The sequence below is a fragment of the Limanda limanda genome, chromosome 3, assembly GCF_963576545.1.
Source record: "Limanda limanda chromosome 3, fLimLim1.1, whole genome shotgun sequence".
NCBI classification, from domain to species: domain Eukaryota; kingdom Metazoa; phylum Chordata; class Actinopteri; order Pleuronectiformes; family Pleuronectidae; genus Limanda; species Limanda limanda.
In genome coordinates this window covers 20,790,738-21,034,530 of record NC_083638.1, presented here as the reverse complement: position 1 = coordinate 21,034,530, position 243,793 = coordinate 20,790,738, and the positions used below count along the sequence as shown (strand labels likewise).

Genomic DNA, 243,793 nt, shown 5'->3' with positions numbered 1-243,793 from the left:
ATATACGGGAATTGATGGGAATTAATGGGAATTAACGGGAATAAACTGGAAATGTTGTGGGTAATTTATACTAACTGTATTTACCTTGTCATATACAGACATTAATATAAACATTTTGTTGTGTCATAGGCTGATTTGAGCCCTGAGGAAACTTTGGGCACTTGAATATATGCCTCTGCATCTTTGTGGCATTCTTAACATAGGTCTTTGCACAGTATTTGCAAATGTACACAGCCTTTCCTTCTACATTGGATGGGGTGAAATGTCTCCACACATGAGAGAGTGCACGTGGCATTGTTCTTTAGAATAAGATGAGAACAAAGTTTGTAAAAAAACACTAATGCAATACCAGAGATATAAATTGTTAGCCAAACAATTGGAATCGTCTGTAAAAATATTTTATAATTGATCGATAAATTAATAGAAATAGGCTAGATGAACAGATGAACACTACAGCAGGCCTCAGTAGCCCTGCTGTAGTGAGCAGGATGCTAGGAATGATCTGTGCATGTGATGGAAGAATGCTCAGTGGAGGGTTGAAATTCAACGTGCAGTGTGTGCTGCATTCCAAACATCTTTAAAATAGTGTTTTGAATTATGTTTTTATTGCTCAGCGTTTAATTTGCATAGTTTTTTTTTTTCAAAATTCCCAAAAATCCCCGAGCTTAATATGCCTGTGGAAAGTTTCCTGAAAGTTTCCGGAAATTTACCGGAAACTTTCCGCCCCTTTGCAACCCTACACACACATAGTCAAAATAGATGTTAAAGTCAGCCGTTTTGCTGTAAAGTTAATCATTATGAAGTAAATAATTGTTTAGTTGTTTCTATTCACAATAAATGTCAGTTTCACATTACATGGCTCATTAAGTGTGTGTGTGTCTGGATGGGTGTGGGGTTGGAGGGGATTGGTGCTTTGGTGGGTGGGATTGTTTGTTTGGTTTTTTTTTTTGAAGGGGGGGGGCCTCAAAATTGTTCTTTGCCCAGGGCCTCCAATTAGCCAGAACCGCCCCTGCTCGCAGGAGCTGCATCACGCGCCGGGTGGATTGCTGGTCCAAAGCCGCGACCACCAAAAAATACCTGGAGTCGTCTGCCGTTACTCCTCGCAGATGGAAGAGAGCCTCGATGTGCTGAAACCACGGCGCGGGGTCGTTATGCCAAAACTCCGGCAGTTTAACGTGCCCCGCGGAGCTGGTCGCTCGCGTAAGCTGCTGCGCCATGGTCGTCGTGGAGACACGGTCCACTGGAGCCGGGGAAGAAAACACGTCTTCTCCCGATGAGGAAGGGACACAATCCTCCTCTACCTCGAACATGTCCAAAAAACGGGGTCACCAATGTGGCAGGACAAGGAAAGGCAGAGACGCAGGTACTGCTTACTGTTTTTTATTCAGTAGTCAGGAAGAACTGGCACATGTTCCCCATACGGGAAGTATATATAGCTTCAGCCTTTACATTTCCCATCAACCCACTGGGTGAGAGGACACACCCATGAGTGCACGCCACAATACACCTATATATTAATCTGACTGCTTTTACACCATATTGACAAAAGTAGAAGAGACCAGACTCTTTATGGTTTACATGGTGTTTTAATGGTTGCGTTGGAAAATGATCTGCAATAAAACCAGAATGAAACATGGTAGAATAAAGGATTACAAAGCTATAACACATCATGATTACGTATCCAATATACAGTGCATATATGAAAACATTGCCAGACTGTCATTAAAAAGCAGCACTTTCTTTCAGGGTGAACCTTCCACATATTTCCTGGTTCAGTCTGTTTGTGTCCTTTAGTTTAGTGCTGGTTTATTGTCTACATTATGTCATTCGTCCTTTATATCTCCTACACTCATATCTGTCTTTTTGCAATAGATTTAGAGGAAATTACAGAAGTTATTCCAAACAAAACTCATGTTCTTATACTGAAGTTATTTGCATTTCTGTCTGTAGCTGAACACCAGTGTCTCTGAAAAGCAAACATTCTGAAACATTTATAACATGCAGCAGTGCAACACACCTTGTTCTGCCACCCCTTCATGTTTTAACTACCTGGCTGTTACAGCTCTTTCACCAACAGTACAGGGGATTTATAAGATGGTCACCATATCATCACACATCAATAGCCAAATGCCTTCCTTAGCTAAATCCAAACCGGACTTTAGTTTGTCTTTTGTGCTCTAAGAGTGTTTCCATCTTCTTTCTCTAGAACTCATATTGGGAAACAAACAGGGTGATTTTGGTGATGTACTTCCCCAGCTGGACACGTCTCTCATGCTCGCTCATCTCCACCTCCGCTTCCAGAGTGGCAGGCCCCTGAATGGGGCTCACCAGCATCAGCTGACCTGTCAGACGGTCTGAACGCTGGACTGTGAAGTGGCGCCGAGCTAACCTCCCCCCCAGCAGGGAGAAGCGAAGCGTGTCGCCCATCGGACGCAAAGCTGAGACCCTGAACATGACGCGAGGAGCTGACAGGTTGGATGAGACAGCCATGTAATGGTAGGAGAAGGAATTTGGGGTCTGAGAACACGCCTTGTTGTCCAGAGGACAGGGGTTACGTTCACAACGCCTGGAAAGAAGAAAAACCAAGTGAAAAGTGAGACAGATGTAGCTGAAAGAGTGTGAGAAGAATGTTGTTCAAACAATGGAATTAATGTTGTACTGCCAAAAAAACAAATGCTTGTTACTGTGGACAATCTCTCTTATGACAATGAATCAGGAGCAAAAAATGCAGAGGACAATGCTCACATAGGCGACGTCTTGACATATGCAGCATTAGGAATTTTGGGGCAGTCCACATGGACACACTGGAAACCACCATATGTATTAATGCACATCTGGTCCTTCGTGCAGTTGTTCTGTCTGGTGGCACACTCATCGATGTCTGGCAGAAAACATCAACACAGTGTTAGCTGGGACATCATTCACACGGCTTTGTTGGGAATAAAAACATTATAAGTGATTTCATAACAAAACAGGAAGAGAAATATGTGAGTGCACCTCTGCAGCTGCGTCCATCGCGGGTCGCATTATATCCAGCAGGACAGGTGCAGCGGTAGCTTCCAGGGGTGTTAACGCAAGCATGTAAACACAGTTTCCCCGCCTGGCCATTATGGAACAGCTCACATTCATCTATATCTAAAGTAAAAAAGCACACAACACAGTAAACATCCTATATAAAAACCTACTAATGTGTACATTAGTCGTAAGGTGTTAGTTGTACCAGTGCAGATGTTGCTGTCCCGGCCAGAGATGGTGTATCCTGCCTCACAGGTACAGTGGGTGGTCCCCTGCACAATAGAGCAACGTGATGAACGGACAAAGGGCCCGGTGGTGGCAGCTGGAAGGGTAGCCGCAGCAGCAGCACCACCGGTGGCTGCAGAGGTGGCAGCAGATGTGTTTGTCATGGTAACAAAGACTGAATGGGGAAGACAGGAAAGAGGAGAGGTAAGACGTTTTCTGTAATGATGTAGCTCTGGATTTAATCTGGGGCTCGTTATCGTTCAGTCTTTAATGGACGGTTTGTGGGCACGGAGAAAAATTTAGGTTAAAAACTACTGGATGGATTACCATGAAATTTGGTTTGAAGGGTGCGGTATTCATCAGGGAAGACACCATTAAATATTGGTGCAGATTCGGGTCGGGGGGCCGACACCAGAAAATGTTTTTTTCCCCACTTTCTTTAACATAAGAGATAGGGCTTTTTGTTGTTGTTTTTTTGTCCGTTTTTGATTTGTCAGAGAATAATTCATGAATCTTGACAAATTGAGGGAACTTATATTTATAAGTGCAGGGAATTTGGTGCAGATCCAAATAAAAAAACAAACAGGATCCATTCTAGTTCTTTATACAAAAAATAATTTGAATAATCCTCATAACTTGTTTTTATAAATAATGTTTTATGTCAAATCTAACTTCCAGACAATCTATTCTTATCAAACAATATAAGAATAACTTTAACTTTAATTTAGGGATTAGACTGAGTTTATCATCCTGTTGATATGATGAATTGTATTTTATGTTTGCATATAAATATTAAATAAATAGAGAGAAACTAAACTAGGTGGGCTCCAGAGATTCACAGTCACATCAGGGAGATGACTTCAGCCTCTCAACCAGCACTGTCTTGGGCTCTCTCTGTGGTATGTAGCACTGACTTGTATTGGCAAACCAAACCACAGGCCGATGCCATCTCTTTCAGCAGACTGGACACTAAAGCAGACTATAAAATGTATGCTCTGAAAAAGGCTTATTAGTTATTTGTGGCTCCTATAATATCCCAAAACTCAAAACCCCCTTTGTGTTTGAGCAGTCTGAAGCATCTCAACATGTTAAAATAAAATAAACAACATCTCCATCAGGCGTGGGGGGTGTGGGTGTGTAATCCCTACATGTTGGCAAGGGGCTCTGACAGGTAGCTCCGGCCCAGCCTTTGGCACAGACACAAGAGAACTGGTTCATCTCGTCCACACACGTCCCGCCATTCAGGCACGGAGAGGACGCACACTCATTGATGTCTGAGGGGAAAGAAACAAACAGGGGGGTTATACAAGGAAACCCTGGTGCTATATGTTTGAACCCTGTCAGAGTTACAGGGGCACATGCAACCCAATATCTCTGATGCTGAAAGATAAGAGAAAATGACATCATGGCATATATACGTGTTAGACGGAGAATAAGGGAAAAGGTGGAGGAGGTGCTGGGAGGCTTTGCCTGATCAAAAAGCTTCTGAGCCATTCTCTCAAAGTTAGTGAGCTGTCAAGATCCTACGGTTAAAATATCACATGTCTGAGCATTCAATAAACTCTCTGGACAATGACAGAGCGTAGAGAGGAAATATGATCATGGGTCATATAGGAACTATATCTTGATGTAGACAAACAGTGGAGTCATGCATGATGCACCAAAAGAGAAATGGGAATAGAGAGGGGAGGGGGGGGGGTTACAAAGAAGATGATGACAGGGCTCTAAAAGAAGTGATCAGACGGTTAGATAACAGGATGAGAGATGGTCAGGGTGAAGAGGAGGAAGAGAGACTCTGGTGGGGAAGGAGCACACAGTGGGGAAAGGGATGATCCCGCTGCGGCCGGGTAGCTGTGTCTCACCTCGGCAGGTCGGCTGCTGGCCGCCCCAGGTCAGACTCTCCTGACAGACCCGGCTCTCTGAGCCCACCAGCTCATAGCCAGGGTCACACAGGAAGTGGACCTCATGGCTCACGCTGTGCGACTTTCCAAGTTTCCTTCCATTCATGGGTGCGTCCAGTTTTGTGCAGGTGCCTGTTGGAAAAGCAGGAGGTGATTTAATAATAGAAAAAAAACTGAATATATAATTTTAATATTTGGAAAAGTCCGCTCGGGATGTTTTGCTCACTGTTGATGGCTTTCGTCGTCTGCCTCCCTGCACTGCTCTGCAGTAAGTTAATTTTCTTCTTCAGGTTGCGTAGACTCTGCATGTAGGAGGCCTCGTGTGCTGAGAGAAGCTTCTGGACCTGCTTCAGAGAGCCCTGTATCTCCTGCCTGCTGGGGCAGTCCTGAAACCAAACAGAGGGGCTGACTACAGCGTTGAATTATTCACAACTTGTTCAAAGCCTTTTTCAAATTCACTGACGATGAGGATATTTCCTGAAGAATTTTATTTCTTTTTTAACAACGTTGCAAATAATAGTGCAGCCATATATTACCTCCACCAAGAAGGTTGTGTTTTCACCCCTGTCTGTTTGTTGGTTTATTTGACAGCAGGATTAAACAAAAACTACAGAACTTGATCGAAGGATGAGGCCTGAAGAGGGACCATTACCTTTTGGTGCAGATGTTGAGTTGGAGACGTTAGTATTTTCAAGATTCATCAAATTATTTATTCTTTATATATTATTATATATTGTGCCACAATGAAAGAAGATACATGAAGATAAGAGTAAAATATGTGTTACATTATTTATCTTGTACACTGTTTAGGAACATTGTTTATGACAAGAAACAAGATGTCCTTTTTTCATTCTGTCGTCGCATTTAATAATGATCGGCATATATACATACTGTAACTATAAGTATTAGGTTAGGATTAAAAGCTGCAGGAGAATCATTTTGCTTAAAACTTGTTTTCTGAAAAAGGAATGCTGTTATTTGCTGAATTTATGAATACAGAAAAGCTTCTCCTCTGGCGTCAGGTGAGTTGAAAACAAATATTTGTCAACATGAAAAAGAGACCTGAGGGCCACAAGCCAGTGAAGTAACTGATGACCGGAAAACTAAGATCCATTCATTCTTTCTCGGAAGATGCTTTGATTAAAGGTACATAACTAAATTAAATCTGAGCTGTAACCGAAACAGAATCTGCTCCATCTGGATGTCAGCAAATGAAGGTCTGTTGAAGAAGTGAGAGCTGTGCAGCACAGAGGCTTGGCTGTTACATGAGAGAGTAAAAGCAGTATTATCAGAGCATGTTTTTCCACCCAAAACTAGATGCTGTAACCAAGTCATACACACGAAAACAGACTGAAAGTAATCAGTTAACTGTTCTTTCAATGTGGTCTTATAGGTGTGAGCCAGGATGAATATGTAAAAACTTCAGTATAAAAAGTTATATGCCATATGTCACGAGAGGGAGAAATATCAACAAAAGTGACTTAGGTTGCATTGAAGGTAATCACTGGATCTCTATGAAGTGGTGAATTTAGGCTTTTGGGGTCAGACAGTCAGGTAGAAACGCCCTCAGCGCAAACACCACCTCCCGTTACAAGCTCCCTTTCTATTGGCTGCAAGGAGCGGGCGAATGGAGTGTCAGGGACGTGTTTTCTACCCGTGCATGCCCGCTCGCTCTTTACTCCCTTTCATTCAACAGCGTCATTCTGTGCCGTCCTCTCCTACATGTTTTCAGACAACCAATTAGTGTTTTCTTCCAGCAAGAGTTATGCAAGAAGAGTCAATATTTGTTGAAAGCACCTGATTTGGACCAAACTGGGGTTTAGGGGGACTTCAATCAGTCAGGGGGGGGGGCTGCTGGTGTTTAAAGTGTAGTTGTCAAAGGCCTCTTTCTGTCCGTGCTGGTGATATTTCACATGGCTTCACGTTTATTGGGTGATGTTACCAAAGTGTTCGGAGGCATGCAGGACAGGAGCTTAAGACTCCAGTTCAACTCTATTAAATCTAACCAGATTTGTGTATTTAAAGGGGTAGTTCACCCCAAACGGAAAATTCTCTCATCATCTACTCACCACAATGCCGAGGGAGGGGTGGGTGACGTGGTTGAGTCCACAAAACACCTTTGGAGTTTTAGGGGTAGATAGCGTTGCAGCTAAATCCAATAGAATTGAAGTAAATGGTGACCAAAAAAAAAGAGAACCTTGCTCAAGAGGACATAGTGTAATTGACACCATTTTGAGTTGAATATGAAACACCACAAGAGCAGTGTGGAGGCATTTTCTGTTTTCTGTTTTGTTTTACTTCAATTGGATTTGGCTGCAACACTGTTTACACCTGAAACTCCAAAAAGTGTTTTATGGACTCAAACACTTCACCTACCCCTCCATCAGCATACACCTAAAGCACCACACTGATACTCCTGTGGACATATATTTAAGTCATCTCTGAGCAATGCACAAACAAATACACACATGTGCAACACACACAGCCATGAACACAGAGGTCAAAACACAGTCAGTGCCGCAGCTTTCTGGGAATTTGTGAACTACAGCACAGACATACTGAGCTGTTCATCTAGTGGAGCCTCTGGGTTTGAAGTTTGAATCCAAAGTGAGGGTGACTCAATGTTTGGTTTAAAGCAAGGACGTTCTCTGTCTGAGCTTCACTTCAGAGGTGAGGGAGCTCATTCAGATTTGCACCAGTTTTAGCTTTTCAAATTATAAACAGCAGCTCCTCAGATTCACACTGTCACCGATGAATGAGTTCAATAGATACAACAGAGCCGAACAAAGTGTCACTGCTTTGATTTTCTTTAACTGTAATGATGTTATACAAGTCAAATCCTCCTACTGTGATCCATTCATTCATTAGCCAATAACAGTGTGTTTCACATACCTGTCCGAACACAGGATGGAGTGAGCAGGAACACGCTATGGTGATGACGAGTGCTGCTGACACAAGCATGTTTCCTCCAGTCTCGATCCAATGTGCAGTCTGCGATCGGTCCTCAGAGGTGTCACAGGTTGCAGGCAGCCTGAACTTTGTGTGGGAAGTGGTCAGCCCTCGCTGTGTGCAGGGACTCCAGGTGAGAGAGAAAACACAGTTGGCAGTGGAAACGCTGCTGAGGAGAACTGCTGCGGAATGCAGCTGGGTTTGCTCTTCAGCAGCCAATCAGGGAGGGAGACTTCAAGAAAATTTGGACCACGTTATTATGCATTTACTCAATTTTGAACTGCACCTCCTCACAGGTAAAAAAGCAGCTTAGTTTATCTTGTTTACGGAAAAGTGGGAGAAAACATAATTTCTCTGGATCAATAACAGATACACAATGAGCACCTTGACCACTTTGTGTTTGGTTGAAGTCCTCTTCATTCGCATTTCGTAACAAAATGCAATAAAAGAGTTTTACCACCAAATTTCAAAGCACATTCTGTGCCTAATGACCATCTCTCTGAGAAAAACATTTTCTGATGCTGTTTATTTTATCACCAGTAACACATTAATATAACGAAACTGGTTATATTGCTTAGATGATAAATCTAAGCTGGAAAACTGCGTAACAACTTGAAATCGTTGTGCTGCGTTCACTGATAGACACACAGTTCACTGCCAGTGATGCAGCTACAGAGGAGCTGTGCCCTCTGCAGGAATATGTGTACACATGCATCCCTGTACTATACTTGCACTCAACAAAATAAGACTAATTAGGACAGCCCTTAGTAGAGCCTATACCTCCACCAAGGCCGAACAGTCCCCTTAAATCAAGCTGGACCAAATTACACACTTATAGATAGGCCTCTAAAGAAGCCAGATTTTTTTCTCCATCAAGATCCATTAAATATTCTCTGCAAAAACTGTGAGAATGTTGAATCATCCAACATTTAAGAAAGTAAAAGAAATCCTGGTTGTGCACCCTCCTCTGGATCCACAACAAAATTGAATGGGTTCTTCCATGACTTGTACCACATCCTTCCATTTACTTTCATGGTAATCTGTCCAGTGGGTTTTGTTTAATCTTGCTTACAAACAAACAAACCAATAAGAGAACAAACAGGGGTGAAAACATAACCTCCTTGGTGGAATTATTAAATATAAAAACTGGACTGGTAGAAATGTATGAGTTTGAAGCTTGACTACGCCCTATGGAGAAAACTGAAGTGTACGGACCTCTGTTATCAGCTTGTGCTACCAGCACCACTGTTGTTCCAATGGTGACGAAAACGCTGAGACCCTCAGGCAGGAAGGAGCTGACAGTGGTGATCAGATTTACCTGAGAAATCATCTTGTGTGTGACATTGTCTAACCAAGCCAGGAGAGCAGACTGTGCTCACAGCTGTTACTCGCAGGGTCAGACAAACCCTCACCGGTGCAACAACACCAAAGCATGTGTGATCACTGAACAGGCTGCAGGGACCGGGTCCTCAGTGCAAAATACATTCAGCCCACAGGGCAGAGAAATGAATGCATTGGGTTGCACAGCGGTGATCTGCAGACTGTGAATCATCCCACAGTGTGCACATCCTGATTCATGTTTCACACACTGGGTCCATAAAAACACATGTCATTGTGTTTGAACAGACAGCTCCATGTGGAACCTGCACACTCAGACTGATCCGCTCATTTACTAGTTCTGACACATCACGCTCTGCTACACGTGATTATCTGAAAATGTCTGACTAACACAGCTCATCTCATCCGAATAATCAACATCAGTCCCTCAAAACAAACTTCCCCTCCTGAAACAGTGATGGACACTCATCCTCAGCTCTGCCTCAGAGTAAACCATGTTTTGTCATCAGCAAATGATAACAGAGATGATTTAGACTTTTTGTCCTCAGTGTCTGACTCACTAGTAAAACAGAGAGTGGGTGCCAAAGCCTTATACTATTCCAATGGTGATAATAATCATAAATTATTATTAATAATAATAAAAACAATAACACTAATAAGGACATCACTGTATTAGTAATAATTACACATGTATGATTAAATAGCAGGAGCTATTACATTTTTCCTGACACTGTTTGGGCACATTCTTTAATACAATAAACCTTTTAAAAACTCTGTTACATAACTAATGTATAAAAAGCCCTACATATACTGAGATGGAAACGTTTCTTTGATTAAGTCAAGTCGCTTAATTTTTTTAAGTTTAACTGTACAGAATAAACTCTACAGATGTGAATGAGGAGATTCCAACAGTTTATTATCCTAACAAAGCACGTCTTTGAAAATACAATGTTTGTTTTGAGTTTCTTGTCATGGATTGTTTTGTTTTAAATAAAGAAAACGGTCTAATGAAATGAGTCCTGGGTCTCTGTAGGTTTAGAGACAGAGACATGTGGTGACTGCTGCAGAGGAGGAGTGAGGAGGAGGAGGACGAGGAGGAGGAAGAGGAGGAGGAGGAGGAGGCAGAAGGGCAGGAAAGCTCTGATCGAGCGGTCACTTGTGCAGAAGTCCTCCTGTAGTTCACTCACCATGGGGCCCGGAGCAGCTCCCGTGCACCTGGAACTGTTCGTGGTCTTGTTCCCACTGGCTCCGTTTCTCCTCGCTCACCGGATGATCCCACACGCCTCCACCGCCGGTAAACACGCTGTTTCCACTCACTGTGCAAGAGACAGGTGTCCACTAGGGACACGCACCACAACTTATGGTGCAGGATGAACTTCTAACCTGTAAACTTACTTTAGCCTCCATCTGAAAGTGTTTAGAAGTTTTCTTTAATTCGTTTTAACCACCGATCCCATATGTTTCTTTGTGTGTTCTTTTTTATGAATCAGTTTGCTGTATTATAGTATGTTTGCGTGTATTTGTCCCTGCTTTTATTTATATTTGATTGTTTTTAATAATTCACCAATCTTAACCAGGACTCCCAGACAGAAGAGATATTAAATCTTTATTGGTCCTTCCTGGTTGAATTAAGCATAAAACCATAACATAGAACTAACCCTGTGCATCAATACAGTAAAGTGGGTGACCTATGGGGCACATTAATGAATGTGGGGAAGAAGAAGTCGTTTTTTTAATAGCTTGTGTTGGGAGTTTTTTTCTTAATGCTGACAATCAAGTGGCAATCCTTTAAGCTGGGGGTTTTCTTAGCTGTCCAAATCTATCTGGCAAAGCACCAGCTGCCCAGCATTTCTGTCACTGCCCCCTGTTCAATAAGTGTTGCATGAGGTTAACAAATTACCACGTTGATGGTATTTTTGCCAAACACATGGCACAATTAGCAACTTGTTACTGCAGAGCTGAATTGGAAATTTCCATCTTTACGTTTTGGTGACATGTGCTAAGATCTGATAAGTAAATATCAGGGGTGTTCCTATAGCTGACCCTGTTATTTAGCCACAGTACGACCTTACATCATGCAATTAATGATTCCATAAGTCGGATTTTAGTAGATTATATATAGCAATGTAATGTAGAATTCATATGTTGTGGTTTCTGTTCTATAAAATGGAGACTCCTGAGTGGTATGATTTCTTTAAAAATCAAAGGGTGTGTCTTCTCTTAGTGCAAGCACACATGGTCAAAATACATTTTCATTGTTTTGATTGATATTTTGTGTTTTACTTGAAGTAACCCTTGATTTGAGATTTGAGTGAAAATATGAAGTAGGCCATGCTCCAACTTTACAAACACACACACACAGATACACACAACAGTCTCGGACATAAACTCAAACATCCCGGCAAAACAGTTGCATTCCGTTGCCGTGGCGACAGGGGCAGATGTATACTAAGTGAGCGTTTCTGTTTTCTCCTAGGCCTCGGGGTGAAGGAGTACTCGCAGATTGTCGCCCAGCACAATAGACTGCGCAGCCGGGTCAGACCCATGGCAGCTAACATGCAAAAAATGGTTTGTGACACCTATTGTCTGTTTCTTCTATGTGTGTGTGTGTGTGTGTGTGTGTGTGTGTGTGTGTGTGTGGTGTGAATGTGGGTTTCACATTAACATAATCCATTTGTTGATGTTCTCTTGTTAAAAACTGAAGGTGCTTCACTGCCCACAGAGCTCTCTATTAGAATGATTTTTTTTTACTGTAGACTTTCTCTCCCTCCACTGATGCCACAGTCCACGTTTTGTTATACAACATAATAATAATTACTTTATTCATGTAGGATGATCTAAACAAGGTTACAAAGTGCTTCACAAAATATATATCACATTAAAGCTCTGTCAGACTAGTTGTTATAATGAAAATAATAATATTTAGTTGTACCATGGCATCATCAGCCTTTTAATCCCAATAACATCAAAAGATGAACCTGAGGGTACGCTGAGGCTGAAGGTAAATCTGACTGGCTACTGGCCTGTATCTCAGTACTATGAAAGCCAGGTGGTCTCAGTAGCTCAGACATCATTACCTCTAGGCCTTCTTAAACTAAACACCTACTGTCATAGGCAGCAGATTCAAAGGCCATCCTATGTTATATTTCTGTTGGGCCCTATGTCCGAGCAATTAAGTGGTTCTGGATGGTTTTCCATGAAACTTGGTGGAAGGATGTGATCAAATTCAAGGAAGGACCCATTAAATGTTGGTGTGGATTGGATCAGGGGGGCAGATTACTTGTTTGTCTGTTACCCTACAGATTTACACAGATTGTTAAATTACTTGAGATACACTGTCAATCATAAATTTGACAGAGTGATATTAAAGGTCAGAGCGCCATGATGAGATGTTGTTGAATGTGCTCCATCTCTGAATATTAATATTTCTCTCGGGTTATTCTGACCCCAGCTTCTGCAAAACATACAATCCTATCTCATTTCATCTATTGCGTTTCCATTCAGCTCTTACCGCATCCCCACAACTGTCCTGCCTGCATGTGATTGTGATTGTGAGAGGTAATGATGGATTATGACGCTCACAATGGATTAGATATCCTCCGGGCCGACTATGAGATTTGTACCAGGGCAAACTGTCACTTCATAGATTACATCCTCAAAGCCACATGCTCCGACTGAAGCCCTTTTCTTCGACTGCTCTTCAGCCTTAGAGAACTGTTCTCCACTGATAAGGCGGTAATGAGAAAAAGAGGATGTGGATAATCATTCTGCATTCACAGCTGTGGTATTACAGGTAATTTCCCTGCGAAAACCCTCAGAGGGGCTTTGTCGAGCTGAAGAGGCATATTAAAGAGCTTTACTGATAGACGTTAAAAGGCTCAAGGCTTCGACTGTGTTTTTGAATATCTGAATATGGAAAAAAAAAATTATGTACAGAAACGAACCAGTAAGCATTATGGTGAGATTGAGTTTAAGTGATTAAAATATAGTCCTTTAGGCTTTGCTTTAAGGCTGAGATAAGATAGCAGTATTTTTAGGAATAAATGATGCTCCTCCTCCTCTGCGAGTTTCCTTTGAGCTCCTGAAAAGTATTATGAGGTCACACCATCTCTCTCAGAGGCAGATAATTAAAGTTCAGTTTGAACTTTTGATATGACGATCACAACCCTCCTGGCCACGAGATCTTGTCTCAATATTAAACGCCATTAAACGTTGTCTGCGTGACATCACAGCGCAGAGTGAACGCTGAACTTGATCAGCCTTTTCACATCATACATCAGAGTCATAGTTCTGATACTTCAAACTGCTTAACCCTGCAGAAACATTTGGATAGACGTTTCATTTGAAGAGATTAATGCATGTACCGTTTTTAGTAGATGTACAGATAGCTCAGTGACAGGAAAGATGGCAATGGGACACCTTGACTTTTCTTGGAATAAAATTAACTTGTTTTTCAAAGTGGGAAGTTTCTCTTAATGGAAAATTTATCAAGAAATTTATCAAGAAACCCCAAAAATGACTAGCACTCTCGCATGTTTTTTGGTATTGTGTTCCTGACATATTGCATCCATAAAAGTGACCTTTAGCTTTGGCCAATGAACTCAAATAATAGAAATAAAAAAATCTTATGAGTTGATATTTGAGGTCCAACTGACAACTGGTCAAAATTTGAGGAAATTCCCTACAGGTATCGTGATCAAGAGGCCAAAAACAAGTTTTGTTATGACTGTGACCGTTGACCCTTAATCACCAAATTGTAATGAGTTTATTGGTGAGTCCAAGGGAATATTTGTACCAAATTCGAAAAGGTTTCCTGCAGGTACTCCTTGAGATATCGAGTTCACAAGGCAAAAAACTTGTTTTATGTGAGGTCAGAACAACCTTGACCTTTGACCACCCCAATCTAATCAGTTCCTCCTTGAGTTCAACTGAGAGTTTTTTCCAAATTTGAGAAATTCCCTCAAGGCGTCTGTATATTGTGCTCACAAGAATTAGACAGACAATCAGAAAACATAATGTCACTCTGGATGCATAGACAGGAGAATCAAAATCCAACATCCAATATCCCTCGTCCAGAAACACTGGAGCTTAGATTCTCTATAATGCAGTCAATAGTTTAATTTAAAAAGAATAATTTAATTAACCCTTCCCATATTGGTTCCTCTGTGAGTCATACAAAGAACTACTGATGCAAAAACAAAAACCCATCATTTATACACCAATCTTTTATACATGTTGGAAGATTTAATGCTTCAGTCTGTAACTTTGTGCCTGTTGTTGTTCCAACCAGTCGGAACAGAACTAATTGCAATGATTTCAGTACTTAAGTTTTAGAGGAAAGTTTGTCTGGAAACCCGTTGTTTGTTTGAAGCAGTCAATCCAAAGTTTGGAAAATGTGCCACTCAAACCAGGGCTTTAGTGAAGTGTTTATACCAGAGTGTCAGTCTGTGTTTGTTGGCCCTGTCATGACCTGGCAGTTTGCCTGAGATGTCTCCTGCCCTGTCGCCCACTTCAGCCAACAGTTGGCTCCGAACCATGAAAATAATTAAATCACTCAGGCACTATTAGGAATGACCTTCATGCCAACAAGTTTTTCTGTCATCCCGTCTTAATCAGTGTCTGCAAAGTACAATACAAGCTTTATTAGATCCAAACAATACACTTTGATGAATGAGTTATATGATGATTAGAATTTCCTGTTTCTAATTATTGATGTCATTACTAAGTCATTATATTTTTTTATCAATTATTATTTAATGCCTTTCTATGCATCACTTGCTGGGGAACTATTCACGATAAAGATAATCAGCTCCTGCTGACAGGTCTGCTGCTTGTCTGTACCTCTATAGTGAACAAGATGTCTCAGGAACAACTTGAGAGGATTTCTTCAAATTTGGTACAAATATTCATTTGGACTCATGGATGAAGTGCTTACAATTTGACGGTCAAAGGTCAATGTCACGATGACTGCATGTTCTTGTGAGTGTGATATATCAGGATCACCCATCAGGAATTTTGATACATCTGGCACACACATTTACTTTGACTCAAGGAATTAGGTCATTGTGACCCCAAGAAAAAAACTGGAGAGCTTCCTTTCCAATTTCAAGATCACAAATAACCCGATTAGATGTGGGTGGTCAGAGGTCAGAGGTCAACAAGATGAAGTCTGTCTTTCTGGCATTTCTTCAAATTTTGACCAGTTGTCACTTGGACTCGAAGATCAACTGATTTGATTTCAGTGGCCAAAGGTGATTGTGACCTTGAGTGTGTGTGTGGGGGGGTGGGTGGGGGGGCGGGGGGTGGGGGGGAAATGAAGATTGCACTTGTTGGTGGAGGCATACAAACCACTTGGTGGAATTCCTAGTTTAAAAAGGCAGAAGTGTACTAATTTGACTATTCCTATTATCTGATACCTAGGAGTGGGATGAGAAGTTGGCCTTACTGGCAAAAGAGATGGCAGAGTCCTGTCACAGAGACCCCTCCCCTCAACACCCCACAGCGCTCAGTCACATTGGCGTGATCAGTCAGCATTTTCCTCGTGGCGTCGCCTCGTTTCATGATGTCATCGAGTCCTGGTTCGAGGAGGGAAGAGATTTTCTCTACTTGAGTGGGCGATGTAGAGAGAACACCACCTGTCGACACTATACACAGGTATTCACAAGCAGATACAAACTGTTTGTTCATCAATGAAACCTCCTAGATATTCATATATTTGTTTTAAAGGCGTTCAAATGCATCTAATCCCTGTTGTTGTTGTTGTTGTTGTTGTAGCTGGTGTGGGCCACTTCCAGTCATTTGGGCTGTGCCAACCAGCTGTGTCAGAAGGAAGGAGGCATCTGGGACATATTTGTCTGTGCATATTACCCTGGGTAACCATTACAAACCTTTACAACAAAAATGAAAACATCAAATCCACCTGAGAATAGCGTAGATTGGGCAAATTAAATGTTTGTTTGGATACAAACAGAGAGTTGAATCTGCCATCCTGCTCTAAAATAATTACTTGAAACAGCAGTATTTACATGAAAGGTTGCAGGAGCTTGAAGTTAGAGGGACATTTTTTTAAATTATTATTATAAGAATTGCATCTAATACATCTTTTTATTATGACCTGTTTTTTTATTGAATTTACCAGGATAAGCCCTTTAATGTCAGAACTGCTTTCCAGGGAATCTTGTGTTGAAAAAGGATCTGAATGTGATTATCGTAAAACAGAGTCCTTTTTCTTTGGAGATTTAATTTGTTCGTTTCAAATTTAAGATGGTTAAAACTCACCTGCCATCAGTCGGCATCCAATTGTTTGTCTCTTCTGTGCTCTGCAGTTAACATTTGTTGTTTCAGGGGGAACTGGGAGGTGAATGGCCGCCTGGTGACACCCTACAAGGCGGGCCTGTACTGCTCCCTCTGCACGTCTTCCATGTCTGGCTGCTTTAGACTGTGGGATCATGTAGGTGGATTGTGTGGTAAGACCAGATGTATGCACTGCATATATTTAGACATGCCTGTTTAGTATGCTGTCATTGCTCGTTCGCTCAGTGAGGGTTTTGAATGCACAATTAATTCCAGGGATTAAACATGAAACCTTGAAATATAAAACCTAGACCTGCTGTTGTTGAAGGATAAATCTGGAATTTGCTATTTTTATCTCAGGGCAATTTTGTGCATCTTACCCCATTAACATAGTTAAGTATTGATGCATATGACATTAAGTCGATTTTCATAAAGATTTCAGGTTCACATGAGACATATATTGTTGGTTATCAAATATTGTTCATTGTTTCTATCTATTATTTATACTGCTTATCCTTTGAAGGTCACAGGGGCTGGAGTCTATCCCAGCTGACATAGACAGACAAATTCAGGTAGAAGATACAAACTCTTTCTGTTCTATTGAACTGTGTGCATTTCTACTTTACCAGAGATTCCAAGGAATCCATGTCGCATAAGCTGCGGTCAGCACGGCCATCTTAACATCTCATCATGCAAGTGCAAGTGTGATGCGGGCTTCACTGGACGCTTTTGTCAAGGTAGCAGTAGAAGACCGTAAACATATCAAGCAACATTAAATGGGTTTGTTGTCTATAGTATTTTAATATTCATGGTAGCGAGGTAGACGTTACTATGGCAGTGTTTGTTTTTCAGTACGGTGCAGTGTGCAGTGTGTGCACGGTCAATTCAAAGAAGAAGAATGCTCTTGCTTGTGTGATGTTGGCTACGCTGGTGCTGAGTGTGCAGGTAAGTGCAGTGTACTTAAGTACAGGAATGTATCATCCATCTGAGCCTATTTTTATTCTGAGATAGATTGGCTTCCAAATTAGAAAGCACACAAAGACTCACACTCTAAGCAAGGTCTGTTTGCTACTGTATCCTTATTCATTCTTAAAGGTTGTTAAAGACATTTAAGTGGGACAGTTTTACATTTCCATTGCATATGAATCTTCTGGCTCTGATGATGTGGATGTAATTCCAACACTGTCACAACAAAATTCAGTTTGATAGCTCGAAATACATTTCTGCAAATCCCATTCACATGCACAACTGAAACTGTTTAAAGTATGACAATTTATTCAAGTGCATTCACTGAACTGGATCCATGACGGATAGGTTGCCTTCTTGTGTCCCAACAGAGAAAGTGCAGTTTCCGTTCCACGGCTGTGACGTGATGATAGATGGAGAGTGCTTCACTGTGTCTTCTGAGGCTGACACCTACTATGGAGCCAAGATTCACTGTCAGGTCAGAGATGAGTGTGTGTTTCCCACTGAGAGAGTCAGTCCTCCAGCCATGCATCAAAAAAATGATTATAGCAAGACTTTCACTGTGGTCTTTGCTTTGTTCAAACCACCAGGAACAATGGGGAATTCTGTGTCAGATCCACAGTCAGAAGGTTCAGGACATCCTGGCGTTTTATCTCAGTCGCCTGGAGACGAGTAACGAGGTCACCAACGCCGACTTTGAGACACGGAATTTCTGGATTGGTACAATCTTTCATCTTGGTCATCCAAATGTGTAACCTGTTAAATCAACAGAATATTATCTACCACTGGGATAATATAGCAGACTGCTGTCATTTTGATGGGGTTTAGCAACAGGTGGAGATGCTGCACGTACACAACAGCACTGTTTTTGTTACCCAGGTCTGACATATAAGCCTCTGAAAGACTCATTTCGCTGGGACACAGGAGAGATCCCTGGATTCAGCAGCTTCGCCTTTGGGCAACCTGACAACCAAGGGTAAGGGACCCCGTTTAGCTACTGCAGAGAGCATCACAAACAGAGATGGCTGAGTGCAGTGGAGCTCAACAAACAACAACACATATAACCTGAGAGCAGGAAACCTCCTTTCTCTGTGGGAGCTTCAGGTTTTTGTTTTAATCTGGTTTACAACTGCAAAATGAAAGTCACAAAAGAATTGAATCTTTCAAGGCTGCAAGCATTTCAAATGAACTAATGAGCCCTTGTTCTCTGTATGGAAGCATCTGCAGTTATGCATTGCACTTGTTTATTCAGCATTTGCCTGTAATTTCTAACCAATATGTAAATCCAGACAGTGACGTTTGCTGACCTGCAACCTTCACCCAGACCACTAGATGTCTCTCTCTTTCTTTCTTTCTATCTATCTATCTATCTATCTATCTATCTATCTATCTATCTATCTATCTATCTATCTATCTATCTATCTATCTATCTATCTATCTATCTATCTATCTATCTATCTATCTATCTATCTATCTATCTATCTATCTATCTATCTATCTATCTATCTATCTATCTATCTATCTATCTATCTATCTATCTATCTATCTATCTATCTATCTATCTATCTATCTATCTCTCTCCCCCCCTCTTTCTCTCTCTCTCTCTCTCTCTCTCTCTCTCTCTCTCTCTCTCTCTCTCTCTCTCTCTCTCTCTCTCTCTCTCTCTCTCTCTCTCTCTCTCTCTCTCTCTCTCTCTCTCTCTCTGTGTATATCTGTCCATCTGTCCATCTATCCATCCTTCCATCCTTCCATCCTTCCATCCATCTGTCCCTCTGTATGTCCCTCTGTCTACACTATAAAAAAGTTTCTTATGCTGGTCCTATTTCCACTTCAAACAGCAAAATTACATTAGAGTGATCTGACTTGTATCCTCATCCACTGTAAAAGCTTCCTGCATGTAATCTGCCTCTGTCCAGTTTTGGGAACTGTGTCGAGCTGCAGGCATCAAGTGCTTTCAACTGGAATGACCAGCGCTGTAAAACACGGAACCGATACATCTGCCAACATGGTAAGGCTTCTTCAGGGAGAGGGGGAAGGAAGTTCTCTCACCGACCCCCTAGTGTGATGCTGTGAGGTGGAGATGTTAACCACAGAGTCACTCTCTCTCTCTTGCTTCAATACACGGTTGGCTGCATGTCTTCAGCTGCAACATGTCCACATTTGACTCACAAGGGAGACTGACTTTCACCTCCTGCTCTCCGTCCAGCAGCAGCTGCTCTGATCCAGAGAGTTCACGCTCTGAGTGTCATGGCGAAAAATTTGTCTCTCTCAAGGTCCCATAGCCGACCATCCAGCCATTAAAGCAGGATTCAGTGCAGGGAATAAGTGTGCCCCCTCCTTCTGACAAAAAGTAGCATATTTAGTATAAATAGTAAAATAGTAAATAGTATATTTGTGGTGAAGCAGATTCTGATAAAGGGAGTACGGGTCCAAAAACACACAGAAGCGTAGTCTTGACACATTATTAAACCTGTTACCAAAATTTAAGCCTAATTATTCGCTTTTTTATCTTCCTATATCTTGAACATTCTAATTCTATATATTCTAATAGACCAAACATACAGGAAAAATGAAGAACAATAAATGTGGTAAGAAAAATGTATTAGATGCGTACATTTTAGTTTGCACCATGACTTTTTGGTCATCTTCCATCTGACAGTCACTGCTGGGTGAGGTGTAAAATGATAATCCAGTGTGTTCGTTAATGATGTGAACACAACATTGGAATCTCTCTGTGATCCGGCCCACACATTCAAACATGGCACTCAGTCTAAATCAATGGCACTCAGTGTTTGCCATCAAGAGCCTTCAAACAATCAATATATACAAAGACCCACAGTGTGTAGACGCACAAACACACACACACCACTTACATTGATCAAGAGGGATGAGATGGCGGCAGATGTTTAGTTTTACCCACTTGAGTGTGTCTTTGCGAGTGGCTGGTATGTAATCTGGTATTGATCGGAGCTGAAAGAGCGATCTGTTCTGTATGTGGTCAATGACACAGGGACGAATTCTTTACAACCTGCTTTTTGAAGAGCTCTTAATGATCCAGCCTGCGTAGCCGGTGTTTGTGTAAAACAGGACTGGCAGCTCGTGACCAAGAGAGGGCTCGAGGGTCAGATTATAACGGCGGTTAAGCTACATTAGCATAGAGATCGTTGGAAAGTTAATCGTATGTGCATATTCTTCAATCAGTCATAATCTCGCCCTTCCTCTCAAAATAAAAGGCAGAATTTCACGGCAGCAACAAAGAGTGAAATTCATAAATTCGGCTGATTATAAGCCGTTAGGGCCTTTCACCCCAGAGTCATTTACAGCTTTCATGACTGTGTTGTGTTATTGGTAATAAAAGGATAAGTGGATATCATACAGCCTAAGGGGGAGACAGTAAAATATGTTTACTATGCTTCAGAGTACTGTGTGTACATGTGTGTGTGTGTTTGTGTGTGTTTGTGTGCACGTGGGGTCTATAGTTTTAATCTCTTCTTTCATGCTGCACCTTAATAACAGCTACAAAAGGAGGATTAGGACACAACCAAACCTCTTTTTGATACTTACATTTTTTTCATTTCTCAACATAATATTTTGACATTGTTTTGTGTGTGTGCGTGTGTGTGTGTGTGTGTGTGTGTGTGTGTGTGTGTGTGTGTGTGTGTGTGTGTGTGTGTGTGTGTGTGTGTGTGTGTGTGTGTGTGTGTGTGTGTGTGTGTGTGTGTGTGTGTCATAGCTGCAGAGCACATTGCCCGGTGGAACGATGGCAGGTGATGGACCTCAATTCCTCAAAGTGGTGAAACCATGGTCTGTAAATTAAGATGGACGACCCGTCACCACTATCCAGAAATGGAGCTTAAATATCCAGGATACAAGACATTTGGAGCCGGAGTCAGTGGGGGATGGAGCTGCCGTAGCAACGTCCCTTCGATAAACGCTCTCAGCTGTCAATCATTTCTCCCCATTTTGCTGTCAAATAATAAATCTGTTTGTCTCCCGTGCTGATAAAGTGGAGGTGGGACTTGTGACCTGCACTGAAGCCAGCCACCAGGGGGCAATCAAGACGTTTTGGCTTCACTTTTGGGGAGAAGTCATGTCATCCACTTTCATATACAGTCTATTGGTGAAACTAGGTTTGCTGTACTGTACATGTTAAATGCAAGATGTGACATCAACTCTCTGTCAATCTGTCAATCGCTGTAGATGGATGAATGTATATACTGTATATTGTTAATGATGTATCATTAAACTGTTGTATGTGAAGTGGTCATTGGATATTCTTTGCATGTCTCTTCTGAGTGAGCAGCTTTTAGTTTGAACGAAAAGTCTCCCACATATTAAATATGACATGGGGAAAAATCCAAAATGTGATTATACAACAGAAGGGATAACTGGAGAGAGTTCGAACATGAGTGTTACAAAAACATCTGGCATTGGAAGTTGATAGGATTGGGTTCTTAGGTTTGTGACACAGCAAGCCCTTGCTGTCTGAATCTGTTCTTTGTTTTCAGTCTGGTATTTGTTTTATGCAGTGGGTAGGTGGAAATACTCAGCCACAAGATATGTCTTTTATAACGTTAACGTGTTTGAAATCTTGACTCTCACCATGGGGGACTTTGAGAGAGGTGGTAGATTCACCTGACCTTTATCAGAATAACACAACATCAAATCAGCAGGTTTTGTTGCTTGTAGGTGCTTCATGCATTTCTGCTGCTGAGTTTTCCAAAGCCCTGACAACGCTGTGACTCAGCAGCTGATAACAAAACTTGATCTGTCTACCCACAGACGCCACAAACCACTGACTTCAGAGCATACAAGGAGGTGGTTAGTAAAATATGAATTCACAAAATGTCAAGGAAATACTACTGTGTTGTGTTTTTGTCTGTGTTTGCCTTATAAGTCCAAATATCACAACCTGGAAGGAAAAGGACAAGTTTTCCTCAAGCCGGAACAGGATCCAAAAATGCTCAGGCTTTGCAAGTCGAGGAACTAATGAAGCAAAAACACCGGATGACTAACACTAGAAAATGCAGGTACGCTGGGATCTGGATCAAATACAAACAGGCACAGAAGCAATTAGACCAGACACATCAGGGCAGGACAGACAGTTGAATAGTTGTGTCTCATTTAGGGGCAGCATCCTTCAGAGGACCCGGTCTACTCAGCCGAGGTCAGCTGCATCCTTCATCTGCTGCGTACAAAACGTCGACCGAAACGAAATGAGACGGTGTGACGTCACGTTACCACTTTTCGGTTGAGTACTTACATTTAAAAATAATTCCTAACATTTATGGCTCGTTTTTTTTCACCATTACCTCTACCTATAGTTTGTCACAATCGGTCTTCAAATGCAGCCTCCGAAGGATATAGCCCCCCAGATTGAGACACAGCTTATCACAGAAGCAGGGAACACAAGGGCAGGAAGTGGGCATCTGAAATGAGTTGGAGAAGTTACAGAGACTAAAAAAGGAAATACTGTAATAAAAAGTGAAGACGTGACCTACCATCTGCAGTTGTCTGTAGTTGTTCAACAGACCTGTAGATTGAAAACCCTGTGTGTGTGTGTGTGTGTATGAGTTGTGCGTGTTTCCGAGGATAAGGTCAGTGAGTGTTCGAATGGTGGCCGAATCAAAGTTAGCTGAGGAAGACCCTGAATAGTAGATGATGAAGAAGCAGGCTCCAGATGATGGTGTCAGACCAGCTTTCAGAGCTGCAGCCTAACTGGGTTTCCACTTTACTGAACACGTTGTATTTTTCCCTCTGCAGCACCACGAAGAGATTTCGGGCCCATCTAACAGTCAGCGTTCATATCAGGTATTTTTTGGCTGGAGCACAAACAAATGTAAAAGTGGAATTGATCTTCTAACTCTGGAATAAAGGAAATAGTTCCCAAAGGTTCTCAAACTGACCCTCTCTGTTAGACATCATATACAATCCTCATCATCGTCATCATATTTATTTATTAAAAATATATTTTTAACACACTTGTCAAGGTTTTCAATGGATTTACCATGAATTTTATGGGAAAATAAAGTAATGTTTGGACCATAGACTGTGGGTTTGGACACAAATTGTCAGGAGAGCTGTTTTCATACTCTAACTGCGGAAAAGGTTTTGTGGAGTTTGCTTTCACATATGAAGAATGTAGCAGGAGATTGTCCTGGTCAGACACTTTCACAACAACAGGACAATGTCCGGAACATTCAGGTGAGTTGAAAGAACTGGGTAATGCACGCAGAAGGCAGGACGTGAAATAAATTTTGCTTTGGAAAGAACTGGCGTTGACCTTTGTCGCCAAAGCTCTCAAATCTTGACATGTAGGTCAGCATCTTACTCTATTATGGCATGTCCTTTCATCCTGAGATATTTGTATTCTTCCGGTTTCCGTCCATCACATGTTAGATACGTCATCAACACGCTCACCTACTCGCTGGTAATTTTCTGTGTGTGAAAATGTCTGAGTCAGCTGCCAGACATTTTCTGGACATTTTTTCCCTTCCAGACCCCTAGTAAAATGTTTGAGTGAGCAGATGTGAGAATACATCAGCCTTCACAAACTGAAAGCTATTTTAATGGGATGTGCGGTCGAATAAACTTTTTGCTGATGTGATGGTTCATGCCAACAACGGACTGTCTGAGCCAAGTATGAGCCCTGACTGTGTTTGTGTGTGTCTGTTGGGAGTGTGTGTACTGTATGTGTGGATCTTCACCTCAGTCGCGGCGCTCACGCAGCCTCCCGCTGGTCTCATGGTGCCCCCTGATAAGCTGGTGCTGCAGAGGGTTTCAGAATGATGCCAGTGGCGGTGGAATTAGCTCCCATTGTCATGATAATGACAGTGATACTCTTGCCCCGTCCAACTCAGACCAGCCCATTGTATGGAAACAGGAATGCAATTTCTCCTGCAGCGGTAACCGACAATCCTCTGTGAGAGTGAAAGGTCCCTAAATGACTCTCCATTCAGGCGAAGCTGAGGGGCCAGCAGCCAATTAAAGTGGGAGCAGCAGAACAGTGCCATCCCAGAGACCCTAAGCTGTCTCAAAACACACACACACACATACACACACACACACACACACAAACACACACAAACGCACGCACACACACACACATTGGTTGATGTGTTTTTTTTTTTTTTGACTGTATTTTTTTACAGTGAGCTTCTAATCTGCCAAACTATCTTTCTCTTTCCAGACCTGATTCTTTCGGGGGCACAGCCGGTTTGTGCTAAATGACTCAAGAGCTATATTCAGCACCAGGCACGTGTGCACAGACTCAAAAACACCAGTGATTCGAAAACGCCTTAATATTATAGTTGGGGAATAGTGGGGCAGAGCTCCAGAGCAAAGTGGAGACACTCTCCAACAGCATCCATCACGGTGAAACTCTTTGTGGTGCTGTTTATGGTTTCAAACAGTCTCCTCTGGGTGTTTATCTTGCAGCTGAGGCAGAGTCACGACGGAGGGAGAAGGGTTTAGAAAGTGTTCACACTGCTGTGCTGCGAGTGAAGTGGATGAGAGCTTTGGGGCCCTGAGAGCCGAGAGCTGAGAAGAAGTCCACTGGGCCGGATAAAGTTTGTTTTTAAGCAATAATAATCACCTGCCGCAGAACTGACGAATACTCAGAGATCCTCCAAAATGAAAAGAAGAAAAAATACTCTTCTTGAATGCCTCATTTATTTTGAAACCACCTTCCCTCCCAGACATTTTCTCTCTTTGTCTTCACCACGACTGATTTTTGTAAATCTGAGAACTTTCTATGATATTGTTAACATACATTTCAAATGAATATACCTAACTATTATTTCTGTTTCTAGCTCTACCTTGATGTCTTGCTATAGTGTTCAACACTTAGGTTCTTCCTGCAGTCATTGTATTTAAGCCATATTAACTTTTTGGGCATTGCATTCAGTTGTCTTGTTTAACTGCTGTTTTGTATGTTATAAATGAAAAATGTGTCATTTTAATCTGTTGTATTTAAGTGTTAATGTGTTTTTACCACATTTGAGCTCTGTCAGCATCAACTGAACAGGCAAAAGCTCAAATGTAATAACAATACGTTAAGACAGTGTTTTCCTCTGATCATAGGGAGGTGAACTTATTTTATTCAGTGTAGTTTATTTGCTTGGGTTTCATCGACAGAAAAAAACAGAATTTATAAGTCACGCCCTTCATCCTCAGCGCCTGAATGTTCCTGTTGTTGAGAACACGTCTGAACTAAACTCTCCCTGCTGCGTTCTTCACATGTGAAAGACAAACTCTGGAAACTACTGGAGTTCATGTCTCATGTAAAACAGCTTTAAAGAACGGTATGAATATCTGACGCCCTGTTGGTTAACAGATGTGTTCACAGGTAGCAACAGACGTATCTGTCCATCAGACAAGACACTGGTTTAGTGGAAAACTCTCATCAGACACGATCATTTCTTTCTTACTGTAAATAGAGCTCTTATGTGTTTAAGCATCTTGTGATCATCACTGAAAGCTGCAATCAGCCTCTAATTGTCTCCCTTTACACCTCGAATGGGAATTGCAGCTGCACTGTGGGATCTGATGACAGGAGGACGACAGTAACCGTGTGTTTATGAAGAGAGGTGGATGATGCTTGAGGACAGAATTACCGGGTGATTTGTAATCACGCGAACAAATCACGTAAGGATTGCGCTAAGTACTCGCTTCATGTCTCCATCTGCTCGTCTCCTCTATTTACCAGAACCGGGCCGGTGTTTTCATCTCTGCCATGCTCCTTGTAATGGTTTGTGAGCACTGCCACTGGCATTTCTCTATCGATGGCAGATTGAAAGTAAATAACACAGGGGCATTCAAAGAGTCTCTATTGTTTGGGTAAGATTGAATAAAGATGACGAATTCCATTCAATTATTTGCCCAGAGCCATTTATTCTTCTCTCACTTCTTTTACAGCTGTAACAAATTCAAATTGACAAAGACAAAGTATTGGTTTGTATCAGAAAGAAAAACATTAAAACATACTTATCAGAGTTTCATATATAAACTGTTTAATTTTACATCAAACCAATATTCAGACGAGTCAGACTGCAGTCATTATTCTGTCCCTCTTCAATCACCATTATTTCTCCGTCCTTTCTCTCTCTCCCTCCCCCTCTCTCCCTCTGTCTCCTCTGCTGGCTTTGTCTTTTTCATTTTCTCTTTTCATTGCAGTCAGTATTGAGCGGCCCACAGCATTTGGATGCAAGATGAACTTTGATAAGAGTTAATGAGAACGCAGCATTGTGCGGGCAAAGAATGGCTCGGCCTGCCCTCAAGAGCCTCCTCACCAGGAAATGGGCCGCGGAGAGCTGCAGCCACCCACTCCTCCAGGTATGGAGTAGAAGAGGAGAGCGGAGGAGAGGCAAGAAGAGGAGAAAGGAGGAGAGGAGAGGAGTGTCATGGTCAGATAATGTGTTAGAGCCATAATCAGTTGAGCAGCAACAAGGAGTTCAGACATCAGAATGGATGCTGGTGCCTTCCATGATGATGGTTACAGCAAGTCAGTGTCTCGCAGTCCGAAGCTGTGTCCTCATCCAGGGGACGCGGACTACGTAGACCGTGGAGACCAAAACAACGGTTATGACTACGTTGGAAGTCCGTGGTTTGCGTCACCAGTCATTCCAACCCTTATCCCTGTCGCCTAGCAACAGAGCTGCATTTGGACATGTCGAGAAAGTTTGATTGTCCCTTGATTTTTTAACATGTGTCTTGTTAACTGATCAAGTGAGTCTTTAAAAGTGAAAGCAACAGATTGTCGTGGTCTTGTCGCTTGCTAGCACCATTATCTCTTCGTCTGACTGATTTTCTCCTCATGTTTGGGTCTTAGACTTCTTGAAGCTGTGCCCCTCCACCCCGCTGAAGCAGGATATAGCTCTCATATCATTTCCTGAACTTCCTCACAGGAGGTATAGTACCTGCTCTGTTCGGCTCAGATGTAATGGGAGGGGAGAAATACTGTATGACATCCACTTCATCTTATATCCGATCCAAAGCCATAGAGTATCACACAACTGAAGGAAAAGGTCCTTTCATGAAGATTTCAGACAGAATAAGCAACAAGTCAGAGACCTGCATTCACCTATTACACTATACATCAACCATACAACTATGCTAAATAGCTGTACAATGATAAAACCACTCCTTTAAACAGCTAATCTATCACTAGTAAATAACTGGTGTCTTTATAAAACACCAGCTACAAGTCATGTCTTTTAATATTTAACTAAAGCAAATTAATATAAAATGAATAGGACATTTACAACCAGAATACACTGACACATTTCAACCCTCATAAAACAAGCTGACACTTTGATTTGAAATCCAGCCATCTTGAAAATGCTTTTTATTTATCATGTATGCATTTGGCAAGAAAGATCAACAGTTCTGCCCCTGATCACCTACAGCAGCCTCTTTCTGGTGAGCTCTGTGTCACTACAAGCGGCTCTCAAAATCTTATAGGAAACGGTACAATTATTTTCCAGGAAAAGTTTAGCTTGGGAAAACAAATTTCTGTTGAAGGAACTGCCTCAGTTAGAACTACATCCAAAATCCCCGGTTATTCCCTCTCCTCAATCTACAAGACTGGTCTTTGCTGTCAGAGAAATCTCTCACCTAGAGTTTCCCTTCAAATTGCCTCTGGGAAAGGATGCCACAACTTGGGTTCAAAATGTTCTGATTTTAGAAAAGCCTTTTTACCTAAAGTTGGGCATCTCGAGTTGAGAAGAAAAGACTGCAGACAGTTCATAGAGTTGAATTTAAGATGAAATCTTTAATTCATTTACCTAGTTGGATTCTTCATCCTTCTCTAATGATCTGCCCTGGAAAGGATTATTTTTTGGACTCTTAGTTTTCGGCCATGGACTTTATATAAAGACTGACGCTGCACCTCCTCTTCCTCCCACTATTCAGAAATTAAGGCAAAACTTCTTGGATGCCAATGCTGTTGTCATGCGCATTTGGAGCCAATGTCTGTGTAGTAGTGATCGGGGGTCTGAGCCGCTGTGAGGTCTCAACAAAACACCCACTTGACTTATTGTGAGTCAGTATGAGCTTGACGTTTTTTTGCACCAGGTAAAAAATTAAAACCACACTTAAAATGTGCCCAATCATTTGTTTGATAGGAACTACATAAAATGACACAAAACCATCTTTGAGAAATATGTATTTGATAAGTACTTTGACTTTTTAATTTGATCTATGTCCCATCCACTGACATAGAGGAGGCTGAGTTTATGACAAACACTGCAGCCAGCCACCAGGTGGCGATCAAGGTGCTTTGCCTTCACTTTGAAGAGTTCAGCCATGGTTTGAACTTATTCTTTCCTGTTTTACTTAGCTTTAATCTGCTTCACTTCTTATCTTTGTTCTGTTTGTCCGTTCTGCTCTTTGTTTCACATTTGCCCATTCATCCCTGCCTTCTTGTGTATATAGTTTGTGTTCAAAGTTGCTCTTTGTCATTTTGTTTGTTTGTCTCCCCAGTTACATTTCCTTGTATCTTGCCTCTGTTCAGTTCTGTTCATCTTTCCTCTTCATCTTCATTCTTCTGTTCAACTCCCTGGTGATTCCTCGAGCCCTTTACTTATTTCATCATTCAGGGTTTGGGACTTTACTGCCTGTTACCTGCCAACCTGCCTTCCAGAGACCGTAAGCCTGTTTATTTATTGAATATTCTTCATGCAGCAACCTTCCTTTTTGCCTGGAGTCTGCATTTTGTGTTCCCTAAACCATGCAACACATTATTGAGATGTGATGCATTGTAGCATTTTGTATTGTGCTGCCTATATGTCTTGTTTGCATGCCAGACACATTTTCTATCGTATTTTGTGGTCAAATAAAATCAACTCAATTTAAGTTTTTTAATTGAACCATTTATCTAAGAGGAGACAAAAAGGAATGGAAGAAGCAGAATAAGATGTAATGTGGAGGAGAGGTGCATGTGCAGACTGAGAAATGAACCAATGGAAAGAACACGTGAAAAAATATCAGTATAATGAGGGATAAAATGAAAGAATCTGGAGAGGAAGCAGTAGTGCTTGACATCAGAGGAGTCTTTGTCACCATCCACTGATGAAAGTGGTCCTATACTAGCAAGAGAGCAGGAGATAAGAGATCAGGAGGCAAACGAATGGAACATCTTGAGGAGGCTGCAGATAAATTAATAAATGAAGAGTTGAGAGAGGAGGGAGCATCTCATGGATGTCATATCTTAATTGAAAATGACAGCTTCAATTAAAAATGTCCAAATTAAAAATCATTCCACCCATTTCCTAATTAAAAGCGTATCAACTGATAGTTTTGACTCATTAACTTCAAAGAGCGATGCAGCCTGGCGGAGCTGGTGGTGGATGTGTCATTTGCTGGATGGAGAAGGAGCGGAGCGAAGGATGAAGAGGACTGATGTGTCGGGTGAGAACTATCTGCTGCAATGATTCTCTGTGTGCGTGTGAAACAGAGCTGTTGGTCAGTGGATGAGTGGTTAAATAATCAGTCAGTATTGTCATGGAGGCAGTTAGGAGGTTGACAGTAGGCAGAACGCTTACAGCTATAATGCCAAATATAGAAAATTTTAAAAAATCGGCCTCTCATTTCTGCTTTTCTGACCTGACACAGCACACACTGACTCAAACTCTGATCTTTTAACAAGCCAAACACACACACACACACACACACACACACACACACACACACACACACACACACACACACACACACACACAGCTGTAAGAAACTCTCGCCTCTGTGCGCCTGCTAGTGGATGTATTAATTTAAAACCATGCCAACGTAATGGATGCATGGACGTATGTTAGAGTTGAAATGGCCGCATCTGTTTTCGTACATCAAGGCAGCATCTATGAGTGTTTGCAATGTTTTGCCTTCACTGCTGGTTGTCCAATTGAGACTGATAAGAAACATTCCGTGTCATTGTTTCCAGACATCTCAGTTATTGCGCTTGTAAAATCCAGAGTAGTCTGGATGGCAGGTGTAAAGCTAGTATCAATGATATGTTACCTGAACTAAAATGTAGCCTGGATGTGGCCTCTATCTCTCTTTAAACATGGTCACAAGACAATATTATGGAACTTTTCTGGAAGCTGGTGAAAGGAGAACTCAGGCAGCAGCTGATGTCTTATGCAGAAGGTTTTAATGTTTGATGCATCAAGGAGACCAGAAGGTGGAACAATATAACAACGCCAACAGAGTTACATGAGCAATTGTCACCCCCAAGTCTGAAGATGTCTCACACAGCCTCCTCATATATCTCCCTCACCCTGTGTCACCCATTCCAACAGCACATCCATGAAAGGCTAGAATTGATGTCCCTCTCTAGTAGGTGTTGTCAGGGAATCTTATACAATATAACTTTGATCATTCTGTATCCTTTACAACTGAATGGATCGTGACCTTATTGCCTAAACTAAGGCGTTGTTGACTTGATGTCAACAGAAGATCTTGACCTTTGGCTTAGAAACCCTAACCCTAAACCAGACGAGGAGGAAGAAGCCAAATGTATAAAGAGACAGAACAGCTTCCCATAGGCGCGCATATTACAAACCAACCTTTGTCTTGTGCACCATGCTCCGAGCATTAAAGTGTGACAATACCGTAAGATATTTGTGTCCTGTTCCACGTTGTCAGAATTGCCACGACAGTGTTCACTTCCTATTGGATTGTTAAGCCTTAAGTATGCATGGACTAAATCACTTTGTGTCCTTACGTCTTCCCAATGGTGTAGTACGCAAAAGAGTTGGAGTTTGGCGCCTCTCTGTCTGGGGCATCTGAATTAGATATGAGAGTCCATGAGCGTAGACACTACAATGTGCTGCTAGTTTGCCGTTTATCTATAACCTGACCTTGGGTATTGGGAGAGACAGGAGTATGTGTGGAATTAGACAGGCACTGTTCTCCTAATGGTGTTCAGATGTGATTAGTGAGCATGGTCAGAAACTCCTCAACAGCACCTAATCCCACACTTCTGGCAGATTTGACTGACTAGAAGTTCATTCATTGCATTTGCTTTTAAGATGAGTTGGATCGTAAATTACAAGTTTTTTGGCCCTGATCTCTTTCATTTAGATAATTTCAAAACCCAAATTTTTGGAGATGATGGCTCAGCTTTAGTCGTCCAAAAACATTTGAGGATTTTTGGCAGCGCACAGGGTAACAAAGAGCAATAAAAAAAACCTGATCAATGATATCTTGAAATCAGTTCTTATAACAGTCAGCAGTAAGGGACTTCAGTAATTCAAAGTAATGTGTTCTCCATTACAACACAGCGCCCAGACATACAGAACCTCCCTAAGATAAGAAAAACACCTTAACATTTTTATGCAGCCTCTAATTCACTTGATAAATTGTTGTTTCTAAAACAATAGATATTTTCAGGTTGTGTCCATGTTTCTTTATCTTTCCATCCTTTACTTTCCTTCTACTCTTTTTGTAGCTTCTGTATAGAAAATGAAATATAAGTTAAGTCTACTACAATGCTTTGAATTGAAAATCTATGGCTGCTTCATTTTTAACAAGAGACATTTGACATTTGGACCTTTTGCAAATCCCAGTGTGAAACTTTAATCATGCATTGATCACACCCTATGTGGACTAGTTATATGATTCCTTTGGTTTCCTAAAAGTGGAATAGAAAAAGGATTATTGTATATTCAGATATCTTTGTGTGTTTTGTTGTTGCTTTGAGTCATTAATATAATAGTTGTGAATCTGCATTGTAGAATATTGTTGGATAAATTTAGTTTTTAACTGTGGATCAATTCACTTAAAGATGATCCATTTTGAATGAGTCCTGCAGCTATAACTAACAGTTTTCTTATTACTGCATCAACAAAGAGAGATAAAGACTTTATCAAGATGAAACATTTCTAACCCCTGGGAAAAGTTTAATCACACAATTCTATTAAATAATTCAGTGTTGTAACATCATGATTATCATGATGTTATTTTGCAAATGCAAATTGGGAAAACTACTTCCCAAGCCAGAGGCTGTTCCCATTTCTCTTTTAACAACAACCTTACTCTCAGTGGAACCAGTTAAAAGACACTTTAGTGTGTCCTTCACTCTCTGCAAAAATATCCCGTCCAGATTTCATACTGTGTTACTCTCACGTGCTTCTCTAAAGCAGCTTCACAGACTAACACTGAACAGCCTGAAGTTTGCTGTGGCTGTATGTGAAAAGGCAAATGTCCATTTTCCTTACATTCTTAAGGGAAATGTTTTCAGCATTGAAAGCTCTAAACCGCTATAAACTAGAAGTTGGTGGAGAGCTAAAAGAGAATCAATTTTTTTTTATTCAGATAAGTCAGGCGGCCGGAGAAATAACTCAAAATTAAATGATTATGATACTCCATATTAGCTGAATGTCTAAATAGGCAGCTACCTCATTGACAATTACAACACAGTTGCATTTATTTTCAAGTTTGCTGGTCAAGGCCAAGTACGACTACAAGAATTTAACTTTTCATTAACAAAGAGGACTCTGAGATGACTAAAGCCTACACAGCTTGTGAATCTTACTTGGTTTTGAATCAAATTGAATATGCTTCATAATCTTTGAGAATATTTGCTTGAATTCTAAAATACTATATTTTCCTGAAATGTATTTGCAGTGCTGATATTTTCAGGCCGGAGCCCTTTCAAAATAATTTACTTATGTGTTATACATTTGTATTATACTATACTGCATTTTTAAGACTTTTCAGCTCCATCAGGGGTTGAAACAGTCTATAAAATAAAAATCAGTCACACGTATACGTATTCCTCAGATATTAAGGGATTTCATCATTATTCTGTGTGTGTAGTTTGTTGAACATCCCCCAGCTGCTGCTGCAGAAATCTATTTCTGCAGGTCATAGAGAGATAATGATCAGTCCGTATTTTATGAACACGTCATCTGATGTTTTTAAGCACTTTCATGTTCCCTCTGTAGTGCTTTGTACCTGTGTGTTTTCATGTGTTTCCTTCTGCTCTGTTTTCTGTCGGGCTCACTGGCTGACGCTGAAACGTCCGGTTAGTTAAGAGGTGTTTTTTATTTTTGTTTTCATCACAGTTGGGCGGTCTCAGTGAACAAGCTTATCCCTGACAACGGAAGATAGGGTGGTGGGGGATGATGAATGGGCCTGTTAGAGAATGCTGCTCATTCCAGCCACACACGTTCCATCTGTCTCGCGGCAGGAGAACAGGAGAAAGGCACTAAAGCGGAGTTAACTGAGTTTCACACTCTCACTATTTCTGAGCATAATTGAATCGTCCGTCTAATAACTCATCAGAGACGGGCCAATTTAAGTTGGATTATCCTCAGAAGAACCTGCACTGCTGCTCCCAGTTGAGCCAGTTATCTTTGTTCAACACATCACAAGGTTGGAAACGGTGAATGTTTGTTCTGTGTCCGAGCGACGCTCCAGGGAGAGAGACCTTCATCCAAAACGGAGATCAAACTGGACAGAGGCCACTGTTATCTCACATTCAAATGGTCAACCTTAAATCAAATTTTAGCAACAAACACAGTGTGATCCCGTGTTTTACACCACACTACACTCCCCTCCGATTTCCAGTGACGACAGCAGAAAGATGTGACTCATGTGTCTCAATTCAGGGGCCGCATCCTTTGAAGGACCTGGTATTCATCCCGAACCGAAATGAGATGGTCTGCTCATCCTATTGTGCAGCCGTAGCCTAGCAACAGAGCTATTGACTAAAATGTTCTTCAGTTGATTAAAAACGCTGCTTTATTACATGTTTAACGATAGCTGTTTGGTTGGTTACTAAGATTTGAAAATATTTGTTTTCGCCTCACTTGCAGCTGCCATTACCTCTTTGAAAAACAGTTTATCAATGAATCATGGGATATTCTGGGCTAGGAAGGATCACTAGGCGGGTGGAGCCTCCATTGTGAGAGACCGAACTGACACACCGAACAACCAAACCTGTGTTCAGTTTAAAGTCTCCGATTAACTAACCCAAATCTGCATGTTATTGGACTGTGGGATTACCTGCAGAAAACCCATATAGGGAGGACATGCAAACTCCAAACAGAAAGAAAGAACCGGGATTCGAACCGCCAACCTTCTTGCTGAAAGGCGACAGTGCTCAGCTCCACATTACTGATTCTCCTCCATCTAATCCAATTTTCAAAACTCTCACATCTTTACAAATGCAAATAATTCATCCCCATATCGATGCACGATGAAAAAATAGGCTGCTCCGAAAGAATGTTTTTATTAAACAAGAGAGTGTTCAAGAGCTGAAGGCCGGCAGGGAAAGCCGAGTGAATGAGGTGCCAGTTAATGCCTTGTGAAATGTGTAGCTGGCCCGCAGGCATCTTATCATCAGGCCGGCCGGTTCATGAATTCATTCTGCCATAGTTACCCAGAATTCAAAACAGGGGGACAATCTCTCCACCTGTGGGCTGTCACACTGATGAAGCACTGCCTTACGTATTCACCACTGATCACATATAGCTTTACCTGCATGCAAACAAACAAACATGAGGGCATGAGCATCCACATCTGCACAAAAGCACAACACACACACACTCACACACACATACACACACACACACACACAGGCTCCGACCCAGACTCTCTCTGTCCAGTTGAGTTTGCAGTTCCAGTGGCAGAACGTAATGAGGTTTTCGCACTGAGACACTTCAGTTAGAGAGTGGTGGGGGAGGACTGTGTGTGTGCAGATGTGTGTGTGTGTGGGGGGGTTCAAGTATTACTTATGTAGTGGGGACCTAAATCTGTTTACACAATCACATTATGTGGACTCGTCGTCTTGGGACCAAAAACTCCCTATACCGTACATAATTGGATTTTAAGGTGAACACATGTTTAAGGTGAGGTTAAGGTTGGCTTTAGGCTAAGGTAAAGGCTAGAGTAAGGGTCTGGGCACACATGCACAAATGCGAAGCGAATATCACAGGTCAACTTTTATCAATGTTGAACTCCATGTGAGGCCACACTGCAAATTGCCAAGTCACAGGAGGTGAATTTTTTTTTTTTGGCCTGCTCGCTCGCTCAGATTGGAAAGGAACCGGGAGGCGAAGGTTTGATACATTTGCGTATATATGACTAGGGCCCAAGTCTCCAGGAAATCAATGTAAGTCAATGTAATGTCCTCTGAAGTCATGGAGACAGAAGTGTGTGTTTGTGTGTGTGTGTGTGTGTGTGTGTGTGCGTGTGTGTGTGTGTGTGTGTGTGTGTGTGTGTGTGTGTGTGCGTGTGTGTGTGTGTTCGGGGCTCATGGGATGTGACACAGAGAAAGAAGGGGAAAGAATGAGGAAAGGCACTCAATGATAATATATGAGCTGTCTGCAGTGCTCCATGGTGGAGGGAAAGAGTGCAGTGGTGCATTTAAAAAGAAGATTATCATGTCAAGATACAGTAATACCTCGCTGAACACTGATTTTCATTGGGTGTTGGTTCTGCACTCTGTCTGTCTGGAGCAAGAGCACTAAGCAGGAGAGGGGGGTGTTCGGGACGTGCTGGCTCCATAGGTCGTCTTATAAAGTCACAGGGCTGAGTTAAAACAAGACCCAACCACTGATCGTTTCCTCTGTGGCTCATGCAGCTACTCCGGCTCTTCATGATTATCAATGAGCTTTGTGAAAACAGTGAGACGATGTGAGAAGTGTCACTCATACTAAGGATCCGTGTTTCATATTTTCTTTCCGATTCATGAGTCGTTTTTTTCTGTGACTTTCCAGACATGTCACATGTCCCTTCATGAATCCGAATTTAAAATGAATCCCACGTTAAATTCGCTAGATCTGGATAGAGGGGTGATCCAGAATCCACACCAAAATCGAATGGGTTCACTTTCTGGCCTATACCACATCCTAGTTTCATGCTATCAGTACAGGAGCTACTGCTGAATCATACTAACAAACAGAGGGGCAAGCAAACCAATAAAAATAGAAGAAAACACAGCAGGACCTGATGAATGTCTCAAGGAGAAAGTAGATTTCTATTTTAAAAGCAGGACTGTGCTAATGTCCACAGTTCTGTTTGGGGTCCTGTGCTTTTGTGTTATCTATATGTGCTGTATATAACTGGATTTTAGAGGCAACTTCCGTAGTGCATCTCAACACTGCAAAGACATTGGTTTGTGTTTTTTACTGGTGCAGCTGAACATTTCTGATGCCATATTTTCCAGGGAGCAGAAGAAATTAATAAAAAAAAAAACGACTACATTAGATTAAAAAACTCAAGCAAAACAAAAAGCAAAAAGAACTTTCTTTTTAATTTCCAAGTCCTAATTTAATTGAGTTCTGATACAAGCGTGACCACTATTCAATTATATCAGCTCTTTGTTGTTTGGTCCTCGTGCTCTAATTCTCAACTTGTTAATAGTAGTAGTACTTTTACCACATTGGAAACTTGAAAATCAATAGTAAAGAGCTAATGGTATTTATGAGAATTCAGTCATGACTTGACTTTAAATTACTGCAGCAGTAGTTAGTGGTTTCACTATAAATAAGAAAAAAGACATATGGTTTAAGAGTCGAGCACGGATTTCTCAAGGTCCTGTTTTTCTGAGTTAATGTTTCTATACAGAAAAAAAGACCCAACATTTTTGGAGGGCCCATGTGCCCGAAAATTCTTTATTTGTTTTTAGTCATTAGGAGCTGACTGCTGAACCTCAGCACGACTGGCTGCCTCCTGTGAGGGTTCATCAACACTAAAACAGCCCAGAGCCCATGTGGCCTTTGAAATGTGGTCAATTTGTCAGTTGGCTAATCACAGCTTGAGGACGTTAGCTAAAACAAACCTTTTTCTGCAGCTTTACAGCCGAGGATACTACAATAAACGGCTTAATTCCCATCTACTTAGAGCCAACATCAACAAGTAGCTACGTTTATCAATGACTTGAGGGAAATAAGGGATTAGAGAAATGTATTCTTTATTTTTTAGCACCTTCAACCTATTCGCATGCATGCTGATGGGTCAGAGCCTGCTTTATATAACATATAAGCTCAAGGTTTTTTCTCCTGCACCCAAGAGTTTTTCTTTTTTCATATTCCTCATTATTCCCCCTGTTCCCTGTACTTTTAAACTCATTACAGCCATTTTCTGAGACTGCAGGCTAATTTCCTCTCTCTTTATGCTTCCACCCTCCCCCTCAGCCCTCTCTGTTTTGGTGAGTCAGTCCACTGGGCTGCATCAAGCCGAGTTCTGCTCCACTACCTCCTTCCCTCCCTACTGTCCCTCTACCACCATCCCAGCCCCCTCACCTCTCAGCTGTTTGAACTCCTCCGAAAGAACCCAAATGCACTTATCTGCAAGTACAGCATGAACTCAGAGCCAATAACACCTGAAACCTTACATCGATAGTTGGGAATGTTATAAATAGTGAGTGTGTTTAGTAAGTTTGGTGTTTTCCCACACATACGTTATGTAGAGAACTGTTCCAGGTTTACTGTTTGCTTCACAAAACCTACAGGAATGAGACAGGGCGGGTTTATAAAAAATGGTCACGGTCCAAACTGTGGTTCATGTGACGCCTACAGGACAATCCATCCATTACCAAAACCACTTATCATTTGAGTGTCGCAAAGGGAGCTGGAACCAATCAGAGCTGACATTTGGCTAGAGGCGGGCTACAACCTGAACACACCACGGTGGATATGATGGACCTAATCCCAGTATGGACTCTGGGAGGAAGCTGAAGAAAACCCACACAGACATGGGAAGAACATACAAACTTAACACAGAAAAGCTGGGAATCAAACCGGGATCCTTCTTGCTGGTGACACTGCCAGCCACTGGTCCACTGCTCCACTCAGGCTTTGCCTCTCGCATAGTACATAGCTTAATCTTTTCCAACATTTGGGCTTCCAAATTATCCTTTAGATGAATTTTCAACTGTGCATATACACTGAAATAACACCACATGTCAAAAGTGGCTTTTATAGATTTGGTCACTGCTGCCATTCAAATTCTCTGTGGATCACAGGGTATCTTTCTGAGGTTCCATGATACATCTCACTCTTCTAATCAATCAGTGGTGCACACAAGGTGATGAACGGTAACAGGAAGGGACAGGACATCATCAGATTGTATCCACCTCTCGTGGCAGAGTAAGGGTGGGCTGCTGTGACACCACTGGAATCCTTAGCATTTATTTTAGTAAAATAATTTATCTCTATGAAGAATTTTAGCTGTTCTGACATTTTTTACTGGTAAATTGACAATATTCACTGATGTGTTTCCTAAAATTTCAGACACCAAGTTGTTTTAACTGTTTTTATTTATCAACACTGATCAAAGCTTTAGCTAGAGGGGGAGCGTTGAGTCACAACCTTTGTGTATTAGGGGAACACACATTATATTACATTGTATGCAATTTATAATAAAATAATGTAAAATATTATAATGTATTATTATCTATGCCATGTTTTATACCATGTTTTTATTGTGCCAATACAACTTCAATATTTTCACTTATGACTGATGTAGTAGTTTAGTTGACGTGTAAACATGCAAAAAAAAACTACCGCTGACTGAACTTAAAAACAATAAAGTTCTTTATATATGTCCGATGGCCCAGGGCTAATTTAGCACCTTGTCAAACCTCTCAGATCACAGTTACCCAAGGGTTAACAGCTTATTAAGGAACCTGAGCCTGGGTTAAGGGTAGTGTAAAAAGAGGTAATAATCATTTTGGAGTCGGCTAAGATTAAACCTTGGCTTGCAGCTAGTCCTACCCTGTGTTGGTTGTTAAAGAAGCTAATTAAACCCACATGAAAGCTTCTCCTCAGGAGCCAGAGAGATTAAACCCCCTCAGGTGTATTCTCTACTCAAACACCGCACAACAAAACTGCAACGATTAGACAGCACGCACACTTTACAATTCGTAAAAAGTGACTCTGCCGCGTGTGTTTGCCAGGGCTGTATCAAATGTTATCAAGATCAAAGTGATGGGAATGATGTGGTGATGTGATGAAAATTATATTACAGTACATTCTGTTTTTCTCCAAGTTTGTTTACATGTAGCTCACTTATCTATAGTTCAGGATCAGTGCAGAGATACTTCACTGTTTGTCTGAGCAATTTGTAATTACCTATTAATTTATCAAATATACTTACTCCACATGCCATTAATCCCTTTGTTGACTGTGTTACATAATCACACTGGTAAGAAGACACTTCTTTCTTCACCTTGTGTGTATGTGTGCATCTGACTTGATAATGGTAATATCAACAGATATTACCAATGAGTATTGGTGCTTATGTTGGCTGATATAAGATGTTTATTCATATTTACACTATATGTCAACATAAATACATTCATTTTCAGATTTCAGGATGTACGCTTTTGGTTGTTTTTGTGATTTTGTGAAGTTTTATCAATTGTATTTCTTTGTCATCAGTGTTTAATAACGACATCTTATGGATCATTGCCGTTTTTTTGGCCAAATATATGTGAATTCTTTACTCCTTGATATCAATATCCAAATCACCCCCCAAACTAGTTGGATCATAAACTGAGTGTAGAGACCAAAGTGAAACCGTATCGACCAAGTTGGCAGATGTAACAAAAAAATAAGAAGTACAGGTTAAATTATGTGTTTGCTGTCAATTTCGGTTGTTCTTACCAAACTAATGTATTTTTCCATTAGGTTTGGTTTTAAGTTGTTATTTGATGCTATAAAAACCAACATCATGATTGGCTTGTCTCTTAATGCGCAAGATGATGACATTCGTATCTGGGACATATTGGCTTCATTTCTGGACAGTGAGGAAGTGGTGAGGTATCATCCATTTTTTTATTCTATCTTTAGTTGGGCTCTAATGTTCTTACTGTGTATATTCTGCCTGCTGCCGCCTGGCCGACGGTACCGCAGCATCCGGGCCCGCACCACCAGGCTCAGAGACAGTTTCATCCCCTAGGCCATAAGACTTTTAAACTCCTCTGAACTGCAATAACTCCACCAAACCAGCACCCTGGAATATTTGCATATTTGCACCAGCACCATAACAAGCATATTTGACTATTTGCACTACTGCACAAATTGAACATTCATCTGTAAAGATATATATTTAGATGTATATATTTTATTTTCTATTTTAAATTTTTGATATTCTATTTCATTGTTATTCTATTTTATTCTTTTTTATTCTATTTTATACCATTTCTATTTTATTTTTTTGGGTTGAAATTACTGAGCATTACTGCCTACATTTAATAGTATTCAATATTCAATTAATGACCCCCCTCATCCTCCTTGTGAATGGATGTTATATCATTTAGTTTGGCCTGCATGATGTCTATGAAATGTGAGTCAAGGTTTGTACTCTTTTGATAAGTGCATTAAGACACACACACACACACACACACACACACACACACACACACACACACACACACACACACACACACACACACACACACACACACACACACACACACACACACACACACACACACACACACACACACACACACACACACACACACACACACACACACACACACACACACACACACACACACACACACACACACACACACACACACACACACACACACACACACACACACACACACACACACACACACACACACACACACACACACACACACACACACACACACACACACACACACACACACACACACACACACACACACACACACACACACACACACACACACACACACACACACACACACACACACACACACACACACACACACACACACACACACACACACACACACACACACAGCCTCCTCGTCGCCTGGCTGGAATGTGTGAGCCCTGAGCTGCAGCCAGGCTCCTGTTGCTGAGGGGAAACCAGCTGCACACTCATCCAATCCTCCTGCCACCACCTCCTGCTAATGGAACAGCCCGCCGTCCACCCCTGCCACAGGAGCACACTTGGTATATGCCATAGTGCTCCTGTGGATGGTTTGTCCCTGACTCAGTAGGATCGCAGCAGTCAGTCAGTTGAGCAGCAGCCTGAACACACGCAGACACACACAGACACACAAAGCACAAAGAGGACGTTAAGGGGAGACAGTTGCCAGAGAGAAGAGAAGACATCCAGCCTCTCTTCTACCAGTCTGCTGGTTGGTCGGCTTCCCTGATATGACCCTGTTCAGCCCCAGATGTGAGTATACCAGGGTTTATCATTGTGTGTGTGTGTGTGCATGTGTGCAGATGTTTGCATGCAGCCCTGTGTTTATGAGAGACAATAATTTCCACTGTGTTTGTGTTGCTCTTCCCCTTCACCTTCATCTCCTCACTTCAACCCCAGCTTCCTTTTCACTTTTGCCTCATGGCAGTTTCCTGTGGGTTTCTCTTGATGCAGCCCTGAGTGGACAGTCTGTGGAATACAATACAGGACTTTTTGATGTAAACCCCATAATTCGTGCACAACTTCTTGACTATGAGGTTCATTTGATGAAAGCTCATCCTGTCTTGTCACTTTGGCAAGGTCAGCACCCTCTCTGCGGGTGTTAAGGCTTGTGAGACAGAAACAACCACTGGTTTAATTATGTTATAATCCTACTCCGTGGGGACGAAGTGAAGATAAACATTTCATATTCCTGCAGATTAAATATGAACTAAATTAAACCGGACGTGTACTTCTCACAACTTCGACACTCAAAATAGCTTGAGAAATAGCTCTCTGCTCACAAAGCTGCACGTCTGTTAAAGCAAAGTCTGCAGAGACTGGACAGTTAAAGTGTTTCTCTATCTATGAGTTGTTTTACTGTATTGTGGGAACCTTTAGCCTCTATATGAGACAATATATATATATATCACTATATAAAGTGATATATACTGTATATTGATAGTACTACTGTATCTTCCCAACTGTGATGCAAGAGAGAGCTTTCGTTTGCATCTTTTTCCTCAGCTGCCGTGTAAAGATCACACAAGCATCACTCTGAAAATGCCATCCATTCATGTAATCGCTCTCTTTATCCTTTGAGATTATAATCCATGTTTTACGCATACAGAGATGCCTGTGATTTAGCCTTGAGAGTGTAAACGAATGCTTCACTATCACCACTTGGCGCTAATTCTGACCTGAGGTCAGTTGAGGTGCAGGAAACGGAGAGGATGAAGCATGACAGAGAGCAAAGGGGAGGCATGCATACACTATAGTTTTTCTTCCACATTTGACAAATCACATTCTCTTTTAAGTGAACAAAAATACATTCTGTGGCAAGTGAGGACTAAAAGGTTGTGTGCACATCAATATGGAAACCCAAGTGTTGTAGTGCATGATGGGACGCAAACAGAAAGTGGCAACAGAGCATTAAGTACAGAGTACAACAAATTCATTATCTTAAGGCTAAATACATGTGAAAAATAAACAGGTTTAGAAATCCATCTTGCACCATTAACTAATATTAATATATATAAATTATAATGTATTTAAATTATGGGTTGTGAATGTACCTTAGTGTTGATGTTATGCATAACGAACATGAATGAACCAGATTTGTAGTTATACGTAATAGGTAATTTAATTTAATTTGTTTATGATGAAAATGATACAGTAAGCTTTGGCTCTGTGTCTGTTATTTAATGAGCACTTTCCCTATCAAATATAATAAGAAAAAATAACTAAAGACAATTGTATGTTTTAGAATTAAACCATTAAAAATGAGGGGGGAAAAGTAAAGCTCAGAAAAATATCTTACTGAAGCATAATTTTTCAACAATTTTTGGAATTGTTTTTAGAGCAGTGAAATTTTTTTTACAACCTCAGCTGAAGTAGTTTGAATTACTGTCGCAGTCATTCAGACATAATTGCTACATATTTTTGAGTTTTTGGATGGAACATTTAAAAAAAAGAAAGATGTCAGAGGAGGTTCACAAAACATAATTTCTTTTCTTAGATTTAAAAAGCACAAAACAATTTAAATGTGAGTCATCAGCTCAAACAAAATGTTCTGTTCTGAAATGAGTTTTGTGATTTAAAAGTAAAATGAAAGAAAATGATGGTTTAGTACCGTTATGCACAACATTTTTGAAGTCTTTCTTTCTCTCTTACCTTCTTTCTTTCTTTCCTTCCTCTCTGTGAAGTTTTATTGATGAGCTGTTATTAAAAAAACTGAAAATACAAACATTAAATAATATATGTATATTAATATTATAATAACAAACCTGAAATATCTTGCTGAAAGAAAGTATACTTAACTTATAAGACAGTTCAGACAGAGCTGTGTTCCTGGAGCTGGTAAAGTACACATGGACACATCATCAGCAGGGTGGATACTGAGGGGCTGCAGCGCCCTGTAGAGCTTCTCCACATTGTTACTGTGTGATCTTGTTTCCAGGTAGTGTGGAGTAAGTCGGCGCTTACTCTGGCTCGGTGTGACGCTACTGTCTGGCACTCAGCCTGACATGCATTGATAAGAAGCACGGTGACAGACTGTAAACTGTGTCTGGGACTTTAGAGCTCATTACAACTGATCTTGTGTGACCTTGATGTGTCCTATTTTAAAACCGTGCTTGGCTATTGTTTGATCCTTGTGTCCTTTTATAGCTGGGCTTGTCTCTGCTGTTCTACAGTTAGAATCACACCATCCCAGATAAACAATGTTAGTAAAAAAGTGTTTTTTAAGCTTTTTACTTAAAACTACTAAACTCATTTGCCAGCAACGCCCCTATTTAAGGTTTTAAAAAAATATAAATCTTGGAAGACATGTCTCTACTTCCTCCAACTATGCAGAAATGGAGCTTAAATATTTTGTATATGAACGCTGCCATCTTGCTTATTGGGCCCGAATCTGGAATCAATGCAGTAGTGATCGGGGGTCGGAGCCGCATTAGTGAGGTTCCGTAAGTACATGCGTTTGACTAATCATGAGTCAGTCTCCACTGTCAATCATGAGGTTTCACTCATTCTTTTTATCATAAATAAGTAAATATAATAAAACTTATCGGATAAAGATGCACTTGAAGATGCATCCGTTTGGACTACCTTTAATGAGAGAAAACATCCATTTGATGTTTATTTCCACTTTTTCTTTTGGTCCATGTCCCATCCAGTAACATGGAGTCATGAACTATGTCATAGTGTTTTATATAGCATTAATAATTGTTTGTATAGTGATTAGAAGGGGTAGGTTAATCTAGTGTTACTGATATGAGTAATCACTGAAGCCATGGCTTAAAAGGATTTGTATATGTGTTTAAGTGGCCAAGTTGTTAATCTGTGTGTGTGTGTGTGTGTGTGTGTGTGTGTGTGTGTGTGTGTGTGTGTGTGTGTGTGTGTGTGTGTGTGTGTGTGTGTGTGTGTGTGTGTGTGTGTGTGTGTGTGTGTGTGTGTGTGTGAAGCTAGAGAGACTAATTGTAGCATATAAGATTTTGTTTACAGAATAGTAGTCTGATTACCTCCTGATGTTTGGCTCATGTAGCGTGAGACTCAGCAGCGTCCTATCCTCTCTCTCTCTGTCATCATGCAGTCTGTCATACAGACGTCATGTTGCTCAGTAAAATACCTAATACTCAGTTTTGTGTTTTCCTGTCACACAAAGTCTGCGGACAGGAAAGAGTCCAGGATGCTTTTAACAAGTTATGTGTGATACACCTTATTCTATTGCTATACAATAGTCATTTCTGGGAGTTCAGATGTGCTTACATTTAAGGATGTCAAGATATGACGATATTTTGATACCACGATTATTGTCAGGGGAAATATCATGGTTTCCATAATTATCGTAGAAGGAAAAAGACACACAACAAGCAATATATAGCTAATAATAGAGCTAATAAAGTAGAATATGTATTATTATCATCAACTATATCCAGTTAATTATTTTATGGTGTAACGTTTGGGTTATTTAAAAATAATTTTTGGAAGGTGTTTTATTTAGTTGCCTTATTGTAGAAGGTTTGTCAGTGAATTCGTGTTTCCTGTCATCATAGGCATACTTTTATTCTGAAGGTCCACTTACGGAAGTTGCTCTGTATAGTGTTGATTACTTGTGTCCTGCTTCAAGCACATTCTTCGTGTCCTTATTATACTGCTTCCTCTCAGTATAGGTGAAGTAAACTCTTGACTACATTATAATGGTTAATAGGAAGAGAGAGAGAGAGAGAGAGAGAGAGAGAGAGAGAGAGAGAGAGAGAGAGAGAGAGAGAGAGAGAGAGAGAGAGAGAGAGAGAGAGAGAGAGAGAGAGAGAGAGAGAGAGAGAGAGAGAGAGAGAGAGAGAGAGAGAGAGAGAGAGAGAGAGAGAGAGAGAGAGAGAGAGAGAGAGAGAGAGAGAGAGAGAGAGAGAGAGTGTGTGTGTCAGCCGCTCCTGGTCAGAAACCGAAAGTAAACAACATTGCTCCTCTCGCTGTGAACTCCCCCGATGGAGTTTTTATTCCATAGCTGGTGGAAATAAGTCTGTTACCTCAGTTTCCTCTTCTCAACTAACGTTTCAGTTCAGTGTTTTCTCTCTCACCCCCCCCCCCCCCCCCACAAACACACTTACACACACTTACACACACACACACACAACGTGACTCACCATAGTTAGATGTCGCAGTTTTTTTACAATTCGGACGGTTATTAAATCTCGACATTCCTAAAACATTCACACACACACAGCTCCAGTATAAGTTTGTGTAGCGTGTCCGCAGCAGAGGTCAGGTGGTCACCAGCTCTGGTGGCTGCAGAGAAGCCATCCAGAGTGATCTCTGCTGTGGGAGGTACAGGAACAGACACGTGTCCAAACGTCTTTTCACACATTCAGATCCATACTTAATTAATTGTAGTTTCCAGCCATTTGACAGCCACGCTGTGTGAGTGTACGTGCAGCTGGCCCAGTCACGCTCCATTCACCACCCATCTGTCCATGTCAGTCTGGCCTCCTCCTCTCCTCTCCTCTCCTCTCCTCTCCTCTCCTCTCCTCTCCTCTCCTCTCCTCTCCTCTCCTCTCCTCTCCTCTCCTCTCCTCTCCTCTCCTCTCCTCTCCTCTCCCCTCCTTTCCTCTCCTCTCCTCTTCTCTCCTCTCCTTTCCTCTCCTCTCCTGAACACATCCTGGATCCTACCAATTTCCGACATACACTGGACTTCAGATGCTGAGGAAATCCGGATATTTTCTGGAACTTCTTCTGCCATTCCCTGAGCAAACTGTCTGGAAAATGTCTGAGTGAACCCATGTGAGAAGACTACAGCAGGATAATGTCCCCAATAGAAAAAACAAACATTCCCGGATGAGAGACATACTCGTAGAAGACACTTAGAAAGACGTCAAATCGGAACAATGAGGACAACAAGAGCTTTAAGCACAAGGGCCAAAAGGATGTTTGACATTTTCTTGTTGTTTTAAAAGCGTCTGACCCGGATAATCTTCCCCTACATTCTTCATATGTAAAAGGAGAACTCCTGACCAATGTCTGGACGCAATTATCAAGATATTTTATAGAATTCATGTCTGAAAATAGCTTAATTGTCATATTCCATGGCTTCTGTTTATAAGGGAAGACTTCTCTGCCTATGTGCTGTAAATGAAATATGAGATTTCCCCAACATTGTCCATTCCTTGTAAACACGTTTACAAACGTTGAATTTCAGCAAAATGTCCAGATAATTGGGTCTGGACATTTTCCAAAGTTCAAGGCTGTGTCTGGAATCACTTATCCACTGTTCCCTGCTTCACTAAATAGTTAGCTCATCTGGAAAAGAAAAAAATGCTTTTGTACACTGACAAACAATAACCAGAGCGTCAGCCAGTGGAGAATCCCACAGAAAATTTAAAATATTTATTTTACACTTAGTATAAATAACTTTATGTAAAAAAAAAAAGAAAAAGGAATGACCATATTTAAATGTAAAAATACATTTGTACCCTGCAGTTTGTGCTGTGATGTGGTGCTCTGCTCAAATTAACATTAAACGACAGGTCAGGCTGTTTGCTCCTCTCGTCTCAAGCGCAATGCATGATGGTAGATATTGCTCGGTTAGTGACCATGGGTTGTATTCTACCTTTCACGATGCATTGTGGGCAACAATGACTACACTATATAGGCAATAAAAAACTTCAGATACCACAAAATGGCGAACTCACTATACTGTATAGTACACTATATAATGATTATTGACTGATTTCGGACACAGCCTGAAAAAAGCTATACAAAGAAAATAAATACAAAATACAGAGAAATAAGGTTTGGCTTTGTCTCTAAAGCTGCAGCAGGTTTTGTAGGCGTGCAAACTGGAGACAAAAAAACGTAAACAGCTGGTCCTGAGTGGCAGAAGCAATCAATGGAGAGTGATCGAGGATGGACAAGAAAAACAGCCACTGTCAGTGTCAGCCAGCCCTCCAGTCATTATCATGTCAAATGATGACTACAGCTACGCCAGATTAGGTTAATTTTGTTGAAGTAAAGAGAGGAAGTGAGTGGAGCCTGAACGCGAGCAGACAGTGCACAGCTTAGTTCATCATCTGAACCAGCTTCTGTGAGCCTGGGCTTTGTAGCCCTGCAGCGATGCTCTTTCCTGTATCACCACAAAGTTAATTGGTCGCTTTTCTACGCAGACACGAGCATGAGTGGAGATCTGAAGTCCGGCCGCTCCAGGGCGGGGAGCAAGAGAGCCAGCAACACCACTTACGGGTGAGTAGGAAACACAGACACAGTCCCCACCCCTGCACACTCAGAGATAATCATGCACTCTGTTATTTGCTGGAGCCCCTTTATCTATAACTCAATAGCTGCACCTTAGTGTTGTAATCAGTGCAGCATTATTCCTTATTAGCCTCATACGAGCTGTGAATGTAAGCTGGTATCGATTTTAGCCAGAGGTGCTGTTTCCATCCCTCAATGTTTTAATCCATCTGTTAATGCAGCACACACGTATGATTGGGGTTGATTACTCTGTATTGCAGGCGGTTCGATAAGGCGCCATAGAGCCTGGCTAACGTTAACCACGTGCTCAGATTGCTGGTGAGAGAGACAGTGTAACAGGGTGTGGACTTGTTTGAATTCATCCGTGCCTTTATTAAGGCCGGCGCATGCTTCTGCGTTTTCACGGGAACGGCGACGCAAGCGCCCTTCCGGGCCCCTCACGGCCCTTCCTACGTCCTTACGTGCGTCGGCCAATTTTTCTAACTAGACGGCAAAGCCCCGCAAGCGTCACCCGGCCGCGAGGGCTGTGATTGGTCTACTGACTACATAATTTCCGGAGTCGCATTTCCGGTTCATGCCCGGAAACCACGGAAGATTTAGAAGAACGAATATGGACCAGATAGAAGAGAACTTGGCAGAAGAGATCCGACACTATGTCCACTAGTATAACCCGTCACTAACCGGCGGATTTTTCCGCCAGAAAAAGGCTCTGCGGAGCCGCCGTGGCGATGTAAATAAATCGCTCTTCTTCGTGCAACACACGAAGAAGAGCTGACTTCGACAAAAAACATTACTGCGCCTAGTGTTCTGGCGGGGAATTGCATGGCAACACGCGCAGCGGTTGGAGAACCATGAATGACAACGAGTCCTGCGTTACAGCTGCGTGCCTGCGGGCCCCTGACGACGCAGAAGCATGCGCCGGCCTTTACTCTCACACACCCCCAACTCTCTCCTTGAACTGTACTGCATCCTGTGCCCCAGCTGCAGCTCTGTAGGCTTGAGCTCCGCTAATGAACATAAAGCACAGAAAATACTCTATGGGAGGTTTGATTCTCATTTCTCCGCTCTTAGTACATTTTCCTTAGTACATTTTCGACTGCATGTCGATATATTGTCCGCCATACTGTACACGACGCAGAAGCAAAAACAAAATGCTCTTTGGAAGCATCGCTAATTCAATAAAAGTATGCAAAAGGATGAATATAAAGTGGGATTGTGAAAACGTAGAGAATAGATGCCAAAAAAATGATAATGAAAATGGCTGTGAATGGTTGCATCCATACGGGCACAATGCTTTTTGCTGACAATGAGAGGAGAGAGGCTCACATTAAAGCAGCCTGGGTAAACATAATAAATAATTTTGGAATAGTTTGCAGGACATCTGCCTGAGGACACCAACATGCAGAGTGGGGTTAGTAATATGAGCAAGAGCAGGAAATAAATATGAACAGATTGTCACGAGCATAATCAGCAATGTGATTATTATTATTATGCGCTTCTGCGTAACTGGGACTCCACATATGTTTTCCAGCATCACGATAAATACTGATGCTTCTTTTTTTTTCCTGACAGTTCAATTTCCTGTCCCTGAGTTAGGTTCATCAAATCATGCAGTTGTATATAGATATACAGTTGTATATAGTTGTATACATATTCCAGTGTATGATATTATTCATATTATGTCCCAGTGTGTCCTTCAGAACAGTTAATGTAGCTTTCCGCTTGTGCTCCCTCTGACCATGTCTGCCTAACCTTAAGCCCCCAAACATTATTTACCCATTCAGCCATGTAGTTATTCAACCGCGTGCAAGCATGCATTAATGAGCTTTTGTCATAAACCATGAACACACACACACACACACACACTGGCACATTTAATGACTAACCACAAATGGAGCCCACCTGAGGTATCGGCCCTGGCATAGCTTGGGCCTGTGATTTTTCTCAGATGTGACACGCAGGCTCTCTTGGTTCAGTCTAATCAACTCTTATGGAGCTATTTTCGGCAACAGGCAGCTGTTTGCAGCAAAAAGGCATTAAAATTAATTAAATAATGTCCGCTCAGCACCAAACGACTACCTAGCTGTTGGACACAGCGAAGCGTTTTGCAGCTTAAGAGACAGCTCTTTCTCTGACACAAACAATCATGATCATTTCCTAGAGACAGAAACTACAATTTAGCGCATGTCACAAATGTAAATTGTGGAGCGACAGCCACCAAAAATCTCTCTGTCCAGACTCCAATAATCCTGTTGTGTGCTGCTGCCAGCGCTGTGCCCCATCTCCTCCCTCCTCCCACTGTTCTCACCGAGCTGGCAAGCTAAACACCGCCTGTGGCCTAGATTACTTTCTGAAAAACTTTCTAACCCATGTCGAAGAAAGTAGTGTAATCTACTGATGCACCACCATTCACGTTGCCAGCAATTGAACTGTTATTCTTGCTTTAAAAAAAAAGATTATCAAGCTTAAAAAACACAACAATTTCAACTTCTATCTGCAGTTAATCCCAATAATAGCTTTTTATGTTGAATGTATGTTCATGTATTCCCAGTAATGTCTTGTCTCACGATGGCAGGCATGCTTCCTCCCCCAGCTGCTCGTCCCACTGGCTCTCTCTCTCATGTGTGTTCCCCTGGCTATTTGCTTAACATCGACCCCAGACAACATGAGGGTTTTGTCATCATTTATCGTTCACGCTTCCTGACTGTCACACTTCCCCTCTAGCTTGGCGAGCCCCAGCTGTGGCAGGATGGTTTGGGTGGGGGGAGCGGCGTGCGTTTCACAGCCCAGATGCTGCTGCAGCCGCGGCCTTTACGCGCTCCAGTGCACTACTACAAAAGTTCACTGTGGTGTGTGGCCTGTATAGTCAGGCTCAGGTGCTAGAGGAAGTGTCCTGTGTGTGTATACAGATATCTTTGTGAGGACCATTTTGGGCTCACAACCACGACGTGAGGACAATTTGGGACAGTGGGGACATTTTGGCCTTTCAATTATCTGTTTAAGGGTTTTTAGAGGTTTTAGAGGTGAGGGTTAAGATAAGTGGAAAGGGGCAAGGACATGCATTTTGCCAGTGAGTGCACTCACTAAGATAGAGGGACTAGAATGTCTTTGTATACTTGTTTTTTGCTCCCTCTTTTGGACCTTGTCAGGACCAGTAGATCTCATGAGGACCAACGCTTGGTTCTTATGAGACAGAACTTGAATTGTGGAGTCGAGGGTAATGTAAGGGGTAAGATGTGAAATTCGGATTGGTAAAAGTCCGGGATAGGCTGTCCACAATGGATGGAAGTCATTCCAATCTGCCAGCAAGGATAACGGGGGCAACCCTGTGTCTGTATACAAATATCGGCCATGTTCAGACATTAGATCTGAGCTACTCGCAGATGTAGCTTTCCTCAGTTTAAATGCTCAGCCTGTGTCTGGGTTATTACAGCTCTCATTTTAATAACTTCTCCACTTTGCATCTCGGCTGAGAGGAGCAGGAGCAAGGCAGAGAGAGGGCGGAGAGGGTACTGGCCTGAACACTCAGAATGTGAAGTGAGCATCTGGTCTCTGTTATTTTTGTCTGATTTCTCCATGCACTTGCTTCTTTTAACATTCTCTCATTGGCTTTAATTGTCAGTGGGGCCGGTCAGAGGCGAGTTTGAGTTAGGACGGAAACATTGCAGTAGAACCATCTGTCAAATGGGCTCAGCGAGGCGGATGGGAGCAGCAGAGGTGGAGGCATCATGGTGCGAGGTGTCAGGAGCAGTGGGTGATTTGTCCTACGTGAGACACAGTGGGACACAACTTGAAGGCTAATCTAATGATGAGAGATATTACAAGTGTTGGGCAAGGCCCAGTGATCCGACTTAGAACAAAGGGTCGTAAAACCTTAGGCCAGGCTCGGGTAACCCCTTACATTTAAAAATCCAGAATGGGCCCTTATCTCCATGTGGCAAAAGATCACGTCCTGGGTCCCCCACGGTAAGCCCGCCCCTGGGGGCCAAATCCTGACAACTCAATTGGCTGGAGGGCCACACTGACCCCTGACCCCTCCTCCCAGGGGGGAGTCACCTGAGACATGACTTAAAAGGGCTGAGCTCACAGAAATCTCTCTCTCTTCACTCAGATGCCCAAGCGACAACAGAACCCCTCCGGGGTTCTACTAGTTAACTCGGTATTTTTAAGAGACTCTTTTTGTCTTTTTTTCACGCTGCTCAAGTTGTCTTCTGACCTCAAGAGGTCTAACCACACGACTCAGTAACTAAGGAGGCGATTAGACATCGAAACAGGAAGTGCCCCGCTGGACGGACTCCCACCCTTCCATAGACTTTACTTTTTCTTTTTTCCACACGATCTACAACGGCTACAAGCAGCCGAACGTCCCTGTGAGGCAGCACGATCTCCGCTGCTGCAGAAGAAGACGAAACCTCATCTCGCCACGGAGCACAACGGATCGGCTCCGGCCCAGCTGCGGTGCTCACGAGAGCCCGTCTGAGAAACTTCAAGCGATTCACTGAACCTCCGGGGATTCGCGCCAAGTCGCATGCAACCCACAAAATCACGGTCACAGTAAGAGGCTTATGTTGTCTGGGCAGATGTTAGTTTTAATATGTAGCGTGTTGATTTAATACTTGAGTGTATTTTGTTGATGGAACTTCCGTGTTCCATTGTTTTAGCCGGCCACTACTCCGAGCCGCTACTTCCGGTTTCCGGTTGGATCGCAATGTTTTGTGTTGCAGTAAATAGGGCCGCGAGAAGCGCCTCCGCCCGCACTGTTAACGTCTGTGTGAGTCTGCAGTGATTTCACCGATCAGAACCTCGGCCCACAACGCTCGCTTGAGGGCTGAGGGGTGAATCACTGTTAACTCATCTCAGACGTATTTTTAAGAGCTTCTTTGAACTCTCCTTACATGTTTTCTCATGTTTTCTCTCTCTCTCTCTCTCTCTCTCTCTCTCTCCTTCTAAACCGACCTATACACACTTCTGACCTGTATTTATAATACAGGTCATGTCACATAGTTAAATCTATGCTTAGAGAGGCTGAACACATCTGGAAACCATTCGGCCCCCAAAGCCAAGCAGAGATAAGAATTCTCTTTGTCTAAAATTTCCTTTGTGTAATTCATGTGACGACCACCAGTGTGCGCTCCGGCCACATGGTGTCATTAACATAGACTCCATCTGGAATAACGCAAGTTAACCCACCATTTTGAGTCTATTATTGCCACGCCTCCGCTCTCTCTCTCCTCCCATCCTGGCTCTAAATTCATAACGGCTCCGCCATCTTGTTTTGTAGTCAATCCGCCATTTTGAGAGTTTTTAGGCCTTGATTCCACGAATCATGATCGGCCTCCATCTTAGATGTGATGTCACTACGCGTCATCGCCACCCCCCTTCTTTTTCTCTCTCTCGCACACACACACACACACACACACACACACACACACACACACACACACACACACACACATTGATAGACACAGACAGACACACACACACACAGAGACACATAGATGGACCAGAGGTTACATGTGTGTTCTAAATTGTGATAAGCTGCTGTTGTTATCTTTGAAATATGGGAGTTTGTTAAGATGATGAATCATTAAATAACACTAACTTTATTTCATACACACACACATAGACACACACACACAGAGAGACACTTTGACACAGACACACACACACATAGAGACAGACATACATAGGTAGACCGCAGGTTGTCCATGTATTTTCTGAATTGTGATAAGTGCTGCTGCTGTGTTTACCTTTGAAATATTGGAGCTTGTTAAAATGATAAATCATTGAATAACATTATAACTTTATTTCCCCTTTTTAATAAATACTTTTGTAATTAAAGTATCTGTAGTCTGTGATTATTTGTGCATATGTATGTGATTGCAGCTGGATTATGATCGCCTGTGCTCGAACTTAGAAGCCTTCACTGTTTATTAAGTAATCGTTAATATTAAAATATTGACATTATTAATTTGACATTTATCATTATGAGACTGATAATTATAGCTTGACATCGTTGGTCCCTGGTAACCAGGGTGGTGCCCCCCTTTCTCAATTATTAATATAGATAGTATTATTCTTAAATTGATAATTTTATTGTTTTAGACTAATTATTTTCATTATTCTTGGTTGATAACCTTATCATTGTTAATTGACAGCTTGTACTTTCTAATTGATAATTCCTATTTTCTCATTAGTGGTTTTATTGTTATTTGATTACTGATCATCTTCAATTAATAATTTAATTATTTTTGATAGATAATTTTTATTATTTTAATAATCCTATTTCATGATTATTAATAATTAGCCAACGTCAAGTCTACTCCTATTGCACAACACAAGGATGATAAGAGGGTGACAGGAAATGGGTCACATGCGTTCATGCTAGGGCGATTAATTAAAGATAACTCCAGTTTATTACAGTGTGGGTCTTATTATCATGGTTTTGGCTGTTATTTTCATTGCTTTAAATAACTTTGCACTCATTAAGGGAATTGCTGAGATCTAGGAATGTGTCAGCATCACCACAAAGATGTGTGATGAGAGGAGAAGAATAGTAGATGATCATACTGGGTTAGAGAATTAATTCAAATGTATTTGGAAGAGTGAACAAACTGTCCCAACTGTGATGGTCCTTAACACAGAGACCCGTCACAGTTTACAGACTAACTTCCTGTTTCTACTTTCTAGTCGTAGTTGTTTACATGTTTTTATATCGGGAACCTTCATGACTGCGCATTTCTTACTCCATCCTGCTTTGTCTTGGTGATTTTGTCATGTGCCTTGTGCCTGCTGCTGGAGGATTATCCAATCTTAACTGATTTTACAGACCTGACATAAAGACATTGCTTATCTTTAAATGGTGAGAACACACATGTGAGAAACTCCAGTCCAGAAACAGGACCACACAGTTGACGTCTGAACAAAAGATTTCTGGGCGGCTATTCCTTGAAAACTCACAGTAACTTGCGTGATCAAACGTGACTTCAGAATAAAAATAAACATTGAGGCGGACTGCCGGCATCTTCAGCGGTTTGTTCAGCAACGCCTCCGCAGTTATCAAGACGGACCCGAAATCTGCCCCATTTTCATCTCGTCCACAGCAGGCATTTATCTCATCTAGCTCAAAACTATCAAAATAAATTGATAAACCAGAATGGTCCCCTTTTACAGACAATGTTCCAGTGTTGTGAATAGAAGAAGTATGCTGTATTTTTTCAGTCACATTGTTACTTCATCTAAATTGTCCAGTGGTCCATTGCTCTGAGAGGGTATATGTGTGTGTCACCTGAGGAATGGCCAGCTGACATCTGGGAACACCTGAGGCAGTGAGAGGGCAAACAGAGGCAATCTGCACCAAAGACAACAACATATATTTCTGGACATATTTCTCTAATATCACTCTGATTGTCTCAACACAGCTGTCTGCCTGCCAGCTGCTATGATACCCACCCACAGCTAAATCTACACACACATCATTGCATTTTTTTTACAAACTATAACCATTATTTAAACATATGAGGTGTATGTTAAACAGGGCCACATACTGGCAGATGCATTTAATCATTTAATACAGTATGATACAGGGATACAGTAATGTGACAACAAGTACAACATTTTCTTGCTTGGAAAAACCCATAAAACTAGAATGGCTCTCAGTAGAGCGCCTTCCTCAGCGAAGCTCGACATTCCCCTTATTGAAGCACATTCACTAGATCCGGATTTTATTTGGATCTGCACCAAATTCCACACTCATAAATATTAGTTCCCTAAATATTTTTTTCAGGATCAATGATTTATTCGCCGGCAAATTGGTCAAAATGTAAAAGAAAACCACTTTATCTAGAAATGTTAAACAAAGTTAACAAAATATTCTGGCAGCCGACCCTTTGTACAGATCCGCGCCAAAATTTAATGGATTCTTTCTTGGCCCATGTTCCATCCTTTCACCAAGTTTTGTGGAAATCTGTTCTGCAGTTTTTATGTAATCCTACTGAACAACTAACTAACAAACCAGTACCCATATGAATCTACATTTAACTTGTTTTTATTCTGCACCAAATTACACACATTCTTAAATATTAGTCCAATAAACATGCCAGGTTTTTATCAGTAAGAACTTCTTACTAAGAAGGTTCTCTGAGAAATCCATGAACATGTTGAAAAAGCTTGCAATGATGATGAAGATGGAAAAAAATCCTGTATCCGCACCAAAATAGACCGGTTTGTCCTTGGGCCTTGGGTTCCTGCATGATCCTGCACACAAACAAACACACAAACAAACACAGACAAAAACAGAACGTCCTTGACCAAGGTAATAACCATAAAATACAGAGACGACATAGTGCTTGTTACCCTCTTTCCAGTGTGGCTGTCAGGTGATGATGTGAAGTGGTTCCTCATGATTCATGCACGAGTGTGATGTGAGCTTATGACAGGTGCTGTGTGATTCTGTGAATGGTACAAAAACCATCCTGCAGGCCACCACTTTCAGTCATTGTAGTACGTACTTGATATTTGATTGTTCTTATACATATTGAAAAAGTCAATAATAAAACAAGAAAAAGACATAAAGGAGAAAAATCACCCACTGCAGCGGGACCGCGGTTTTCCTTGTTCATTGTTGCACATTGAAAAGCACTTGAGAGTACACTGCAGCTCACAGTGATGAATTTCTTGCCATTTAGTTTTTCACAAATAGCAAGAGCATTCTGCTTATGTCAGCACATTTGTAAAATGAAGTTAAATGAAGTGTGGAGAGAGTTCTGGGCCTGTGTGAATAATGTATCAGTGTTTGCTTTGGGTGCAGCAGGGTTGTTCTGGCCGTGTCAGACACAACGTGACCAATCAGCTCTTATGACAAACTGTGAAACAAGAATGAAACTTTCTCATTCCCAACACAGCGGGATTTGAGTGTGACATGAAATAAATGGAGGTGTTATTGTGAGTCCTTTCCAAACATAAGATTGTACAGACATGGAGTATGTGATCCTGTTCAAATAAATGTATCAAGTAGCTTATGGACCAAAATAGTTTTGATTATGAGCCAAGAAATAACGACGATGGTTGCACATACTCTTATTTAATTATCTTTGCTGTAAAGAGTGATTTTTACTCCTGTGTGCCGGCGACAGGGTTCTGTTTTCAGGTGGTCAGTCTGATCTCTTCAATATCTCAACAATACCTTGAGGGAATTTCTTCAAATTTGAGACAACAATCTCATTAGATTTTGGTGGTCAAATGTCGCAGTATTCTCATGTTCTTGTGAATGTGATTCATCAGGAACACCCACAGGGAATATCATTATATATATATATATATATATACAAACTTTCTTATGGACTCAACGATGACCTGATCAGAATTTGGTGGTCGAAGCTCAAGGTCCCTGTGACCTCAAAAACATGAATTTGGCCAATTGAACATGATATCTGAAGTCGGACTTTACGGAATTTCTTCAGATTTTGACCAGTTGTCACTTGGAACAAAATATGAACTTATTCGATTTCAATGGTCAAAGGTCACAGTGACCTCATATGAATCTATAAAAATATGCATGGAAACTAAACTGTAATGATTGTTGGTGGCATAGAAACGAGGAGCAGTAATTGTAGCTATGCAGTTGCTGTGAATAGTCGACTCTCCATGATGACAGGGTTTTTCACCCTGTCTTAAAGTGTGGCAGTGTAGAACAGCTACAGTAAAAACATTTGCCTTTAAATTAGTTCACATGACACTTTGTGCGCACGGTTTCGTTTAAAGCTGGCAGCCTCGACAGCGTCCTCACACACTATCCCTTTGTGGGGGAGCCAGGGACCCTGAATGGCAAGCATATCAATTGGGTGGCAGTTTTTGCTTGTGCCATGGCCAATAACAGCCCACTAACTATTCACCAAAGCCTGATGTACCTTCCCCTTTCACTCCAGCAGCAGTTTCAGGGTGTAACTGCTGCTTTAGTTTTCGCTGTTTTCATTTTCCTCTTGTCATTTGTCGGATTTCTCTCTGCATGGATGCACAGATGATTTGCTGTCCACGGTCCGTTCCAGTGGGAGCGGACATGAAGCGGCGGTACTATAGGTAAAGGTCAGTGCAGTCAGAGGTGGACATACTGCTGGAGAAAAGGTCAGAGCAGGGAGGAGAGTGCACCTGCTGGTGTCAGGGGCCAAAGCCTCCGAGACGGCAGAGAACAACTGAAGATAGGAGACGTGTGGATGGAGAGACGGGAGGTATGAGGAGAGGGAGGAGGTGGTGGAAATCATGTTCTGTGGAGATAAGGTCATGAGCAGGTGGTGGTGACACCAGTAGCTCAGAGCATTGATGGCAACAGTGACCCCGATCACATAACTGAGAAAATAAAAAAGATGTGTTTCTATGTGTCCCTGTGTGTGTGCATGTGTGCATGGTAGTTTATATCCATATATTCTGTGGCTGTGTGCAATAGCAAGTCACATGAGCTATCTCCCCTGTCCTGCAGACTTATCACTCTGCAGGAGTTGGTCCCTCTGCTAATGAAGTCATCTCTATCCCTACACTGACTACTCTTTGCTGGGAGGAGAAAAGTAAGGGAAGCAGCTGGGAGAGGGAGAAATGGAGGCATGGATGAGGATTGATGCAAATGTGCAGGGCGAGACACGGAGTAAACAACATCACAGAGGACAAGTGTGAAACAATTGAAAGAGAGAGGAGTAGATAGCGGAGAACAAATGCAGAGGGAGAAAGGAGTAACAGTGAGGGGTGAGGAAAGCAAAGGAGGCAAAGCAAGTGAGCACTGCACTGCGTGTCATTGGCCCCCTGGCGGGAACAATCCATCTCAAATTGATCTTCCAGCTCGGCCCAGCAGGGCATTCTGAATCAATCTCAAATTGATCTCTGTGCCAGAGGTCGGGAAAACTAGCAGTGGAGCTTATCAGAAATATAGTGGTGCTGGGAGGATCTGACAGGGAAACTTATCACACTGCACAACAGGAAATGGGCTCTGAGCCCCCGGGGCAGCAAGAGGACGAGCCTGCTCCCTGTATACACACACACAGGCAATTGCATGCAAGCACACACACACACACACACACTATGTCTCTGCGTGTACCCAACACAACCCCCACACAACACATGCTCCCCAGTGTTCTGCACCGTACAGATACTGTGTATGGACACAGTCACATAAACAAACTGGCTCACACAAGCTCTCACACCCTCTGCTCCGGCATCAGCACCCACACCCAGAGGCTACCTTTAAAAAATAAAAAGTTTGTGCGAGCACAATGTGTCAATATATTTTAAGTTAGACAGGTAAGATTTGAGGCCTCGAGCTCTTAATGACTTATAACACATTTAATGTGTCCTCAGCAGGGCTGTGTGAGAGGCCGGAGGAAAGACGATCAATATAGCGTCTTGCATTTAGAGCGTCAGTCAGCTTAGGGGAGCAGCCTGCCTCTCCAGGCCCAGACACAGCTGCCGGTGATTGTGTGTACTCTAATGAAAAGTCAAGTACCTGCTACTCAATCTTTGTAGATCCCTTTGTGTTGTGAGCACTGTATCAAGTGTGTTTCTAAAGCTGCATTCAGAGATAAATGGTCAATTGTCTGTATTTATAAAGTGGTTTTCTAGGCTTGATGATCTCTCAAAGCACTTACAGTACAGTTTGCCATTCACCCATTCATACACACATTCATACAGGGCATCTATTGGCGGCACATTTTTTTTTATATGAGGGGCAATTTGGGGTTCGGGATCTTGCCAAAGTACACTTCAGCATGCAGATGGGGAAGACTGGGATCGGACTGCCGACCTTCTGGTTGGAGGTCGACCGCTCTTCCGCTTAGCCGCAGCCGAGATGCACTGAAGACTGCACATTTTCCTGAAATTTTCCAGAGGTTCTGTATGTGAGAAGGCAAATGTCCCAGTCATTTGCTCTGGGATTTTCTCCGAGCCACCGAGTAAAATGACTGGGTAATGTCGAGGATGTTTTTAACATGCAATTGATGCATCAGGGTGAAAGAGAGGTGTGATCCAGCAGCTTTTAGCAAAAAGTGTATATCTGACCTAAACAATCTCCTGCTGTGTTCTTTAGATGTGAGAGGCAAAGTCCAGAAAATATCCAGACCCAATTTTCCAGACATTTTCCAGAGTTGTTCTGGAAGCTGTTCATATCTTAAAATGGCTAAAATGTTTGAGTTTGCCTCACTAACAGAAAATGTATTCGCAAATTATTTTCACTTGTTTACACTGTGATCACTGCAAAGCCTCCATCTGAAAACTCAACAAAAATCTTCCAACCATCTCTATCCTGTTAGGATTTTGACGCAAAGTGTTTGCTTCATTGTGCCTTCCGCAGTGGAATTTGTAGAACATCGTAGAAATTCTGCATGAGCTACCCAGACACCACCCTTTGCCTCAAGGTTCCACACAAGTGTTTGTGGACTTTGCTTGTTCTTTCTCTCATGTTTTATCACTGTGTGGGTCACCAGAACCTGGCAGCAACTTAACAGAACAAGGGCCAGGGACCAGAACGCAGAGAAAACTCAAAGTTAATTTTGACGTCAGAGAGAGCTGCAGTGTGACACAGAAAATGGGGTGAGGGGAGCGATACGGGCAGTGCAGAGGGAAAGAGTGAGGGCTGAGCATCAGGGTGTTTGAGCAAGTCAGCATTTGGGAGGCAGCAGTCCAGGCCACCTTTCTCTGTGGCCTGGACTGGAAAAGCTCTATGTCAGCACTGAGGGGTAATGGGGGTTAGTGGGGGGGAATAGAGGGAGAGAAGATGAGTGTGTGAGTGTATAAAAAAAAGTGTGAGTGTTGGGTTCAAGTAGCTGCGTGTCCCAAAGAATACTACAATGTCCCCAGTGATTATCAGCACTACAGTGAGCTGACTGTGCAAGAGATCATGAATCCAAAGAATTGTCTTCCTGCAAAAACTGGAGCATTCAGTGAATTTAAGGTAAAACGTTTTTAGCGGAACATATCTTATAATTCAAAAAGTCTCGTTGGGAATCGAAAGCAGCAGCTCCCATGAATCAGCTGCCGTGACACCAAGACAGATGCAAATTTAGAGACGGATCATTAACAGGACACCTTGGTGTGGTTAAGCCGTCCCCTTGCCTCGGTGCCAAGTGCATAAACTCTCTGATGACCAGCTTATGTTAATTAATGCTTCTGCAAAGACAGGCCAGAGAAGCTCTTCCGCATTTGGCCTCCACACATGCACGCACACACAAGCACACACACACACACACACACACACACACACACACACACACACACACACACACACACACACACACACACACACACACACACACACACACACACACACACACACACACACACACACACACACACACACTTAACAACCTCCCCATAGTTTCACACTTCATTTATTCTTGCAGTCTAACCTGCGTTACCAGCCAATGAATGCCCTTCAAATATCACACCTGCCTCCATCCAGCCGTCTATATGAGGAGCTTCCTTTCACGGACTTCATTACCCTACGACAAAAACCTGTAACTACCACATGTCAAACATCAGCCTTTACTGTAACTTAAATATATTTTTATTGGGAACCCTAAACCAGTGTCAAGCAGAAACTGAACTGTTTTGGATATTTTCCCCAAACGTGAAACGGACTTACTGCACACATGTTGTCTGTTCTGTAGCTTGCAACAGACACGTGTTATTATTTTTAGATAAGTAAAGCTATATGTTCACATGGTTATGTTTTTGTTATATCTCAGTCATTGTGGAAGTGGGCACACGTGCATATGGCCAGTGACACATGCAAGTGTTTTGTGCTTTGGAACATCTTCAAAGTATTTTTATTTCTCTCTATTCTGTCTTATGAATGCCCTGGACAAATCGACTGCGCTGCCTTGTTCTGTCTAAACGCACCATAAGAGCTCCATTCAGCGTTTGGCTGTATAAAAAATAGCCAGCGTGTAATATTGTATCACAAATTCAATATAATGTTAAACATGAAATAATATTATTTCTAGAAAAAACAAACAAAAGGTTGTTGAAGTTTGAAATTATATATGGGGCAGTATGCAGTCCCAACAATTTTAATAAATGGCAAATCAAAGTAGTTCATCACTGATATTTGTTCTATAATCTCAATACTGTGTTCAGACACATTTCCTACAAAGCCATACTAAAGCCACATGTGTTTAAGCTGCATCAGAAGGATTGGTAGGATGGCATAGATGCTATTGAAAATCTTCTGTATTCATATTTTTTCTAATACTCTGGACTTTCTGTTTCGAGTGTTTTGTTCTGCTGCATGTTTCTTGGATCTCAAAATTCTACTAATGGCATCTTCACTGCACTGCCACACTGTTGTTCTCTGAGCCGTAAGGACACATTGAGCTCTATTTTAACAATCTAAGTGCACGGTCTAAAGCGCACAAGCAGACCATCCCTGTGTGTATTCAGATATTGCAACCCACCTGTGTAAGTGCATATTACTATTTTAAACGTGTTCCCTTAAAATAACAGTTAAATACCCTACCACTGAGGTTTTTGTGGATTGAAAGCACCACCATATTGCAGCAACAACAACTCACCCATGAGTGTTCAGACGGGGGACATGTGCATTTGCTTTTTGAACAACATGTTCACTGGTCCCTCCTTTACCATTGTCAGTGAACTTCACAGTTTTTCCCCGGTGCTTCATGGTTGACGTCACAAACTGAGAAGCTCTCTCAACTCGCTGTCCTGCCAAAACAGCGCGTTCACCCGGGTGTCACATTTCCATCGCTGCTGATCGGAGCTGATCAAAATACTGCAGAGTCATTTGCCGATTGTATCCATTCCCATAGTCAGAAGCCAGATGTTAGTGGGTATTAGTGGGTTTGGTGACCAGTGGAAAAAGGGCTTGAGACTGAAACTAGCAGAGACCCTTGGGTCCCCATCGACGGCCACTTCTCCCTCCCTTCCTTTTACCACATCCCTCTGTCTTTTGATTCCTCCGCCTCTTTCCTTCTCCATCATTAACGAGAATGAGGCAAACACAGGGAGGTTGTTGACAGAGCACGGCCGCTGTTGACTGAGGTTAAACTTTTGCCCAGTGAGGATCGCAGACTGCAGTGTGAGGTTGACTTAGCAAATGTCAGTCCTGTCGATCACAGTTAAAAACACAGACAGCTCTCAGGAGACCCTTTCTGAATGGCAGCTTATTATTTGCTCTAGATATCCCCTAAATGTTCTGATCCTCTGTCCCTGTCCGATAGAAGGAGAGGATTTGTTCTGCAGGATGACAAAGTCAAACTAGACAAAGCTACACACACACCCACACACACACACACACACACACACACACCAAAACCTTTGGCATTTTTGTGAAAAGGTCTTTGTACTTTTAGTTGGAAGCAAAGAAGTTCATTTTAGAGCGTGCTGCTTTGCCCTTCGTGCGATTGAGCCTGAAGGACTTTTAGCTTTTAATTCTGCAATGATTTCAGGACAACAGCACAGTTCAGGACATAGAGACGACGCAGGAGCTCAACAGAGTTGAAAAGGCTGGAAGGATTAATTACTCCGGGCAGCCTCGGGTAACCTTTTTAACTTTGCGCTGTATTAGCCGGTTTTGACGGGGACAGTCACCCCTGTTAGAGGAAGCGCCTTGATATCCATACTCCTCGTGCTCTTTACAGGGAATGGGTGCGGGGGGGGAGGGGCCTCTGGATGTCACCCGTCACCTTACCGCTGTGTAATGCAGCTAATTAGCCCTAAGTGTCCTGAACTCTGAAATTTCCAATTACTGCTCCCAGCGAGACCCGGCACCTTTGATGAATGGCAACGAGCTAAAGCGGTTGGCCCGCCTGCAGAGAGGCCACATATGTGCATGTACAGCGTCAATAATAGGAAGATGACATGTTAACCGGCCCTCTTTTTCCACTGAGCTCTAACTACAAGCTGAAATACTGAAGACCTCGTCTAAGTTGGTCCAAAAAAAAAAAAAATGTTTAAAGAAGCCTCATTGGCTCAGTTTTTTTTGTGCTGTTGCAGATGGTCTTAAGTCCCACAGAAGAATCAGACTTATCCCATTCCAAACACTCTGCCTCCAGGAGGATTAGGACACATCATCAACGCTGCTGAGGGGATTCTGCAGTGCACATACACAGTTAAACCCACACTTTTGCACATGCTGTGAAGAAATACCTACGCCCACATACTGTACACGCTATAGAATTCACTGTAGCACACACAGAAATGGAGGGTATTCTGTCTTCCAGTGATTTAAATTCATAGGTTGAAGTTTCAGCTGCTGTGATCTTTTTTTTCCAGCGTCAAACAGGGGTCAGCTGCATCTGATCAGATTGGTTTATACATTATTACATTATGAATGGATTTTTTTGTTATCTGCGACAACAGAACACCGGCAGCTTTATTCATTTATTTACACCCTGTCCTGCAAGATTGCTAAATTAGCAATTAATATAAAAGCTAATTTGGGTTTTTAATCACAGCAGACACCACAGTGTCTGATTAGAAAGGCAGATTATGTTAATCTTTTGTTTCGACAGTCCACGGCAATTAACCGTCTCCTCTCCTCAGCTCCTGCCATCTCATCTCGTCTCGTCTCCTTCCTCTCGTCTCCTCTCCTTCCTTTTCTCTCATCTCCTCTTACAGACAAGATCGCGACTTTTTCCTTAGTGTGAACCCAATTGCATGCTGGGCCACATAAGAAGGAAGTGAGATTCGATCCCAAGTGGTCACAGGAGACACATTCAGGATGGTTTTTAATACCTGGTGTAAACACTGTCCACTTGTGATAGAGTCTCTCAGGACTCATGTTAATACCAGGTCTGAACTGGGCAACTGTCTTCTCTCCTATGTGGGGAAGCATTTGAATATACTCTCCAGTTTTGTCGAACTGATGTATTTCAGTTTCCCATCAGTTGTAGCGGCTCACATTAAAACCCAGGCTGTTCCATGAGACTTGCACATTATTTCTTACTCTGTCATTCTTTAGCTGTTGGCAAACCAAACGATGAGAGTGGAATTGCCACACCTCCTCGTGCCTGCCTTGGCTGATCCTACGAGCCCGCTGCATCAGTCAGGAATGTCCACACCCTGACAGCTGTGGGAGAATCTGACTCATTTCTCTTTCTGTCCCCGTCCTCCTTGTCTCTTCCCCAAACTCTCTATTCGCTGTATGGAAATGATGGTTGCTGTCATGGGTGTATGATATGGCTCAGGTTAGAACTTCTTTTATAATCTAGTTTGATAGTCATAACTGAAAAAACACTACAACTACTACCTTTAAATCAGGTATCAGGTTGGCACATAGATTTGGGTACTCCAGGCCAGGAGGCTGCTCGCACGAGAATTGGCGCTTCCGCCTCCGGTGTGTCCCTGGCATGATACGTGTTGCTTCTGAGGCTGCAGCTCTGCTCCCATGATGCAGCAGGTCTCCCCCAGCTGCACTCTCTTAGCCCACTGCTCTTGAGCTCCTCTTTCTGATGGTGTGACTGCAATCAAATCTAAAGGGCCGTCAGCCATTCAGAGACACTTAAACCAAAGTGAAGAACGATGAGTGCAATCTGACAAATAAACCTCAATATATTTTCAGACTGAATGAATTGCTCTAAGGCCGTTATTTAACCTTGATGTACGTAAGGATATAAATTTATGAGCTTCACGAGTTTCCATTACTCCACTGCCTCTCGTGCTACGGCCTGTAGCTGTATATCACTTCCCCGTGGTACATGCAGTATATCCGAATGAAGCAAACCAGTGGGCCAAGCAGTAATGGATGTCAAGGAGCAGATTACATGGTGATGTGTTATTGATCGGCTACTTTCCTTCACGCCATTGATTAAAGCAGCAGAGTATGTGATCGCTGCATGTTTAAGTGGGTAATCAGGAAATAATAAAGATGCTCCTTGTCAAATGTTAAGTCTCCCTCAGGATGAAATGTGAAAGCTACCACACGTGTGAAGGTTATTGACTGTATATACCACAATAATTCGGAAGACAAATATTTATAGATGATACAACCATTAAGTTGTCAATAATGGCATATGGAAAAATCAAGACACTTCATTACAAAAATAAATATATTTTTTTATATTGTCTTTGATGGAACCAGGGGAATTAAAAGGATAATGTAATCCCTTTCAGTTGACATATACAGTAGAGCTGCATGATATGGGAAAAATGATATCACCATAAAAAATGTTGCACAAGTCGATAATTATCACAATGAATGTCATATTTTTTAAGTTTGAAGACAGATTTTGCTCCTGATTGACAGTTGTGAGTGTGGTTGAAGTTTTGGTAAAAAACTAAGTTCTGATACAAGTTCTCTTTGTAAATGTATTTGTAAAAGCTTTCTGCAGAAAGGATCACACAGGCAAGGTGAAGGTTGCAAGTGAGATGAAATGTGAAAATGTCTGTGCTCTTATTTAAGTGTCTCTGTGTGGGTTACCTCCCGACCCCAAAAACACGAAGAGGGGGCTGTATGAATGTTTTTTTCTGTGTCTGGAAATTATCGTCTTAAAAGGTGGTGACTGATGGGCTGCATCCTAAATGTGTTGGAGAGAAAATGGTATCATGTATTGCTCGGGTGTTGTGTCAGTTAGCTGAGTTCTTCAAACAAAGGACAAACACATTTAAACCAGAGCAGAGCAAAAGGTCACATGATCAGGTGATATCAGGATCAACTTCTGCAAGACATGAAGAGACGATGGGCTCACATGCTAGACAGTGGGTGCAGCATAAAGTTTGTGTTGAGCTGTACCCTGGATTGAAATGTCTGCTGTAAGCATACACTAAGAAGTTATTCAGTAAATTTCCATCACATGAGTCGAGCTTCACTGAACTTTGAATAAACAGGTGAGCAGCTCTTTATGCAGCAGCAGTGGTGCTGTAACTGGTTCAGAAAGAAAATCTGCAACCAGCATCACCACAGGCCAAACAAGCTGGCAGTTTTAGGACAGACTCTGCACCAGTGTGAAATTATTGATGATGCGAATCCGTATGACCTATAACATACCATACAGTTTTGTTATTAATTGTGACCATGTGCAAATTCAGTGTATTTAATGCAGAGGGGCGTAAATGGAGCATCACTCGTGGCTTTAAAAAACAAGAGAGAGAGAGGAAGGGATTTTGAATGTGATTGAAATGAAGAGAATAGGAGCGACAGTGATTAAATGAAAGGCTAAGGGGGAGTAGATTAGCTCAGATTTTGTCCCTAGAGAGCGTTTGAGAGGGAGAACAAGCTGCCAGCATCCCCTTCATCTTCCCTTCGTCCCCCATCAAAGCCGCTACGCTTTTATCTTCATCATACTCACCCTCAACATCCCGTGGTGTCTCTGCTCTGTCTCCCTCTGTCTCTCATCTCACAGTCAGTCCGTGAACACAAATAATATTTTCTGATTTTATGACTGGGCAACAAGAAAAATCCCATTCTCACATAATTTAGAAATAAATGAGGTACATCACCTTGTGGTTCTACTTGACAGGTGATCACCACCATTTTGTACTTATCCGCACTAGACAATGGAGCAACGTCAGTGCAGAGTAATGTGCCTCCTGTACTTTGTCTTAGTAAGTTTGAACCTTTAGACTGTGTTTAAAGATGGACCCCAAAATGATCCCCAAATCCCAAAGCATCTTCATCTCCGCCTGGTGGGTGGCTGCAGCACAGGTCTCCTCAATGTTAGTGGATGAGAGATGGATCAAACTAAAAAAGGAAAGTACACGTGGAATAGATTTTTCTCAAAGACGATTTTGGAGATGAGTTCTTACTTAATATTTACTTTTCGAGCAATTTTTGTATTAATCATTTCATGCTTTAAAAATGGGGTGAAACATAATGATTGACAGCTGAGATTGGTTCGTGATTGGTCAAGCATGTCTATTGTCTGGATCTCAATACCTTGATTGCTAATATCTCAACACTCTAAAGGAGAGATTATCTCATCATCAAACTACAGGCGAAGACGTGGCTGGATCAAAGAGGAGAAGTTTTCTGAGTTTTAATATTTTACTGCATATTTTTGGAACCTGTCCTGTTTATTACACTGTTCACATTGAGAGAGCAAAACGTAAGCTTTCGATTCATTGGAAGCAACAGACATTAGGAGCGCGACACACGCCTCTTTCTAATCACATCGTGGGAACGCCACCAACTGACATCATTCCCAGTCTGTCTACATTTGTTCATGAGACTAATCATGTAACAACAGGTGTGGGTTCAGTGTACAATGGAACACAATGGGAAGCCTATAAACACTAATAAAAACGCCAACACACGTATAACATGAGACTTGCGATCATAAATCTGTTGCCACATTGCTCGATGGATGTTTTCCCAACACAAACAATGTGTTTCTATATTAATAGATTTGGGGCAGCCTGATGGTACAGTGGTTAGCACTGTTTCCTTTACAGCAAGAAGGGTTTTGGTTAGAATCCCATGCAGTGTGGCCCGGGTCTTTCCGCCCTGTGCCCGCGTGAGTTTTCCTGCATAGATTCAATATATTCCCCTTTTAACGGCTCATTATGAATGCAATATACACACCTGCTTTTTAGATTATCTGGAAATCCATCATACTGCCGCTTCCGACCTGATTTAGGGAAAAACTTATGTTAAAATAAATCTGAATTCTCAGTGGAGCACAGTCGTTAAACACGTCTGTCCTTCACTGCATGCAAATGTAAATTAATGGCCATCACACTTTCATGGAAGAGAGCCAGCGAGAGAGAAAGAGAGTGAGAGAGGGAGCGAGAGAAAGGGCAAGAACATAATAGGTGTTGAAATGAAGTAACTGGAACGAATTCCTTCTTCATGCTTTGTACTATGACGAATGACACCAAATTTCATTAATTCTGGGAGGTTTTAGTGTAACGCTGCACTTTGCTTCATGAATTGTATGAGTAATATATCTGACAGTAGGTGTGTGTATCGGTGCACGCCTAATTTCACGAAGTCACGGGTGTGCGGGAACATGATGTGCATGTACAGGAGATGTGTAAAGAAAGATTACGGCGTCATTAGCTGGTGCCATGAGAAAAATGGGACAAGCTCCAACTCAAACTCCAAGATTTACCTTCAAATACATTCAAGGCACAGATGAGTGATGCAGATGTGGCTCTTCACTTGGGTGAGATTTTGCTATATTTAGCTGAGATCTACTTAGCAAAACGTTCAGATAGAACCTAAACTTAGCTGCTGCTTTTAGGATGTTTTTCTAAATCCATCAGCAAGTCTACAGTTGTGGCACTTCTGATGTAATGGAAAAAAACAGACATAAACCTTTGTGTGCTTTTCGCCCTATCTGTAAATGCGGTTACTTTCAGGCAACAGATGGATATCTGCTGTTGCTCGCTATCATTTGTAAATATACTGTTAACTTTCATATTAATTTAACTGTCCAGTCTGATTACTAAGAGCTGGAAGTGATTGTAAGAAATGATGATTTGATGTCACCACAATCAAGAAAACAAGAATCACACATTAAGTGTCACTTTGATTTATTGTCAGTGAGATTTAAATTGCATCTGTCAAGGCTCTAAGCCAATTGAACTACATCTATAATATTTCATCTCTCAGAGCTTATCTCACACACACAAACACACACACACACACCTTAAATATTTTTCTGATGGGTTTCTGCCTTTGGTGGTTGTTCCGTGTGCACGATGGAGGACATCTTTGTTCACAAACACCAACTTGTCTTTGCCTAATGCACAAACACACTCACACACACACACTTGCACATACACACACACACATACACACAGGCATGCTGAGGCTGAAATGATTTATGGCCAGCCATGACTAATGGATTGCTTTGGCACTTGAGAAATTATGAAAAAGAAATTAATTAGCCTTTAGTGACCCTGCTGTCCATCTACCTCTCTCTCTCCCTCTCTCTCTCTCTTCCTCCCTCTCGTCTCTCTCTCCCTCACACACACACACGTTTCTATGCTCAGGATACACAATGACCCTGGCACTGCTCAGTGTGGATGTAAATACAGTCTAAATGGAGGCTAAGCTTACTTGTCACAGATTTATCTACTATGAATCACGTTTAAGTATCTGTTAATTACAGATATTTACGGCACCACGTTGACATTTCCAATGACCCAACCATCATTGCAAATTAATAACCTAATATGTTATTTAACATTTAACAGTTATTTACCCTTTATTGCTAATAATTGATGTAAAGAGTAAAGTAGAAGTGAAATCCTGCAAAGTGTAATCTATTCAACCTAATTAAAATAACAATAAATACAGGGATAAAAAAAGAATAAAAGCTTCACATTACAAAATGTATTTACTGTGAACAAGTATGATTTATTCTGTCTGCTTCTAAGCCCAGAAGACTCCACTGTGATGAAGGTGAACGTGTGAGCGCCACTGGGACAGAAACAGGCAGAGAGTGAACAGCAGCTTAGTTCTTCCTCAGAGAGGATTTCGGAGAATAGCTGTTATTCTCTCTCTCTCTCTCTTCAGGCAGACTTCACTTAGAGAACAGAAAGCTCGTCTCAACTGAGGAGCTGTGGAGTTACTGCTGTTCTCCTCCTCTTTACTCGTGCCTCACTGTGTTTTCTTAACTGGTGAAGGGTGAAAAAGAAGAATTTACCTGAAATACACACGTCTTTACTTTATGTTGTGGAAAGCATTATAAATCAATATGTCTCAACTGGTTTGACAAATGAGCTAAAACAACAAGTAGACCATTTCATTATTTAAAAGTTTGAAGGCAGAACTTAAATTGGATCCTTGGCACATGTGTAGCTCAGACATGAGCACTTGTTATGAATAATTTGGCAGTTTCCTGTCTCCTGACCTCTGAAAACCAGCTGGTGTGAGACGGAGAAGTGTCCCGGAGAGTAACACTGGAGACATGATTACAGTCCACTCCAAAATAGGTCCACACTTCAGATCCACACAAACACGCAGCGGTTGAGAGGTTTGTTCTTCTCATAACACTGTCATGTTTGTCTTTGTATATTTTTTTACAAGGGTGTAATTCTGTCTGTGCAAATCGCTTTTAGTCCCCTGATGTTTGTCTCATGGAGGAGATGAGCATCAGGGGACAGCAGCCACAAACTCTCGCTCTTTGACAGATAAAAAGATATAAGGACAATGAGTGTGTTATGTAACTCTCCCGAAATAAGTCACCAGAATAGTCGTGTTGTTTTCATGTCAATATTTTGTGGAATACGAGCTGTTACCTGAATATCTCCAAAAAATATCTCTAAAATGTGTCTAATCTCATCTGTTAACACAAATTGCTTGTCAGGCACTTTTATTTAATTTTTCATTTATGCTGACATTCAACTATAAACAATATTTTTATTAACAATTAATCACATGACTTGTTTGTCGAAGGTTTGACCCATGGTGACAAACCCACAAACATCATTGGAAGCTGCACTTCCTCTCTGTTTTGCATCTTACAACTTATTGTCATGGTTTTCTAAGCCACTAGTTTAGTGTTTTGTTTCTCCTTCTCTCCTTAGCAGAGGTTTTACCTGTATCAGGCAGATTTACTTAACAAAGAAGCTCTGATAAACCCACTGTGCAAAACCTGCCTATAGCACCAAACAGCAGACAGACTAAAGCCCAGTGAACAAAGTGGAGCATTTATGTAATTTTTCCGGGGAAAAATAGATGACAGTGGGAAAAAAAACGATGTGAATATGCAGACCCCGTGGCATTATGGCAGCTGCTGTAAAGGTATGTAACAGCTAAAGAATATAACAGATGTTTCCCTCAGGAGACCAAAATTGGAGTTATTAGAGAGTGGATATTGGACTTTTGTTTGTCAGGTTTATAGAGACTTGACTTTGAATTAACGTCAAATGCTTTGGCACATTATATTTCATCATCTTAAAAGGTGAAATTTATTATTTGTCTGTTAGCTCCAGGTGGCCAGAAAAGGTATTGCGGGTTTACATTATTTTGCAGAATCGAAGAATGGGAGAAAACATTTCTATGTACTGATTCAGTACCTGTCTATGAAACCCAGTGTGCATGAATCTTTACTTAATCACATTTACAATCCATTAAATCCTTATCTTGCAGGTAAAGCAATTTAGACAAACTGAATTGATTTGAATGTAATTGAACGGAAGTGAGTTGAAGACTGGTTGAGGGAGAACTGGATCGAGTGAGGTCATTTTGAACGAAGGGAAAGCATGACAGATAGGTGAAAGAAGGACAAAGACAGATAGGGGGAGTGAGTCAGCGAGGGAGACAAAGAGAAAGACACGGGGAGGGAGAGCAACATGGAGGGATTATTAGCGACTCTGCTCTGGGATTAGGGAGGAATGCTGAGGTCTGACACACCAGAATGTTCGCCCTGGCTTAGTGTCACTTTTCTCTCCTCCACTTCCTCCGGGTCTTTCCGCAGGTACACACCAGCTACCAACCCGTATAAGTTCAGCCCTGTCACATCACTCACCTGCCACCGATTCTCCCATGAACACACACGCATGCCTCACAGCTAGCCTCACTAAGCTGATACGTGCACAGAGGTGTTTAGTGGGTGGTACAGTTGGAGCATGAGACAATTTTTATGGATTTTCCAGCTTTGATGTTGCAGCAGAACAAATCCAATGTCTTTTTCCAGCTGGCTGGAGATCATGAACACTGTATTCTTTCCAGATGAAGTGATAGCACCATATAACCCTGCTGCAGCTCAAACACACACACACACACACTTTTAAACACTGACACGCCAACCAAGCTTGCTGTGTGTTAAGAGCAATCTGTGAAAGCTGAGTAAAAGTGTCACATGCAACTTCGACAAATACTTTTTCTAACCCCCTCCTCCTTCTTTGTCTCCCTCTCCACCTCTCCTGCAGATCTGAGTTCGACCTGGACTACGACAGCTATCATGAGGACTACTATGACAGGTAGTGTCAGAGAGCTATGCATGGCAGCTCACACACCTTATTGCTTGTCTGTGTGTCACAGGAGGCTAAAGAGGATGAGGCTGAAGCACATTCTTCATCCCTGCTGTCTTCAGTCCTTTCTGCTTCCCATCGCGGTCTGCCGCGCAACTGTCATTCATCCGCTCTCTGCTTACGCTGTTGCCTGTTACTGCTTAAACAGCCAGCAGCTCACTCATCACATTCACCCTCATGTGGACATGGAAATATGCAGACATACACAAAATATATTTATGTCCTCAGGCAGTGACATTCGCACACTTAAATGTCATGAGATGTTGTCCATAGACTACTGGCTAGGCCATTAACCGAAAATGTATCAAGACTGACATTTATAACCTCTAATCGACTTAATCTTGCTCATGTCAGTTCATTTCTTTAAATCCTTCCTCCAATGTGTGAATTAATGAACTTTTGGGTTTCCGCTACGCTCATTTTGCAGTTGCGGTTTACCCTGCCGCATGTTCAGGGGGGGGGTTAGATCAAGACCCGGTGGGGAGGGGATAATCGTTAATTAATTGTAATCGAGGTTAAAGTTTGGAATAATGGTGATATTGATTTAAAGTCATATTGCCCAGCCCTATAATGTATAAAAATATGGACAAATTGTCTCCACTTCCTCCCACTATCCATAAATGAAGCCATAATATCCCAGATTCGAACGCTGCCTTCTTGTGCCGATAGAAGTAGTGAACGAGGGATGGAACCACTATATCTAGTTCCTGGTGATGCACACTGTAGAATCATCAATTACTAAACCTAACTGAGCAGAAAAATGTATACTTGAACATAAATCAACATGTGAATCAACAACTGATTTCCATTATGTGCCTTACCATAAAGGTTAAGTCATGAGGCAGTCCTGAGGATAAGTTTCACTAAAAGACCTTTTCACTTTCCATTGACTTTATTTAAACCAAGCAAGGCTTGAGACGACTAAAGCAGACGGTCTAATAGAAGATTGAAAATGAATGCCAAACTTCACGGCCTGTGTTGAAAAATGTCACAGGTCAGATAAATGCAGTTGAAACAACAACAGCCAGACATCAGGGTTATGTAATGCTCCATGTAGACACTGAAAGTGAGCATATTATCTGGGACTCACTGTGCATCCACAGGCTCCTGGGATGGTCCATTTTCCCCAAGTTGTGAAGGTATTCTTCTGTGGACCCTGTAAACAAAATGTGTTGTATTTATTGGTTTAGAGCATTTAAACAACACCTTGCATGTATTTGAATAATAACGAAGAGCAAAGAAAAGGATCAGGTTCGTCAAGGAGTATAAATAATTTCAAACAAATGAACGTTAATCATAAAAACATCTGTATTGGCTAAAAAGTGGTTTTAGGTGCTTGTGAGAGATGAATACTCAACGCTCAAGTTAAACATTCGGAGCTGCTATTCATAGCTAATTGTAAAATTAAATGTATTGGTTTATAAGTGATGAGGGAAGCAACTGGTGTACCAACATTTTCGCAGACTTTCCGGGTTGTGGTTCTGACTTGAGTTGGCGTTCCAGTGATTTTTCCCAGTCGTAAACAAACTTCTTCTGATTATTTCAGACACCACATCAGTTGCTTTACAATCTGTGAGAATGAGCAGAATAGATTCATGTGCAGTGGTTACATGGCTGAAGTATTTAGACTGAGCTCTGTGTTATTGGTCCTCGACTGAAATTGCTCAGGGACCCTCCTGCATCCCCCAGGCCTCACTCATATACACTCCACTCAGCAGATCTGAATCAAACTTACACTTACACACACACACACAATTCAAGATACACCTCATTCCACTGCCTCTTTCTCGAACATATCAACGCTCTGATGCTCTAAGTATTAACCGTCATCTTTTTTCATTTGCTTTGCTTTGCTCTGCATTTTTCTGCCTTCGCTCCGGGGGGAACACTCGCCTCGGATTTTTAATTTGTTTTTAACACAGTGCATGATTATTTCCCATTCTGTTAGCTAGCACCACTGACAGCTGTGTGTGGATATTTATGTGTGTGTGTATGCACATGTGTTTGCCTCCGGGTGAGGTGGAGACAGTGTGTGGGGAGGAGAGAAATTACTGTTTTTGTCTGCTGTCCTCTTGAGCAAACAATGGAGAAAAGTGTCTTTCAGCACACAGATAACAGTCCGAGTTTACAAAGCGGCTTTTGGTGTGGGGTCTAATCCATAGAGACAAACTCTCTCTCACACACACTCACACACTTTTCTGTAATCCTCGCTCGTCTACAGTCTCTCATTGTCTGAGCCGCCATTCTCTGAGATGACACTTCAAAGTCGGTGTAAAAGCACATTGTCTATCTGCCCCTGCAAACTGCTCTAAAGTACTTTAAACTCCCATAAGTATTTGGTCTCTGCTCAAAGCCTCTAATCTTACACACTTCTGGTGGTCTAAGACACTTCATCCTTATGTGACACTGCCATACCTGTGTGTCTGTGTGTGTATAAGAGCCCGACTGATAGGGAGATTGAACATAGAGAGGGACAACGCATCTATACTTTCTCCCACTATCCAGAATTTGGATACGCTGTCATCTTGCGCTGATGTCATTTGGAGACAGAGTTAGCTTAGTAGCGATCATGGTGTGGAGTTGCAGTAGCAAGGTGCTATCGATACAACCATGACACCATTTTGATAGCATGACAGAACTAGTTTGATCACTATTGTTTAGTTTGATCTATATACCATCCACCAACAAGGATGACTTATACTGCAACAAGCCACCAGGTGGAGATCGAGATGATTCAGCTTCCCTTTTTGGGAGCAGCCAGTTTGTCCAGTTATCTACCGTCTGTGGTATTAGGGAGGAAAGAATTTGCGATACCAACATATCAGCCAATATTTTTTGTGTATTTAAAAAAATTGGTGTATGCTGTTGTTATCAATTTCTTATTACAAAGAAATGTAATTGAAGCTTAATATTTTACAGCTTAACCATGAATTTTATTGTTAATAATTGTAATTACAAAATACAACTAAATATATAGAACCTGAATTAAAATATTTGACGTAAAATAAAATGTAAATATAAATACACATCTTTTCGTGATATCATTTTTATATTATAGATATCATTTTTTATCAGTGCATATTATCAAACATAAACTTCAATACTGATTTGAAATTGAAATGCTCATATCGAACCATATTATTGGCTGACAGATCCGTGAACAGATCGTTTGCAGAAATCTCTGTATCAGGTAGAGCGGCTCCACAGAATATAACAGAGGAGAAAACAACAGAGAAAAGCTTCCAGTGACTGACTGGCTAACAGCTCAATCAGTAAATCTACATAGCTGTCCAACTCAAAGTCCTTGCAGCTGACAGCTTGCCTCCCTGTTGCTGGCTTGTGATATACAGCAGAGGAGTCCTTCCCTCTCCTGGCTCTGCAGAAACCAGGCTGGGCTCAGTCTGTCCCTCACCCAGATTTATCCAGATTGAGACTGTATCCGGTTGGATTGCTGTTACCACAGGGAGTTATAATGTTCTGGACCTGACCTTAGATTGGTAACTCATTTGACCATTTTTTTTATTTTTTATTAACAAATGCACTCAATCTGTTGCTCAGTTGCTGCTGCTGCTACAAATCCACAGAAACCACGGTAAAAGGGTAGATTCTGTTTGCCCGGGCCCTACCCTCTCTGCAGCTTTGCCCCACAATCAGTGGTCAGTTTGGACCTTGTACCTGGGGTTTCACCTGGTCAGTGGGTCAGTGAATCACAACATCATCTCTATTTCTATTGAAAAACACACACAGGCACAAACACAGTTTCATTTCTGTTACCGCTATAGCGTTTGACTGTGCTACACCTCCTGTCGCCAGTGCTGTTAGCATGGCGGGGAGCTATTGATTGGCCCTGACAGAACCAATTACATTCAGTGACAGATAGAAACATAGAGCTGTCCACAGGGACGAGGCAATGGCAGAGCACAGGAGAGCAAGAGAGAGACAAAGGTAGAAAGTAAAAGACAAATGAATGAAGATTATAAAGGTCCACCTTTATATATGAGATACTTGAACAGCTGCTTTTTTACACACACTAATACATCTATATATAGGGAGAGACAAGCATCAATTTAAAACCATTTTCAAAGTGAAATATTTCACAGCAAAAAACACGACTTCTAAGAGGCTGAAGCCGTTCTCAGACATGAATTTTGTCGGACAATTAGGTCTGTACATTTTAGGGTGTTTGCCTTTCGCATATGATGAACGCAGCAGGAGAAGTCACACGTGCTCATAACAGCAGGGGATGTCCATAACATTCAGGTGAGGGGTTGCGTCTGGGTAGAGCATGCAGGACCCAGGACATGACGTATAAATTCAACTGCAGATCAGGCCCTGGCGTTGGTTCTAATCAACGCCAGGGCCTGTGGAACCTCTTTTTTATTTCCAGTTATGCCTCCACCACGGGTTAGAAACGTCATCCATGCATCCTCTTACTTGCTGTGAATTCTCTTGAAATTTTTTGCAGGAAAAGCTCAGGGAGAATGTCAAGAGCCACGGACTCGCACATTTTGGTCACGTATATCCCCTTTGCATAATTTCAGGAACATTTTATTAGCACGAACCTTTGTCAGAGTATCCAGGAGACTTGCGTGTTCACTCACCTTTTAAAACGTTCAAGGAAAAGACTGAATAAAGGGAATAAACAGGCACTCACAATTCACTGATTAAAAAACGAATCAGGTCACAAACAAAAAAAATAAATAGACTAAAATTAACATGAACGATTATTTTTTGAAGATGTTCTCAAACTACCCAACACTATAGGCCAGGACGATGAAGTGTGTGTAGCATGCTGTGTATTGATCTGGAAGAAGAGTGAGGTGATCTTGTGAGTAAACGCTTGCCACCTGTAGAGGGCTTTAAAAGCTTTGTCCTGGCTGTCGACAGCTCCCACGGCCTGCAGAACAATCTCCACTGTCCGTCACATGCTTACTTTAGTTTTCTGATTGTATCGTTGTCGCTCTGTGTGAGGACTGGGCACCGTAACACTTTTGTATTTCCAGGGTGTATGACTACCAGCGTGTGCCGGCATCCCTGTCTCCTCTTCCCCTGGGACCCAGTGTGGCCAAGCGACCCCGCTCCTCCTCCCACTCCTCCGGCCACAGACGCAGTCGAGACAGAGCTCACTCCAAAAGCTCCAGAGCCCACTCCACCAGTTCAAGCACAGCCAAGTGTGAGTAATGTGTCTGAACTAAGACTCGAAGCTGTATTCAGTCGAGGTCATGACGACAGGCTGCGTCAGATGATTCTTGTTTCCCTGAAGCTCTTGAATGCAATGGTCAGCCTCTCTGCATTTAGATTTATTTTTATTACAGCTAAGGATTCTGATAAAAAGCAGCCACACACTGTATCACACACAGGAAGTCAGGCTCATTGGATCTGTACCTTCTCATCCCTTCAGCACAAAGTTATCACAGGCCAAATATTCTGTGTGTACTCGAACACACACCGATTCTAGGTCATAACACATTTGTTATCAATTATTAAAAACAACGGTGAAGCAACAAATAAAAACAGGATACAAATGGAAATAAAGATCAGCACATTAGCAGAGCTTTATTTCTTCTACATAAATGAATTTAACTCAACTTCGTTTGCTTCATATTTTTACCCAAGTCATCCCTGTCCCCCCCACAGCAATCTCCAAGCCCATCGGCTATTGTCTGATTACAAATTAGCCTCAGGGAGCAGCAGCCAGTATTTTGAGGCCTGCGATGCAGACAGATGATATCTGGACCAAGACTCTTTACATTCCAACTAGTTTCTTTTATGACTCAAGTCAAATGTTTCTCCATATAAAACACAAACAGTGATACTTTTTTCTTTTAGATGTTTTTTAAATTAAAAAGCCTATAGCCGATGCAATTGAGTCAATGTGTTCCTCCTCTTTCTCTCTCCACATGGACTGTTTACCTGCGGGCAACCAAAGCCTGCTCAAACCTGATAAAACAAAAAAACGGAAACCAGAAAACGTCCTGCCCCAAAATCTTGTTCCCCGCCTACAGGTTCTGCATATTCACAAGCAGGATCTGTTAATAGAGATTACGCCTGCAGTGGTTCTTTCTTTTCCCCCAGGGGGCGGCATCCTCATTTCTCTGATGTTGCGTTCATTAGCCTGAGTAGCAATTCAGAATGTAAATAACCTTTTAATGTAAACTACCACAAACTCCTGTGTATTGTATTGTAATAGTTGCATTTTTCAGTAATATTAGACATTTTTTAGAAACAGACACTAACACTGACTCTCTGAGGAATTGATGAGACGGTTGATGCCCCCGTCTGGAGCCAGGAGACAGTTTCTGAAGGCTTAACATCGGTGACATCCCAGTGTCTCAGGGTGACCAGAGGACTTCAGGCCTGAGATTGAAAAAGTCTGTCTTGCTCAGGACGGCTCCTAACTGATTGAAACGGCCCAGACGTATTTGATAAGAGCCTGGTCGAATTCTCTAAATGCTTTGGAAAGATGTTTCAATTGTTCGCCTCTTATCTCTTTTAGCACAGCACTGACCAAGGCGTCTGTCTTCCTCTTATGTCCTTATGAATTCTTCTTCACATCTTTTCTTGACCTCAAGATGTTGAAGTCTTTATACCAAGCTAAGCTAATCAGCTGCTCAAGTCAGCCATAGGCAGCTCTAAACTGTAAAGCGTTCAGATATGGTAATAATGTTCTGGAATGTGTTGAACTCTTCCTTCAAAGTTCTCTCTGAAGATATTTTTCTCTCGGGTTGTGTAATGTCCCAGTGTCCCTCACGTTCTCTGTGTCTCTGTGTCCCTGCAGTGGGCATGGAGGAGTTGCAGGTGATTAAAAAGGAGCTGACTCTGATAAAGACACAGATCGATGGGCTGCTCGACAGTCTTGAAAGGATGGACACACAGAGGAGTGACCACAAAGGTGAGACGCTCATTCAGGCAGACGGCGGAGGCGGGTCACTCTGAAACTGGATGATGGATAATCCATTCGCGCATCAAAAACATTTTAAGGTGGACTCCGGTGGTACGCCAATTTCAGATTTCTGCTTGATTTGCTCCACCAGTCACAGAATGATTCAGGGCCCCGGCCGCAAGGAGCCTGCTGGCTGGGGAGCACACTGTGCCAGCAGAGTCGCTCCTGTTATACCTGACAAATCAATTAATTTCCGTCCTGTCAGGGTTTAAAAAAAATGTTGAATCAATGGCTAAATCAGCTGGAGTAGGGACGTCAAGATGGAACATGCTGAACAAAGGGTTTGGTTAAAGTACCTGATGGATGAAGCTTCAGGATAAAAACGAATATCAGAACGACAGCGGCTCAGTGCAGGTAAGAGCTGCTGCTGCCCTCATGTGGACGTTCAAACCCAGCACAGTAACTCCCAGCTCGGAGGAGGAATGAATCAACGCTTTGTTATCCCTCGTAAGGAAATTGCTTTTCACTGCAATCTTAATTAAAATAATCACAAATCGTAAAACAGGATTTACAACACTCCTGTGGTGCAGTCCACCTTCTGCTAAGCACAACATCCTCAGTCGCCACCTCACTAAAAACGCTGTATTTATTTTTCAAACAACGACAGTTATTTAACCTTGATTCTAAAGGTCATCACCAAAACATTGTGCTGAATTTATAACTAAACAATTTACTAAAAAGACAAAGTGACAGCTGCGGCTGCAGGTTAGCAGCTGGGTGTGTGTAAGTGTGTGTACGCGTGTGTGTGTTCTCCCCTCTGCTTTGAATGACCTTGTACGATTGATAGCTCTCATCTTCATATTAATTTATCTCCGGCTCCACTTGATTCCCCTGTCTCTCACTATCTAGCCTGCTGTCTCTCGCTCCAGCCCCCCCCCCTTCCTGTGCTTCCTCCTCATCTGTCCTTCAACCTGTCACTCCCACTCTGGTTTTCTGTCATCTGGTACAACATCAGTGCGCAGACACTTTGTGAGCCACAGCGAACATATTTCTTCACACGCGTGTTTCAAGATAAGGATAAGGTCCAAACCACATTGCTTTTCCCCTAATTCCCATGTGTTGGTTTCTGTGTGGTAGGGTCTCCCCTGAGAGAGGACAGTCCGGCCTGCTCCCCGTATGCTCTGTCCGCCAGCAGCCGGGAGCACTCCCCCTCCTCCCTCTCTCCACCCAGCTCCCGCCATCGGATCCACAGGGAGAGCACTGGCCTGAGGGAGCCTGATGATGACCACCACACGGTAAATACACATCTGCACATTCTTCAGGAGTTGATTCAAAATGTATCAGCGGGAGACAGCGCTCTTATGCAGCATGACACACATTTCCTGCTGTTATCATTGAGATTCAGGACAAAGGTCAAAAATGGTGCAGCAGTTTTGTGGATGAAGACATTAAATTGCCCGATTTTTATTTGGATCTGCACAAAATTGCACACACTCATATATATGACCCCAAATATGCTGTCTGATAAATTAACAAACATTTTGAAAACCCAATGTTAAAGAAAAAAAATTCAAATTTTTAAATCCTTAATATAATTGGTTCTTCCCTGACCCACACTGCATCCTTCCACCTAGTGGTAATCTGCCCGGTAGTTTTTGCTTAATCTTTCTTACAAACAAACCAACACACACAGACATGGGTGCAAACATCACCTCCTTAGCAGAGATAATTAGAAAACTTGAATATGTCCAGAGACCAAATTTAATCTTTTATTAATTAGTTCAGTTTTATTTTTAGAACACTGTCGTTTACACAGAAAAGACATCTAGATGCCTCAGTCTTGTGACGCATGTGCCCATGTGCGTAACTACTGTGAAATCAGATCATTCATGCACAATGAAATTTTACTTAGTCATTCTGAGATTGTTGTTTTAATAAAAAGTCTCTTTGTTTGTCTCTCTCTCTTGTGTCTCATTGTTTGTCTGTCACAGATGAGCAACCACAGCTCTGATCCAGAGGAGGAAATATGAGGGAGCACACTCGGACGAAACGTAGGCGATGTGGATTAAGTGCCAAACACTGAGGAAGAGAACGACCACAGCCGGGCCAACGCTCATACCAGAGGCTTCATTCCCCAACTGGGTGTACATATCAGATAACACAGTACTTTTAATTGTATTGCAGCAGCTTGGTTTGCGTGACTATACTTTAACGTGAAATTGCTGACACGGGGGATCTATACACACACAGACACACAGATGTGGATGTGATTGACAGGAGTTGATGTTAGCCTGAGAGAATGAGGCGGGATCTTATCTAGAAAGTAATTATAAAAACGAGCTGGAAGCAGGTTCATTTAACGTTCTCTTCTGTGTGAGTGGCTCTGCACCAACACCAATATTCCAGTATTAATCCAAATGTGACAATACAGCTGTCTGATTAAACCTTATGTAACCTGCTTAACGGTTTATCCTTTCAATTTTTCTTCATATAAAAAGACAGAATGAGACTAAACAGTAATAATTTTAAATAATAATAATATTAAAATGTGTATTCATGGCACAAGAATCTTTCTGCTGCTTCAACGGTTTATACCAGAAAAGAAAGATAGAAAAAAACAACGTCTCTAAGGAAACTTTAAGCATTTTACTCATTTTAATTAATTGTGCAGAAAACAATTCAAAAACTGAAAATATGAATTTGGTCAATCTGGAATATTGTGTGCATGAAGTGTAAATGAAAAAGTACATCTGTGTGTCTCAAGGTATTTTCGACTTGTAAAAGCAAAAGGATAAGATCTTTGATGGCAGCCTTTTGTTGACAGTCAACTACTTCTTGATCTTGCTTGTAAATGCTGATCATTCAGGAGAGAAATAGAGTTTGATGGGTTTTTTTGCTTGTAAGTTTCAGGTACGCTACATCTGAGTGCTACTCTCTGAAAATATTATACAGACAACCTTATACTGTTTAGAAGTACTAGTAGTTTCTCTACTTTAAATGTTTGAGAGGAATGTTGCAGCTCTCTTCCCCTCTGTATTTGGCACTTAAAAGGCCCAGATCAGTGTGTAATATTGTGTATTATTGTAAAAGTTTACTGTAACTGTTCTGCTGTCTGATTTTAGTCTCGCTTTAGGACTTCTCGTGTGTTTTTTTTTTAAAAAGACGATGATGATGTTATTATAATTCTTATAGTGTTACATGTTTTTGTTTGCGATCTTAAGATAAGCCAAGTGGAAATACTCATTGTCACAGTAGTAAAGGTATTTTCATATTGACTATAAACGCAGTTCATGTGTTTTATTCTGACAGAAACAGAGGAAACAAACATTTTGAAATTATGTGAAAACAGGGAAATATCAAATTGCTCATGTTACCACAGACACAACAATCTGAGGTGTGCAAATTATATATGAAGAAAATATATTGTATATTAATTGAACTGGGGAGACCATGGGAGGTAAGATAATGGTAAATATTACATTGAGACAGAGTGGATCATTAGAGCCACTGATCACATAGTGACATATCTTATTGAACCTACTGCTCAGATGGTTTCAGCAAAGGTCTGACCCACAGGAGACTGTGTGCGATATCAGCAACATGAACCAGACTCACACTGCATCATTTTCCACCCAGACAATGTTTTCCATGAAAAAAATCAAATCCAAAACTCAGTCGGTGTCATAATCCAGCAGCATGTCACACAGTTCAGAAACAGGTGCAAATATGAAATGAGTCAATTAGTTCTGTGAGATTTGTTCAGTCTGTCGAGGCTCGGAAACAAAATCAGGCAAATTTCTCACAAATCGAAAAAAAATGAAACAATTTTACCTTCAGCCTCATCAACACCTGCTGTCACTCTGGAAATTCAATTTACATATCTGAGACTGATTTTTACAGCTAAGATACTACGGCCACACAGAAAGGAAATAGTTGTAAAGATGTTTATATGTTATTGTTGAGTTGAAAGAAGCAGTAGCACATAAAATAAAGCTTTTGAAGTGTTACCTAATAGGAAGACTGTTTAATAATTTAAGGAATACACAATGTGTGGTGCAGAGAAATGTGAGCTTCAGTGCCATTTATAATATTTCCATTATATATTTTTTACTTCTGATGGAGTCATGAGGTACAATGTTTTTTTATTTTGATTCAATCACATGAGGAAATAGAGTTTTAACCAGTTCTTATTAATTATTGAGATTAATTTAGTTATCTACAACAAAGTTTGTTGTAACTTGAGTTCAGTTCATTTCACAGGTGAAGGCAAATTAGATATTGAATCATAACATTTACCCCAAAGCCATCTTGTGGTTGATGTGTGTAGGTACAAACTCTGTGCTAAGTACCACAGTTTGGTACATGAGAATCAGAAAAACAAGATGAGTAGTTCACAGTCACCATTACAAAACATGATACAGGGAATTGCAGGGAAATACTTCATATTTACATCGGGGGGGGGGCTCTCTATGAAGGCTGCCATGTTTGTTGTAGTAGCCCAAACTGGACCAACTCAACACCCTTTGAGTTTCTATGAAAACTGAAGGTTACCGCAGGTTCTCTTTCAGGTTCTGAAGAGGAGGGTGAGGTGAGGCGTGTTCAACTGCAACATGCAACTTCACCACTTCATGTCACTACATTCTAAACACTGCAACTTTAAATTTGAGAAGATTGAACTAAACGCTTGGATGTGAATTCCATTGGAATGTGAAGTTGAGGGTGTGTGGGGGGAGGAGACAGAGCACATGTCCTGTCACTGAGGAAATTCAAGCAGATAGCTTCGAGGTAAGAAAATAAAAAGACTGTTTCTTTAACTACAATTTACTACAATTGTGCCGCTTTAAATGAGCCCCCGTCTCAATGCAGTCGACTGTGATCATTAATTTCCACTGAGTTCAAAGTGCTGGAGGCAGAGTTTGACTAAAGGGACTCTTGCAAAACTGGTCTTCTGTTGACAAAGAGATAAGCACATGTCTACTGAACAGGCCACAAGTTATGCTACTGAAGTCTGATGCTGTTAAATAAACCGTAACATTGCATTCCTCAGTTAAAACTGCTGACCCAGTTTCATTCACTCATTATATTCTTCAGCACACATGAGTGTGTCGAGGCTGCAGAAACTGAAGGCTCATATTTTGCCTGAAAATAAGGTAAGCACAAAACTCTAACTAAACTAACTCTATCAAAATGAAGATTTTTGACTTAGCATGATGAAGGTTAAGCTACACAGCATTTTAAATTGAAAGTGTTATATTGCACTGATTACAGTATTATACGGCAACTACAAGAACTCTGTGGCTGGGGAGACATTTGGGTCAAATGACTCATCAAATTCCCAGACAAAACTTACGTAATATTATATCCAGGCTAGTTATTAAAATTACATTAACATTTTACAGTCAGATACGATTAACAACTACCTGGTATTGTGGTTTTTAAGTCATGTTGGGAAACGTTTCTCCCATAAAGGTCCATTTCAATTGTTCTAACACTGCTGTTTTAAAAATTGTTTACAATTTTTACCTTGATTATTTTTAATAGTGCATCTTCACTGACATTAAGCACCATGATGTTGTGTCTGTGAAAGGAGCCATACAAATATAATCTGATTTACTTACTATGACACCCTGACCTCTAATGTCCTGTTGTTCAATCATCCTGAGGATATTGTGTAATAAATGTTCATGTTCACATCCTTGTTTTCTATATATAAGATTAATTGATGACACATAAAACCACAAATCAGAATTTGAAAGAAGTATTGTCATATTGTCTGTTGTAATCTGATGGTTTTCTCTGATGAATGACACAGAATCACAATCAACTCTTAGTTCTAAGTAATTGTCATGTTTAAAAAGGATGTCCAGTGTAAATTCAGACTATATGTGGTCAATTTGGAAGAACCTGGCCAAGATAATTGAAACTTACATGAATTCAGTGTTTATTTGAGAAAACTTGGCCTGTCTGAATGTAATTGTGTAACTCGTCAAGAATATGTGAGAACTATTTGAAATGTAAACACATCCATTAAAGTCTTACTCCCTTGGTCTGCAGAGCACAGCAATGGCAGGCTCACCAAGTCCGCTCACCACTCACGTGCTGAATACAGGCTTGGGCATCCCTGCTTCGAACATGGCCCTCAGCCTCTCTCGACTAGTCCCCTCCACCAATGACTGGACACTGATAACCACTGGGTAACAACCTTTTTTTCTCATTTCAGAGTCTCAAACATTACTCTTGCAAACGTCATCACATATCTTAAATCTCATGTCTCAACAGGACCACTAATGACGATGGACGTTGCCCAGGGCTCATCACAAAAGAACTGTTCACCCCTGGTGTGTACAGGCTGCGTTTTGACACCGCTCAATACTGGGCGAGTATTGGCGACACCAGTTTTTACCCTTATGTTGAGGTGAGGAAACATTTTTGTGTTGACATCGTATGTGTATCCTCATTTAACCCATAGTGTGAAGATGATAACAGTCTTTCCAATCAGTGTGATCATGATGGTTGTTTGTTGCAGATTGTCTTCACTATAAATGACCCTGGACTGAAGTACCACGTCCCCTTGCTGCTGAGTCGTTTCTCTTACAGTACCTACAGAGGGAGCTAGAGTTCAGATGGGATGAAGTCCTGAGATTGCCTCCATCTATCAGGCACACACAGGAAGTAACAATGTCACACAAGGAAGAAACACAATCCTCCATTTAAATTATGAATGCATTTGAATAATGATGTCATATTCAATATGTTTCTGATATTATCTGTCCTTAGGCTCTATCATAATGTTTAAAATTGATTTGACAGTCAGGATGACATACTCTATTTTTATTGACCCACCGAATAAAGTGTTTCAGTTTTTATTTTGTAAAAAATGGTAGTGATTCTTGCTCTTTCTGTGTTTGTAAAGTGGCAAAAGTGGCAAGTAAAGATGTCACAAGAATATTAATTTTATACATACACACAAATTCATAATTATCTGTTCAGGAGCGATGATGCATTTTAGTTGTATTCAGAGGTAAAAAAAAAACTATGATCAAACTACATCCATTATAAGAGCACGACTACACCACAGTCAAGTGATTTTAACATCACCTTTATTATATGTCCCACATTAAAATAAACGTAGCCCTCAGGTCACATATGCAGTGTTGGGAAGGATACTTTGAAAACGTATTCCGTTACAGAATACAGAATACATGCACAAAAATGTAATCTGTAACGTATTCCATTACATTAACTTATCTGAGTAACGTATTCTGAATACTTGGAATACTTCCGGTTTGTATTGCATTTTTTAAGTGTATGATTGCGGCGTTTTTATAGTCAGGGGAGCAGCAGCAGTTTAAACTCTCTCTCCACCGATGCTGCGGGCCGCTGGATGTCCGGCTCCCATCCACTCCCACCTCTGTGCCGGTCCCACCAGAGGCTGAAGGACCCCCCCCTGTGCCAAGGCTGCCTCGCGCCGTGCTACGATCGTTTCGGCGTCGAGTCTATTTTAGTTTGAGCTTGACGCGAGCGTATCGCTCCAGGAAACACACTGAAAAATGATTTTAAACGATATTGATGACATATTTTATATGATTTATAAGCATGCATCCCATAGTTTGTATTCCCCTTCTGTTGTCCTGGAGTTTTAAATTTACCAATTTGACCGATCACATTATTAAATGCCCCCCTCTGCCCCTCCATACAGACACACAAGCAATCATAAAGATAAAAAGAGAGGGGGGGGGGGCGGAGAATACGTAATTTACCCTCCACACCCGACATTGAATGGAGCAAACAGCGGAGAAGTTCTTGAAGATGGATGACATTAAATTGGGACGCTGTTGCATTTAATGTTGGAGCAAGAAGTGACTATATGCTTTTATACTACTGGGTCAACGGGTGATATTATTTTAGCGTCGCTTCAGCGTCCGGTGTGAACCCGGCGTGCCTCGCTGGCCTCCTGCAGAGCCATGACAGCAGAGCTCTGGGAGCGCAGGTCGGTCTTCTCTCATCAGGCGCAGGAAGGGCAGCTTGCGGATCAGCAGCTCCGTAGATTTCTGGTAGCGACGGAACTCTCTCAGAGCCTCGGTCCCGAGCCGGTCGCGGTGAGGCTTCTTCACGCCGCCGGGGTCCCGGGCGCTCATACGGCAGCCCTGGTCTCCAGCTGCTTCCTGGGGGCTTTGCCTCCGGTGGATTTACGAGACAGTGATTAAACTCGTGAAACAGAGAAGTACCGTCATGTAATCCACTGATTTCAACAATGTAACTGTATTCTGAATACCATCTATTTAATTTGTAACTGTAACGGAATACAGTTACTCATAATTTGTATTCTAAATACGTAACGCCGTTACATGTATTCCGTTACTCCCCAACACTGCACATATGTTAAGTACAAACGTGTGTGTGTGTGTGTGTGTGTGTGTGTGTGTGTGTGTGTGTGTGTGTGTGTGTGTGTGGTTCTCTTGCTTTCATATTCTTAAAAATGTTGTCTTAGTTTACACGTCTGTGCTCTCTATGAGTGTGTTGCATGTATTTTGTGTTCAATAATAAACATACAATGAAATAAAAAATACAATATAAAAACAATCGATAGCAGGAAATGAATTTAATTTAACGTAAAGAATTTAATTTGGATGAACATTCGTCCTCATGAATAAAACCAAAACAAGGAAAATCTTTTTTCCACCACCTCTACTGCTGGTGAACAACTCTGTGTTCGATTGCTCCCCCTGCCTGTCGCATGGATCAGTCTCATCCTCATCGACTTCACTTCCTGCGGCTGGGTAGGGCCTTGGCTCTGATGGGAGAATAGTTTGATTTCTGTAGCTCAGCACATTCTCTCATCCTCTCGGACCTTTGGCTCCATTTTCCCTTTTGTGAAACCATGGCGGACGAAGAGTTAGAGGCGATCCGGCGGCAGCGGATGTCGGAACTACAGGCGAAACACGGGGTGAGGCAATCTACACCAGCCGGGGAGCGTGCTAGCAGCCGCCCATATAAGGGGTTTCTGGGTTCATGCTGCTGCTGCTGCTAGCTAGTGGAGCTAAATCAGTCACCTCACTAACACAAAGCTCTCACACAGGGAACACACCGCACATGAGGAGTTATTAAAGCCGATGTGAATGTGTGTGAACCGTTTAAAACCAGCTGTGGTGAACAGAAACCACAGTAACCAGCAGCCTCGCTCCCTGCTAGCTGGGAATCTATTGTGATCCAGCGATCTGACAACGTGAAGCCTCAGTGGAGCTAAACCAGTAACAAACCAGTCACACTGTTTTATCCATGATATATCATAACCTGGCTGACATGGCTCTGGTGGAAATTTCATTTATTAACGAGATTATCTTTAGTTCTGCTATTGTTCTGCTAACCCAGAAGTCTGGACAGTTTCTTATGTTAATTGTGTTTATTTCATTAGAAACTTATAAAATAATACAGGGAAATATACTAACTACTATGTTGTAAGACAGTATTATACATATACTTCATCATTTATAATGTAATATCATGAAGGGCTGGGCCATAAAGCACTGTCAATAAATATGGGAATGTACTTTGCATTAATAGCAGTGAAATCAAAATCAAATATATATGTTGACATAATCCTTATGTATTGTGTAAACACTGTGAGGAGGTATAACACAAAACTGATCTTCATCAGGTTATTTTTTTGTAAAACAAAGAAATAGAGTTGAATTTTTCTTACCATCACTCAGTAGCTAAAATCAGTCTTCGAATTTAAAAGAAATAATAATGACGGATTTATTGTGATAATTATCAATATCGACCAATATGAGTCTTTTATCTTGATATTATTTTTTCGCCCAGCACTAACTTCAAGCAGATTTCAATCAGTGCTGTCATTAAACACAAAGTTTGTTGTGAGATTATTGAACCTTAGTGTCACAGTAAACTTTCAGTGCTTAAATGTCAACGACTGCAACGATTCATTGTTAAATATAGTTTATAATAAATAATAAACTGCTTCGATAATTATTTTTTAGTAAGTGTCTATTAAAATAGATGGTGATTTATTGATTTTTTAAAGCGAAGACTGAAAAAACTTTTGCTTGTTCCAGCTTTCCAAGTGTGAGGATTTGGCTTTTTTCTTTGTCGCACACGATACTAAACTGAGGGTTGGGAAGTGATTGACAGACAAAACAAGGCGTGCAGTCGAGCCGCCATCTGATGAAAATAATAGCCGGCGTTTTTCTCAATTTTCTGCTAGTTTTTAGAGAAAACAAATTCAGTTGCTCAAAAAAAGTAATCTGCAGTATAATTCATAGTGAAAAAAAATGATTCACAGACCTCGTTTAGAGTTAGAAACTGGCACCATTACATAGTCTGTTCTCCAGTGAGCACTGAGAAGTTATAGTGTCCCACATACATAGTTAATGCCTTATTGCCTTCATACATGAAGTATATTGTACATATCATTAGTGTATCTCCCTCTAGCCCACTGTATTTTTCATGTTGCTGTCTTGCATTTTCTTCCAGGATGCTTCAAATAATCAGCAAGGAGAGGAGGCCAAACAAAGGTGAGATGTGTTCAATACTTATAGCGATTCTAATTTATGTATATACTCTATATTGACTTCTCTGCAGATCTGGAAACTTTTTTATTACCTTTAAATTGAATATCTACTTTTATTTAAAAAACAATGAGAATTTAAACCCGTGGAACTAAACTGATTCTCTACCGGATGTATTTCTTTGTTTTATTTCTTACTTTGTCTTGTATCCAAACAGTATTTATAGATGCTAATGTGGGAATATAATTACTTTATATTTACAGAGAGGGTGATATGAGGAACTCTATATTGGCCCAAGTTCTTGACCAGTTTGCCCGTGCCAGATGTAAGTCTGCTCTCAAATTCATATTTTAGCCTGTTGAAATTGTTCCTTTTGGAAATTAATCATGTTTACTCTTTTTCTACAGTAAGCAATCTTGCTTTGGTGAAGCCAGAGAAAGCCAAGGCAGTTGAAAATTATCTCATTCAGATGGCTCGCTATGGGAAGTTGGGAGGAAAGGTAAGAGCATGTCTTTTGAAGCATGAAGTGCTGTGTTCGTGGCTGTTTGCTTATATTCTCTCACGTGGCAGCAGTGCAATGACCAGATTCTCTCTTGTCAGATTTCTGAGTCAGGCTTGATTGAAATCCTCGAAAAGGTCAGCCAGCAAACAGAGAAAAAAACCACTGTCAAAGTAAGTGCCTCTGAAATGTTATATATGTTTGGTGCATTTATTTCTCTCTAGTGCAGCTGACATTTATTTTACATCTTCTGCCAGTTCAACAGACAGCGGGTGATGGACTCAGATGATGACGATGATTTCTAACTCAATTGGAGCCCTGGAACGAGCCAAGATATCGGGAGAAGAAATGCTTTACTTGGACTCGGATAGCATCTCTAACCAGCGTATTCCAGTTAGCTAAATCCTGGGATGCTGTGGGTCTCTGGAAAACACACCAAGGCATGAGGTTGACATTGTGGCATCAGTGGTGGGGGGTAGAATACACACAGTGTCAAATAAGGTGGTCTTTTGTGACCCTTTTTCTGTCAAATTGACACAAATTTGCACTGCACATGTTGTACCCCTGACAACTCACAGCACTGTGTGACTCCTCTTGTTCTTCGTGTTAGTTACTCTTTTATTTCTCCATGGTCGATGTCTGTTCTTGATTTTCTGTATAATGTTAGACAAAATGCAAAACTCTGCTGACGCATTTTATCTAGAGTGTTCATTTAATACAAAAAAAATGTTGTATTCAGGGCCAGTTTCCTGTCACCCCTGGATGTTGCACTTGGATATTTTCTTTTGCAATCATGTATCTTGAAGGTTTACATACAAATAAAAGAAGCCTTAAATTCACGTTTTGATTATTTCTAAGGGAACTATTTTTAGTTTTTAGCCACTTAAGAAGTTAACATTTGGGTTTTAACACAAATTCTGTTTCACTGGGTTGGACAATGTTTTCAGTTCAGAATCAAGAATTCTATGTAGAAACCACAAAGCTGAAAACTGACTTAATTTGTTATGTGTCAGATACTTTGTGTCAAGTCCAGAGCCACTAGAGTTGATATGCAAACTTTTGTTCCCACAATTAATACATCACACTGCAATAACCAAAGGAAGTACTTTTTTAACTGTTGTATGGTCTCAAGCTAGTTTGCTTACAGTTGGTACCCATATCAGCCACATATAAATTAAATTGGTCAAGGTGCAAATTGTAGTCATTTTAGTAGTTTAATGTCTATTTAATGAGATATCCATGCTATTTACATTTTGTGTAAGTATAGTTGCAAAATATTGAATGTATGATATGAGTAGTACAGAGTATAAATACGTGAGTATTTCAGCTTAACTTCACATGTGTATATAATCCCACTTCCAACGAAGAAACGAGTCTCAAAAACTCTTACAGTATCGTCACCTTTAATGCTCGAGCATGGTGCATACCACAGGGTTTAGTTTGTAATATGCGCCCAGATAGAAAACAGCTCATTACTTTTATACCTTCGGCTAACCCCTCCCATACTGGAGGGGGTGTGTTTAAACAGTCAAAGGTTGAGATCCTTTGATCACATGAATACAACAATGCCTAGTCGAGAGCAATAAAGCCAATATACATTCAGTTTCTACAGGAAACACAGCATGATCAAAGAGAGGAATCAGGCTAATATGCATTTAGTGTCTAGAGAAAATTTAGGTTACATTGTGTAGATATTCAATCATGATCAATCAAAGGGGAAATAAACATTTTTATTATGTATATTTATTATTCAACTGTTATATTTCCTTTACAACACACATTAGAATTATAATATTAGAATTGTACATGTGTAATAGTTGACAGCAGACAGTCTGTGTGTTGGGGGGGAAGGTCTCTGTCCTTGCCCCATTTTCGCACGACCGTGGTCAGATGATTTCTCATTGGCTATTGCGTCTCTTCCATCAAAACGGCTCGTCTCTGATTGGCGGAGTCCTGAGCCACATGTTCAACACCAGCCAATGAGGCGACAGCTGAAGGCTCCAGTCGATGACAGGGAAGCTGCAGAACACGAGAGGAGCAGCGACTGTTAAACCGCACCAGTACCGGTACACTTCACACTGCTGGTTTCACTGGTTGGTGCTGGAGAGAAACATGGAGAAGCCGAACACAGTGACCTGCTGCGCTCCTGTGAACATCGCTGTCATCAAATACTGTGAGTACGTCCTCTGGTGACATGGGTCAAACCCGGTTTAAACGATCAGACGAGTGTTTCCTGAGTGTGACCCAGCTGTCAGGTCTTAGTAAACACTCGTCACTCGTGTTGTTTCACACATTTACAGTTTGACACCGACACTCAGTCATTTACTGTGTGTTCAACTCATGTTCTTTTCAGGGGGGAAGAGAGATGAAGAACTAATCCTCCCCATTAACTCGTCCCTGAGCGTCACTTTGCATCAAGACCAGGTATTTAAGTCAACAACCACTTTACCAACAGTGTGTGTGTGTGTGTGTGGTTGCGTCTGTGTGTGTGTCTGTGTGTGTTAGAGAGAAAACGGGAGGTTTTCCAGATGTCCTCTTTTGCTCCTGTACAGAGCAGCTACAGTGAATGAGTGTGTTTCGCTGCTTTCATATCAATCAATCAAACTTCATTTGTAAAGCATCTTTCATACAGTTTCGTGCAGCTCAAAGTACTTCAAAACTGAATGCTTGCTGTGAAGTACCATAAAATAAACGTTATAAAGCTATAATAACAACGCAATAGGATAAAATAGATGAAATAAATATATAAAATGTCAGAGGGGGATGAAAAACAATAATAATTTTAAGACTTGTAAAGACTCCATAAACAGTTTTTTGTCTTGAAATATCTCGGAGCAGAGCTGGTGTTTGGGCAAAGTGTCGACAACCATGTGACAAGGTTGCTGTAAAAGGCTAACTTACCAAATAACTCTGCATAAATTCATGATCCCAATTTTTTAAAATGGACATTGCCTTTGAATTGTGCTTGTATAATGTGATGTGCAAATATCTTGAGGCTCAAGTTTTTCAATTTGACATCGTACCAGTGACATGAGGGCCTACGTGTTGTAACAGATTTGGTTTCTTCTGTTTAGCTGAAAACAACCACAACCGTTGCAACGAGCAGATCATTCCAGGAGGATCGAATATGGCTCAACGGCAAAGAGGAGGACATTACCCATCCAAGAATACAGTCCTGTCTCAGAGAGAGTGAGTCCTGTCTGTTTTGTCTCACCCTCTGGCAGTCCGAGAGAGTGCAGGCTAATGTCGTTCTTCTGTGTTCTGTTCGCAGTTCGAAGATTGGCACGGAAGAGACGTAACGATGGAGACCCTGGTTTGAATTTGACCGGTTTGTCCCACAAAGTCCACATCTGCTCAGTTAATAACTTCCCCACTGCTGCAGGACTCGCCTCCTCCGCTGCTGGATTCGCCTGCCTAGGTGAGAAAACTATTGCAATTAATGGAATATAATCACACAAACTACATTATGTTGCCTCTGTCCATTCTTCGATGTGAATAGTTGCACAAACTTAAAGGAATGGTTCATCCAATAATGAAAATTAACTCATCATCCACTCACCCCTATGCCGATGGGAGGGGGGGTATTTGAGTGTTTGAGTCCACGAAACACTTCTGGAGTTTCAGGGGTAAACTTTGTTAAAGCAGAATGTCAATGGTGAGTCCTTCTTTAGACGCAGTAAAACAACAGACAAACCATAACATGCCTGCGTACTGCTGCTGTGGTGTCATCCAAGTGTCGGGAAGCCCCAACATTCATATTCAACTCCAAACGAGGTCATTGTCATCTTGTTTTGATAGCTCCCTATGAGGTGCATTCAGGGACCGTTGGAAATGCTAATGTCCACTAGTTTATCCACTTCTGTTGGACTTTTAAGCTTAAAACAAGGTTGAAAGGACCTTATTTCCAGTAGGATATGAATGTCGGGGCTTCCAGACACTTGAACGACACCACACGATCAGTATGGAGGCACGTGAAGTTTTTTCTGTGGTTTTATTACTTCTGAAGATAGGTCACTAATCATCCAAACTGTTTACCCCTGAAACTCAAAAAGTGTTTTCTGGACTCAAACACTTCACCCCCCCCACCCCCCCCCCCCCCACCCTTCGGCATAGGGGCGAGTAGATAATGAGTTTCTGGGTGACCTATCCCTTTTAAGTATCATTTAACCTCATGGAGAAATGTAGTTTTTACAAACTAATAAGACCTCTGTGTCTCTGTTGCAGTTTACACTCTGGCTCAGGTGTTTGGCGTGGAGGGGGAGTTGTCTGGCATCGCTAGGCAAGGCTCAGGCAGCGCCTGCAGGAGTATGTATGGGGGTTTCGTGCAGTGGATCATGGGGAAAAAAGATGACGGCAAGGACAGTCTCGCGCAGCAGGTGGAGCCAGAGACTCACTGGCCTGAGCTCAGAATCCTTGTACTTGTGGTAAGTGTGATTATGTGTGTTGGAGAATGAAAGAATAGACGTGGGCCAGTGATGTGCTGGCAAATACGGTCTCTAATGTGAAAAGTACTTGCTTGTTATTTGTACTTGTATAAATAAGAATAGTAAGATTAAGTGACTGAACTTGTATTTCATGTCCTCACTGTAAATGAGATTAGTACAAAGTTACAGCGGCTCTAATTTGATGTGTTTTGCTCACAGGCCAGTGCTGAGCGTAAACAAGTGGGCAGCACCTCCGGGATGCAAACCAGTGTACAAACTAGCTGTCTATTAAAGGTAATGTGTTCACCGTCCAACACGCATGAATAAATATACTAACATCACTGTCAGTACGCTTCATTTAAACCCAGTTGACTGATACTGACCAGAGGGTGTATTTCCATTCTTTCCCTGTGTGCAGCATCGGGCTGAGTCTGTTGTCCCCGGCCGAATGGTGGAGATGATCGAAGCGGTGCAGAAAAAGGACTTCACTGCGTTTGCTGAGCTGACCATGAAGGACAGTAACCAGTTCCATGCCACCTGCCTCGACACCTACCCTCCCATCTTCTACCTCAATAATGTGTCTCGACAGGTCATCAACTTGGTGCATCGATATAACCAGCACTACGGGGAGACGAGGGTGAGTGACCTCTCAGCTCGGAGACACAGCTCCTAGAAGACAAAAAACATTGAGGCAGGAACTTGTTTGTTAATCTAGTGTCACATTCGTCCATCTGGATCACGGTCTCTGTTGCTTTTTCCATAAAATTATCACTGCATATTAACACATTGTACAAACATCATTTGTATGTCATTTTGTAATAATAGATTTCACAGAGTGTGTGTAACTGTAGCCCCCTGACCTCTATAGTACTACCACAGAGAGTCTGTTCTCACAGCTGAGTTTCTGAGCTGTTGTAATAAATATGTGAAACGTATATCCCAGTCTTCTGACTTGGAGATAGAGAATCTCTACATCTTTATGTGACAGTCCCCATGGGTTGGTTTCCTTCTAGGTTGCCTACACTTTTGACGCAGGGCCCAATGCAGTGATCTTCACGCTACAGCAGCACGTTCCTGAGTTCCTCCAGGTGGTTCAACATTTCTTTCCCCCAGAAACCAACGGAGGACAGTGAGTTAACAGTTCCTGGACTTTACCTCTTAGTTCTCTGATAAGTACCTTTCTGTACTATTGTAAATATTAAGGTGTGTTTTTCTCTCAGCCCTCTCAGTTTTCTTTTTTTTCAACAGGTTTATTAAGGGTCTTCCAGGTCACTGTGCTTCACTTTCTGAGGAGCTAAAGCAGGCGATTGGTCTAGACCCCATGCCGAAGGGAATAAGCTACATTATTAGTACCAAGGTACACAGACACACACTCGCACACACAAGTTTAGATTCATGTCTGCATTTCCTTTTAAACATGCCTATGTAACACTGTGTTGCATTACTTTGGTTGAGTATTGTAGCACATAGTGTGTTGTAAAGCAGCTCTTCTGCTTTACAGACACAACAGCAGAGAATCAGTCCAGTCTTTGACGTTTGTGATTCAGGGTTAAGATGTAATTCATGCTTTTAAGTCTGATGTATTTTAGACATTAACACTCAGACACTTCAAGAGGCCTCTCTGGTAAAAGTCCGATCTTGTTTTGTTTTTCAAGGCTGGACCAGGCCCGTGTGTTGTGGAGGATTCCACTGAGCATCTGCTTGGATCTGATGGTCTGCCTAAGAAGACTGCATGATGCCCTGCAGACCGGAAGAAGCAAAGTTCCCCAGAGCAATAAAGAAGCCATTTGTGGTCCTAAATAACTTTTTTTATAAACACCAGGCATCTCTTTTACTACTATTGATGCTTATATTTCTCCCTTCATGTCTCAAATTGAATTGGTGTCCCTCAGTCTTTACACTACACTGTATTTTTAGAAAATGTTTTCATAGCTTGCAATATTTCTTAGAGACAGTTATTACCTTCGCCAAGGATGGTTATGAGTCCATGCTGTGTTTGATTATTATAGTTATTTGACAATAAATTGATACTTGTAAACATACAGAACCTATTTCAGTGATGTTCGTCTTATTCTGTAAAGTAGAATAAAATATATTTTCGTCAGTAAAATGTGGTTCCTTCTTGTTTTTGCATAGTCATTTATATTGACATAACACTACCAGATTATAGTTAACCTGTTTCTTTAAGGAACTAACTTGGAATTACACTCTGTAGGAAAGTTTAAAGTTCTTTTAATATAATGTTTCATAAAACAATGTAATTTCCCGTGATCCATGTTCACCAGTGACTCCCAAATGTCTGTGTGTGGGAGCTTTAGTTTATTTGCTGTGTCTTACATGTGTTGACTGTTATCTGTCCCCACTTGTATTTGTAAATGCCTCGATCACACAAAGAAAACACAGGACCAGGACTCCTTGGCAGAAGAGATAAGGGAGCTTCCTGGATAAATACATAAATAAAACAGATGACAACAAAACATGATAATAAACTGTTATACATCATTTTACATACATTGCCAAGCTGCTTACTTCTAGTTTTGAAACTTGGAGCGTTTTAAAAAGTGTAAAAGCTAAATGTGCTTTGAAAACACCGATTGGCCAAATGTTTGAGAAAACTCACTCATTCCTCCATTGATTGACAAATCTGTCATCTTTAAAAGTGTTTAGACTTAATCCCTCTATATTTAAAAGTAACTCCAAATCCACCTGTTTGATTGTTTACCTGTCTGGTTTGTCTCACTCCTTTGGGAAATGACGTCAAATGGGGCGTGGTGGTTTGTCGAAGCCCCTCCCCCCGCTCAAACATGCACACACCTCACATCTCGGAAAATACATCTTCTTCCTTGTAGAGTCGATCAAAGCTGCGAGTCAGTGAGGGAACTTTCAGAGGGTTTCAGAGCACTGAGACTGAAGAGGTGAACACTATGGGTAAGATAGAGTGGGCGATGTGGGCCAATGAGCAGGCTCTGGCTTCAGGACTCAGTGAGTATTTCTTTTTTTTTTTCCACATTCCAACCGGTGTTGTTATTATTCTGCTTCAACATTGTAACATTAGATATTTACATGCATCTGTAACTTTATTTCTATTTTGGTGAAACTTAAAACTGCAGCCTAAAAGTAAATGTTTACTTCATCACAAGCTTGTATGTTTGTTGAGAGTCAAGTAAAGTGTGTGTGTTTTCACACTTATATTTGTTGTATTCTCGTTTTTATTTAATCTTCCTGTTTGCTCCTTTCAGTTCTGCTTACTGGAGGTATTGTGGGGGTGGCCGGACAGTTCAGGGGCTGGCAGTTTGCTGCTTATGCTGTGTATCCTTCATATACTTTTCATAATTCATATCAACCGTGTTTAATCTCTTCCTATACTTTGTTTTATTGAAAAGATAAGAACTCTTTGCGTGTAAGTTTAGTTGTAAGTCGTTTCGGATAAAAACAAATAAGAATAATGATATATATTCTAAACAGGAGACACAATTAAGTTGCTACATTGTGAAACTGTCGACTTATTATTTGTATTTTTACAGTTTCAATATACAATACCATGCTGTGTAAGAATTCAGACATTACAAGCATAAACGCACAAATGAGATTTAGATTTAGGCTAAAATATAGGGTGGAAAGTAAATTGATGCCACAACCTATTAAGTTCATGTATATTTATAGTATTTTATAGTTGACACATGGAAACAGCATCGATAGGAGCTGAAAAACCTTGTGTGCAAAGTTAAAAATTTAAACCTGGTCTCATGTTCTATTGATTTAAGGCTTGAACTAATATATAATAAGTCTCATGTGCCTACCTCTATCAAGATACAAGAGTTATGATTTATTTTACACTGGTGAAAAGAAAACATGACAGAAGTAATTGTTCTCTCTGAATTCTTACTGTACTGCACATTTTCCTTTCTGTCAGAAACAATCAGTAAATTCATCAGGTCCACTAATGTTTATTTAAACTCACTCGGATTTGCTGTCAGTCAGAGTTATGTGACCTATTGAACCCTGTGACATGAATCAGCCTTGACAGAAAACTAGTGCTGCCGGAGTGTTTGTGTGTCTTCTGGAGTATCCCAGAAGCAAGAGGTCCAAGGGCACGAGCATGGAGAGAACGTGAGTGATGTTTTAACATTTTAGATTTTTGTAACATAATCCGTTGTAGTTAAATATTGCAATGATTATTGTTCACTTCTGATTCCTGTTCTGCGTCAGGGGTCAGCACTGCTTCACTGTGGTTGTAAAAGCATTCGGGCCATTGACAAAGAACTACTACGTCAGAGCATTTCTGCATGCTGCGTGAGTGAACTTATAAAACTCTCTCCTCTGCTGAACAGCATTCCTCTCATTGACAGTCAGTCTGTCAGGCAAAAGATGAATTCCTTGTCATCTGGTCTTTTGTTCTGAAAGTCTCTTTGTGTCTTTTGGTATTTTTTCTTCAGAATCTGTGTTCCTGGAGGTTTCATGCTTGCCACAGTCCTCGGTTGCGTCTGCCTCGGCATCGCCAGCCTCATCTACCTGTCGGTGAGTTGGAAGTACTCACTGTATTATTCTCCAGTCAGGTTAAATATTGTCTACCTTGATAAAGTTGTGAGCTGAAGGAAGGAAGTGGCCGGTTGATGGTAACAAGGAAGAGATTGTTTTATTACAGTTTCCTCTATTGAGACACAGCCCTTTGGCTATGAAAGCTGACAGTCAGGGGTGTGACTGAATGCTTCAACAGGTCTAAATTTGGCAATTAACCCTAAGGTTGAATCATGTTTAACTGGATTTACAATACACGCAACCATTACTGACTGGCATTCTTTATCATGTTCTTGCTTTTATAGGCAGCTATCCATGGTGAACACTGGGAGCCCATTCTGCCACGGAAGGAGGTTCGAAAGCCGGCAGAGAGCATGAAGAACCCTCCTCAGAATCCACCTCCGAGACCTCCTCCAGAGACGCACAGGAAACGGGTGGACGACCTGGAAGGAGCCGCCTATGACAACCCTTTCTCTGTTACTGACAATGAGTAACCGGCCCAGTGCCCCGTCCTCTGTGTGTCATCCAGTATCTGCAATGAGAGCTTGGAAATGTTAAGACCAGTCACAGCGGGACATCACCAGGTTCTGTGAGTCTGGAAAAATAAATCGTTTTCTGAGGTTCAGTGAACCTGGTGACTGAACAACATCCTTTGTACCTACAAAGAAATATGTCAATACATATATATATTTTACTGTTGAACAAAACACAGAGGAGATACATGTAAATGATGTAGCTGCTTAGTGTCAACCACATGTATTTTTACTGCTTTGATTAAGGTGTAAACCAATATATGTTTCTGAACAAACCACCATGTATTTTAAGCTGTGTTGCGTATTGTGTTGTCTTGCATAGTTTTCACATTATATTGTGTAATGTATATATTGTATTACTGTGTCTTCTTATCCTTTTTATATTTCTGTATTTCTAAGTCAACTAATCAAAATACTGAAAGGCTACAATTTACTGTTGCTATAAATTGAAACGTATTTTGCCAGTGTCAGCCTGTCATTGACCATACATCATTTTTTGCTCTACTTTTCATGTCTCGTAAATAAACCTGTTGAATCTCATCATGTCTTCAGTTTGTACTTTCATGCATCTGATTTTACAACCCTCCCTGTTAGAATTGTTTTAGGTGATGACATTTGCAACTTCCCCCTTTCGCAAACAAAGGCTTTCAATATACCAGAATTTCCTGCTCTCGTCTCAACTGTTTTTTGTTTTTTTTTACAGTCTTGTCACATTGCAATCTGTTGTTTGCTAATGACAGAAAAATAAAAGACAAATTCCTTTGGCTTAACTTCTAGTTGTCACACATGTTTCACATTGGTGTCATGTCTTGTCTCTTGTTATTTTCTTTTTGTCAGTCACAGCTGACCTGTGAAGCACCTGGATGAGGGTAAGATGTTACTTCCTCATTTTAATTTGTGGGGCTGTAACAGATGAGACACACCAAAAATGTACAATGCTGAATGGAGTTTTTATACATTAATGTCTCCTATGAATGCTTTTCAACTTAAAGTCCTGTACACAATCATTTTGATCAAGGCTGAGCATAATAAAGAGTGATTTAAAACTTGCCGGTCCTGTTCAGGCACTTTTACTCGCGTTTCCACTTCTTTCTGCTTGAGAGATCATCAGATTGAGAGACCTGAGCAGTAAACATTTTGCATAAGATATTTCAAATCCAATAAGAATAATACATAGTTTGAAATTATGAAATGAGTTTCACAAATAATGTAATGATCTGCAGTTGTGCTTCACCTTTTGTGTGCTTGGGGGAAAAAAACTCTGAATGTGTAAATTCGTCATTTGTAGAAATCTTCACAATTTCAGAAGCCGAAATAAAGTTTTGCAGCTGCAGACATACTTTGTGTGCATGTACTCATATTTTTAAATGTGAGGTTTCACATAGTCTGTGGAAGATATACAAATCCCCCATTTTTGCATGTGACACACATAAATATTTGAATGGGCAAAGAGAACAAATTGTAAAAAAAACAAATTAATCGCAGTCCACTTCTGCGCAGGAGTTAAATACATAAATAAATTTAAAAACAAAAAATTAAATTAAAAACAAAAAAATAAATTTAGAAATAAAAAACTGATTTCCATGAAATTTTGTGGAGGGTTGATGCATGACTCATCGTAGAACCCTTTACATTTTAGTGCTGATCTGGATCACAAAGTTTGTCCCCCTACTTTCTTTAACCCTTTAAACAAGCTATGCAAAACCTTTCTAATGCACAACATGGGTCAAAAATCACTCTTATTCTTTTCCTGTCTTATTTCATGCATGGCTGGGTGTTTCTTTGTAATATTCTTTTATATATATTTGCTCCTTTGATACATCAAAGATGAGTCTTTTGATGTATCATAGGAGCCTTCTCCATTAAGAGAGTTGGATTCAAAGACACACCCACAACTCCAGCTTAATCCTGAAGAACAAAGTCTAGGTCCTCAGCACCAGAGATTTCAGACTCAGAATCAGGACAGAGAATTGCCTCCTCATCTTCCTCATTCAGCATCTTTATAAACATCAACCGTACGTTAGAAATTATTGAGACCAGCCGTACTAAACTCTGGATAAAGAAAATCAAATGCATATTTTCAAATTCATATCAATCTGTCTAATAAGTCTAAACTGTTATATTTCAAGTTTTATTTAGTTGATCTAGCTATGATTAGCCAGCCAGAAAATAAGCTAGTTAGTATTGTACACAATTCTCTTTCTCACTAGTAATGGATTTGAAAATAAGACTTGCTTGCATCAAATGTGAAAAAGCAGCTGTGTGAAATGAATGGTAGGTGTTGCCTAGTGAATACATACTGTGTGGGTCATTTTTGACCCATGTGTGTAAAAGTAGAAATACAATATTAATGATAAAATACATTTATTTTAAAAAATATAGCAAAGACACACTGTGCATGAAATAAAGTAGGAAATTAATACGGTTCAGTTTTGACCCATGTTGTGCATTAGAATGGTAGTGTTACAAAAATGATTTTGTGTTGATCAAAACCAAGTTAACCGGGGAATACCTGAAATACTGAATGATGAAATTCATTCACTTCAATGATATATAAAATAAAAACTGAGCCAGGTCACTTTAGACACAGTTTTATGTAACAGTCATCGATCTTGATGGGGGGGGGAATCTAACCTGTTAACGGGACTGATATTTATATTCGATTTAGATGTGGTTTCATCAGGGAACTGTGGGCGGAAGTAGTCGCTCCACTGGCTGCCATGTCTCACTCTGTGGAACTTGTTGGACTCACACTCCTTTCCAGACGGTGGCGGTAATGCACCGATAAGTTCTTTCTCAACCGCTGTTAAACATCATCATCATAGGGAAAGAAAGAAGAAGACGAAGAAGACGACGAAGAAGAAGATGAAGATCTAGTGGTCAACACAGTGGCTGTCAGCTCTCACAAACTAATTCAATCACAAACATCCCAGTGTCCGTGTGTCCGTGGGCAGCGGAGCATGTCGACCCGGGCTCTGCGGAGGCTCCGGGGCAAGCAGCGGGGTCAGGAGGCCCTGGACCTCGGGGAGCTAACTTCGAGCTCCGGTCCTGAGGAGCAGCAGCAGGCTGAGGACGAGCAGCTGGACGTGGCTCATGTCTCCCAGCCGCCTGCGAGGAAAGACAGCAGCCAGAAGGCGAAGAAGAACAAGGCTCAGAAGAACTTCAGCAACATTTATGAAGTGGTGAGGTGACGACGTGTTGCTCGCTACTGCGTCAGGTTAGCTAGCTCTCTGTTGAGGCGCCTGGCTGAACCCGAGCCGTGGTGTGTGTGTTAGCTCGGCTCCTTTAAACCTGCTGCTAGCTCACATGAATTATGTCATTGTATTGACAACAAGGTGCATAACGCTGCTTGAGGTGTACAAAAAGCTTAAAACGTCCCCAGGATCCAACCTGTCCCCCCAGCTACACCCTCACCTGAATAACCGGTTATTGTTATGAAAAGACAATTCATAAAGATAAAGAAAGTTTAGGACAGATGTGTGGATTCCTTCATACCTTTGTTAAAGATGGTATCAGACATTATATACTTGAAATGAAGTGGGTAGAAAGGCTTGTTGTGATTACATGTTTACATATACTAAAGAGTTCCTCACATTGAATCGATCAATGTTTACCAAGACTGGTAATATATCATCATCCCATTATTCTGTCATGCTCAGACTCACATTTTTTAAAAATAACTTTGAGATCTAAAGGGAAACTGAGACACCCCTTCCAAACCAGGATGTGAAATTAATTCTTTCAGTTGTACAGGACAAGTTTAATTTAAATGATATATAAGACTCAATGATGATGCTTGTGTTGTATTCATGCCGCCCACAAGCCATGGCTCACAACAGGGATTTTGTGTATCTGTAACTTTGACATCTTGAACTCACAGATGTTGTACTGGATTTGTTGTAACCATGACATAATTTCAGGGAAAGTTGTTGTTGTCTTTATACTGGGTATTTTTTTTTTTAAATCAGTGATTCACCAAACAATGGATATTCTAACCACATCTAGAACTTCCTTGCCTGCACGCTTTAATGCCAATTTTACATTTTATTAGATATGTGATGTTGACAATGACGCCGAGAAGATCTCACCGGATGAAGAGGCAGAGAAACCAGATGGAAATAAAATGAATGAAAATGGAGAGACTGACAAATCACAGGAAACATCTACAAAGGTAAAGATTGATTGAATGTAGTTGGGGCCTCTTCTTCTATGATCTTCTGTTTTGACTTAAATATTCTACCGATCTAAATGTGTATCTTTGCATGTTTCAAACTGTCATCTCTATTTTCTTTAATAGTCTGTGTCTGGAGACAGAGTTAAGAAGAAGAAGAAAAAGAAGAAGACAAAAGTGACGTCAGAGGATCGACAGGTACGTTAAGAAGTGGTCAATATCTGCTCTAAAACCTAAATGATAAGCTACTCTGTAATTGATCACTTAGTAGTAACTTTATAATATATTTGTTTGCATTTTTACATTCATAAAGAAAATCACTTTATTGACAATATGTATACAAACTAAGAATCAAGACAAAGAAAGGAAGCCCACACTATTCAAAACTGTAGCTCATTTTGGCCATTCAACAATTACATGTTGTCACACTTACTTCACTATTTGTCTATATTAATCTCTCTGTGGTGTTTTAAAAGGCTGCACCGGAAGATAACATTGATTTATTGCTGGAGGACTTGGAGCAGCACAATGGCCTGAGTTTGCAGAATGAAGATTGCGGAGGCTCTGAGCGACGATCGGTGTTACATGTCGAGCACAGGTGAGGAGACACACACCCCATGTTGACACAAAAAGTACATCCAGACAAGATTTTTTATTTTAATAGAGTATTTTTTAGTCTTTATTCAATGCTACACAGCTCATATGATCATTCTCAATATTAGTGTGATGCCTCACTGCCACCACGTGGTGGAGCTTCACACCACACAAACCTTGTCTCCAAACAGTTTGGAGACCATTTATCTTTGGTGATGCTCTACAGTGAATTAGCAGAGAGTCAGGAATGGGTGAAATATGTTGTGCACCGAAAAGTAAGCAGGCAATTTCAATAATCTGTTATATCATCTGTGTTGAAAGCAAAGCAAACTTATCTTATATACTTAATTTGACGTTGTTCTAATTCACTGACAGAAGATACAGTCAAACATGTTTTTTTGTGTGTTTGAACACTGGCCTTCCTAAACTATCATGGATGGGATGGCTTATTTAATTAGGTTGGCATACGTATACTAAATGCTGCCTCTTAATTATGTAATTTTAACCATTGTTTGGTCCGTATTTGTGTTATTGATTCCGGAGCAGCCTGGATGGACTTGTCTAGAAAAATCTAAACGTGTTTTCCTTGGACCATATTTCCTCAACCTTAAATCGTCATCTCTCAACCTGCTGTTTTGTGTGTGAATTCATCAGGAATCTCAACTCAGAGACGGAGCTGAAAAGATATTTCGGGGCTCGAGCTGTTCTCGGAGACCAAAGGTAATAAGAACCGGGGATCTTTATGAGTTTGTCTGAAAATTAATAGTTCAGCTCCTAAAGTCTTTATATTGTAAATTCTTCTCATTTTTTGTTTATCTTTTGCCAGACCTCGACATCGAAATAGGCAGTTTCACCGCAGCACCTGGATGACCAGTCCCAAGGACAGCTGGCCTCGCTTCAGCCGCACAGGTAGATAAGAGTGTGTTGACACCCCGATGACGGCATAAGCCGATACATGTTGGTGTCTTTTAATGCTTCAAGCCCATTGAAATCAAGGACTTTTATATTTCCCAAATCGCTTTAACTGCCTGGACCTGGATTGTTCATGCAGCCATTATAATATAGGATGAAAGTTACTTTTGTCACACTAACGTCATCACAAAGACTGCCTCGTTGTGTCACGCTGAAAGCCTCCATTGATGTAGTATACAATTATCTTACTGTTGGTTGATCATCCTTTTTTTTTCATGATGTTTTTTTTCTCACAAATGTAGGCAGCTATTAAAGTAGCTAACCCGGCCATATCAATAAACAGAAATGTTCTCAGACATTTGCTGACTCACTTAGACTTTTTCCTCGGTATGAAAGTTAAGGCAAAAACTTTTCTCATAAACTTTATGCTTTTAACACTATTGGCTTCGCCACTACTCAGATCTCCCTAATATTTAAACAACATTGCGTCACTGTTAAAATCTAGGTTGTCTCATCATGCTTATCTGTAAATAATGCTGTTGATCAGCCGTGGCACAACCTGAGATGCTGCGATTTTACTACTTTGAATTAAGGGGCGGCACAAAGTGAAAACAGCAAACAAACAGCAATGGTCTAAAATATGAAATATTATAAATAATGTTGTTTTTTTTTTGTATCCCCCAAAACATATTTTATCAATATTAGGTGGTTCAGAAGTGATTTTCGTTTCAACATTAGTTTATACACAAAAGATCCCATGTTTTCCCCACATTTATTGAGAGTTGTTATTTACTTTGAGGTCAGTTTGAGGAGTGAAGAGGAAGCTAACTGAAAAATGTAATGAGATTCATAAAGCCACTGTAGCCTCTCTTCCTTTCACCCTTTAGTGTCTTTCTTTGTGTTGCCTTTCTCTTGTTTTAATTTATGTTCTTTTTAATTTAGTCTTTCCTCGAAGCACATTGTAACTTTGTTTAAAATGTGTTGTAAGATAATTATAACTCTGCTCTCCACAGGAATCTCAATGACTTTACTGGAATCAAAGGATGGCGTGCATTACTTCACCTATGAGCACAGTCGGGACTATCAACAAGTACAGTTCAAGTTCCTGGATGCTGTAGAGTCCATGGATCCCAACAACATAGTGGTAAAATAAAATATCCTCATTTGTAGTTGATGAATACATGAATGGATAAACAACTAAACAACAGCGGCTGCCATATCGACTCACGTTACAATAAAAATATATCAATATGGCCTTTATGGGTTTCTTATATACGCAGACAATTACTTAAAGATAACTGCAAACTAAAATGAACCGAGGCAGAATATTCTGTATTAAATATTGTTAGATTTTGAATATAAATTATCTCTGTGGTGGTATAATCATATCTCTCACAAAGTCCACCGACCATCTAACAAAATCACTTGCAGCAACCTCTATTTACAACTCTGTGAAGGAGTTTTATCATACATCAGAACACTACAGACAACTGAGTCTGTGGTTAAATGGTGAAGGACTTGCCGAGATAAATTGCTCTCTCTGTGTAAGATGGCGTACATTGACACAGTCCCCCAGGCAGGTTGTTCCTCACTTCCTTAGAAAACAAATGGGAAACTTCCAAACAGACATTATCTGGACAAATCTATAATCTTGCAGAAATATTTGAACTGCCTGATTATTTTTTATTGAAATTTAAAGTCTAATTTCTTGTATTTCATTCAACTTTCCTCTGTTAAATACTTTTATTAACCGTCTTTGTCGTTCTGTCGGTTTCACCCTTTTTTTCTCGTCTCTTTTTTTGCCCGCAGGCGCTTCTACAGCTCAATCCTTACCACATTGACTCCGTGCTGCAGCTTTCTGATGTCTGCCGCATACAGGAGGACCAGGAGATGGCCAGGGATCTCATTGGTGAGGATCATTGGCTCTCTTCATAAATGTTGACTGTTCTAAACCAAAGACGAGATAACAAATGTGTTTAAGGCCTGAAATCACTTAGAAGAATCTTCCTTGTATATATTTAAGTCAGTAACTATAACACGCCTACAACTTATTGGTCTGAGCTAAACGCTGATTTATTTGTGGCTCAAAAAAGAGGCCTGTTTCAATAATGGTATCAACTTAATTGAATTTTGATACAAAAAGTCTGGCTTTGCCATTGTCCACTTAATCTACAAACTCTTTATTTTTTCCTTTATAGACACCAGATTTTGCCCGTAGATATGAAATCACAGCTCCTCTTCAGACATGATTCAGCTTTTTAAGTCTGTGTCTTTTTTCCATCACGTCTTAGAAGATCAGGCATGTACTGTGCATTTATTGTTATTAATTCGTCACATAGATTGTTTTCTCAAATGACCTGAATAATCTTTGTCTAAAAAGAAATAAATTGGTTAGTATAATATCAGCTTATAGTGTATAGGGTTAACTTAATGTTTTAGATTGACAAAATTAATTTATATAACCTGCCTAAAGTAATGAAATCAAATCCCTGCCCCCCCCCCCCCCCCCCCCCAATATAAATCAACAAAACAGCTATTGTTAAAATGTCAAGGCTTGGTGCACACCACAATACCTGTGTTATTATCACGGACCCTTTCTGCATGTAGATGGCTAGAATAGTTTATATGGACGACCAGGGAGATAAGTTAACAAAGGACATTTGGATTCTTTGGTTCATTTCATAACAGGACATCAGTTGAACTTAAACATAAGACAGAAAAGTTAGACAGACGACCGTCTGTAGACTCATTACATAATCTTCTCAGTTTCTGTGAATTCTCTGTGAGCACACGGCCCTGCAGTCTCATGTCCTTTTATTTGCATTGTTGGGTGTTGACCTATGCTAATTAGGGACTTGTGAAGACAATCTGATTTAGAGTTTTCTTAGGAACTTTCTTAACCTTCTTTGCTGCTGTAATCAGGCAAATTTTCCCATTGAGTCATGTTGTGAAATGGTCCAGTCGTCTGATTGGTGAGCCTCAGAAGAGCCTAGAGTCCCTGTGCACCAGATAGGTACAGACAGTAGCCAGCTCCATTAGGAACGATGACTCGCATCCTCTGCATGGGGAATTTCAGCTTCTCCCCCTGGTCGAAGGTTTACAGTCCCAAGGGGTAAAACAAAACACTACAGAAATAGTTTTGTTCCACCTGCAATTGTTCATTTGAATGGGTTATAGCTAGATTTGCACATTTGGCCATATCCAATTCTCTATTGATGTCAAAGCATTATGGCACATTTTGTCATGGTTTTTGTGGTCTTGTTTTCTGTCAGTATGTTATCATTTGAATTGTGTTTGAAGGGATGCCTCCTCTTTTTTTGGCTGAAAGACAAATCTACCTAAGGGTTCAAATAAGGTAACCTAACTTAACCTGTTGTGGGACTAATATATAAACTTATATATATATAAACAAATTTAAGAACAATCTTAAGCAGATATTGGTAAATGAGGCCCAATGTAAGCTTCTGCGTCAATGTACACAAAACCTGTGTTGGAATTAAGCTACACATTGTGTGCTGGAACATTGGATGTTGGCAATATAGAAAATAAATCTGATTATTTCTCTCTCTTTTTCTTTTTTTTAAAGAAAGGGCCATGTACAGCTTCGAGTGCGCATTTCACCCTTTATTCAACCTGACATCAGGTACCAGCAGATTGGATTATTTAAGACCAGAAAACAGGTTGGTTGCTCTTTTTCCCTTCTTTGTTGTGTTTGGTAGACATCTTGCTTTCATCATTCAAAGCCTTAATTGTGTTCTTAGGAATTTAATGATTCAATCATTTTCTGTTTGCAGGGCATTTTATCTTGCTCTTTACAAGCACATGATGTTCCTTGAGAAGCGCGGTTGCCCACGGACGGCGTTGGAGTACTGCAAACTGATCTTAAGGTACAAAGAGAAAAAGCTTTGGCTCTGGGAAAAAAGACACGGTATAAAGTCAAAAATAATATTTTTCAAAAGATTACAGAAAATAATCTTGCGCTTTTCCATTGAAATGCTGACCAATAACATTGGTCTCACATTAGTTAATAGTCTGTACCACAGTGATCTCTTTGTGACAAACTTATCTTTGCTATTATCTCTATTTCTACAAAATAAGGAAGGTGGGAGTTCGGACACTCATTTCTGTCTGATGATTTGATACCCACTGAAAATGATTTCATATGATCACATGGTTTGTTTGCTAAACAAAAAGTACTTTCATTTCCTTGAATAAAGTAACCACAGAGAGCAGTCATTGCACTTTGAAAATAGTCTTCAAAGACTGTTAACTCAGCTATTAGACAGGGTTTTTCCCTATGGTTCTGGAGGGCTGAGCCTTTGTGATGGTAGACATGAGCAAGAAGTAAGGGGAACAACTGCTCAGTGATGACAGGAGTGCGATGTCCTTAAATAGTCTTTCACAATTTTGTGAGTGCTCCCACTGTATACCAGACAAAATAACATTGGTTAAATCAGTGAATGGATTTGAACTGAACTTTTGTTATCTGCTCATAATCATGTGACAAACAGCATTTGGCTGCTTATCAAAGTTTTTGTTGGGTCAGACGTCTGTAGTCAGTCAGTCTTCTTGATCATGTCATCTGTGACAGGCTTTCAGGCCATCGATACTGGGACAAATGCTGGTGAGCCAGTGAAATATTGATTGGACCCCTGCATCGGTGGGCCAAAGACGTCATCTCCAGTTCTGCCTTGATTCTGCTCGTGAAAAATCTATTCAGTCTATCTGTCTAAATTGGACTAACCAAACACTTAACTCCGAAAACTCACTGCAGACCGATTCGAAAACACTCTATAGCCTAGCACTGGCTACACTGGTATGTGCTCCATTCAAAAAATAATATCTGTTATAATGAATTGGCATTTAATTGCCTAGTCCTGAAATATAAAACACCCACTTTTTTTAAACCTAAGTTTCTGAAAAATATGGCTCCTATATTGGGACCATGGCTGTAACTCTCTGCATTTTATTTCTTTTTTTATGGTTCAAGCTCTGCACACAAATGCTTATCTCTTTACTTAAAGCAAGGTTTGGTATCCTGGAAAAGCAAAAGCTAAAAAAAGACATGCTACACTTTTAAAAAATGCAACCAATCATTGGTCGTGTTTACTACATTCTTTTGTGAGCCACAGACAAGTTTAATAATTGGTGGTTTGGACATGAAGGAGGATTTCAACAAATATTATAAAAAGTGTTTCACAAACTAATAACCAATTCCAATTTTTATTTCGTACAGGTGTACCCTGTTAGGTTTGCTCAGACTCGAGTTGGAATGTAACATTTTGTCTGTTGTATGTCGAGTGACTACTGATGTACATAAATTATCACTATTAAGGAAAACAACTGGACATTTGCTTGAGGCAGGGTGTCTTTAAGTTTGCAATATGTTTTATGTTATTGAGGGTGGTGTTTCTTATGTGAAGTACAGCCTAATATAAATTATTTGTGTGACCATGACAATATAAATTAAGAAATAATAATTGACATTTACATTCGTAATAAAAAAATTCGCTAACGGCCATTATTTGAATCTCATATATCAACATAAAACCTTGTGGTCATGCTGCTACAGACACCACTTACACAAGACCTTAACACACTAACACAGCTATTTTCAAACACACTGCTTCCATCTGTCTGCCATAGCTTGAGATTTAGAGGCTGCCCATGTAATGTTCAGTGCTTATCTGTGATTTCCATCGTACTCTGGCTTCCTGACTTCATGACAGCCATGTTCTGGTCCTTTTTGAAAGGCAGCAGTTAGGGGATAAAAGCTGACGGCTGTCCCTCTCCATGCTGCTCTGATTAAATCACTGCTCCTAATGGAAACGTGATCTATAACAGAATATTTGAAAGCACAGTTTGAAGAAGTGCCTCACATTTTCTGTTTGATATGATTAACCCTGCAAGTCCACTGTTTTAAAGAAAATAATCACATCAGTAATTGTTGGTCAGTTTCCACGGGTCTGTACACTAAAAGCAAATAGCATTACAGTGATGTTTTTGATCCTCTGTTGTTTTTTAAGTGTTATATATTTAACACAAAGTGGTAACATTGGAATTTAAGATGAATGTTGCCTTTTTAAAAGGACAAAGACATGTTTAGAGATTGTTTCTATGTTCCACCCTGCAGGCTGGGGGGAGACTTGAGTTGTGCTTGGTTTCAGATGTTTGGTCTTCTTTGTTTTTATGTGTATGTCCGACCTTCTGCTATTGCTTTGTTTCAAAAAATGTCATGAAACTGCATAATTATGTTAAGCAGGTGCTGAGTTGCAGCCTTTTGTTATTTTGAGTTTCTGAGAAAAGAAAGTTTCTGAAGTGATTCCATACAGCACAGTTATGTCTAAAGGATTTGGATATGAAGGGATTAACTGGCACTGAATTACAGGATCATTCAATACTTGACACCTCCATTCTAAATTAACACCATATAGAGAAATGATCAGTGATTAAAATAATAACATGCCTTCGATATTTACCTTTCTGATAGTTGAAAAAAATCTGTCCTTTATCACTTACGGAAATATTATGATTCACATACATGTGATAGCACCACATATCCTGCTCTTTCCGGTTTTGTGTCATCCCCTAATGACTTTTATTATTAGTGAAGTGCATGCAGTAACCTTTTGCCTCTCTTCTTGTCTCCTGCTATTTTTCAGTTTGGACCCAGACTCTGACCCACTTTGCATGCTCCTGCTCATTGATTTCCTGATGCTGCGGTCCAGACAGTACCAGCCTCTCCTCCAGTTATATCAGGACTGGGAGGTAAAGAGTGGTATTATGTGTATAAGTGTTTTTTGTACATGTTGTTATGAATTGTAGTTTGATGTTTATGTGTCAATCTGACGAAAAAATGTATCCCTTTTTCATTTCAGGAGCACAGAAATCTGTCCCAGCTGCCCAACTTTGCATTCTCCACTGCACTTTGTCATTTCCATCTCAGTCAGCAGGAAGATATGGATCCTGAAGAAAGTGTCAAACAGAAAAGCAAAGCCGATGTAATGCTGCAGAACGCCCTCATCATGTTCCCTGGAGGTAAAACAGGGGACCACTACCATCAAAATAATTATGTAGAAATTAACAACCTTCATCCATTTTCTCACATTGTCTATGGCATGATCAAATTGGTAAAATAGTATGGGTTTCTTGACATTGACATTAAGGAAGTTGTAAATGTGTATTTTCACCTACCTGTGTTGCAGTTTTGATGCCTCTGCTGGATCTGTGCACTGTGCAGCCAGATGCCACAGTCGCCTCACATGTTTTCTTTGGGCCAAAGAGTCAAATAGGGTAATGTATTATTAAGTGTTGCATAAACCAGGATGTTTTGCCATGAAAATGAACTCTTTCATTAAATCTATCGATAATGCATGATTTCAATATTTTAAATGCTTTATTTTATTACTGATAAAACAATATTTACAATGCCATTAATGTTTAAAGATATTTTAAATAGTAATCAACACAAGTTGGTGCATCTATGGTAATTGATTAAATGTACTTCCTAGGCTGCAGGTAAGCTATAAATTAAAAATAAATGTAATCCTTGAAAAATTTAAATTTTGAAAGAAATCTACAGGATTTTCAAGTTTTTTTATGACCTTTTTTTCCTACATCCATTGAGGAAATTTTCCAGGGTGTAGTGGTTTCTATCTATAAACACTTTCCACGGCCATCCTGAGAATTTTTTTCTATAGGGTTTGGAAGGGGAGTCTATGACGGAAGGCAAATACTGAGAAAACACTGGTTATTGATAAACCATTCATATTCTTTGACCACAGTTAAAGGTCACGTTGTCCCAACTGACAACCTTAACAGGAGGCTCTGCCGGGTCAGGCCATCTCAGCTCATGTCTGAGCAAAACATTCATTTTACGGTCCTAAAATAGCCTGATTTGACACGTGTGAAAATTTTTAGTGTTTTGGTGTGTTGACTATGTGAACAGGGTGTTAGTTGTGTTTAACCCTCGAGACCTCTGTTTTTCATTCTGTGTCAATGTGCACCTCACTGCCAAATGTCTTTAGTGAATGAGAATGTGTTTTGTCAACTGTGTGATTGATTCGATAAAGTCGGTTTTCCAGTTGACAGTGTTTTGCCAATTCAGAAAAAAACAACTAGTCTTAAGTCAAAATAAAAACTAGATATAAATTTGGTTGTAGTAAAACTTGACTGGTAGGTTGTATCAAATACATTAATGCTCTATATTTTTTCATTGCCTTTATTTTGTCTTAATTATCTTCAATTGCAACTTTAAAAAGTCATCCTCCCCCGTCTGTCTGTAGGCAGCCGCCAGCTCTGGCTGAGCTGACCGCTCTGTATGTGGGGAGGAGCTGCAGTGTGTGGAGGGAGGCGGCAGTGATGCTTTGGTTGGAAGAGTCTGTGAAGGAAGTGTTGCATCGAGTCGATACCAAAGACCCTCTCGTGGTGGACTGTCAAAACAAGTAAGACCTCGAGGACCTCCTCTGCTGCCACAAGTCACAGTTCTGCCAAGCAACAACAGAGATGTCATCCCACTTCTTTCTTTCTGTGTGACTGTCATTTTACTTTCTCAACAATTGCTCATCTGATGAACTGTAGCTGATGTATTGTTGAGGATCCAAGGAAGTTTAACTAGAAACATTTTTAGATGAGCGGTTGTCGAGAAAATCATCAGAAATGTGTCTATTTATTTTAGACTTTATATTGTAAAAGTAAACTCTATTTGCTGTTACTATGGTTACCATGTTTAAGACCCAACCCTTGATGTCACTGCTAACATCGTCAAAGATCATTCTCCAAATTGACAAGCAGAGCACAGATAAATAGATAGTAAATCAGCCTTAAGGACTTGTGTTAGGATAAGGATTATTTACCCGGTGAACTGAGTCTTAACACCGTCCTTAAATACTTGCACTCAACACCTTCAACATGTGTTTGTGTTGTAGGAGAAAGCAGAGGTACCAGAGTGCACCGAGGAACATCCATCGCCACGTCCTCCTCTCTGAGATCAAGGAAGCCACTTCAAGTCTGCCTCTTGTAAGAAATGATCAACAACAACCACTGTAACACAAACCACTGTATCCACAATGTCATGTACTCACCAATAGAGATGAGATTAATAGATAAATTAATCAGATTAGAAAAATGTCTGTATTTATAAAATACCTGCAAACCCAACCCAAGCAATGTTTTCCCCAGATACATTTGTTTTGTTTCTGTGAAGTTGCGTCACACCCAAATTGTTGATGTTCTATTTCTTAACTCTAATGATTCCTGCTGTTTTCCGTACCACGAAAGGTCACCACCACTGGAACACATTCCATCAATTAGACTTAACTCTTGTATCATCAGCCTCGCCTTTAAACTGTTGACAAAAGGTTGAAGGCCAGACATTTTATGTAGTGTGAATAATGTTTGGGATTTTACTGGTTTTTAAAATTCTCTGTAATCCTGTATTCTACAAATAGTACAATTGCCAACTAATAGCTGCTGCAGTTTATGAACATATTACAAATAATATATATAAAAGTAATATATATCATTTATTTGACATCCTCAGGAGGTGACCACTCAGCCTGTGATGGGCTTTGACCCTCTACCTCCATTGGACTCAGTCGTATCGTATACCCGACCCGAGAGGTAAAAGAGCTATACATCTGTGTACATGAAATTCCATAATAGTGTCAGAGAAGATACAAATATTTCGATCCATTTTCATCCACTTGAATGAGCTGTGTGTTTTTGTGTCTGCAAATAGGCAGTTTGTTGGTGCATCCAATGAGAGTACACTGTCGCTGTTTTTCCGGTCACTGCTGCCAAATTTCAACCTTCAGGTGAGTTGATTGGACCAGGCCAGGTAGGTCTGGAAAAAACAAACTGATCAGCAGTTCTATAGTGAACGAGGGAAAAAGTTATTTAAAGTCGGTTTTATTTGAGTAACAGAAGGAGAGACATGCGAAAGTGGAAGAGGGAAGATGGTGCGTTAGTGACATGCACTTATTGTATATGAACACATTCAGATGGAGCGAGAGGAAGGGAGAGAGGCGCAGTGCATCATTGGAAATCCTCAAGCAGAGTTTATAGCAGCATAATTGGGGGCTGTTCAAGGCAAGTCAGCGCCAGCCCCAACTATACTATCATTTTTATCAATAAGGAAGGTTTGAAGCCCACTCTTTAACACGTCTTGCTTCTGGAACAAAACTGAATAGCCTGGCTCCTGTTCCACTTGAGACTCTACGAAGCAACAGCCTGTATACTCATAATATAAAGTTTTGGTGTGAGCTTGAGCTTATGCTTTTCTTTTTGATGTCTGCCAAGAATCCTTAAGGTGGTGTTACTGTACACTGAATCAATCCAGGGCTTTATTTCTTTATGGAATGCTTGGAGTTTAAACCTAATAACGTTGCTTAAAGGAAGATTGAATAAGGTGATTAGAATTGATTTAACTGTAGAACCTTGTTGAACTCCACATCTAACTTTTGAAGACATTAAGATCTTCAACTAACATATACAAAACTTGAGTAAATCTGATAAATAGGACTTTAACCAAATAACTGTGCTTCCTTTTATGCCAATGATGGTCAGTGTTGTCGAATTCAGCACTTCAGCTATATCATGACAAGCACAGAGACCTCTCATAGAGAACAATCATTGGCGTCTCGGTGCTGTGACTCACTGTACATCCACAGATAAACTGGTTTCACAGTGTGTTGGTGAAGGTCACACAGCTAATGCACGACTCAAGGAGTTGGGAGTTAGTTTTATGGAAGACACACATTAAGTTTTTCTTCAAACACACCCTACTGCAACAAGTCCTTCCTTGAGCTAAACTGTGGTGATGTCATTTAAAGACAAATCTCTGTGCTGACGAAATTGAATAATAGAAAAAAACATCTTGGACATGAATAAAGAACCCATGGTGTGCATGTGGGGACATCATGTGATTAATAGCTTGAAGCCCTACATTCAAATAAAGCTCAGTTGTCTCTTTACAAATTGATCACGGAGTCGGTTATTTATTCATGATGAAGTGCAACTTCTCCAAAAGGTGACACCAGATGTTATCCCAAATTCTCTTTTTTTGCTGGAATTCTCTTTGAGTTGACCTTTGTCCCTGAGCTTCCAGTCCAAACTCATTGTAGGAGACAGGTTGAGTTTCCTGGTTATTGAAGTGACTCACAGATACACCCATTTATGGCAGGACCCTTAGGGCTGCTCGGTTTTTCTGAACTGCCAGAAGATCTGGGAAAACATCCTAACACGCATCCTTGACTGATGAAACATTTCCTCCAAACCCTCATGGTTCCCCTGAGGGAGTGACAACTGAAAAAAGCATATGACCTTGCTGCAGTTAATTCTGTCCACCATTTGTCTATGTGTCGTTGAAGACATAAAACAATAACAACATTCATGCAGACTTGTTTGTGGCCGCGGTTCAGGCGCCTCTTTCCTGAAAGTGAAAGCCGCCTGGACTGGGAAAAATTGACGGAAATGTTGCTTCAACAGTGACGGCCACAGTCTGCTCTGATTAATTACCAACAGTCAACTAAAGTCTCATTCAGCGGGAACCTAATGTTTCATTGGCCTTAAAAACCCAATTATACAGTAATCACACACACGTCAGATCAGAAAACCCTCGTACAACAGAGGGAACTTTGGAACAACTCTGCTGTTCAAGTACGAGGACTCGTAGGTCATCAAATAGTTTTGAACACGTTTTTGAACTGACCTGCAGTTATTGTCATGTTCCCCATATCCGGCCTAATGATGGACTGAAACTATCTTAAATGAGTTCATAAAACAGTAGAGGGAATCCATAGTAAATCGTAACTGCTTTAGTGGTGGCAGAAGGAGGAGCCATGTGAATGTATATCCATTTACAGCGTCAGTTCGGTAATGTGGTTGAAAAATGCGTCAAAGCCTGATCTCACCGTGACGTTTCGAAATCAGGTCAAAAGCAGCGCTGAGTGTGATGCTGCATTTTTATTTATAAAGAATTATTTGGTCTGTTAGTCGTCTGCTCAAAACATTACATTAAGATACATACATATCAAGTACTTTTACACACAGAGCTATACATGTTTATTGTTAACACTTGGGCCCAGGGCACATTTCCATCCGGACAGCTACATCCATCCTGATCATGTTATCCACTTATACAGAGGAAGAGATATGATAGGGATAAAAGAAATATAGTTAGGGCAACTCTTTTTACTCTTAAAATAAAGTTACATGTTGTAAAGCAACATTAACACAAAGCCAGCTTACCCTGGTGTTGATGTTTTGTTATTTGTGTTAGATTATGCACCCGTCAAGTGGGAGGATTCAGTGTTAGTAGCTTAACAAATGATATCAAATTGATTACACACTTGGACAAATCCTTTTTTCCAACATCCAGCGATTGATCAAGTTGGATCTGGATCAGGGGGAAGATCTGGGATTTTCTTTCACTTTCTTTAACATTCAGGTGTTTTTCTACATTTGTATTGATTTGTCAGGGGAAAATTCATGAATCTTGAAGAAATAAATCATTCATGTTGAGATGTTTGTTCGTTATTAGTGTGTGCAATTTGGTACAGATCCAAATAAAAATCTGGATCTAGTGAATTTAAATTTGGTTTCATAAGGGGACAGTTGGGCCTTGGTGGTGGTATCCGCTCTCATTCTTGCAGTAATAGGAATGAAAGTTCGGAGGGAGCCAAATAACTGGTTCGAATTTGAAGCAGTCGTTAAAGATGTCCGTCTCTTGTCTTGTTTAGGGTGAACTTAGACAGGAGGACGATATGGAGGTGGCGCGAGCTGGACAGGAGCTGAACCAGGAGGTGAATCGTCTTATGGTGGCGATGAGGGACATGTTGGCAAACATCAGGTTTCAAGAGCCACCGAGGGAGGACAACCCTTACAGAGACGAGGAGGAGTGGGACTGACAGGAGGAGAACTTAAAAGGACAGATGAGTGCTGAGGAGGCTGAAGAGGAGACGAGTGGACACAGAAAATATCAATGACTACAGAAAAATAATATTTAATTGTGTTTGTAATAATTCAGAGGAAATGGAGAGGGACGAATAAATGTATTTTTTTTTAACTGCCACAAATTCAGAAGACTCAAGTAAAAGGAACAAGTGAGTTGGTGTCTTGAGACGGCTTCACTGCCTCCGAGGCATCGATTAGAGAGAAAGTTACTCAGGGTGATTCGGTCAGTCGTGATCAAGCAGAACCTTTTACCAGATTAAGAAAACAGATTGTTTCATTGAACCTTTCATGTCACGAACAACAGTTTTTTTAAGACAATAATTAAAAAAACCTTGTCTTCCCCCTCCCGTTGTTCATGTTCACAGTGGACTGCTTTATTAAAAGAATAAAGTTCTTACAGCTCTTATGTTGAGTCAAGTTCTGTGTCACACAAACACTTAACCACCTACTTTTGTGGGAATAATTTCAAACCACAACTACGTTTTACTCGCATTGCTTTGCGTCAACAAGCTCTGATGATGTATAATTGGGAAATCTATTGGGATGACCATGTGAACTTTCAATGGCTTAAGAATCCAGAGGTGAATTCAAAGGCAAATTACATTTTGTTAAACACATTTGCCACTTAACTTGAATATGGGTGGTTTTAAATGTTTTGGTCTGAGCCAAATACAGAGTTCAAATCTGATAAATCTGTGTGTCCATAATGTTATTAAGTCAGAGCCATCCTCATGACTTACTATCTTCCATAGAGAATTAATTTGCAATATATATATATATATATATATATATATATATATATATATATTGCAATTATACACTGCTTGAGATATATATATATATATATTCTGCATGCTCCCAGTCAAGGGTTGAAATCCACCGCCTGCAGCTTGGGCAATGAAGTAGAGAAGCTGCCTTACGGCCTTGTCTCAGTGGAAGCTGCACAGACAAAGTAAATTTCAACCATACCTTTCCTTGACACTCCACTCTAATGTAAACATACATCAAAACTTCAAGTAAAGCAAAAAAAGAGTGGAGAACACGGGACCCTTGATTCTGCAGACTGTGCTGGTTGTCCCCTTAAAGCCACAAGCTTTCTTTAGGTTGAACCTCTGACCAACCGTCTTCTTTAGTTACTTGCCATTTTATTACCACTCTCACAACAAAATAAAGACATTATCCTGCAGCATTCATGACTTTGTAAACTTCCCTTACAGCCTGAAAGCTGCATGTTCAACAATTTCTTAATCCGTGAGAAATTTGTTTATCAATTTTTTGTTACCTATTTTTTTATCTTAGGAAATGTACAGCTTAGCTTTGTACCATTAAAGAGCATTAACGGACTTAAACAGCTCAAATCTCATTAAAACTTCTCAGACTGCGATTATCAGTCAAATAATGAATTACAGTTCTAAAAAAGGAGGACAAAAATCTAAACAAGCAGATGAAACATAAATTATTCGATTGCTCACAATGATTTAGAAAAGTTGTAAATCCAGTCATTCCTGATTGTGCCCATAATCACAAACAAATCTTCTTGAGATTTTTTTGGGGACTGAGTTCATGAACCTCCTGTGACCTGTTGTGTAAGTATTCAAAAAGTGAGTGGATCCTGGAGTCTGTAGCCCTCATGATTACTTCAGGTGTCAAACGCAGACTTTGGTAATGTGTTAATTTTTCTTATCCAAAAGGAAATGTTTTCATAAGATGGTTATTTTTCTGATATATGTCACATCATCACTTTTATTCTTGTAAATCTTGTTATTGCTGCAGCATATCAGGAGATGCATTCATTAACGCTTACTAGTACAAATTGCTGCTTCTCCTGATGCGATCTGGAGAGAATACTTAGGATTATGATGTTTTCTAATAACTTTACTTCATAGTTCACAGTTAAGACTCGACCTTTTCATAAAGCGTCTGTGCCCTTAAGAGAGATCCTAACAAGGAAGAACTGTTCTGTGTAGGGAGGAGGGTTTAAAACAAGTATTTAGGTTGTTTAGATAACACATTAAGGGTTATAGAAGTAAATGAAGATATAATGACCACTTTACTCCTCATTGGTGCAGCACAACCAGAGGAAATGAGGTGTGGATCTGCTCCACTATTTTCTTTTGCTTCCTCTGAATTCACTTTCAACTTTTTTACCTTTTAACTCGATCTTTCTATTCTAATTATTTTGGCAATGTTTTATTTCATTTTGCTTTCACTCATTTCTCTTCAAAACATTTGTATCGTTATATCTCTGCCGTGATGTTGTGTGATCTTTCAACTGCTATTAATTATTTCCTTTGTTTGCCTTAAATTTTTTACTTGTAATGCATCTTTGAAAGGTGCTCTGTAATTACATTTATCATCATTATTAATATTTTTTATTTGTATTACATGCTATTTAGTTGTTGAGACTTACATACCAACCACCAGACTCACCAGCAATCACAGCTGTATATGAGAAGTGAAAAATTTTCCTCTTATTTATATCAAATAGACTAAGTATGAAATTACCAGCATGGTAAATAAAGGGTCAGCACGTGAACAGGTTAATGCACAATAGGTCTGTTTTCAAGCATTTTGAGGGCTACTTTTAAAATAAGGTGTACAAATCAATCAACAGGCACAAAATATACTATTCATAATTTCACTTTGTCCTTGCAGAGTAAATTAGTTGACAAGACCAGGTTCAAAATAATTCCCCTCTTGCTCTGAGAAGTTTATTTAGCTTGGAAATGTTCAGGCAGAGCATTGCTTCTCTAACAACTTTCCACATTCATCCATTAAAGTCATCGTGATATGAGGGTATTCTGTGTTCTGTGTTATATGTTGAAAATATTTTTAAATACATATCTAATATCTTTCTTAAACATTTTGCTGGTGTTGTTCCTTCAAATAACCAGGTAGAAGTGAACTAATGTTATTTTCTCCTTGGCTGAGAAATGTTCCGGTATTTGAGAATATTTACGATCTTAGCCCCCCCACTCTAGCTGTATTTGAGTTAATGATTCTCACATTTCCGTTTGAGCTGACTTGCCTATATTTGATTATTTGTGGCTCACAGAGAAATGGCTGGAGTTTTCCCAGTAGCCTGATGCTGATCATTAGTTTATATCCAGTGCAAGAGTAAGATAAATCTAAATTAATTCAATCTTCACATATTTTGCCCGGACTTATCTTAACATTTCCTCTGTGCTCTCGGCCATAACTCATGACCTCAGCCGAATAATGGCCTGTGTTTAAGTGAAGATGAGACTGGCTGAATTGGCTCTTGCGCCTTCCTCTCTCTTCTTAGGGTGAATTCCCACTGCCATGGAATGGACAGATAGAGTCATTATTATTTCATTGGGAGTTGAAGGCCTGAGCAACACAAGCTCATTTGTTTGATTGCTTCGCTCACAAAGACAAAGCAGAGATGTCTTTACCTTTCTTGTAGGACACATCTCTACGCCACATTTTGCTTTAGAAGCTGCTCTTAAATCGCAGGGAGAGACAATGCACCAGCATGTACTGACTGACCTTATGTCATTCAGTCAGTGAGTCTGTTAGTGTGACAGTCAGTCACGTCAGCCTGTCTGTAGTATAAAGCGGTGTGAGCCCTCATTTTATCTGTATCTCTTTTCCATCTGTTCTTCTTATCTGTTAGTCTCTAGTCACACAGAGGACATAAACTCCAGAGATACTGATCAAACTGGAGCTGTCTATACAATTACTTATTCACTCCATGTGCCACATGATACGTGTGACTCTGCTAGTTCACCTGCAGCTATGGTTGGGGTTGCGAGATATTTTCATGGGATGCCTGGATGGTATAGAATGGCCTGGTCACATCGGTGCCTGAGAAGGGGCTGTGTGTCACTGAAACTCTGCGACCTTTCTAGGTGTGTCACATGATTGTGCATCAAATCTAATTATAACATTGTTTTTAATAATTTCAGTGGCTGCCAAGCTAAAGACTGAGCTAACTGTGCTCAAGGTTTTATAGAACCGTCATCATTGAAGTGACTATGTTTGTCCAGTTGTTGGTGGGTTTGTTTGATTGTTGATCAACGATTATGGAAACACTACAAGGCAAATTCCCATCAAACTTGGTGGAAGGATATGGTATAGGTTAAAGTGGACCAGCTTAGGATCTGTTTCTAAACTGTGTAACCAGATATTCTTTATATTAACCCAAATATATGGTTGAAGAATTAGTGAACAAGTTTGCTCTACTGAGTTCCCTCTAACAGTTGGTGTGCTATAGAAAACACCCTTGTGGATTTGTTCCACTCAATGAGTCACTAGCTCTGTGTAATGTCACAAGTTCTGACCCATATAGATATATATGATTTCCGTGCTGTTCAGCTGAGGATTTATTCCTTTCAAGTCACAAGCACAAGTTCGTCATTAATAACTTTGATTAGTGCATGACACTGCAGGCTCTGAAGTGTCAACAACAAACAACAGCGCTCATTGCAGAACTCCATGAACTGAAAAGGTAACTGTGAAGAGTCAAAGATTTGTCTCGTCTCAAATCTGAAGCTGCATTTAAGAATGAGGTCATATTTAAAATTTAAAAAAAAAAATGCAGGCACAAAGTGGATATCTTCCTGAATGTGTCTTTTTTTAGTTGGAGTTATAGCTCAGCCAAGAGAAAGTCCACAGAAACACAAAGAGGGAATTTTGCTCTAAATTGACTATAATTTCAGAATAAATGCCACTTTAATCGTATGATTAGAATTAACTCCAACTTAACTCGTTTAAACAGAACTAGGCATGTGACTCCACAGATTCACTGACATTTTCTATGGATAGATAGATAGATAGATTACTTTATTCATCCCCGAAGGGAAATTCAGTCGTCATAGCAGCCGGTATATTTGATTACAATAAAATACAATACAATAGAATAAAATAAAAAATATTGAGGAAAAAAAACAAACAGAAACACAAGATAAATAGGTAGATAAGGTGCAGTGGCAAGATGATGGTAATAGTACTGATGATATGATGGTAATGTTATTGTTAGACAGTATATAAAAAATATATATATAAAAAAAAAATAGTACAGTATATATAGTATATAATAACATAATATATGTATATATGATAGTAATTATACCAATATAATAGCAGTATATAGTAATAATGGCAGCAACAGTATATATAATAATAATAATTATAACATGTACACATGTATAAATATGTGTATATAGACTTATATATACAAAGAATATACAGAAAGCATGATATAATATATGATATATAGTAGAGGTATAAATATAAGTATTTGACTATACAATAGATAATATAATATGCTATGAGTGTAAGAATATGTAGACAGAGTGTGCAAAAGACAATATTATTGTATAAAATGATATATAATATCAATATGGTTTATATTAACACATATCACATATGATGTGAAGTAAGTGTATAAGGAGCGGAGTGTTGTACAGGGTACACAGTGCAAGGAGACAGGTATATTTAGTGCAGTTCTGTGATTGTGGCTCTGAGAGAGGTAGATGAGTTGTACAGTCTTATTGCGGTTGGGAGGAACGATTATCGTTCCTTAGAGCAGCGGGGTTGAATGAGTCTGGGTGAACCTACCCTTCCATATGGTTTAATTAGATTGGTTTCAATGAGAAGAGGACTGCATGTATTGTTTCAAAAGGTCTATACACAGAAAAAAACGTTTTGGGTACGAAATAGCCAAGACGAGGGAAAATGTGAATATGTGTCACTGTTGCGCATGGTGCGTAAAAGTGCTTCGTTAAAAGATTAAGCCACATTCGTTACGGCGAAATAAACTGTACAGCTGGCATTCAATTACACGAGTCACAGCACAAAACAGGGGGTGAAAAATCAGGCCCAACATCTGTATAAAGCTCGATAGTATCCCCTCCCTGCTTCTCTATCCCTTTCATCCAGAGTGCACTGTGGCTGTGTGATTTGAAGCGGCTGAGGCTCAGCCGCTTCAAATCACACAGCCGCTGAGCCATGACTGCAGCCCAGCTGACGTTTGCGTGAGAGGTGGAGTCGCCTCCAGCCATCCGGAGTCAGCATCACTTTGAGAAACACTCGAGCAGGTCACAGCTTAGTGCCAAAGACTCTGTGCAGACTCTCCTCTCAGGTCGGTCCGAACAGTCTGAGGAGTTTGTCGGACGGTGCACGACGAGAGTCACACAGGCAAACAAACTGCGAGCGCATCGTTCTCAAGTGGAAGGACATTTTATGGATTTCTGCGCGGGACAAGCATTGCGTTTGACGCCAGCTTCTCGAACTGCTCCGGTGCGTAAATTGGACTGTTCCCACTTCACCAGAACAATGGCTCATTTAAATACCATTAAACTGCGCCTTGTGGATATTTAACAGTCAACGGGTTGATGTGTTAAGAAGCTGAACAGTTCCTCGGACTTGTCCTTTGACTTTTTCCTGCTGAGGTGTGACCGCAGCAGCTGATTCAGAAGCTTCACCGGAGGTCACCGCCCGTCAGACAAACCCGATGAGTCTTCTTCACCATCACTGCTCAGGACAAACTTTACGCCAGACGGTCATTATACAGAAGTCCGACATGGAGTCCAACAGGTCCCACATTGGCTCCATCCTCCACGTCGAGCTCGGCCAGTTCAGTGACTACATGTACGATAACGACACGAACTCCACCGGCGGAGAGCGACCCTCTCTGGGCTGCGTGCAGATCCGCATCCCGCAGGAGCTCTTCCTGGCGCTGGGGCTCATCAGCCTGGTGGAGAACATCCTGGTGATTCTGGCCATCATCAAGAACCGCAACCTGCACTCGCCCATGTACTACTTCATCTGCTGCCTCGCCGTGTCCGACATGCTCGTCAGCGTCAGCAACGTGGTGGAGACCTTCTTCATGCTCCTCCACGACCACGGCCTGCTGGACGTGCACCCAGGTATGCTGCGCCACCTGGACAACGTCATCGACGTGATGATCTGCAGCTCGGTGGTGTCCTCGCTGTCCTTCCTGTGCACCATCGCCGCGGACCGCTACATCACCATCTTCTACGCGCTGCGCTACCACAGCATCATGACCACGCAGCGCGCCATCATCATCATCGTGGTGGTGTGGCTGGCCAGCCTGGCCTCCAGCATCCTCTTCATCGTGTACCACACCGACACCGCGGTCATCGTGTGCCTGGTGACCTTCTTCTGCGCCACGCTGGTGTTCAACGCCGTGCTGTACCTGCACATGTTCCTCCTGGCGCACGTCCACTCGCGGCGCATCGTGGCTTTCCATAAGAGCAGTCGCCAGACCACGAGCATGAAGGGGGCGATCACCCTCACCATCCTGCTCGGGGTCTTCATCATATGCTGGGGCCCGTTCTTCCTCCATCTCATCCTCATCCTCACCTGCCCCACCAGCCCCTTCTGCAACTGTTTCTTCCGAAACTTTAACCTTTTCCTGATCCTCATCATCTGCAACTCGCTCATCGACCCGCTCATCTACGCGTACCGGAGTCAGGAGCTGCGCAAAACCCTCCAGGAGCTGGTCCTGTGTTCCTGGTGCTTCGGCGCCTGACAACTTTCACATTCAGGGAGACAAGATCTAGTCGGGCCAGAGTCCACCCTCACTTCTTCTTCCAAAATGCACATTATTGATGCAGAAGCTGAAGTGAGCCGTGACTCATACATGGTGGAAGACGCCAATGCGCAACGCTGTACATGACAGACCAAGACTGTATCCTTGTTCAAAACTATTGCACATGCCATCAGGGACTTTGTGGTTATTCCCACGCATGGCTTCAGATTTATTCACCTGTTACTTTGCCTGCTGTTGCGTTACACTACTCCCGAGTCAGGTTCAAGCTGTGAAACGTCTGGACATTTAATCCAGAGAGAGATTCTTTGCTAAAGAGTTCATATACTAAATTATAACAACCAATAAGTAACCGTCTTATTTTTTGTTTATAAAGGTTTTTTTCATGTTTTTGTCCTCCTGTAAATTATGCTCTTGTAAATAAAACATCATTTTGTGTTGGTGGAAATGTGTCATCAACTCTCAACTTTATGCTTCTCAAAGCTATTGACAATTCAATTTGATCAAGGAAAGTTTACAAAAAAACCGAACTGGAGAGAAATGTTTGAGGCCATTATATCTCTGATCTGAATTTCTTCCTTCATTAAATAATAACTGAATGTTAGTGGGCTTGTTATTGGGATCTTTCATGTCCTGAACCTGAACAAAAGTCTCCTTATGATGCCAAAAGTTGGATTTATTTCTGAGGGAGCCTAAGGTCAAACAAATAAGCACAGTGCTTAACAAACCAGGCTTTAACATGCATGCTTTGTAGATAATGTGATGTGTTGAAGAGAAAGAATTGGGCTCCAGTGTTTGATTAATTTCATGTCCAGACCCTAAGTCCCTTTCTCTATCATGCCTCCATTCACTGCTGTTTGAAACTATTTGATTGCTGCATCCTCCAAAAAAACAGAAGCATTGTGTGCAATGAAGGATGATGCCGAAATGACTGCTGCTAAAAAAAATATTTCACGTAGGAATTAATTGAAAAGGATCATCCAGTTTTTGCCTAAAGAACATGAAATAGCTGAGATATAAAAGGAAAGCTTTGTACTTAGCCTTGGTGTGATGTAACTTTAAAAATGGCTTGTTGCAGTCGACTTGGGGTTGTTGTGTGGGAATTACTCCCCCCCCAAATAAATGTCTGAACGACTGACGATAAAACAAATGTAAAGATACAAAATCACATGACCCCTGCCTGGTGGTAGGCCTGAGGCCCAGGGCACAACAAGAGGGTTTTATGAAAGAAGTTATATCAAAGTTATATTTCTGGAAGTTTTTATGGTTGTTTGAGATGTGTGATTAATGAAAGAGCTCGATTTCAGTTATACTGATAAAACTATTGAGACATTAGACCTCATTGTGCAAAGAAAAATAACCTGAGTCTGCTTTTATTTTGTTTTGTCTGCAAATGGCGCACATGGCTCTGGAAATTGAGAAGTTTGCTGTTTTCTTTTCTTTTTTTCTTATCCTTTAATATCTTTATTGATCCTACGGATTCAGTGTAAATAGAACATGCATGTTTTCCTTTAGAAAAACGGAAATGCGGTCATACATCTGCACTTGAGCCATGAAGTCTAGATCTTTTTCAAAAAATTCCCACTCTTTACCACTTTACCAACAGTGGTTTCTAATTGAAGGGGAAAAGAATCACAGCTCCCATGATAAGGCTTATCTGAAAAGACAGAAATAGCTAACAATTCAATTTAGACTACTAATGGAAACCATTAATGAAAAGTGTATGTTAATACTCACAATAATGTCGGCAGAAATGTATTTTACTGCAGAGTACTGTAATTTACAAGTTTTCTTTATTTTTGTCTTTCTGTCTGTCTTATTTCTTTCTTTCGACTCAACATTAAAAGAGAATTTGAAACAAATTTTAATGTTTTGCCTGGTGGGTGTATTTCTGTTCTGTAAGAGTTACTAGTAATCAGTAATGTGATTTAAAATTTATTTTTGGTCTTCAAATATCTTCCATGGCCTGAAGACGTGAAAAGGTCGAAAATACACTGATCTGAAATCAATTCTATGCTGATGGGTGTAACTTTATAGTACGTCTGTTATATGTCTACTATATAAAATAAGCTCTTTTAAAAGTAAGACTTGGAGATTTTGGTGCTGGCTGCTTTGGTATGTTTTCTAAAGTAAACCTGATTAAACTGTAAATGCTGCGAGTATAAATATAAATCCTGCAGCTTTTATCCCATTTTTACTTGAATGTGAGTGAAACAAGATTGTGCTGTATAGCTGTTGTATAGAAGGAACATGTGTTCTACTGTCTGTAATCCTTTAAGTGTGATTTTATCTCAAATAAAGGGGTCAACACAAAAATAGCCTGTGGTCAATAATTAGTAATGGTACCTCGTGCGTTTTGTGTCTTTGCTTTGGACAGAGGTTGTTTTAGCAGTTTTTAGACCAAACATCCAAACCAAGCTCTTCATTCATGTGCACGCCAACAAGACGGGAGTCTACAAAGTCCATTAAAAATGGCTGTGAAGTTTGCACCATGGGACGTGTTAAGGTGCCAAATTCGGCAATAGAGCAAATTGCTGTTCATGGCTTTTGAGATCTGAATGTCTCAGCTCATTAAAACTTTACAGCTGTGTCCATATTATCTGCAGATCATCCAGGACAGCAGGCACAAACCTAATGTCTTTGAAACATATCTGCATTTAACATAATTTTTTCTGCGTCAAAGAAAACATTTAGGCTAGACATTTGCTGCCAGCAGACAGAAGGGCCATTGATATATAATACAACAGACACATTATTGAAATCCTCCATTTTTAAACTCATGATCAAGTGCTGTAAATAACCTCACAGACTGTCTGTCTGTCTGTCTGTCTGTCTGTCTGTCTGTCTGTCTGTCTGTCTGTCTGTCTGTCTGTCTGTCTGTCTGTCTGTCTGTCTGTCTGTCTGTCTGTCTGTCTGTCTGTCTGTCTGTCTGTCTGTCTGTCTGTCTGTCTGTCTGTCTGTCTGTCTGTCTGTCTGTCTGTCTGTCTGTCTGTCTGTCTGTCTGTCTGTCTGTCTGTCTGTCTGTCTGTCTGTCTGTCTGTCCGTCCGTCCGTCCGTCCGTCCGTCCGTCCGTCCGTCCGTCCGTCCGTCCGTCCGTCCGTCCGTCCGTCCGTCCGTCCGTCCGTCCGTCCGTCCGTCCGTCCGTCCGTCCGTCCGTCCGTCCGTCTGGTATCCATATACCAACCATATTTAGATTTTGATTGTAGACATCAGCCATCTTGAACCATCGCGATTAGATGTCAAGCTACCACAGTCAAACTGAAATCCTTTTCCAACGCTCAGTACGTTCCATCATTGTAGATTAATTCATAAGATAATAAATGACATAAGGAAGCAGACACAAGCTTGTCATGGACATAACACTTGACAATTTTTTATCTCGACCGAGTCCAAAGTGTGTATAATTTCGCAGGGAGCAGCATTTTAGATAGCTGGCGTGATTTCTTCCTTCGTTTGGCTTCACAAAGCAGCTCTGTTCACAGCAAAAAAAAAGGAACTATCCGGCATTCGTGATTCACCCTAATCCATATGGCCAGAAACCATGGCTTCTTACCCTCAGGGTTGGACACAAATAGAACAATAAACAAACTAAACTTCACTGAAAAGCAAATTCTAGGGGCATAAATGTGGCCTGCCAAATTATTATTAACACAGAACACAAATTATATTGAAGCCCTCTTGAAGGGCCGGAGAACAGTTGTTTTGCTGTCATGATCAAGTTGTCTTTCTTTTGTATAAGGCGTCAATCAGTTTCCCCCTTGGGGAATTAATAAAGCATATGGTACGGTATCATATCACATTGTATCATATATTGCATTGTACCGTATCTCATCTCATCAAATGGCAAGGCATAGCATCATATTGTATCCCATTCACATTGTGTTGTATCATGATGTATCATATCGTATCATATCATGCTTTATCGAGTCTGTCGTGTTGTATCGTATCATATTGAATCGCATCATATTGTATGTTCATTGCGACGCCTTTACTTGGTGGTAACAATAGGGCGGGATGACCTTTCAAAAAACTACGTATTGCCTAAAATTATCTTTATGTGTGTGTGGAAATTGTGTCGTCATTACCAGATTTTACTTCTTCATTTTGGGGTAAGTTGAAGCTGAATGTCGTTTATTCTTAGTATATATGCCACAATCTGATGTGAGAGACTGTCCTCAGTGTGGGCACTTCGGTACCCGACTTTGATTTCTGTCCAACTATGCAGCTGAAGTGATGCACAGACTGATCTGTGACTCAGATGAAATTGACGATTGTATAAATTTAATAGAAAAACCTTGTTTTTGAATGCAAACTGTTTATGTTTGACACGCTGGTGGCAGAAAAGACAGGTCATTACATGAACATGGGGATGTTAGTCAGTGGGTGAGTAAGTTTGTATATATGTTGGACCTGTGATACGCTGGCGACCTGTTCAGTGTCTAGCCCAAACACACCCCACGCATACGACCCTAAATGTTATAGATAATGAATGGATAGATGAATGATTGAAGTTTAAAGGTTCAGTGTTCAGAGAGATGTAGGTGAAAGGGTTCATTTGGCAGAAATTGTATATAAGATAATAAAGGCAAGTTGTGCTTTAGTATTATTATTATTATTGAGGGAAACTGCGACACAAAGTGATCATTCTGTTTCGCACTGTCTGAGGTGGGTCACATGTTTCAGTAAAACACAAGATTTTGTGACAGAAAACGTCACTGAACAAAAGATCTCTTTATTCATGAGAACGCAGGGACCTTTTATCTCTCCCCTAAGTACAGGGATCTTTGTTTGGTAAACGTGGAGTAATGAATTCCCTGGTCTTCGGCTGCACTATGTAGCTCAGCTCATGAAATTCTTTATGTTGGTATTTAGAACTGAGGGTTTTTGCTTGTAGCGTAGCACACAACCTGATATATCCTGCTTTGGAGGATATTTAGGCAATTATTTTACTTCACATCTTGATACTAATCTACTCATATTCAATTGAAATATGTATCTTCATTACAAAACCGCTGTAAAAAAGGCAATCATCAAATTTGTTGTCAATATTCAGCTTAGCAGTGTGCAGTGTGTTTATACTGATGATACACCATGGCTTTATAATAGCACATGACATAACACATAAAGTTCAATAAGAACTGTAAAGGAAATATAACAGTTGACCAAAATAAAAATGTTTATTTCCCCTTTGATTGATCATGATGAATCTCTACACACTGTAACCTAAATTTTCTCTAGACATCAAATGTTTATTGGTCTGATTCCTCTCTCTGATCATGCTGTGTTTCCTGTAGCGACTAAATGCATATTGGTCTGAATCCTCTCTTTGATCATGCTGTTTTTCCTTTAGAAACTGAATGTATATTGGCTTTATTGCTCTCGACTAGGCATTGTTGTAAGAAATTGCCACGACAGAACAAAGGGATGAGCTGTACAAATGCCAGATGGTTGCATGGGCCCACATCCACAGAGCAACATGGCCAAGATTGGATTTCATGCAACCATCTCAGTGAAGGATGGAGGAAAGAGTGTGTTCTTTATGTGCAGGTGTTCACGGACTGTCCTGTCAGCCCTGTCTGGCTGTGGGGGGAAGCTAGAACCAACCGTGGTAGGTTATGTGTGTTCAGAACTGACCTGTCTTATCAACCTGCTGTAGCTCAGAGAGATCCCAAAAATGTTCATCAATTACCCCATTGCTACATCTCAGAAACATCACGGTGAGGTCAGACAACACCACGGCCATAGGTTATTTAAATAGGCGGTGGTATGGAGTTCCCCAGGCCTGCACAGGTTAGTTGTCGACCATTGACGGTCCAACATGTTCAAGGGCCCCTCAATGTAGGAGTGGACCGGATGTTAAGGGGTTGCCGATTTAAGGATGAGAAGAGCATGTCACTGGTGTTAAATCCAGTAACAGTTTAGCCGGCATTTGGCGTTCACAAGCAGGCAAAATGCAGTTTGAACTCTGCGATTCACCCTGAACTGCTGCTAACCACGAGACTGACTTAGTGTGGCCATGATGGCTGGAGCTGCTTCTGGTCATGGAGCCATCTTTTAGTCCTACGAGAGATCCACAGAGGGAGACCTGCTAGTCATCTAGAGCTTGTATGACTCCTGCAACTGGTGTTTATTAATACTGCATTTTGATTTGCGCTCACTTCTGCTGAGAAGGCAAGGGATGTGTGCTGCTGTTGGAGTCAAACACTTCACCAACGCCTGTCAGCATAGCGGTGAGTAGATCATTTACATTTTTGTATGAACTGTCCCTTAAATTACTTTTTATAAATATTTTTTAAACGTGTTAATCAGTCTCTCTAGGCCTGACAATGACAGTTCAGAAAACATATTTTCCCAAAAGGCAAAACCAATTTACCAATAATTAGCTTAATTGTTAGACTCTATTAAAGACGCGTGTGGATCTAAAGGTAATTAAGTATTTTTTTTTATCCAATTAATTCAATCCAATCCAATTTAAGCATCAAAAAAAGGAAAAAGGACAGGGTGTCAAGTAGGTAATTTCAAAATAAAAGAAAACAGCATCACGTCGACCTAAGCCTGTTGTTTACATTAAAAGAAAGCGACACATCCATCGTGTTTGTTTTTCTCAATCACTTTAGAACCATTCTTCATAATCCCTTCACTTCCTCGTATTAGTCACGATGCTCCTGCTTGGTTGTCTCTTGGAGGATTTTACTCTGACACTGCTGAGCGGATGTGGATGTTTTGAACTCGTTAGCCTGGTGATGTCGCTGATGAAGGAGACAAACAACAACACTGAGGGACCGGGCGTACAAACCGCAAGAGCTGTGATCACGTACATGTCACTGGGACCAGCCCTCATGACCAGGGAGGTGAACTGCGTGGTAAGCCTCCAGCAGCACCGAGCTATCAGGCTAGCTACCGTTAGCATCCCAGCAGCCCCGGGTTGTGAGCGAGGCGAGTCAACTAGCTAGCGGTAGCCTGCTGTTGACATCTGGGCAGGGATGTTTCCTACCGGTGCCACAGCTGTCATCCATCTGAGTCCAATGCTAAATGTGTAGCAGTGAAGCAGGAAACAAAATTAAGGTTGTCTCAGGCTTTAGGGAGACGGTGAAAGAGAAGGCAGGTTTACCTCTGAGGGACAAGATGCTCTAGCCTGTGTTTATAACGTGTTCGGGCTTTGAAGGGTTTCCTTGATTAACTCCTTGGGCTGAGCAAAGATGTTGATGACAAATATTTCATTCATACTGAATCAAGTCGTCTGCATCATGATGATTGTTCTGAAAGGACTTCCTGTTGGCAGATTTGCAGCCAGCTGAGCAAAAGTGCAGTTGTCCATCTGAAGAGAGCAGCTATTTTAATATGAGTAATGTAGTTTAATGCCATTTTAATTAACAAGCATCCTCTAAACATTAGAATCATTTAAAAAAAAATTCTCCCTAGCCCTTTGGATGTTGATTCGTGGGACTTGATTTAGTTTTTAAGATTTTAATGATATATGTGGTTTTCTTTGTTTTTTTTTATCGTCCTTTAGCAGCTCCAGGAATGTGAATACACCGCACAACTAGTATGGCACTCACTAACTGAGAGCACAGACCTCTGCCTAAAGTCCAACTTTCCCCTCAAAATCAATATCAGTCCCCTAAATGTGCCTGAGATCCATGAATTATTCTCTGGGAAAACAGTGAAAATGTTGCTAAACACCCTATCGTGCAGTGTGTGACTCATGTTACTGACAAATAATTCCTGGATCTGCAACAAAGTTCTTTCACGCATCCTTCCACCAAGTTTTGTGGAAATCCGTTCAGTTGTTTCAGTTAAATCTTGTGTAAATGATGGTCATGTGTGAGCAGAGACCAACCAACCACTCATTGTGACTGTCATGTGTTTTGTCTTCCCAAGATGTAGCCGAAGAAATGGAGTATGACGAGAAACTCGCACTTTTTCGCCAAGCCCGCCCCAATCCATTCGATCGGGGAGAGGAAGAAGATGGTCCCCAAGGAGGCAAGACGCCCCCCCAGCATGGTAAGGCCGGCCCTGGTTCCCTCAAAGGCACATCAGGAGAATTTCTCTCATTTCAGGTATCTGAAGTGTAGAGTCTGACCTCACTCTGAGGTGTCCTTCACACTTGTAATGTAATTCAATAAGCCAACAGGTGTAAATGTAGTCGAGGCATTTATTAGATTATCCTGCATTTACAGCGCTACACTGAAAAACATTACTGTCAGTAAGTTGTATCGCTTCTTTACTCCACCAGTGGGTTTGTTTATCGTCTCGTGTTCACAAAGAACTTCATGAATCAACTGGAGCTTATATGTTGTATTTCCCTTTTTTATTGGTCAAAATACATGAACTGGCCCTCAAAGCAAAGCACAACTCTGTTTTGCCTCCATTCTAGTTGCTAAAGTATCAGAGAAAGCAAAAAAGGGGGAACTGCTGTTTTTTTTTGCAGCCAATCAAACTGTGAGGATGAGGAATGAGCACTAATCAACTCTGATGTTTGTTGAAATAAAGTGTGGTTAGTCCCCTTTGGCAGAGATCAAGCCATCACATGTTTCTCTCTGCTCGGAAAAAATGCCCAGTTTGTGAAAAGAGACCAATTGATTTAGGATTCGAGTGTAAAAATAACAAAAGGCCCCTGTCTGAGGTCTGCCCTGAACAGTGTACAATACACAGCTGTCCTTGTGTCTGCCTTTTGGGAACATTGGGATAAAATGTTGTATTGATCAATCGGTTATGGTGTTACGGTGACTCACTTACTGTATGGGGCTTTAAAGGGATAGTTCTCAGAAAAATGAAAAACCACTCATGATCTACTCATGGGGAGGCATAGTGGTGAGTAGATAATGAGTGCATTTTCATATTTGGTGAACTATCCCCTTTGTGAAACTGACTTTGACTAAATATTAAGGTTTTCCAATAAATACTAAAACATAAAGAACTCTGGGCTGTTCTGAGTAACTCTAATCTCATAGAAAAGGAAGTAGGAAATACTTGGGCTGCACCAGAGGAAATGAAAAGCATTGGGGAAAGCAGCACCACACTAACACTTCCTGTATTTTAGGATTGAGGAATTATGCAACTTTTCTGTTTCATTTCATTTCCAGGCACACAATGTTATAGCTGAGTTGATTTCACAGCCTTATTTGCATGTCTGTATGACACTGAGCAGCGGAATGTCCTTCTCTTCAGAGCTGTTTGCAGGTAATAACAGCACTTGTCTGTAAGATGCAGCGTAAGTTAAAAACAAAATAGCATGGTTTAAATGCCTAATTTAAAAGATGCAATTTGTAAGGCGTGTATGTCTCTTCAAGGGTTAAGTTCCTCTGTTGTGTTTTAACTCATTAGTACAAATGAGCTTGATTTATGTATGTTCATGGGGTCTACTGTTGACAAAAAGAACAGTCTGCTGTAACAAAAGTGTTTTAAAACAAAAGGAAACAAAAGCATCATCCGCTACACAGTGCAAGGGATCAGTTAAATACGAGTGCTTGTATTTTGATATATTCCTTTTACACAACATATGACAGCCTTGAAAATCTTAACATTGTATTAACACACCTCTTACACACATTTAACAGCAACAGCACATTGTTTTATAGTCGTTTTTATAACAGGTTTGTCGGATTGCACTTCACTACACTACTGCTACTACTACTTCACTACTGCACTACACTGGAGATGCCATATACATTTCTAGATCCTTTGTATTCTGCTGTATTTGCTGTGACCAGATGTATCCCACACTTCTTCTGAGAGGTAGAAATAGAGATTTCTCAGCACCTCCAAGGATGGACAAAGTTCAGTGTCCCACTGTTATCTCATTATAGTTGCATTGCTAACGAAAGCATTGATACTGAAACCATCAAGGGTTTACTAATAATGTGACTCTCTGCTTGTCATAGAGCCATAATTTTAAAAAGCCTATAATCTAATTCAGGAGTTGGTGGATGCCAAACAACTTTTCATAGACTGAATATTGGATTTATGATTCCAAAAGAATGCTAATGTGGCTCTGTGTCATGGAACCTTCATAATAAGATGTGTCAGATCTGTTGTTTTCAGTATAATTTTTCAACATATAACGATATAATGGGAGTTACAACCTTTTGATCTTGCAGGTTTGAGTGAATAATCAATAAATGTTATTTCACTCATTGTATTATCCTCAAAGTTGGGCCTTTTGTTAAAGTTGTGTTACTAAAAAGGATCAGAATCAATTGACAACTGTCAGGACTTTGCTACATCAAATTATACAGCTCACAAACATCTGTGCACACATCTGCATGGTAAAAACAAGTGAAAGACTTGTATTTACAAAAACAGTAGCAGCAGCAGTTGTCCATGTACACATGTAGGATAATGGTTTGTATTGTTATTAGTTAATTTAGCGGTACACACAGATTATGTAACAACAAGCTGTCAGAATTGCAAAGTTCATCCAGCCTGGTTGATCCGCAGCTTTAATCACACAGTTTGAGTCGGCCTTGTCTGCTGTCTTGGTTATACATTACCAGGAACTTATGGGACAATTATCCATGATACCTGCAGTTGTCCTTCGTTGAGTGTTGAATGGCCACAGTCAGGTGGGAGACCACAATCACACAGTGACTGTCGGTCAGTGTAAAATCAGCATGTGTGACTAAGGAGACTTTAGACACCATAGTGTGTGTGTGTGTGCAGCTCTTTATGCCGCATTGCCCTTGTTTTTTTAGAACCCAGACCTGAGCTGTTCTCTGGGAGCAGAACCCAAAGCTCAGATCGGACCATGTACCTCGGTCTAGCCGAGGACCACTTCTCCAGGCCTGTGGTGAGTAAAACATTGTTTCTGGATTCACCTCAACTTTTAACAGCTTAACAAAAGTAAATTAAATTTACATTGTAAAACGTCCGTCTGTCCTTCCTTCCAGGGTTCTTTTGTGCCGTCAGACATTGAACAGCTGCAAATGGCCATAGAGGAGTGTAAGAAGCTGATCTTGGAGCTGCCAGAACACTCGGAGAGACAGAAGGACACCGTGGTGAAACTTATACACCTGCGTCTAAAACTGCAGGAGCTTAAGGTTGGAACTGAGAAGTGGATAACATGATGTTTGTAGTAGCTGGTACTGGCCAAGTTGAAGTAAAATTTCACTTTCTTTTACATTGCAAGATAGAGCATTTTCCAACATTATCCCCATCTTATCAAGAAACAATCAACACATTGATCTGAGTGCCGTTACCTTTATTATTTCAGTACACACACAATGTTTGCAGTGGTGATCAGTGTCAGAGAGTTAAACAAGAAGATCATTAGAAATCCTGCTTTGCTGTTAATACAATGAGGTGATTACTGTATGTTCAAAAACACATTTCGCGTAATGCTTTTCCTGAGCTTTAAGTCGCCACTTCAATACAGAGATCCCGCCATATTGACTTAAAGACCTGTCGCTATGTCACCTTTGCCTTTCCATGGCCTGCTTGCGCACCGTTAGGAGATCAGCTTGCATGTTTTTTTGCAGGTGAAATCAAGTTTGCACACGCTTTTACACGCACAAACCTTGAGTAGATCAGGCCCTTTGTGTATTAGCAAAAAGTATTTATTTTCCTCAGTGTCCATATCCTCTTGTGTTATATGATACTGTGTAATTTATAAGAATGTCATGTGAATTCGCTGAACGTCATATACAGTGCTGTAAACAAAATGCAATTCTCCTGGAGCACTTTGTATGTATAATAATGCAGCTGATTCAGTTGATCAGAAAGTTTGTCTTTGGCACTTAAGGCAGAGGAACAAATGGGACATGAAAATACAAACATGAATACATATGTAGGAAAATATCACATCAACATCTATGGTACAAGACGAAGATTTTACTATGTCTAGGAGATTGTTTCATTGTGCACAAACTGGTATTGTGCAGATATTGTGTGCGTATATAAAGCATATCTTTGACAATTGTAAAACTGCAACTACACTTTGAGATTGTACTTTGTCCCTCGACAGGACCCTGAGGAGGACGAGCCTAATCTTAGAATCCTGCTGGAGCATCGCTTCTCCAAGGAAAAGAGCAAAAGCGTGAAACAGACGTGTGACAAGTGTAGCGCCATCATCTGGGGCCTTATCCAGACTTGGTACACATGCACAGGTGAGACATTCCATCCTATGTATGAGTCTGATACAGCAGTGTGAAGGTAAATGTTGTGCTGAACTCTTACATCATTGTAAATGGTTGCTTTCTCTTAACCAAGGTTTTTCATACGAGATGTAAAAGCTAGAGCGATCTGGATTTTTGAGGGAAGATATTTATATAAGAGAGCAAAAATAAATCAGATTTTGACATATTGGTCAATATATAATATAGTAGCCTTTGCGCTTTCTTTTTTTATGCAAATATATGATGGTTGAATAAAACGTTTTTCTTTCCTTTTTTAAATCAAACAAACAACCAAACCTTTTCACAATTAAATGTGAAATCTGAATATGAGCCCATCTGTAGAACCAGTTCACACTTAAAAAGAACCAGTTCCATGATCAGTTCATGATGAAAATAAACTCGTTCAGGTTCATAGTTCATTTTTTTATTGGGATTTAGGGGACAAACTTACGGTCATGTGTTTGGTTATGAATCAATGTGGTCGGATTAGTCATTGTAACCCTGACTGTGAGCGTCACTTCTCCTGTTGTACTGCGCACACAATGATGAAGAGTCCCTTATCATGATGTTTAAATACAGCCTCATAAACTCTGGAGCGAATCAAACAAAAGCTATGTTACTTCATGTACTGATCAGGTCCTGATAACTAGTGAGGATAATTAGTTCAAGTGAGAGAAACTAAGAGAAACTCCAGCTCTGTACAAACCAGCTACAGATTCTGCTCTGATCACTGAGCAGCTGAGACCAGAGGAACTCTGTTTCCACTGTTTTCTAAAAGTCACTGACCGGCCACATATTCATGATCCCGTGTTAACGCGTTAATTTTGACAGTCCTAATATATATATTAAAACATTATCAATGATTCCTGAGATGTTGTTATCAAACCCTTATGACAAAGAAATGTAATCAACGCTTGATATTTTATCGTTTATCCATAAAATGTACTATAAATAAAAATAAAACCCAAATGTAACCACATTAAGAGCTTGAATTAAGAAATTAAACATAAATTCTTCACATTATTTATTTTGTCAAATAAAAGTTTTCATATAGGCGCATAAATGCAGATCGTTATATGTCTGCGAGAGGCTCACATCGGCTGTTTTTTTAATCAGCCAACCAATAATCAACCAACCAAACCAAACCACCAATCCTGTGTCACACTCACATGATGTTACTTTGTCCAATTATCGTACAACAAATTGTCACACCAGCATGTAATTATCCATTTCCTCCCAGGTTGCTACTACCGTTGCCATAGTAAGTGTATGAACCTGATCACTAAGCCCTGTGTGAGGTCAAAGGTCAGCCACCAGTCGGAGTACGAGCTCAGCATCTGCCCTGAGATAGGACTTGACCGCCAAGACTACCGGTGTGCAGAATGCCGCACGCCTATTTCACTGAGTGAGTATGAAGATCTGTTGCTGCCATTAATCTCAGATAGTGATTCATCGGAAAATCTGATTTATTTCAGTCATTCACTGTAAAATGTTGGTATTCGCACGGCAGGCGTTTTGCCTGGTTTCCACTGGAGAAGTGTTTTCAAAACTGTTGTTCGTCCTCAACAACAACTATTGTACTTTTGCTGATTGGAGTCTTGTGTTCCTTGTTTAGTTATTTCTGTATCTATAATGAAGTAGCAATTCTATTTCTGAGAGTCATAAGCTTGATTTAGTCATCAGATAGTGTGGCTGCCTGATCGGGCTTTGGATACAATTGATCCAGTTTCTGCAAATTGTTGTGTACTGTACCATCTTGCAGGGGGCGTGCCAACTGAGGCCAGACAGTGTGACTACACCGGCCAATATTACTGCAGCACATGCCACTGGAATGACACGGCCATTGTCCCAGCTCGTGTCATCCACAACTGGGAGTTTGAATCACGCAAGGTACAACAACCGCAGAAAACAAGTAAATCAACATGTAACAACATCTCTTCCTCATTTATTTACCAACTAATGACAATTCTTTTTAAGCTAACATCAACTGCGCATGCACACACACATGCTTAAGTGAATACATCATCAATCAGCGGTTGTTGGGCTGACGGTTCCCTGATTGGAAAATCAACCCCAACGATCAATGAATGAATGTGCACAGCTATGAGGACAGATTTGTCCATTTTAAGAAAAGTATCAATCATTATGAGCTGTTGTTGATATTGTGGTGGTGGTGGCTACAAACAAATCTGTATATGGACACTGAGATTCATAAAAATACATGTAAACAGTGGCAGGTCAGAGGACGTCAGCTGAGTAGGTGGTCCTTCATGTGCTTCCCAGACCACCTCAAAATGTTGCCTGACGGATCAGATTTGGGATGCATCTGGGTGTGTTCAGTCCTAGGCTTGGCACTGGTCTCTGTTAACACTAACTGTAACTGCCGAAACCGTCTCAAATTGTATTCCTCTGTCTCAAATTGTATTCCTCTGCTTTATAACACTATAACAGAATTACACAGAATTGTATTACAGTATAAAATAATCTTCAGGGGTCCGATCCATCAATTTCCCTTGTCAATGTCAATTGAACGGTCACGAGAAGGACTGAACAGCCGGTGATAATCATGTTTTCTGTGTCTCTCGGGGAGCTTTGTCAAGTCATAAAAAAGTCACTCAAGAGGGAGTCAGCTTAATGTCGTTTAAACATCAATACTACAGTAATAGAAATGCCGGTTTATGAAAGCCAGTCAGCATCTGACCTACTTTCTAGTTTAACCCAGATCAGAAGGAGGGTTGCTGATCTGGGTCAGGTGAAGCACATCGACTGTCCGCTAATTCAGGTTTCACCTACGTCACCTTGTCGGTATGAAAGGTCCATTATCGTGTTGACGTGGGCATATCCAGCCAGTCCGCTGTCTGAAGGTGTGTCTCCTTTTTCAGGTTTGTCGCTCCTCGATGCGCTACCTGGCCCTGATGATCTCACGCCCTGTGCTAAAGCTGAAAGAAATCAACCCTCTGCTCTTCAACTTTGTGGAGGAACTGGTGGAGATCAGGGTGCGTAGCTTACATTTTTTGGAGGCTTGCTGGTAAAACCCCAGCAAGAAAGAGTTGGAAGTAAAAGTGTTCTCAAGCTGAATGAAACCAAAGGCACAGTTCTATTTGTATTTGGCCGTTGCTTTCTCAGTTTTAGCCTCTAAACATTGACTCCTTCACCATAGTTACTGTTATTGTTTTGTCACACCACCCATTGTAACACAATCAGATGATGTTATGATGAAGTTCAAACAACCGTTGAATCCAGTTCTGCCAGCAGGACCACTGGAAGAGGACATCAACTGCAGCTCTGTGCATTAAGTGAGATGGATGTGTTTTCCTTCACAGAAACTTCGTCAAGATATTCTGCTGATGAAACCTTATTTTATTACCTGCAAAGAGGCGATGGAGGCTCGGCTACTGCTACAGGTCGGCAACAATTCACAGCTTCTATTTATCACAAATAAAATGATTTGTGCTCTCACAATGTCATCTACAGGACAGTGGCATATGTACCCCATAAGTAGCATGTAACAACAGCACCACAGTGTGGTGGAGTTGGGGAACTGAATTACAAAAGGTTGCTGTTGTTATACTTGCAGTGACACTAGTCAGTTTATACATAGAAACCTGGCTGTTCGATTTCAGAATATTTGAAATGTTGAAACAAAGTAATAATCTTGGATGTTGGCTGCTGCAGTATGACCTCATGAAATAGTGTCATATCTGTTTTTCGGTCTGCAAGGTTGTCTCCATATGTTTAATGAAGCAGTTTCCCACTATGTGTGTCTGTGTGTGTGTGTTCTCCAGCTACATGATCGTCAGCACTTCGTGGAAAACAACGACATGTACTCACTACAGGATTTGATCGACATCTCCAGTGGCAGACTCAGCTGTTCCCTCACAGATGTCCATACTACATTTGCTAAACACATAAAACTAGATTGTGAGGTGAGCTCATACATAAACACAAAGGAAAAATGAGATGGTACTGCTGATTTCTCTTTGTTAGAAGGTATAACACCTTATTAGGTTGTAGAGATCCCGTGGTCCTCAAAGAAATCTGACTTTCTGTTCTCTTTTGTTTGTGTGAATGTAGTGGTGTCAAGCCAAAGGATTTGTGTGCGAGCTGTGTAAGGAGGGAGACATCCTGTTCCCTTTCGACAGTCATACCTCAGTCTGCCACGACTGCTCAGCTGTCTTCCACAGGTTCGTCACCAACCAGCCACTTATCAGAGTATTGAGTTTAAAGAGAATGTGTGTAGCTACTAGTAAACCCAAACACCTCAAGTGACCGGTATACACTGGTCAAAGATTACCAGTTAACCTGAGCTGCTTTTCAACACTGAAGTCCAGGAGGGGCTGTATGTGAAAATGTACGACTGGTCAAGCCCTGCCCCCTGCATGCTCTATCCTGGTGCCGCCCGTCTCCTACATGTTCAGGGCGTGTTCCTGTTGTCGTGAATGCGTCTGACCCGGACAATCTCCTCTTGCGAAAAAGGCAAACTTTTATTTCCAGAGTTCATTTCTGACTACATCAATACTTTTAAACTGCATCCAGAGAAATAAGAAAAGAAGTTCATCCCACACAACTGCTAGAAGCATGGTACAATTTCCTGAACACTGAACAATCATTTAAAAAGCCATTACCCAGATGGATACATTAATCTGATATCTAGACTATGTAAAGATAATGTAACAATTAGTTATAGGGTGGTATTCTCCCTCACACATCCAGGATCTGCTGTTATCTTATGATAGAATGCAATCGAATTGTTGGTGTTTGTTTTGTCTCTTCAGAGATTGTTACTATGACAACTCCACGACTTGTCCGCGATGTGCCCGAATGACTGAAAGGAAGCAGGACGACGAGTCGGATGTGAAAGACACGTAGCTCTGGAGAAGACCGCCCGCTGTTACTGGATGTTGCAGTTTGCCTCATGTTGTGTTCTACCCCCCCTGTCAAGGAAGAGTGATTTAAGCTTTTTGCCCTTTGGTTTGTTCACATGTTCAAACTGTAGTGTTTTTCAGTGCACTACATCATGAAGCAGGGTACAGAAACCCATCTGGAAATTAATATATATATATTTTTAGCAATTCTTTTGATTCCTGTTGTAATGGGTCGACTGAACACTGTAGGTGTGAAGTGAGGTAGTCACATTAGTGTGTCTGCTTGTATAAATGCACAATATAAATGCCCTACAGTGAAACGATACATGGAAGTGGGGGATTGTACATGCAGAAGCTGTTTATCTATCCTTAAAAGCCTCAACTGCATTAATCTATACTGCCAACTTCGCTGAATGCTAAACTTGAAGGTTGTTATGTACAACAGTGGTGAATTTTAACAGTAACAGAAAGTTCAGCCTCCAAAGAGAAAATTACAAAATGATATTAACCAAAAACTCACCTTTCAGTTTCCAGCTATGTTTTTATTTTAATAGTCTAAATCTTGCAAACATGTCAGAAAGGCTATGCTGTGAATTTAAAGTGTATTTGGTCATGTAAGTTAGTATTGCATAACAAAAAAATCCAGTTTGTTTACAAAAGGAAATTGATTAAATCTTTAATCATAACATCTCTGTAACTTCTGTTTAACTTCATTTAACATAATCTGCCTTCACCTCCAACTGTTTATTTCCCATGTAATGACCCCAAAACACTCTGTGCTCGTCCTCCCTCTGTGTTACGTGCCTGATCGCCTCTCAGCGTCATAATCTGTTGTTCTGAGGAACATTCATGAGGTCTTACAAATATTCCCAGGCCCTAAAAACAATATTTCTTTGTAGCATCCTGTTTGCACATTACCACACAACACAGCCCTCCTCTGAGTCGGTTAATTCTTTCAATTAGCCATCCTGGATACTGGAAAAAATACTAACATGTAATCGTTTCATGATAAAGTTGTATCTACACTCTTTAAAACCATAATTAAAATTATGCGTATAATCAAAGCATGCATGACTAGAACATTTCATTGTAAGTTTAACCGATAAAGAAATGAAACATGAGAGTTTAATATTCTTTTCCTTTTACTCAGAACTGTGAAGTCATGTCAGCCCGTTTGATCTGTGTTTACTCTGCTTCAGTTCAGTGCAGCGTCAGTGTCGTGACTAGATGTGAACATTCATGAACATAGTGGGCCTAGGATTGTCAGGTAACATACAGCTGTTAACCTCATGATATTATGTAGCTCTCAGTCTCAACATATCTATAGCACATTTTGTCACAGATGACCCAGAGGTTACAGCTACACCTCTGGTAATAACGTGTAAATGTTGACCTCATGTATTTGTTTTAAAAATAATGAGTCTTGGCTGTGATATCTTCAGCATGATGTACTGTATTTTTTCAGATGTACATAGTGTTGGGTTAAAGCCATGCCCTGTTGTGGATCCATGTGGAGTCGAGCATGAATAAAATTAAGTATATCAAAGCTGCAGCGGTTTGTCAAAGATTCACATTGTCACGTATTTGATCGAATATGAATTTTGGGCCCTGGTGGTACAGGGTTATAAACTAAACAATTTTGAATTTATAACGTCAATGCATCTGCCCTTTATCTACACAGCTTGTGCTATCCCAGCTACCACTGAGGGGGGAGGTGGGCTCAGCCTTCAGATAAAGCTGAGAGGTAACAATGCTCTCCCAACTGTCTGTGGGATGCAGAAACAAGATCTTTAAATTCATATTAGGGAAATTGCTTGAAAAATGCCCCTCCCTCAATTTTAAAGGAAATTAAAAATAAATTCCTGAATCCTCTGAAAAATGAATAATAAAAACCCAAATGCAGACAAAAGAATAACCTCCTTAATCATCTGGGGATTGGGTAATTGAGTATTAATATTAAGTCGGATATAATAAAAATACTATAACAATTTTTATATTGCATCTTTTAAAATAGCTGTTACAAATTCCTTTAAAAGGAAACAAAAAGCAAAAAAATACAACTCCTAGAAGCAAATTAAAACAATGTAATTTAAAATCAATTACAGCAAATTATATCATGTAAAATGTCAAAAGTAGCAGAAACATTAGTCAAAGTAATTGAAAATCCAAATAAAGGTACTAAATGTACAGTAAGTAGGTAGAGATAGGGTGGGCAGCTTGTGGAGTGGTCACACCCACTCTCCTGCACAGTGTTCAGTACACTGTGTACCACTTGGGTGTGTAGAGATTTAACACAGTCACCGTGCAGAGTCAGAGTCCTCCACTCGACATGTGTGGCACACAGGTGTCATGAATGTGTCCCGCATGGAGAGCAGTGCATTCTGCGGTGTGGGAACAGAATGTCCCCGCTGACCCGATCCTTTGTGTGGGTCCTGTGTGAGACACACGCCCCCTGCAGGCAGCACCGACCTGCAGCACCGACCTGCAGCACCGACACAGGCAGCTCCGCGACGCCACCGGGCTCCCTGTCAGCATTGAGTCCTCTTGGCTCCTCCAGGGCTCGGGCGGTCCAGTGAAGTGCAGCCGGGAGAAGAAGCTCACTTCATGGCTCTCCTCTCCGTGAGCGCCGGGCCCTTCCGGAGCCGAGTGCGGTGCGTCCGGACGTGGAGCCGAGACCTGTTCACTATCCCGGCTACTTTCCACTGCTGCGGCGCCCTGGAGGCGGTACGGTGACATTTGTGGTTATTACAGAAACTCTCTATCGTGCATTGTGTTATTCACAACTTCTACTTTTATATGCACGAAACAACGGGGTGTTGCAAGTGTTGCAGCCCTGACTTACTTTGGTCCTGTTCAGACCAGATGTTAGTGGACAGAGCACATCTGGAATTCCTGCAGCACTGTTTGTGTATCACTCATTGATGACACTTCCAAGCTATCACCCCTTGGTTTGCATTTACTTTTTAAAAATGGGTCAAGCTAACGTTTGCAATCGTGCAGACATGAAAACTGCATCTTCAATAATAACAATGAGTACTTGAATAGTTATAAGGTAATGTATATGTATACCTCACTTCTTTGTGGGGGTTAACACCTGAATGGACTTTTTCAATTGCAGGTTTGATTTCTCAGTGACTGGCATTTCCAAAATAACCTCAGGTTTTTATTGTCTGACACTTATTTGACTTTCTTCTGTGGACTGCTGAAGTGAAACAAACCAGAGAAAGTTCAGACAGTGTATTGACCTGATCATTGAAAGAGCTGAATGTTTCTAACCATGAATTTATTCTGCATGATCATTTATTGACATGTGTTCCATTGAAACAAAAACACACTGACACACTAACTAACACACTGTCCTTGGTTTCACCGCCATCCCTGAACTGCACCATTATAAATGGGAAATGTCTCTGGCTGCTGGACTTTGGATGGTAAAGATCAGCTAATATTAGCTGTAACTTTAAGTTATATAGGGTCAGATATGTAGAGAAATTAATAGACTCCTTACGTTAAACGTTTTTTTCCATTCAAGATGAATTGTATTATTATATTTGTTAATCATTTATTTTGTTTTCATCTAATCTATGATTTAAAATATGTAAACCTGTATTTATAAACATCTTACCAAGATGTTTGTCAAATATTTTGCACAATTTTCATTAATCGTCATTATAGTGGTCTGCACAAGCAACCAAATTAATAACATGAGACCTGTGTAGCAGCTGCTCACTGTCACGTATAAGTGTGTTATCTGCGACTGTGTTCTAACAACTTTATGAAAGTGGGTTGATTGTGACAAAGAAGAGAAAACCCAGGTCATAATGAGATGTCACTAATCCTGTATATAATGTGGTTAAAAGGAAACAGGTGGTGGGACAGATTTCAGAATCTAGTGTGTGTGACTGGTTCATGTTGGCAGCAGAAACCATCAGCACTGCCATTTTAGATTAGGTCTATCAACATCTCTTACATGTAAGATGTTTGTTTGATGTCTCTGCTGTGCAATTCTTTTCCTCTCATGCTAATATTCATCACACACTGTTGATGTTATTTCAGACATCACTAATCCAAAGGAAACATGCAGGGCGTTATCAACACAGAGTCTTGCTCACTCGGTTACTCAGCTCCAACAAACCACCAAGAGGTAAACCACCTCCTGTATGATGCGGCTGAATGAGTGACCTAAAGCCTTTTTTCTTATATTTGAGGTATTTGCCATTAATTCTCTTGTTCTTTTGTTTTCTTTGGACTGGTTCAGGTTTTGAAAAGTTTTTTCCAAAGAGGGAAGCGAGCGCTGGCGTCAACAAATCAGTAGAAGGTGAGTGGAGGGTGTGATAATTAAAAACACCATTTGTACATTGTCTCTCTCCTCAGATCTGCTGCAGTTTACAGTTTGATCCCTCTCACTTTTTAGATGAAAGTCCGAAAGAGCAGGAGTCTCCTGGAGGCGACTCAAACAACGATGATGGCGACAGACGCAGAGGTGGAAAAAAGGAAGAATCACATTGGTGGACCAGATTTCAGGTTCAAACAACTGACACTTTTTCAAGTTTTTTGACGTATCTCATTTATATACACAAACACTAATAATACAACATAGAGTTGATGCTTTTATCCAATAAGTGCATTCAACATCTATGATGGGCCATCTCAACATCCTGCAACATGCTGCTAATAGAACAAACAAGTTTATATTTACAAAACAACTTCATCAATATGACGACACGTGCTGGAAAAAGTCACAGCACATGCAAGTACAGAACCGCACTGCAGATAATCAACCGATCAGTCCAGCTCCTCCTCTTACGACACTTCTTTCTCTTACAGGATGAGTTCCCCTTGGATAGAAAAGTGGTGCAGAACATTGCCATCGGTGCAGCAGGCATGGCCTCAGCTTTACTCTACTTTCACTTCAGAGAGACGGGCGTCCAGATCTTGTGGCAGGACTTTGTGCATCACTACTTGAGCAGAGGCTTGGTAAGTTGGAGAAGAGTCTTGAAATCTTCTGTCTCCGAACTCTCCGTCTCTCTGTGTTTCATGTGGACAAATTGGTTCTTGATCTACGCAGGTGGATCATCTGGAGGTCGTCAACAAACAGTACGTCAAAGTTTATCCTGCAGGCGGAGTCAACTCATCAGAAGTGGTCAGTGGCAACCAAATAACTTTTTGAAATGATCAGGTGTTGATCATTGATTGCCATAAAACATGATTGTATCCCACAAATACTAATATATGTAATATTGCATGAGACCGCTGACCTGAAAATAGATGGATCCGCCAGAGAAAATATAATAAAGGAGAAGTAGTATCAAATAATAAATAACTAGCAGAACACGCTTGTTTAAACTCTGCATGTTTCTTCTCACATGTTCCACATTTATTTCTGTTCACAAAACATCTTATGTTAAAACAATGATTTCTATATGACACTTTGGAAGACACTTAAAGTAAGTATGTGTGTTTTGTGTTGTCTGTGTTTCAGAGCTATCTGTGGTTCAACATTGGCAGTGTTGACTCGTTTGAGCATAACTTGAATAACGCAGAGCAGGAAATAGGCCTGAACCCCCCCCACAGAGTACCTGTGTTCTACAGCACTGAAAGCGATGGGTGAGAAACTACAATTTTCATATGAAAGCAGCTTAACTTCTATGTATATACTTTTTCCCCCTGTGGATCCCGGTGTAATTTACGTTCTCTTCTTCCTCCACAGGAAACTTCTTGCCACCGTTCTCCCATCTATACTTTTGCTTGGATTTTTGTTGTTTGCCATGCGGCGGGGGCCCATGGCAGGTGGAGGTGGAGGTAGGGGAGGAGCCAACCCCTTTAGCATGAGTGAATCCAAAGCCAAGATAATCACAGACAACATCAGTGTGCGTTTCAAGGACGTTGCAGGCTGCGAAGAAGCCAAACTGGAGATCCTGGAGTTTGTCAACTTCCTGAAGAACCCGTCTCAGTACCGGGACCTCGGAGCCAAGATCCCAAAGGTGTGAAATATTTTCATAATGGGTGAATCAATGACAAGCCCATGCATTTGGGCTACAGTTCATACAACTTTTTTTTAACATCTTTATTCTCAGGGTGCAGTGCTGTCAGGGCCACCTGGAAATGGGAAGACGTTGCTGGCAAAGGCGACTGCAGGAGAAGCTAATGTCCCCTTCATCACCATCAGCGGCTCCGAGTTCCAGGAGATGTTTGTTGGTGTGGGCGCAGCTCGGGTCAGTCCTCAGCTGCATGACGACTCTGCCCCCAAAATTGAACATAGATCAGCGTGATTAGTACTACAGAAAGTTACAGCAACCAACTTGGAGTAAAATGTATTAGAAATGTACATAACCTTTTATTTTGGTCCATGTCCAATCCGGAGGAGGAGGTGACTTTTCTAACCTATACTGCAGCCACCAGGTGGAGATTGAGACGCTTTGGGTTCACTTTTGGGGAGCAGTCATGTCGTCTTTCTTTATGTACAGTCTATAACGAACCTTCCTCTCTGTCTGAGTATCAGCATGAAATATCTGATTTCTCTTTGCCCTGTCCTATATTAGATAAGGGACATGTTTGCCAAGGCTCGAAAAAACGCCCCCTGCATCCTGTTCATTGACGAGATCGACGCTGTGGGCAGGAGGAGAGGGAACTCTGGTGACCAGAGCGAGCAGGAAAACACACTCAACCAGCTGCTTGTGGAAATGGATGGTAGGCAGTCATTTTTATTTCCGTCAGGGTTTGAACTTCCCTCCCATTACTGGTGTAAAATGTCATAACACCTCGATCACACCTTTCTTCTCTTCAGGGTTCAACAGTAGCACCAACGTGGTCGTTTTGGCTGGAACCAATCGAGCGGATATCCTGGATCCAGCTCTGATGAGGCCTGGCCGCTTTGATCGACACGTCTACATTGGTACAGTGATGCACTTCGATCAATTTCTTCTTCTCTTCATGCATCCTTAAACCCACAGTGTTTAAATGCTGTCGTCCCCCTCTAGCAGCAGAGGTAATAACTCAAACACTAAGAAATTGCCACATTTCCAAGTTAGTATTTCATTATGTGCTCAGAGTAAATTTTATTACCACATAACATTCTATTGATAGTTTACAAACTCTACCTTGTCCAAGATAAGACAAGACACACTGCTTGTCCTTTGAGGGCCGGAGGGCTGGAGCCAGTCCCAGCGGATATTGGGCAAGAAGTGGGGGACACCCTGGACAGGTCGCAGTTTGTCCTCAGCCATTTCTGTCAATGTATTAATACTATACATATGAATATGCTCTTTACATAGTTTTTCTCAAGATACTGCTGCAGTCCAAGGATTTGCACATTTAGGTTTGGTTATTTGAAAACTCTAAATCGACCATGGGTTTGAACGTGAGTGTTTTTGGATGTACTCGCTGTCCAGGGTGTATCCTGCCTCTCACCCAACCTCAGCCCTGATTCGCTCCTGCGACCCTCAAAGTACGAGTAGTATAGATAGTGAATGGATGGAGGGATGGAAGCAATGGAATGATCTGAAATCCTGAGATGTCTCTGTGTGACCTCTTCCTGTCATGTCGGGTTTTCTAGGGACTTGTTATGATTCTTGGCTGAAGCAAGAATATACAACATTACCTCCTCAGTATTTAAACTCTGCATATCAGGTGTTTTGCAACAAGAGCCGATGCAATTCAGTAGCATTACTGCGCATGAAGACCAAGATTTAACCTTTTGCTTTAGCTTGACTTGAAGATCACTCGTGCTCTTACTGCATGGTTTCCATCAAAAATTGCATCAAGCCTATTTCCTTATGTTTTGATTTTTTGGCACCTTTAAATTTGTTATATCAGTTAAAAGTTTGTATTACACACTGTGCACTTTTTATTTAAATGGTTGATCTTTTTCTGTCTGCAGATCTCATCTGCTTTACACAGGCAGGGCAGGATAATGGTGGGCAGGGCGGTTTTCTCTCTAATAAAGAATCTGTGTCAAATCGAGAGAGCTGGCTTTTTATAAAAGAGGGATTAGATAAGTGGAGGCCAACGTGAGGGAGGGATGGGACACAGGGCTGGCTCCTCTCTCTATCATTGAGTTTCTTTGTTCCCTCGGCCCATCAGTGTTGGTGAGATTATATCGCCTTAAACACTTTGATGATTATTGTTTTATCAGTTGGTTAAATAATTTGACACATCTTTATGTGACTTTTTTAAAAATAAAAGTGTGGTTTTTTCTTGCATGAATAATGCACTTTGGCAAGGGGCTGCAAACGTAATCAATGCTTCAAGCTCAGATCTGATCAGTCCAACAGATGCCCCCCCACACATTCTTTCCTACCCTAAGGTTATTCTATGTTATCAGTTTAAAAGAAAAGATCTTTTAAACTAGAAAAGATCTGTCATTGACTCTATAACTTTTCCTCGTCCATGAGAACAGTCGTCTTGCTTTCAGAGCTGAAGCTGCTGAACGAGGATTTGCTGTGTCTTTCAGTTTGATCCACAACTGAACAAGATGAGAAGTCCTAATTTGATTTGACCTACTCTCTTATGCTGCTGTTCACATAAATTAATCCACAGATTACCTTGGTGTCTATGGTTGTTGTTGCAGTAGCAGTTATTTTCATCTAACTTTGCTGAGTACTTCAGTACTTATCAGTTCTCTGTTTTAAAAAAGCAGATGCTCTGAAAGGGACATGATATAAACGTAACCCTATTCTTGTTTTCTTGTTTGTTTTCCACAGGCCCACCAGACATTAAAGGAAGGGCTTCCATCTTTAAAGTCCATTTAAAACCTCTGAAGCTGGACTCCAGTATAGAAGCAGAGGCTCTGGCCAGAAAACTGTCTGCACTAACCCCAGGTTTTACTGGTAGGAACAATAGATATTCAATCATGTTTACATATATTGACACACAGCTCAGTCTCTCCATCAATCACACAGTGGTCGTACAATTCATCTTCTGTGCCTGTTTTAGATTTTCTTCTTCACGTCACATCACAGTCTAACTTGATTGTGATGTCTTCCTGTGTGTACCAGGGGCTGACATCGCTAATGTGTGTAATGAGGCGGCTCTGATCGCTGCACGACACCTCAACCAGCACGTCAGCACCAAGCACTTTGAACAGGCAGTTGAAAGAGTAATTGGAGGTAAGTTAACAACCACATTTATACACCTGATGGTATGACAATGCTCATAGAACGACTGTGTGATGAGGGGTATTAACGTTAATCATGTCAGTCAGCAGTGAATGCAATGGTCTTAAAGTTTTGATCAACTATATGCTCTTAGTTTTTGATTATCATTTCATATGGATTCATAAATATGAACATAGTGCTTTAATTAAAACATAGGCTGTTAATGTCGTAACTTACATAACATTCCCTACGTCACATAATATCACATACAGGCTTCTCTATTAAGACTTGATTTGATGTTTTTTACTGTACTTACAGTGTGATTTCATTTGAGCATAACTGACCTCTAGATTTAATGCATGTTTGCCTCTATCAACCCAACATCCTATCAGCCCTGATAACTTACTGTGTATACAAAACAAACAGTGGAAGACTTTTTCCCTTTTCTCAGGTTCCGAGAAAAAGACTCGGACCCTGCAGCTTCCAGAGAAAACCACCGTGGCTTATCACGAGGCGGGACATGCTGTGACGGGCTGGTTCCTAGAACATGCAGAGCCTCTGCTTAAGGTATTCAGACTGATACACCAGAATCTTTGATGTCGTCACCCGTAGGGAAAGCAAGATCCTCCAGCCTATGATTATACTGATTATTGGATTGATTGTAATGTCCTCCCTCAGGTGTCCATTGTCCCCAGAGGGAAAGGTGTAGGTTATGTCCAGTATCTGCCTCAGGAGCAGTACCTGTTCACCAAGGAGCAGCTGTTTGACAGGATGTGCATGATGCTCGGGGGTCGAGTGGCCGAGCAGGTTTTCCTCCATCAAATCACCACCAGAGCCCACAATGACCTCAGGAGCGCCACGCAGTCGGCCTACGCACAGGTAATCAGCATGTTTTACAACAGACCTGTCCATAGACACACAAAGCTGTAAGGCACTGGGGATTCTGGATTAAAAGATTGGCAGTTGTAGATGAAGTTGTTAAAAATGAAGCTGTCGGATAATGTAGTCATGACATATATATTGATACCTGAATACAAAATAAATGTGGAAGCTGTTTCATTATGATCAGGTCAGATTTTACTGAAACATTGTTTCATTGGAACTTCATGTGCTGCACCTTGCAGACAAACAACTGGAAGATCAGCCTATAGTCCTGATTATCTCTGTAGGAGCTCGGTTAAAAATCACTAGACACATTTAGCAGGCGCCCCTCAAAATAAATATAGAGGCTTGAGTCCCCGTGCAGCGGCCAAAGGGTTTGGTAACGAGCCCGGTCCTTTGCTGCTTGTCTTCCCCTCTGTCTCTCCCCATTTCACGCTAACTGTCCTATCAATAAACGTGGAAAAGGCCAAAAGTATCTTGCCTGGAAAACAAGGCACGTAACAAGTAGTGGATTTGAAGTGAAGCAGCACCGTTTGCCATTTTTCCTAATGATAAGCTTTCAAACATGCACAGCAACCCTGATCTTTTCTAGTCGTTACCTCTGGGAGCTGTACATGAGAACTCAAATGTCTGAATCAGATGGACCAGACATTGAACTTTCTCCCCCTGTCTTATTCAGTCTTATTTAGTGGATTTATTCATATATTATTGTGTAGGAAAATGTGAATGGGCGTAGTAATTTCTATCCTGCTTCCCTCCCCTAAACCAAACAGAATATTTCCATTAAGTGAGGAATTGTCTTTCACAGTTTATCTCTTGTTGTCCGTATGAAAAGAGTCTCTGGACATTATCCTAAGTTCATCTGAGAAAATGGCTATAAAGAGACAAATTATTGGTTCTGTCTCATCAGTGCTCTTTTCTCTTTGTGTTTTTAGGTCGTACAGTTTGGGATGAATGAGGCGGTGGGTCAGGTCTCCTTTGACCTCCCTCAGCAGGGCGACATTGTTACTGAGAAACCCTTCAGTGAACCCACAGCCCAGCTCATAGACCAGGAGGTCCGCCTGCTCATAGATGCGGCCTTCCAGCGAACCCTGCAGCTTGTCACTGAGAAGAAAGAAATGGTGGAGAAGGTGAGTGCAGTTTTCTCACTCTAAGAACAGATGGAGAGAGGTAAAGCTGAGTAGTGTCTTCCTCTGAAGCTGCTCACACAAGAAAATTATGCAACAAATTACGAGGGCAAAAAGTGAAAGAGAATTGCGAGGAAGATGGATAGGATGTTGTTGAAGAGCAAGTTATAGTGTCATATTGATAATATTAGTTATCTATTGCTGCTACTGATGCCTCACAGCCTTTTTTTAACATGCATTTGAATCGATGATGGAGCCTTTATTGATATTGTTTCTCAATTAAAATGCTCGTTGATTACTGTTGCAGGTGGCAAAATGTCTTCTGGAAAGAGAGATGCTCGATAAGGCGGACATGTTGGAGCTGCTCGGACCTCGTCCCTTTCAGGAGAAGTCGTCGTATGAGGAGTTTGTTGAAGGGCTGGGTGAATCTGAAGAGGACACCTCTCTTCCTGAAGGGCTGAAGAACTGGAGCAAAAACAAAGGGAATGAGAAACACAATAAATCAGCCCTTTACTTGTAGCCACCTCAAGCCAAATATTCCACTGGATCCTGGTGAATATAACTGAGGCAAGTACGGCACCGTCTGGTCCAGCCTGCAGCCTGTCGGGACTCTAATCATGCAATTTTTAAATTGTAGTTTTTATATTCCAGCAGGAACTCATGAAAAGTGCATAATCATTATAATCTGGGGAATTTACACAAGTGAGCTACAGCTCTCGGAACAACTGTAGTGTACGTTTCACCAGAGGTGCCTTCTGTTCCCCCGCTCCCACAGTCTGATGCCGTCCTATAGTGTGATGACATTGTCATTGAGAACGACCCCTTGATGGGCTGGCCACACACTGTTAACCAAATGTTAGTTTCCTAATTGTTGAGCCAGTTGCTCCTGTGCTGAGTAAGCAGGTTTAATAATAAAATGACTTGAACTTGTTCTTTTGTAGTGTTTGAAATGTGGGTTCCTCTTTTGAAAAGACGTCGACCAATGAAACGCTGGAACATTTTGTCATCCAAACATCAGTGGACGGAATTTTGTATTTTGTTTTCTGCCTGTTTGACCGTGCACGTTTTTACTTGATCATTTTTACAACTATTGTCACTTCACTTTGTCACCGTTACTCTTGAAGGACAATGTGATTTTTTTTAAATGTAAAATTTTATACTGCCATTACTGTACACTTTGCTTGTGTGATGCCGTAAAATAAATGCTGTAGTGTCACAAAATATTACTTTTGTACAATAATTTTAGTTATTGATTCCATTGGCTGTGTTCAAGCCACGCAGCAATTCTACTAATTTAGTGTGTGAATACAAAATAATTTGTAAAATAGATGTATAATTTCATCAGGAAAACATTTGAATAGTATTTGCTTATAGAGCAATAATTCACTCTCTCAGCTTGGTTTTCCTTGTTATGTAGAGAACACAGTATCTACAGTGCCCACATGATTATATGGTAAATGGCCTTTCATGACTGCGGTCAAGCCAGCCGACACTTGCATCTCTGTGGTCAAATCAGCCGACACAGAAATTCTACTGCACTCATATACTGACAAAAATGTTTGATATTCAGTATATTGAAAGTCAGAGAGGTCCTGAACACAGGCATATCAGTCTCACTCTGAACTTATTGAGCAAAGTGTTTTTATAGAACTTTGAAATATTCAGAAATGAACTGATTTGATTGTACACATGTTGGACTTTATATTCAGTATGTAGGTAGACAGAGAGTTCCTGATCACAGGCATATCAGTTTCTCTCTAGAATTATTGATCAAAGTGTTTTCACAGTACTTTGAAATATCCAGAAATAAGCTACTTGAAGCTAAAAAATGTGTGACTTTTATTTTGTAAAATCTCTAAATTGATACAGTCAAAATGCTATTCATAAAAATGAAACGTGAGACGATATATACTTCTTGTGAATATAATCCAATACATTTCCTTTTCAATTATGCATTTTGTATATGCCACATGTCAACAGTTTATTTTGAAAAATTGCTTTGGATGCGTTTAATATAAATGTCAGTATATGCGCGCAGTAGAATTTCTGTGTCTGCTGATTTGACCACAGAGACGCGAATGTCGGCTGGCTTAACCGCAGTCTGTCATGGTAGAGTTTTTGCCCATTTGCCCGTTTCTTCACCCATTCACTCACATTCGTACAGTGTAACTCTGTGCAAACATCACTCGCACACTTCTGTCAGGGCTCAGTGTCTTGCCCAAGGACCCTTCAGCAGGCAGAATGCCAAAGCTACTCATTGTGAACTTACCACTGTCATATGAATCCAATGTACTTGTTGCAGCTTGTCACATTCTACATGTGCCTCATCACTTAGCAATACAGCTTGGGTGTCCTCCACAGTGATTTAACTTGATCAGTCACACAGACACAGGCTTTTTAAAGACTTGTGTTTATTCTTCTATCATCCCTGTAGTCTCACACCTCCACTGTGCTGTGTCCGCACCATCCCCGTGTCGCCATTGATCCGTTGTGTCAGAGCGTTCAGAATTATTGGCACGGCAGGTAGACAAGCTCCACGTGAGATAAATAAATCAAGGAATCAGCTGTTTCCCTTTGCTCAGAAAGATCAGAATTATTGCATGAAGTCAGATTCAGCTGAGAAAAGATGACAAAATTGTTGGCACTTTGTATTTTTTGGCATTCCCGCAAATGTGATACCTTTCGTTCCTGACAGGTCAAAGAACAATGGAATTTGAATACGAGACGATTTTTGGATTGGCAACTTGAGCTTTGCAGCTGTGACTTTGGCAGCCCTCATTTTCTAAAATGAAAATAGAAAGAATTTGATCTTAAGTGTTTTTAAATCAGTACCCAAACTCCCAAAGTCCACAGCCAGGGGAAGCTAGTCCACAGCCTGGGGAAGCTGGGTCGGGCTCGGCGTGTCAGATTGTGTCTGTTTTCGTGCATGTCATATACGTCCCTAGCCCTAGATGACAGTATAGAGTTCAAGGTAAAGTGACATGACCTGTTAAAGTCGGAGCTGCTGCTAGGTGTGTTTATTTTTGTAGTTATCTGCAACTAATGCCAATAATTCTGGAGCGCACTGTAAATATGATTCAGTGAGAAAAGTGCAATGTTCATATTGATCCATTTAACATAACAACACAAAATCTTTATTGACATAGAGAAGGTCTGATGGATAGAATTTGGCCTCACTGAAACCCACTGTATAAGTCGCCTTATTTACAGGCAACAGAAAACCCTGTCACATTGTCAAGCAGCATATGAAGTAACGGCCTCAGCGTGAAATTTAACAGCTTTATTGATATGTTTTTTAGCTCATGTCCTGGTGTTTCAAGGTGACCCCCAGCATCTGAACGTCACATGGAAGATCTGGCCTCTCTGGGCTGGGGGCGCTGCTGTTAGAGCCGATCTCAACTCTCGAGCCACTGTTTCCCACCCTGAGAGGCTGTGAGGATGGAGATTACTCTGCTCACCTCATACCCTGTTATATCATTCAAAAACAAAACTGAAAAATCTTCTGGCAGCCCAGAGTACATCGAAAACCCCATTGCATGAACAACAACATGGCCGTGTGTGTTTGTTTGTGTGTGAGAGAGAGAGAGGGGAGAGGGGAGAGTGTGTACTGCACAGCTCAACATCTTTAGTTGAAGTGCAGAGCACAGTGTCCAGAGTTCAACCTGTACTCGTCTATTCAGCACCATGAAATATTATGGGAGTGCACGGTGGCAAATGGGGGGGCCTCTCGGTCCACTTTGTGTTCCCTGGCTGCGTCTGTCTGGCTCGGGCTTTTCTCTCTCTGCGGTCCGGCCGGTTCACCACAGATGTCCTCGTCATGGCTGCTTGGGCCGCTCCAGCTTCATCAAGGGCTCCACGCTGTCAGAGTCGCTGTGGTGTTTTCTCTCTCGGGGGGGCTCGACTTTGCTGCAGCGCGTCCATGAGGGGGAGCGCATGTACCCACCTCTGGGCAGCACTGGCTGTTGGGAACCTGGGAACCAAACACACACAGTAACCGGTCACTAGACGTTCAGTAAATACTGACGCAGTGATTTGATGGAACCTAACATGGAAACAATGACACCTGTCGTGTTTTCCACTGCGTGAGCTTTAAATTTACAACTGTCTTTATGCTTACTGCCAAAAAAGCTCCTTCAAAGCTAAAAGCAACAATCTCCAGAGCTCGGACGCATGCCACTGAGCCCAGGGAAGACCATGGCATCATTTTACTTTGTGTTGTTCATTCAAAATGGCCGGTGTCACATTGATTTTGTGATCTCAAAAACTGTGAAAGTGACAGTGATCGGCTAAGACCGCGACACTTAATATCACTGCAGTGACTCTCAACACTGTCGCCTTTTTATGTAATTAGTGTATTAAATTGTGTTTTCTAAACATATTTCTAGTTTTGTTGCCAGTGCCACTTCACACCACTTGGTGGTGGTGTCCAACCAAGCGAGACCAGGACAAGGCAGCAGAGGGAAGAATGACTGACTGATAAAGAGTCGACACCTCACTCCACCTTTCACTGCCCTCATCACTCGAGTCTTGGCTCTCCTAAGTGAATGTTGTACTCAGTACGTGGCTCATACATCTCCCCAAAGCCACATCCACATCCTCGCACACGCTGGAGAGAGGAAGAGGAAGGGGAAGAGGGAAAAGACATATTGATCTTGGAAGATTGATGGCATCTCCGCTGGGTTTTAATGAGGAGGGCAACAACAACCTCCCCAGCAGCACAAAGCAGTCTGCAGCATTCGGTGTCACAAAGCCCTGCTGATGGTGACTGGTTATCTCAATATTATTACATGGATTCATAGCTTCAATGTATTTATATTGATGTATCTATAAAGCACATATTTATTCTCTCCCGTCATTGTGAGTTTTGTTCCGACTGCTGTTGGCCTGTTTGTGCCCTGACATCGAATTAAAAAGACTGACGAACAGGAATTCAGTAAAAAATATATCGAGACACAGACAGAGTGTGAGCACATCTAAGAAGCAAATTAAGAACAAACCTTTCCACGGTATAAATAGATTTTCTGTGTTTTCTGTCTCTTCTTTGAGTCTGTCGCTCTCTCTCTGTCACATACACTGAATACCCTGAGCTATTTGGTGCTCTGCTGTGTTCCGTCTGTGCCGCTGGCGAGCAGTCATCCAGATTCTTCAGTCAGCGTGTTGCTGCATAACTTATCGTTTCAGAAACACTAGACACTGTGAAGGCACAGACCAAACATGCTGCACAACACTACAGGATATGTTCATCTATCTGCACAAACAATCTCTTTCAGCCCATTATTTTGGGTGCATGCTCATCCTAGCACAACCCAACCAGTCTTGGTGAACTGGGGCATATATCTTTCTAAGACACTGAAATGGAATCTCATTAAAATCCTGCTGCGGCCCCAAAGGCAGCAAGTTGAGCTGGAGTCTGACCTTTCACATTCAAAGGAGCTTTACAGAGGGACTATAAAAGACATTGTTAGGTTCCCTAAAGGATAAGTCACATATGAGACAGAGAGACAGCCTCTCTATGGGCTAAAACTTCCCAGCATGCTTCAGTTATATGTTCAAAGCTCAGCTCCACTGCAGGTTTTTGGGATTCGATATTCCTACTTTGACATCAATAGGGCAGTTGTAGTGATAATATTCAAGTTTTTTTGGTGTTTCTGCTTGATACTGCCAACAAACAAATAGCAATACAAACACAATCCCCTTGGTGTGGGTAATGACATCATATTATTGATTGAGAATGATACACAAATGCTGTGGTCATCAAAAATCCATGGACGGACCATGAGTTTAATTCGATTTTGTTTTTCCTATTCATGTCCCCAAATTTATTGTTTCCCGATATTTTCATCTCTCCATCATTCGTCTATGAAAGACATCCTCATTCAAATCCTTAAAACAATCACCCTCTCTAAAGCACTTGACCGTGAAAACATCCACACAACAGACACACAATAGGTCATAGTTTGCAATGTCATCTGTTACTGCTCCCACAGCAAAGAATAGGAGGGGAAAGCCGTGCCTGGTAGTTTGTTGATGTAACTTTATGGTTCATCAAACTCATTTGAGCCTAAAAACAAAGAGCAAAGCAACTGGACAAAGTCGGCTTTTGTTCAGTGCCTCTGGAGCTGCTCTAGAACAAGTATGTTCACAGTATTCTGGATTCCAGCTGTGAAACACAATTGATCACATTCACTAGTTTTGCTTGAATTATCCCTGAAATGATCAAATACATATTAACCTTTGAAGCTGAAAATGGCTGAAAGTAAAGGGGAGGAACATAGGAATTGATCGAGCAGGAAAATGGAAAACTGAGTAAACATAAACAAACAAGACACATGTATCTATCAATAATGCAGTGATGTATAGTTATGCAAATTATGACAAGAGTGTAAATGGCTTTTGGAGGACTTTGTTTCTGCAGGGAAAAGTAAATTATTTAGGGACCTACATTTAGTATGAACTCACTTACCCGTCTCTTGTTCCTCTCCTCTTCTTCTCTCTACTTCTTTTAACCTCTCCTTCAACTCGTACCTTTCCCTCTACACACTCAGCAGTTTCCCACAGAGCCCAATGCTCACACAGCTCAGCTATAAATTACCTGACCCACATTGACAATACAAACTTTGACACAAATGAGATAAAGTGAATATGCTTTCACCCCGACTCTAAGATGACTGGTGACCTTATGAGCAAATAAACCAATTATATCTTCTGAAACTGCCTATGTCAAAAAAAATGTCACAGTATTTCAGGGTTATAGTTATAGCAGGTTTGTTTAAGACAAGAAAACTTGCCCTGCATGAAATTACAAGGTTTAATAATGAAGGAGGTTTTAGAGAATACGGATGAAACAGAACAGCTGGTACACAGCTGAGATTTGTGCAGTAAGTCCTCTCTCTCTATCTGTTTCTCTCTCTCTCACACACATGCAGACACACAAACACATACACACTCCATTGTCAGTTTACAAACTAAAAGAGTGGATTTGAAGAGTTTCCAGTTAAATAAAGGTTTAACAATAGTATCAATAATATAAATAAATGCTGTAAGCTTAGCCTAGCTTATGACATTAAGTTTGACAGAACGTGATTCTTCAGCCTTTATTTTGTGGCAAGAGACCAGATAGGTTTTGTTTACCTGTTTCAGAAGACGAAATATGTGCTTTGTGAGGCCTCAGTGACCTTGAACTTTGACCTTTGACCACTAAATTCTACTCAGTTCATCCATGAGTTCAACTGAACGATTGTACCAAATTTAAAAAAACTATCTCAAGGTACCCGTATTTTATGTCTTAAATGATTGAATACTTTTTTACGTGAATCTTATATAGATCTATAAGCAAAAAACATGAATGCTCAGACTCTCCCGTTCGTCTTCAGGCTTCTTGGTGACTGCATCTCTGTGAGATTGTTGTCTTTCCTCTCTAAAAACAAAAGTTGAGGCAGACATGGAGAGAGAGAATGACAATGAAGGAAGCTCAGAGGGGCAGGGTGGCAGAGGAGGAAGACTGTGTGTGTGGTGAGTGTGAGACATAAACAAGTCAAGAAGTAAGAGTCTTTGACAAAATCCTACGTCTGTCAAAAGGTTAAAGATTCAGCAGGAAGACGTATTTGCTGCTTTCTCAGAAGACTGATCTATTTTTATTTGTGATTTATTCAGGTAAAAAATAGAAGAGCGAGAGGGCACTGCTCAATGTGATAGTTAACAAAATTGATAAATACAATGTGTCATTCTGAGCAATTTAATCGTTACAGAACTCTTTCTCAGATATAAGGCAGTGTGAATTCAACCATGTCACATAACAGTGAATACAGCTGTCCATATGATGACAGCAGGACTTCATGCTGATTAACAAAGAGCAGAGCAGCAGTTGTGTTCTGCATCTGTAGTGGGTGTCAACAGCTGCATAGAGGGTGGGGGGGGGGCACTACAACTGTTAAATCTGCCCGCTGGCGGAACATTGACTCAGTGTGGAGAAAACTGTATGTTATGAAGTGTTGTTATTATCCACTAACCTGTTGTTTGAGGAAAGCATCATCAAAAATAGATCAAATTCTCTGAGAGTTTTGATGTGCAATGTGCTCAGTCATTATTGAGTTAATCAGAAGGCTGACGATTTATGAAAATGCATCAAATCTGAGATGGATGAATCAAATTGGTGTTTGGATTAACGTTAATTACCAACCAACCACCAACCAACCAAAAACCAACCAACCAACCACGACCCAACCACCAACCAACCACCAATCAACCACCACCCAACCACCAACCAGCCACCAACCAACCAACCAACCAACCATCTCTATATCTGTCTATCTATCGGTTGCAGTTTAAATAAATATGTCTGACACCACAGTTATAATAGTACTAGCAGCATGATTGGTGTACTTTTTTTAAATACTGCCTGACATTTTACTCGTCCACTCTTGAAACTAAGATTTTTATGAAAAAACAAATCCTTTCTTGCACAAAAGCTACGCCTCTGCACTAAATGCTGCAACCATCTTTAATTTACATTATTGGCTGTGGAGCTGGAGACAGCAGCATGCAGTACAGATGGTCCACTGGGATCATAACTCACACCTAACAAGCTGTGCTGTTATGTGGAACATTAGTATTAAAATGAAAACAGAGAGGAGGAGGTAGGGAGAGGAGGATGTTTACGAAAGAGGAGGTTTTATAATAAGAAATCTAATCGATTTGAGGAAAAGCCTTTAAGCCTATAATAAAGTATGTTTTGAGTGAGAAGTACCTCTATTTGACCTGATCAAATCTGTTTTGTGCATTTCAGTGAATTCAAACAAGTTGCGATCTCTGCATATAGGTCAGAATCCAACCTAAGGTTGTTTATCACCAGGAGAAAGACCATTAATTGTTCTCAAAGTAAACAGTACAAACAGTTGTTCACAGCTCTAGTTGATGATAGTATCACAACTGAAAACCTGACATCTTTTCAGAGTTTTATTTACCGTCAATGCACAGATTATACAATATATATGCAACGTTGTCTAAACTGTGTCAGAGGACCTTTAGATCTTGAGTTGCCCTGAGATCCTGTGTGCATGCTGAGAGGCAGCAGTGGGGGAGAGAGTTCACTGTCCGCATGCAGGATTAGGCTCCGATCATAAATAAAACATGGGAAAGATTTTTCTTAATTTTTGCAAATCATATAGAGAGACATGTGAGCTTTAACCCTTATACCTTCTGCTGGGACACACATGCAGAGGGAACTGTCTCATTACTATGCAAACATGTGCATGACACCCATATAGTGAATTTGATGACTATGTGTAGTGTAATCCCAGCTCAACACAAAATGCGTTTATTATATTTTCCAGATCCTCCTGCTCTTATAGATCATTGACCTTAAACATGCTCATACTCTTTATGGTTTTGTGTTTTACTCCTAATGAAAATCGTACCTTTCAGAAAACTGCAAAGCAATCATGTGAGCAAAGGCAGTGTTCTTTAATATTTTTGTTGGGCAAATTAAAATCTGTGCGAAGGCCACAAATTAGCAGAGCTGTCTGCACACTGGCAACACAATTCCTGTGTTAATGTGTCAGTTTGTTGCTAACAATATGTATAAACACAGTGTTTAAAGCAGGTCCTACCTGTTGGGAACTCGTTGTGGTTTTCGTCATCAGAGTCAACAAACACTTCAGCCAGTTCCTGGTCAGACATGTCAGTCAGCTCAGTCAGGTCCAAGAGGTCAAAGTGCACCTCTAATGAAGATACACTACTCAGTGGTTCTATGAGGCAGAGAGAGAGAGGGAGAAAACACCATCCTTTTATTCTGGAAGGGAGTTGAGAGATTGAAATCATTAACACATTTTTGCTGATTGAGCCACAGAATACATTTCTTTGTGGTGAGGGTTAATTTTGCTTGTCTGTTATGGACACTGAGTTCATAAATCCATCGTTGTAATATTGCTCTTGAATATTGACATGCTCATAATTAGATCCATGGCTTTATCTTACGATTCTTTCATAAAATCTGCTCCAACAAAGATCATTTTCACTCTTTGATCCAATTTTAATCTGCACGTCTCTTGAAAAGCTGAGTGTTGACCTTTTCGTGTTTGAGTAGATTTCTTCAATCTGCCGCTGAACTTGCTTGAAACACGTGTTGGACTCGGTGCAACTGAAAATAGCCCCTTCTTAAATGCACTGTGAGCTCCATTTTCTCCTGGGTGTGTTGCACTTGTTCATTGCTGCACAAGCCTCTGACTCTTTAGCGGGCAGGCCTCTCTGCTTCTGCAATCAACAGGGTCAGCATCACGTACAAGGGGCATCAAGCCAGCCCGTGCATTCCAGTCACCAACACTGACATTTTAATACAAATGTAAAGTATAATGTATTCAAAGAATCTTTAAATATCTGATTGTATCTGCATCCCACAAGTTAGGAGCGAACTGTGTGTAACAGAGCTGAACCGCTCCTCCATTATAGTGAGAAAAATGTTAGGACTCTTCACTTGGGGAGATGGATGTGTGTTTGTATTTCCTAATGTATCAGTGGATGCTGGGCTGCCATGCTACAACTACTCTGAATGTGTTATGGATTATGTGACAGGTTGAAAGCTGTTTTTGTCGGGTGTTGTTTTCAGGCGACACCTCAGGCCAAAAGAGCCCACTCCGCTGCCGCTGCTCTTTGTCTGCTCCCACATTTGATTCCCTGCATCACCCTCCTGATAGAGCGCATATTGATTTGAGAAGGGCTGATCATCATGCTGAAGCGTTAGTAGGTCACGGAGTCGTGTTTGAAATATGAGTGAAAACACTCATCACCTCAAATGCCAGGAGACAAGTGGGATGCAATTTTAAGGAAGCAGGGACTGTGTGAGATTACAAATAAGAATTGAGCAATGAGCATCATGGTTCTTTACCTAGAGATGAAAAAACACTAAGACCCAATTAATCTGCTTAATCATGCCACAGAGTGTGTGGCCAGCACAGAAACACTATATTGGAAATTCCATTTACCTCTGCCAAGCAGGTTATGTTTTCATCCATGTGTTTGTTGGTTGGTTGGTTTGTTTGTTTGTAATCTGACATAATTATGGAACTGATATGTGTACAATATTCTGTAGATCCAAATAAAGATTTACATTTTATGAATTTAAATGTGGTTTCATAATGTTCAGTGGAAGGTAAGGTAAGATATGGTATGGTACGGTATGGTATGGTATGGTAGGGTAGGGTATGGTATGGTATGGTATGGTATGGTATGGTATGGTATGGTATGGTATGGTATGGTATGGCATGGTATGGTATGGTATGGTATGGTATCGAATGGCATGGTATGTTAAGGTAAGGTAAGGTAAGATAAGATGACATAAGGTAAGATAAGATAAGAAAGGCTAAGGTAAGGTAAGATAAGATAAGATAAGATAGGGTAACAACATAAGCTGTCAGGAGCAGTACTCATCAGTCTGCACTATTTTATATTCCAAGCTTTTCTGTTTGATGCCTGAAAGTGGTTGTTTATATTCACTGCAGAAACACTACTGAATGCAATGTGGTGACAAGCATCGTTTAGAATCTGTTCTTTTATTGACTTTGTGAATATTTTTTTACCTTCCACTCAGGCTGCAAGCACAGACCCCTTTTTCATGAAGAGTGAAGGAAGTGGGGGCAGTGAAACAGGGAGGCAGGGAAATGTGGAGGAGGACATGAAGAGACAAGAGAGAGAAAGGCAGGGAGAGATGAAACAAGGTAAGAGTGTAAAACAATAAGAGAGAAAGAGAAGAAAGAGAAAGTAGATGAAAAAGATTGTAAAAGACGGTGTTTTTTAAGAGGTTCCCTTACATTTTGTTCATCTTTTGAACTGGTTATATGATTATTCCCACTCTACTGCACTTGTTCCCAACGTCTCAGCCCCCATCTCCCTTCTTCCTTCTCCCACACCCTCTCCTTGAATAATTGATCAGTGCGTTTTCTCTCCCAGGCAGAAACAACTGCCTCCATCTGAAAAGCCAGTCAGGGGAGGAATGAGATGTCAGCTGGGACGACTGGCAATGGAGAATTCACGCTGAGATGAAAAACAGAAGACTTTGTGTCTGAGGCAGATGAATGACGTAAACTTCTTAAAGCAAACACACAGCCTGGCTCCTGTTTTCCTGCCTGATACCGCTTCACTTTTTAAGCATGTCCTTAATCTCACTTCCTTTAATGTGAGTGAAATAAAGTAAGAATAACACATGAATAAAAAACGATTGTTTGTGTGCTCTCGATTTGATGTGCTTTCATTGTCAGTCCCGTTCTTTCCTCTCTCTTCGCCCAGAAAAGTACAGATGGATTAACTGCCGGAACAAAGGATTGGGAGGGAGGGCGAAAAGGAGGAGTTCACGTCTGGGAGAAAAGGAATAAGGGAGCAGAGAGGAGGTGCTTGCATGTCAGTGTGTAATGACTAGTGTGTAATCCCCCTCCCACTCGTAAGGGCCCTGAGGTCAACAAGCAGCCTGAACAACTTCATCATAATGATGTCGTCTGGACCTTGTTGGAATGAAGACGACTGAGACAAGGCTCAGCTACAGAGAGAAAAACAGTAAACACACATTTGCCAAGATGTACATTAATTTCTCCATTACATTTTTTCATCATTTATCATAAACATATTAACCGGTTCCAAAAATAATGAAAGGCTTCTATGCAAATCTATCAAAATGGAGTACATCATCATCATGCTATGTTATTTGAATCCAATATTTCTGTTCTACCTTGTCTAGTCAATTAAATTTTTTTGTATGGCACTAAATTATAACATGCTTTATCTCAAGGCACTTTACTTATTCAGGTTGAGAGCAAAACATTTAGAGAAACCCACCAGTTCCCACAATTAGCAGCACTTTGGTGACTGTGGGATCAAACGGCCACATTAACTGGAGGCAATTGGAACTGAACCAGATTCACTGTGTGCGGCCATCCCATTAGTATTATTGGGATTATTTTTAATAAACTTGTTTCCAAAAAAAGCAATGGGTGAAAACAGAACCTCTTTGGTGGAGGTTATATTCTCCATTATCTCAAATATTAAAAAGAGTTTAAACGTTGGAATTGATCTCTTCTGATCTTTCGATGACGCAGAATGAGGTTCTGGTCATTTTGTTGAAATCGTGCCTCTCCGGGACAGGATTTACCAGCTTTGTGTAAATATTTTAACCACCAATGGTTTTTCATTGTGTTGATCTTGACCCGTCTTTCTCTCCCTCTACCTCTCTTGCCACATACTATTAGCTGACCTGCCAGGTAGCATGGCTGTATAGTGGGTCACATTAGCCTTTGGATGAGTTGTCTCTGAAAAAAAGTGTTGGGTTAGTGGAGCAGATAAAGGCTTCCTTGTCACCCATGTAGCCCCAGTATCCGTGTATCTATGCCCTGGGCTCCGAGTCTGGCACGTACAGGGACGCCTCTGTGTGGGACTGATGCACAATGAGGCCTTTCAACCAAGGCTACACTGCAGCAGCCTCTGAGACTGTGGGACCAGAATACCCAAAGCAGGCAGTGATCGTTCAGCTGGTTTCAGGATCACTAAGATCTACCTTGAGGATGTCGACTGTTCATACATTAATGCCCCACAGGCCTATAAGCTATGAGATTCATTATGAGTTAGATTGATCCATTATGGTCAGTATTTACAGAGAGAGGATATTGTCTGTCGACCTTCCTCATCTCCTCCTTTGTTGAAGTCGACTCTTGCTATTGATTACCTTGCTTGTGGCAATTTCCACCAATAATTAGCCCACCTCTTTACCACTAATGAATATTCAACACTGTTAATAACTCTCTCTCCGTTCCTATTTCCCTGGTACTCACGTCTCTTCTCAGTGATGTGCAGCAGGCTCGCAGTGTGCCCCGACAGGCTGCCCTCCTCCTCCCCTGCTGAGTGCTGGAACAAGTCCTTGGATAGGTCGGCTGAGCTGGAGGGCTTCAGCAGCTTCTGGATGTCTTTATTGGGCTCTATTAGCACCGAAAAAGAGAGGGAGGGGAGTCAAAGGTCGTGCTAATGGGTTTTCCACAGAACATTACATTAGCTCATTTACTTTACTGCAGATCTGACGTCTAGATATGACCCAGAATATTTGAAGGCATCAAATATCTGCAGAAACAGACATTGGAGTAATGTGGACGAACTGAGGAATGGAAAGAAACCAATGTCTGTCCATCGTGATCTGTGATTATACTCTCTAGGTGTTTTCCAACTCAATAACCAAATCAAAACCTTACAGTAATACTGAACTCTCCACAGTGGAGCAGGGGTGAGCACGCTCAGTTTCGAATGGAGCCTTTATGGGGGCGGCTGAGGGGGTAGAGCGGTTGTCTTCTACGAGGGTCGGCAGATTGATCCTAGTCCTTCACATCTGCATGCCAAAGTGACCTTGGGCCAAGTACTGAGCCCCAAGTGGCCCCTCATAGAAAAAGTGCTGCACATACATGCACTGTATGAATGTGTTTGAACGGGTGAATAGCCTGTACAGTAAAGCGCTTTGAGTGGTCGTCAAGACTAGAAAAGCGTATTTTAAATGCAGACCATTTACCATTTATCTTTCTGCGTTGGTTTTCTCCAGGTACTTCGACTTACGCCCAGAGGGCAAAGATGTCCAGACTGGGAATAGGTTCACTGGAGACTCTAAATGGTCTTGGTGTGAGTGTGAATGGTTGTTTGTCTCTACATGTCAGCCCTATGATACACTGGCCCAGCTCTCGCCCAACATCAAATTGTAATTGGCTCCGGCTAACCCCTGCATCACTTGAAGAACAAGGTATAGATATTGGATGGAATTTCAGGATATGTTTTTCCTTTTAAAATACTTGTTTAAGAACAGTCATGAAATCTATATCCGTCTTCACTCTCATACTGGTTTACATGACTGTTGGCAGACATCTTTTTCAACAGTCATCCCAGATACTGTTATTTCTATGAGGAAAATGTTCTCTAAGAGCCTGACTGTGCTCTTCGCTCAAGCCAACTGAAAAACATCTCAAACATTCATTCAAAATAGAAAACCGTGTCCACACAGGCTGTTGAACACAGGCTGTCTGAAAATAGAAATGCACTTTAAATAGCATCTCTCCAAATGCGAGAGTGTGCACGAATTCTGAATTGTTTAAACCTGATCAAGGTTTAATGTTCAACTGTTTGACCGAGCTGAAGTGAGCACAGAGGCATGAATCCTCAAAATTTGTAAATAGCTAGAACTTTCAAACTAAGCTACATAAAATGATGGACGACAATTGTACACATTTATAACTGATATTTAAAAAATACAAGAAAAGAGACAACATTTGTTATGATGTCAGCAGTGAGGCTTTTTTCATGAAAGCATGCAGATTGGATAAAAGCCGTGTGGGAGTACAGCATGGTTTCCTGCGGAGCCTCACCAGATGGCTGGTACAATTTTTACTTGCAATATGTTCTAAAACTTTTGAATTTCTCCTTTCAGACAAGAAGTGTGTTAAATCCAGGGCCAGGCCTAATTAACGATGGGTTTTGATTTCACCCGGAGAGGCTCATTGCTTGTTTGATCGATTTGCCGGGCGAGGAGAATTACCTCTGTTGTTATAATGAAATGTTCTGTCAATATTTAGACTGTCTGTCAGCTCCGCATGGTGTCCCCTTCGCCTCACCTTCTTCAGCAAACACTAACTGTAGAGAATAGATCCTGCAGATTTCTGTTCCTGGCCATTTAGACACTTCATTAGTGGAGCACAGAATGATTACCCAATATTGTAAAAGGGGTTTTTCTTTATGTTTTTACAGAAAGTCACAAGCATGATGGTGAAATGGTTATCACTGTCGCCACAAAACAAGAAGGTTCTTGGTTCAAATTTTGAATACATTTTTTGGGAGTTTGCATTTTCTCTCTGTGCCTATACGTGGGTTTTATATAATCTGGCCACATTTCAAACACATGTTGATTAGGGTTAGATTGATGAGTTGGTGTGAATGTGTGAAGTGTGGATGACTGTTTGTCTCTGTATGTTGGCCCTGAGATACACAGGCGACCTGTCCAGGGTGTACACCACCTTTCGCCCAATGCAATTGGTGACCGGCAATGGCTGACTTTAAGGAGAAGCAGTACAGATGGATGGATGGATGTCACACTGTTTTGGTGACAACAGATGTACATTCCTTCCAAGACGTGCTTGTATTAAAACTTGGGATGACAAAAATAAATCTCTCAAGAATGCCTGTGTATTTATTCTGGCTCTCACAGAGAGAAGAAAAAGGGCATTCCAGTAAGTCAGGGTGTTATCCGCATGGAAAAGAAGGACAAGTTTACACAGATGGCCTGATCCAGCTGCCACCTGCTGAGCTGACAGTAAGAAGCTCGAGTAAACCATGAGAATATAAAACAGTGTCAGTGAAGGACAGTCAGCTATGGCACCTGTGCCCTTTCCAGGCGCAAGGCTATGACCCCGTGCTGAGCTGTCAGCCATGACTGCCTGTGAATCAGCTATGCCATAGACGGACAGACGGAGGGGGGGGGGGGGGGGGGTTCTGTACATTTGCCAAAAGTTCATTCAACCTCAGTGTCTCGGTTCAATAAACCAATTTCACTGTGCAGCTCAGACAGAATCATCGTACTAACTCAACACCCTTTTCGCCAAGTCATTGTGCTGCTTGTTGATTTATATCTCTACCTTGCATCCTTCGACAGTTTATCATGTTTTTGGTGCATTAATATTAATCATCATGCTAATCCTGTACCAGAAAAGCTGCTGTGTCCGAACACTTGCTCTCACACCTAGTTACCCCTTTCTGTAATACATCATAATAATGATGCCCCTCTAATTGAATATTATCTTAATGAATGAATGCTATTCCACTTTGTCATGGGCAGGTCATTCAGGCCATGGCTGAGAAACCATATGGTTTATAAACTGTGGTGGAATGCATACTGTGGGCTCAGAGGAAATAAACTCTATTACTGCTTTACCTCACTTTGCACCTTATGAGATTCATATCTTTTTATTTATCAAGGCAAATGTTGTTATCCATCAGAGCACAGGAAGGTCAGATGACTTAGAAAGCTGACTATACTTTGCATAGTTGAATTATCAGCCTTTTCAGTGTTTAGCTGTTATAGAACAATAGAAGCACTGATGCATTCTACGTACAGTGTCCCCACACAGCATAGCCTCACACACAAAAGCCATATACATCCACTGTTGTATCAGTCCAGCTTTTGTATGGTTGGTCTACAGTGTGTGGGCATAAAAAATACCTGCAGATTGGATGTATTATTGGTGCAGGAACCGTTCACAGAATATTTCCCATATTGCAAAAATGATGACAGAGAGACACATACAATTAACACCACAAGTCATGCACAAGGCAGATACACCCTGAAACAACCATGCATGGTCTAATGTAACACAGGGAAAAGAAAGAACAGAAAATGGCTCTTACCTGGGCTCCCTGCCCCTCCCTGTGCCTCCATGCAGCTTAGCAGAGAGAGTCCTGCTGTTCACCACACCAGCATCGGAGAGTGCAGGAGACAGACAGGGAGGGAAGAAAAGAGAGGCAGGGGAGGCTGTGTCTGCCTGTGTGTGTGAGAGTGTGTGTGGTGTGCGCATATGAGGGGGGAAAGCAAGGGTGGGTAGACACAGCGAGACCCCAGCTTTCCAAAGACTGCTCCTCCTTCTTCTCCTTCTTTTATATTGTGCTCTGTAATTCAATATTTCCCAAACAGGTGATGTTGGTTTCTTCACCTGCTCCTCATCATCCGGTATGTGTGTGCTTGTGTGTGTGTGTGTGATAGAAAAGCTGCACCACCTCACTGAGGACTGAGGTCTGCCAACAGCCACATCCCTGCAAACAATTTCTGAGCCTCTTGGTATAGTGAGCACAGCATTGTGAGGTTTGGCTTGGTATGTACAGAATGCACAGAGAGTGATCCTGAGCAAGGGAGGCTGAGGGAGCATAGAGGGAGAGAGTGAGAGAGAGGGAGAGCAATGGGGGAGTAGGCAGAGAGGGAGAGGGAGGGTGAATCTGGCAGTCTGCCCGGAGTGAAAGAGAAATGGGGTGTGAGGGAGGGTTATGGGGTACTGCAGGGGGCAATCGTGCCTGTGTGTGTGTTTTAGAGAGAAAGCGAGAGAGAGAGAGAGAGAGAGAGAGAGAGAGAGAGAGAGAGAGAGAGAGAGAGAGTTGTGTGTGTATGTACACTTGTTTTTGTTACCTCTTTTGGACCTTTTCCAGCATAATCACTCACCTTGTTAGAACCTGTGGTCCTCATGGGAACAACAGCCTGATCCTAATGAAGGAAAACTTATTTTCTGAGGTCCTGATTAAGGTTGGTTGTAAGATGTGAATTGAGGTTAGGCTAAGGGTTAGAGTTGGAATCAATTGATCATGATTAAGGTGAGGATACAAGGTGTTTGTGAGGCTGTCCGTAATGAATGGAAGTCAGTGCAAAATCCTAACAAGGATGGCTGTGAAAACTTGCGCAGGTACTTGTACTGGGGGCATTATGGGGAAGTGATGACATTTGGCTTTTCCCTGCAAGCAAAGGCCTTTCAAAAGGCGGTTTGAGTTGTACAACTTGGTTTTAGGGTTAGATTAAGATTTAGGTTAGGATTGGGCATATAGTTGAAATTTTCAAAGTTAGGGTTAAATGTCATTGCTAAGATAGGATGTAAAGGATATACATGAGTGTGTGCATGACAGTGCCATATGGATACATTTATAGGACAGTTGTTAAACCTGATAATGAGCCAATTGTTCAGATTTTAAAGTGTAATTTAGAAGAAGAGCCCTGGAAAATAAATCCACTGATCTTAGATCCTTGATGTAAACGTGAGCCTTCAGAAAAGCAGGAAACTGATCTTCAAACTGCTGAGCACCATCTGCTAGAAGAGATCGCCCTCTGGAGGCGCAATGTGACACTCACAGGTAGGAGGAGTCATGCCAGAAAACCACCAAAAATCCTAAACTACACAATCAACAGATTAGATTAAAAGTTAACTGTCTACTCCGATGTCATTCTTCTTTTCATAAAATAAAAATAAAGGTTGATACAATTTTCCAGTTAGAAACGATTATCAGTTGGTCCCGAATTCAACGTATTCTGATATAGTAATATTGGGTTGTGATATGTTATGTTATTTTTGTAATGTTATGTCATATCATGTAATGTCATGTTAGCAAACATAGAAGTTGTGGTAAAATGGGCATAATATGTCTCCTTTAAGTAAAAATCCTACCAACTTTAAACCCTCCCTCTGCTTCGCGTTTCGTTAAGACTGGTCCTCCCGGGCCGCCGTAGCAGTGATAAACACTGACAGGCAGCTGTTCCCTCAGTATCATGTTACCGAGCGCACATGTGAGGTTTGCCTGTGTGATGTGAAGCGGAGACCCGAGTAGAGAATCATCTGAATCACCAGCGACACACGATGGAGCCTGTTATCACCATCACCCCCGGTACGTCCCGTCGACACGTGGTCTGTTTGGTCTGTTTGGTAGTGAGTCGCCACATGTCGCAGCGGAGCACGTGTTCATGTTTGTGTGTCGGTCGAGGCCGAGTCGTGCTCCGGTCGATCAGACCCGAGTCTACATGTGAACTGTGTGTAACATGTGGATCAGAACCGAGTCTAACATGTGGATCAGACTCGAGTCTAACATGTGGATCAGAATCGAGTCTAACATGTGGACCCGCCGTGTGTTGTATTCAGGGGCCTCCAAGTGGGACATCCGCCAGCTGGTGTGGGACTACATCGAGGAGAAGAACCTGGCCAACTTCCCGAGGCCTGTGCACAACCGGATCCCCAACTTCAAGGCACGTTGCGCCCGCTTCCTCCCCCCGGGAGCCACGTGACCCGCAGCGGGTCGCTCGGATGCACCGTCATAGATATATGTACACCGTCACGTTTAATGTCCACGCACCACGGATGTGTGTCCTTCACGGGCGGATTCCGCTCCACGTTTGTACGGAGACCACGTGGTAGCTGGAAGCCACACGCAGTCACTTCCAAACACAACTCGAGAGGACGAGACTCACGTTTAACACAGAGTTCCTCAGAACCAGACCGACTACCCAACTAGACTAGGAGAACAGTACTATATAGATATATCATGGGATTTTATAAAAAAAAAAAAAAATGTCATATTAATATCCAAGTGCATTAAGTGGAATATGAAAGCGTTTATCCAACAGCCTAATACTGTATCATATTTTCAAGAATTACAACAAAGTAACTCACGTTTAACACAGAGTTCCTCAGAACGAGACCGACTTAACAACTAGACTAGGAGAACAGTACTATATAGATATATCATGGGATTTTATAAAAAAAAAAAAAAAAATTTCATAATATCCAAGTGCATTAAGTGGAATATGAAAGCGTTTATCCAACAGCCTAATACTGTATCATATTTTCAAGAATTACAACAAAGTAACTCACGTTTAACACAGAGTTCCTTAGAACGAGACCGACTTAACAACTAGACTAGGAGAACAGTAGTAGCCTATATAGATATATATCATGGTATTTTATAAAAAAAATATATATATATTTTCATATTAATTAAGATGCATTTATTTGTCCCAAACAAATGCACAGACATGCACAAGCACACTCATGCAAGGAGGGAAATTTAACCTCTGCTTTTAACCCATCTGGTGCAGGACACACAGAGCACTGGGCAGCCGTGTACGGCGCCCGGGGAGCAGATGTTGGGGGAGTAAGGTGCCTTGCTCAGGGGCACTAGACAGGGTAGGGAGAATCCTCTTGGATTTTTGGACAGATCAATCCAGGTTCGTCTTTTTGTGGTTTCTCCGTGGAGTCGAACCAGAGACCTTTTCTGCCCTAATATTCAAGTGCATTAAGTGGAATATGAAAGCGTTTATCCAACAGTCTAATACTGTATCATATTTTCAAGAATTTAAAAAAAATTAACTTTATCAGCCATCAACTTGATGATTTTAATGATTGAAGCTAAGAATAATAATTCTACATTTATTTAAATAGCGTCCTGGTTTATATTTTGGATGGTATATCAGCATGTTGGTATCTAGGTTAACATGACGCTTATGGATGTAAATATGCCACATCACTCTTACAATAAGAAATGGCTGGAGCGTTAAAATAAACAATCTCTTTATGAAACCACATTTAAATTAACTGGGTTGTGATTTTTTAGTTTGATTCAAACAGCACAGACTCATAATCGTCACGATCCCTGAATTATTCCTGAGAAATGAACAAGTGTTGAACACAGTTGGATCAGCATCCCGATCCTCGTCAAAATTGAATGGGTCCTTTCCAGGGTCATAATCCATCCAGTACTTTTTGCGTAATCTTATTAATTTAGAGACAAATGCAGATCAAAATTTAACCTCCTTGGCAGAGCTAATTATGGCATCCGGGTATTTTACTGACTGTGTTGAATTTACAAAGACTAATTTCCCTGCTATTTGTACATCCATGCATCTCTCTTGCTGTGCATTCAATGGCCAGGGTGCAAGTCAAGCATGTGACAGGCTTGCAGACCTGCAGGAGTTCAAGTCCAGCCAGACAGTCAAAGTAAACCCAGACGCACCCCAGAAGCAGGCGCGCTTTGTGACACTGGAAGTAAGTGAACTGTGTTTGTGTGTGTATATACATGTGAATATCATCCTCCTCTCCTTCCAACCAGGGGGCCTTCACAGCCTGTGCCAAGGTCGCTGAGCTGGAAGAGTTCACCAACACACCTGAGGTGAAGGTGGATCCGGACAAACCTCTGGAGGGGGCTCGGCTGGCAGTGCTGCAGGTAGCACTGCATTCTGGGAAAAAGCTCAGATCCACAGAGCCTCAAGTTGTACTGCAGATTTAGACTTTCTTATCTGTTTTGTAACCATGTCAATTCCACCCACATGTAGGGGTTTAAATTGGATATTTATTATTTGTTATAGAAAAGCATCTGATTGACATTTAAGGCACAGCTATACTTTGCATCTACTGAATTAGAATACCAATTTGTTTTTTTTCCCCATCACTCACTGAATTACTTCCAATCCTTTATCAATCTGCTATTGTGTTGAATTACTGCAGATGTCTGTTGGATAATTTTTGAATATCCTCTCCAGGCTCAGAAGACTTTACTGGTCCCGACACCTCGGCTGCGTACGGGTCTTTTCAACAAGATTACTCCTCCTGAAGGGGCCAACAAAGAACAGCTACGCGTTTGCTCTTCCTCTCAGGTTTGAACCCATTTTGATCAAATTTTTTAGGACTCATAAACTCCAAACTTTTACGCTGTTTCCATTTTCATCTCTCTCCATCGGTTCTGCCCTTCTCCTTCAGGGTGTGAGAGACTTCAGTGTGCCTGTTGGCCTTGATGCGAAGGTGAAGGTAGATCTGGTGGTGGTTGGCTCAGTGGCGGTGTCAGAAAAAGGTAACCGGTTGGCATTTCTCCCAAGGTTTCAACACCTCAATGTACCAATACTATGAAACACTGCAAACATGTTACAAATTTGACCTTTAAATGGGAGTGGCGCATTGTGCAGGGGTTAGCACTGTCACCTAACAGCAAGAAGGTTCCACGGTTTGAATCCAAGCTCCTCAGGGGTTTGCCTGTTCTCCCTTTGTTCAGGGTCGGTTTTCTCCAGGTACTTGAGCTTCCTCCCACAGTCCAAGGACATGCACATTGAGGTTAGGTTAAGTGGACACTCTAAATTGACTGTAGATGTAAATATGAGGCTGAATGGTCGTTTGTCTCTATCGTCTGTGATACGCTGGCGACCTGTCCTGGGCGTACCCTGCCTCTCGTCCAATGTCAGCCTTGATTGGCTCTAGCACCCGTGACGGCTCTTACAGGATAAGCGGTATAGATAACGCATGGATCGTATAATGATAATGACAAACGTATTGTTTATAACCCCTTTCAAAAGACCATTAGAAAGTGCTTTACAAGACTCGTATTAAGATTTCAGGCAAAAATAGGAAACTATATGAAAATCGCACAACGTTGGGGCAGAAATATAAGAAACAATGATACACATGAAGAGTCAAATGAAATAACACATTTTAAAATTATTAAAATAATCAGTAAGGTCTACACCCAGGTATTTATGAATGTAACCTATAAAATACCTAAAGTGTGATCGATCAGTAGTACTTTTAGTGTTTTCACCATACAGATTTAACTCTGTGAGAAGCAGAATCATCAATGTCTGATATACTGGCATGGTGCAGATGAATGTGACTGCACATTCACTGTCTTATTAAAAACAGACTGATAAACCTGAACTTTTTCAATTTGATGTTACATGTTCCAGCGGTTGTTTAGTACAGTGTTGAAAATGACATTTTGAAGGGACAGATTGAAGTTGTGTGACAAAGGTTCTCATGTTAAATATTGTGTTGCGGTGGTTGTAGCACTGAGACGTCCTGTCAGAGATTTGAGGAGGAACCCTTATGAAAAAGGGGGCAGGTGTGTGTGATCAATCCATTTGGCTCCTTAGTTCTGCTCTGTTCTTACCACTCTTCCTAAATTGTCTCATCACTCATAATGCATTTTTGGTCTTCATCAAAATGCCTGGAGATAACTGGTGCAGTGCTCTGGCTGGACAGATATGTTTACCATACATTTCCAAATAGCGCCAAGTGTACGCCGCCACATGGTTCTCATAAAGGGTTTGTTGCACTGGGTTCCTCCATGTTCCCATCAGACTACATTTAACTAAGTTTTTTTCATAAATTGAAAACATTACAACAGCTGCCCTTTACATTGCGGTGTGGTATAATTCAGTGCAGTTTTTACATTAAAATCCTTTTTCTTTTTTGAATTTTTTGAACTTAGTGCAGATGTTGCCACTTTCAGCTTTATACACATGAAATTAATCTGTTACACTGGTGGAGAGAAAATACTTTGTTGCCACTACAGAACACAGTTAGGAAAAAATAAGGTAAAAGGTATAAACTACTATACATTGAGCAATTTAAATCTATAAAAAATGTGAATAGACAAATGCACAAATACAAATATGCAAGGTAAAATGTCTGAATCATACTACAGGTCTATCTTAGGTGTGCACTGCTGAACTCTGTATACAAATACTGACTTAACACATTTCCATGGCCTCTGCTCCTCTTGTAGGCTTACGGATTGGAAAGGGAGAGGGCTACGCTGATCTGGAGTATGGCATGATGGCTTCAATGGGAGCTGTGGATGACTCAACTGTGGTGGTTACTGTGGTTCATGACTGCCAGGTCAGTGGACCCTACTGAACAAACAAGTAGTTTTTATCGAACTTGGTTGTTTTTTGTTATCAAATAAAAAACGTTACAAACACTATAGCCTTAAAAATGCAGAAAAATGTTACAAAAATAAAACGAGTCTTCAATTGACACAGACGTGAGTTAAGTAATATTTAGAAGTAAGAAATCATAATTTCAACTTACAAATGTCATCTATCTTAAATGTTGAAACTGTACTGTACCGGTTTGGTGGAAAACCGGTACAGGGCTAATGTGTATATATGTGCTTTAGGTGTTGGACATTCCAGAGGAGCTGATGGAAAGTCATGACCTGACCGTGGACTACATCCTCACACCCACCAGAGTTATCAAAACCAATTGCCAGTCACCCAAGCCACAGGGAATCATCTGGACTAAGGTACATTTAAGTCCCTTTCTTTGTCGTGTTATGTGCTACTGTAAATTTACAAGATGGTTATTCAGGTTAGTTGATTCATGTGGGCACCATAGTAACCAAAGAGGTGACCTGTGAACCCTGGTTTCTCTTCCTCCCTTTATTTTGTGTCATCTATCCAATGATGGCTTAAACAGCCCAAAAGAAAAAAAGTGTATTGAAAAATGCACAAACTCATTAACTTTACGTTTAACTTAAAGGCAACCCATCATAGTTTCAAAACTTTAGTGTTTAGTTTAGTGTTCCTAAAATGTGGAGCAGTTGTATTGGCTGTGTATTAGTATGCAAACGGAGGAATATTTTACAATGATAAATAATACATGAAATAAGAGTATCTTGTACATCCTTTAATAGTTAAAACAAATTATCTGAACTATAGCGCACAGATGTTTAACAGCAGGTGGACACAAGCAGACGTAAAGATGCCCCATAAAATTGTAGACATTAAAAATACCTAAGTCATAAGTGTAAGCAATGATAAGAGTGAGGGCTGAATTCAATTTACTTGCTGTAATTTCAGGGCCCTGGTGTCGTGCATGTGTTCACGCAACTGAGACAGTTTCTCTTTAAAGGGTCTACTACATTTTAGAACCTCTGATTACTGACCATTTGGATTTAGCTAATATTTGATGTTATTTGTGGTTTATGTGAAAACATTCAGGTACATTTACGCAATTTCAACCCTATATGGTCATGTATGTGGTGTTGTGGTGTTGAAATGTATCAATATTGGGTCGACAACTAAAACAAAATGATCCCACTGCAAACCAAAACCTGTCTGACAGCACAGCATTTTGTTTATGTAGTGTGTTTTATATTGTGGCGCAGTTTCAGGTGTCTTCTAGTCTGATCTAAGGAGCAGCCTACTCATCTTTATGACTCTTTCATGAGATCAGATGTAAACTGGGAGAGCAGCTTTTCTACAGAGATGCTCCCATTAATACTGTTAAGTGCTTCTCTTTGGTAGACACTGCCCTCTAATGGACATTATACCACACCGCAGCAGAGCACCTCGACATTCAATCTGTTCACTTTTTTTAAGCGGGTATATTTTTAATAATACATATTGTATTTTTTATATACAGTGTATACGGTGCCTCTGCAGTAAATATCCCTCTTTAAAACTCAAAAGTGAAAATCATCCAGAGAAAAATGGCCCAAATAAGTATCAACTGTGTGTAGTTTTAAAACTTCATCTTAATCCACTTCTAATTTACTGACACTGGCAGCGAGATACCATGTGCTTTTCCACCTCATTATTTGTCTTTAATTGGACATTGTTGGGTATTCTTATCATGTGGAGAGTTTGTATGTAACCTCTTAGTTTCCTTCAGACACGCATGTAAGTAAACAGGACCCAGTGACCTCACAGGCAGGAAGGCCATGTCTGATCATCAAAGCCGCCCTCTGCCCAGCCAGCTCGGCTCTGCAGGGGCAGGGGAATGACAGGTCAAGCAGGCCAATGTAAAAACAATAGCCCTGTATATCCTTTACAGGACTGGTCAGTATCAAAGGCTGCCGACACACTTAAAGGCCCAACAAATCAAAGGCAGACTTTATTTTTAACTGCTTGGGAAATGTAATGTCCTGCTGCTATAAAGAAAGTTATAAATGTACCATGGGCTGGGACCAGGATGGAATAATGGTAATTCATTTGTCAGCTTTTCCCCTTTTTGTTTTTCTAATTTAAGTCATTTGTAGGTATCCAGGGCTGTTTGTTTGCTGTGAGTGTGAGAGGGAGAGAGAGAGACCCCTCCTCTTTCAGACTCACCGAGCTTGTCCATGTTTTGTGTCTTCAGCTGGACACTGAAAAGCTGGAGAAGATTCCCATCCTGAAGGAACTGCGTGATCTGGAGGAACAGCTTGGAAAGGATGTAACGCTGGGGGAGGTGCCTCCTGCTGGAGAGCCTGGTCTTCACGCCGGTCCACCCAAAAGACAAACCAGGAGGAGGCCAAGGCAGAACACTCAGCAGGATGATGAGGGGGAATCCAGACAGGAGAATAGAGGAGAGGGAGAACAGAGATCCAGACCACGTCCACCTAGAGTGAGGAAAGACAACAGAGGAGAGGGCAGGAGAGAGGATGCGGGAGAAGGCGGTGAGAGAGGAAAGGGGAGAGGTGGATGGAGGGAGAAGGGCCAAGAGGAAAGGGAGGGCGAGGTCGTGTCTCAGCGTAAGCTCCCCCTGAGTGTGACCACAGTTTACCTGGGGGGGATCCCTGCAGGGATACGTGTTAGTGAGCTGAAAACTGCCCTCAGAGAGAGGGAGGCCGCTCCGCTGAGGCTCACCTGGCAAGGAGCTCAACACAGGGCCTTCCTTGACTACAGCGACCCCCAGGTTGCAGAGCAGGCCCTGGAGGCTCTGCAGGGTCTCAGTCTGAATGGTCAGAGTCTGCAGGCTGAGCTGGCCAAGAGCCAACGAGGGGGGAAGAGGTCTGGACAGTCCAATAGGAGACCAAGACCATCAGCAGCTGAGAAACCGATTGCGGCATCAACAGATAGCCAGGGTGAAGCAGCTGAGGAGAATAGCACAGAGCAGTAATAACACAGGACAGGAAGTATTAAGGATGGTGCAACCTTTAACACCTTCACAAGAGTTAAGCTGGGTTTTTAATTTTTCTAGATTTATTTACAAGAGGACCTCGTTTCTAAAGAAAAAATGTTCAACACAGACTGCGAAAGTGACAATATGTGAATATATCATGCAACAGCAATATGTAAACATATAACGGCTGAGTCGCAGCATCAAAGTATTTCACTACATATTTTTTTTGTTCATACTTAACCAACTCACCTGAGTGCCTTGTCTTATTGACACACACCTGGTCTGTGTCCCGAGAGCCCTCATTTTCCGAAGGTGATTTTTTTTTTTTCCAGTAATTCATTGTATAAGGCTTCCTCTCTTTTATTTCCACAACCAGCTATCAGTAGTTCCTCCTCCAGTCGCGTTGCAGACCTGTTTGTCTTATTTTCCTGAAACTCAATACATTTAAAGAAGAGCCAGCCAGTTTTTGTTGCAGTTAGCGCCACCCTGTGGCCACTTACTCAATTTATATACCCCAGATAATGCCTGGCTCATGAGGCATGGCAGTAAAAATAATTTGTCTACTAATAATACACAGTATATCCATATATACCACAGTTTTTGACCACAAAAGTTATGAATTGACCATGACCACTCTATACTACTTTTTTTCAGCATTTGACACAAGTTGCCATAAATCACAAGTAGTTTCAACCAAATGTAGAGGATGGGAAAACACCTGCAAAACTTCAGGCTACCTCCTAATTTGATTATAGACAATATAATGCATTTAATTAGCCATGATTTAAGGGTGCATTAGAATTTTGTTTTTTTTAAGTTGTATTTGCACATTAGTCTGAATTTATGCATTATCTAAAAATAAACATGATTGTCTATCTATATTATATCAATATCTTAAGCTATTTTATTTTATTTAAGAATAAGACATTTGGAGGATTGTTAAGAGCCGAAGCTCCTTGATTTTTGTTTTCTGTGCTTTCGACTTACTAAGTTTTTTTTCAGTGTGTGCATTCGAGCAGTGATTTGTACCGTTATTGATAAAACTGTCTCCATGACTTTCTCTCTGGTTAGTAACTATTAGTTTGAGAGAAGAGATACATGGCTGCACTGTTACAATCTTCATGTATCTGTTTGTAATGCATTTCACAGTAACACTCTTCACTAAAGAGTTTGGCTGTACCTGTTCGGTCTCGGTGTCTTTATTTTTAAGCAAAGAATGAATGGGATGGATGTTGAATCTTCAAAAATCCTTCACTGTCTCACCAGTTGTAACAAAAGCCTCAAACTATCATGACAATATCACAATTACCCTTCTGATGAGGCAGTAATTAAAGGTGAGATGTTAAACTTAAACATCTGAGATCACTAATGAAATTGATTAAACACAGCGGGGTGATTGTTTGGAACAAATCATCAAAATTCTACTTTTGAACTTTGAATTGGTGTATCTGCCCTGAGACTGTTTTACCAAATCATGCAGCAAATGTGACGTTTAACTTTTGCCTTGATTTGAGAGCAGCTATATCCGTATTAGATGATTGTTTGACAGTATAATTAAAAAATCCAACCATATCCCATGCACAGAATGCAAACCACCTATCCAGACCTTGGTGCCTGTGTCTTGTACCCCTCATGTTTTTCTTCTGCACAGGAATTACCTGTTAAACTGCCACTCTCGTGTCGGTCTGCAGTGCCAGAGAAGTGTCCTCTGTTTTCTCTGAGATCTCGTTTGTGTTGAGGCACACAAGCACACAGCATGTCTGTCTGCACAGGGCAGGTCTCAGGCTTTTTATGGAGCTGTCATCCAGGCCTGGCCGGGGAACAGCTGTGGAGCCACATCTCTCTCTCCCTCGATCCCGCCAGAGCACTGAACCTCGGTAAATGTCATCAGTTAGTTAATGTGCCGTTCCACATTCTGCTGAGCCTGCTGCCCCTGTGCTCCATGGCATTTTACTGGGGTTCAGTCAGTGGTCAGTGTTGTGTCCCGATAAGCTGCACATGTATCCAAACAGAGGACGTTACATCCTTTTATATGTCTGCACATAAACCTTTACAGCATGACTTACAAATTGAAATTAACAAGAGAACTCGTCTTAAATTACATCTCAGTGACCTAATCTAATTTACATGAGGTGGGGATCACTGTAATCCGAGTGAACCATGTTGAGGCTAAACAAAATACATCGCCGCCTGCCATGTTTTTGACTGCATGAGCACCTGTTGCCTTCATCTGATTCTCTGAAACTAAAATGATCCAAATTCTAAAATTTATCAAGACTTCTATTCATTTGTTCCAGTTTGGATTTATATTTCCTCAATTTGCCTAAACTATATGCAGCAATTTAGTCATGCTAATCTGATAACACTAACAGTGGATTTTAAAGCTGTCATAATCAAGGACTGTGATAAAGAGCATTTAGTAAAAGTAGATCTGCCTTAAAAGGCCATAATTCCTGGATGTGATATGTTTTCACTTCATAATTTGTTTGCATGTTTAATCCTGTGCATTCACTATGAATGTTAATGTGGCCATTTCTGATATTTAAGTAGTAAAGAGCGTTTTCTCTCAAATAGGATAAGAGTTTTGCCTGTAGCATTAATGTAAAACCTATTGAACTTAATTTAATTTATATTTAGAGGTTGTAAGTATAAGTTTTAAATTTCGATTTTCTTAAAACCCTGTCAGTGTGCAGGTTTTGAACAGTTGATTCATCATGGAGACCCCTTAATATCATTTAAGAAAATTAAGTTATATCAGCACCATTTATTATCATCCCACCAGGATACTGTACAGAAATATATATATACATTTAAAAATCCCCTGCACAACTGCACAACGACTTAGTGCTGAAGGTTTTGACTCTTTAACTAAACGAGTGAGACTCGTTACGACTCAAGTGTCGCCTGAACTCCCACATATCCAGGAATTTACATTTAACTTTTGAAACCATGATGTTAATCTGCATGAATTACGAATTATTTTGTGGGAGAAACCGATTTCTACCTCTAATCAGTTTACAACAACAGTCTCGAGTTGCTCCTACAGGTGAGAACTGGACCGTCATTGTGAAAACCCTCCAACAGTGTAGACCCCGTGCATGTAAACTTTGGGTTTTACATGTTTGTCTTCATTATCGCTCCTGATCAGACCCACGTTAACGGCTACATTTTAAAACAATGATAAATGTATCAATTAAAATATCACTTGTGTAAAAATGCTGCTAATTTATTACAAATGCAGCATTTAGTAAGGAAATGGTACAAATTGCCCCACTTTTCAAATCTTTCTCATTTTATGTTGATGTTGTAATAATGGTCACATGTCCTAAAATCTACAGAGATTTTCCCTTTTTGCGGTACCACCCACCCCCCACCTCCACACGAAATTATAGGGGTGTGTGGAAAAAAAAGAAATATGCATTTTTTGTGTGGATGCAGGCTCAAACAGCCCAACAGATATATTTTATTTCTTACAAATCATTTGTTGTAATATATATAGCCCTAAAAATCAGCCCTCACTGATGGACCCTCGCTAATTTTCCTAACAATATATAATAATATATACAGTGCCGAAAGTAATGGATCTACATGTATCTAACACAAAAACAACAGAACAGTGCTTACAATATATCCTCAATTTTCATTTTTCAAAACAAATAAGCGTTCTGACAAATATTGCCAATAAACCATATACCTCCTTGGCCAATTCGCCTGAAATTAAAAATACGTAGGCCTACAGAATAAATAAAAAAAGTCGCGCTTATAGGCTATTCAAAAAGTGCCTTCATCGTTTTTACACAGTATAAATGGACCTACAGTATATGCGTAATGTCCATAAAAGTTCAAATTCAAGAGCAAGAGAATTCAAAGAGCCTCAGTCTAGTTTGTCAAAGAGAATAAAAGTAAAAACTTCAGACAGAGAAAAGTAGTGTGCTTTTTTTTTCTTTTTTTTTTCTTTACATTGGCCTATTTTAACAAGAAGAATAAACATGGAGAGAAGAAAGTGTGAAGTGGTGGCTGTAGTCATCCGCTCTGCAGGACTAAGTACCAAACAGCAGCAGGGTGTCACGGCCTAGGCTTCACCCCGCTGGTCGATGATGTTGATGACATGACGTTTTTCTTTCTTTATTATTATATATTATTATTATGTGGTTGTTGTGTGATTGGCCTGTCTCCGTGGCTTTTACGCTGCGTAAAACAGCGCAGAGGAGTAGTCCGGTCTACTCGACGCAGTCTCCAGGCCCAGCGGCGTCATGCCTCTGTGCGGCTCTCAGTGGTTTTTCTTTTTTTGTGGGTTTTTTTGTTTTGCTCGTTTGTTCTAGTTTCAGTTCACTCGGGCTGCGTGGCTCGAGTCCGCAGACGTGTCCGCGTCCCATCACATGACGCACGGCTTGATGTCCTGGTAGGAGACCTGCTGGTGGTGGTAGTAGGAGCCGCTGCTCGGGGAGTGCATCGCCGAGGACGCCATGGCGTTGAAGGAGAAGACGAACTCCTTTCGGTCACACATGCTGGGAGACTGGGAATGGTACCGAGGAATACCTGCACACAGGGGGTTGGAAAACACGGATTAAAAACAGCTCAATTCTATTGGGAGATTTTATTTAAACTTTTAAGAACCTGAATCTTCCCAAGAATGAGAATATACATTTTCAGTCTATAATATTGTCTTAAGTTCTGGGAGGAAAAAGTAATACAATTATTTTAATATGTATATATATATTACAATAACTGTGCTTTACTCTTTTTTTTTTACTTTTACGTACTGGATGTCCCTTAAAGAAGCCATAACCTTGACTTTGATTAAACATTTTTTTAAATAATACAATAACAAGGGATGGGAGTATATTATAATTAAATGCTGTATACACCCAAATGGATATTTTTCATACAGGCGTCGACCATAATTCAAACTTTATACTTTAACATGCCTATCATATTATATTTCTTGAATAAAGCTGTGTCTTTTCCCCCCTGACTCGCATGTGAGTGTTTCTCATGGAGCCGAGGCCCATTTAGCAGGCACCATTAACATTGTCAAAGTGGAGGCGGACTCTGCAGAGATAATTGACATCGGCCCTCTTGCACGCCAGTCCCGGAGGACTTGTGGGGCCTCGGGGCGAGACTTGCTGGACCTAACCGCGCTTGTTTGTCTTTGCCCGGAGATTGGCAAGGCTCTAAACTGTCCCGGCAGACCCTCGCTGCCCTTATGTGCCTCCAGTCTCTCTCCCTCTCCTCCCCCAGAAACTTAGAAGGAAATGCATAGTTTCATTTGGTTGCATCATTTTCCTTGATGATCTTGATTTGAATTAACCTTCCGTTTTGTGCAGTAGTGATAAGCCAGTGTTTAGTGATTTAAAAAATAAATACAAGGCAAATTAAAACCTCCGGGAACTCCATTTCCGTTATGTCCATGTTGGCATTAGACCTTACAAATCTGCATGCTTGACAATATAGGAAATCTTCTTTTAACTATCTACAGACAAATATATCTACAGACAAATATATATAAATAAATAATCCTGCTACATATTTGTCCCTTAGTTTTCCCCTTTCTTAAAAAAGTTGTTTACACTTTTATGCAGCACTGTACAGGTTTGTTTGCGTAGTACATTTGGACCTACCTTGTAAATCTGTGGTGCTGTGCCCGTTCTGGTGCAGGTACGGCTGCTCTAGGGAGTGGGTGGGCAGGCTGGGCTGCAGTGAGTTGCCCCCGGGGTTACAGGGAGACAGAGGCTGCTGCTTGATGTAAGAAGACCCGTTGTTCAGCGAGGCCGTGGGGGCCGGAGCCCAGGCCGAGGCCGAGCTCGAGTAGACGGGGTGAGGCTCCATGACTCCCCCGCTGGTGAGCAGAGGGGAGCCGGAGTTGTCGTGGTGGGAATAGTCATTCCCGGTGGATCCCGTACAACTTCCCATGTAGGAATGTCCACTGTTCGTCGACAAGTGTGACATGGAGTGCCCGGACAGACCCATCCCCTCCATGTTACCTGCCAAGTGTCCATTCATCATCCCGATCCCGGTGTCCAGGGACAGGGTGTTGGGCGGGCAGGACAGGCCCCCGCCGCCTCCCTGGAAGTTGTAGGACTCGGGGATGTGGTTGAATCCCAGGCCGTTCATCATGCTGTACATGGGCTTCAGCGCCTGGCACTTGCGCCTGAAGCCCCTGGGTCTCCTTCTGAAGGAGCCCTCCTCGAACATAAACTCGCTGGCCGGGTCGATAGTCCAGTAGTGGCCCTTCCCTGGCCGGCCGAGGCCCTTGGGCAGCTTGATGAAGCACTCGTTCAGGGACAAGTTGTGACGCACGGAGTTCTTCCATCCCTGGTACGAGCCCCTGAAGAACGGGAAGCGGCTCTGCAGGAACTGGTATATCTCACTGAGCGTCAGCCGCTTGGTCGGAGAGCTCTGGATCGCCATGACTATCAGAGCGATGTATGAATACGGAGGTTTCTCTGGCCGACGGATCCCTGCGTTTGTCTTCTTGGTTTTCGTGGTGGAGGAGGCGGTTTCCATCACCGCCGTCTGTCCGTGCGGCTTCTCCGGGGCAGACATGGGGCTGCTCTGGGCAGGAGGCTGTGCTGGGGGCTGCTGGATCTCTGCCGTCATTAGTTAAACTTCGTATTCGAGTCGGTAAACAAAACAATTGCTTCTTTCCGCCTATAAACACGTTAAAGTCGGCTACTTATGAGGTGGCACACAGAGTTTAAAAAAAATACTACAAAAGCGAACGTTAAGTCAAAACTCAAAAAGTCAAAAAGTCAAAAGTGGAGCCTTGTCTTCTTCACCGTGTCTTCGTCCCCTTGGTTCAGTCCTGCAGGACCGCCTTGTACGGGATGAGGAGCAGAACAGGAGCCGCTTTCCACTTCACTTGGTGTGTTGTCGTGCGTCCGAGGAGCTCACTTTTTACTTATCTGTTGCCATCAGCGCATTGGAAGCTGGATGTCTTGGCCATCCTAATGTTGGGACCCGCCCAGATCCCTCCTCCTCCAGTGGTGGGCTGTGAGCATGCACATCTGTGTGCGTTCACTTTTCAGGGGAATGTTTTCCCCCTTCTTTACGTTTAAAGTTAGGGAACATATATCCCATAGGCCCTGTAACAACTTGTATAGCTTATATCATTTACATTAGAGTATTATAATTTTTTTTATCTGATAATATGATTAGACACTATTAATAGTAAGTACACCGATATGGTCTTTTGATGCAAATAAGATTTTCTTGTTTTATAACAAGACTTTATTTTAATTTTCTTTAACATTGTATATTATGATATAAAATGTGTGTATTCATAAACCTGCTGGCTTGTGTCTCTCCACTGCAGGCTCCAAGGCTGTGGAAATGGTAAATAGGTCAAGTCTCAAGTCATGGTTATTAAACCGATGAAATATTTCATAAAAACGTTTTGGTGCGTGAAAAGTTTAGCAGGATACTTTCCCCTTCATATTCCAAACCAGCCTCCCGATTTCTGTAAAAGATAGACAGGAACATCGGCAGGATGTTTATACAGCAGAATGTAAACATTTTCCCTGGCCTTCTTTAAATAAAAAATCAAGCAAATGCCCCGTTAGATCAGCTAATACTCAATCTGACGCGATATGTCCGTGTGTACGCTGCGTCTTGTGCGGATGCAGGACATTTTTACGCATGAATATTGTTTGTGTAACGCAGTCATAATATTTACGCAGGGACGCAGGAGGAGTGAACAGCGAACATGCCGAGCTGTGAGCGCAGAAACTCGGACTGGGACCTGAGCTGGAGGCAGGCAGTTGTACCATCGAATGATCCGGGATATAAAGTAAGGTGAATTTAATGCTTTTCTGTCCTAAAGCCACCAGCACATCTGCGGCCCTGCTTTATTTCAGAGCCACGGTGGAAAATCTGAGCTGTTCACTTTGTTTTACGTGACATAATACGTTAAAGGATAATTAGAAAAACGAAGCCCGTATTGAGCCTTGAACTCTGCGATTTTTTCCCCCCTTTAACAAAGTTATAATTCCTTCAGAAGAGCATGCGCACCGGTTTGTTTATCTGTTTGTCGTTCCAAAGTCCAAAAGCATGATTTTAGTTCGATTACTGGCTTTTCTACAGCTGTGCAGTGAGAGCTACTGAAAGACGATCAGTCCATAACCTACAACTGTTGACAGTAGGTTGCTTATTGTTCCCTGGAGATCTCGATCGCTGCAGCCTGTAATCTTTTGCCTCTCCGTGGCTTCGGGTTAGACGAGCTGACTGTGTCTATATCTCTGTCGGCATTACTGTTGAGTGGATGCTTATGATGGGGGCTAGTATGAATATTATGGAATATAAAGCTGGAGTAAACCGTGCAGGTACAGCTTTGCATGTTTTGCTCTGTGCGTAAAAGTAGAGTATGTTTAGCGACTCCATTGCCTGTGCGTAAAAGTCTCATTTGCGCGTAAAATATACATGAAGTTATGTTGATGAAATTCAAATAAGCACATTAAAATAAAATATCAGTTTAAAAGAGCAGTAGCAGATGGTTTATTGGTGTAAATTTGAACTGTCAGTCCCAAAACAAGAATGGATGGTTGTCCTTATTCGCCACAAGGGAAGCGAGAAAACAATTAATTGTCAAATTTTCTTTGTGAACCCAAAAGGTGACAGACGTGCCACTGTTAGTTTTCGCTGTTGCAGAGGAGATTTAAACCTTCGGATAAATGAATGTGAGTATTGTTTTAACCGGTGCCTGCTCGGCCACTCGCCTGGAGTGAGGGCCACACATTTATCAGCGTAAGGGACCACCCAGCGCGCACCAGGAGCAGGCGCGCTCCCGTCCTCCCTCTGCCCACTGCATTTAATTACCGATGATGACTTCATTCCATTATGGCTCTTTTTTTCTCAGTCGCTCTTTCGCCCCATACCATGTTATTCTTTCCTTGTTTTTTAGATATATATACCCTATATTGAGGTGTACATATTTTTAGCTTGCATGCCAATAAGCTGCAGTGCCTGTAATGTTTATTAAAAACAAGCTCTGGATGGAGATGCGCTGCTCCCTGCTGCATTTTTCTTCACCAAATAAAAAGCAGAGAAATCAATATTTGTATTTCTTCCCATACTGTTGAAGTTTGATTTTAAATAGTGATGACAATTATACGCATTCTCACAAAATCAGAGAGATTCATCAACAAAAAAATAAAATTGTTTACCTATGCATGTATCCATATATATATATATTTTAACATTTAACTCCTTCATAACGGTAAAGCCAAGAGGAATTCCCACCAGAGATTCGGTGGCCGATTGTGTTAGACATTTCTGAGGCTTGAGTCCCAAGGTCAGAGCGTCCCTGCTGCTGCATCGCAGACGAAGTCGTGCACTTTTCCATGACGTCCCATCATGAAATATTTGACAGCGCTGCATCCTCAGGAATGCTCGGCCACTTAGGTAATAATAATAATAATAATAATTCATTTTATTTGTAAGGCACACTTCATCCGAGGATCTCAGAGTGCCACAAGTACATAGTTAAAAACAAAGTCCTAAAAAACTCAACTCAAAGTAAAAACACCTTCTTGAATAAAAAGGTTTTTAGGCCAGTCTTAAAAGAGTCCAGGGTCTGTGTTGCCCTCAGGTGGTCAGGGAGACCATTCCATAGGCGGGGCGCTGCTGAGCAAAAGGCCCGGTCGCCCATGGTGCGGAGCTTGGTGTTGGGAACCCGAAGGAGCGAGCTGGTTGTAGATCTGAGGGTGCGGGTGGAGGTTTGGGGAGTGATGAGTTCTTGTAGGTAGGGAGGTGCATGTCCATTTATGCAGTTATAGGTGAGGAGTAGGACTTTGTATTCAATCCGGGTTGAGACAGGGAGCCAGTGGAGTGAGTGGAGGTGGAGGTGCACCGCAGCGCGCACGGTCCTGACAGGTTTTCCGGACAGCACCGTTACTAGATTCACTGGAGATTTAGCCTCTCCCCCCCTCAAATCCACGATGCTGCAATATTCTGCAGGCACAAATATCCCTTATTGGTCACAGTCTTGTAAAATGGCACACGGCACCAACAGGACAAAACCTATAATTTAGCCATGTTCCTTGTATTCCACAATCTGACGATCACTGCGGTGCCTATATTCCAGTTTTTACGATGCATCCATTATGATTATGTAACTAATTTCTGAGGATATCATTTCTCTTTTCTCCATTTAATAAATATTGTTGATATCACAGCAGGCGCTGCACGCTCCAACACTTCATCAGAGAAAGTCACAACACGGTTACCGTCAGCATTATTCCTGATTCATACCAATTAGACGAATTACACCCGGCGGATTATGGATCCAGCAGCAGCAGCGGTCAGCATGTGGTCCAAGCAACAAAAATAAGACTATTTGTGAGATGAGGCCCCATCCAAGGGGATTATGAACAACATAAAAGAAGAAATCAGATTGTTTTTTATAAACAAATGATCTTGTTTAGAAAATAAGTCAGTTTCCCTCCTCGGTGGTGAGAGAGGGCGGCATGAGGGTCAGCGAGAGGCCGAGGGACTTTGTTTGGAGGTGATCGATCAAGTTTATCCGCCTTGAACTTCAGTCAAGTTATATGGCACGATCTTTAAAAATAAATAAATAATACTAAATACAATTATTATATTTTGAATGTTTACACGCCGATAACGTCCTTCTACAAATATAGATATTGCGCACACAATTGACGCTATTGCCCTTAATAAAGTGGTGATAAAAAGTTTAACCTTTTTGCTAACGTTCTTTAAAGTGAATTAATACTGTAGTATTCTTTAAAAAACACACAACAATAATTAGTAAAATTAAAAAGCGTTTTGGAATTAGTCTGAGAGCCTGCAAATGATTTTGAATTGGATAGTAAAATATATTTTTAAAGGCCGATACAACACCTAGATCTGTCTGTTTTTAACTTGATGTGATTTTCTCATGGTATGTATGATTTAAAGTGGGAGAGACAAGTATGCAAACAATGTAAACAACTCTCTGTGAGGCGACAAGCTGTCGGTTTTCTCCCAAAATAAAAAAAATGGTGTAATAGAGAAAAAACTGCTGCTGTTTTATCTACTCTTTATATTATAAGAATCCTGAAAGTAATAAACGTGATTTTTAAAGTTGATTTTGATCAACATTTCTTACAAAAAAAAATACACTAATCGTATTTATAGATATGTTTGACGTGTTTTTTAAAAGGACATTTAAGGGTGAACGAGAAATCCTAGTGTCTCTGACTGAGGTGCGTCCTAATTGGACTGGACTCATCTGGCGCTTGGTGTCTCCAGTGTCGCCTGCGCTTCAGACAGCTCTGTCGCGTTAATTGAAACCAGTGTAACATGGAGAGGTGGGCACCCCCTCATCACTTTCCCTGCGCTGTAGGTGGCCGTGTATATTTTCGTTGAAGTGGTGTTTATGTGAACGAGAACGGACGGGATTGCTCGCAGACCGCTGATTGCGCGCACTGGGCCGCTCCGTGCGTGTGATGGGCACCACCCTCCCCAGTAATCAGCCGCAGCACCAGTGCGAGCTATGGCTTTTTAATCTCCTTGGCGCGATATCTGTCCGGTGCTTTGTTGTATGTACAGGCGCGAAGTAAAGTAGTTCCCCGGTGCAGACTCCCACATGTATTCATCTGTTAAATATTTACTTCCATGCAATGTGCATGTGTGGTATGGAAATATGGAGGAATCATTGAAATAACTGGTCTGCAAACATATACACTACCGAAGTGTCCTTGAGCACAACACTGGCCCCAGACAGCTGCAGGTAAAACCGACTCATCTGAGTTTAAATCCGGGGAAACCAGAACCAAATATCAGTCCATCTTTCCAGGCTGAGGTTCATGTCGCAGGTGCTGCAGCCTGGTGGGAAGACGAAGGAGTTTATTAAACTGAACTCAGTTACGTTAAGATAGGACTGTTATTTTTCGTTTGATTTTATTTGTTAAAATATCTCTTACATCAAGATAGAGCCTTTGTAATTTAACATTTGCTTGATACAAGGACTTTATCGCACAGATCCACTGATTCCAAAAATGTTTGGACCGGTTAAACACAGTCTTATTTAAATATAACCACAGTTATCACCATATAATCAACACCCCTTTAATATTTATTTAAAACATTGCAGTGCATTTAACATTCATCATTTTAATACGTCCATATTGTTTGTTGAATAACTGAATGCTTCCCTTTGGTACAATTCACTTGTCACATCTGTCTCTGCTGCACGCCTGCAGTAACAGCAATGGCCAATAAAGCAGCTTATAACTGACTATTGGATATTACTATTATAATTTTCTTATCCATATTTGCACATATTTAAATGTAGCTATACAGTTAAGTTTATAATTGATAATAAAATCATTTAGATATGATACATATTGTGAAATATTTTCCGACCTTCTGCAGCAGAGATACAATGATCAGTATACAAGGTTGTTTGCTTTTTGACATCTGTTTCTTCTATTATGGAGCATTTAGCGCAGGTATAGACATTTATTTTTGGTCAAAAAAGGCCACAGCACTTCAGAAATAGAGCTCATCATAAAACATATGAGTCATTAATGATACAGTGAGAATCCTCCCAAGGCCTCAGTGTCTGGTGTGTTATTGTCAAATTAAATATAGACTGCTCAAATAGTCAGATCACCTCTGTCTTATTCCTGCATTCACTAATTTCACGTGTTACATGTTAAAGCAGATTTGGTTTGGTTTTCAAAATCGTCTTCCTTTGACAGTCTGATGTTGAGAAGAGAACCTTTCAGACAATGGGGAAAAAAGAATAAAGGCCTATAGTCAATGTAAAATTCTTTCTGGTTTATTTTGTGATCATAGGCTGGACCACATAATTTGACATGAAGGACAGCAGTGGGGAGGATTTGGCAGTTTCAGAGGTTTTACAAATTCCAAACTGTCCCAATGTGGTTAGCACTTGCAGGGAAAATGTTCCATAATTTTAAATACCTATTTAAATAGACTGTTCGCTGAAAATTGGTATTTTCAGTGAGTTGGCAAGCTGCGTTAGTGTAACACAGGAAGAAAGACACACAAAGCGCGGAAAAAACTATTAAAGCAATATAAATGTGCAGATATAAATTGCTTCAAGCTTAGACTTCAAGGTTGATGCGTGGACAAAAAGGTGTTTGTGGGTTCAGTGTTGGTTTTTAATGGCCGGTGGACAGATGATCTGTCTTTGAATTAAAGCCAATGTGATGAAATGTATAAAAGATATATAAGCTAATGATATTGCTAGAGTGTTTCAATGAAATGCATTTGTGGAGATTTTAAGGACATTATTGGTTTATTGATAATATATTTATATATATATTTGTTAAATATAATACAAGAAACATGACAGGGATGTATTGAAAAAAATCCCTGGTGTGTGTGGTCATCTGAGATAATGAAAAATATTAACACCGAGTCCTTTTGGCTAAATATCAAATGTTACACGTCCCTTAAATTTAAAGTTTCCATTGTTGTGTTTCTGTGTGGTCTTCAGAAACATGGATAACACTAGATGTAATACGGAGGTCACAGAGAAACTCTTTTTTTAAGGCTTCATTGTGTGTTGATGTTGAATAATCAAACACTGTGGGATTTATGGACCATATAAAGCATCAATTTCTCCAAAGTGTCATTCTCTCGAAATGTACAATATAAAAATCCCAATTAAAGTACATTTGTATTTCAATTCTGATGGAAATCATTATATTAAATAAAATTCCAACATTGCTGTGTTTACGATGTGAAAGCAGTTTTGTGTGACCACCTCTGCAGGTACAACGCATTAATGACAACAGGAGGGTTTAGATAAAAACCCTTGTGCACTGCTGCCATATAAGGCCAAAACACACAAGGAGACTTTCCTTCAGACACTTCCTTGGCGCTCTGCTTCACTGCGCTCCACTGTGGCCTTTTTCTAAGAAGAGTCGGTCCCACACAGTGAGTGGGAGCCTGTTTGGTGCCCCACCCTGCAGCCCTGCACACCTCCCAGGGCCGCTCCATCATGGTCTGTGTGATGCAGGGAGAGACATCAATAATAAGAGCTGAAGCAGAAACCACAGTGGAGAACACAAAAGAGAGAGGGAGGGCAGACGCAGGCCACAACCGGCCCTGCTGCAGGTTAGCCCCTTTTGATTTTGCCCTGATGGCCGTTTGATGGGTGCATATAGGGCGACATGGGTTTATACGTATATGTGTTTACACGCGTGTTTACGTAATATGCATGGTGTTTACACGCAGCTCACCAGCCCTTTTTTTCTTCACTCTGAAGGGGGATTTTCCTGTGGCAAGCAGCTTCGGAAAAAGCAATTAAGAATTCCCAAACAGTCCACCACAATGGGAGATATCATTTGTGCAATGTGTGTTCCATGTCCCATGCAGTTCTAGTCTGGAATGGCCTGGCTATTTTTAATCTGCGCACAACCCGAACCCACCTACAGACAAACCACAAATTGAATGAAGGGGAGGGGGGGTGAGTGGGCCTGGTAATTGTCTATTGTGGAGCTCAAACTCCCCTGTCCTGCCATAAACAGCTCGGTAGTTCACAACTCGATACCCAGCGCTCCAGCCGGTTTGAAATGAGGGCATATCCTCATTGTCTGTGGGAACCCAAAGCCAGGCCAGTGGTTGGAATCAGTCAGGAATGCTCTGGGATGGTAACTGGATTCGGTTGTAATGCCCGGCTCTCCACAGCGGAACACTAGGGTGGGAAAAAGGCCGAGAGCATTTCCTGAGTGGAGGGGGGTCCCAGTGAAGCATCACACGCATGGGCATCGTGTGACAGGGATCCTGCCAGGTTTTAGCCTATGATCCCGAGTGAAGAGAGGAGCAGAGAAAGAGCACAGATGTGGGAGAGGTTTGGTGGGTGAGGCGGGCAGTGCCAGGGAAAGACATGAGAGGACAGAGCCGAGACTGAAGAGACAAAAATACTGTAGATGTTGGTGAAGCGTGAAGGAAGAGCCAGTCAGAGGTTGAAGAGGAGGAGAGAACTGTATTGTGTAGAAGTTGTTGAATGTATCGGGTTATTTCACACAATCGGACTCGCTGGGCATTAACTGAAAGTTGTTGGAAATTGTCAGTAATGCTTCATTATCTATGTTTAATGTATTTCCCCGCTCCTTATATACAAACCTTTATGTTTAGCTGTACCATATTAATGAAGTGAAATAATATGGAATAGGAACCCTCCTTCAAAACAAGTATAAAGTGACTTTAATAGAACTTGTAAATGTTATTGGTTCAGTGACAAAAGATAATGAACAGAGAGAAAAAGGTATATTAACAACGGGGTGTCTATATACAGTAAGTCAGACCGTCACTGGGCCAAATGGCTAAACAATGGCTAAACAATCAGATAAATCCTAGGTGACAATATAGTGTCTCTTTTATATTCTAGACATTTCTCTTGCACCTGCCTGTGAGAAACTCCCTGACTTCAACTCATCAATGTCCTGTCAACTGTCAAGCCACTAGCTGCCATGTGCCTTCACATGAGGTAAGACCTGACCAATATCAGTCAAATTTTATCCTGCACAAACTTCATTAAACCCATTAAAGTCATCAGGGGTGATAGTCCGAATGTCAAACTTAACACTACACTACAATGTAGCTTTGGATTATTTGTTTGACTCATGGCTGCTCTACAAAATAGAAAACCATGCTGCTTTGGCTGCAGATGGTGATTACCTTGATGTTATAATCTAACATAAAAAGAAATAGCAATCAGAAGCTTTTCTTTTATTATTTCAAAAGGGATCAAATCTCAGTTGGGAAAGTTGAACGTTAACTATTGTAGAAGTGTGCGTGTGTGTGTGTGTCTGTGTGTAGTGTGTGTGTTTTCATTACACTGAGTTATGACTCTGCGGGTAAGGGCTTTGACGTTTGTGGTAAACTGTGTCTGGCTGACAAAAAATATATAATAATATCACAAAAATATAGATGCTGCGTCTCTTCAGGACACATTCTCTCTTCACACTCATTTGCATCCCAGAAAATAATCATGTTTCCATCTGCAGCAGGAGTTGCTGGCTTGATTGCCATAGACCACATTTTAATCTCATTTCAATGAGCAGTGCAGCAGACTGTAGATAATTGGGAAGGGGAAAGGGAAAGGAAAAATACTATGCTTGTGATTTTGTTTGTCCATAATGATAATAATAGGGCGTCCATGATTCCACCTGTGTCTTTGTGTCTGTTTTTCTGTGCACATTATCATGTGTGTCCATGGCTGCATTGTGTGTACAATAGGTGTGTATAAGTCTTTGGTTTGTGTGTCTGTAAAGGGCTGTGCAGCCCCGCACAGCCCTTTACAGACACCGACTGCAGCTACTAGTTCATGTATTGGAGCATATGAGAATGTTGCTGACTAAATATTTGTGAGTGTGTGTGTGTGTGTGTGTGTGTGTGTGTGTGTGTGTGTCCAGGCTACTGCTGGCAGCCACAGGTTGCTCTCTTTGGCTTGTGTAAATGTTGTGACGATTCTGGGAGGAATCTTACCCTATACTTGTCGAAGGGCTTTTTATTTCCACCTGCTACCGGCCTCCTTTCCGTTGCTCTGCTCTATAACAATGGCAGTGGGAAAGCTGTGGAGTGCAAAGTGATTGATGTTGCACTGTATTTGGCCCTTCTTCAGATTGGGGCCTGGGAGGAAGTGGCTATCCCTCCCTTCCACTGACTACCCCTGCAATAACTCAGGGCTCAAGAGGGCAGCGTGATGATCAGAACTAAGACATCCCATTTTTATAAAATGCCAATCGGCCTAATAGACAGGTCGACAGGTTTATATAAACAAGGTTTCCCAGCGTATAAATCAATTTGCCACAAGATAAAACAGAAGGTAATTTATGCCACACAATTGAATCCAACTTTATCCTCTCCATCTTGTCTCCGACCATCACTCTTTCTCTCGCCCTGTCTGGGGGAAAAGCGATAACAGGCTCATCACGACTGCATTCTTTCCATTTTGGTGAAGAGCAGCGTGGCATATAAGGTAATCTATCATCCAAATTGTCTGTCTCTCCCTCTCCCTCTTTCTAACTGTGTTTCTCTTCCTCTAGGTTGGAGTGGGCAGGCCTGCGGCTTTGGCCACAGGAAGCTGTGAATTCTTAGCAGAATGGAAGATGTCTTATGGGGAGACATACTGGCCCCCCACCTACCCACTCACCACCTCAAAACGACCCCTGACCTCTCCTTGTGTTTATATCAGACCATGGAAGTGAGAAATAGTGATGAGTCACTCGGGCTGTGTGTTTATACTCCGGAGTCACGCAAGGAAGGAAATCAGCCACGGTCTGCTAAAAGTGGCGAGGTGACAGAGAATAGCTGCAGTCCCTGAGCGCTGCAGTGATTTACCTCTGCACAACCCGAATGTATTCCACCTCGTCTCTGCTGCGAAGACTTTGAACTTAGAGGAAATCAGGGCTGTGGACTGTTGTCAAGGAAAAGGCCAATCCAATGGAAGTCAATTAAGTTACAGTTACTGTGTTACCTTTATAGTATGTGAGTGCATCAATGTCATACTCAATATTATTTAAACTGATCAAAATAATTCATCAAGAAAATTATCTGTACATTGAATTTGATTAAATTCTTCATAATCATGCAAAATGCACAAATAAACTTTAATAGAGAGAAAAGGTGTATCTCCATTCTCCACACATTCCATGTTTGTTATTATTTCTTTATTTTAAACGAAACAGTTTTTCAGCACTCTATGGAATTAATCTTGAAACCTTTGCAGAATGTTTCTCAGCTAAAGGGAGGGTATCTATCAAATACAAATTTTAAATCACAAGGTTGTCACACTGTAGCAATGATACTGCACGTAACTTTGTTTAAAAAGACTTACATCCACTCAGGTTCTGCACTGATTATATATTGTGTTCAACAAAAATACTCCAAGTTGAAATTTGTTTCATCATCATAAATGTATAATATTAAAATCAAGATTTAAAATACTTGAATAAAGTTAAGTATGTCTAAAATGTTCAAACCTTCCTACGGTCTCATTCAAAAGCAAAATAGACATATCTATTATTCCCAAGTCTGACATTATGTTTATTACCAGTATATGTATAGCTCAAGCTTAACTATACTTAAGAAACATTTATATAATTAGTTTAGATTTGTTGATGATATTTAATTTAAGTGGATTTTATGGAAGTAAGAAAACAAGGGTCCCAAACATGTAATTGATAAGTGTTATTATGCAAAAGATTTTATAAAAGGAGAAAACACATTTAAGTTTGTAGAGATCCTGAAATAATGAAGTTAAAGTAAAATAAAGACTTTGAGTATGAATTAGACTGACACTATATTTAAGACACAGACATGGTGTTTCGGGTCCCTTAAACCAGTGGTTCTCAAATGGAGGTCCGTGATAGCCTGGGAGTCTGTGAAAAGTTTCCAGATTCATTCACTAAAGTTATCATAATCATATGTATTCTGAGTTCTGTATTTTTAATACATGTCTAAGACATTTCTATTTGTTGTTCGTTAACATAACTCAGTGTAAAAACATAGGCTTGGTCAAATTATTCCAAGGGTCATCCATGAGGGTCTCCAGAATATTTTCTATCTTCCACTGTCCTTGGTTGAAAAAAAGGGAGAATCTCTTCCATCTGACATTACATTTTCATCATCTTAATATTAAACATAATGCAACAGCTAGTGCATTGGTTTATATTGACAATAATGGATATGTCTCATTGGTTTTATAGATTCTTTATATTATAAGGATAATTTTTGTGACTGTTCGTATAGTTTCCCCGCTGCATGATCCACACTGGACACGTTGCGTCGCGCTCTGCAGGACGTGATGCACCATGTTCTGTAAGGTGTGTTTACTGAGGCCTCGTCCAGCGTTTCAAACATGCTGTCACTGTTGTCCTCCCCCACGAGCCACTTTCAGATTGCACAACTGTTGTTTTCTTGAGAGACAGCAGCTGTAGTCACTGCAGCTACGCTCTGTAAATAAAAGTGACACTTTATTTCTTCCCGTCATTACACTGGTTCAAGTAACTTCATTGCCGAGTGTATAGCGAGTATCCTGTTACCCACCCCCATACACACCGCCACAATGAGAGAGTCAGCGGCTCTTATTTTGGCTGATCTCTCCTGAATTGTAAGTCCTGTCAGTGGCTTTGATTGATAGTTGTGTTTATCACCATATTATTAAGTAATCAGGCTCACCACAGCCGGGCCTGAAGCTCCTTAATTCCAGTTGAAGCACACGGCTTCAAGCTAATTAAAGGTTTGGTCAAAGTGTTTATTTTTGTGAATTTTTAAAATACAGTTGTCTGTGTTTTTATGAGAGTGCACTGATTGTTGCATTTGTATCCTCTCTAGTACCAACCTTTACTGCTGTGTCCTCATCAGACAGATCATGGACATGGAAAAATCTTGCCTTTCACGAATTTGCTTTTTCACATTTAACCGGCAAATTGATGAATAATGTTCATACAACACAGCGTATAACACAAGGGGGGTCATCAGCCTACGTTGTGTGCATCAGAGGAGGTTTCTTCTCGCTTCGTTAATAGAGCCTGCGGCAGGCTGCATTTGTGTATTCCTGAGGTAAACACAGTCATGGCAAAGTGGACATGCTGCTAAGTGTGTCCTGACTGGAGACAGAGAGCACTGTGGCACTGTACTGACGGCAGACACTGGCTGCTCTCTAGATGCAGGGTTCATGTGATGAATGGCCATTTGGTAATGGGCCATGTACTGTATTAGGGTGAAAAAGCTCTTTGAAAAGCCAGAGCTGGAGCCACAGCTATGGGCAATTTGATTCAGGAATCGGTCAGGTGGCAGGTGTTTCATGTTGGATCAGTCAGCTTGCTCTCTTTTAACTCGCTGAAGGGAAAAAGATGTAAACCGCACATGGGAAATAAAAATATAACTATAAATTATACTGCAGTCATAAATTTCATTCATGTCTTTGATGTTTAAGTCTTTTGAAATGTACTGTATAAACAGGTTGATTCTTCTAAAATCGCACATAAATATCTGTACCACTCCGAGCGGTGTGTTCTCTCCTGTGTCGACAGCACTGTGCTTGCTTTCTCTTCAAACTAGTGTCAGTCAGTGGGATGGTAAACTTATCAATGTATCCCAGCAGTGGTTATTACTAGTTTTACACAAGCTTGAATTGAAGTCATACAAATACACCAGCCCGTGTGTCCTGTACATGTTCAGATGAAAATTTCCTTAAATAAAACTACATAATGTGGAATTATTATTTTTAATACACTATAAAAATACTAAATGTTTAAATGTAATTAGAAGGTTTTGTTTAATAATTATCACATTTTTCCCCACCTTATAGTTCAAGCCTATTCACAAACAAATAACTTTCCGTAACATTTTTTTTCTGTTATTTTGAGCAATTTGGAAAATTTAAATTTTGAATTGCTTTGCAATTTACATCAATAAAATTCCATTAAATCCAAGTTGTTGTTGCCTTTAACCAGATTTCTTCTGTTGTCATCCTAACCTGTTTTAATTTGATGTACTGATTCCTTATATATGCAAGTCAAAAATTACACAGCCGCTCTAAGAGTCTATACACTTTTGTTAAAGGAGCATGCAGCTAAGCCAGCAGACAAGCAAAATAATACTTTTTAAATAAAACTTTTGTAAATGTAATTAACATTCATTTATATGAATACTTTAACGCAAGTGACCTCTTTAATATAGCTAAATTTAGCTTCTTGAATTTGGCAAAGAAGAAGATTAAAGTGAAAAACCACTTAATGACTTTATGATGAGTACAATGTTTTTGTGCGGTGGTGATGTGCAGACTCAAAAGATAAACACTGTCAGAAACAAATTCAGCTCTGTTGGTGGTCCGGCTGTTCACTCCATTCTTATTAGTTTTCTCCAACAGGTTACAGGGACCACATTTTATATCGGCCATTTATCTAAATGAGTTGATGCCACTACTGAAGGAAGCTGTATTTAATCATTGATTGGCCACTGTGTGTGATATTTATCCTTAACGAAGGAGTCGTCTCTGTTTGACCTTAGACATCTGCTGGGCCAAAAGTGGCTTCACACTGGTTTATCAGTGGTTCTGAAAAGGTCGTGTGAACCAGAGGAGCTTAAACTTCCATAAGAAAAATCTCCATCTGAGCCTTCCCAGCAAAAAAAAAGTAGAAAAAAATCTGAGTGTGTTTGCGCTGTTGTCTCTCACGGCAGAGTTTGGACGTTTTATTGGTTTTGCGGCACAGAGATGGAAACATTAAAAAGTTGACATGGGAACGCAGAACTTCTCTTTTTGGTTCATGGATTGACTTCATTAATGTTTTAGGAAACGTGTAAATAGTTGATTTGGCATCAACATGGGAACCTCTTGATTTTACCCTCTTGTTTGTCATCACTTATGTCTTCAATATTTAACAGTCACCGACACTCAAGAAGTAAACCATCAGGGGCTTCATAATAAATGTGTTAATAGCCAATGACAGTGATTCCTATGTCTCTGAAGAGCTTTATCACAGGTGTCGGCACAGGACAGACGGATGGACGGACAGACAGCCACATGGTTCCACTTTGACGTCTGCTAATTCCAGGGAATCAATCCTAAATGACACCTATGGGATACACAGAGTGGATTTCCCTGTGATGCAGATTGGTGGTGGTTTGCAGATGAAAGACAGTAAAATAAATAAAGCTGTGGCGAGCAGGCAGAGCTCTTCTGTCCGCACTGTACAACCATAATGGGATACATACTGACATGAGAGGAGAAGTGGAGGCCTGCTCCTGTTTTCACCGCTGTTGCCATAGAAATGATAATGGATCTCTACTTTAAGCCTTTAGCCCAGAATGTGTTTGATATTTGTTGTAAAAAATATAAATTTCCCCCAAAAAATTGTCTAAGAAGGAAAGTTACCTAACAAGAGGAGCATTAGTGATTAGTCTGTTCTCTGTCACCCCTTCTGCCTGCAAATACTGTTTTAATCCTAAAACACATAATTAAATCAAACCCTGCCGTATCAAATGACTGTTTAACCTGCTCCAATTAATCTTTTCATCAGCTGCAGTGTCTGCGGTTGGCCTGGAGTAAGAATAGTAATGGTAAGACAATACTGGCTTGTCTCATCCTGGCTGGGATCATGCATGATTCTGCTACAAAGTTTCTCCTTCTGTTCTCTGCAGGGCCGGAGCAAATTCAACCCTGTATTGTGCAACGTTCCAAATTTGTTGGGAAGTACCTAAACTTTCCTCTTATCTTGAGGATTGTTGACCAATAGAGTCCCACAACATGCAAAATATGTTCTGCTCACTCTGATGTTTGGCCATCTCTATGCAGAATGATGATTGAGTGCGGAACAGAACAATAAAGCTTTTTTTTTTATTCATTGCAGGAGTGGCAAAATGTCTGTCTCCTCGCTCACCATAAATCTCAGGGGACAATGTGTGATATAGTTTTGAAACCGATCATCGTGTATGTGGAAGCTTGAATCCTCTAGTGAAAAGATGCTGTAGTCCAGATGTTTAACTGTAAAATACAAATGTTTGCATATTCATTTTCAATGAGGGAGCATTGTAATTTAATTATTAACCATTTTTGTGGGAAAACCATGTCAGAAGCAATTTATTATTTTAAGCATTATTTTTGAAAATATATATAACCTTGTTCAAAAGTCCTTACAACCTGAAAGAAATTGTGTTAAGAGACTAAGTTAAAAGCCAACATGAGGTACTATTCATTGGTTTAAGATTAAGATTAAGATACATTTATTTGTCCCAAACACACGCACAGACATGCACACGCACACTCATGCAATTGTAGGGAAATTTAACCTCTGCTTTTAACCCATCTGGTGCAGGACACACAGAGCAGTGGGCAGCCATGTAAGGTAGAGGGGAACAAGGTGCCTTGCTCAGGGGCGCTACACAGGGTAGGGAGAATCCTGTTGGATTTTTGGACAGATCAATCCAGGTTCGTGTTTTTGTTGTTTCTCCGTGGGGTCCACCGCCTCTCCTAAAATGTTTTCCTCCCCGTCGGGGAATTGAACCCCGGTCTCCCGCGTGACAGGCGGGGATACTATCCACTATACTAACGAAGGGTTGTCTTCCTAGACGAGGAAAAAGCAATACCTCAATACGGTTAAAAACGTATTTCATGAACCATTAAAAGTGTACAGTTTATTATATATGTTCAAAAAGAAACTGGAGTGTTGCTCCGAATATTTGTTTTATTTTTAAGTATCGATTGCAGTAAGCGGAAGTAGTCTATGAGATCAGGAGTAATGCTGTTCTATCATTGGTCGGTGGTAACTAAGAGGAGACAGGAAGTTGAGTGAGAGTGAGATGTGGACGCTTGACTAAGTCGTGATGGAAAAAGTCTGTCTAAAGTTTACGTAAAAGTTTGCGTTTTTCCACTTGACAGTGTTTGTCAGGTTATTCTTTAGTGGAGATATTTCTGTTTGCATTGACTTTCCATGTGTACGCTAGCTCATTAGCCCACAGTGTGTATTTGTTAGCATTCATTAGCAAAGCGAATGGACTCCTAGCATGAACCGACACGCTGAAGGTGTCGGTTCATTGTTTTCGAGGAGGACCCGAGAGGATGAATAGACTGTGGGGGAAGTCATCGAGCTAGAAGCTAGCAACTGACAGCTGACAGCTAAAAGCTAACAGCTAACAGCTAACAGCCAACAGCTAACAGCTAACACTCAGAGTAGCCTACCTGTGACGGTCCATGGCGGGAGTGATGACTTCATGTCCGGACCCCTGCTCACCCTCCTGTTCGTCATCTGAGAAATTGACCTGGGAACTGAACCAAGGTACCACACTGATTTGACTTTACTGCTCTTTGGAGGGACAGTACGTCTCATCAGGTTTTAAAACCATTATTATTATTCCACGATTTGGCTGCTGGTGTGTGGCCCCACTGAGTTGTATGTATTTGAGTTAGAGGTAATCTGACAGTCAATAATACTCTTTGCCTGATTCAGGTTATTGTCTTGTTTCCATTTAAAGACCCCCATTTGGAACTTTTGGTTTTTGATTTTGGTTTCCACCATCGACTTTCTCAAAAACCTTGTTCTGGCCAGAATGTGCATTTGTTTTGGAAGGAGTAAATGTATGATTGATAACTGTAATAGCACGTAAATCGTTTGGCCTCACCTCTCCGGGGTCCGACCAAACCAGCACACTGACAATAGTTTACAGAAAAAGCCAGTGTTCTCCTCGATTGTCTCCTTTGTTGTTGTAGGTCTTAAAGAGGCAGCAACATTCAAATGAGACTGTTTCATAACCAGTTAAAAACTCCTGGTAGTAGGTTTAACTCCAGTTATTAAAGGGGAAAGGTGAAGTCACAAAAAGACTAAATATAATTTATATGTCATTGATTTTCATTTAATCACATTTTCTAAACAAATGTACTACTTCTAAACAGACTTCTATGTGATGTTGGCTATTAAATTAGTTGGAATATAATGAATCATAGATGTTTGTTGTCAAAGTTGTTGCCTCAGTGTTTTCAATACAGTTTGCTAAAATAATAATAGTGATGTTACAGTTTATTTAAGATGACTACAAGAAGTCAGGACAGTCTGTAGGTCAAAGAGAAATAAGATAACTATACCTTAAGCATTCATTATTGTAGATTAGCGAGCTCCCTGACCTACATAGGTGGATGTTTAAAATACAAAGCTCCTCTCTCTGGAGAAGGTAAAAGCTGTGAAACATTTCACCCACACTGATAATCAAAGTTTTGTCACTGGTGCCACTGAGGTGATTTGTACAGATTCTGGTTGACTCCCGTCTGATGCACTTTAACAAATCACTGCCTGAGGTCTGGTGAACCCCACACCACACTCGTCTGTCTCCCTCTCTGACCCCCACACCGCTCAGTGTGACCGGGTGCAGCGCCCAACACAGATATCACCCAGGGGCCGTTAATAAAGCTCAACTGACCCGATGTCAAACCATGCTGCCCTCTGGACTCCCTGTTACTGAACTGTGATTTAATGTCAATTTATAAGTCATACTTTGGGCAAATGATATAGTATTAATAGGAATATTAAAGTCTATAATATACTGTGCTAAAATGGGGACATGTGATTTCAAGCATCACTCAAACAGCATATTACCACGGTGATCAATTGCCCTTTTAAGAGAGATAAAATGCAGTTTTCCTGCCGACTCCGCTCTTCATTCACAGCAGATACCTGTTTGCAGAGTTGAGCTGTGTGATTTTGTAATGATTAAGGAGCTCTGACCACCAGAACTGCTGTGTGACCCAGGGGCTCAGGGTGATAAGACCTCCATAACTCTACTTTATCCCTCTGCTCATTATCATCCTCAGTCCCATGTCTGCCCTGAGCCCTCGGGCAGCAGCACGAGGACAGGGAGCTCTCCACCTTCCACGGCTCCCAGTGGCCTGAAGATTATTGGGGAGACACGCAGGCTGCGTTCAACTAACCCCCAACACTTCACAGCGTCTTTCTGTCTGTCACACTCAGACGTTTGGATTTGCACATTCATGAAATAAAAAATTAGACATTTAAATAATGGTTATTCTGATTGGTATTTTATTTATTTGTTGGGCTCAAACTCTATACTCATGTCCACAAACGGAGCGAGTTCAGAGAGTTTTAGAGGGAGTTTATTTGCTGTAGGTTCTTTGTTTTACAAATCCGTGAAACAAATCCTCAAATCAGTTCAACAGCCATTTATTTCTTCAGTGTGAAAAGTTGAATGGCTTTCAGAGCCGCAGGTCTGGGCGGAGGTCTGACCAGCAGAGCTATTCAGGCTGTCAGGTCGTCCGCCAAGCTCTCGCTCTCTCCCAAATTTGGCTTTTTTGGAAGGGAAACTTGTAGCAGTCAGTTTTTAAGGCCAAGGAGATGTGTTAATAAATGAATAGAAGAGTTATTTTTTTAACCTCATGTTGTTATTCCTGGCCCTCACTATCTTCCACATGGCCACAAATTTTTCATCAAGTTCTTTGAGCGGCATAACACTGGACTGTTTTCATTTGTTTAACTTTTATGTCTCTGTAAGAGTGTTTTTATGAAATAACCCACTGATCCGCCACTGAATATGACTGGTGTATTTCATATTAACCAAATAATAACTACGTGGTCTGCTCTAAATGAAATCAAAGGATTCAAATGTATTCAGAATGTAATACATCACTGTTTGTGTGTTTAGTTTGAGTATACTAAATCCCACTTTACCTCAATGATAAATGTGGAATATTTTTATATTTCTCAAAAATGTGTGATTTATAGAGCAGAGTTATTTTCTGTATGAACAAAGTGAAACTATTTCACAAACACTTTAGGATTACTTGAAAAAACGTTTACTGAACACTTTTTCAAGGGCTTTTAGATCATTCGAGTTGTAGAATATTTGTGTAGATATTGCAGGGGAAATAAACATTTAGGATAACAGAAAAAAACGCTTTGGACTGCCCCTCTATAAACGAATAAAGTAAATCTAAATTGCATTTGCTGTGGAGCTGTAGAGTCACCAGAAATTTCAGAACAAGATGGAAAAACAGTTTTCAGATTTTCCTTTGATTGTGAAAGTACAGTGTTAGTATGAGGTTCTTTAACAGTTTGCAGTTGCATTTCTGAAGAGACGGTGTCAGTCTATCTGTCAGACACGGAGACGTGTAATTGGAGGAGGCTTGCTAGAAAGTGCTTGGCAGGCGCTGTACAGCAAAGTAAAACCCTGGACAATATTCCCGCTTCATGCCTGAAAATCAATAACCCAGACCCCGGCGTTGAACGCACGCAAGACAGACCCCACACAGCGGTGAAATTTTCCCAGTCCACTCCCCCCCCATCACACCCCTTGATCTTCCCTTGCTCCACTTTCTGCCAGAAACCCCCCAAATCAGTTCTGTCAGTCCGGTGTTGTGTAGCCCGCTTACTTCTCCAGTGTTTGTTCTGTTTCTTAGTTTATGTCCCCTCCTCTCGTTTACCGCTCTCCTCAGCAGGCAGGGCCACAGAAGTGAATGACATAGGAAAAAGCTGTAAAATGATTCGTCATCTGGCTGACCTTTTACAACATGCGTTTGTTAGTCTACAAGTGCATCTGTACGACCGGGGAGCAAAGAGCGTGGAGGGGGCGGAGGCGTGCAAATTTCTTGTTTTAATTTCTCAATTGGCTCTTAACCAGCGGGTCAAAGGTTGGCTTAGCACAACAGCCATGACAAGATAAGCACCTGTTTCTCTGCTGGTAGAGGCCCGAGTTATCCTATTACCCTCAATATGTAAACCTCTCAAAGGACGGGTACACACGCGTGGATAAATACTGACGTAAACAGAGGAAAACACCAGCACCGCTCTCGGGGAAAACACTAAAACACTGTCAACACCTTCCGCCCCCGTAGCTTCAGACACATCCAGTATTACCTGACTACAAACTCCTCATCAAGCGCTTTGTTTTGAGCTGCGTTTGATGCTTTGTTTACCTCGTTAGTAGAAAATCTGTAATTGAGCGTTTCAAGATGCTCTTTACGCCTCGTGAGCTGAGGGAAGCTGCTTTGTGTGAAAGGTCCTGGCACAGATACCTTCGTGGGCACCCGGTCTTTGGGTTGGCATTGCTGTATTTTTAGACACAGAGAAACCACCTTTCTCCGCCACATTTTAGCACCCGTAATTTGGCCCACCTCTTGTTTATTCTCGCTGAGGTTTGCCTGATCTTTTTTTGTTTTTATGCTGTTGAATGATGACTGATCACTGTCACTGGACAGACTCACAACAGCTTAAAAACAGAGCTATCCTCCTACATCGTCAACAGTATACTTTTCTCCTTCCCCTCCATGTTTATCTGTGACAATGTGACAGGGCTCCAGGAACTTAACAATACAGATAATCAGGCAGTTTACCAGCTGCTGCATGTGGAAAAGTAGGCAGGCTCTGAGCGAAGCAGCTTTGCAAAACTGAAGTGAGTGATTATACTTTCTGACGGCGTCTTTCAGAACAAGAATGGATATGGAGGCGTTTTCCACTTACTGGAGCAAACAACGCCAAATCTGTCTCTTTCCCCGGTGCGCTCAGAGGTCTCATTAGCCCGAGGCTGGCTTGGGATGGCATGGTATATTTTCACACATGTGAGATGAGGTTAGCCCGAAAACCTCCAAAACCTAAGACCCTGTGAGACAGCATAGGGTACAGGCTGCTGAGGAGAAGCTTGTGGACATGATGTGGACAATAAAGCAGTGGTTTTCAAACTTTTTTGCAGAAGGTTCAAACCCCAAACACCATAACTTTTTCAATCAACTTCACCTGCGATAGGAGAAGCAATTAATATAAAAGGGTCCAAATTGACTTGAATTGAGGTAAAGGTTAAAACAACAGCCCCATCAAAAAATATTTCCTGCACAAGTTATATTAATGCAACTAGGTGTTTCTCTTTATATTCATTCTCTTCATCATCCATGCCCCGAGTTTTAGAACCACTGCGATAAAGTGTCAGGAAAAAGTGTCACACTGTGGGTTTTCTCTACCACCTGCTCAGCGCCTACTATACAGTGAATTACACCATTTGTTCTAGGTGGTGTGAGTGTTTTCATTTTCATTTTCATTTCCAATTTCAACTTCAATTTCCTACTAATTTTGACTGTCAATGCTGAGGATCTGTAAGTCAGTACCGAGCCAACATGGTCTCTGTGTGTGTGTTTCCTGGCCAAAGAGCAACTGTGTGTATCTGACAGGCAGTACTGTTAATCCACACATGAGTAAGGGGTCATATTGCTCAGGAGTGTGAGGGTGTGTATTTCACAGCTTCACTGCTACAGGCTTGCATGACCAGACACTGTGGTGATTGTGAAACCGTATAGTGACCAGAGAAAGCTGTCTCAAACGGCGTCTTGGCAGTTGGTGTGTGTACGCCTGTGTATGTCTGTGTGTGTGTGTGTGTGTGTGTGTGTGTGTGTGTGTGTGTGTGTGTGTGTGTGTGTGTGTGTGTGTGTGTGTGTGTGTGTGTGTGTGAGCATCGTCATTCCAAGCCTGGCGGAGATGCTCTCTAGATGCTGTGGCCCTACACTAATCTAGGGCTTTCTGCTGGGTATTAATCACCCACCACAACGTCTACTTTCTTGGCCTCATGGGCTGGATCTAAGACCTTGACACTCGGCTCTGCTTTGTCCACGAGCAACAAGTCAGCATTGTTGCCAGCGGCATGTTGTTTCAGATATGTGTGAATGAATGAGGAGGAAACTATGGAGATTTGACAACGTGTGTATGTTCGGAGAAGAGAGGAGAAATGACGAGGGGCTGGTAACACACATCTGTGTGCGACAACCAAAACTGGCAGAGCTGATAAGAAGGGTCGGTCCAATTGAATGGGGGGGTCAAAGCTGGAGTAGTGTCGTAGGGATCCAGTCTGGGTAGCGGAGGCAGTGTGGGGCACAGGGGACCCACAGGTCACTGAATCACACAGACAGGGTGTGTAGCCTTACATTGTTCTGAGGCAGCCCGGCAGTATAAATGACGATGTGTCACGATGAAAACACTTTCTCACAATTGTCTGTAAGAATGTGTGTTCTCATGAATTTCACTTCTCATGTGTGCTACAGTGTCCGTCATAATACAAAGCCATGGACCAAAGATATAGATGTAGGTTTATTTAGAACGAAATACAAGGACAGAACGATCAGGTTATGTTATAAAATGTAACTTACACCTTAACCATCCTACATTTAAAACGAGGCCGGAAAGGTCTACTTTTCATTTATATTTAATTTATATAATTAATGGTGCCATTCTGTTCCTCCATATTGTTGTTTTTTATTGAGTACATCTCTGGGTTCCTCAGAGGTTTCTTCTCTCAAGTATTTGTAAAGATTCTAAAACAAGGGTGGGGAATCTTTGTTCTGTTGTGAAACATTTGAATTTCTGTAAAATGCTAAATTATTCAACAAATTGATATACACATTATCAGGCTACAAACAGGATTCCCCCCCCTCATATCAAACGTATCCCCCTTTCACAAACAGCTGGAATTTATTAGTTTATTTCATCGCAGGCATCAGAGAAAATCTTACAGTGTCTCTCAAGTATCTTGTCCCATATCAGTATATTTGTTGCGTCACTTTTCTTCCACACAAACTGACACTTTGGAACAATTTTACCCGCAAACTTTATAAACGAGTTTTCTTTTCTTGACAGTTGCCATGATGCTTGTTAGCGTTGACTCGTAACAGATATGTGTGTGTTTCGTTCACCCGTGACCTGACAGACATACAGTCAGAATGGACCACCCTGAAGGGCACGTTACTAATTATTTGATGTTAGTATCTAAAAGGATCATTGCTGCCATTTTTTGTACGTCTGAAATGCGGATTTTTGTATTTATGGATTATCTTGCATCGATATTTAAGAAACACACTCTAAAGCCTTTCATCCACATTTGTGATTTGTTATTTTGGGACTTCACAAATACATTATAAGGCTACAGTTTCCATTTGGATGGATGTACTTTGGAGCAGGCCTCACACTGGCTTACTGGCTAGAAATCCAGGAGAAGTCGATGTGTGAACACAGCAGGGATCCCCCACTGGATTCACTGCGGACGAGTGTGTGCGACAGACGCTAAAATTAAAAAAAACAAAAGGAAAACAAATATCTCCCGGGGAAAAAGCGGGGACACACATGTACAAGACACTGACAAAGATGTCAAGAGAGTTTCTGGTGATAAGAGCTGACGCCGGTGTCGGGCTGCTGTAAACAAAATCACGTGATCTATGCAGCTGAGTTAATTCCTGTCTCTGTCTGCTGAGCCCGGCTGCTCCACCTCTTGTCTGAATAAAGCAGAGACTTTTCTGCTGTTGTGAACGTTTCTGTGCAGAGAACCTCCCGCTGTGTGTTGTGCATGTGTGGAAGGCTAACTATGGGTAAACTTCTAGGTTTTACCCGAGGTCATGACTGATAGGGGCTTATGTCTCATGAGGCTGCAGGGACCTAGGATTCCAGCAATTGTGAATTAATTGTCAAACCGCCACTGTATCTTCTTTGTTTAGTGCATGATATCACTGATGAGTTTTTTGCTGACACAACATGAAGGTCAACAATTTGCCTCTTAAGACCTGCAAATTCCATGTTGATGGTGCAAAGGTCTGACTGTACATTCAAAAACAGTGGATCGAAAAATTCAACATCAATCAAGATACATTGCACTTAGCTTCATTCTCTGCATCACATTATTATTAAGAGTTGCCTCTGGTTTTTTCACACGTGATTCCTTGATTGTTTAGTACGTTGTGATTCCTGCAGAGGCTGCTGCTTTTAGGATCATAAGATGAAAACACCAAATCTAAATCTGTTGAACTCATTCTCCAGCTCTCTTTGTGTGTGTCGTTGTGTGTGTATGTGTGATCTTTGCTCAGGGTTGGCAGTGCCAGTGTAATGACCTCGAGCTCCCCGGCCTTAAGCCCGGGCTATTTTGCCATTAAACCTCTGTTCCTCCTCTGACACAGAGCCTTTGCCTGAGCACTCTTGTTACTGGGGGGAATCTGTCAGTGTGACGCAGCGCTGGTTTGTCTTGGCGGCTCCTCCGCTGCTATGGAATACAGATGTTAGCGGTCTGTGTGTGTGTGTGTTTCCCAATTAAAGCATTAATCCAAATCAACCCAAATGATCGCACACGGCATAATGACGATCAGGGAGGCCCCTGCAGTTACTCTCTTTTTACCTCTCCTTCCTGCTCTCCCTCTATATGTCCTCCCTTCCTTTCTTCTTAAATGTCCATCTCTTCTCACCCTGTGGCCTCTTTAATTGTCTCCATCACCTTCTCAGTTCATCAGTGTAATCCACCTCTCTCCCCCCTCACCCCCCCCTGTGATTACTCACCCTACATTCCTTCAGCATGCATCAAAGCAGCCAATGCTAAATGTGGAAAAAGTGAATGTGAAGAGGAAGACAATAGCGCAATGAGGCTCCGCTCTGTCGAACCATTTCATTTTTCCACTATTCCACATTTTCTGAAATTCAAACCTGTTTACTTTCCTCCTTTTGCTGCAGCTATGCTTTACTGTATATTACACAACTATAGGAGGCGTGTAATTTAACACAATGACAGATTTCAAGCTCCTCGATGAAAGCCTTTAATTTGCCTTGAATTTTGACTTTTAAGGGCATTGCTAGCTCTCATGGTAATGCCTGGGTCCAAACAAATGCACACACCAACCGTCCTCCCACCCACACACTGATGTGCACTCTCACACATGTCGAGGTCGCAAACATCCTGCTGCAGCTAACACTAACTCATCATGTGTACAAACAAAATGTCTCGAAGGAGGCAGGACGCGCTTCGCAAAATGACACCCACCTGCGCAGGTCAAACAGTTCACGAGTTTAGAGGCCTCGCAGATATGTTTGGACACCAAACACTTGCACATTCATGACCCATCTCTTATTTTGCTTTCACCCAAAGCGCACGCACACACACACACACACACACACACACACACACACACACACACACACACACACACACACACACACACACACACACACACAGTGCTTCTCCACCGGCACATGAAGCACACACTATACTCCCACTTCAAATATGTTTCTGAACATACTCACAGAGCCAAGCGGGCTTAACAATGGCCAGATATGGAGAAATTCCGAGTAAACAGTCAAACTATGGCTTCGGGCAGGCATGGGATGAGCTCCATCTGGTGAAGCCGATGCCAGATACGCATGAGTGTGTGCAATGTATGTGTGTGTTTTAGCATACTCCTGTAAAATGGCAGTTCTGAAAATGAAGATGTCAATGTCCCACTGTATGTGTGTGCATCGCAGGGCGTCTGCATGTGTGTGTTCCCCCTGTTCTCCCAAACCAAACACAGTTAACAGTAGCCTGCTGTCATAACACCCTGCCATTCTACAATGGGGGCCGCTGTTCATTCTAAACAGGCAGAGAGAAGAAGAGTGGCAGAGAAATGCTGGAGAAGCGAGGAGATGCTAAGCAACAGCAGCATGGGGAGAGACACAATGAGAGTGTGAACGGGAAAAGGTGGAGATAAGGTAGGAGTGAGATACTGAGCATGTGTAAAAACTGTTTTTTTCTTCTATTGTGAGCTGGAGGCAGGTTCCCGAACTTTGCCAACAGGAAGTTCGACACATGCATAGAGCCTGAGAAAATTGTGACGTCACTTGCAGGGGTCATAAAGCATCTATGTGTGCATGTGGGTGCATGCACCTCTGTGTGTGTGTGCATGTGTACGTGTGTGTGTTTACTTGCAAGCGTAAATGCATCTGTATTTGTGCTGGCACCATAGTATTTGTTTTTATTTGAGTATGGGAGTTATTGTATTTTATCCTTTAAAATGTCATATTCTTGAAATGTTGTCATCATCTTTCTGACATAAAATGTAAAAACAAATTCTCATGTGAATTTGTCTGTGAACAATGGACACAAAGAATACTTGACAGCAAAGAACCTCGAAATTGGTCTCTGATGGTGGTGAATTTCCAAAATTTCCTTTGAGGCCGACTCACAACAACACGCAGCCTAAACAGTGAAAAAGGTGGAACACACACAGACCTTCAGTTGAGGGGGTCCACTGTAAACAGCCGTGTCAGGATGTTATTTTCCTATTTTTCCAGCACTCAGCAAAACTGCTTTCACGCTTGTGCTTTTCTTTCCACTTCTAGTTCAAAAACGTAGGAAGACGAGAAGGATGTTCAGCTTGTTATCCACATTTTACTGCAATATGTTGTTGAAATACTTTGATTGTGCTCTCAAGTGAAGAAACGGAGAGTAATAGATATTGACAATTAAATGACGCCCTTACTACATCAATGTGCATAGGTACCAAAAAAACTTCAACATTAAGTCCATCTAACACAGTCATAATTTCATCTTTATGATATGTTTCAATGGAGATATTTCATTTTCATGCAGAATACAAAACATGATTGTATCTTTGCAGTTATTTCATTATAAAACATTTTTTTAATCAGCTCTAACTTATTTTTAAAGTAGGTTTGCTAAAATGAACAATTGTAAATCTTTTCTTCACAATTCTCTCTATCCATAATGGAAAAACAACTGCAGAGAGTTTCTTTTTTACTAGATTACAACAGCAACATAATCCACTGAATATACAGAACTATACAAATAATTTCAGGATAAACTACATTGGATAATTTTGATAAAGTTTTTGATATTCTTTTATGAAATTTCATTTTTTTTATAGCTATTTAAATTGACCCAACATGCTTTGTGCCCATCACACTTGTGATTGCATAATTGCAGATACAAAGCGGCTCAGAAACTGTGTGAGGTGGGTTTCTCCCTCTTTTGTCTCTCATCCTGTCTAACCCCATCACAGTGCTGCTCTGCTGGATTACAGGGTTTGACAGGGCCACCTAATAACAGGTTGCAGCATGGTTTCTACTCCAGGCCGTTTAGTGGATGGATACCTGATACCAAAACTCATCCTTTCATTGTCATCTCAGATGAATGGCCCTAATTAGCTGTAAATATAGGTGATTTCTTTTCTCCCCTCCAAATTATGCACATGGTCGTCTCTCATTTGAATTGAGTTAGAAATTAAAAACACATTGTCAGAAAAAGAATTGATGTGGAAAAAAATCAGCCGAAAATATTAACGAGGAACACTGACCGATGTGCAACCTGCTCAGTGAAAAGAGCACTGGATCCCAGCAGATGGATTTTTTAGCTTTTTCTCTGGTCAGGCTGAACTTGGCAGCCGTATTGATGGACATTTTTCTCTGTCAGGCTGCAGGAGTCAGTACAGCAGAGCCAGCTGCCGAGGCTCACAGCCTGGTCTCTAATTAAAACAGTGGAAAATGAGATAACTCCATAGATCCATCATGGCCGCCGTTGGCTGTCAGAGCGCTCGGGGGCTGCCACCCACCGTATGTTTACACCAGGGCCACTCGGCCTCTCTGCTCTCAGGGTGTTTTTAGAGTCCCGGCCTGATTTCTCTAATGGGCCGAGAGGTTTTTTTAGCCTCCTTCCACCCTCGCTTTGCTACAAACCTCTCTCTACTCCCACCCGACCCTCCTTCAAGTGTTCCTGACGGTGCTGACCGAGGCTCGGGGTGGCAGGGCGACCCCCTCCCCCCCCTCCCACCCCCCTTCCCCTCCTCCCATATTTCCCACCCACTCCGCCTCGTTAGCCCTTCATTTATTAGGCCCTAATGGAAGCTGGGAGTGCTGTGATGTCATGTACTGGTGCGTGGAGAGGAAAGCTTTTCTCCGTTTTTTTTCTTTCTTCCCTCATCCTTTCGCTCTGCCTCAAAAATCTTCGTTTTCGCCCTCGTCTGCTTACAACATTGTTCTCGCTTATGTTGTCTTTCCCCGTTTGTCTAGAACTTCCTTTATTCTGCTTGGCTTGAGTCAGGTGTTCACCACGACTTTGCACAGAAGCGAGTCTGGCAGATCTGGGTGTCAGGGAGGGCAAAGAGGTCCTCAGCACGCCACGGTCAGCAGTTCATTTTTGGGCAGAGACCTGAAACATATGTGGCCTTCCTGACTATTCTGTGTTAAAAGACCTATTTTGACAGCTGACATTTAAAAGAGAATAAAACTGCCGCTGTGATTAGAGTCAGACAAACCTGTCTTCGTTTGTGCTGAATAATGGCAGAGTGTTAGCAGATCTCCTTCAACCTCTCATGCCAGCCTCACTAATGATCCTAAGGCCTCTTCCACAGCCTTTGCCAGCACGCTGCAGAGGAATCCAGCTTCCAGCCCTGCTTCCCTTCCACAGGCGGAGAACAGCCGCCTTTTCACGTTGGAAAGAATGTGGAGGTAGAGTTGAAGGACCCGTCACAGCTGGAGACATGTTAGCACCCTGTTAGTGGCTATGAAATGTCAATTGTTGAAAAATAATCCACAAATTGGTTTTTCTAATGCAGTCTTGACAGCCGACGTGTTTTCTCTGTTACTGAGATTTTAATGATTTAACAGTTAGTTAAATGAAAATGGACTCTTATATCTGATGACAGGTTTCATCAAAATATACATGAGTTACATGATGGATTTGTTTCCTTTCATGGCATATGATTATTCTTATGGCTGATTTCTGATCCCAAAAAGCAATTTTGATCAATAGATTTAAGTATTTATTCATGCTTAAAGTCAGTTTGACTCAGCTGATAACTTTTATTGGACACGAGTAAGAAAACACAAATGGATGCAAGAAAGATGAGCAGTGTGTGTGTGTGTGCATGTGTGCGTGTGTGTGCTCACAGTGTCCAATGGGCCACCCAGCTGCAAAGCTCATTAGTTTCAGCACATTACTTCATGTTTCGGGCTAAATATCATTACACAAACGCCATTGATCTTGCTGCTCTGAACACAGCTCAGCTGATGACAAAAGACCACAAATGCGATACTTTATCCTGTAACTGGATCCGTGTTTTTGTTCTCATTTCAGAGGCGTGCACACCCTGCCTGGTCAGTGGCATGTGCCTCATTTAGAAATCAAGCAGGGATCATTACAGCATCTCTCCCTCCCTCTGTAGTAGCTAACACGTTCATTCGCAGACGTCAACAGATGTCAAATTACTCCACAATTAGCCCAATGGGCCCCCTTGCACGACTGCATTGTGTGCTTTTGCTAAAAGTGGGCTTGGCAGATTGGGCTTTTGATTTCTATAAGATGACAAGTCATCCATCACGTCGAACGCTGCCTCGCTCACTTCTCTCTTTCTCCACCGAAGGCTTTCTCCTTGCTCCCTCTCTGTTCCCCCTGACCTCACTCTACGCTCACTTGCTCTCTTTCTGCCCCCCCCCACCCCCCCCCCCACCCCTGACTCTTTGTCCCCTCCCTCCTGTCACTCTCAGTCAGGATGAAAAAAGGTCAGTGTGAGTCGGCCGAGAGAAAGAACAGGAGAGTAAACAGGGGAGAGAGATCAAGAGCGTTTTACACCCGGTATAAATATTTGCAGAAATGTGGCTGGAACACGTGGAACACACATGAAGGAAAAAAGAGTGGGGAGAACATTGTTGCAGTCGGATTTCTGCACACATGAACACAGGACCCACATCCAAGTGTGCACTTATACACAAATCTACAAAGTCTTTCTTAAATCTCTCTCTACCGATGGCATTCGGGCTGGCAGAGTGGTGCAGCAAGCGGAAGGACCACCCTTCAACCAAAGGGCTTCTGGTACGAACCCTCATGTCAGTAATAATCTGCCCTGCTGCAGTGTCCTTGAGCGCAGTATCGGATAGCTCAAGCTCCAGCTGACCATGTGCTTCATATAAAAAACTTCCCATGTGCATATCGCCTTAGCTCCGATGATTATTACTTTAAGGGGCAAAATATAATCTTAGCGCTCATGTGGAATTACACTGGATAGTGTGAGCTGCAGACATGTTGAAGAGCCCCTACTCACTCACTGTTGTCAAAGCCTGGTCAAACCCGTGTCAGCTGACTGACTGACTGACTGCAGAGTTCAAATTGCCCAGAGCTGCTTTCGGTTTCAACACCTCCACTCTAATTACTGATAAACATGCAAACGCCCACTGATGCCACCGAGCATCTTGGCTGTGATGGATGGACAGGTGAGAAGACCCCAGCCGCTGAGAGTGTGAGAGCTTATATGAAGCAGCCGGGTGTTGACAGAGAGATAAAGTCTCTATCTCTGGACGGTAGATAACGTGACAGGGCAAAGTCACACCTGATCTCCAGTGTCAGAGGTACAGACAGATGGTGAGATGAACGAGATTGTTTGTGTAGAAGCATGGAAATCGTCTAAGTTACTGTTTCAAATAGTTATGACTAAAAAAACATTTTGCTGCTATAACTCTTATTCACGTCCTTATTCATTTTCCGCTGCTGCGTCACTGGACAAAGCAGAGCATCACTGCAGCCTTAAAAGGAGGGAAACAGACGTGACAAGGGATGGAAGCTCTGTGCTGTCCTCCCCTCTCCATTCACCACAGTCACATTCTCTTAATGCTCAGTCTGCCTCTGTTTCCATCTCTGACTATCTCTGTTTAATAGGCTGATTCACGCAGACCTGCGCTTAGGAGCAGGTTCAAGAAACCACATATATGCTCCTGTGCAATATGAAAGAAAACATGAAGAAATACCAGTCAAATCCTGCGTACGTAATATGGAAGCTGACTTGGAAGGTTATTAGTCCAGACCTGCAGTGGACACAGCAGGAAAATAATTTTGACTTACTTTATGTTGGTATCACAGATATATTTAGAAAATTCTACAGTGATGGCAGAGCATAATTATTAGGAAATATTCCATCTTATTATAAGATCATCCCCTATTATTACAATGGGGAAATGAGCTGATCTATGGACCAGCTCATTCACAGATGTTACAAGAGCAACATGTTAAAAAACTAACTTAGGAAAGTAAGAGATACTGAGTGCTGACACTATATGAAACTCCATCTTGAAAGCATTTTATGATTTTGAAACAAATAAAATCACCATCATAATATCTAATTTACCCAAATCTATTGAAATGTCTTTATTTTCAGTATTTGTATTGTCAGATACACTAAATATGAATACGTCTGCCATATTCACAGAAACGTGTTAAACACCATTAGTCGGGCTTCATTCAGTAACAACCAGCATTCCATCATTGTCTGAGGGAGCAGTGAGTGTAATGTGTAGCATGACATATGTGACACATCGCAAAACTTTTACTGAAACTCACAAACCCAGTTCTGTAAAACAACCTGTGCCAAAGCTCCACTGGAGACAATGAAAGTCAGAAAAAAACATTGAATTTAAATGTGGATTGAAATTTGATGAGCGGTTTCTGTTTATTAAACACATTTTTTTTGCAATTAAGTTAAGTAGATTTAACTCCTTCTACCTCTGAGCCACTACGTCCCATTCCTTCATTGGTTATCTCTGTGTGTGGAGGGTTAAAAGGGCATTGGCAGCCTGAGCTTCCTCCCAGTTCAGCCCACTGTAACCTCCAGGCCACTTGTCTGAGGCTTCAAATGCCCTCAGCAGCACAGGGAAATTGAGTGGTGAACAGATAAGGATAGTAGCTGGGTTGATCTGCTGGTATGAGCTGGGAGGGGCACAGGGGGGTCCCAGGAGCATCAGGGTAATTTGGCTGCTCTCTCTGGATTGGCAAAGGAATGTCAGAAACAACCAGACACATTTTATACAGCTAGAATACGTATTATGAAGAAAATGCAACATTTTCCGTGTTAGAAAAAAGCACATTTATATGTTAACATGCAAAGACTGGTATTGTTTATTTAAAGGAGTACTTCACTATAATGTTTGTGTTATGCTAGCAGAGTAACTTAGCAGAGTAACTTAGCTGGTAGCGTATGACTGGGAAAGGGGGAAACAGTTAGCCTTAACTGTTCTACAGTAACACAGTTAATTTTCATATTGATTGATTGATGGATATGGAGAAACAAACAGTTGAATTGGTGAACTTGTAGAATCTTATCAACTTTAGCCAAAAACATTTTAAAGTAGAATGATATTTAGCAGATTGCTGAACAGATTTTTTTTCCATCAAGATCCCTGAATTATTCTCTGACAAAATTAAACAAAATGTTGAAAGGATCTTACCTTGCAATGTTGAAGAAAGTAAAAGAAAATTCCTGAATCTGCCTCCTCATCCAGATCTGCACCAAAATTGAATGGTTTCTTTCCCAACTCATACCGCATCCTCCCACCAAGTCTTGTGGAAAGCTGTCCAATAGTTTTTGCGTAATCTTGCTAATTAACAGACAATCAACAGATAACCCCCTTGACGGAAGAAACTAGAACTCAAAAGAGAGCACACATCCACCAATTAAGGCACCAACAGTCCCCTTGAATTCAATCAAGCCGAGATATCAGAGCGTCATTATTCCCATAATTATGTTGAGGATTTTATCGGTGAAAACGGTGAAAATTCCTGGATCTGCCCCAAAGTGTGAATGGATTCTTCCATGGCCCATTTCAAGAAAATCTTTATAGTAGTTTTTGTGGAAACAGATAAATAGTCAAACAATAAGGAAAATATAGCCTCCTTGGCAGAGCTAACAAACAAATTAAATAATTTATTAAAGCAGTAAAAAGCACTAACAAATTATTTAAAGTAAAAATAAAAGTGACTTCAGATCACTGAATCTTGCCCCTGCATATTATAATCACTGACATACTTCTCTCTCCCTCTATTTCTGCCATCGCTGTTGTTTCTCTGCTTGTCACTATCAGTGTTGCTGCTGACTGCTTCTTGTTGCTGTCATTTCCAGCTGCTCTCTCTCTATCAGCTGTCATCACTTCCACATGACCATCACTGCCAATTAATGTGTCTCGTCCCCGCGCCTCTATTCAAGAGCCGCTGCTCCATGTTTTTTGTGTACTATTCTTGGGAGCTACATCAGCGCCGTTCAAGGCTGTGACGTCATCTCAGAGGCAGCTGTTTTTATTCTTATGTCCTCCTCGCACCCACTCACAGGGCCTGACCGAGTGCTGAGTCATAGTTTGGGAACTTTTCATGTTCTCTTTACTTGTTTCCCTACTATCTTTTTGTAAGATTTTGGTGAAACTAGGCTTTTAATCTGTCCTGTATTTGTGAAAAAGAGGATTTTCTTTCAGCTATTTTTTTCTGAATTAATTCCAGACATCAGAATCTTCCCACATACCAGATTTGTTGTGACTTAATTTGTGAATTAAATGAAACTAAATATAGTTTAGTCAGGAATGCTAATTCCTCTCCAGTACCACAAGCACAATTTCAGAATGAATCAAGCCCAAAACTCTAGATTTGATAACGTAAAGATATTTAGGTGTGTTGGGGACTATGGTGTGCTGCTGACGCGGACTGAGATTATGAGCAGGGGGGTAATGAACCCTGGGGTCCTGCGCTGGCCCAGTAATGGCCCAGTTTTTATCATCCTACGACTTCCTGTAGCCTCCTCTCTTGGGAAGTCTTGCTGGAGCTCTGCTGGAAGCTCCTCTGATAAAAAAAACCCTGGCTTATGTTCACATGCTGCTGGGAACAAGAGAGAGAGAGAGAAAGAGAAAGGGAGAGAGAGAGAGAGTGAAGACAGAGTTTTAACACTCATAAAATAACAGAATCACACAATAATCTAACATGCAAATACTGACTACGCCCCTTAACATTCTTAAAATATATCTGATAATAATGTGGCGTGAGGTCGTGGTGACACAGCCCATGAGAACACAATCCCAGAGATGTGTGGCCCATGCGGGTCGTTGAACAACAGTTAGAACGAGACCAGAGTGTAAGAGTGAGCGGACGAGGGGAGGAGCGATTGTTATTTTGGTGTTTTTGGCCTCGGATGAGAGTGAGTCCAGTCAGAGGACAGGCATGCTGGACGCCAGTCATGAAGAGCCATGGGAGCAGGGACCAGGAAGAAGAGCAATGATGATGATCACACAGCCTCATATGATCCCAGGGTACCATGCTGGCTTCCTGTGTCGGGAAACAAAGAGCCTGATTTAGAAATGGGTGAGAAGTGGAGAAAAAGGTACAGCAAATGGAAATGAAGTGAGGAGAAGTATCAGTTAAACGAAATTAAAACTCACTGGAGATTACAGTTGGGAGAGAAAGGAGGGGAAAGAGGACCTGATAAGGCCTCTGCAGGACACGCAGAGCTGTGTGTGTATGTGTGAGTGACCTCCCGCTCACAGAGGTTGTAAAGGTCTCCAGTGTGTGACAGCACATTAGTTAATCTTATGGCAGATTCTCAGTTTGTTCATGTCCGTGTGACATTTTCTCACATGTCGGAGTGTATCTGCTTTTCTTTAAGATGAACCACTGTCGGACAATCCATCACTTTCCTTTATAACTATGCTGTAATTTAGAGTTATCACACTCGCATAACTCTGTATCTAGCCCTCAATAAATCAGGCCTCAGTGACCTGCACATTCACATTCTACTGTTGTGGTTTCTGGACACTACCATTAGGCAATGTTGTTAAAGCTGCAAGTGCATCTGCCAAAGTTTTACATGGTTATTTAATGACTGGTTAAGCACTAGTTCCAGGCTGCAATGCTGCTGCTGTTTTGTCCTTTTCTAGTTCTAATCTGATTCTTTCACTTACACTCCTCTGATCAAAATTGAAAAGAAGGGGTCAAAATGCATTATTGTACTGGTTTGAATTAAGCCTAATGTGTTTCTAACTTTCTAAACAGACATATACTCTTCATAACTGCGTTGGTGTCTCCAAACTTGTCTGAATATCAAAAAGTTTGCAAAGCCACACAGGACAGGCAAGGAACCAGGAGGCTATCCACTGTCACGTCTGTCATTGGTTTGTGAACTGTCGTTTTTGAAGTCTTGAGATTGGCGCAGGGGTCACTGCATGCCAATTTACACCCCCGACCTGTACCCATTGGACGGCATTAGCTGTCAATCATATATATCCATGCCCCCAATGCATACCGCGCTTTATTGTCTATTTTACACTAATTGGGACCATAATTAGAAGTCTAGAAAACTAGAGATTTAGACCACAAGCAACATGAGAAAATGTTTCCTGATGTTATAATTCAAGTGACAAGTTGAGTTATTTTCTTATAGAATTCTATTGGAACAGCCAGTAGAGTCACCCTCTGCTGGTCATGCCAGATAATACAGATTTCAGGCACTTGCTTATTGGCTTCACTTTCGTGATACAGAGTCAAACTCCATTTTTATTTACAGTCTATGTATATAACTTCTGATATAGTTAACAATAGCCGTATGAAATACACAGGCAATGTTTAATCTGGGAAATTATTAATCTATGCAAATGATGTGGCGCCACCAGAAACTGACTCCGACTGCACTTGAAGGAGACAAGAATACTTACTGTGTGAAGTTTGGATGCAAAATAATAAAATAAATGTCTTTGTTTATGAGTAATATAAATAAACTGAGCTATTACATCACTAACATTCACAGTCTTGCAACCTGATACAGGACCTAAGAATCCTTACACTCCAACCACAACCTGCTGCCACTGCTGCAGTTGCAGCTCACACTACATTATTCATTTAATAAGAAAACAAGTTCCAAGAATAACTCACTTCATTTCACAGCTTACCCAATAACAAAATGTTAAACAAGAAATTTTATTTTATTTTTCAAATTAAAGTTAGGGCAAGCTTTATGGTTCTCATTTCCTATCTGCATGTCTCTTGTGACCACTCATGATCAAGTGTTCTCGCTTCCAGTAATAGTAAGAAGTTGGTGTGAGAACATTTTAATGTGTTATGATCTGAACTGTGGTTCAAAAATCAAGATCTGAATTTACATTTTACAGAATTTATCGTTTCTCCATCATGGAAGGACATTGCTCCTCTGGCTTTCACAAGTTTTCAGTTGTCAATATATTTTTCAATCGTCAATTTATGTCCCCACTCTTTATCTTTCACTATCATCTATAATATTTACATTTTCTGTCCATAGAACCAAATCTAAATACATACTTAGCTTGAGTTTAGTGTAGAAACTAATTACTCATTTTGACAACAGCCATTACTAATTTATTAACATTCCCCTACTCAACTGCTGTTGCTACTAAGACAAACTGATAGTAAAGACCATGAATTTAGTTGAGACCATGAAGAGAAAACCCTAGGGAGAGTTGATGTGATGGGAAAATAACTGTGTTACTGGGATTAAAGTGGAACACAGTCGAGCAAGAAGAGGGGGGTGGTATCTAGCTCTGCAGCATCTTTCATAATATAAACTCATAGGGAAAGATGAGATGCTTTCTTAATATCTGCCACAGGAAGAGTTGTTTCTCCCCAGAGCCGCCTGGGCGGGGCTGATGCACAATGTTGAATGAATTCCATTAGGGCCTAAATTACCTTTAATAATAAAACAACAGGCAATTACTGGGGCGCCATTAGCATGGTATTGGGGTGCTTGCTCGTGCGTGTGGCGCGGGCCAGACATATGGTTCGGCTCACAGCAAGCCCAACGTTATAAAGCTAACATTGTCATGACTGATGTATGGTGGCGTGGTAGTGGGCTCTGAAAGATCCATTTGTCTTCTCAATTAAAGCTGAGAGGGGGAAGAGAGGAACGGGATATGGGGGCAGGGAGGTTAGGGGGCTACCCCCTGTGCGGTCCGCACTTAGGAACATGTGGTGAGGGCGAAGCCGTATGTATTTGTGAGCTAGTAGGGGAAAAAGAGAGAGAGAGACCCTGCAAGTGTGTGTCGGACAGTTGGATGCAGGCCAGATGAAGCCTGGGAGTTGTTTTGGCAACTCCTTTTCACCTAAATGCCCCGACTCTCCCACTTCACTCCCTTCTCTCATATCTTTTCCTTGTCGTTTTCTCCACCCCTCTCAATTTTGCCATGTAGTCAGGAATCTCTTCCCCGGGGCAGAGGCCACTTAAATGTGGGAAGCCTGGCAAAGGCAATCTGAGACCCAGAGTCTCCTACGCCGCACACACAAACACACACACAAACACACGCACACACACACACACACACACACACACACACACACACACACACACACACACACACACACACACACACACACACACACACACACACACACACACTTACTTGCACTGAAACATACAAACACACTCTGAGTCATGTCTTATCTGACTTGATGACATGGCAAACATGTTCTACATTTCCCTCCATGATCTGACACTGTTTCACCACTACACTACAAGCAAGATAAGACCAAATGAGGCAAAAGGAGGAAGAGGGAGCTATTATTACAAACTCCACACATCAGTGTTTTTTATCCATTAGGGTATAAGTCTCACCAACTAGTTAAATAATTATACTATCTACAAAGACATTCTCTGATGCTTGTCAGCTCGTCCGGTTCATACATGATGTTTAATCTTATGTTATCTGACAAATTAGGTTAAGTGCAGCACCACTTAGAATGAACTATTTTGGTGGTATATTAATTGTGGTAGCTGATGAATCAGTTGCTGTGAATTACTGTCCAAGCGATTTTTCACCTTCCCACAAAAAGTTAATAACATCTCAAATAGGATTTATCTGTGAGAGAAGCAGGACATTTATCAACTCGCATTGTGACTTCACCTATGGTATAGTTGAGATATATTTATAACTGACACTTAAATCCATCATTTACAATACCAAAATGCAAAATGTTGAGGAATTACCATCATTTTTTCTGACTGTACAACACATATGGAATTAATGACTTTTAAAAAACGAGACTTCACCATCAAACTGCTTTTTATATGACAAGGCTGATTATTGTACAGGCATAAGAAAACACTCACCCCAACCGAATCTCTCTTTGTCTGTCATTCAGGGCCTGAGGTGGTCTGCACTAAACAACCTCTGAGACTAAACAACTCTTTGTAATGTCTCATTTGTTATGTGAAGTAGCCTTTCATTAGCCTGGTGGCTCAGAAAAAGAATAGATGGCCTCTCACTTATGTCTTTGTCATTATATTCATGAATTATGTGTTGTGTGTAGAGCAAAATGCTAAGACTCAGGTGTGGACTCTGGTTTAAAACACGCTTAAAAGCAACGCAACACATACAATATCCATATAATTATGATATAAGGGAAATCATGCACAGGGAACTCTGACGCTCAAATCATTTATATGTCAAGCATACAAATGGTTCCCTTATACAGAATATGATTGAATGTTTTCATGGGAGGCGGATAGACAGGAACAAAATCTAAACCTGTCAGACAAGTGGTGGAAGATGTATTTAGATACATTACACAGATAAAATCAATCATAAAAACACTTATTTTAAGTACCGCCTTTAGAATATCACTTAATTAAATAGAGAAGTAGCCTACAAGCTTTTTTAGGGTCACAAATAAAAGTTTTCTTTAGGTTAAATGTCTTACAAAGGATTTATATTTCATTAGCAGCATTTACTGTTAAATTAGAGGAGCATTTATTTTTTTATTTCAAAACTTTATATAAAGAAATATCACATATAGAAATCTCATCTATAGAAATCCTGATCAAATGTTTTGTTTGTCTATGACTGTAAAATACACAGTATTTAGTAATGTTTTCCTCTTTAATGTAGTTGAGTACACATAAAAAAACGAAAATAATAGTGAAAGTACAAGTACATTAAAACCTTACTCTATAGCCCTTGATTAAATGTACTGTATTGTTACACTGCTCTTTGTTACAATGTGGTATACATTCAACATTAACAAAGCTGTACTACATGCAAAGAATCAAAACATTTAGGTGAAAAATGGAACCCCCTGATCCAATATAGGATTTCACCCTTCATTATCATCAATAAAAAACGATATTCCAAAGACATTTTTAGCAATGAACGCACACGCTGGCTGTGCTGACACTACTGAGAAATTACAATAAAGGCCGTATTGTTCTGAAACTTCTCGTCCCGTTCCAACAGCTCCTAATTGGCCCTTCTCATTATCCTGCCTCAGTACTACACTGTTGGTGGTATGCAGTGAAATGGAATAGCACTTCTAAGAGGCACAGGGGAAGTGAACTATATGCTCTGTGTGTGATGCCTTTTAATTCAAGGTCTCATCCAATTCCCTGTTGCTGCTTGTGCTGGAACATCTGGAGCAGGCGTTAGTCCTCTGTCTGTGACCGTAATAACCGCTGGCAGAGAGCGCCGACCCGAACAGAGCTCGGTGGTGTCCGAAGAGGCTGCACTCCTCCTCGCAGGTTTGGAGATATTTCATGGAATTGAATACCAACCTGTTTTAACTGACGACGCAGTACCTTTGTTCACCTTATTTAAACTCTTGCAGCTGCCAAAGAGCCCGCACTTCTCAGATGGCTGCCGGAGGATTGAGTTAAGGATAAAAATCGGATTTTAAAAAAAGAAACGAAGAAAATAGTGACACATGCTAAAGACAGATGGTTCAAGATCTTCAAAGTCAACACATGACACGGAACCAACAGGAACACGCCATGTGGGTCGACGTGGCTTTAGAGCTAACCTCCTCTAACGAGACGCTGGCCACATTCCCCTTCATATTTATTGTGAAAAAGTATAAAAACTTAAGCAAGCGGTTTACGGTGGAAATGGTTGGAGCGTGGCCCTCTCGTGTGAAACTGAATCCCTTGCTGCATTATGGAAATGTGAGGCTCGGAGCGAGTGCAAAGCAAACTGAGGCGGCTCTAATAGTGTGGTGCACTCTAATGAAATCAGCAACCCCAGGCCTCAGGAATGAGATCCATGCACGGCTTTTCATTCCCTGCATCCTCACCCAAGCCGTCTTTTCAATTGGGCGTTCCAGCGTCGGTTTTTAAGGAGAAGAGGCCTCATGTCTCATCTGGCTAAAAGGATGGAAGACTATCTTGGAATCAGCAGCACTTTAGTATTTTGGAGGCGCTGTGTTTCCTGCCTGGGTCAGATTGAGAACAGAGAGGGCAAAGATGTATAATGCACTGAATCATAGGCTACTGTCGTTATGTACTTAACACACAGGCTGAGGCGGAGTAAAAGACAATGCCAAAAGTCGTAATTTGTACTTTATATGGATCGTCTGATGAGAAACGGGATAGAATGACAGAAAAAAGGGTTGTCTCTGGTCAGATGTTTGTCTCTTTCTTTCCTTTCTGTCTCACCGCATTAGAAACACTCTCCAAACACAGACTATCATCTTTTACGCTGCAGTGTCAAAATACAACATGATTCTTTCTCTGCACCATAATTAAACAATTTCTTATATTAACACTCTGTAGTTTCAATCCTTGACACTCATAAAGCCAATTTTAGAATGTGGGATGAACATTTACCGATACAAGTCTTCATCTCCTTCACCAAGACCAGAGTCTATGATTGATATATCAGTGTTTGAGTGGCCTGACTGACGAGTCAGACCCCTTTAGGGAGGTGAATTGGCGATGTAAGAAACACCCACGCAGCCCTGCAGACGGAGGAACCCTGAGGAAGTTGTGGGTTAATTAGATTTGTCCTACAACGCAGCACAGCCCATTCCACTTCAAATATTTATGGATCACGCGTCAGGAAAACAGACATTTGAGACCAGCTCTCTGAGCGCTGACTAACATGAGTTCTCCTCATATTGTGCTGCTCCCCCAACCACCAGCGCACACACGCTCACCCAACCATAGAGAGGGAGGCAGGACACGCAACACAAACAGAACACTGGAGTTTGAAGTGCTTGAACATCACCCACATAAGTAACGATCCACTCTAATGAGGAATGATGGTAAATTTGAATTTAATGGCTGTGATTCATAATCTACTCGAGCGATTGCATGTGAAGAAAAACTCAGATTTAGAAACTTTTATCTGTTGACCTTAATAGTGAAGTGGCCACAGCACACATTTTAGTTTCAACATAATTTTAATTGCACGTAAATGTGAGGTCAATACTTGATTTTGTTTGGAGGCCTGTACGTGCATGCACGTTCGTGTCTTTTGTAAAGGTCAACTTGATGGATAACAAATAAAGTTGGATAGTTGCGTTTTTTGTTCCATAGCTCATGACATGTGTTGCCAACAGCTGAACAGAAACTCAAGGAAAGGTCTGTCATTCCTATGCATGTGTGTGTGTGTGAGTGGAGCAGTTGATTTGTGAATGACAGTGCGCTGTGATAAGAACTCTCTGCCGACGGCTCTGCTGTACGTGATGGGTCACAGAAGACCTCTGATTCTCTGTGACCCCATCCAACACTTGAGGGACACTGGTTTCTGTTCCCCCCAGACCTCAGCCTTAACAACTGCCAGTCCAGACACACACACACACACACACACACACACACACACACACACACACACACACACACACACACACACACACACACACACACACACACACACACACACGCACACACTCACTCACATACCTTTAAATAGCACTGTCAGACCAGTGCTCGATGCTCGTTATATGGAGAGAAGTTCAGACACAGAGAAGCCTCGCTGAAAGATGTATGGAGGGGAAAGAGGCAGAGGGAAAGAGAGTAAAAGACAAAAAGAGAAACAAAGAGAAAGTGAGATAAATAAAGAGAGGGAGAGAGGCAGAGCAGTGTTGAAGGCAGCCAGACGCCTGTTTGCAGCCTGAGAACAGGCCTGTCCAACTATCTCTCTTTGTCCTTTACAGCTCTACAAGGCCTGGGAGACGTTTTATAGTAGCAATCACTCAGATCCTCTTGGCTTTTATTCCATCTCTGGATGCCTCAGGATTGTATTCCATCAGTGTTTCTATAAATACATGGAGGAAAGAGTTGTGCAGATGAGAAAAGTCAGCAATTAAAATATTCCTTTGTAAGACAATAAATAATAATAAAAATAAAGTATTGAAAATGTGTTATTTTCTATACACAGAACTTGTGTGAATGTGTGAAAACCTTCCACTCCAGTGAAGGTGTTTGCACATTGTGGTGACCCCGACCTTGTAAGTTGTCTGAAAGCTTGTCTCGGTTTGATACCGAGTGACACAACAGTGCTTTTGTGCCGCAGCGAGATCTGATGTCGACTCGAGTGTTGTGCTGCTATTTGATCCAGAGAATGAATGTTGTTTCTGTCCCAGAGGGGGGGGGGGGCGGTGCTTTTCATTGAGCCTGCTGTGTGTGCTCAGGACCACACAGCTATGGAGCCTGGGACCCTCAGACTCCAAATCATTAGATATAAGGGGTCTGTGAGACTCGGCCTCATGCACCCAACCCAGCCTCGCCCCCCCGCCCCCGCCCCCCTCGTTTTCTCTCTCTCCGCAGGACTGTTTTAGCCCAATCATGTGCTGCCGGCTGACAGACAGATGCATCAATTATGAGCATTAAGTGCAGCCGATATGTGAAAATATGTGAAAGGGCAACAGGCACACCAAAGTGTCTGAATGATGACCGGGTCAGTGTGTGTGTGTGTTTGTGTGTGTGTATTGTTTGAGAGAGAACAAGAGAGGGAGAGGGAGGGAGAGAGGGAGATTCTCTAAGTTGCAGATTTTTATATTTTCATAGATATGTTTTCTTTTCTTCATGTCATTCACAGCATGTTTCTTCTGAGTTACAGCATTTATTCTATTAATCCTATTATATTTTATTTTGTCAGTGTAGCAACTTACCAGCCACGGCCTGCACACACACATGTTCATGTGCAACGTCGACATAAATATGTAAAATAAAGATACTCTGGTATCTGTGCATTAATTTAAACGATTTTTTTTCTGTTTCAGTCAAGTGTCTGTTTAAAGATAACAGACCCTCAAAGCATGTTAACGCCATCTAGAGGGTCATATTTGTAAACCCTTTTCTAACACTGAAACGGTGTTAAGCAGTGGACAGTCATATACTGTGAGGGTGTTTCTTATTTGTTTGTCACAGTGTTGACAATCAAAGAAGGAAGTTTCTCAAAAAAGTCCATAACTTGTTGGATTCTGTTTTACATGCTTTGGTGATAAAACCTAAATAATTTCCGACAAAGTTTTAATCACCCATCTTCCCTTAAAATGCAAAGTAGAAATATAATCTTTCATAGTTACTCAATGTGACAAAATAAGATTATTGTTATTATTTCTAAGGCTGTTTGGGTAAAATTCTGTCAGAAATAGAAGCTTTATTGGCTAAACATTTGCTTGTGTTCAATTGTTTTTCTTTATAACAAAATTATTATATTCTGGATGAGACATGCACAGGCCCGTTCCTTTCTTCATTTCTTAGACAGAGCGATACTGCCGTCTGTTCCTCCGCTCCAGGTGCTATTTTAAGAGCGGACTTTAATGTTTCATGCGTAATGTGTTTGGTCATAACCCGAGCAAAGCGTCGACAGTGCTGGACGTGTTCGACAGCAATACTAACAGGAAAAAAAACCCATCATCTGGCGAGCAGGGAAAGCTGGGGGGGGGGAACAGAGGGAACATTGAGTCCATCCGTCCATAATATAGATTTTAACAGTGACCGCTGCTATAGTGCAAACAACTTAGGTCTTAAAATACATAAGACATAACAACAGTAACTGCCCAATCACCGCTTATTTTAATATTATTGTCAGTTATACTACTAGTGATAATAAAAAGCCTTATTTCCTGTATATTTATATTGTTTTTTTATGTAAAGACAGGTAATAGGTAGGATAATAATAATAATAATAATAATAATAATAATAATAATAATAATAATAATAATAATAATAATAATAATAATAATAATAATAACAACAACAATAATAATAGGATCGTACCAATTTCAAACTACTAAAACCTAGACAACATCTTGGCTGTAATATTTTAAACAATAATATCATCATGTAGAAATGTGGGATTTTTCAGAGGTCACCATCTGCACTGATACACACACACACATTGTTTGTTCTACCTAAATGACGTAGCACTTGGCAGCAGCTCTGACAGGAAGTGTGTTGTTACATTTCAGGACCAAATGGCCATGTTTGAAAAATCTCTAGCTCTCTCTTTCTCTCTCTCTCTCTCTCTCTCTCTCTCTCTCTCTTCCTCTCACTCTCTCACCAAGGTTTCCTCAAGCTGCTGCTCCTCCTTTCCGAAGAGGAACCGCGGGACAAGCTTGGAGATGTCGGGGGTCAAAGGGAAGTGGCCTACGTGCGAGTCTCATTAAGGACCAATTTAGAGAGCAGAGGACCTCTCCACTCCGATCAAACAATAGAGGAGTCAGAGCCAAAGTCTTTACACTTTCAATCAGGCTCCGTCTCACCGCAGCCTCAGATCTCTGAAAACTATGGGCTATATTAATGTTTTATCCTCGGAGGTATTTGGACCAAGGAGCCCGCAAGTCTCACATTTATTTTTACCCCATTCAATCTGACATAATGGCTGATAATAGGCACAATAAAAACTTGAATATTTTCTTTTGTCAGTTCAGTTGAACAGATAATAGAAGACACTGTAATAACTGAAAAGAAATATTAAATTTGTAATACCCTAAAAGATTTAATTCAAATCAAACAATTTTCCTTTTTTCCTTATTTGTGATGGAAAATATATTGATATATTCCAATCATGCAAAATATTAATTGTTAACATAATCTATATATTTATTATTAATAGTATTAGTATTATTATTAGAGAAATATAATTACAAACAGAAACTGCTGTTTTTCTGACAGCAAAGTATTCTCCTTGTTTTTATAGTCTCAGAGACACTTGTTGTGTAGTCGATCTTTGTAAAATAAGTGTCTTTAAGTGTCTTCCATGTATCGAGTTACGAGTGTGAGAGACTCCTCTCAGTCTGAATACAGCCTGTGACCCCACCATGTCACCCGGTGAGCGCCCAGACGCTCTTGTGGCAAGTCAGGAAGGACAGTGTCTGTGTTATTCTTCCCCTCTACCTGACAGCCATATATTACTGCTCTGTGACCTTCACCAGCTCCTAACACTGCAGACAAGTGTCCAGCTGCCCTGGAATCCCACTCCTCATTGCCACAAACCCCCTGGACTCCCCATAACTCCGACATAATCTCACCATCACAAACATTAAATCATGTTTCTGCCTCAACAACAGCATTTTACAATCTTTACTGACTGCGGCCACTCCGTTTCCTCCAACATGCATCCATGACCTCAAATCACCGCCACTTCTTATCCCCCCCTGACCCCGGCCTCCTGCCCAGACACTGAGCACAGAACCATATCCTTGTCAGGTCAGACCCCCAGACATAAACCGACAACTTCTGCGTAGCTCAAATCCACTGTGTAGCAAACGTCAGCATTAATTCCGACTTTGTTCAGGAGTCTTTCCTTTTACTCCAAAGGACCTTGAATCTCTGGGTCAGCTCAACAATGCTTCTCGAGACAATACAGCAGTGCTGCTGGCTGTGCCTCCTCTCTTTCACATGCACAATGCTCTCACTCATACGGCATCTTACCAAAAAAAACATGTGAGTTATATATTTCATTTAGAACTTATTTCTCAACTACCCTCTTTTACAGCCAGAAAAACTTTTAGCCAGTGGTTTGCCCACCCTGCCATCGGGATTTATCAAGGCTTGCAGGGCCCCGTGCAAGAGGGAAGAATGCAGCTCGTACCATTATGAGATGAAGGCCAGATGAGGAGGGATCACAGCCCAAGCTACCTGTCTTTCGTTATCATAAATGTGGTATTAAATGTGGAGATAAGCGATGAAAGAAGAGGGAGGCAGGGTGCTGAGGATTACTGATACACAGGAGGGTGTGTGTTGTAAGCAGGCAGATGGTGCAGTCCGGCCCTGCTCCGCCTGATCCCCCTGACAGCTGCACTAGATCCTCGATGGAGGTGAGCTTGGACTTGCCGCCGAACTCGGAGTACATCATGTCTTTCCAGTGGAAACGCTGACCTTGTGTTTTGGTGTGTGTCTGTGTGCAGGCGTGCGAATGTGTGTGTATGTGTGCGCGTGCGAGGTAAGGTGATGTGAGGCAGGCGGCATGACTGGTGGCAGTGGGGAGTAATTGTGATTGAGAGCATTACTCCACGCTCCACCCTATGTCAGGAGCGCGCACGCACACACACACACACACATTCACACACACATGCACGGCCTCTCCCATGGGTCATTCTGACACTGTCCAGATAAAGAAAGAGACTGATAGTTATGTGGAATGGTGGAAAGAGAGTTGGTGTGAGAGAAAGAGAGAGAGAGTATGTTTAGTGTGTTTGCGAGGTATATATTTATTTGTGCTCTCCCTAATGTGTTTGCCGAAGTCCTAACTGTGTCTGTGTGGGAGAGAGAGAAAAGTTGTTTTTCCCCAGTTATAACTGATAACACTTTTTTTAAGGATTATATATTAAAAACAACATTGTTAGTTCGCTCATGAATGTTTCCAGTGTATTTGCATGGATAGGTATTTGTGTTATTTTAATACACAGGTACAATGTCTTTCCCCCTCCCCCCCCCCCCCCCCAACCACACAGACATCATTTTTATTGGAAAGAACATTTGTATATAAAATTCGAGATTTAGAGATATTTCCAATATAAGTACTGTAACACAAGGTTATCTGATGTTACCTCACACCTATTTCAGATCAGAAAAGTTGAACTCACATCCAGTTATTTATCCTAAATCATTATATTGAATTATAAATATTTATAATAATATTCGATGTAACAAGCTCTCAATGTAACTTTATAAAATAATAAGCGAGTTCCCTTCGATGAAGCTGATTTCACTTGGAGCAAATAACTCCAAGTCCCAAAAATAAATCTTGTCATCAATTATTTATTAGTCACCACTGTGACTTTTGGTTTATCAACATGATGTGATTTCCCAGCTCATGTACGTGTGTTATTTCCCCAGAAGAGAGTGTGCGTGCCTCCAACATGGAGGCACGCACACTTTCCAGACTGCACTTTAAAATTTGGCAGTGGAAAAGTAGCGTACTTATGAATCTCTTCCTGTTTGTGTTTACTCTCCCTTACGGCCGCTCTGCTCTATAGGAGGATTATGTGTCCAGTGACTGGGTCAGACCTGTCAGCTTCTCTCACACACTGAGGTAAAGGTTCATCCAGGCTCACGGAGGGTCCTGAGCCAGCTCCATGCCAGCCTCTGTTTTCCCTCTATGCTCAGTGTTTCTCCGCCCTGACCTGCAGCATGCTTTTGCCCACAGGGGATCCCTGCCGATGGGGCGTTTGCTTGCGTGCATAGGCCCCTGAGCCCCGGCCCCTGTGTGGTCTGGCTGTACATGTATGTGTGTGGTCCTCCCGGCCCCCTGCTCATCTGTCCGAGGCCTGCTAACGGCCTGCCCAGTGACCACGGCTGTTTACTTTACTTCTGTCTGCACCAACTGAACTCTGATCACCCGCTTCCTCCAGCTGGGCCAAATCAGGCCCCAGCTCCAACACTCAGCAGCCCATGGAGAGGCCCCAGAGCCTGGGACAAGAGAGGACATTGGGTCCTGGTGGATTAAGACACCCTCAGACCCAGCCCCTATTCCGACTCTGCCTTCCACTCATCTCCTTTTACAGAACGCTGGGTGACTGCGAGCCATACCCAGGCTGCACAACAAGGCTGCCTGTAATTATGCTGTCAGAGGCCTGTCCTCATTGGCCAGGATAATTGGCCTCTCTGTAACATTCAGTATCAGAAACAAGTCACTCAGAAGCAGACAGTCAGGCGTTGGAGGCTACCTGGATTTGACCAAAGTACAAGCTACACCAGTCGTCTTAATTGAGGGTAGCTGTTACCCTACTTATTTTCTCATATCCACCTCTATCCCCCTGGGACTTTGTATTTATTAATTTACTTATTTACAGTTGAGGTCAAGGAGTTAAGCACCCTAGTGCACACAGCGCACAGGGCATATGATCCTACATAAATCCACTAAGTAATGAGGTGGAGATGGCAGCATACCTGCTTCCGCCTCCCCTTGTCTTCTGCCCCTGCCTGGGGTAATTCCTCTTATTAAGGATGGACTGGTGTTGAGTGTGTGCACGCACGTGTGCTAGACTGGTTCTAGGCTGGGGGAGTCAAGGGGAGACGAGCGAACCAGGGGGAGGCTGGTAGTGTTTAAGACCTGTGTTTGGCCAGGGAAGCCAGAAGAGGCCCTCTGGGGTCACCCTCTACCGCTTTACAAATTGAGGGCTGTGCCGGCAGGCGCCAGGGCAGAGCCGAATGAGCGAGCCCACTGACCTGTGACCCTGCCCCAGCCCTTTTGCATGAGCCCCTGTAACCCAGGAGAGGGGACCGCTGACCTCCAGGGGTCACATACCTCTTATTCCTCCTCCAAGGCTGCAGGGGATTCCTGGGTCTCGCAGCACTCATCCTGCACAAATTAGATTTTGCGCAGACCATTCCAAAAATAAACAGCTGCTTTGTGCTTGTATTTGTCTCAAATACCGTGTTGTTGAAAAGTGATGTGCTGATGAACTGGACGATGATGCCTTGTTGACAGGAGAGACGAAAAACAAGTAAGTCTTTAACTTAGTTATGTATTGGTATTATTATTACTCAAAATAGAGTGGAATAATTCAACACAGCAAGACAACACAAATTTTTGCACAAATGTTTCTTGGATTGTGTTGTTTCTTACTTGTGTGACCCACTTTTACCATGCATTGTGTGAAAAGGAGAAAATCTTCCAAACTGATGTGGGTGTGAGGATCCGTGTTTTTCACTTCTCAACCTCCCTCTCTTCATTTGACCTAATTTCCTTGTTTTTCTGTTTTCATTGTGATAATATACCTCCGACCTTCCACGTGAAGCTGAAGTAAATCTGTAATGGAACGTTTCCTAATATTTCATAGCAGGTAAACTGTTTTGTTCCCCCTCTGTCCCAGAAACTGCTCTGCCCCCACCCTCTTTCTGCCATCCCACTGAAAACACCTCTGGCTGCTTCTAGTGTGGGTGTCACCACGCTGCTGGCTGGGCTCCGTATAAACAGCCTCCTGCCTCTGGAGCTCACTCCGCGCCACACTCTCTGGCCACCGCTGCTTAATAGTAATTGCTTCAGGAAGTTTGATCACCATGGTTCAAGGACTCACTAATTCTATCAGAGGTCAAGAAACTGGGTTTCAGGGCCAGGGAAGAGAGCGCGGATAAGTTACAGAGAGGGAGCGAGATATAAACACCGTGTGAGAAGAAAGAAAGGGCCGAACGAGTGGAAGGGTACAGTTTGTGATTACAAACGTGTGGCTGTGTAGTGAGACTCTGAAGGATTGTCACAGTCCATTAAGCACAGAAGCCATTTATACTCCTGTCAGAGGAAATCAACGCGTGGTTCAACGAGAACAACTACAACTCCAGATTGCTTTTGAACGTCAATGACTGGCTTGGATTTATAGAGGGCAACAGGAAGAAGTCATAATTTCCACAGCTGAACTGGAAGAATCACTCAAAGTGGTATTATTAAGCTACTATATGGCCACCAAGGGGCCTGTCACTGTACTTCTGGGTTGTCAGAGTCTATTTAGCATGAGAAAGTACGTTGAATGCCAAATAGCAAGAAATATGTCCCGGAAAATTCACTTGTTAAAAGGTGAAACTGAGGATCACATATAGGTATTCAGTTTCATGGTGAAGGAGCTGATTTTTTTGCGGGCTGGGCCACACCGCTTCTAACACCCACTAAATGAAGAGGCCAAGGGGTGCTGAGAATTTCCTCTACAAGCCTCCGAGCATGTCCACATACATGGTTAAACCTCACCACTGGAAACACATCCTGCCCCATCACGTCACCCTCTGGCCAGAGCTCTCCTGGGCTACAGTGTTTCCCATGGCTGACAGCGACACAGGCGGAGAGAGGTGTAAGACCACAACCCTCGGCTGGCATTCCTGATGGTCATACCCGGACCCTGCAGCCGATCCCACACATTCATCCCCTCTGGATGGGCCTGTGTGAGTGTGTGTGTGTGTGTGTCAGGCATCTGTGTATGCTTGTGTGTATCCAAGTGTGCGTGAGTGTGCAAAGACAAATCTCTCGCCAGCACGGCTCCCATAAGTGCCCCCCTCCGAAAGGCCTGGTGACATATATAGAATAGCAGGAAGAGGGGACATCCGAGTGAGGCTACTAGGAATTTTACCATCACATGCGACTTCAGATGCTCCTGCTCTCCCACGTGTGTCACCAAAGGACAGAGAGAGGTGATGGAAAAACCATGTAGTGGCTCTTACATTTTTGATAGTGTGCGACAAAAGCAGTGCTTGACTCAGAGGCTTTACTGACTTTGAAGAATATATAATAATTTGTCATGCTACAAAAGCAGCTTTCAGACACGCACTGAAGTTTGGAAATGTTCCTGAAATCTTCCAGAGTGGCTGTTTGTGAGCGTCACATTTTCTGGAACTTTTCCAGTCAGCCCCCTTGTAAAATTTCGGAGAGAGCCCATTAGAGAATACTGAAGGAACGTTTCAGAAGATTCACAGCGAGAAACTAGGGAACTTGATAAAGTTTCTAACATGCAACAGACGGAAAAACTAGAAGAATACTAATATCTCAGAATGGAAAGGAGGTGCCACACAATTAGGAGATGCTAAAAAAGATGTCATCCTGGAAAGAGCTCAGAGAGCGTCTGGCGATAAGGGCTGATGCTGGTGTCAATGTGCTGTAAACAAAAACACTGAGCTTTCAGCAGAAGAATTCATAAGCCATGTGCTGCCTCCTGCATGCTCTACCCAGGCACCACCCCTCCCCTGAATGCTACGTACATTTTCCTGTTGTTGTGAACAAGTCTGTCCCGGACAATCTCCCGCTGCGTTCCTCATATGCGAAAGGCAAAAGGTTTTTTTTCAGCTAAATGCGCTTTCTGGTGAACCAGGAAAAACTTGTCTCTTACCGGTGAAACGCTGTCCTACTGTGAGGTGAAGCATATGGACAGAGAGGGGAAGACAGTGTGTGTGAGACAGACAGTAAGTGAAGAAGAAAAAGTGTGCCCCAGTGTGCTATGTGTGGTGAACTGTGAGTGGCCTGCTGGTAGGTAGACCATAAGAGTCCGCTCTGCTCCATATCTGTTAACTACCTTCTAACACCCCAGTGAGGCTCCTCACATCATAGCTGCTAACCCACAAAACCCCACACATACATGCACACCGACACGGGGGGGCACATGTAGTGAGCTAAAGGTCTTGTGCTCCTGTATGTGGGTGGTGGTGTAGTTAAGGGAGAATCAGATGCTTTATGTGCATAGTACAGAACACCCTTACATAACAGATGGCGTGTTGTGTATCCCAGCTCTGCTATCACGGAAAACCATATAACAGCCTCTGTCCGTCCTTCCTCTTGGGCCTATAAGAGCTTGTGTTGTCCTCTAATACTCTCTGAGATGGGCAAGGTGGTGCACGTGCCTCAGCCTCAGTGTTAATGCCAACGGTGGTCAAGTCCAGATGTGGGGCCTGTTGAGCTGTAGTCCCGTAGACTAAACCTGTGGAGAGAAGAGCTCCAGACCTCCACCGGCTCAGCTGTCCACTGCAGGGCTGGGTCCCACATGTGCACCTCCAGCCTGGGAAGCACACTCCGCCTTACACACACAGTTACAACAGAAACTTGGCATTTAATCTGGTGTTTTGCAACAATTGTACGACAACGAGGAGTGAGGATCCACAAACCTGTTTGGTTAAGTGAGCCCCTTCTTGTGGGGGTATAATAATAGCTAACATGACGCAAAGACAACATTTGTTCTTATTGTTATTATTAGTATAGTAGTAGTACATTTAAATGTTTATAGTGTTCAGAAATCAACAAATAATATGAAATAATAATAAAATAAAAATATGGGTTACAAGAATGCAAGAAGTGTACAAAATCTGAGTAATGAGGTGACTTAAGAAATAAAAGAAAGTTTAGTAAAAGTACATTTATAAAAATATGTTCTCCTCTGAGAGTGTGTTCAACTTGAGCTCATAAAGAGCATAGAATTAACTCTTCTTTTTTTCCAACAGATTTTGGTGCTGCAGATGGAGAAATTAAAATTCACCATTTTAAACACAGAAATTTAAGTTTTTTGTAATCAGGCACAGATGTGTATTTTATGCAAATTCATGGCCATCAGTTAAGATAAAACCTGCATTTGTTCATTCTAACTATCTGTTTATACTGTATTCTACGTGGTAACAATTCCAAATGGCATCACTCAATCTATTTTGGGAAACATGTCCTGTTCAGCGTCATGGGGGAGTTTACTCATTCAACAAGCCTCTTCGTACAGCACCGTATGTTTCACAGTGAACAGACAGTTTTCATGCATATAAACCTTATACACTTTCGTGTAAACTGACTCACAGTAGATTCACAAGCTGCCATTACTCCTTCCTTAACACTGTGAAGGAAGGAGTGCGTCTCAATGGTCACTTCAGTCACATGTGAAGTGTTTTGGTCAGGGGCGGATCCAGGAGCAGGACCAGGGGGGCACTGGCTCCAGCTGAAATCTGATTAACCTGAGGTGCCGCTGTCTTCTCAATAGTCCTATTTTCTTATTTTCTACTGATAATATTTGTATAATAACAATTTGTGAAGAAATTTTATTTTCGAAGCATTTTGAAGAATTCAATGTGCTTGAACAAGGACATTTAAAAGAATTATATCCAATGTTGTGTTCCTTAGCTCAAAGCTATAGAGCTAACAGTAAAAAAGAAATGACTTTGGAAATTACTGAATCAGGAATTGTGTGTGGATGTTGGAGATTGGTCCCTCCGTGAAAACTATGGCCTCTGAATTTGAAAAACCCTAGATCTGTCACTGTCACTCGTCATGGCTCCATAATGTGTCCCAGGTCCTTGCTCCAGGCATACTTCAGTGTAAATTAAGCATAAAGCTGAACACCCGTGTGACGCAAAACTGGATTAAGAAGAATCAAGTATTGATTCTTGCCTGAAGTGTCACATAGCAACAGTTTTCGTGTTGATGAAACGTGATTGAATATGTCATGTCCCGCAGTGGTAGCATAGTTTGCACAGCTACGATAGCGTCTTAAACTGTCCTAAGATGTGCGTTACGGCAGAATCAGCAGCTCTCATCCCTCTGGACTTAAACATTTCCTTCCTCTTAACAATTTATTCCTATCTCTAACTTCCTGCTTGGCCTCTGCCTTCATGCCAGCCAGCCCTGAGAGAGACACATGATATCATATCTCAATCATGACTCTGCAATTTAGACTATTATGCTGCACAATAAAGTGCTGTCTCCGGGGGAAATATTCAACCCGAGGTCAGAAAGTCCTCTACACTGAGGTGTATTAGACATTTTAAAGACAGAAACTGCAGAACTGGTCAAAATGGAAAGTGACCGTCCTGCAGTTTCTAGTCAGCACATTGCAGCGGACTTGGAGTTGGGGGACAGAGGAATCACTCCTCGGGTAAATACACTTCCCCAGTATGCCATTGTGCCACCTCTGTGTCCTCATCACCTACGCAGTGTGGGGTGAAACCTCTTCCTGTTGCCTCCCCATCCTTCCATCACCCCTGCCATTGTACTGTTGCCCCGCTGTCTCTTCTTCTTTCCTGTCCTTGGCTTTTGGGCTCTTTTTTGGACACTGGAAATGTTACGGGAGACTTTTATATATCTTCGGCTGGTGCTCAGAGTCGGGGGCTCAGTCCGCCCCGGATAGAAAGACTCTGTTGTGTTGCTGCCCTTCGCCCTGTGGGGTTATTGGCTTGTATTCATGTGACTGCGGCTGACTTTTACAGGTGAAATGCAGCCGGTGCTTTTCAGGGAGGTCTGTCAGTAAAGCAGGTAGAGTGCACACGGCTCCTGTGATCTGCCTCCCACTGGGGAGAGCTGTGTTGCCTTAGTGGCCCCTGGACATTTGACGACCGAGAAATATTTTCATAGCTGATTGTCTGCGAGAGAGGGAGAGAAAAAGAAGGTGGGAGAGAGGGAGCACCGGGGGTGACATGTTCTTCAAATTGACACGGAAAAAATGTAGCTGCTCGATAACCCCCACCCCGCATCTCTCCTGTGCTTCTCTCCCTCATCGTAGTGTATTTGTATTTCATGCCAGAGATATGGGGAGCGGGACTGGAATGCACGGCGCTCTGGTTTCTGAGTGAAAGGCGTTGTAATACTTCTGACACTAATCACGGAGTTCACATATTGGTTTGATTTCTGTAGATCGGGCTCTAATGGCCAAACACTCTCAGGGTTAATCAATGTGTGAGTAGAATGGGGGAGGTCTGGTCTAGGGCCTCACAACCACACAGGTCGCCAAGGGTGTGTGTGTGTGTGTGTGTGTGTGTGCCAGGGTAAAAGTGAGGACTTAAACACTGAGAATAACTTGTTGATCCTGGTTTACTACCTCCCTCTGTGTGTGGTTGATCTTCAGGTGAGAGGTGGAGCAGGAGGAGCTGGTAATGTGCTGCACATCGGGCCTGTTGTCTGACAGAGACACAGCTGGATGTACAGAGTGCTAATGGGCTGAAGGCGAAGAGACTCCAGCTGGCTCCGCAGGAGAAGGGGGACCGCTGCAGTGCCTCCCACAAAGAGAAGGTCACAGGTTCATTCTCTGAGAAAGAGCATAAAACATAAGTCCCTGCAATGCAAGATGATCTGCAACGCACA

At 41.4% G+C, this 243,793-nt stretch overlaps 13 protein-coding genes across 14 annotated transcripts; 10 read left to right on the top strand and 3 right to left on the bottom strand.

Annotated features, from left to right (window-relative positions):
- Positions 1 to 1,566: 1,566 nt before the first annotated feature.
- On the bottom strand, positions 1,567 to 8,296 carry LOC132998690 (fibulin-7). Its single transcript, XM_061068420.1, has 8 exons — positions 8,034 to 8,296; positions 5,368 to 5,527; positions 5,103 to 5,273; positions 4,389 to 4,514; positions 3,221 to 3,415; positions 2,998 to 3,135; positions 2,746 to 2,881; positions 1,567 to 2,566 (listed from the first exon to the last, which is right to left on the bottom strand). Exons 1-8 carry the CDS (start codon positions 8,100 to 8,102, stop codon positions 2,203 to 2,205), a joined length of 1,359 nt encoding a protein of 452 aa, XP_060924403.1. The 5' UTR covers positions 8,103 to 8,296; the 3' UTR covers positions 1,567 to 2,202.
- A 2,320-nt stretch (positions 8,297 to 10,616) lies between these two features.
- Positions 10,617 to 82,594, top strand: LOC132998139 (C-type lectin domain family 18 member A-like). The gene is made up of 17 exons (XM_061067639.1): positions 10,617 to 10,722; positions 11,905 to 11,996; positions 15,849 to 16,082; positions 16,203 to 16,300; positions 16,773 to 16,894; positions 17,351 to 17,458; positions 17,574 to 17,666; positions 18,059 to 18,165; positions 18,278 to 18,407; positions 18,567 to 18,663; positions 19,604 to 19,695; positions 48,197 to 48,272; positions 73,101 to 73,151; positions 78,206 to 78,375; positions 79,981 to 80,094; positions 81,223 to 81,380; positions 82,077 to 82,594. Exons 1-17 carry the CDS (start codon positions 10,617 to 10,619, stop codon positions 82,113 to 82,115), a joined length of 1,887 nt encoding a protein of 628 aa, XP_060923622.1. The 3' UTR covers positions 82,116 to 82,594.
- A 2,155-nt stretch (positions 82,595 to 84,749) lies between these two features.
- Positions 84,750 to 86,949, top strand: uraha (urate (5-hydroxyiso-) hydrolase a). Its single transcript, XM_061068430.1, has 5 exons — positions 84,750 to 84,870; positions 85,177 to 85,235; positions 86,140 to 86,279; positions 86,365 to 86,500; positions 86,612 to 86,949. The coding sequence occupies exons 2-5, from the start codon at positions 85,182 to 85,184 to the stop codon at positions 86,699 to 86,701; spliced, it is 420 nt and encodes a 139-aa protein (XP_060924413.1). The 5' UTR covers positions 84,750 to 84,870; positions 85,177 to 85,181; the 3' UTR covers positions 86,702 to 86,949.
- Positions 86,950 to 88,849: 1,900 nt separating this feature from the next.
- Positions 88,850 to 91,952, top strand: pdcd5 (programmed cell death 5). Its single transcript, XM_061068114.1, has 6 exons — positions 88,850 to 89,032; positions 90,580 to 90,620; positions 90,878 to 90,939; positions 91,022 to 91,113; positions 91,215 to 91,286; positions 91,371 to 91,952. Exons 1-6 carry the CDS (start codon positions 88,967 to 88,969, stop codon positions 91,416 to 91,418), a joined length of 381 nt encoding a protein of 126 aa, XP_060924097.1. The 5' UTR covers positions 88,850 to 88,966; the 3' UTR covers positions 91,419 to 91,952.
- Positions 91,953 to 93,109: 1,157 nt separating this feature from the next.
- Positions 93,110 to 97,647, top strand: mvda (mevalonate (diphospho) decarboxylase a). The gene is made up of 10 exons (XM_061068098.1): positions 93,110 to 93,286; positions 93,467 to 93,537; positions 94,188 to 94,302; positions 94,385 to 94,531; positions 95,338 to 95,537; positions 95,757 to 95,831; positions 95,956 to 96,174; positions 96,551 to 96,666; positions 96,786 to 96,894; positions 97,193 to 97,647. Exons 1-10 carry the CDS (start codon positions 93,121 to 93,123, stop codon positions 97,271 to 97,273), a joined length of 1,299 nt encoding a protein of 432 aa, XP_060924081.1. The 5' UTR covers positions 93,110 to 93,120; the 3' UTR covers positions 97,274 to 97,647.
- Positions 97,648 to 98,388: 741 nt separating this feature from the next.
- On the top strand, positions 98,389 to 101,128 carry LOC132998699 (cytochrome b-245 light chain). The gene is made up of 6 exons (XM_061068431.1): positions 98,389 to 98,519; positions 98,777 to 98,846; positions 99,573 to 99,647; positions 99,747 to 99,830; positions 99,974 to 100,055; positions 100,361 to 101,128. The coding sequence occupies exons 1-6, from the start codon at positions 98,462 to 98,464 to the stop codon at positions 100,547 to 100,549; spliced, it is 558 nt and encodes a 185-aa protein (XP_060924414.1). The 5' UTR covers positions 98,389 to 98,461; the 3' UTR covers positions 100,550 to 101,128.
- A 2,300-nt stretch (positions 101,129 to 103,428) lies between these two features.
- Positions 103,429 to 119,625, top strand: tcf25 (transcription factor 25 (basic helix-loop-helix)). Its single transcript, XM_061068474.1, has 18 exons — positions 103,429 to 103,770; positions 104,640 to 104,759; positions 104,886 to 104,957; positions 105,236 to 105,357; positions 106,008 to 106,073; positions 106,180 to 106,262; positions 107,279 to 107,409; positions 108,075 to 108,174; positions 109,852 to 109,945; positions 110,060 to 110,152; positions 112,928 to 113,033; positions 113,144 to 113,303; positions 113,471 to 113,558; positions 114,551 to 114,709; positions 115,193 to 115,283; positions 115,807 to 115,886; positions 116,005 to 116,080; positions 119,006 to 119,625. The coding sequence occupies exons 1-18, from the start codon at positions 103,549 to 103,551 to the stop codon at positions 119,171 to 119,173; spliced, it is 2,031 nt and encodes a 676-aa protein (XP_060924457.1). The 5' UTR covers positions 103,429 to 103,548; the 3' UTR covers positions 119,174 to 119,625.
- A 6,141-nt stretch (positions 119,626 to 125,766) lies between these two features.
- Positions 125,767 to 126,738, top strand: mc1r (melanocortin 1 receptor). The gene has a single exon (XM_061068439.1). The coding sequence runs from the start codon at positions 125,767 to 125,769 to the stop codon at positions 126,736 to 126,738; it is 972 nt and encodes a 323-aa protein (XP_060924422.1).
- A 6,744-nt stretch (positions 126,739 to 133,482) lies between these two features.
- Positions 133,483 to 145,283, top strand: def8 (differentially expressed in FDCP 8 homolog). 2 transcript variants are annotated; one of them, XM_061067962.1, is made up of 12 exons: positions 133,483 to 133,619; positions 134,638 to 134,760; positions 137,451 to 137,545; positions 137,646 to 137,795; positions 138,719 to 138,860; positions 140,110 to 140,274; positions 140,632 to 140,759; positions 141,752 to 141,865; positions 142,193 to 142,273; positions 142,655 to 142,795; positions 142,944 to 143,053; positions 143,645 to 145,283. In XM_061067962.1, exons 2-12 carry the CDS (start codon positions 134,652 to 134,654, stop codon positions 143,736 to 143,738), a joined length of 1,329 nt encoding a protein of 442 aa, XP_060923945.1. In that variant the 5' UTR covers positions 133,483 to 133,619; positions 134,638 to 134,651; the 3' UTR covers positions 143,739 to 145,283. The 2 variants fall into 2 exon arrangements, with proteins under 2 accessions (XP_060923945.1, XP_060923946.1); XM_061067963.1 differs by lacking the exons at positions 133,483 to 133,619; positions 134,638 to 134,760 and adding an exon at positions 135,879 to 135,939.
- A 1,055-nt stretch (positions 145,284 to 146,338) lies between these two features.
- Positions 146,339 to 155,358, top strand: LOC132998829 (AFG3-like protein 1). Its single transcript, XM_061068576.1, has 17 exons — positions 146,339 to 146,458; positions 147,791 to 147,878; positions 147,993 to 148,052; positions 148,149 to 148,258; positions 148,562 to 148,711; positions 148,803 to 148,877; positions 149,217 to 149,341; positions 149,445 to 149,718; positions 149,812 to 149,949; positions 150,277 to 150,424; positions 150,522 to 150,629; positions 152,437 to 152,562; positions 152,731 to 152,841; positions 153,281 to 153,396; positions 153,508 to 153,708; positions 154,647 to 154,841; positions 155,146 to 155,358. The coding sequence occupies exons 1-17, from the start codon at positions 146,339 to 146,341 to the stop codon at positions 155,356 to 155,358; spliced, it is 2,358 nt and encodes a 785-aa protein (XP_060924559.1).
- Positions 155,359 to 157,253: 1,895 nt separating this feature from the next.
- On the bottom strand, positions 157,254 to 172,278 carry dbndd1 (dysbindin domain containing 1). The gene is made up of 4 exons (XM_061068662.1): positions 172,248 to 172,278; positions 168,650 to 168,793; positions 164,447 to 164,584; positions 157,254 to 158,808 (listed from the first exon to the last, which is right to left on the bottom strand). Exons 1-4 carry the CDS (start codon positions 172,276 to 172,278, stop codon positions 158,654 to 158,656), a joined length of 468 nt encoding a protein of 155 aa, XP_060924645.1. The 3' UTR covers positions 157,254 to 158,653.
- Positions 172,279 to 174,105: 1,827 nt separating this feature from the next.
- mthfsd (methenyltetrahydrofolate synthetase domain containing) lies at positions 174,106 to 183,190 on the top strand. The gene is made up of 8 exons (XM_061067879.1): positions 174,106 to 174,257; positions 174,509 to 174,612; positions 176,472 to 176,585; positions 176,902 to 177,015; positions 177,119 to 177,209; positions 178,914 to 179,026; positions 179,307 to 179,432; positions 181,268 to 183,190. Exons 1-8 carry the CDS (start codon positions 174,230 to 174,232, stop codon positions 182,006 to 182,008), a joined length of 1,431 nt encoding a protein of 476 aa, XP_060923862.1. The 5' UTR covers positions 174,106 to 174,229; the 3' UTR covers positions 182,009 to 183,190.
- Positions 183,191 to 184,779: 1,589 nt separating this feature from the next.
- Positions 184,780 to 188,915, bottom strand: foxf1 (forkhead box F1). Its single transcript, XM_061068005.1, has 2 exons — positions 187,633 to 188,915; positions 184,780 to 186,550 (listed from the first exon to the last, which is right to left on the bottom strand). The coding sequence occupies exons 1-2, from the start codon at positions 188,609 to 188,611 to the stop codon at positions 186,387 to 186,389; spliced, it is 1,143 nt and encodes a 380-aa protein (XP_060923988.1). The 5' UTR covers positions 188,612 to 188,915; the 3' UTR covers positions 184,780 to 186,386.
- Between the last annotated feature and the right edge of the window lie 54,878 nt (positions 188,916 to 243,793).

Excerpts from the sequence above, each read along its gene's own strand:
- def8 (XM_061067962.1), top strand. The coding sequence starts at position 134,652 with ATGGAGTATGACGAGAAACTCGCACTTTTTCGCCAAGCCCGCCCCAAT. Across the intron at positions 134,761-137,450 it reads CAAGACGCCCCCCCAGCATG|AACCCAGACCTGAGCTGTTC; the intron begins GTAAGGCCGGCC and ends TTGTTTTTTTAG. Across the intron at positions 141,866-142,192 it reads AGGAACTGGTGGAGATCAGG|AAACTTCGTCAAGATATTCT; the intron begins GTGCGTAGCTTA and ends TTTCCTTCACAG.
- LOC132998139 (XM_061067639.1), top strand. The coding sequence starts at position 10,617 with ATGGGGCCCGGAGCAGCTCCCGTGCACCTGGAACTGTTCGTGGTCTTG. Across the intron at positions 16,301-16,772 it reads GTCTGTGCATATTACCCTGG|GGGGAACTGGGAGGTGAATG; the intron begins GTAACCATTACA and ends TTGTTGTTTCAG. Across the intron at positions 78,376-79,980 it reads CAGTTCAAGCACAGCCAAGT|TGGGCATGGAGGAGTTGCAG; the intron begins GTGAGTAATGTG and ends GTGTCCCTGCAG.
- dbndd1 (XM_061068662.1), bottom strand. The coding sequence starts at position 172,278 with ATGGAGGCACAGGGAGGGGCAGGGAGCCCAG. Across the intron at positions 164,585-168,649 it reads GCACATCACTGAGAAGAGAC|AACCACTGAGTAGTGTATCT; the intron begins GTGAGTACCAGG and ends TCTGCCTCATAG. Across the intron at positions 158,809-164,446 it reads CCACAACGAGTTCCCAACAG|GTTCCCAACAGCCAGTGCTG; the intron begins GTAGGACCTGCT and ends TTTGGTTCCCAG.
- LOC132998690 (XM_061068420.1), bottom strand. The coding sequence starts at position 8,102 with ATGCTTGTGTCAGCAGCACTCGTCATCACCATAGCGTGTTCCTGCTCA. Across the intron at positions 4,515-5,102 it reads CCAGCAGCCGACCTGCCGAG|ACATCAATGAGTGTGCGTCC; the intron begins GTGAGACACAGC and ends CTTTCCCCTCAG. Across the intron at positions 3,136-3,220 it reads GGACAGCAACATCTGCACTG|ATATAGATGAATGTGAGCTG; the intron begins GTACAACTAACA and ends TTTTTACTTTAG.
- uraha (XM_061068430.1), top strand. The coding sequence starts at position 85,182 with ATGAGTGTGTCGAGGCTGCAGAAACTGAAGGCTCATATTTTGCCTGAA. Across the intron at positions 85,236-86,139 it reads ATATTTTGCCTGAAAATAAG|AGCACAGCAATGGCAGGCTC; the intron begins GTAAGCACAAAA and ends CTTGGTCTGCAG. Across the intron at positions 86,280-86,364 it reads TGGACACTGATAACCACTGG|GACCACTAATGACGATGGAC; the intron begins GTAACAACCTTT and ends ATGTCTCAACAG.
- mvda (XM_061068098.1), top strand. The coding sequence starts at position 93,121 with ATGACAGGGAAGCTGCAGAACACGAGAGGAGCAGCGACTGTTAAACCG. Across the intron at positions 95,832-95,955 it reads AAACTAGCTGTCTATTAAAG|CATCGGGCTGAGTCTGTTGT; the intron begins GTAATGTGTTCA and ends CCCTGTGTGCAG. Across the intron at positions 96,175-96,550 it reads AGCACTACGGGGAGACGAGG|GTTGCCTACACTTTTGACGC; the intron begins GTGAGTGACCTC and ends GTTTCCTTCTAG.
- LOC132998829 (XM_061068576.1), top strand. The coding sequence starts at position 146,339 with ATGGCTCTCCTCTCCGTGAGCGCCGGGCCCTTCCGGAGCCGAGTGCGG. Across the intron at positions 148,053-148,148 it reads CGTCAACAAATCAGTAGAAG|ATGAAAGTCCGAAAGAGCAG; the intron begins GTGAGTGGAGGG and ends CTCACTTTTTAG. Across the intron at positions 149,342-149,444 it reads TACAGCACTGAAAGCGATGG|GAAACTTCTTGCCACCGTTC; the intron begins GTGAGAAACTAC and ends CTTCCTCCACAG.
- LOC132998699 (XM_061068431.1), top strand. The coding sequence starts at position 98,462 with ATGGGTAAGATAGAGTGGGCGATGTGGGCCAATGAGCAGGCTCTGGCT. Across the intron at positions 98,520-98,776 it reads GGCTCTGGCTTCAGGACTCA|TTCTGCTTACTGGAGGTATT; the intron begins GTGAGTATTTCT and ends TGCTCCTTTCAG. Across the intron at positions 99,648-99,746 it reads GGCACGAGCATGGAGAGAAC|GGGTCAGCACTGCTTCACTG; the intron begins GTGAGTGATGTT and ends GTTCTGCGTCAG.
- mc1r (XM_061068439.1), top strand. The coding sequence starts at position 125,767 with ATGGAGTCCAACAGGTCCCACATTGGCTCCATCCTCCACGTCGAGCTC.
- pdcd5 (XM_061068114.1), top strand. The coding sequence starts at position 88,967 with ATGGCGGACGAAGAGTTAGAGGCGATCCGGCGGCAGCGGATGTCGGAA. Across the intron at positions 90,940-91,021 it reads CCAGTTTGCCCGTGCCAGAT|TAAGCAATCTTGCTTTGGTG; the intron begins GTAAGTCTGCTC and ends CTTTTTCTACAG. Across the intron at positions 91,114-91,214 it reads ATGGGAAGTTGGGAGGAAAG|ATTTCTGAGTCAGGCTTGAT; the intron begins GTAAGAGCATGT and ends CTCTCTTGTCAG.
- foxf1 (XM_061068005.1), bottom strand. The coding sequence starts at position 188,611 with ATGACGGCAGAGATCCAGCAGCCCCCAGCACAGCCTCCTGCCCAGAGC. Across the intron at positions 186,551-187,632 it reads CAGCACCACAGATTTACAAG|GTATTCCTCGGTACCATTCC; the intron begins GTAGGTCCAAAT and ends CCCTGTGTGCAG.
- mthfsd (XM_061067879.1), top strand. The coding sequence starts at position 174,230 with ATGGAGCCTGTTATCACCATCACCCCCG. Across the intron at positions 174,258-174,508 it reads TGTTATCACCATCACCCCCG|GGGCCTCCAAGTGGGACATC; the intron begins GTACGTCCCGTC and ends TGTTGTATTCAG. Across the intron at positions 179,433-181,267 it reads AGGGAATCATCTGGACTAAG|CTGGACACTGAAAAGCTGGA; the intron begins GTACATTTAAGT and ends TTGTGTCTTCAG.
- tcf25 (XM_061068474.1), top strand. The coding sequence starts at position 103,549 with ATGTCGACCCGGGCTCTGCGGAGGCTCCGGGGCAAGCAGCGGGGTCAG. Across the intron at positions 104,958-105,235 it reads TGACGTCAGAGGATCGACAG|GCTGCACCGGAAGATAACAT; the intron begins GTACGTTAAGAA and ends GTGTTTTAAAAG. Across the intron at positions 113,559-114,550 it reads GGGCCAAAGAGTCAAATAGG|GCAGCCGCCAGCTCTGGCTG; the intron begins GTAATGTATTAT and ends GTCTGTCTGTAG.